The sequence below is a fragment of the Schistocerca gregaria genome, chromosome 4 (assembly GCF_023897955.1).
Source record: "Schistocerca gregaria isolate iqSchGreg1 chromosome 4, iqSchGreg1.2, whole genome shotgun sequence".
NCBI lineage: Eukaryota > Metazoa > Arthropoda > Insecta > Orthoptera > Acrididae > Schistocerca > Schistocerca gregaria.
The window spans coordinates 656,407,059-656,695,416 of NC_064923.1; the positions used below are offsets into that span (position 1 = coordinate 656,407,059).

General features: G+C 41.8%; 2 protein-coding genes across 8 annotated transcripts in view; both read right to left on the reverse strand.

Annotated features, from left to right (window-relative positions):
- Positions 1-5,152: 5,152 nt before the first annotated feature.
- On the reverse strand, positions 5,153-147,728 carry LOC126365791 (cellular tumor antigen p53-like). 7 transcript variants are annotated; one of them, XM_050008373.1, is made up of 9 exons: positions 147,666-147,728; positions 146,303-146,398; positions 107,060-107,105; positions 95,387-95,563; positions 65,432-65,618; positions 31,353-31,575; positions 11,809-12,019; positions 5,691-5,828; positions 5,153-5,349 (listed from the first exon to the last, which is right to left on the reverse strand). In XM_050008373.1, the coding sequence occupies exons 2-9, from the start codon at positions 146,341-146,343 to the stop codon at positions 5,314-5,316; spliced, it is 1,059 nt and encodes a 352-aa protein (XP_049864330.1). In that variant the 5' UTR covers positions 146,344-146,398; positions 147,666-147,728; the 3' UTR covers positions 5,153-5,313. The 7 variants fall into 7 exon arrangements, with proteins under 7 accessions (XP_049864330.1, XP_049864328.1, XP_049864326.1 ...); XM_050008371.1 differs by lacking the exon at positions 147,666-147,728 and adding an exon at positions 147,624-147,643; XM_050008369.1 differs by lacking the exon at positions 147,666-147,728 and adding an exon at positions 147,426-147,616.
- A 43,603-nt stretch (positions 147,729-191,331) lies between these two features.
- Positions 191,332-288,358, reverse strand: part of LOC126365793 (glutamic acid-rich protein-like) — a 104,597-nt gene continuing 7,570 nt past the window's right edge. Inside the window, exons 2-7 of the mRNA XM_050008375.1 lie at positions 286,745-286,911; positions 262,423-262,598; positions 247,977-248,407; positions 237,329-237,424; positions 222,056-222,157; positions 191,332-194,023 (exon numbers count right to left, since the gene is read on the reverse strand). Coding sequence (XP_049864332.1) covers positions 191,425-194,023; positions 222,056-222,157; positions 237,329-237,424; positions 247,977-248,374 — 3,195 coding nt within the window. The 5' untranslated portion in view covers positions 248,375-248,407; positions 262,423-262,598; positions 286,745-286,911 and the 3' untranslated portion in view covers positions 191,332-191,424. The remainder of the gene's footprint in view (positions 194,024-222,055; positions 222,158-237,328; positions 237,425-247,976; positions 248,408-262,422; positions 262,599-286,744; positions 286,912-288,358) is intronic.

The window sequence follows — 288,358 nt, forward strand, 5'->3', positions numbered from 1 at the left end:
AGATATTATGACACTTGCTAGATATTTCCAAAGAGGTACACGTAAGATAAAAAAGGAAGTGATGTGCTGCAGCAGAGACGCTGTAAGATAGGGCACGTGACTGGCACTTTTTTTTTAATTAGGCGGAAAGAACGGAGACTGATGTGTGTTGTTGAAGAGAGGATGCGAACATTTTATCACTCCTTCTCTTGTATTAGTTTTGTTGTTAATAATTTGGATTTTAGAAAAATACAGTGCTTGTCTATGTATCTGACAAACAGTTCACCTCACTGCACCAAATATGAGTGTTTCATTACTTGGTCAACAATTAGCAACTTGTACAGCAAGTTCGAGATGGCCATCACAGGGGGGGAAGGGGGGGGGGGGGGGGGGGGGGGGGAAGGAGGTAAACTTTCCCACTGAGAAAAAATACAACTAAGAAAATTTACAATTAAATTTCCTAGAAAGTTTATTTCAGATATGTTTAATGGTGTGTGTTTGGCATCTGGCCACAAAAGCATTCCAACTTCCATTTATGATTTCACTATTAAAAGTCATAAAACACTTCCAATTCAAAAGCTCTAATTCATTATCGGGCCAGTAATAAACATATGACATAATACAACTGATTATGCAAATGCACTGCTCAAAACATCAGAGCCTATGGATGCATTATCTAAACATTACTGAAGATGATGTGAATCCATTGAGAAAAAAATTTCAAGTGATTAGGGATTGCTAGTTAACCATGCAAAACGAGTGGTTGGGACCTATTAAAAAGTTAAACAAAAGAAAAGTGTATTGCCACCTCTGTTTTTTGGCTATTCTGTGGAAGCACAGAAGTGCAGTACTGCAGAAGGCCCAGGCAGCTGGTGGGTCCAGGATGTTGACTGCTGAGTAAGCAGCAAAGTTGTTTTTGTATTGAGAGACAGACAATACTGCAAACTGCCAGGCACAGCAGTAACGGCAGGGGTCTTACTGAAAAGCCAAGGGGTTTCCCCACTGGTGAGCTGCAGAAATGTTGTGAGGAATGTGATTAGAAGCAGTTGCTTGGCTTAAATGAGTCACTAACTTGTAAAAATATCTGTGTATTTTTAGCACTCATTCAGAGCCCGACTACAACGAAGGAGCTATGGTGGACACTATGGCACTGTGAGACAGCAAGAAGTGACCATTAGCTTGGCCAGCTAACACTGCGACAACATCTATTACACCAAGTCTGCCTTCTGGGACTTGCTGCTTCATTGGTGGGTCACTTTAGCCTTACCAAGCAGTAAATTGACTCCTGCCCAGGGGGTAGAGGGTCAAAACTACAGCTACTCTCTCTCTTTTATGCTGACCTGGGCACTGTGGTATATCCTGCCTCCACGCACAAAGGAAGGACTTTCCACTAGTATGTGGCACCTTCTGCAAGTATTCTGGTCATTCCTGTGTCACTAACTGCACTCTCACAATGTGGCATTCATAACTGGGCTGTGTGCACAGCCATCTGGCCACATCAATCAGCATTCCAGTCTGCATGTCAGCACCTGGTAGCTGGATGCCAGATGAAATCAAGCTGTACGCGCCAGCCTCTCCGAGTACTGTGACAGGTGCAGCTACCATACTGCGGCACCTGAGTGTAGCTTCACGAGTATCAGTAATATAGTGACTGACTCATAGGTATTATTTTAATGAGCTGCCACGGGCATACATCCTCACTGGGACCTACTGCCACCGCCCGATCATAAACAGAAGGCGACTGCCCAGCCCGAGAGTGAGCAGTGGGTTCCTTCACGACTGGTCAACAGCTTCATTTGGTGACAAGAGGAGAAAGACAACTCAATTACTGCAGGGTTGCAGTTAAATCCACATATAGTGGGGTGAGTGCAGTGTCTTTTTCTCCCCCCCCCCCCCCCCCCCCCTCCTCCTCCTTCTTCTTCTTCACTGCAGGTATCATGGAGAACCAATGGGTCTTTGGCCAAGTGTGTAATTGCATTGGTATGCTCAGTAGTGGCAGTTAGTTGCAGACAGCATTTTGTGGAGGTGTAAATACTGTTGTTAATTCTGCAATATGTGTCATCATGAGCAATGGTATGGCTCATTGTCTTGGGAGTTATGTAAGACCCTAACCAATTCTAGCGGTTGAGGAGGGGAAGGTGAGCACAGTCAAAAGATAGATCTTATGCCAATGGAACTGCTCTGCAATTTTTAAGAGATACATAAAATACTATCATGGAAACTGTACAAAGCAGCAGAATTGTCACATAGAAATTAAAATGTTCAGATGTGTTTAATGACAAGTTATTAAAGCAACACCGTAAGAGTGTGTATAAACTTAAATTTTCAAATGATATGTTTTTCTCCTCTTCTCATTCTTTATTTTATCGAGTGGTTCAATGTTTAGAAAAGACTGATAAATATAGTATCCTGAAAACACATTACTTTATGATTAAGTGGAATGACTTTGATGAATGTGAGCACACATAAAGAGCAAATAATATGTTATGTTATACGCATACTCACATGTTACACTGAGGCTGTACAATACTGAATTTTGTGGTAAAGTAGTATGATTATTGAATCCATGCAAGTCTTGAATACTGAATTACACTGATCTCGGAGTCATTTGCTTACTAATTACAGTGTTATGTCTTGGATACCCCAGACTGATGTGTGACTACATGTGTGGCCATGATGTAGGAGTGATACTTCATTATTATGTTTATGAATTGTTTAGTTGTGTGTTAGCCAATAAGTATTATAACTAGAGGACGTGTTCAATGACATAAAGAGAATTCAGGGGCCCCATTTGTTTATTAGAGATGCTATCGCGAGAGTAAAGGTGCCCATTCAGAGCCCAACCTGTCAGCTGATCCACTAACCAACCATAGCTGCAACCTATCCAACTCTGTGTGTGGGCCTGACAGGTAGTGTTTAGAATAAGCAGGGAGCGGCTCGATGGATGAACTGATGCACCTGAAACGTGGACCCAACAGCAAGTCCATCGCCCACATACAGGTGAGTGGGACAGGATTGACTTGCATGGTGGATCGGTCAACCTGCGTAAGGGGACCTTAAAGTCGAGCAGACAACGGTCATACATACAGTAAACAGGCACTGGCTTGTGAAGAGAGAGAGAGAGAGAGAGAGAGAGAGAGAGAGAGAGAGAGATTTTTTAGTACTCACCAATGTGGAAATACGTTAAGAATTTGTGGAGCAGGTGACAAACGAGGTTTGAGGAAGTATGGACAGTGAGCAAGTATTTATTATTTGCACATGAGACTGAAGCACCCAGTGCATGGAGGACTGTACCTAAAACTACCCCCTCCCAAAGAAAAATCCAGAATGAAATATGAAATGTCAATTTACATGTACTTGTCTATACAAACAATGAACTGTAAATATGTTATGTAATAGAACGTTGAGTGGTTATGCCCTTACTAAGTAGGTGTAAGCTATATCAGTAGGACAGAGCATGGAAATACAATTGATAACCTCATGAATCACCAAACCCTTTTTGGTACAGGAAAGTACTGTAAGTTTATTGGTAAAACATTCATACACTTGTGGATTACGTTTTGCAATCTGATTGACTTGTTGCTAACAACTGCATGATAGAAGATTTCATGTCATCTATTTACACCAACTAACATCGCAATCACTGCCAATGCCATAAGCTGTGCCCAGTCCACCACCATAGCATGTTAATGTGCTTGTGAATTTCTGGTTGATGCCCTCCTGGTGTTGGATTTACCATCCAATCCTTTTCCAGCTCGCTGAAGCAGAATTAAGGAGGAACAATTTCTGGGAATGGAAATTAAATCATCTACCATACCACTCCCTTCAGCTTAACAAACACTTACTGGCAGTGACACAGAAGCATGTTCCTACAAAAAAAAAAGAAAGGTTGTCTTACTGGTCCTGGGTGCCAGTGTAATGCCCCAAGGCAGAGAACCTTTTCAATTACACAGATTCTAAGCAAAGATATGAGTGGACCAGCCCTCATCTGTGATGTTAATAATTTTCAATGGTGTTAAATTTCTTGTTTAACGTTTTTTTGGAACCAAACGAAGATTCTTACAGATTAATATATCACTGTCTGATATTCTGGTTGTTGCTGTAGACAGATATTCTAGCTGTAGACATATTATTATTACTGTGAAGAAGGACTTAACATTGTTAAAATGAAAAGGATAATTGTATATTATTTATTAGTTACAAATACAACTGATCTTGGTCTAAATGAAATGTTGTGATCTTATAGTTTTAGCACCAGCAAAGAGCACCAGATGTTTTCTGCCAAGAGGAAAGTGATGGCTACAACAAGACAAGAGGGAAACTTCAATTAATTTCCATCAAAATCCAGAGCCACCAATGAGGAACATGAGACATGGTAGTCTCGTAAGAGTTGCTCTGCTGTTTGATATTCTCCAAATAGAGGCGATACCTTTCTTGTATTATGCCGGTTTATGCTGTCACCTTCATTTCCCGAGAAAATTCTTTTCTGTCCCTGGTCTCAGTGGTTGTGCGATTCCTAATGGATAAGAAATGTACACATGGTCTATAGTACACTGCAATGTGATGTTTTTTCAATCACCCAATTAGCTAACTTAGACTGTCATTGTCAAGCACATTCGTAACATCTGTATTTCAAGCCATTTTCAAATCACTCCCAATTACAAGTAAAAAGTAGCCATATTCTGTCATTTTACGAAAGGATCCACATCATAGTGGCACCTTTTAAGAAGAGTAGCGAACATGGTGTCAATGAACAGGGACTGTGGACAGGTGGCACTCGATTGGAGTGTGAATCGGCCTTTAGGCATGCTGAGATAGTCCATGCAATTGCGATGACACTGTGTCCTGGATGGTGCACTGGTTGATGTACCTGGTTATTAAGCAGGAGAGTTTGGGTTCAAATCATGGTCTGGTGCACATTTTCACTCATCACTGCTGATTCTGCATAATGTCCTGCTGCAGTTGATGGCAATGATCCCCTTCAGTTCATATATAATGTTTCACAGCTGCAGATTCTGCATGGTGTCTTTTCTTTCATTCATATGCCATCTATCAGTTCTGATGTTACTCAAAACTTCAGTTATCATCCCTGTTCATTTCTAAAATCTGTCAATACAGCTTGCAAGTACAAAATACAGGAAGCGTGAGAGGTACGAAGTTCAAAAGAAAGAAGGCCATCTGTTCTTTTATTTATAATCAAAATATGAAAATATTTATTTTATTAGAAAGTTATTAAAATATTCCAGAAATCTGTCATGGATACAGCCAAAAAACACTAAACTGTCAACAGTGTGCTGAACATACAAAATGTTTTGAACATGAATAGAACAAAAGTTAATGAAATCTTCGCAATAATTCTTCTTCGGGAGTCTGTGAACACACACATACATAAAAAGTAATTAGTCCACTGAAAACACAAATTAATAGTACACACCATAAAAAATATTCAGAAATTTGTACCAGAAAGGACATCATCAAATTAGTCTAATTAAATGGAAAACGATATGAACTAAATATATCATGGAATTCAAGTGAAAGGACATATCTTGCGGTGTGAACATTTGGAATATGTGGCTGTGTAAGACCTGGCATTTATGGTTTAAACCATTAACATTACCACTAATTTTAAAAGTTAAGTTTCAATTGGAGACACTTTTCCTAATCATGGCTTACACAAGTATTTGTATAACTAGATACAACGTACTGCCTACCTCTATTATACTGTTGTATATAGCAAGAAGGGATTTGTCTTGGTCACTCAGTTGCCTCTGCTGCTTGCCCACATCTCTATATATTAAATCAGAAGCAAACTTGGCCAATTCTTTTATGTGGCATACTTTAACAGGTATCTGTAAGAAGATAATACAAGCTGTGAGAGAGAGAGGGAGAGAGAGAAGGGGGAGGGGAGGGGAGGGGGGTGGGAAACAAGAGAAACAAGTCCAATAAACAAGAGTACAGAAATGTGTACTTTCTGCAATACACACATGTTTACAGGAAGTGTTCAACATGGCACCAATTCATTGACAATGCACCTCTCTGCCTTCTGGCATAAGGAATGACTTACCCTTTGAAGTATACCTGGTTCTAGTTGCACCTGCTGTCCACATTGAAGATGCGCCCCTTTAGTGTCTGCACACTGTTGATTGGCATGGCTCAGACCAATTCCTTCAAGTGTCCCCATAACCAAAAGTCTCGGGGATTAAGGTCTGGGGAACAAGCAGGCCAAGGTGTGACCCCCCCTCCCTAACCCGGCCAATCAAGTGGTCCTGAAATGTCTGCATCCGATGTTTGTGCACACTGTCATGAAAGTGTGCTTGTGCACCATCACACATGAATCACATTTTTATTCGTAGTTGCAATGGCACAGCCTCCACCAAGGTAGGCAATACATTAATGAGAAAGTTCAGATAATGCGCCCCAGTTAACCTTTGTGGTAGCATGTACGACACTATTAATCTATCCCCAAGTACGCCTGCCCACATGCTGTTTGAGAACCGGTGTCGATGACCCTTTCCTGAATTGCTTGGGGATTTACATCTGCCCATACATGCTGGCTATGGAAATTCACACCACCTACTCTTGTGAACTCTGCCTCATCAGTAAATAAGATCTCCATTTACAGAACCGCCAATTTACAATGATGATCCTCAGGACTCAGGGCCTGAATCTCCTGAATGATATGAGTACAGCAATCATTCATGAAGTACCCCCAACATAAGAGAGTGAGGCATATGTCCTGCTGCTGGTAATTGTCGCACAGTGGTCCCAGGGGCTTCTTCCAACAAATGTAGCACCCGCTCCTCCACGTCATGCATGCCATCTGTGCAAGGCCTTCCACTGTCAACCTCCGAGGTGCAAGGGTACCTGTGTCCCTGACACTGGAAAAGTCTGCCGAATAGCTTATTGGAGGGTGCTCTGCAGCATGAATATTTTTCAGTGTAGAGGGCTCAGGCTCGGAGGCTATGTCCCTTTGCTAAACCACAGCAGAATAACATATCTGCCATTTCACTTGTTGAGTAGTAGGCTTCCATTGCTAACAAATGGTGGAAGAGAGAAAATGTACATGTACTACACCATTTACATACACAAACAGCACAATAACAGTAACACGTAACTGAATTTGTGTTTGGAAGAAGCTAAAACCCCACATACATATACAGGGTTGACAGTACTGTGCAATAAGGCGCACACACGTGACGAAAACTAATGTAGCCTACAATACGACTCGAACCACACAACTGACTGCAGATCACCTAATGGTATATAGAGTACTGTGAGTAAGACATCATAATACCCTGCTGACAAATTTAATGGAGTGCCAATGCAATGACTGTGCTAATATCCACAACCGAGTGTCATGCAGCCCTTCCTATAAACACATGTTTATCTCAGAAAGTATGCGGTTTTCTTCACTCTAAGTATTCGACACATTTGTTTGAACATCCTGTATATTAAGAATAAACAATAAAATTTCACACAGGAAGAAAAGCAAAACAACAAGTATTCAAAAGAAATCAGTTCAAAACTGTAACTAAATTAGTTCTTCATTTGAATGCCTTGATGTCTGCTCCTCAGAATCTGTGTTGTCCCTCCACAGTCCCCAGCAGCATCCATTACCTGATATGGACAGGACATACACAATTTTTGAAGAGAAAATCACATGAAACTGTGAAAATTAAATCTGGAAAAAGTATGCAATATGGCTCTCATTCAGTTCACTAAAATGATACTTCATCACAACAGGCAACTCTCCTACAGAAAATTTTTATGATAACCAAAATCGAATAGGCCATTGTCAATGCAATCATTACAGAATGATTACAAAGTAACCTTTATTTTTTAATTTCGTAAACAGGTAAATAAAATTAAAGGGTTGGCAAAGCACTCATATAGTACTGACTTTTAGGAACAACATGCAAAATGTTTGTGTGTACATTAAATGGGCATGGAAAGTGGGTAGAAACCCTAGCTTGAGAAGCGGGTAGACATCCCATCCCCTCTTACCAGTCTCCAACACCTTTAATAAATACAGCTAGCACATTTGAGACTGATGTAGATGATCTTTCAGTCTAGTATATAGTAACTTTACCGTATTTGGTTAAGTTAACAAGTATAACATGTAGTGTTAGGCTGCCCCTACAACTGAGATCCGATGATCACATCTTCTAAAGACTGTATCCTTTGATATCCCAGTCAATTTTTATTACGATACTTCTGAAAAATTTTGTCACCTTTTGACCTATGCTTTAGCACTGCACTTATGGCAAACTGGAAATGATAAGATTTTATTATGACCCGTACAGTATAACAACACTCATACTAGTTAACAACACATTTTTTTCTAATGGTAGTACATTATAATCGAGGAATCCAAGTTCCAAATTGTTCAAAACTCCTCTCAAATATATTTAAGTTGCTATTGTACAGTTTTATAGCTCTACTCAAGGAACAGTTTCCAATTGTTGTGCACATCAAAGGGAAAGTGATATTTGAGCAATCATTCCACTAGCCCAAATCATTAAGGTTGGCAATAAATTGTAAATGTGATGATTCAAACTGGTCACAGACAGTTTCAATCAGAAAGAGCCTTATGTATTTCCTTAAAATATCTCAAACTGGAAGTAAGTGGAACAAATCAATGAAAATAAAACATGGTCATTTCTGATTACATTACAGAATCATCCGTAGTATGTAGGCCAATGGCTGACGGTCTGTCATACTGCAAATCAAATTAAAGAGTTTGAGACCCTCAATCAATTACAAGAGGAAAACTGAAAACAAAACCTAAAGTTACCACAAAATCTGCATGAATTCTGGTTTTACATGTTTTACAGTAAGCAGAAACAAAGTAGTGACAGTTCAATAAGATGTGAACATCGGTGATATACTTGCTACGATGATAGGGCACTGGATATACACAGCGGTCAAAGTCTGTCTGAAAAGCTTATAAGGATGTTGCAAGATAGGTTGTGCTGCAAAATAACTATAAAGAAAAAAAATTCAGTATGTTGTGCAATTTCCAAGTCAATTACCATTGAAGTTAACCAATCGGGCCACTGTGCGTGCAAATTCAATTGCCCTGCCAGAGACGGTTTCACCAAACCTATTCTTTGTTTGAATATAATAGAGGGAAACATTCCACATGGGAAAAATATATCTAAAAACAAAGATGATGTGACTTACCAAACAAAAGCGGTCGCAGGTCAATAGACACTATCGACCTGCCAGCACTTTTGTTTGGTAAGTCACATAATCTATTCTTTGTTTGGTTTCTTAAGACCGAAGAAGAAAGCAATACAAAAATAGGGTAAGGGACAGTTCTAAGGATCAAATCCAAGCCAAGGGCTGAGCAGTCTCATGCACTATCTTCTACGCTACGAGAACAGCTGACGCTTATTTTATCTGGTGGGTCACTGGAATTTGTGTATGCAATGGCCTGATTGGCTAACTTCAATGCTAATTAACTTAGACATGGTGCAATGTATCAAATTTTTCCCTTAACATTTCTTTCTCAACATAACCTATCCTGCAACACTCTTACACGCTCTTCAGAGTGTTTATGATCACCCTGTATATTTCGGTTGTACGGGAGTTTTGTGTTGTCATCCAGCATTTAGATTTAAAGGTGGAGACTGCTCTGGAGAGATCAAAACTGAGTTGGATGCAGTTCTCGTGGGCTCTGGACTAACACTGCACCCCATTAGCTTTTGGATTAATGAGTTTAAATGTGGGTGTGGAAACACTGAATATGTGAAGTGATACTGCAACCCAATTGAATTTATCACAACAGACATCATCAACAAAACCTTTATTTTGTAGTGCATGACCAATAAATGAAATGTGTAATAAATAACGTCCGAGTCAGAAACATGTTAGGTTGAATTATAAAGAGTGAAATAGCACATTGAAGGAACTGTTTTGTTGCAACAGGAATGTTTTATTATCCATGGCTTTCTTGGAGTGCATGAAATTTAACACTTGTCAGTATTATCAAAGGAATGAGTGTGATACAGTTGAGACACGTTTTCTATTGTTTGAAGATGAATAAATCCAATTAAAGGAAGTCATCTTTTACTACAGAGGAACCTCAATATCTTTCAAGATTAATTTTGCTGGAAGTACTTACATTTACATCAAGTACAGTTAGCCTACAGTTTAATTTCTCTGGGTGATCATGGCTGCAGTACATCTCTCACACTATAGTCTGATAAACAACCATTAGGATCAAGGCCAGATCTAGTAGGAATAATGATACGAAGCTTAACAAAATGCACAAGATGTGAGATGGCAAGGTTTTTCAACATATGTCTTCACAGTCTTAAAAAAAGTAAGTTTGAAATATGATATGAAGTCATTAATTTTTAAAAATAACTACAGCATACAGCATGATGAAGTCTAGCCGGGTGTACACAATATTGTAACCAGACTCCAAAGTTATATGCACCATTCCCAGTGGAACTTGCTCCAAATTCTGACAGATCTTTTTTATTACACTCCATTTGCTCCTAGCAATTTATCCTGAACATTTCACACTACAGATAATCCGACAAGAGAAGGACCCATTTTATGAGAATAGGTGAATGGGTGGGAAGGCAATACCTACATTCAAGAGATCACTTAAGGGGGTAGGACGTCAAACGGGCCAACTTGGAGCAGGAGAGGCAGCACAGGACATTTTAATTTCCACCGTTTATACTTTTACAGATAAATTCATAAAACTTTGACAGCATGACTAGGAAGAATTCAGGATTCATATTCTTAGCAGTGAAAGCTCAAAAACGTAACAAAATACATTTTTTACATGTGAAATTTCATAATTTTTTCACTTAACTACTGGCTGCATTTGTTGCTGTAGGTACACTTTTGTTCCTAATTGAGAGAGATTCTTCCATGAATTTTCTACAGCATACGAATCATCGTTATAGGTGTATGAAACTCTAGAATTTATTTAATTGATGAAAAACTGAATGAACTGTTACATTTTAAATTTCATGTTCAGAAAAAACTCAAATTTTATAGTTAATTATCTCAATTTTTACCACAGTTTTGTAGTAGATTTGGAAAATTCTAGAGTTTCATTCACCTGTAAGTACTGTTTGTATGCTGTGCAAAATTCACCGAAGAATCTCTCTCACTTAGGAAGAAAAGTGTACCTATAGCAACAAATGCAGCCAGTAGTAAGAGAAAAAAAGAAGAAATTTCATATGTAAAAAAAAGGTATTTTGCTAAGTTTTTGAACTACCACTGCTATGAGTGTGAGTCCTCAATCCTTCCTGGTCATGCTGATAAAGTTTTATGAATTTATTTGTAAAAGTATAGACAGTAGAAATTAAAATGCTTTGCAGTGGCTCTCTTGCTCCAAGTGAGCCCGTTTGATGTCCTACCCCCCTTAACACTGAACAAATTTCATGCTAGCTGTATGAGAGGTTACCTACATCTGTTGAAAAAAATCTACTCAGTTACTACAAACTGTGGACAAAAAGCTTTTTAATATGTATGTGACTCTTGCACGCTCGATATTTTCAGGTGTATGCTTTGCACTGAATGCCAACAAAGTTACAGAAAGCATGGCATGCCTGCTCTAAAAATTGCCACTTTAATACAACACTGAAAGTGTACACACTATGCTGAGAGGAACACTGATCCACTGTTACCAAATGCTAATGTTTGTGGAATATGGTTGACTGAATGGTATCACCTACCTGCCAACGACACATCGTATTTTCTGCACTTTCCAACGTTGCTCTTTATTTCACCCCGTCCCTTATAAATGAACATATTTTCCATGCCACTTATTTAATCATAAAATAAAGCAACTAAAGTACTTGCCTTAACAATTGCAGCCTCTCCTGGCTCCGGTTTCACAACTTTTTTTGGAGGTTCATTTGATTCTGTGGTTTTAAAAGGCCTCTTTGTTGCATGCACTTTCTCTTCTTTTATTTTCTTCCCTTCCTTCATTTTCTTCTCTTCTTTCTCCTTATCACGTTTTGGACAGCTACAAACCCGCACATTCATAAACTGCCGCCCAAGGACATCTCCCCTATAAAGAGAAGATTTTTGTATATATTGGCAGATCAACACTTCATATTCTGATTGCTCTCATCGAAAACTGAAGTGACCCTTTGGAACAAAAAGACTATGCATCAGAAAATGGTATCCTATCCAAAGATGTGCAACATTTTCCTGACTTGGCTGTCATCATTTCTTTCAACAAAAAATTATTGCCTTACATTTTTAGGCACTTGTCCACAACCTTCTAATCTACCTTGTTATGAAAACAAGCCAGAATTTTCCATAGAGCAACATAGTGTTTTTTTTTACAAGTGTTTAACAGATTGCCTCCAGCATGACCTAATACCTGCCTTCTCTTGAATTTTAAGATTAATGAGAGGATGATTAAAACAGTTTTTAGAATTTAACTGGAGTTCACTAATCAAATCAGAAAAGGGTACAAAATCTCTCTCTTGGTTGCACCTTCAAAGGCAGAAATTGGAAGACATCAACTTGCCCTATGTGCCCTTTAGTTAAAGGTTACATAGTATACCATATATGCATTTTCTCTCTCTAGTTCATTGCATTACAAACTGGAAAAGTAAAAAAAAATTTTTTTATTTGAGTCAGGCATGTTTGTAAGAATGTCTTATGTAGGCCATAGTAATCTTTCTGGAGATTATCATATAAGGAAATAATTGAATTTCCAAGTTATTAGAGAAATCTCCACAAACTAGGTTTTCTTTCCATGCTTTCTGACAACAAGTACACCAGTATTTAATCATTAACCACTGAAATTTTAGTCATGAAATAAGGGACAAGGAATAAGAAAAAACAATTAGTCTACTTTGTTACAGTGTTTCATCAATAGCAACTTGTAAAGAACTAAACAAATATTAGAATATTAAACTTTTCTCAAAACTTCTGCATGCCAGCAAAAAAGTACCCATTAAAGCAATGGTTATATGAGAGGGGAGAGAGGACGAGTTTTATTATGTCAAGATATGTAGTGCCTGAATTTATAATCAGTTTATAATTCATAATGAAGTGCTCTCATTTTCTGATAACTGCCACAACTAAATTTAAATGCTCAGTGCAAACACAGTCCCCACAGTACAACCATTATTCTGTGAATATGAACAAAGTTAAATAATGAAAATGTTTCAGAGTTGGTGGGGAAAAAGAAAACAAAAAACTAGTTACACCAAGCAGGTAACTTCAAATAATGGCAAATGATGTTTCCATACTTAACTTGCCAAACTGACTTACTAAAGTTAGCAAATGCTTAATCAGTGTTTTGTAACATTCCTTACGTAGCATTTACTTGTATGTTGAAAAGCATAAACTACTCAAACAATTAAATTTTTACTCAGCACTGCCTCCCCCCATGAACCATGGACCTTGCCGTCGGTGGGGAGGCTTGCGTGCCTCAGCGATACAGATGGCTGTACCGTAGGTGCAACCACAACGGAGGGGTATCTGTTGAGAGGCCAGACAAACATGTGGTTCCTGAAAAGGTGCAGCAGCCTTTTCAGTAGTTGCAGGGGCAACAGTATGGATGATTATCAGGAGAAAGAAAACTGGCGTTCTACGGATCGGAGCGTGGAATGTCAGATCCCTTAATAGGGCAGGTAAGTTAGAAAATTTAAAAAGGGAAATGGATAGGTTAAAGTTAGATATAGTGGGAATTAGTGAAGTTCGGTGGCAGGAGGAACAAGACTTGGTCAGGTGAATACAGGGTTATAAATACAAAATCAAATAGGGGTAATGCAGGAATAGGTTAAATAATGAATAAAAAAAATAGGAGTGCGGGTAAGCTACTACAAACAGCATAGTGAACGCATTATTGTGGCCAAGATAGACACAAAGCCCATGCCTACTACAGTAGTACAAGTTTATATGCCAACTAGCTCTGCAGATGACGAAGAAATTGAAGAAATGTATGATGAGATAAAAGAAATTATTCAGGTAGTGAAGGGAGACGAAAATTTAATAGTCATGGGTGACTGGAATTCGTCAGTAGGAAAAGGGAGAGAAGGAAACATAGTAGGTGATTATGGATTGGGGCTAAGAAATGAAAGAGGAAGCTGTCTGGTAGAATTTTGCACAGAGCATAACTTAATCATAGCTAACACTTGGTTCAAGAATCATAAAAGAAGGTTGTATACATGGAAGAATCCTGGAGATTCTAAAAGGTATCAAATAGATTATATAATGGTAAGACAGAGATTTAGGAACCAGGTTTTAAATTGTAAGAGATTTCCAGGGGCAGATGTGGACTCTGACCACAATCTATTGGTTGTGACCTGTAGATTAAAACTGAAGAAACTGCAAAAAGGTGGGAATTTAAGGACATGGGATCGGGATAAGCTGAAAGAACCAGAGGTTGTACAGTTTCAGGGAGAGCATAAGGGAATAATTGACAGGAATGGGGGAAAGAAACACAGGAGAAGAAGAATGGGTAGCTCTGAGGGATGAAATAGTGAAGGCAGCAGAGGATAAAGTAGGTAAAAAGATGAGGGCTGTTAGAAATCCTTGGGTAACAGAAGAAATATTGAATTTAATTGATGAAAGGAGAAAATATAAAAATGCAGTAAATGAAGCAGGCAAAAAGAAATACAAACGTCTCAAAAATGAGATCGACAGGAAGTGCAAAATGGCTAAGCAGGGATGGCTAGAGGACAAATGTAAGTGTGTAGAAGCTTATCTCACTAGGGATAAGATAGGTACTGCCTACAGGAAAATTAAAGAGACCTTTGGAGAGAAGAGAACCACTTGTATGAATATCAAGAGCTCAAATGGAAACCCAGTTCTTAGCAAAGAAGGGAAGGCAGAAAGGTGGAAGGAGTATATAGAAGGTTTATACAAGGGCAATGTACTTGAGGACAATATTATGGAAATGGAAGAGGATGTAGATAATGATGAAATGGGAGATAAGACACTGCGTGAAGAGTTTGACAGAGCACTGAAAGACCTGAGTCGAAACAAGGTCCCCGGAGTAGACAACATTCCATTAGAACTACTGACGGCCTTGTGAGAGCCAGTCCTGACAAAACTCTACCAGCTGGTGAGCAAGATGTATGAGACAGGCGAAATACCCTCAGACTTCAAGAAGAATATAACAATTCCAATCCCAAAGAAAGCAGGTGCTGACAGATGTGAAAATTACTGATCTATCAGTTTAATAAGTCACAGCTGCAAAATATTAACGCGAATTCTTTACAGACGAATGGAAAAACTGGTAGATGCAGATCTCGGGGAGGATCAGTTTGGATTCCGTAGAAATGTTGGAACACATAAGGCAATACTGACCTTACGACTTATTTTAGAAGAAAGATTAAGGAAAGGCACACCTACGTTTCTAGCATTTGTAGACTTAGAGAAAGCTTTTGAGAATGTTGACTGGAATCATCTCTTTCAAATTCTGAAGGTGGCAGGGATAAAATACAGAGAGCGAAAGGCTATTTACAATTTGTACAGAAACCAGATGGCAGTCATAAGAGTCGAGGGGCATGAAAGGGAAGCAGTGGTTGGGAAAGGAGTGAGACAGGGTTGTAGCCTCTCCCCGATGTTATTCAATCTGTATATTGAGCAAGCAGTGAAGGAAACAAAAGAAAAATTCGGAGTAGGTATTAAAATCATGGAGAAGAAGTAAAAACGCCGATGACATTGTAATTCTGTCAGAGACGGCAAAGGACTTGGAAGAGCAGTTGAACGGAATGGACTGTGTCTTGAAAGGAGGATATAAGATGAACATCAACAAAAGCAAAACGAGGATAATGGAATGTAGTCAAATTAAACTGGGTGATGCTGAGGGAATTAGATTAGGAAATGAGACACTTAAAGTAGTAAAGGAGTTTTGCTATTTGGGAAGCAAAATAACTGATGATGGTCGAAGTAGAGAGGATATAAAATGTAGACTGGCAATGGCAAGAAAAGCGTTTATGAAGAAGAGAAATTTGTTAACATCGAATATAGATTTATGTATCAGGAAGTCGTTTCTGAAAGTATTTGTATGGAGTGTAGCCATGTATGGAAGTGAAACATGGACGATAACTAGTTTGGACAAGAAGAGAATATATAGCGTTTCGAAATGTGGTGCCACAGAAGAATGCTGAAGATAAGGTGGATAGATCACGTAACTAATGAGGAGGTATTGAATAGGATTGGGGAGAAGAGAAGTTTGTGGCACAACTTGACTAGAAGAAGGGATCGGTTGGTAGGATATGTTCTGAGGCATCATGGGATCACCAATTTAGTATTGGAGGGTAGCGTGGAGGGTAAAAATCGTAGAGGGAGACCAAGAGATGAATACACTAAGGAGATTCAGAAGGATGTAGGTTGCAGTAGGTACTGGGAGATGAAGAAGCTTGCACAGGATAGAGTTGCATGGAGAGCTGCATCAAACCAGTCTCAGGACTGAAGACAACAACAACAACAACAACAACAACAACAACAACAACTCAGTACTGAACTTTAATCTTTACTGACATAATTTAACAAATGAATAATGTAAGTATCCTGCACTATGAAGTGTCAACAAAACAATGAAATTGAAGCCAGCCAAGAAAATGTTAAAGCTTCATTTAAAATGCTAAACTCAGTGCCTCATCTGCTTCTCAGCATTTAGCATCACATACAGCACACATTGTATACAATAAATTCACCTGTGACACAAACCTTTAAGACATAATCAAGGATGATAACTCAGCAGTTAAAGGCCTCTGTTTAAGCCTGTCTTGGTGCATTACAATACTTATCCTATACTATTAAAATTAATAAAATTTATATATAATCTAAATTATTGGTATTTATTGTTATTCTTCCTTTTGTAAATATTTTGTCAATTTAAAATAATTCTGGTACTGTTAAGATGACACTACCTTCACCCAAGGTGTGAATGTGACTACTGTACTCGTCAACACCTCTTCTGAAAGGTGTAAATCATTAACGATGAACTATTACTGAAATATTGCTCTGCTGGTGAGGTAGCATATGCAACTAAACAAGGACTGGAACACATTTGATTTGTTTGTTGCATCATGAGCAGCAGTCAGTTGAAGTTGAGAGGCAGCTCACTGTCACAACACAGAACAGACACAGAAGACTCCCAGACTCCCTTGGCAAGCCTAATTCTCTCATAATGAACCACCTGTAATATTTCTGAAAAGTAATGGTCTTAGACAATTGTGCTTCTATCATAAAAAAAGAGGAATGTACAAAGACTGTGGCTTTTAAGAGACTTGTACTCATTTGCCTGCAGTGCGATTTTCATTAATAGCAATATATCCAGAAACAACATAAGCTAAAAACTGCAAACAGTTTCATTCACTTTAAGTTACGATGTGTGAAATTTATGGTGCATTACATCCTTATGTCCCCCTTCCAATTGACTAGAATGTAGTCATAGAATTTTTTTACTGGCCGTATGAAAAGGAGAGAGAATTATGAATTAATGATGTTCAATATTAAAGAAGCACGAATTTTTTGGCTAGAATGACGAAGCATTAGGATACCTGCCACTTAGTTTCATCATAGTCCTAAATTCAGCTTTGACAAAAAACCACAGAATTTGACCAAAATTGTGGAATATGACTAAATACCGAATTTGGTAAGAAGTAACATTGAATTTGTCAAAAAAATGACAGCCAATGTGGCAAAAACTACCAGTATGAAAAAAAGGGAAATAAATAATAGTAAATTTGGTAAAAGTTTTTACCAATTTGCAAACATAACAATGAATATCATTAAAAACAGCAACAAATCTGACAAAAAATAACACCAACTTTGGCGAAAAGTAATATTGAATGTGGTGAAAGAAAGCACCAAATCTGGCCACAAAATAAAACAATTTCTTCCTCTCCCTAGTCACTGCACATTTTGTAAGAACCTATAATTGCAAACATAACTATCATTTAATTAAACTCTCTTTCTTTGAATGGGATTGGGCTGGACAGCTGCTGAGACTTCTCTACATCTACATGTACATGTACATAGATACCATAAGGTGTGTGACAGAGGGTACCCTGAAGGACTACTTGTCATTTCCCCCTCATGTTCCACTCGCAAATATAGAGGGAGAAACGACTGTCTGTACGCCTCTGTATGAGCCCTAATTTGCTGTATCTTATCTTCATGGTCCTTAAGTATGTTGGCAGGAGCAGAACTGTTCAGCAGTCGGCTTGAAATGCCAGTTCTCTAAATTTTCTCAATGGTGGTTCCCAAAAAGAATGCCGCCTTCTCTCCAGGGATTCCCATTTGAGTTCACAAAGCACCTCCATAACAATTAAGTACCAATAACAAATCTACCAGCCCTCCTCTGAATTGCTTGGATGTCTTCCTTCAATCTGACCTGGTACGGATCCCAAACACTCAAGCAGTACTGAAGGCTGCACCAGTGTCCTGTATGTGGTCTCCTTTACAGGTGAACCGCTCTTTCTTAAAATTCTCCCAATAAACTGAAGTTGACCATTTGCCTTCCTTACCACAGTTTTCACATGCTTGTTCCAAACTGTATCTCTTTGCAGTGTTATGCCCAGATATTTAAATGACTTGACTGTGTCAAGCTGGACGCTAGTAATACTGTGTCCGAACATTACAGGTTTGTTCTTCCTATTCATTTGCATTAACTTTAATTTTTCCACATTTATAGCTAGCTGCCATTCATCACACCAACTGGCAATTTTGTCTAAGTTTTCTTGTATCTTCCGACACCCATTCAATTTTGACACAATGCTTTACACCATGGCATCAGCAGACAACTGCAGAAAAGAGAACATTAGCAAACTTATCATATATCCCTGGGGCACTCTTGATGATAACCTGGTCTCTGATGAACAATAGCTGTTGAGGACAACATACTGGATCCTATTATTTAAGAAGTCTTTGAGCCACTCACATATCTGTGATCTTTTTCCATGTGTTCGTACCTTCGTTAACAGCCTGCATACAGGCACCGAGTCACGTGCTTTCTGGAAATCTAGAAATACGGACTCTGCCTGTTGCCCTTCATCCATAGTTCCATTAATCATGTGAGAAAATGGCAAGCTGAGTTTCACATGAGCATGCTGATTCATGGACATAAGCTGCTTAGCTCCAAGAAAATTTATTACATTGGAACTGAGAATGTGTTCAAGGATTCTGCAGCAAACAGAAGTTAGGGATATTGGTCTGTAATTTTGCAGGTCCATTTTCTTACCTTTCTTATACACTGGAGTCACCTATGCTTTTGTCAGGCCGCTTCGGACTTTGTGCTCGGCGAGAGATTAATGATAAATGCAAGCTAGGTAAGGGGCCAATGCCGTAGAGTACTCTTTGTAAAACTGAACTGGTATTCCGTCTGGACCTGGTGGTTTACTCGTTTTCAAATCTTTAAGTTACTTCTCTAAGCCATGTATGCTTATTTCTATATCGTCCATAGGAAGTCTGTCCAATAATCAAATAATGGTATGTTTGTACGGTTCTCCTGTGTGAACGATTTCTTGAGCATGAAATTAAAAACTTCAGCTTTTGTTTTGCTATGTTCAACTGCCACACCAGACTGGTCAACAAGGGACTGAATGGAAGCCTTAGGCCCTCTTAGTGATTTTACATCCAACCACAATTTGCTTGGGTTCTCTGCCAGATCTTTTGCTACGGCTGGACGGTGGTAGTAGTTGTATGCTTCATGCATAGATCTTTTCACAGACGCTCGACTCTCTACCAACCTTTGTTTGTCATCGTTTGCAAGTCCCCTTTTGAACCTAGAGTGCAACAGCCTTTGCTTCCTAAGCATCTTATAAATGTCATTATTAAACCAAGGTGGATCTTTTCCATCCTTTATCCACTTTACTAGGCACATCACTCTCCAGACCACAATTTACAATCTTCTAAAACTTTGCCCATAATTCCTCTACATCCATCTTACTCTCTAAGTAAGATGTTCATAACTGCTTATCTGCTCTACCAAGCAGAAACACTCTCACAGCCTTCTTGTATGATTTACTAACTTTTGTAATCATAGTTGCTACAATGACATCATAATTGCTAATCCCCATGTCAATGCTGACACTGTCAGTAAGTTCCAGCCTATTTGTAGCTACAAGGTCTAAGATATTTCCACTGTGTGTGGGCTTCCAAGCTAGCTGCTCAAGACAATGTTCAAAGTATTTCGCATGACTGTCTGTATCCCCTGCAGTGAATTCATAGACATCCCAGTCTATACTCGGCAGTTAAAAGTCACCTCTAACTAGTATTCCATGATCTAAGTATTTACACACTATTGACTGTAGACTTTCTTTGAAATGCCACAGCAGAATCGGATGGCAGGTAAAAACATCGAACAATTAACTTAATTTCACCTACACTTGTTATACGTGACCAGATGAATTCACTGTCTCCCATGAATTACATATTCTAAAAACCTACCAAGACAATCCACCCAGCATTTTGAGCCTTGGTTTAAACCATACAAACTCTTCAGCAGTTAACATACACACCCTGTACCACCTTCATAGTCTTCTGGTTGATACACTTTAATTTACTCCTTCAAAATACCATTCAAAATGACACAATCCTTAATCAAACTGCCTTACACACCAATCATGTTGAATTGCAACACACACTCAACAGGGCTCCTGTTATCTCAGATCTTGCTGCAGGGCTAAATGTGTCGATGTAATCTTATTTTTTGGTATATATCAAACCGTTTCATTATATATTAAAAACAAAGATTCCAAGACTTACCAAGCGGGAAAGTGCCGGTAGACAGGCACAATAAATAAAACACACAAACACACACACAGAATTTCTAGCTTTCGCAACTGACGGTTGCGAAGAAGAGGGAAAGATGAAAGGATGTGGGTTTTAAGGGAGAGGGTAAGGAGTCATTCCAATCCCGGGAGCGGAAAGACTTACCTTAGGGGGAAAAAAGGACAGGTGTACACTCGCACACACAAACATCCATTCGCACATACACAGACACAAGCAAACTCTTTGCCTTTAAATATGTCTGCTTGTGTCTGTATATGTATGGATGGATGGATGGATGGATGGATGGATGGATGTGTGTGTGTGTGTGTGTGTGTGTGTGTGTGAGAGAGAGAGAGAGAGAGAGAGAGAGAGAGAGAGAGAGAGAGAGAGAATATACCTATCCTTTTTTCCCCCTAAGGTAAGTCTTTCCGCTCCTGGGATTGGAATGACTCCTTACCCTCTCCCTTAAAACCCACATCCTTTCATCTTTCCTTTTCCTTCCCTCTTTCCTGACGAAGCAGCTGCCGGTTGCGAAAGCTCGAAATTTTGTGTGTGTGTGTTATTTTATTGTGCCTGTCTACCGGCGCTTTCCCGCTTGGTAAGTCTTGGAATCTTTGTTTTTAATATATTTTTGCCATGTGGAAGTTTCTTTCTATTTTATATATTAGTTGCTCTTTAATTTGACGTATTATTTGTAATTGTAAGTTGAACATAATAAATGCTACGAAGCTTTAACACCCCGATACTCACTTTGAAACAAATGGTATAATATGGTTAAATGGGAGCAAGTTGGTGGAAAATTTGGTATATAATCTGACACGGATTGCATACCTTTTAGCCTTGTTTAATTTTTAGTGATTTCAACTATGTCTCAATGCAAACAACACTAATATGTACATCACTCACCTTTACAGTGACGCAAGAATTAAACTGCGGATATACTTCAGTATCTTCCTTTGTGAAGGAACATTTGAAAACTGAGTGCTTCATTTCTGCTTCTGTTTTCCTGACCTCAGTATCAGTTTCTGTGTCATGAATGCCTGGTAACTATCTTTGGTGCCACTGAAATAATTTACAAATGACTGGAATTTCCTTGAATTTTGAGAGATCTTCCAACAATAATCTGATATGGTAGTCATTGACAGGTTTACACACTGCACTCTTGACAGTCAAGCACAATTCATTCTGCATCTCTCTATCTATAGCCCTATGCTACAGATGACACCTATTATGCAGCAGTCAGTGTTCTATAGAAGTTTCTGCACAGTGATGGTATATCGTGGAGGATTCCTCCTATCATGAACTGTTTTACTAGGTACACATCTTTCCAGTGCTTAGCTAACTACACTTTTAAACTTGAGCCACTATTTTTCTACATGCTCCTGCCCACTGGTAGATGTTTTGGGGCCCTCTTTCAGTTATGATACAACTGCCTCTTTATCTAGTTTACCAAACATGTAAACCATAAGCGTACGACATTTCCTGTATGTTTTTCAGCCACAGTTTTTTGTCAATAAATCGTTTTGTGGATTGAGAGTGAAATCTTGGACCAATCTGAGTATAAATCAACAGGTTTTATTAGCAGAAGATCAGCTCATACGTCTACCTGAAAAAAATCATCCAGAACTTAGAAGTTTAATTATTATGTAAGGGGGTCTATTAAGGAACTAGTCTTATGTTTTTTATTATTTTTGTCTGAGGTATTCCACATGAGCTCCATGCTGTTCCAAGAACATTAGAGCTGTACTTGGCATCATGACATTTAAAGTAATTGGAGGCAGCAAAGAATCTTCTGCCCGAACCATGGGGCCAAGGAATACCAACTGAAGACTATTATAAGAACATAAACATTGATGTACTGATGCTCATCTTTTTGTTTCATAATTTGAGATATGCTATACATGAAATGTTCCTAGTTGACTAATCTAATATCAAGTTTTATAATTAATGGCATAATAAAAGCCTTCCTATAAACAAGCATTGATGTGTCCTTGTTTTAGTAGAAGTTGGATTCTTCTGCAGACATAAGAAAATTATCAATGACTTAGTGGTTCCCTGACTTCTCAGAGCTGAAAATGAGTGACATGGTAATTTACAAATTAACTGAACCTTTGCATGTAGCAGTCCTGGTGTGAGATGAACTGGAAGACAATTAGGTGATACTGGTACATCAAACTCTAAACTGAATATAAAGATTCAATGTCAATGAGGAAGCTTTTGACGCGAAATGTATAGTACTCTTATGACAACAGCCCCCTATTACCCAGGTATGATTGAAATAGTTCAGGTATACATGTTTCTTTCAGAAGTGATGATTTTAAATAAGTATCTGCCAGTACTGACATTACTATGCAGTGTCCAACAGAAACTACTGTACAATGCTGAAACATCAAGAAGTTGCCTGTCTACCGGCGCTTTCCTGTTTGGTGAGTCTTGAAACTTTGTTTTTAAAGTATTATAGTCAAACGCACAAAAAGTGAAATACAAGAAATTTGAATAATATACGATTTTAAGCAGAATTTTTCACACATTGGAATTTCTGTTCATGAATAAGGCTCTTCTAGCAATATGACTGGACTTCAGCTGCTAAGCAATTAAACAGTCACAGAATTATGAATATACATCATGCAGTCAGGTTTCATTTACCAAAAGTGAAGACAGAATTTAAACCACAATAAATAACACACATCTAGTGTGGATATATTAACAATGTTAACCGAGTTATCCAGCAGGAATCAAGAATTTTGGCTACATCTATCAAGATACAAACAACTGAAGCACCCACAACGAGCAGCCCTATGTGTCATTAAGAACACAAAAGGTCAGTAGCTGTCCACGAGGTGTTGCAGTTTGACTAAGTGCAACCAGGCAGCACGCAGTACCAACAGTAGCAGATGACGCCTAATAGCAAGCAGCGTTGCAGCTGTCCACAACAAGTTGCAAAACGCAGTAACTCAGTGAGTTCAGATTCTTTCCCTCATATAACAAAATGAGCCACAACAAATCTCTTTCAGTTTAATTAGATGACTCACTACATGAAGATAACACACAAATAAAAGAATATATGAAACCAAAACTGACATACATTGTAAATAATGTAACTGTAGGAGTTTTTTGAGTTCTGGTAGTGACATAGAGCAGTAGATTGCTACTTCTTACAGCAAAGTAATTTGTTGGATTCTTTTCTGCAGTTACCAGCTACAGGAATGACTATAACAGGCTTAAAAAGGGGAACCGGCATGACAGACAAATCAGTACATGCAGAATTGTTTGTTAAATTCACATTAAGCACATACACATTTCAGTAAGCAATGTTTATAGCAGAAGGTTTAAATGTACCTATGATTTTAGCATTGATTGATTTTCAGACAGAAATGTGTCATTAAACTTCCAAAATGGGACAGTGACATTCACATATGGACAACAAGAGGACTTAGCTGTCATACATTATGAGCGAAACATTACAGCCAGATTAGGACTCACTTTAATGACAGACACTACACTAGAACAGGATGATGGGCACTGTGCAGACACTGAACAAGTGAATTAAACATATATTTGGTAACATGAACAAACCAATGAATCTAAGTACTGATGGACAGAAGGATACAATTTCTTCATTTTGTAGGCAAATAAAAGTATTTTCAACATCCCCAGGCATTATTAAATATTTTGTTTGTAGGTTAAAGACTAAAACACACAATCCATTTGACATCAGACCCTACTCCAGACTAATATCGATAAAGTTATTAGTACAAAAAGAAACTGAAAGAATGTTAGAATCAAACATTATAGAAATGTCTAATGCCTGTTACAATAATCCATTATTTGTTGTTAAAATGTACAGTATTGGATGCACAAACTGTAAAGAGAATAACAGAGCCAGAAAGGGACAGGAACTGCTAGTGAAGTGTGAAGGAGCAAAATATATCAGCACCATGGACTGATGATGGAGGTTACTGGTTGAGTGCCTTACACAAAGATTCATGGAAGTATACCTGTCTGAAGAAGAGTCATATCAACTCCAAGTACCACCATTTGGTCTAAACACATGTCTCCATTCTCACAAGAGCTCTGGGTAAAGCAAGAGGCAATGAATTACAAAGTAAAGTGTCTTGCTATATGTCGATGATATAGTGGTTATGTCCACAACATGGGAAGAACACCTGTAAACACATGATGATTTTTTTGTGAGATTAGGTTCCCAAGGTATCACTATTAAATTGTCAAAATTGCAATTTGGGAGAAATGAGGTTGAGTTCTTGGGACACACTGTAAATGCTCTGGGAATTAAGCTTGATCCATAAAGATTGGATGCGATCACACTGCACCCAGAATCAACTAATAAAAAACAAGTCAAATCTTTTTTGGGATGGTGGGCTTCTACAGAAAATGCCTTGTCAGTTCAGGGATTATGCAGCAAATTTAATGAGATTATTAAAAGAAAATACAGCAGGGCATTGGTATATAAACTGCTATGAAGTATTTTCAAAAATAAAACAAGCATTGGCAGCATGCCAAGTGCTGGTTCACCTGAATTTCGCTTTTCCTTTTCATATCCAGGTGGAGGCATTGGATTACATGTTGGGCTGTCTCGTATTCCAGGAGTATGTGACTGATCACACATTAGAGAGAAAAGCAACAGCTTCCACCAGCAGAATGCTCACACAAAATGAATGAAATTATAGCATTATGAAAAAGGAAACATTATCAGTAGTGTAGTCATTCAAGAAGCAAGACATGAGACAGTACTACATACAGATCACAGAACATCGACATTTCTATTAAAGAGCAAACATTTACAAAGTAGGCAAACATGCTGGGCTCTCCCTCCACAGGAACTCCACTCCATTATTAAATTTGTGTAGGGAGAAGATAATACAGGGTGTCCCAAAAAGAATGACCAGATTTTAACTTGTAATAACATTGAGACAAATGTCACTAGGTAACTGAAACAGTGCTAGATGTAATTGGCATAGTTCAGAGTTTCAGAAAAAATCCACTAGATGTCGCTATGAGTGCTGACCTGGAGCATGCAGTCAGTCTCGCGCAATACGGCGTCCGTGCAATGGAAGGCATATTGTGTAGTTGAATGTAGTCGTACTCAATCAGTGACCACAGTTCAGAGGGTGTTTCATATTTAATTTTGTGCAAAACGTTCCTCCCTTACCTCATGATACTGATGAACTAAAAACCAGAATATCAGCTGCTGTAGCTTCAGTGACAGAAGACACCTTGCACTCAGATTGGGATGAATTCAGCTACCGGCTAGATGTCGTCCATGAAGCCAATGGAGGACATATTGAACATTTACGATGGCTTTTTATAAACTTCTGTCTTTTCTGAGTAATTTAGTATGCTATTTGTTAGTGTTAAGCCCTTCTTCCTAATAAATAATTCTATTTCAAATCGGGTCATTCTTTTTGGGACACACTGTATAGTGCTCGATTCACTGTCTTGACTACCTGCAGATCTTCATTTGAAGCAAAATGCAAAGGAATCGGGGCAAATTTACTGTTTATTTTCTGAAGGTAAATACATATGAGCAAGACAAAGATTTTTTGTAGAAACTTAAAAAGGAAACAAAACAAAGACAGTCACTTACTTTTACAAATTGCTGTCTTGCACAAAAGTCATACTGATGTTACTGACAATTGGAATATTGATTCACAGCTAGATGGTTACTATGCATCCCACAAAACAGCATTAATTTAATAACTTAGTATGTACATAGACGATATGCCCATTGTAGCCCAAAAAAGTGTATCATGCACATGAACAAATTTTACTACATTAAGAATATGAATTGTGTAGTTAGAAAAATCTGGAGATCTTGTGAAATGTATCACAAAGTTAAGGTACATTGCGCACTATATTGTACCCCATCATTCCATTTAATTTGTGGGATTTATTGGCCATGGACTTCAAAGGTGCTCTGCCTAGGGGCTGGGGAGGAACTTTGTATATATCTGTGGTAATGGAATGCTTGTCCAAACATGTAAAATTATATTCTGTAAGGCACATAACATCTCATAATGTTACAGTGAAATTAAGAGATCATTTTAAAAATGTGGATAAACCTAAAAATTTGCTGTTGGGTAATGGAACACAGTTAAGAGCAAACACTTTAAAGAAGTTTTGGCAAGGGAAGGCATGAACCATACATTAATTTCTAAATTTCACCTTCCAAGTAAACTGCTGCACTAATGATTTACCTGGTTCATTTGGCAATGCTAGACATTAATAAAACTATTTATGGTTAAACATGATTTTGCATATGTTACATACAGACTTTTGATTAATCTAAAAAGAAAAAAGAAAGAGGCATTTGTCGGAATGCAATTTATAAAGCATAATCCGATTAACCAAAGTTATTTTTACATTGGAATATTATAGATGGAAACTATTTAGTATTCATTTATAAGGGGGCAGCAGGTGTAAGGGTTCAAGATTTCCAAGATGATTTGCAGCCATATTTTTTTGGAAATAAATCATTTCGTGGATTGAGGGTGAAATCTCATACCAATTTTGAGCATACATGAACAAGCTTTATTAGCAGAAGAGTGTTTATCAAGGAGCAAGTCTTGTTTAGTACATTTTTATTATTTTTGTCCGAGGTATTTCACTTGAACTCCATGCCATCCCAAGAACATTAGAGCTGTACTTAGCATCATGACGTGCAAAGTAATTCGATCTGGCAAAGAATATTCTACATAAACCATGGTGCCAAGGAATACCAACAACCAGCATATTATTATAATAATGTAAATACTGATGTGCTGAAACTCTTGTTTTTGCTTCTGAAGATTGGGGTTTGTTAAAAAGAATGTACCTGGTTGATTAATCTCAGACCACATTTTGTAATTTAAAGGCATAATAAAAGGCTTCCTATAAATAGACATTGACAAGTCCGGGTTTTGGTAGGAATTTAATTTTTCTGCAGAAATAAGAAGAATTATCATTTTGGGGTTCAGAGACTTCTCAGAGGTGAAGAGGTAATTTACAAATTAACTGAACACTCGCAAGATCTTCCTACTTACTGTAGCTGCCCTTTGTACTTTGGTAGACTCACTGTCATAGATACAAGTTTCAATATAGACACCCTCAAAGAGGTCACTTCTATTTGTTGTAATTAGATTGAATACATTTCCATCATCAGTGGCCTTCTTAACCACTTCATCTAATGAGTTTCCAGAGAAAACAGTATTATTTTGCAAGATGTGTTGCTACAACCACCACTTAGAAAACTAACTATCCCAATCAAATGGTTAGATGATTAAAGTCTCCTCATATAAGGAAGTATGCTCAGGAAACATCTGTATAAGCAAATTCCAATGTTCCTACTAACATCTGGGAGTGAGTTTGGTGGTCAACAGAAATAACAAATTTGTGCCACCCTTGATACTATATTTTGTTCAAAGTGGTATGCAACTATAACTTTTATCTCAGCAGATTTTGATTTCTTGTCTAGTGCAATAAGCACACTATCAACATTTCCATTAGCCTACCCTTTTAATATACTTAGATTTACCCAAAACTCTCTGTTGTCAGTTTTGGGTTTTAGTCAGCTCTATGTACTGAGTATTAACATATGATCTCCACAGCTCTTTAAGGCCACTTCAAACTATAAGACTTTGTTGTAAATGCTTTGGCTGTTGATCACCAGAATTTTAATCATTTCATTTGTGAGGGCAATTTCTTTGGGTCTTCCACTAATACTTTGGTGTTTCCTACATTTATCATTACCTGGAATTGATGGGGGTTATCTAAGTTTAAAAAAACCTTGTGCACACTCCATACACAGTCAGACACCCAGTTAGCAGCTCCCGATGTGTTGTGTCCTGCTGATCCACTTAGCGGGATCTTAAAATTCTCACTCCAAAGGTATACATCCAGGAAGTAATAGCCTAGCTTGTCACAGACTCTTTGAAGTCCCTGGTTCAAACCTTCTGCTCGGCTCAGAACCAGAGGACTGTGGTCTCTGGAATGGACCAAGTATGAAGCATGACCTCAAGAGACCTGATGACAACAATTACTTGTTCCAATGTGCACCACAACCTGCAACTGATTGCACCTTTTTTCATCAGTGGCTGCTCGAACAACCGTTTCAACATGTTGAATCAGGTCTTTATGTATACACACAGAGTGTATAAGGTGAAACTTTCCATACTTTTCTGCCATTCCTCTAAGGCAGGGCTTCCCAACCTTTTCAGCTGGCGGACACTTTCTTCAGTTGAAAATTCATAGCGTACCCCTAGTCAGTCACGAGCACAGTAACTTCAAATTTCAGAGCGAAACCCATGGGAACTGAAAGCTTCTTAATGCAGGTGCCATGTTCCCATCGACCCCCCCCCCCCCCCCCCAAGTATCAATAGTATCTGGTTTTGAGATGAATGAAAACAATTTGAAATTAACAATCCAATTTGAATTCCCACTGTATCCAGACACTTATTAGTGGATTTACTCCCTTTGTTCAACACATTATAGCCTGATTACAATTACTTGATAATTGACATTTCACACATTGGAGCTGTCTTCCTCCAAGAGCAATCAACGTCACATCCAAACTGTTCGTTGTTGACAAGCTGTCGCTTATGGTCTGTTCACTTCCACTATTTAGTTAGGAGCATGCATATTTCCTAACAGTCGTGTGTGTGCGTGTGGTTTTATGTGAAATCCGAAGAAAAATGTTCAAATGTATGTAAAGTCTTCCTTTGGTCGTCCTCCTTCCTCATTCATTTCAACTGGAAACTTCCCTTGTTGTGAAGGCGATGGAGAAACTGCAGCCTTCTTCAATGATCCCGACTTCAGCCACCGATCCATGATAGAAGTAATAAACTGGTCAAAAATCGACTTATGAAACAGGTAGTGCACTGACAAGGCAAGTTTAACATATTAGTGATGCCTGGGGCCACATACGTGCCAGCGAGCGCTGTGATTGGTCGACAAAGCTTGCTCCGCGCATGCGTAAAAGGTTTCAGCGCATCTAGCGCTGTGATCCAGAGCACAAACGACCCGCGTATTGTTGCTAAACAGTTGATCAGAGAAGCCGCATTCTCCGCCACTAAACTGTGTATATGTTTTCACTTAGGAACTGCAAAGGCTGCTTGGGGACATTACCTGAAGTAAAAGTACACGTTTTTCACAAATGAAAAAAATAGTGATTTATTTGATTTTCACATTTTTATTCAATAATTTTACTCATTATTTTACACGATTTGGTGAAAGGTGGCTGCGGACCCCCTAGAAAGAGCCGGCGGACCCCTAAGGGGTCTGCGGACCACAGGTTGGGAAGCCCTCCTCTAAGGGGTACCATCATTTGCCATATGTTTGAAAAGCCAATGATTAACAGACCTCTATCCTTTCGTACTTGCTTCTCATTGACATACAGGGTAGCACATAGCAGACTTGCCAATGTGTGAAATGTGTTTCAACTGCCTACTTTCAGATTCTGTGTAAGACAACACCTCTGATTGGTAGGTTAGGGGGGATAGGTATAATAACCGAGTTCTCACTGGATGATGTCTCTTTACCTGCCATTAACATGCCACTCACAGTCAATTTATTTGCAAAGAGAATATTTTTAGTCACAGGTGACTTAGAAATAAAAAAAATAAGAAACGTTCTCATTTCTTTATTCCATAATGTCATATCAAATCTATTCATAATGAAATTTGTTGTAGGGGGTATATACTTTTTCCTACCAACATCACATTTTACCTAATTAATACCAGTAAAAAACTAATCAGTACAAAGTCTTAAAAGCATTTACTTTGATTGCAAGACTGTTTCCACTACCAAGGAACGCCTAATTCCAGTACTTGTTGGAAATAATCGTTATTTTTAATTACTAATGAAGTACAGTTTAAGGGAAACATCTGTCAGGAAATTGCAGGTACTAAAATATTGAAAGCAAAATTAAGTAATATAACTGATAGTTTAAAGTATAAAAAATACAGTAGATTATCAAATACATAAAGTTATGTAAAATATCTTAATACTGATATTTTATTCATTAAAGTGGATCCAGAATGGCATTGTGGACACCTAAGAGTTTGGGTACAAGGTTCGTTCCCTCACAAAAACACAACAGATACTTCAAACCGGCGGCACCCTGCTCAAAATAGAAAGCAAGTATGCTGATACATTATTTGTACCCTGTGCAACATTACACCGTTATAGTGAGACTAGAAGCAGGCTCTTCTCGACAAGGGGGAAAGTCACAAGTTAAATGACAGTTCTCTACACAGAGGTGAGTTAGAGCTAACTCATTTTGTAAGAGATAGGCCACAGTCAGATAGTTGCTATCAGAACTTATTCTCACTTACTTCCAGTCATTCTTTCCCAGCTATCCATTACTGAACTTCTCTATTAAGACCCATTCCACTACCATCACACTCAACATTTCATGGCAACTTCAGATCTATTGCAAATTTCTAACTATCATTTGTGATTTGATCTTTAAAGTGAGTAGTTTTCATTTACAGTTATTTGCTCAAAAATTAAAGAAGAAATAATTTTAAATAGAGTACATATCAATCTGAAATGTTTTAGACATTAAAATTACACATATCTAACAAATGCAAAATAACATGTACAGCTAACACTAGAACGCATAACAAAAAAACTTCTTATAATTGACGGTAACTCACCCGTCATTTTCCAGAGTAAAGATAATTCCCATTCCTCGCCTGCCATTGCGCTGCTGGCAGCTGTTGAGACAAGTAAATTTATAGCAAACAATGAAAGACTCCATTCCACTTTGTGGGGCCTCGACTGGAATACGAACACTAAAACGACCACTGGATGCATTTTTGAAGTAATCAGCACCATTTGCTGAAGCACAGCGTAGTACGTGTGCTGCTAGATTGACATCTAAAAAGGAAAACAAAAATTGTTTTGTCAGTAAATATTGGACAAAAATAAAAATACTGTCAAAAAATGATTAACTAAAATGAAAGTTTTCAGAGTAAAAGTAGATGCATTTTTTTCCAAACCCTCTTTAAATTGGTTCTCCAGTTGTATTAAAAGTGGGAGAGTAAAAGAAGAAAAGGTTTCGTAAGTGTCAAGTAAGTGGTTCCGAGAAATTAAATTGTTTTATATGACAAAATACACATTCAGAGCCTTAAATAGCCCTCTACTGTCATTGAAACATTAGAAAGTTACTATGTAAACAGCGGTCCATATTGATGTTTAGAAGAGATGCATTTTTGTAATAAGTTTTGTATTAATTTGTGAGTCAAAATATATTTGAAATTCCTGACTTATTCCACATCCTTGAAGAACATTTAAAAGTAGGGTCTGTGGAAGGACACTAGCATGTATTTTTTTAAAAAAATTCTTGCATGTTTCATATTTTTATGTTCTCCTCACTGTGGGCCTATGGCACTGTGGTCTTCAGTCCTGAGACTGGTTTGATGCAGCTTGAAATATGCTCACTATTTTTATTTACTTAAATTTGGCATATTTCGTGACAGTACCTTTTCCGTGAAATGTTTACAAGATGATATTTGTCTTGGCTTCAGTCGTCTAGTGGAAGTATGATTCCACAATGCAGTATCGTCGGCTGCAGAAATGACCTGGTTCAATGCGTTTGCCTCATTTTTGGTGCTTCAAATACCATTTCTTCGAATGTGGTTTCTTCTTAAAGTTTATATAAAAAAGTAGTAACGTAACTGATTTTTCCCTGTTCACTAGCAAATTATTATGATGGCGACCTGCACATTGTTCTACCGTCAACACACACCAAGAGTTCACTGCCGACTGACTACAGTCAAAGATTACTCCAGTGTCAAAGACATTTTACACAACACACAAGCTTCCACCTGTAATCAGTCTCTTTGATATTCCTCGTCACATCTACTAATAGTAATCAATATGCTGTCACTCTCAAAAATATAAGTAAATTAATATAAAACAAGGCAAATTACAATAAAAAAATTCTGACAAAAATATAAGAAAACATTTACAATTTGGTATCGACAAATCCGGTAGAAAACAACACATCTCCCAGATCCATTACAAGCTCTCCATGCTACTCTATCATGTGCAAACTTCTTCACCTCCCAGTACCTACTGCAGCCTACATCCTTCTGAATCTGCTTAGTGTAGTCATCTCTTGGTCTCCCTCTGCGATTTTTACCCTCCAATACTAAATTGGTGATCCCTCGATGTCTCAGAACATTCCTACCAACCGATCCCTTCTTCTAGTCAAGTTCTGCCACAAGCTCCTCTCCTCCCAAATTCTATTGAATACCTCATCATTAGTTATGTGATCTACCAATCTATCTTCAGCATTCTTCTGTAACACCACATTTCAAAAGCTTCTATTCTCTTCTTGTCTAAACTATTTATCGTCCACGTTTCACTTCCACACATGGCTACACTCCGTACAAATACTTTCAGAAACGACTTCCTGACTATACTCGATGTTAACAAATTCTTCTTCTTCAGAAGTGCTTTCCTTGCCATTGCCATTCTACATTTTATATCCTCTCTACTTTGACCAACATGTTATTTTGCTCCCCAAGTAGCAAAACTCCTTTACTACTTTAAGTGTCTCATTTCCCAATCTAATTCCCTCAGCATCACCCGACTTAATTCGACTACATTCCGTATTCACATACCCACAAAAACACAAAAGGAAAGGAAAAGAAGGGGGGCAAAGATAAATGGAGTTTTACTTGAGTACGACAATAGTCTGGAAAAAATGTAAATGGGACAACAAAGGAGGTCAATCATGATCTCTAAATTTTTGGCTTGGGCAGCTTTATTGCAGCATACATTCATCCCACCTCCCCCTCTTATTTCTATCATTTTCATTTTCTTTATCAGTTGATTTTTAATTCTGTTTTCCTCCTCCTCTTAATAACAATTTTTCACACATAAAATGTATTAACATAGTGTCACAGATAGAATACCTGTTCTTTCTAAACAGTCACCTGAAATACAGCCATTTGGATATATCTGGAGTGGCAGAGCACAGCCTGTTAAATAAGTACAAGATTTTGTTTGAACAAATGCTTCAAACTATCAGGACTCTGTGACCAGAGAAGCTGTTGAAATTAGACCTTTTGAAACAATGCATGGAAGCCTGCACTTGACGAGGAAAAAACATAGAGGAATACTTCTAACACTTCACCACCTGATGCATTGGATGGCACTGCAAGCAATGCTAGATAGAGATCATAGGCTAAATCTGTGGATGTAGAGAGTGCTACTTCTGTGTGGCATCACGATGTAGTCCAGCCAATTGGATGCCGTTCTACGGGTATAAAAGAGGGAACCTTACTAGTTCATGGCAGTAAGTTTTAGTCCCTGATGAAGATGATGGTGGATATCATGGATAGCTTGGAATTTTATCTGAATCTGACATGGAAGTGAACTGAACAAATGTTTATGCAAGGACTCCATCACGAAAAACTTCATAGACATACAAGTCAGTTCTTTGTTTATAGAATGTTGATTTAAAAAACACCAAAGATACAAATAATTAATAAAATACTAAAAAACAGTGATTGTATTAATAAATAACACATTACAGGAAAAAGTTCTCAAATACTGAACGAAACCTCTGTAGAGAAAAGAAAGATTGTTCCACAAGAAAACCTTTCAACTTGGATTTGAATATTTGGGGTTTATTACTTGATTTTTTTTTTTAAGTTCTGCTGGAAACCTGTGGAAAATGAAATCTGCTGAATAGTTCATACCTTTCTTTGCAACATTTAAGCAAGTGTTATCCAAGTAAATAAGTTATACACAACTGCAACCAGTCACTTTTTTCAATAATGATGCTTTATTACATGAACCGGTTTTCGAACCCTTTCAGGTTCATCTTCAGTTGATTTCAGTAGGATCTGGGAAACTACATCATTACTTGTAGTAGCATAATGCTGGGTACTGGTTTGCAACACTATAGGCGGCTTTTTTCCTATCTGTCTGCCTCCATTTTCATGTCCAGAACACTTTCACACGAACTATATTAGTTTACACTATGACAGTGACACTTTACCAGCATCCAGCATGCACTTTACAACTGTTGCTTGTAACAAAGACCTTGACAGAGAGATATGGCATGAGCCTACTTTGTACAGAGATGTAATTTGTTGTTCTTTACATGTGTTAAAGTCGATATAGGGGCAAGGTTATTTTTATCAGAATGGTGATAAAATGAGAGCACTAGATAAAAAATAATAAATTACTACAAGAGCAAATTTCAGGTGATCTGATATGTTATTTCTACTTGTATGTTACAGGCAGTTTTTATTTATTATTTTTATTTTTTTTATAGCAATTATTATGTTTGGCATTAACATGAATCCCAAGGAATCAATAGTACAGGGTTATTGTATCTGCAGTGAGGTGCAGCTGTCTGTATGACTAGGAACTGTATATTTAAATTAATAACAAATCTTCAGATGAACTGTTGGCTTCTTTCTGTTGTTACGTTAACATGATCTGGAGTATTATCAAGAGCAGATTCTGTTTATTTTAGCTAAATGTATATGTATAAGAGTTATAGTGATTATAATGGATTAAAGCTGTTTGTATGGCTGTACATTTAATATTTTAAAAATCATTAACAAAAATTCTTTATCTGTTGACTTATTTTTATTCTAACATTAGATTGATCTGGGATATTGGTAAAGGCAGCTTCTGTTTGTTCCAGCTAGAATTAATATGTATAAAGTACTGATTTATGTTAGCAATGGAGGGCTTTAACATTTAGAAATATGGCACATGTCTTATTCTGTGGTAGTATGTTACTTTGACACCGGTGTGGTTAAAATTTAAGGAGAGGGTGGGGGTGGGATTTTGGAAGGGGGGGATGGTTGGGGGGCCAGTGTAGGGTTCGTTGGGTGGTTACTTGATTTGAACTAGTAGATGTTGAAAGTTCTGAAGGAGAAATTTGTTTCTCAGTTCAGTTTGATCATTGAGTAGGTAGTCAGGTGCTGTATTTGTGTAGATAAATATTTCAGTTTCTTCCAGAAGGTCAAGTATTGTGCCTCTGTTGGCAAAATGTAGTATTCGAAGATTCTGTTCTATGTTGTTTGCAGAATGATTGTGTTGGGTAAGATGTGAGGCAAAGCTGGACTTGTTCAGGTTGTTAAGACAGAGTGCATCCATGTGTTCTTTAAATCTTGTTGTGAAGCTTCTACCAGCTTGTCCAATGTAGAAGCTTGGACATGAGTTGCAAGTGAGCTTGTACACACCTGACTTTTGATATTGTTGTATAGTGGTTTTGGTGCTGTGTATTATTTTATTTTGTACTTTGTTGTTGTTGATACCACGCCAGGTAATTAGAACACCATGCGAATTTCAGCAATGTAAACTTAAACTAATGAAAACAATCCTTGCAATAAGATTTAACAATAAATGTCTCTCAGAAAATGTGACTCCAAATTATATCAGAATAAAAATAATGAGTCAAAGTATGTAAGCCAAGATAGCAAAAGCACGATGTGAAATTATTTGGTTAAAAACTGAAATCAGGTCTCTTTACAAAAAGAAAGATCTGCTCAATTCAAAGTTGTATAATATGCACTTACAGCTTAACCATTAACTTGTTGCTCATGTCTTCATGGTCTTCCTAGACTATGTCAATACATATGTAAACAAAGAACGTATTATCATCTCACATAGACACAAGAAAAAGATAAATGCTCTAATTTCAAAGAATGCAGTGAGGTCCCCCAGTATCTCTTCTGAAACGGAACATACGTTTTTTGATAAAGTGATAAATACTACATAAATATGCTTCAGTAGTACTGAATTAAAGCTGTTAAACAAAGGCCTTAAGCACAACATTACCCCCTCACTAAATAAAAGCAACATTAAAGATCTCATAGTTAACCCAAAAATTGCATGTACAGCAGCTAAACTAAAACACAATGAACAAAATGCTGTAGCTCATAAGGCAAACAACATCATTATGAGAAACATTCACCAGAACAAAATGTACAATAAGATGAATACCGAACATAAGACATTATGTGACATAAATAAGAAACTTTCAGTTGAAAATGTCCTCATTGTCAGAGCAGACAAAGGTAACACAGCTGTTGTCATGTATGAATCAGACTATATTAGCAAAACTTGTGAATTTTTCAGAAAGAATAATATAAAGGAAATAGCATATGACCCTACTCTCAAATTCTATGATAAAATTAAAAAGTTACTTAAAAACTGCAACTTCTTGTTGACACCATTAGAAGCAAAGCACTGTATAGTGCTGAACCCTTCAGCACCAAAACTGAGATCACAGCCTAAGATCCACAAACCGAATGTCCGATACATCCCATTGTGAACTCTATCAATAGCCCAAGCTATAAAATCACCAAAAAACTTAATGATATTATCCGCAAGGCATATGTATTTGAAAATAACTACTCTATTAAAAACAGTTATGAGATCATCAATAGTATAAAAGATATCCCCATCCCAGTCACAGCTAAATTTGCATCTCTTGACATAGTAAGCCTATATACGAACATACCTGTCCAGGAAACAATTAGTTTAATAAGAAATAACTTACTGAAACATGGGACAATGGGTAGAGCTGAAATCTATGAACTCATAGAGATCCAGGAACTCGTATTGTCACAACTACTTCGTGTTCAACAACAAGTTTTGCAGTCAGGAAGATGGACTGGCATTGGGTAGTAGTCTTGCAGGCTTGCTAGCAGACATATATATCAATAACCTTGAAAATAACTTTTTCAGGGCCCAAACCCAACTAAAAGATAAGCTGCTTTATTACAAACGCTATGTTGATGACATACTCATTCTGTTCAATGGAGCAACATAAGAAATAGATAATCTAGCCAAAGAACTTAATAAAATACACAATAAAAACCAATTCACAGTAGAACAAGAAACACCAGAAGGCATTAACTATCCCCATCTAACAATCGCAAATAAAAATCACAAGCATAAATTTCAAATTTTCAGAAAGCCAACAACCACCAATGTTACCATACACAAATCACCTTGCCATCCAGACCAACATAAAAAAGCATTCTTCAGAACAATGGTTAATCGCATGCTTAAAATCCCAATGGATACAAATGAAAGACAAAAAGAAACAGAAATTATTAAATCAATTGCCTCCACCAATGGGTACAACCCTGCAATAATAGATAAAATAATCCATACAGCAAAACTAAATCAACCAACTGCTGAACAACCACCCACAAACAAGAAAACCACATTTGTTAGCCTGCCTTTCCTAGGGAAGATTTCACACCAAACTCCCAACCTCTTCAAGGCATACAACATAAAAATAAGTTTCTTCACCAACAACAAAGTACAAAATAAAATCATACACAGCACCAAAACCACTATACAACAATATCAAAAGTCAGGTGTGTACAAGCTTACTTGCAACTCATGTCCAAGCTTCTACAATGGACAAACTGGTAGAAGCTTCACAACAAGATTTAAAGAACACATGGATGCACTCTGTCTTAACAACCTGAACAAGTCCAGCTTTGCCTCACATCTTACCCAACACAATCATTCTGCAAACAACATAGAACAGAATCTTCGAATACTACATTTTGCCAACAGAGGCACAATACTTGACCTTCTGGAAGAAACTGAAATATTTATCTACACAAATACAGCACCTGACTACCTACTCAATGATCAAACTGAACTGAGAAACAAATTTCTCCTTCAGAACTTTCAACATCTACTAGTTCAAATCAAGTAACCACCCAACGAACCCTACACTGGCCCCCCAACCATCCCCCCTTTCCAAAATCCCACCCCCACCCTCTCCTTAAATTTTAACCACACCGGTGTCAAAGTAACATACTACCACAGAATAAGACATGTGCCATATCTCTAAATGTTAAAGCCCTCCATTGCTAACATAAATCAGTACTTTATACATATTAATTCTAGCTGGAACAAACAGAAGCTGCCTTTACCAATATCCCAGATCAATCTAATGTTAGAATAAAAATAAGTCAACAGATAAAGAATTTTTGTTAATGATTTTTAAAATATTAAATGTACAGCCGTACAAACAGCTTTAATCCATTATAATCACTATAACTCTTATACATATACATTTAGCTAAAATAAACAGAATCTGCTCTTGATAATACTCCAGATCATGTTAACGTAACAACAGAAAGAAGCCAACAGTTCATCTGAAGATTTGTTATTAATTTAAATATACAGGTCCTAGTCATACAGACAGCTGCACCTCACTGCAGATACAATAACCCTGTACTATTGATTCCTTGGGATTCATGTTAATGCCAAACATAATAATTGCTATAAAAAAAATAAAAATAATAAATAAAAACTGCCTGTAACATACAAGTAGAAATAACATATCAGATCACCTGAAATTTGCTCTTGTAGTAATTTATTATTTTTTATCTAGTGCTCTCATTTTATCACCATTCTGATAAAAATAACCTTGCCCCTATATCGACTTTAACACATGTAAAGAACAACAAATTACATCTCTGTACAAAGTAGGCTCATGCCATATCTCTCTGTCAAGGTCTTTGTTACAAGCAACAGTTGTAAAGCGCATGCTGGATGCTGGTAAAGTGTCACTGTCAAAGTGTAAACTAATATAGTTCATGTGAAAGTGTTGTGGACATCAAAGTGGAGGCCGTCAGATACGAATAAAGCCGCCTATACTGTTGCAAACCAGTACCCAGCATTATGCTACTACCAGTAATGATGTAACTTCCCGGATCCTCCCGAAATCATCTGCAGATGAACCCGAAAGGGTTCGAAAACCGGTTCATGTAATAAAGCATTATTATTGAAAAATAGTGACTGGTTGCAGTTGTGTATAACTTATTTACATTTAATATACAGTCACGGTTCTAAAATATCCGTAATGGATAAGCATAATCTGTTATCCAAGTGTCTAATTTTTGTTTTCTGTTGGATGTTCCAATGTGCACCACAACCTGAATCACTATTCCAAGTTCTTCTGAACAAGACAACACCCTCAGTAACAAATCCCATGATGAAATATATGTACAAGGGCAACAGAGTTAAAATTCCAAGGTAGCTGAACAGCAGTTTACATGAGGTTCATGACCTGACAATGCATATAAGTCTGACCTCTGAATAGTGGCATGTGTGTGTGGAGATAATGGAAACTGACTAATAACTGCTGATTGAATAACATAGGCCAACGATATCACCAACCATATCTTCACATTTTATAGGTAAATTTATTAAATTAAGTGATTTTTTAAAAGAATTTAACAGATTTTTTATAGTTAAAATAATTTAAAAAGGAGGTGTAATGAATGTCGATGACATTGGTAGAACTGCTGAAAAACATTTGCTGGCCAAAAAAGTTTGATGCTATTTTTGTGTTAACAGATGGTGTTTTGTTTACTGTTAGCCTAATGTCGCTTTCCCGTTTCCTGTGCATGTGCTTAGTTCACTGTCTAATCATGGTTGTAAAAACTCCGCTGACAGTTTTTGTTATATTTGTGATTAAAAACGCTAAAGAAATATTACAGACTTTGTGAAAAAGGTTTATCTATCATACTTTGGATCTAAAATTTGTGATCAAGATAAATCTTGGGCGCCGCATAAGGTATGTCATGTGTGTGTTGCAGATCTGAGAAAATGATCCAAAAAGGAGAAAAAAGCCTCTAGATTTGTTATTCCTATGATATGGAGGGTGCCAAGAAATCATTCTGATGATTGCTACTTTTGCAGTGTTGATCTTACTGGTCATAATTCGTAAAAGAAGAAGGTAATAAGCTATCCTAATCTTCCATCTGCCATCCAAGCAATAGGGCACGGTGTAGATTTGCCAGGTCCTGTACCACCAGAGGATTTAAATTCTATTCCAACAGAAGTATTTTCTGATGTACAATCTGATTTAGATGAACCAGGTGATGATGAGTTCCACTATAATACAGAAAGTCTAGAGCCCAAATTGTTTACTCAGACTGCATGCATGCACACACGCACTTTCTTGCTGCTACTCTGTGTGTGTGTGTGTGTGTGTGTGTGTGTGTGTGTGTGTGTGTGTGTGTGTGTGTGTGTGTGTGTGTCAACCTACTAAATAAAGAGTTACAGCTTGAAATCCAGTGATAACCATTTTCTATTAAGTGTTTGTGTGTGCCATGTACCAATCCTCTACAGGTAAGTGGTTGCCATGCCCCTTATTTACGTATTTTCCCATCTAGAAATTTTCATTATTGTCATGAATCTATATAGTTCACACATATGCCATAAAATCTAGCACTACCACATGGCTAAAGACTACCAACATCAGGAGTTATCAATAGTGAATATTAATTAATAAAGGTTGAGCAAGTAGTGTTAACTGTCTGTTTGTTGTTTGAACAAGAAGAGAGCAGGATTCTAAGCAAAATTTAAGCAGGAACCTCTCTATCTATTTGTAAGGTCACCTGCTACTTTAATTTCAAATACTTCCTTAATATACTATTGCAATAGTTGAAAATGTATGCCAGAACCTGTGTGTTTCTATACTTCATAGGGTGATAGGTGCCCAGGCGATCCTCTGCACTAGCAGATTTGCTCAGTTGTCGTAAGTGCATGTGATGCCTACACTCAATACATTGGTCCTCCATAGTGCTGATGGTATGACCTATGGAACACATGTCGTAACTATAAGAGCTACGGTTGCCATCTGTCTTATACACAGCAAACTGAGATCATCCTTTACACAACCTAAAAGGGCCATAATCTTAAGATGGTGGTCAAAGAACACACTTCACACCATGTTTCCACAGAATACAAATGATCCTGTTGGAAACGCTATCTGCGTATGAGAAAAAGGCCACTGACTTTGGTAATACCCTTTATTTTCATCACTCACCTGGTTCCCAGTTGGTTGATAGCACAATGTACACCTGGTCTGTCTTTCACTATAACCACACTGGTGAAAGGCGACTTTGATGTGTGCTAACTCAGCTGAGAAACTCTCAGGCTTTGAGATGATGTGGTCTTATGAACCCTAAGCCTGGTGAAAACTATCACAGTCTTAAGAAACAAGTCAGTGAGCATTGACTTCCTACAAACAGCATGTCTGAATGTATCATCAACCTTCCTTCTAATGGACACAACGAAGGAAAGGCAGTTATTCTTCTCCACCTCCACTACGAAGGAGACACGTTCTAAAAAGTTGTTTAAATTCCCACTTCCATGAGCCCAAACAACGAAGTATTATGTACATATCTGAAAAAAGTGCACTGCTTTCAATGTTGCTGACTTCAGGGCATGCTACTTGAAATCCTCCACCAGCAGACTGGCAATAATTGGTTATAAAGGTCTCCTCATTGAAAACAAACTGACTGTATATGACTGTCCACAGAACTGATCATTGATTAAAAAGGAAATGAAAATCAACACATGACGAAATAGATTTGGTGTTTACTTAATGTAGCTAACTTCAATTAACCATAACAAATCATAGAGAGGAACAAGAGCAAAGTTTCATTCTCACATATACCTTGAAAGCTCTTTCACAACTGATCATAGTTTTAATTTTGTTCTGAAAGATTTTTATTATCTTGGAGTAATGCATAGTTTTAGCCTTTCTGAGGAGATTCCTCAGCACTTTGCAGTATTTTCTGCAGTGAAATTTGGTTACCAGCCTGTGGTCCACCACTTTATCCCTTCCGTGCCCAAACTATAAAAAACTGTACCAAAGGAATTGGTATTTGGGGAGGTCACAAAACAACTTAAAACAGAGTAGTGCATTGCAATACATATTATATATGTACAAAACACAAATGACACGACCGAGTCCCATGAGACAACAGAGTCCCATCAGGACATAATCATTGTATCTGATTGGGTTATTATTTAGTAGCTCTTATGGAAATAGGTATGAAAGACTTACAGACACATGATTACTATTGTGAAATATCATGGCACACACAGAAACACTACACTTTCTCAGTCAAGCACAGGGAGACCTTACACATTTTACATTTTATGTGAGGTTGCGGTTCAAGATTGTTTGTTGCTGCAACTTTACCTAATGGATATTCTGCTGACTTGTACCTTAGATAATTGGGCTATGTAATTTTCCACAGGGTTAATATAAGCAAGAGAGTTATGCGCAAGTTAAACAGACTGTGTAGAACTTACTGTGGCAAGAAGCATTCTACTTGAGCCGATCGTATAAAAATTTTTGAAGAAATCATCAATAATCTTAAACATGATGCCACAGGCTTTGCTCCTTGTCAACTATTGTTTAATCTGGAGCCCCATAACATCATTTCAAGCATGGTTAACTTTCCAGTCCTAACTCAGAGCTCTTTAGATGAGAAGAAGGCACAAGATAGGGCAAACCTACATAAAAGAGCCTTGGACAGAAAAAGAAGGCATAACGCAAAAGCTTACCCCACTAGTTTTAGCATTGGTGAACTAGTGTTGGTCTAAACTAAAGAAAAATCTAAGAAAATTTCAGTGGAAACAAAATAAAATGTATGCATTTTTATCAAAGACCATACAGGGCAAACATTAAGATTCATGCAAACACATACTGCAGAATACCCGAAGAGTAAGAAAGAACTAGGTCTATGAAATATTGTAGATCTGAAGAAATTTAAACGGGACAGCAAGTAGTTACTGTAGGGAGTCTGTGACCCTTTGGCAGATATACCCTTTCAAGTTTCATTCCCTTCTTCTGTCCAATCATAGTAAGTAAGGGATATATGTCTTCATGTTGTACATAGGCTATTAGTTTGTAATGTCTTCCTAGTGAGTAAGAATGATCCCGAAAGTGACTATAGCCAAATGTTGACTTACAGAAGAATGTCATAGAATTTACTCCTGCAAACTACCTAAGGGTTAAAATAAAAATGGGTAAGTATTGAGCACCAATGGTAGAAAAAAGATGGCTAAAGTAAATAAATAATAAATAAGATCCACAAAAAGGGTTAGTAATTACGAAATTGAACACTTCACATTAAGAGAAGTTATTGAAGCTGGAAATTCCTGATAGCTGGAACAATAAACTCTGCATAAATTAATAATTTTCAGTTGGGAGAAAGGTTATCAAAAGCTATGAAAGAGTAGTAAAGTGGTGCATCCAGAGGCAACCCAAAGCATTTCAACATTAAAGGAGATACGTGGAAGCAGTGTGAGGATCACACCAAAAATATATGAAATAATGAGGTCAGCAGGCTGACGAAGAGAAAATGAAGGAAGAAGCGTCAAAAAATATGCATAAATGAAAATAGCGATAAGCAGGAGAACTGGAGTCAATAGGCTGACATACATGGTGAAAAGATGAAAAGTTGATGTCTAATTTCCACATCTCTAATAAAAAGGTTTGAGAAACGCATAATCTGGCTTAAGGCACAAGGTCAATTAACAGATAAATACAGACAACAAAATACAAATAAGCAAATGTGTTAAGAAATGCAGATAATAAAGTATTGATATGTTGTAATAAAAACAGCTTTATAATAATGTGTGTTACAAAGTAAAGTAACTGCTGTCAAACAATTGATTTCTTTAGCATACTGATCCATACGATAGAGCCAAATAAAGGAAAAACTTACAAAAGTTACTCAATTTTCTAAGTAAAGCAAAATCTTAAGTAATTGAAAAATTGCCAACTAGCCCAAAATGTCACTCCTTAAGAATATGAATTAACCTTCAGAACGTAATAACTATGGTTTACATATAAAAGAAAAGAGAACTGCAAAGTTTGTGCATCAGGCTTAATAATGAAGTAAATTATCATGTTTTTCTGTTGTAATGTATTGACAATAATCATCCTGAAAAAGTTAACAACAATTTTTAGAGACTAAGTTAGAAAAAAGGAGATAAAAGAAATTCTTTCTGGTAACTTCTCAATTGTTGGAACTATTAAAGGAGTATAGAATATAAAATGTGTTTTATATGCCCTTCAATATAAGTTGAGAACAGAAGCTTAGGCCATTTTATCGGTTTCTCAGGGGCATGGAGGCTTCATGAAAGGCAGCTTACAAGCTGTAGTGGAGAAGCAAGCAAGGATGACACGATCTACAGTGAATCATCTGCTTTCCTTTTTGTAATAAAAAATTATGGGGAAATGGCTTCAGACCCCCTACCTCTAATGATTTAGTGACAGTGTCGTATGGGCGCTCACATTGGTGCCTATGATTGTGATTAAATAAGCGAGTACTGGAAAGTGAAAAATTTTGTGCATTTCTCTTTCACATAAAGACTGAAAAATTGATGTAAAAAAGCAATTTTGTAATTATCAAAAAAATTATTTCATGTTTGTACGTAATTTATGTACACAATTTGTAAAATTCCATTATGCCATTTTTTCTATGTATATATGTATGGTTATTTTTTAAGTACAGTGTTAAGGATTTTTGCTAAAAATGAATTTCATTTAGAAGAGGCCAGCTATAATAACATCCCGTGTTTCTAAAATTTAATTTTGTTCAAAATTATTTTTTTCACAAAAATAAATAGGGGCTGATGTGGCTGTGGCAAAACAAGCACTGTATCATTTGAGAGACACAAAGGCGAGCGAGTGTGCCGGAACTTACCCCAGTTCACTACGACTAGTTCCATGTCACCATAATGCATCTGTGTGTAGCACATAAGTATTGCACCATAATGCAAAAATGAAATTAAAAGTTAAAGTTACTTTTCCAAACTTTGTCAGCATGTACTTTAGTATATTAATGTTTAAACTGTCAAATCTCTTCCCCTAAGTACATGGTTTTACAAAAAAAATAAGTGGCAGTAAATAATAATGTGAGGAAGCCAAAAATTGCTCATAATGTGCAGATGTATGTCAGAATTAATTGGTCTCAACATGATTAAAGCAATGTTTTGGTCAGAATCCACATTTTTTAAGAAAAATTGAAGGCACTAAATATTAGACATAGAAATATTAAAATTTGTATGAAGCTTCAGTTTAACATAAAAATAGTAACTACGTGACCCCACTGAGCTACCTCTAATAGTTTTCAAATAGTTTAGTGAAAACTAAATTTGAAACAAAAATGTCCTTATTTGTAGTAGATTAAGTATCTGTTATATTAATGCTAGAAAGTTCTGATTACAGCACGAGATGAAACCTATTAAATAATACAGCTCTAACAAGTTTCAAGGCCTGGATGCAAATAATAACAAATAAAAGGTCTCTTAAAGTTGTAGTTCAGAGGTCACATTCTACTGTCAGTTCCATTCTAAAAATTCTGGATGGCAAAGTTTAGATGCAGGCGAGATAAAACTTTTTCTGGAATTTTAACCAACTACATTTATACAAAAATTTTGAAGATTCTAATTAGATTCATGACATTGTCATAAAATACTGTGTGTCCGAGAAAGTGACCGTTTAGAGGCTACTACCGTGGGCTCAGAGCGGATAACAGCAGATGTTCCCTTGGCCGTTTGCTTTACCCCCTTATATAAATACGACCTGAAAGGCAAGACTCAACTTCACTTCAGTTCAGTTCACTTCGCACCCAGCTACCATATGGTCCGCAACATACATATGCTGGACTATGCACTGCCCCGGATGAAATCACAGCCAGACTGAATTAAACTCATGTGAATATAGGAAGTGAAAAATCACAAGTACTGTACACCGTCCTGGATTGCTTAGATTTCGCAGAAGTGACAGTGTGCCACCTGTAATATTAACAAATCAGCATGGCAAATGGTGACAGTAATTTTCCACTTTTGTGATGAGCAATTATTTTGATTATAAGAAGTCAGGGCGAAAGACCATTTAATGGGAACTTACCGTAGCGGTCACCTCTGAACTGTTCATAGTGCTGTTTAGGATAGCGAGATTTATTATTAGTCTTATCGTCAGGAATATTACTATGTTGTGTGTGTCAAAGATCATCAAATATATCTATCAATTAGAACTCAAAATCTTCATTTATAATCATAGCTCCTGACCCCGCTAGATAAATAGAGAATAGAAACATTTCTTTCAGTGGGTTGGACAAGGCTGACCACAAAAATAGTTTCCAGGCTCTCATAAAAGACAGGGAACAATATTCTAATATTTCCTATTACTTAGGATATATTTTATTAATGTGCTGCCACACGCATTGATAAATACTATATCAATAATGGCCCAAAACATTCTGCACCACTATTTTAGTGACTTACAATCAACACTATTTAATGACATGAGTTGATATGCCTAATCTATCCCTTGCATTTGTTTGTTGTAATCTATAATGTGTGACAAGGAATATTTACCCTTGTACCACCCTTTTGCTTTCTATTCACAGTGGTTATTTCATTTCCCTGGTAATTGGAGGCAAGTGTCACAATTTTACTGCCCTTCTACTTGAACACTAATGTACAAAAATTAGAGCTCCTATGGTAAAAGCCATCTCTTTTTATAATGTTACTTAAAAACCGTCTTGACTGCAATTTTTTTATTCATATGACCGGTTTCGGTTCATTCAGAACCATCTTCAGATCTGATATTTCAGTTACAGGAGCAAAAAATAAAAAAAAGATAAAAATAAAAAAAATTGCAGTCAAGACGGTTTTTAAGTAACATTATAAAATCACTGATTGCTGTTATCCCATATGACATTATGTCTGTTTTTGCAAAGCCATCTCTTTTTAATTGTGTCATCCATCTTTTGAGGCATATCCTCTCTTTTTCTCCTAAAAGTCTCACAAGCAAATATGTTGTATGTTTTCAGAACCTTAAGTCAATGAAGGGACATAAAATAATTTTCAAAATGTACAACTGACTTTTTGTTCCTCAAATGTTTTGTCAGCATTGTAACTTGTAACTACATGGTCATGAGAAATGAATATGTTAATTTAACATAACTGATAAATAAGCAACTCAAACAAGAGCATAACAGCCCGAAGTCTTATGTCGCGACCTGCAGAAAAGGAAAGAAAAATAAATAAATAAAGCCATGTACAATGAAAATTGCATGTGCACAAAAGCAACATTGTGGCCTAATGGGAGTAGGACATCTCATGTCCATTTTACTACGTTACTTAAAATCAAAGAACATAGTAAATCTGTTTACGTTACCTAAAGCAATACAAAACCAGATTAAAAACATCAAAATACACACAGGAAGTTCTTTCAGGACCCATGAAATGAACAACACAAGAGTACAACTGTATGTCATTTACTGTCCTCTGTGGATAGTGATATTAGACTATCACAGACAAAGTGTTTCCTGCACTACAGTGAAGATACACAAACACCATGACAGGGGCACAAGTGCATTAATAGAACTTTATTCTGTTTTATGCCTCTAGAAAATGGAGGGGACTGTTAAGTCCTGTTGGGCATGAAAGGATCTAACCCAACCACCTGTAATTACACTCATGTTCAGAAAAAACAAAGCACATGAGCAGCATTTTCCCAGATGGATGTATCACTTTCTCAAATGCCAATAATGCACGCTCTTTCGCACTCACAGATATGACGGTGCATTTTATGCAAATGTCTGTGAGGCATTCTGCACATCTGCTCAAGTCACACTGATTGTTACTTTCAGTTTATAGCAACAACAAGAGCCGCAGGCACATTTTACCAGTACATGGTGTTGCGCTGCAATATTGATGTTGATCTTGAATCTGCAGGTTGACATGGTTCAAATGCGTCCTATCTCTAGTTGTTAAAGATGTTCCATTTTTCTGAACATGAGTATTTTTTTCATCATTTTTCATCTGTTCTCAAAATTTCTTACATTTGTATATTTTAGAATATTCAAAGTTTGTATAAATAACAGCACTCTCCACCCAGGAGTTCAGTTATGTTCTGACTGAACATTTGTGTTAGTAATAAACATCGTTTCAGTGATGTGTGTTTTACTTAACTGACAGACCTGCTTTTGGATTTGGACTTATTATCGCTATGATGTGACATTGTTTGGTGGAGATGCTAGGTACTTCAAAACATGTACTTCACCATGGCTCCAATTACGCAATGTACAAGCCATCATCTACACCAGGGCCGCACAAACACGGAAAACCGCACTTGTGCAAAGCAAGGTGCAGCTAGTGCCTGCACAGTGCATCAGTTCAACTCGGCATGCTTCGCCTCAACTCAGCTTGCTAGATGAGGCCGACGCTGTGCACTGCTGAATGCGCTGCCAGACTGCTTAGTCAACATTGGAATACGTAAGTGCAAGACAATTATTGGAATAAAGGAACCACCTGAGCCAAAAAAAGGGAAAATTGCTGAAAGTCAATTTAAACCGGAATGGGAACTCTCCTTTTTTGTGCGTTGTGACGATAAAGCCAAATGTCTAATCTGCGGTACACTAATTACGTGTGTCAGAAAATCGTCTGCTGAAAGGCACTACAGCAAATTGCACTCAGAAAAGTATAGTGACATAACAGGGGATGCCAGAGAGGAAGAATTACGGAAGTTGCAAACTCTTGCAGAAGAGAATCCTGTATCTACAAACGAGGTTTGTTGCAAGTACTTTAGCATGTATATTTTGGTTAAAAGTCTTGCAAAAGGAAATCACATTTGTTTAGGTTCCTTAGTTTTCATTTTTGCACAAATGATTTCTAACATATCTTTTCTCTCTGCTTTAGGGTAAAGAAGATGAGGGGTGTTGCTAAAGAACTCTCAGAGCTAGTTACGAAGTTGCTCTACGTTTATCAAGAGCTGAGAGGCCATTTATGGACGGGCCATTAATAAAAAACATTATGTTGGACATAGTAGAGACAATGAATCCCACATTAGCTCCCGCTTACAGCAGGATACCACTTTCCAGAATGACAATACATCGGAGAATCAACGACATTGCTGAGAACTTGCATGAACAACTGGCAGCCAAAATTGAAAACTTCCTAGCGTACTCCATCGCACTTGACGAGTCCACGGATATTAACAACACGGCTGAGTTAGCAATATTTTTGCTTGGCATGGACAATGACCTACATGTAACGGAAGAGCTCCTGGGTATGATTTTGTCGAAGGACACTGTTACAGGGGCGGATATTTTAGCAGCCGTTGAAATGACAGCTGAAGGAATAGGACTCCCTTGGGAAAAGCTGTTTTCCATAACCACAGACGGGGCACATAGCAATGTGCGGTAAAGCAAAAGGGTTTATTGGACTACTGCGGAAAAAACTTAACATGCCGAATTTACCTTCCATTCATTGTTTTGCACACCAAGAGGCTCTTTGTGCGGAAGTTATCGGTCTTCAAGATGTGATGAAGGTAGTGGTGCATATCGTGAACTACGTTTGTTCTCATGGACTCACTTATCGTCAATTCAAAGAATTTTTGATTTCCTTTGAGAGGAGTATCCAGATATTCCCTACCACGCTGAGGTGTGCTGGCTGAGCAAAGGGAAAGTGATTTCTCGAATTTTTCGACTACACCACACTGTGGCTCAGTATTTGGAGATCAAAGGACGTCTCAAGCTACTTTTTCATGACCCTGAATGGGTAGCTGATTTAGGATGTTTAGCAGACATGGCTCTCCTAAATGATTTAAGTCTGAAACTCCAAAAATAAAATAATATCATCAACGATCTGATCAACAAAATAAACGCTTTCCAGTATAAACTGAAACTCCTCAAAAACAACCTTTCAGAGAAAAATACGCAATACTTTCCTGAACCAGGTAAGTGAAATATAAATTGTACCTTCATTAAAACAGCCTGATTTTTATAACCACTCTAATCAAAATGGAACTATGTTTTTACTTGACAGCATCTGTGCAGGAAGGAGCGCACTTTGAAAAATACGTCGAGGTGCTACAATCCCTTGAAAATGCATTTAACGACTGATTCCAGGTAATGTGCCCGTATATGACATACAGCTAAATAAAGGATATTGTGTTACATAGGCAAGTGTAACATTACATTAAAACCAATAGTATACATTACATGTTTATTAAAATCTATCACATTTTAGTACTACGAAGAAAACAGGGTAAAAGCTTTGAAACAGGTAGAGGCAGGCGGTGTGAACGACACAAGCTAAGAAAGTGAGAAGCAGCGCTGTTGCGCAAAGCCGAGGAGTGGGGGGTCTGCACCGTCGTCAACATAGTACAGCAGTCTTCTGCACTCTGCGATGCACCAGTGCATGCACCTTGTGCAGCCCTGACCTACACAGACAGGAACCAGAATACAAGCATCATTCCTTCAGTCTGTATATTTGTTTAAGACCACTGGAATCCGGAGCAACAGTAAGTCAGTCGCATGTCAGGCATCCATCAGTGGTTTCTGGAGACAATTGTCAAGACCCAACAACATGGCTGAAGGGATTCAACCGAGTCAACAAATATAACAGATGAGATGACACAATGTGTTTAGCAAATGTGTACTTTGACTTGGAGGGCACAACCCACCAGTGATTCAAGAACACTGAAGAGAAGCTCAATAGCTGGGATAAGTTCCAGGCTGAACTGAAGAAAAAATCTGTGTGATAAACAACTGCAAGAGCACTTAGTGGAAGAACGACTGAAGAACAGTACCAAGTGTCTACAGGTTATGACACAGTATCACACACACAATGTTTTGGCCCTAAGCCACAATGTGAATCCTAATACAACAGAATCTGACAAAATCTCACACTTGATGAAAGGAATCACAGAAGAAAAGTACAAATTCTTCTGGTAAACTGTGCCACAACAAAATAGGAGTTCATCAAATAGTGCCAGCACATCAAGGAAACACAACAGAAAAGAGTTGGACAAAAGAGACATGACTGACTGCTGAATGAGCTCCCAATGGCCGTTGTGGAAGACCACCGTGACCCCATCTCTCTCGTACACCACATTGCAAAAGAAGACATATACAACACTATGTGGCAACCAGAAGTGTCATATCAAGTAAACAAGAGATTAGCAGCCACAAACTTTGACCCCATACCTCCGAAGGTAATAGAGAATGTTTAAAAAAGGCTGTGTCAGTCTTTAGCACTAATCTCTACTCTCATATCGGAACGAATGGACTCTGAGCACTCTGACTTATTCTGCAGCCATCAAACGACAACCCGGCACTTGCCAGTGCAGGAACAACCAACTCCTCTGTGAAGTATAATGCTCCACAGAAGAAAAAGCATTTGGAGGACAGTGGACAACACGTTGATGTGTTTCCACTGTAGACGCCCTGGAAACATATGTTACTGCAGAAAAAGGAGAGCTTGTGATGACTATTACACCATCAGATGTCAACTGTCACAACAATTCTATTCACACTAGTCAAGTGCAGAAAACTGTAGTCCAACTGTTGGACAAAGCTCATTGCCATACACTGGATGGCGTTGCTCCCCAACACACCGTAGCCATTCCCCGCCACTGTAATGAGGTATCAGTCACTCGCATAGCCGCTGAATCCAAGATAACTAAGCCAGGTAACCATCTTTGGAGATGAGGCCACCACAAATGAAAATCCTCCGTAGACGACAGCCACAACGATGTTAGGAAATCTCACTGAAGTTGTCATCAAGAGCCAACCTATCCAAATGCTAATGTACTCAGGCGGCTTCCTTTTCTGTAATGTCAAATGCTTATCATCATCAGCTAACACAGATTACATTGCATTATATGAAAGCAATTGTGGTGAAAGCTGCAAATGGGAAATGCACCCAGCTGACAGGAACACATATTGTAAGAATAACAACTGATGACATAATCAAATCTATCATTTTAGCAGAATGTAATCACAGCATTAGTCTCGGATGGGACTTCTTGTAGCCTTCACAAGCAGTCATAGGATGTGGAAGACCAGAGCCCCAGATTAGTGAAGCTATTACAACACACACACACAAAAGAGATTGTTCTGGGCAGTTGTTTGCCACTGAAGATGCTAAGAGAGAGAGAGAGAGAGAGAGAGAGAGAGAGAGAGAGAGAGAGAGAGAAAGAAAAAGAAAAAGAAAAAAAAAAATCCACGAGATGAGTTCCAGTCATCAATCGAGATGCTCAGTTGAACTGTGAAGCTTGTTTTGTTGATTGCAAAAAGCTACTGCGACTCACAAAATGGAGCTACATGGCAGTGACAATCATAAGCATTTTAAATGGTCTAGGAGAATTTTGAATCACTAACTGTCATGGGCAGCTGCAACTCATCCCTAAAGGTACATGTAATAAAGGTAGCAGAACCAGTCCAGGAAGCGCAACTTACAGTCATTCATGAAGAATCATTTTTCACTATCACTACAGGCAATGCAGAGGAAGAAGCTACTATCAAACTGTGATTAGGATCTGGCCTGACAAAGGACCAATGTCGTTGATTGTTGGCTATTCTGTATCACTTTCTGGATGCTTTCAAATCCAGAGCAAAAAAAAGACACACCAAGTGGTCAGTGGTAAAACACTTTATTGACACTGTGGATGGACAACCAACTTCAGCACCTTAAATGGACAATGTGTCTTTGCTATATGGCAACATCTCTGATTTTTCAGACACACCTGAAGAACGTGTAAACTAACAACCATGCTGAAGTGTACTCATACAATGTAGGCTTTCACAGCCGGTGTTGTCTTCAGTTGAAACTTCCGGGCTGAGAGGCCGTGGTCGATGTATAAAATTTCCACCTAACGTTTTGTCTCCATCTGCGGGAGACATCATCTGAGGTTGTCTAGCTGCAGCAACTGGATGACCTCAGAAGATGTCTCCTGCAGATGGAGACGATACGTTAGGTGGAAATTTTATACATCGACCACGGCCTCTCAGCCCAGAAGTTTCAACTGAAGACATGCTGAAGTGTGTTTGGACTGCAGGCCTTTGCCTAAATCTGAAAAAGTGCCTCTTCGTCATGCAAAAAATTAATATCTTGGTGCACCTTGTCAGTGGAGTCCATACTGGCTGGGGAAGATAAGAGAAGTTACAGATTTTTCTGATTTCTCGGCACATTCGTGATTTAAGCTTCCCCGGAATATGCTTGTACTACCAGCAATACTTGTCACATCACCTTCAAGACCTACTGCAGGCAGACATAAAATTTTCCTGGAACAAGGTGCAGGAAATATCTTTCCTTGTCCTTAAGGAGATGCTAAGATTTTCTACAGTTCTAGGACTAGGACTATATGGCAAGAATGCAGAGACAGAAGTTCAAACTGAGGCTGGCAGTTGTGGTATCGATGCTGTTCTAGTGTAAATTCAGGAAGATGCTGAATAGGTAACAGTTCACGCTTCCAGAATACCATCCGAGTCTGAGATTAACTTTTCTACAACCGAGAAAGAGTGCCTTGCAGCTGTTTGGCCCATCAAAAAGTTCTGGCCACATTGATTGATTGATTGATTAACTGAAGGGTGTTATGGGACCAAATAGCGTGGCCATCGGTCCTGCAATTCCAAAGTTACTCACAGAAGAGAGAAGGTCCGCTAAAAGTGGACGGATCCAGGCCGGGGCCAGCAACACTATCTCTGGGCTGGCACGGTTCCGACAGAATGCTCGATAACCACAAAAAGATGGAGAGTGGATGGAAGTACGTTTCCTGACGAGCAAGACAGAATGCAGAATAAGAGGAAATAAGTTGTTGAATTTCCGGTAGGTGATGGTAATATCTGTTGCAGTTCCACTGAATTATTATGTGGCTAGAGTCCAGGATAGACATATAGAAGCTGATGGGAGGTCATGTCACCAGGTCAATGGTTGTCACCGACGAGAATGGAGTGACATCCATAAAAACTGGGTCTGGTTCGGGATGAGGAGGAGGGGGCGAAGCCCCCCGCAAAGTCGCTGGGATAGCCTCATCCTCTGACTTATGCTGCTGCTTCTTATTCTTCTCCCTCGGAGCAAGGGAGGTGGTGTTGTCAGTAAGGGAATAGGTGGCAGTGATGTTGACATCAGTCAGAGAGTGAGCAGCTTTGGGGCCCTCTGAGTGTGGTCCCTCATCGACCCAAGGTTGCAGACTTCCTATCCTCAGAAAGCTGGGGAGGGGTGTTCCCAGAGGGAGTCCATCCCTAGCAGGAGCCTGAAAAGAGGAGATTTTCCATGGCGGAGGAGGATGAGGACCAGTTACTTGAGGGGATGGGATGGGAGCCGCTGAGGGTGGGGAAAGGGAAGGGGGGCAAGCTGAGAGTAAAGAGAAAGGGGGAGGAAAGAAAGAAGTAACGGCATCAAAGGTAAAGGAGAGATCGATAGGGTGAAATCTGTCAAATTTCTTCTGGGCCTCAAGGTAGCTGAGATGGTGGAGGATCTTTATTTCCTGAATTCTTTTTTTCTTCATATACACTGGACACCCTAACAAGCCGGGAGAATGGAGACCACAGTGCTTTACAAGGTTAAGTTGTGGGGTGCAAGGGCTCCCAAGTGAAGAGGACAGCCGAAGTCACCACAGACGGGAGAGCATTGCATCACGAGGACTGTGGCCAAACTTGAGTCAATGAAAGCAACGCATGGGAGGGGGAATGTCTGCTTTCATGTTGCATCTGTAGACTATTACCTTGATCTTCTTAGGCAGAGTATCTCCCTCAAATACCAGCATGGAAATGTCAGTGTTTACAGGATGGTCCTTAGAGCCTCTATGGAGATGCCGGATGGACTGGAGGAGAAGGTCCCCATGGAAGTAACACCCTGTGTCAAACTGAGTGACTTGCAGGAGCGACAGTCACAGGGATGTCTCTTAATCACAGGCACAGAGGGAGGCCAAATGACTGGGAGAAGTTGTCTTTATATGGAGAGCCAGGTCTCATCTTGCTTAACAATTCAATTTCACTGAACTTGCCCTCAATATGTTTCACAAAGGAAATGGGATTGGTGGCGCCAAAAATCTCCTTATCAGTTCTGTACAGACTAGGAAATGTGGAAAGGGATTCGCCCCAAGCTGGAAGGTCTGGCCCTCCTCCCAGTGGGTGGCCAAAGAGGGTGAGGCCGCCAAGGCAGAAACAGGAACTGAGAATTATTTCTATGAAGAGACGCAGCTACAAACAGTGGCTAGAGAGTTTAACAGGTTGTGTGTGCCAAATGTCCACCATGGTACCACCCACTCTGAACAGGGGCTCACCTTGTGGGTGCCACCCAGCCACACACACAGCTGCTTGGCAGGACTGTTGTTGCCAGGAGTTATGATGTCTGGAAAATATGGGCAACCATTCCTAGGCGTGCACAAGGCATTCAGTGCAGGTACCAGCTGTGTGATTCCTGTGGTGTGAGGGGGCTCAGCCAAGTGTTTACATAACGGCCCCACCACAGACTGGCTATCAACCTGGTGACCTAGCAAGGAGATGAAAGGGCCATGGGGCCAGGAGCAGAGGGAAGCCAGTGCCAAAGACACTTCCCCATCTGGCTCACACGACAGATTTCAAATTTAGAGATGGAGGTCAAACCCCTGAGGGAGCCCAGAGAAAGAAAAGCCAAAAAGGAGGAGGAAAAGCAAACCAACCAAAACCACAAGATGAAACAAAAGCAGGAGGATAGTTGGTCAGACATAAACAACAACACCAAGAGAGGGAAATGAAGGGGTAAAGGGAAAGGAATAAGGCCATGGAAGGAAAGGAAGGGGAAGATGAAGCAGCCCGGAAAAGAAGAAAAGGCTGCAATAGCTTGGGGACCAGTGCGCGCCACACATGTATACTCAAAAGAGCTGTAGGCCTCCTAGGATTGTGACCACATTGGTTTGACAAATCATTCACTACTGTGATGGACAACCATTCTCTATGATGGCTGACTAGCCTAAGGATGTGTCAGGTCTACTGGTAAAATGGGTCCTGAAGCTTCAGGAATACACTGTTGTGTTATATAATAGTGGATGCAAACACTAAAATGCCGACTGTCTTTTAAAGAATTCCTTGGTGAAACACAGTGGCATGGATGAAATCCCAGTCATTGCTGCACTAAAGGAGAACTGCAGCAAACAAACAGAACATTCTGTAAGAGGAACTGTGATTTAATGGACCAGAAATGGTTGTTTGTCATCCCAGTTCATCTACAGCCAGCTGCCCTGAGGTATTTTCATGGTATTTACACATCTAATCATCTTGGAGTAATGAAGACTGAAGACAGAATCACATGTAGGCATCAATGAAAGGTCTACCAATCCTATGCGAGGCACTGTAAGGAATGGCACCCACAGAAGCAAATGCCACAATTATCCAGGGCTCCTGGTAGCAATTCCACCTGCAGCAGTGCCAGTCCACCTACACCTGCATCTACATTTTGCAAAACATCTTGCAGTGTGTGGTGGAGGGTACTTTGTGTACCACTGTTACTCCCCACCATTCCTGTCCAGTCACAAAATGGGTCACAGGAACAATGATTGCTGGTAAGCCTCCAAGTGGGCACTAGTCTCACTATTTTTACCTTCATGGTCACTTTGTGAGATATACACAGGAGGAAGCCACATATTTACTGACTATTCCAGGAACATACGCTCTCAGAACTTTAAGAGTAAATCACACTGTGATGCAGAACACCTCTCTTACAGCAACTGCCACACTGGAGTTGAAATTATCTCCACAGTGCTTTCATGCTTATTAAATGAATCTGTAGCAAGATGTGCTGCTCTTATTTGGATCCACTCTATTTCCTCTTATCTGTCCTATCTGGTACAGATCCCAGACTGACAAGCAACATTCAAATACTGGATGAACAACGGTTTTCTAAGCTGCCTCCCTCATTGTCTGATTACATAACTTGAGGATTTTTCAAATGAATCTCAGTGTGGCTTCTGGCTTTACTGCAATTAGTTTTATGCAGTCATTCCATTTTAAATCACTCTGTATGCATACTCCTTGATATTTTATGATGTAACTGCTTCCAGTGATTGTTCTGCAAACATGTAATCATAAAATAAGGAGTATTTCTGTCTAGGTGAACACAATTTGTTACATTTATTTAAATGTTGAGGGTCAATTGCCTCTCGCCTCTCCCTATACCACATGTTCATCCACTACAGATCTTTCTGCTTTTAGCTACCATTTTCTAGTGTTGTGACTTCTCTGTATAAAACAGTATCATCTACGAAAAGCCCTGTGGAACTTCTGATTTGTCTACTATGTCATTTACATATTTTGTGGAAAGTAATGCACCTATAACACTCCGTTGGGGCACAGCCAAAACTACTTTTATGCCTGAAGACTTCTCTCCACTGTTCTGTTTGCTGAAAAATCTTCAATCCAACCACTCAGTTGGTCTGATATTTCGTACATTCATATTTTGCTCACGAGGCAGCAATGTGGAACTGCATCAAATGCCTTATGGAAGTCAAGCAACATGGCATCTACATGGGCACTGGTATCTACCGATTTCTGGGTCTCCTGTATGAACAGAGCAAGCAGAGTTTCACACAGTCATAATCTGGAACCCATTTCGATTCCTACAGAGGAAATTTTTAGTCTTTAAAAATGTCATACTACGTTTTCTTAAAACATGTTCCAAAATTGTACAACAGACAAATCAGAGATTTAGGCCTTTAATTTTGTGCGTATGTTTGATGAACTTTCTTTTTCCTCCAGAGATCTACAGACACTTCAATCCTTTGGAGTTCTATGGTACACAGCTGCTAGAAAAGGGGCAAGTTTACACACTCTACATAGTTATTGGTATCCCATTTGCTCCAGTGGCCTTGTTGTTGAGTGATTTCAGTTGCTTTTCTATTGCACTGCCATTTGATATTGGCCATTTTGTCATTCATGCAGCAATTTAAAGGAAGTACTACAATGCAGTCTTCTTCTGTAAAACAGTTTTGGAAAAGGATATTTAGTATTTCTGCCTTTTCTATGCCACTATCCTCTGTTTCAATGCCGTTATGTTCACGGAGTGTCTGGACAGGTGGCTTTGATCCATTTACTGATTTAACATAAGATGAAAGACGTCTGTCAAGATGGTGGACAGAATTTTACTTTCACAATCGTTGAACACTTCAAGCATTGCTCTTCTTACTCTAATTTTGGCTTTGTTTGATTTTTGTTTGTCTGTGAGGCTTTGACTATGTTTAAATTCACAGTGAGACACTGTTTGCTTTTGTAACAGCTTTCTAACAGGGCTGTTGAACCATGGTGGGTCTTTTCAAACCTGGCAACTTTGCTCAGCATTTACCTGTCCACAGCTTAGTGTACAATGCTCTTGAACTTTTTCCATTGATACTCAACATTATTAGAGCTGGAGATGAACCGAACTGGAATCTACCTCTGGGGAAGTTCCAGAAATCAACAGATAATAGTGTGCAGTAACTATCTCGTCCACTACACTGCCACCTCAGCTGAGCCAACTGCCAAATCTCTGGAAATTTCAAAGTTCCTTGTAGAAGATATCATTTTGAAGCACATGTGATGATCTCTGCTTGTGTAATTTTTTTCCAGTCAGGATGAATATCATTCATCATTCACATGATGGCACCATCTACCACCCACAATTGAATGCTTTAGTAAGAAGCTGGCACTAATATAGTCCTGGGGTGCAGATCAGCAATGGGTACTTCTGGTTTAAAGAAATTTAAGACCTGATCAGAACACAAGGATCTGTTGTGCTGCCATGCAGAAGATCAGTGACACAATCTAGATCCAGAGTGCAGTAGCCGGCTCCAATGAGAATGTCTGAAACAGAAGGTTGCTGTTTCTCCAGGAGAAGGACAAATGCTGCAATCTGTGGTGCATGCAGAGTGCCATAATGCTCAGTGTTGCTGCCTGGCATCCTGGGGACCACCAATTCAAACCTGACCACCAGCAATTTTTTTTGTTACTTAGTATTTATCAATTCTGGGAGGTTCTCAAAATTTCTTATGTTTGTATATTCAGGAATATTCTCTGTTTGTATAAATAATAGCACTTCCCACAAGGAGTTCAGTTCTGCAAAGGAGTTCAGTTCTGTTCTGTCTGTACACAGGTGTCAGTAATAAACTGAGTGTTATATTTCATAGATGACCCTGCCTTTGGACTTGACTGTGTTTATGACTTGCCAATATTCTAATGCCCTTAGTTATCCAAATCAGTTGCTCATTAGTAGTACATATGTGCCTGCATTTTTAATTGGAAGAACCTTTTAAAGAAAGTGATACAGGTTTGAAATTTATTATATTTGTTGTTCAGGTCTTCCACATCCACAGCTTCAAGATTGACATATTTGCATTGCAAAGAGATTTGTCTCTAAATCTTTTGTTTACTACACCTTGACTGTATGTACATCAAGGTCTGAAAGAGCCTTTTCACCTGAGAATAATCTATGAAGATCTAATATTGTCCCTGTGATTCTCTGAACTCTAGTTGTAAAGCAATGAGCATCCATCTGTCTGGAACAACCTACTAGCCGTGAGGTATAGATGCCACTTCCCCAAAAAACTTGCTCAAGTTATAGGAAGAGGCTGCCAGGAGTGATGAATTTTAGTGAAGGCTAAGGACAGGGTACAAGTATGTCAAAAACCATGTAAAGCAATGCATCTTGCACGCTAACATTGCATCGTTCAAATTGAAGGCAAGGTAAAGCTGTTTTCAATCCAAAGGCTGGGTTAAGCACCACTGTGTTTTACTAGGCATGGTTCTGATGGAGGTGGTATGCACGGCCTTTGAACTGGTTTATAACTCAGATATATGGAAACCTAAAGTTTAGCATGGGCTCCAAACCATGGTGCAACTTGGCATTTTAACAAGTCAAATCACTGTCAGATGTGAAAGTACTGACAAGTGACAGACTGGAGTGACTGAGAACTGAACCTACTTTTGTAGTGTGACACTAGTTAGACACTGAACTACATGCGGGTAAAGACATACTTTCATGTAAGGGATGTTTACATGGGATGACATGGGGCACCTAATGTGTTTGACACCGTCCCTAAATAGTGAATTATACGGGAACTTCCTGCGTATCTGTTCATTCGACAACAGCACTCCACCTTTTGGCAAGGCAATGTGCCACTTCATTGCTTAGAAATTCTGTGAGAATTATCTGAGGTCACCTGACCTCAGTCCTACCAAGCACATTTGGGATACCACTGAGCAACACAATCACTTCTTGGACACTAACCCACTGTTAGGTGTCAGTGGTAGTCAAATGGTCACAGATCAGATGACTCTCCAACATGTTTGGTTTCACATAGGGTCCATTCCACAGTACATCAATACCGTTATGAGGAGAAAAGGGAAGGCTACATATTATTAAGTAGATGTTTAATTAGGAACAGCTCACAAGTACATGTATTCAGTTTTAACTTGTAGTAGTAATCAACACAAGATGCACCGTTTTATCAGATTTTTGTCAAGGGCTCTCTGTAACTTTAGTTTCTAGATTAGGAATATGTTTGTCAACAATACGCAGTCCTCAGTTACTTTTTTTTATTTTTGTGGTTTAGTCTAATGTGTTTTTGGAACTACAACTCCATTTTCAAGAATTATACTGATGTTATTTTATTTTATTTTTCTGTGGCGTAGAGGGGGGGAGGGGGGAGGGCACTAATCTGTTTTTGTTTATCATATAGCGATAAATGAATGACAGTTATTAGCTTTTTACGAAAAATGTCCTAGACGAGATAACAAAATAAAGTATTTTTAATAGCTACCTTAATTTGGTCACGAAATGTTAATATTCTTCACTGGCATGAAACTTTCACATTTGCACTTTCATTCCCACAATATAACATGTTTATGACTGTTCTCTATTATTCAAAAACACACATTAATTTGCGGGGTATGCAGGGCTGCCCCCCACATTTATGTGCATGTTTGGCAGGCCAGGTACGCCCCCTGCCTCACCCAGTAGTTTGTTTGTAAGCAGGAGAGGCAAGGTACTGTGTACAGTCAAGACAGCAGCAGCTGCCACAATGTTCAGGAGTACCAAACTCGCTACTAAGTGGCACGAAAGTGACAGCACACAATGCTGCAGTCGCAGGCATTAATTTACGTTCACTTGATCATGTGATACTGCACATGTATCCTCCCACTTAGGTCGACTCTCTGCCCCTCGAGGATGAATTATATCCTGAGCTTTGAGTGATCAACAAACAGCCGCCTCAAGTCTCCGCTACGGACCCCATCTACTGCTGCCACTCCTGCTCCCTGCCAAGGTGCCGCCCTCGCCACGAGCCATGGCCACCACTGTTTCCACCAGCTGCTCTGAGGGCACTACTTTACAGAATTTGTTGTGACTGCCCAGTTCATTGTCTCATGGGACCCTGCCAGTACAGCATCTTCTTGTTCACCAGTTGACTGTCTACTTGGTCCCAGCCTTGTAGAACGGTGTCGTCAAAGCAACTGCTGCCTATGAGTTCCCAGCCTCGTGGGCCTGTGTCATCATTAATCTTCCCTGGTCCTCACAAAATTGCTGTTCTCAAGTTCTGTCGACATTATTCTCAGAAGTTCGGTCCTCGTAATAAACAGTTGTTATTTTGAAGAGTGCATTTCACTACATTCAACCACACCATTCAGCAAAGGATATTACATTATTGTTTACATAAACAGATGAATAATTCAAAGCAGTCGTAATTGAAAACTTTTAGAAATTAATTTTCCATTGTTGCATATACTACACGATTCGGCATGCTTATTAGCATAATTCATCACAATTTTCTACTATTATTGGTAAGTATACAATTTATACATTAGAGTAATTTAGGAAGCAATATTATAAGATTGATATTCGTTTGTGAAAATGAATGAAATGAAATAGCCTACTGTGTAGAAATGACTGCAACTGTTGAATGAGGTGAGGACATGGTGGACTGGAGATCTAGCTTTAAACTCATTGGAAGAGAGAGAAAGAGAAAGAGAGAAAGAGAGAAAGAGAGAGAGAGAGAGAGAGAGAGAGAGAGAGAGAGAGAGAGAGAGAGAGAGAATATTGTGATTGAAGATGGTATGAAACTAAAAAAACTTCTGGCCTATTAGGTACTCATACAAAATCGGCTCTCTTGCAATGTGTACCGCAAAATTAGAAGCATATTGGTTTTTGATGCAATTTAGTAAAGAAGAACAAATCAGGTATAAGAAACTTACACATTAACACAGTCACTGAAACACAGACATTTCTAAGTAAATGGGTGGAAATAACATTTTCAGCTACTGAAAGTAGAAAATGTGACCACTGTGAAACTGACAGGCACATGTATTTGCACTGTGACTGATTGGCCAGCCTTATGGCAGAACAAGCTACCATACAAATAGTTTTTCCATTGGACAACAGATATCGCAGGCAATGCTCGATGCTGGTTGACCTATCTGTGCCAGAGAATTGGCGACAATGTTGTTTTATTTGGTGAAGTGTTGTGAGCTTTGTTGTCTATTAGCAGAAATCGACTCTGTGCCAAACGTGTTCGTCCCATTGCTAGCTGTAGCTGAAGATCAGCCTTAGTTTCTCGAGAGTAATTCTTCCCCAGTGTTCAACTGATGAACTCTGATTAGTTCCCATAATTCTACAAAGTTTATTTCTAATGTAGGGACAATTCTTACAATTATATGCAGAATAAATAAATGAAACTGATGGAAATAAAACAGAAAGGAACTTCCACATGGGAAAAATATATTAAAAACAAAGATTCCAAGACTTACCAAGCGGGAAAGCGCCGGCAGACAGGCACATGAACAAAACACACAAACACACACCCAGAATTACGAGCTTTCGCAACTGGCAGTTGCTTCGTCAGGAAAGAGGGAAGGAGAGGGAAAAATGAAAGGATGTGGGTTTTAAGGGAGAGGGTAAGGAGTCATTCCAATCCCGGGAGCGGAAAGACTTCCCTTAGGGGAAAAAAAGGACAGGTGTACACTCGCACACACACACACATATCCATCCGCGGATGGATATGTGTGTGTGTGTGTGCGAGTGTACACCTGTCCTTTTTTTCCCCTAAGGGAAGTCTTTCCGCTCCCGGGATTGGAATGACTCCTTACCCTCTCCCTTAAAACCCACATCCTTTCATTTTTCCCTCTCCTTCCCTCTTTCCTGACGAAGCAACTGCCAGTTGCGAAAGCTCGTAATTCTGGGTGTGTGTTTGTGTGTTTTGTTCATGTGCCTGTCTGCCGGCGCTTTCCCGCTTGGTAAGTCTTGGAATCTTTGTTTTTAAACTGATGGAAAGTAATACTTATAAATGTTTCTTGTGAATATTTGTTTGAAAGCAGACTGTATTGCAGTAACACCTTTCTGATAAGCTATTGGATTTGTGCAGTCACAAAGTTTACACACTCATTGCCCTCCATGCTGTGTGATCTGATAATGCATGCCTATATGGACTGGAGGAAAAGGCTGCAATTCAAAACAGCTAACAAATTGTTCTTAAGCTCTATAAAAGTAGCTGTGTTCTCTGCTGTATAACTCTGCAATTCAAATGGCTCTGAGCACTATGGAACTTAGCATCTGAGGTCATAAGTCCCCTAGCACTTAGAACTACTTAAACCAAACTAACCTAAGGACATCACACACATCCATGCCCGAGGCAGGATTTGAACCTGCGACCATAGCAGTCACGTGGTTCCGGACTAAAGCGCCTAGAACCTCTCAGCCACCGCGGCTGGCTAACTCTGCAATTGAACAATTTCTACATAAGTTCTGACAGCTGGATCAACAGAGTGGCTGAGGAACTGAAATGCCATTTTCACATTCATTTTCTGGTATGAATCTGGTTACATATGAGTATCAGTGATTTTTAACAACATTCTGCATTTTCTTTTCTTTTTATCAATGCTGAATGTTTTTCCGAGATCTCAGAAACAACGACATTGTTGAAAGCAGAGTTGCCATAAGTAGATTGTTCCTACTTCTTTTCAATAAAGATGGGGCATCATGAACACATCACTCATAAGTTTTTGTTATTTCTTTATACCACTTTCACAATGTCAGCTGTAGAGCCATTTTCAAGTGCACTGACAGAAATAAAGTAATGTTGCTTACATTTTTCTTTGTACTCCAAATAATTTATTGGTTTCAGTTTTGCCATTGTACTTGAAAATTGCTTTAAGACCAAAATGTACTTACAGTCAAATGTCAGCAATGATTTCATTTAACAATGAGAACATATCGTTCCTGTGCAAGAAGTGTGGATGCCACATTATATCAACATGTAAGACTGACAAAATTTATACAGGCTCCAGCGCATAGGATTCATTACTAGTTCTTACACATAACTAATACTTTCAATCACTTTAATTCAAATTACACTTCCATAACCTTTCTTCATCTTTGCAGGAAATCTGAACATATTTAGTTCAGGATTGGTTCTTCTGCTCTTTTCACAAATGCTGTACTCGCAGACATGGTGACTCTATTCACTAGTGACGCTACCTCAGAAACAGCGGTCACAGACAATGGAAGGTGACTGGGGGCTGCTTGTACTCTGCCAAGGTTGCCCATATTTCAGCGAATAATAAGCCATCTAGTCATCGGTGTACAGGTGAGGGTGTGATGCTATCGCTGCCTGGTGGATGTTACCTAACGAGTGTTGCCTGTCAGAGCAACTGGTCAGTTAATCCGTTTTTCAAGTGGTCTGGGTCGACAGACTAATTAAAATTACTTGGTTGCTGTCTTCTATTACATGCTGCTCCCATGTTAGCACAATGGCAGTCAGTTGCCCATCGATAAAGGCTCAGTCAAACTGAGAGCATGCTGCCTGCGAGATAAGCACCCAGCATTTCTGCTGTAAAAGAATGCTCATTTTCAGTGTGCCAAACGGTATACTAGCATACTGCCAGGCAGCTCGCACATAGTGCTGCAAGCTCCGACTACAGAGATGCATTTCCAAGATGTGATATGTCCACTAACAAATAATTTCAACCATACTGTACAGAAATAAAGCCTATTGGACTGTGTGAAACTGTGCACAAATCATCAACACTACAACGCAAACCTCACTCATGAAATAGGATTATAAATAGCTTTCTAGGTACACTAGTATTAAGAAGATACTTGTAATATTTATTACCTTTTCCATCCTTTTCATCTTCTGCTACATGAGTTATGCATCTTATCACTGGCTCCTGCTGATCACTGGAGCTTACATATACTGCGAGAGCACGTATGTACAGACCAGAACTGTAAGGAATCAGTCGAAATTGCACTGGTATGTTTTTGTTGATATTAACAAAAATCTTGTTCAAGTCTGTTGAGAACTGTGAAAAGGTATTAGAGTCTATATTAGAAACAAGTGAAAGTATGCGTGTCACATACATTATTTATTTACTGTTCATTTCCAAGGAGAACTGTAACATCACAAAATTATATTACATGAAAAGTAAAAAAGTTTCAAGAATAATTAAATACAACAAGTAAGAATAATACTATACTGCACAGGCATGGCGACCCTAATGTAAAAGTATTAACATCACATGACCATGCCACCCCCACACACACACACACACAAAATCACAGAGGGTGGTGGGTTGAGGGCGAGAGGGGTAGAGGTGGTGAGGGGTAGGGTTAGAGGTGGTGAGGGGTAGGGGTAGAGGTGGGGAGGGGGAGGGGTAGAGGTGGGGAGGGGGAGGGGTAGAGGTGGGGAGGGGGAGGGGGAGTGGGGGAGGGGAGTGGGGGAGGGGGAGTGGGGGAGAGGGAGTGGGGGAGGGGGAGTGGGGGAGGGGGAGTGGGGGAGGGGGAGTGGGGGAGGGGGAGTGGGGGAGGGGGAGTGGGGGAGGAGGGAGAGAGGGTTATCAACATTTATGTATACATATTCAATAAATGCTAAGATAGCATTGTCATTTACTTAACTTCAACTGCACAGTTTTCCTCAAGCATGTTCACAGTGTACAATACGATACTGCTGCATTTGAAGACAGCCGCTTGTTACTGAATGTGTTATTGCATGATGCATAAGGCCATCTAACATAAGGGAATAAGCATTTGCACTTCTGAGCTGGTCTTACAAGGGAGAACATAGATGTACCATCAACAAGCATAACGCTTTATGTAACAGGCCTTTATAATCATACCACATAGCTCATGGTTGAATATAACTAACCTATGCAAGGTAGACGTATTTTATTTATTCTATTAAAATGGGGCAAATAATTTTATTGCCAAGCATTCTTATATTTTACGTGATACTAAAGCTGCAGAATGACTAAGAATGTTCCATTCTAAAATTTTGTTGACAGATGCAGGCACTGACACTGCCGTCAGCAGTTAAAAATTTATAGAATGAAAAAGAAATGAATGATTATGCTCATAAATTTATAAAGGAGTTTCTACATTAACTGGCATGTCCATTTTAAAAGAATGAAATAAAGTAAAGGATATCCATCATTTGCAATAATACTCTAACAAGATTGGTCAAACATGCAAATTCCTACATGGCTCTCCATACCTAGCTGGATACACTGTTGGCTGACCACCACATTCGCCTCCTTAAAGAACCACAAATATGAAAGCTAAACGGTTCGTGTATTACATTACCATAAAACACACATATTGCTCAGAGGGAATATGCAGTAATTGTTACAGCACACCAGACTAATCAAGGAAGGGTTTTATCTGCCTTGTGAGAAATCAGACTGTAAAGCAATACCAAATACAAGAATTCTGAGTCATGCCCAGAAACTAATTTCATCTATGAGTACATTAAAAGAAATTCAGCAGTAATTAATATTTATTACAGAAGTGGAAGTGTCTGAGAACTACATTGTTTTCTTTACCATCACAACTGTACTTTTATTTTCATTCCATCAAACATAGAAAAATAGGTTTACCATTGCTGATTCAGCATCACAGCTGTTAAAATGGCTGTTATGCTCAAGGTGTGGGCAACTCAAGGCAGCTACTGAAAGGCATCAGGTATTAAGTAGTAGATACAGCTGAGCAAAAATGGGTGAATACCTCCAGTTTTAAATAATGCTGCACACACTCTGTTCACCCTGAATTGCCCTCCACAATTTCTACCAAGTTTCCCAATAATGCTCAACAGGGACAGCTTGTCTTTTGAGTAAAAGCTTGTCAGCAAGGATTCTATATCAAGACGAAAAAATACTGCACACAATTTGGTCCTCATATGTATCAGCTACACTGCCAGGTGTCTGTTGTTAACTGGTTGCTGATATACTTCAGGTGATGGGTGCTTTAAACCCTTACTGTTTCCACTTTGCAAATAAAATGCAGAATCATAGCTTGTAGTAACATTTAATGTGTTTCCTATCCACCTCCAAAACAACAATTTGAGTAACAATATCCATCTCCAAAAACATGCAATGTTAGTTAAGCTGAATGATGACAGACAGTAGCTTAAACCGAGTGTCTATCATATTTCATATGAATGCAATAAGGCTTACATCAAGCAGACTTGGCAAACAGTCAAAGAATGGTCCCGGGAGTGCAGGAGACACACTGAACTCAACTAACGCAAAAGTTCTGTTGTTGGAGAACACTGGATAACTACTGGGTCTCCATAAAACACGAACAAACTGAAGTAATAAGATAAACTTCATCATTTTGGCATTGTGTCTTGAAAGAGGCGGTCAACATATGAGGGGCAGATCACTAGGGACAGTGGTTTCACACACTTAAGATGTGGGACCCAGCTCTCAGCAAACTGAAGTCACAATGTCAGACGAGAGTGACTCACACCTGACTGGGGTGACAAATGCAATGAGACATTTGAGATTGTGCTCAGTATCTGGCAATCACGACCCCCCCCCCCCCCCCCCTAATACTAAATCCGACACTGCATGCAGCCACATAGACGGTGAAGGGGCGGACGGTAATAAGAGTATAAAGGAGGTCTGATGTAGCATAGGTACTCAATCTGCAGGCGTCAGCTGAAAATGACAGCAACGTACGCATCGACCTATTGCATTTAAAATAGAAAGAAACTTCCACATGGGAAAAATATATTAAAAAGAAAGATTCCAAGACTTACCAAGCGGGAAAGCGCCGGTACATAGGCATAATAAATAAATAAATAAACAAACAAACAAACACACACACAGAATTTCTAGCTTTCGCAACCGGCGGTTGCTTCTTCAGAAAAGAGGGAAGGAGAGGGAAAGACGAAAGGATAAGGGTTTTAAGGGAGAGGGTAAGGAGTCATTCCAATCCCGGGAGCAGAAAGACTTCCCTTAGGGGGAAAAAAGGACAGGTGTACACTCGCGCACGCACACACACACACACACACACACACACACACACACACACACACACACACACACACACACATATCCATCCGCACATACACAGACACAAGCAGACATATTGCATTTTGTTGATGACTGCACTCAGCTGGACATTTGAGAGCAACACAAACAGCTGATTTGCTGGTAAAGCTTAAGAATGTACATCAGGTGCCATCATTTCATAACACTGTTGTACTCACACTTAGTATGCTGTTGAGACTATGTATATGCTAAGACTGTATATGAAAACCACATAGCTCTTTCTCTTACTTCAGAATGCACACTGGTATGGATGCCATCATAACTGGATTTGCTTCTTACCCTTGAATAGCTGAATCTATTGTCTTAGCCTCAGATTCTATTGCTCTTATGAGGATTTCTTCATGTGGACCATCTTTTATGGAAATGCTCAACAATTATTTTTAAATGTAAATTACTGAACTGCAGAAAGTGTATATTTTCTACAGCTATTCCCAAGCATTGCTGAAGCATGTTGTGTGCATATACATTGTTATTGTATCTTTCTGGTTTGTATGCTAAGATCACGGAACATATAATTGTCCTAAGCAATTGTGATATGTTTGTATTTGGCTATATATTAACTGAATTTCCTAATAATCCAATACAGAGAAAAGATAACAATGGCTTATAGTAACATTTCTCTCATTTGTTTGTTGTGGTCTTCAGTCCTGAGACTGGTTTGATGCAGCTCTCCATGCTACTCTATCATGTGCAAGCTGCTTCATCTCCCAGAACCTACTGCAACCTACATCCTTCTGAACCTGCTTGGTGTATTCATTCATCTCTTGGTCTCCCTCTACGATTTTTACCCTCCATACTGCCCTCCAATACTAAACTGGTGATCCCGTGATGCCTTAGAACATGTCCTACCAACCAATCCCTTCTTCTAGTCAAGTTGTGCTGCAAACTTCTCTTCTCCCCAATCCTCTTCAACGCCTCCTCATTAGTTATGTGATCTACCCATCTAATCTTCAGCATTCTTCTGTAGCACCACATTTCGAAAGCTTCTATTCTCTTCTTATCTAAACCATTGATCATCTATGTTTCACTTCCATACATGGCTACACTCCATACTAATACTTTCAGAAACGACTTCCTGAGACTTAAATCTATACTCGGTGTTAAAAAATTTCTCTTTTTCAGAAACACTTTCCTTCCCACTGCCAGTCTACATTTTATATCCTCTCTACTTCGACCATCATCAGTTATTTTGCTCCCCAAATAGCAAAACTCCTTTACTACTTTCAGTGTCTCATTTCCTAATCTAATACCTTCAGCATCACCCAACTTAATTCGATGACATTCCATTATCCTCGTTTTGCTTTTGTTGATGTTCATCTTATATCCTCCTTTCAAGACACTATCCATTCCGTTCAACTGCTCTTCCAAGTCCTTTGCTGTCTCTGACAGAATTACAATGTCATCGGCGAACCTCAAAGTTTTTACTTTTTCTCCCTGGATTTTAATACCTACTCCGAATTTTTCTTTTGTTTCCTTCGCTGCTTGCTCAATATACAGATTGAATAACATCAGGGAGAGGCTACAACCCTGTCTCGCTCCCTTCCCAACCACTACTTCCCTTTCATGTCCCTCGACTCTTATAACTGCCATCTGATTTCTGTACAAATTGTAAATAGCCTTTCGCTCCCTGTATTTTACCCCTGCCACCTTCAGAATTAGAAAAAGAGTATTCCAGTCAACATTATCAAAAGCTTTCTCTAAGTCAACAAATGCTAGAAACGTAGATTTGCCTTTCCTTAATCTAGCTTCTAAGATAAGTCGTAAGGTCAGTATTGCCTCACGTGTTCCGGTATTTCTATGGAATCCAAACTGATCTTTCCCTAGGTCGGCTTCTACCAGTTTTTCCATTCGTCTGTAAAGAATTTGTGTTAGTATTTTGCAGCTGTGACTTATTAAACTGATAGTTCGGTAGTTTTCACATCTGTCAACACTTGCATTCTTTGGGATTGGAATTATTATATTCTTCTTGAAGTCTGAGGGTATTTCGCCTGTCTCATACATCTTGCTCACCAGATGGTAGAGTTTTGTCAGGACTGGCTCTCCCAAGGCCCTCAGTAGTTCTAATGGAATGTTGTCTACTCCCGGTGCCTTGTTTCGACTCAGGTCTTTCAGTGCTCTGTCAAACTCTTCACGCAGTATCATATCTCCCATTTCATCTTCTTCTACATCCTCTTTCATTTCCATAATATTGTCCTCAAGTATGTTGCCCTTGTATAGACCCTCTATGTACTCCTCCTACCTTTCCCTTCTTTGCTTAGAACTGGGTTTCCATCTGACCTCTTAATATTCATACAAGTGGTTCTCTTTTCTCCAAAGGTCTCTTTAATTTTCCTGTAGGCAGTATCTATCTTACCCCTAGTAATATACGCCTCTACATTCTTACATTTGTCCATCAGCCATCCCTGCTTAGCCATTTTGCACTTCCTGTCAATATCATTTTTGAGACATTTGTATTCCTTTTTGCCTGCTTCATTTACTGCATTTTTATATTTTCTCCTTTCATCGATTAAATTCAATATTTCTTCTGTTATCCAAGGATTTCTACTAGTTCTTCTCTCTTTACCTACTTGATCCTCGGCTGCCTTCACTACTTCATCCCTCAAAGCTATCCATTCTTCTTCTACTGTATTTCTATCCCCCATTCCTGTCAATTGTTCCCTTATGCTCACTCTGAAACTCTGTACAACCTCTGGTTTAGTCAGTTTATCCAGGTCCCATCTCCTTAAATTCCTACCTTTTTGCAGTTTCTTCACTTTTAATCTACAGTTCATAACCAATAGATTGTGGTCAGAGTCCACATCTGCCCCTGGAAATGTCTTACAATTTAAAATCTGGTTCCTAAATCTCTGTCTTACCATTATATAATCTATCTGATACCTTTTAGTATCTCCAGGATTCTTCCATGTATACAACCTTCTTTTATGATTCTTAAACCAAGTGTTAGCTATGATTAAGTTGTGCTCTGTGCAAAATTCTACCAGGCAGCTTCCTCTTTCATTTCTTAGCACCAATCCATATTCACCTACTACGTTTCCTTCTCTCCCTTTTCCTACTGCCGAATTCCAGTCACCCATTACTATTAAATTTTCGTCTCCCTTCAATATCTGAATAATTTCTTTTATTTCCTCATACATTTCTTCAATTTCTTCATCATCTGCAGCGCTAGAGCTCTCATCTCAAGGAGGAAACAGCTTAGAATGAAAAGGGTAGTCAGCAGCTGTCTTTGTCTTTGACATATTAAAATTTCTTATGGTAGGCACAGAATATATACTTTAGCAAGCATGTACACATGAAAACAGAACAATAGGACCACACGGAAATCTAGGCAACCCGCGTCCCCCTGAGACAAACATGTCACAAAGTGTATTGCTTATGAAGTAATTGTGTGTGCGATTGAAGGATGCAGAAATCCTTGTTACTTTCTGCAAAGCCTGCACTTTAAAAATGCAAGAAAACTGTGCCATCTGAGACCTAGGACCATAAATTTAAAAAAGATGCTTCTTTTGGAGAGTTGAAGTCAAGTAAAGAACAAATGCAAGAAATAATCGACAGCTGAAGTCACTAGTGCAGTGTCTTGATGGTTTCATGAGCAACTTAAATACTCTGCAATGTGGATGAGCTATCCCAGAGGTTTATATCTCCTCACATTGCACAAACTTTTTACAAAACTACGTTAACTTACTTCACATATAGAGAATACACAATTAAAAGGCTGTAAAGACAGATATATTCAGACTTTACAGCCCGGTGCATGGTTCCTCAAACACTTCGTAATTCATCCATCCTGAACACCCTGAACAGAGGGAATTACATTGTTGGTACTGTCATCAATCCAATGATTGGTTTTATGCCACTTCAGTTCCACGTAACTGCTGCATCTCACTTAATGTACTTATATTTAGTGCTGCCAAGGATTCTTTCCCATAATATCCATTCAATTACTGTTTGCAGAAACAACTATTGCCATAACATGTGCCTGGTCACTCCCTCTTCTTCTCTCATTATGTTCTTCGCTAGACAATTTTTCTTGTTGACTGTCAGGACATTTTCATTCTTTACTGATCAATCCATTTGATTTAAAACAGTCTTGTGTAGCACCCCATTTCAAAGTCTTCAAATAGCTTACTTTCTTACTGCTATATTTTGCACCCAGCACAGATCTGCTGGTATTTCACTATTGCCTTGGGATTTGCTCCCTCATAGATGTCGTTATCAGGAGAAAGAAAACTGGCGTTCTACGGATCGGAGCGTGGAATGTCAGATCCCTTAATCGGGCAGGTAGGTTAGAAAATTTAAAAAGGGAAATGGATAGGTTAAAGTTAGATATAGTGGGAATTAGTGAAGTTCGGTGGCAGGAGGAACAAGACTTCTGGTCAGGTGACTACAGGGTTATAAACACAAAATCAAATAGAGGTAATGCAGGAGTAGGTTTAATAATGAATAGGAAAATAGGAATGCGGGTAAGCTACTACAAACAGCATAGTGAACACATTATTGTGGCCAAGATAGATACGAAGCCCACACCTACTACAGTAGTACAAGTTTATATGCCAACTAGCTCTGCAGATGATGAAGAAATTGAAGAAATGTACGATGAAATAAAAGAAATTATTCAGATAGTGAAGGGAGACGAAAATTTAATAGTAATGGGTGACTGGAATTCGAGTGTAGGAAAAGGGAGAGAAGGAAACATAGTAGGTGAATATGGATTGGGGCTAAGAAATGAAAGAGGAAGCCGCCTAGTAGAATTTTGCACAGAGCACAACTTAATCATAGCTAACACTTGGTTTAAGAATCATGAAAGAAGGTTGTATACGTGGAAGAACCCTGGAGATACTAAAAGGTATCAGATAGATTATATAATGGTAAGACAGAGATTTAGGAACCAGGTTTAAAGTTGTAAGACATTTCCAGGGGCAGATGTGAACTCTGACCACAATCTATTGGTTATGACCTGTAGATTAAAACTGAAGAAACTGCAAAAATGTGGGAAATTAAGGAGATGGGACCTGGATAAACTGAAAGAACCAGAGGTTGTACAGAGTTTCAGAGAGAGCATGACAGGAATAGGGGAAAGAAATACAGTAGAAGAAGAATGGGTAGCTCTGAGGGATGTAGTAGTGAAGGCAGCAGAGGATAAAGTAGGTACAAAGATGAGGGCTGCTAGAAATCCTTGGGTAACAGAAGAAATATTGAATTTAATTGATGAAAGGAGAAAATATAAAAATGCAGTAAATGAAGCAGGCAAAAAGGAATACAAACGTCTCAAAAATGAGACCGACAGGAAGTGCAAAATGGCTAAACAGGGATGGCTAGAGGACAAATGTAAGGATGTAGAAGCTTATCTCACTAGGGGTAACATAGATACTGCCTACAGGAAAATTAAAGAGACCTTTGGACAGAAGAGAACCACGTGCATGAATATCAAGAGCTCAGATGGCAGCCCAGTTCTAAGCAAAGAAGGGAAGGCAGAAAGGTGGAAGGAGTATATAGAAGGTTTATACAAGGGCGATGTACGTGAGGACAATATTATGGAAATAGAAGAGGATGTAGATGAAGATGAAATGGGAGATACGATACTGCGTGAAGAGTTTGACAGAGCACTGAAAGACCTGAGTCGAAACAAGGCCCCCGGAGTAGACAACATTCCATTAGAACTACTGACGGCCTTGGGAGAGCCAGTCATGACAAAACTCTACCAGCTGGTGAGCAAGATGTATGAGACAGGCGAAATACCCTCAGACTTCAAGAAGAATATAATAATTCCAATCCCAAAGAAAGCAGGTGCTGACAGATGTGAAAATTACCGAACTATCAGTTTAATAAGCCACGGCTGCAAAATACTAACGCGAATTCTTTACAGACGAATGGAAAAACTGGTAGATGCAGACCTCGGGGAGGATCAGTTTGGATTCCGTCGAAATGTTGGAACACGTGAGGCAATACTGACCTTACGACTTATCTTAGAAGAAAGATTAAGAAAAGGCAAACCTACGTTTCTAGCATTTGTAGACTTAGAGAAAGCTTTTGACAATGTTGACTGGAATACTCTTTTTCAAATTCTAAAGGTGGCAGGGGTAAAATACAGGGAGCGAAAGGCTATTTACAATTTGTACAGAAACCAGATGGCAGTAATAAGAGTCGAGGGGCATGAAAGGGAAGCAGTGGTTGGGAAAGGAGTGAGACAGGGTTGTAGCCTCTCCCCGATGTTATTCAATCTGTATATTGAGCAAGCAGTAAAGGATACAAAAGAAAAATTGGGAGTAGGTATTAAAATTCATGGAGACGAAGTAAAAACTTTGAGGTTCGCCGATGACATTGTAATTCTGTCAGAGACGGCAAAGGACTTGGAAGAGCAGTTGAACGGAATGGACAGTGTCTTGAGAGGAGGATATAAGATGAACATTAACAAAAGCAAAACGAGGATAATGGAATGTAGTCAAATTAAATCGGGTGATGCTGAGGGAATTAGATTAGGAAATGAGACACTTAAAGTAGTAAAGGAGTTTTGCTATTTAGGAAGTAAAATAACTGATGATGGTCGAAGTAGAGAGGATATAAAATGTAGACTGGCAATGGCAAGGAAAGCGTTTCTGAAGAAGAGAAATTTGTTAACATTGAATATAGATTTATGTATCAGGAAGTCGTTTCTGAAAGTATTTGTTTGGAGTGTAGCCATGTATGGAAGTGAAACATGGACGATAACTAGTTTGGACAAGAAGAGAATAGAAGCTTTCGAAATGTGGTGCTACAGAAGAATACTGAAGATAAGGTGGATAGATCACGTAACTAATGAGGAGGTATTGAATAGGATTGGGGAGAAGAGAAGTTTGTGGCACAACTTGACTAGAAGAAGGGATCGGTTGGTAGGACATATTTTGAGGCATCAAGGGATCACAAATTTAGCATTGGAGGGCAGCGTGGAGGGTAAAAATCGTAGAGGGAGACCGAGAGATGAGTACACTAAGCAGATTCAGAAGGATGTAGGTTGCAGTAGGTACTGGGAGATGAAGCAGCTTGCACAGGATAGAGTAGCATGGAGAGCTGCATCAAACCAGTCTCAGGACTGAAGACAACAACAACAACAGATTGTACAAAGCTTTCTACAATTCAGAAGAAAGGATATCACATCTTCCTATCATCTTATTGCAATGTGAGGACTTTTGATTGGCACAATTTTTCCAAGAAAACTATAATGTTTCTCCAAAAACTGTTCTGATTTCTTACCTTGTTTTTTGCTTCCATTGCCCAATTACCATACCTTTGTCTCTAATTAGTCTGTTCCTTATTCTGTACTCCAAAAATTCATTGTTTATTAGTCTGTGTGAAGTGTCTTGTATTATACAGTTCCAATTCTGAATCCATATTCTGACATCTTTCTTCCATTTATTCTTCTTTAGCTTTTCTGTATTTCAGGATAATTTCAATAGTAGGTGCCCTATATTGTTCTACACCTTCAATATTTTTACACTGTTGTCTCTCTATTAATTCCAGTGTCGTATCTGTTATCCATTGCTGCCTGTTGTCTGTCTTTTTTAATCCTAGTATTTTCTAAGCTGTATTTACCCAACTTCATAAAGGTCATTCCACTGGTTTTTCCACAGGCCAGTGGAAAGCATCATTAGTTCTTTTGTCATATGTTATTCCAAGGCAGTCTGAATTTATAGTTTCTTCGACTTGCCTAGATTCCATGTGAGCTGTTACCTCTACAAATTTTTGAATTTCAACCACCATTTAATTAGTGGTGGATTGTGGTCACTATCAATATTACCACCTGGATAACCCCTAATGTCCTTAATTTGATTCCTAAATCCTTATTTTATCAAAACGTTCTTTGGTACCCTGAGAATATTCCATAAACACTTCCTTCTGAAGGGGTTCCCATAAAACATATTCACAATGATTAACTCATGTCCAACATAGAATACCTTTAACATTTCTCTAACCTATTCTGCTTGCCAAGACCCAACACACTTCTTATTTTCTGTTCCCTAGCACCATGCACGACTGCATTCTTGCCCCCATTATTATTAAATTCTCGCCTCTTTTAACACATTTTATAAGTTCATTAATATTCTTTGATTTCACTATCATTCACATTTTTGGGTGGTATGTATAATTGTTGGATATCCTGTTTCACTACCTATGTCCTTTCTGATTGCTGCAGATAACTCTTTACTCTATGGCCCATTTCCCAATCCATAAATCCTTCATCCCCCCCATGAACCATGGACCTTGCCGTTGGTTGGGATGCTTACGTGCCTCAGCGATACAGATAGCTGTACAATAGGTGCAACCACAATGGAGGGGTATCTGTTGAGAGGCCAGACAAACGTGTGGTTGCAGGAGCAACAATCTGGATGATTGACTGATCTGGCCTTGTAACACTAGCCAAAACGGACTTGATGTGCTGGTACTGTTAACGGTCGTAAGCAAGGGGAAACTACAGCTGTAATTTTTCCTGAGGGTATGCAGCTTTACTGTTTGGTTAAATGATGATGGCGTCCTCTTGGGTAAAATATCCTGGAGGGGGGATTATTGTTATCACGAGAAAGAAAACTGGCGTTCTACAGGTCCGAGCATGGAATGTCAGATCCCTTAATCGGGCAGGTAGGTTAGAAAATTTAAAAAGGGAAATGGACAGGTTAAAGTTAGATATAGTGGGAATTAGTGAAGTTCGGTGGCAGGAGGAACAAGACTTCTGGTCAGATGACTACAGGGTTATAAACACAAAATTAAATAGGGGTAATGCAGGGATAGGTTAAATGATGAATAAAAAATAAGAATGCGGGTAAGCTATAACAAACAGCATGATGAATGCATTATTGTGGCCAAGATAGATATGAAGCCCACACCTACCTTAGTAGTACAAGTCTATATGTCAACTAGCTCTGCAGATGACAAAGAGATTGATGAAATGTATGATGAGATGACAGAAATTATTCAGCTAGTGAAGGGAGACGAAATTTTAATAGTCATGGGTGACTGGAATTTGGTATTAGGAAAAGGAAGAGAAGGAAACTTAGTAGGTGAATATGGAATGGGGGTAAGGAATGAAAAAGGAAGCCAGCCACCTGGTAGAATATTGCACAGAGCATAACACATTCATAGCTAACACTTGGCTCAAGAATCATGAAAGAAGGTTGTATACATGGAAGAAGCCTGGAGATACAGGAAGGTTTCCAATTGATTGTATAATGCTTAGACAGAGATTCAGGAACCAGGTTTTAAACAGTAAGACATTTCCAGAGGCAGATGTGGACTCTGACCACAATCTATTGGTTATGAACTGTAGATTAAAACTGAAGAAACTGCAAAAAAGTGGGAATTTAAGGAGATGGGAAGTGGATAAACTGACAGAACCAGAGGTTGTACAGAGTTTCAGAGAGAGCATAAGGGAGCAATTGACAGAAATGGGGGAAAGAAATACAGTAGAAGGAGAATGGGTAGCTTTGAGGGGTGAAGTAGTGAAGGCAGCAGAGGATCAAGTAGGTAAAAAGATGAGGACCAATAGAAATCCTTGGGTAGCGAAGAGATATTGAATTTAATTGATGAAAGGAGAAAATATAAAAATGCAGTAAACAAAGCTGGCAAAATGGAATACAAACATCTCAAAAATGGTATTGACAGAAGTGCAAAATGGCTATGCAGGGATGGCTGATGGACAAATGTAAGGATCTAGAGGCGTATATCACTAGGGGTAAGATAGATACTGCCTACAGGAAAATTAAAGAGACCTTTGGAGAAAAGAGAACCACTTGCATGAATATTAAGAGTTCAGATGGAAACCCAGTTCTAAGCAAAGAAGGGAAAGCAGAAAAGTGGAAGGAGTACATAGAGGGTCTATACAAGGGCGATGTTCTTGAGGACAGTGTTATGGAAATGGAAGAGGATGTAGATGAAATGGGAAATAAGACACTGCGTGAAGAGTTTGATAGAGCACTGAAAGACCTAAGTTGACACAAGGTCCCGGGAGTAGACAACATTCCATTGGAACTACTGATAGCCTTGGGAGAGCCAGGCCTGACAAAACTCTACCATCTGGTGAGCAAGATGTATGGGACAGGCGAAATACCCTCAGATTTCAAGAATAATATAATAATTCCAATCCCAAAGAAAGCACGTGTTGACAGACGTGAAAACTACCGAACTATCAGTTTAATAAGCCACGGCTGCACAATACTAACACTAATTCTTTACAGACGAATGGAAAAACTGGTAGAAGCCGACCTCAGGGAAGATCAATTTGGATTCCGTAGAAATGTTGGTACACGTGAGGCAATACTAAAGCTACGACTTATCTTAGAAGAAAGATTAAGGAAAGGCAAACCTATAGTTCTAGCATTTGTAGACTTAAAGAAAGCAGATGGCAGTTGTGAGAGTCGAGGGCGCATGAAAGGGAAGCAGTGGTTGGAACGGGAGTGAGACACAGTCGTAGCCTACCCTCCGATGTTATTCAATCTGTACATTGAGCAAGAAGTAAAGAAAACAAAAGAAAAATTTGGAATAGGAATTAAAATCCATGGAGAAGGAATAAAAACTTTGAGGTTTGCTGATGACATTGTAATTCTGTCAGAGACAGCAAAGGACCTGGAAGAGCAGTTGAACGGAATGGACAGTGTCTTGAAAGGAGGATATAAGATGATCATCAACAAAAGCAAAATGAGGATAATGAAATGTAGTCGAACTAAATCGAGTGATGCTGTGGGAATTAGATTAGGAAATGAGATGATTAAAGTAGTAAATGAGTTTTGCTATTCGGGGAGCAAAACAATAGATGATGGTCGAAGTAGAGAGGATATAAAATGTAGACTGGCAATCACAACGAAAGTGTTTTTGAGGAAGAGAAATTTGTTAACAATAAGTACAGGTTTAAGTGTCAGGAATTGTTTCTGAAAGTATTTGTATGGAGTGTAGCCATGTATGGAAGTGATATGTGGATGATAAATAGTTTAGACAAGAAGATAATAGAAGCTTTCGAAATGTGGTGCTACAGAAGAATGCTGACGATTAGATGCGTAGATCACATAACTAATGAGGAGGTACTGAATGGAATTGGGGAGAAGAGAAATTTGTGGCACAACGTGACTAGAAGAAGGGATTGGTTCGTAGGACATATTCTAAGGAATCAAGGGATCACCAATTTAGTATTGGAGGGCAGCATGGAGGGTAAAAATTGTAGAGGGATATCAAGAGATGAATACACTAAACAGATTAAGGATGTAGGTTGCAACAGGTATTGGGAGATGAAGAAGCTTACACAGGATAGAGTAGCATGGAGAGCTGCATCAAACCAGTCTCTGGACTGAAGACCACCACCACCACCACCACCACCACAACAACAACTCCATCATTTCTGCTTCTGCTAAACCACTATATGGCCCAGTATGAATAACCTTATGATGTCCACTCCAGAAGAATCCTGTTTTGCCATCATATCCAATGAAGATATCTGTCTGCGGCCTTTTACATTTTCTTGTTTCCAACACAGCTTCTGTGGTCAACATAATACATGCCTAACATAATTTACATTCTATTCTTCTCTGATAACTCCTAACAAGCAGTCCTCACACAGTGATATGACTGAGTATACTAACTTACTTATGGAATATTTTACTACATTAACCTGGGAAGGTAATGAGAGAGTTTCTTCATGACTTCCACATTCCAGTACTGCATCTGTTTAGGTTTTCCCAACTGTGCCTGCAGGTAATCACAGTTGCCACACCAATCTCCCTGATTGCTACCAATGTGACTACCAATGTAAAAACTGCCTTCCTCCTGAATGAAACTACTTCATGCACCAATCTCAAGAGAAGAACCTGTTGCTTCATCAAAGTGAGTGGTATTGACATTTTCCTGTTTCCATTAGTTGCAACAGGGTCCACAACCAAAGTAATTTTTTTTTAATAACAGTAATCTGCAGCAGTGCTTTTTCAGTACTACACAATTTCAGCTGCACTGTCATTTTCAAGTTTATGATATTACCTGTCAAATGGAGATATTTGGGTTATAGCCAGCCTGCCACTCAGTTCCATTAATCTTTTAGACTATTGCAGTCTTCTTCAACGTTGTGACAAGAGACTCGATGAGGTACCACTGGGCCAGTTTGACCATGTTCTTTTAAGTAGTTGATGCCACTCCATAAGCTCCCCCCCCCCCCCCCCCCCTCCCCCAATCCTGGCTTGTGACAGGCAGAACCTCAGCTCTATGGAGAGAGATCGGCTTGAGCTTGAAGGGGTTCTATGAGGCAGGAAATACAATGTTACAAAATTGTTAAGACTTTCATGGCCACATGTTGACAAACTGCCTGTTAGCTTCTGTTTCAGATTCTTTGGCCGACATTTGTTTGATGGTTTTTCTGACACTCCGCCAGCACGAGTGGCTGGCATTGTCAAACCTTCACCCTCCGTTGCTGGTGGTGAACTATAATTGATCTCACAGTGCAGATTATGTGTACCTGACATGCTGAGATCCAGGGGCTTTTCCATTGTTGTTATTGTTATGGTTCTCCCCTTGCTACTTGCAATGGTCATTCACTGCGGCATGGGAAGCCAGGATCCATTCACCGTGAGATTTTCCCTTTTTCTTGGTGAAGTTATTGTCATGTTTGTGTATTTCTATAGCTTCCATGAATAAGCAGGTGTGATAGCTCTTCCGTGCAGCAAGAACTTCCATTTTGACGAATTTTACTATGTGGTTAGTCTCTCTCAGTGCAATCTCCAGCACGGCTGATCTCTTCACCTCTCCAAGCGTACAATGTCACTTATGTTCAGTGATCCTGCTGTTGATTGATTGTCCAGTTATTCCGAAATAGACTTTTTCACACGTACATGGTATGCAGCATATTCCCAACATTGAAAGTGGGTCCCTTTTCTCCTTTGCCCATCTAAGACACTCTTTGATCTTCTTCGTCAGTTTATAAATAGCTTTTATGACTTGTTTGCACATTATATGGCTGAGACTGTCCATCACTCTGGGAGTGTAAGGCAGAAAAGCTGCGCCCAACATTTTTTTTCCCCCCCAATGAGTCACATTATCGAGTGTTTGACTCTGTGACACTTCTTACGTTACTGGTGGAATACCCATTGCTCCCCAGAATGCTTTCTAGATGTTGCATCTATTGTCCAAGGTGCTGTGGCTCTCATATTCATCTTGATCGTGTTACAAGTGTATTAATCACGTCTCTTTTCTGTTTCAAGTGGTCATTTGACAGTTTGTTTAGGTATCTGCCCATATGTGTCAGTTGTTGACACATACTGTGTCCCAGATTTTCACCATCCTTTGTGACCTTTGTGACTGTTGGTCCTTTTCTACCTCCAGGTGTCTTAGGAAGGCGCCGAGCTCTTCCTCACCATGGCTCCACATAACAAAGGTATCATCTTAGGTTTGTATACAAAGTGCGCCAGAAAAATCATTGAACAAACGTCGGCTGATGAACCCGAAACAGAAGCCAACAGCGAATTTGTCAATAAGTGACCACAAAAACCTTAACAATTTTGTAGTATGACCCTACAGGAAGTAGTGTGCAGATTTTACCAATGGAAGAAGGAAGTACTGTTGATGTCCCCTCTTGCCTTTCTGACACAGTGCGTGGATGAAAGGCATCGCCATGAGTAATCTACTTAGTCCAGTGGTGGCCAACTTCTTCGTGGAACATTTCAAAGCACAGGCACTGGACTTGGCATCTTGTAAAACTTAGGTACAGTACAGAAAAGTCAATGATACCTTCATTGTATGAAGCTGTCGTGAGGAACAGCTCAGTGACTTCTTAAGACACCTGAACAGCTTCCATGCCAACATAAAATTAGCCATGGAAGTAGGAAAGGACCAAAAACTACCCTTTCTAGATGTGCTGGTCACAAGGGATGGTGAAAACTTGGGGCAGAGAGTGTATCGAAAACCGACACACATGGACCGATACCTGCACAGACTGTCAAATCATCTAACATAAGAGGAATTGCAGGTTGGGGGAGGTGGAGAAATCGGCGGTGGCACAGCATGCACTGTGAGAGATTGACAACACAGTAATATTTGCCAACATGGAAGTTCTTGCTACACAAAAGAGCTATCACACCTGCTTGTTTAGGAAAGCTATAGAAATACACAAACATGTCAATAGCTTGAACAAGAAAGAAGAAAGCCTCAAGGAGAACAGATCCTGGATTCTCCTGCTGCAAAGAATGACCATTCTAGGTAATGAGAGGAGAACTACAGCAGAAATGACCACAGAAAAGGCCTTGGAAGTTGGCACACCAGGTACACATAATCTGCGGCCACGAGCTCAACACCAGCACACCACAAGCAATGGAGGATGAAGCTCTGGACAATGCCAGCCACTTGTACTGGCAAAATGTCACAAAATTCATCAAACAAATGTTGGGTGAAGAACCTGTAACAGAAGCCAACATGCAATTTATCAAATACAATGTTCCTTTGTCAAGATGACATTTTGGCTCCTGACCAAGGTCAGGTAATGTTTTCTGTTTAACTGAGATTACTGGCAGTGGAGGCTGACCAAATAGAGCCATTCTGTTTTCCAGGTCGCTCAAGTACCACTTCTGATGAGTGTATTCAATACCGTCCACTTAAGACATTAATCTATTACATGAAAGCTGTCACTAGCAGACATTATGCACCACGCATTATGGCAATGCCGAGACAATTGTTTTATGTATTTGCCAAAACAAACATCCATTAGTTTTCACACTCAGACCAATACCACAATCTGCTAAATAAAATACCATCTTACTGGAAAATATAAAGTATGTACAGTTCTAACAGAAATCACTAGACAGCAGAGTTGCTATTTGTCAAAAAGTTTCTCCTTGGCACTTTTTGGTTTGCAGCCCACCACTCCATGTCAATGCATTATCTCCATCTGTGGATGTAGAAAACAAAATAGAATGTGTCAACTGCACGGCACAGGCTTAATGTCACAGGTCATTATCCTGGAACAGTACCACAATACACACACCAAAAAAAGTTTTGCATCATCCCGGATCCCAGAACTCCTGAAGATAGATGTTGACTCTAGATATTTTATCACAGACACAGTCCCTTTGACTGTTCAGAGATGTCACTAACCCCACCCAAAGATGTAAATAACCATGCGTGAGCAGTGCCTATTAGACAGGGGGGGGGGGGGGGGGGGTCTGACAGCCGATCCGTTCCAGTCATTCCACCAGGAAGGAGGTACATGGCTCGTGTTCTCTGTAGTTCAACCATGACTAGACAATCAATACCACAGTTCGATTGCGTCTGCATCGTTACTTTGTGCCACGCAGGGCTCTCAACAACACAAGTGTCCAGGCATCGCAACAAGGTGGCAAGTGTCCAGGCGTCGCAACAAGGCGGCAAGTGTCCAGGCGTCTCTGAGTGAACCAAAGCAATGTTGTTCAGACATGGAGGAGATACAGAGACGCAGGAACTGTTAATGGCATGCCTTGCTCAGGCCACCCAGGGGCTACAACTGCAGTGAATGACCGCTGCATACGGATTATGGCTCGGAGGAACCCTGACAGCAGCATCACCATGTTGAATAATGCTTTTCATGCAGCCACAGGACGTCGTGTTATGACTCAAGCTGTGTGCAATAAGCTGCATGATGCGCAACTTCACTCCTGACGTCCATGGCTAGGTAAATCTTTGCAACCACAACAGCACGTAGCGCAGCACAGATGGGTCCAACAACATGCTGAATGGACCGCTGAGGATTGGCATCATGTTCTCTTCACCTATGAGTGTTGCACATGCCTTCACAACCAGACAATCGTCAGAGATGTGTTTTTAGGCAACCTAGTCAGGCAGAATGCCTTAGACACACTGTCCAGCGAGTGCAGCAAGGTGGGTGTTCCCTGCTGTATTGGGGTGACATTATGTGGGGCCAACGTATGTCACTGATGGTCATGGAATGCGCCACAAAAGCTCTATGATACATGAATGCCATCTTCCAACCAATAGAGGAACCATATCGGCAGCCTATTGGCGAGGCGTTCGTCTTCATGGGCGACAATTGTGAATGACTTCATTCAGGATAACGACATTGCTTGACTAGAGTGGCCAGCATGTCCTCCAGACAGGAACCCTATCGAATATGCCTGGGATAGATTAAAAAGGGCTGTTTCTGGACGACATGACCCACCAACCACTCTGAGGGACCTAACCCAAATCGCCGTTGAAGAGTAGGGTAATCTGGACCAACAGTGCCTTGATGAACTTGTGGATAGTTCGCCACAATGAATACAGGCATGCATCAATGCAAGAGGACATGCTACTGAGTATTAGCGGTACCGGTATGTACAGCAATCTGGACCACCATCTCTGAAGGTCTCGCTGTATGGTGGTACAACATGCAATGGTGTGGTTTTCATGAGCAATAAAAAGGGTGGAAATGATGTTTATGTTTATCTCTATTCCAATTTTCTCTACTCGTTCCGGAACTCTTGGAACTGAGGTGATGCAAAACTTTTTTGTAATGTGTGTATGTCATAAAGCAATACCTCCTGCCTGCTGGATTCCCCATATATATCTAAATTTACAGGGTATTACAAAAAGGTACGGCCAAACTTTCAGGAAACATTCCTCACACACAAATAAAGAAAAGATGTTATTTGGACATGTGTCCGAAACGCTTAATTTTCATGTTAGAGCTCATTTTAGTTTCGTCAGTATGTATTGTACTTCCTCGATTCACCGTCAGTTGGCCCAATTGAAGGAAGGTAATGTTGACTTCGGTGCTTGTGTTGACATGCGTCTCATTGCTCTACAGTACTAGCATCGAGCACATCAGTACGTAGCATCAACAGGTTACTGTTCATCACAAACGTAGTTTTGCAGTCAGTGCAATGTTTACAAATGCAGAGTTGGCAGATGCCCATTTGATGTATGGATTAACATGGGGCAATAGACGTGGCGTGGTACGTTTGTATCGAGACAGATTTCTAGAATGAAGGTGCCCCAACAGGAAGACGTTCGAAGCAATTTATCAGCCTCTTATGGAGCGCGGAACATTCCAGCCTATGACTCGCGACTGGAGTAGATATAGAACGATGAGGACACCTGCAATAGACGAGGCAATTCTTTGTGCAGTTGATGATAACCCTAATGTCAGCGTCAGAGAAGTTGTTGCTGTACAAGGTAATGTTGACCACATCACTGTATGGAGAGTGCTACGGGAGAACCAGTTGTTTCCATACCATGTAGAGCATGTGCAGGCACTATCAGCAGCTGATTGGCCTCCATCACTACACTTCTGCAAATGGTTCATTCAACAATGTGTCAATCCTCATTTCAGTGCAAATGTTCTCTTTACGGATAAGGCTTCATTCCAATGTGATCAAATTGTAAATTTTCACAATCAACATGTTTGGGCTGACGAGAATCCGCACCCAATTGTGCAATCATGTCATCAACACAGATTTTCTGTGAACATTTGGGCAGGCATTGCTGGTGATGTCTTGATTGGGCCCCATGTTCTTCCACCTACGCTCAATGGAGCATGTTATCATGATTTATAAGGATACTCTACCTGTGCTGCTAGAACATGTGCCTTGACAAGTATGACACAACATGTGGTTCATACACAATGGATCACCTGCACATTTCAGTCGAAGAGTTCATACACTTCTCAACAACAGATTCGGTGACCGATGGATTGGTAGAGGTGGACCAATTCCATGGCCTCCACACTCTCCTGACCTCAACCCTCTTGACTTTCATTTATGGGGGCATTTGAAAGCTCTTGTCTACGCAACCCCGGTACCAAATGTAGAGACTCTTCGTACTCGTATTGTGGACGGCTATGATACAATACGCTATTTTCCAGGGTTGCATCAGCGCATAAGGGATTCCATGCGACTAAGGGTGGATGCATGTATCCTCGCTAACGGAGGACATTTTGAACAAGTGTTTGAAGTCATGCTGGTACGTTCTGTAGCTGTGTGTTTCAATTCCATGATTAATGTGATTTGAAGAGAAGTAATAAAATGAACTCTAACATGGAAAGTAAGCATTTTCGGACACATGTCCACATAACATATTTTCTTTCTTTGTGTGTGAGGAATGTTTCCTGAAAGTTTGGCCGCACCTTTTTGTAATACACTGTATATTCTGCAAACCAATGTGAAGTGCGTGGCAGATTAAGAGTTTCTTTACAATCCACTGGCATATTCAGAGTGCGAAGAATGATTGCTTAAACGCTCCTCTGTGTACTGTACTTTCTCTATAAACTTGTACTCACAATCCTTATGTGAGCAATAAGCAGGGCGTTTTAGTACATTCCTAGAACCATCATTTAAAGCCGGTTCTTGAAACTTTGTAAGTAGGCTTTCTCAGGACAATTTACATCTTTATCTGTGACTATTCATGCTGCCCTTCTCTGTATACATTCACCATCCCACGTTAATTCTATTTGGAACAAGTCCCACACAGTAGAGCAATATTCCAGAATGGCTCACATGTGTGATTTGTAAGCAATCTCCTTTGTATACGGATTGCATTTTCCCACTATTCTATCAATAAACTGAAGTCTACCACCTGCTTTCCTCACAACTGAGCCTACGTGATCATTCCATTTCATCTCCCTACAAAGTGTTTCAAGCAGGAATTTTTAGGAACTGCCCAATTTCAACTGTGACTCACAGAATACTACATTCCTTTTATTTCTTCTTTTTTGTGAAGTGCACAATTATACATTCCTGAATACTTAAAGCAAGTTGATCTTTGTACCACTTTGAAATCTTATCAACATCTGACTGAATGGATTTGTTTTTGGAGGGAGTATGTCATGGGCAAAACACAATTTTATACTTCTTCTATTTCCTAGACACATTCGCTGAAGTTTCAGTCTCATCAGTGGGCTTTTATTTTCTTTCTATTAAGCAGGAAAAGTGCTATGTACTCCCTGTAAACACACAAATTTGAGTTTTTAAGACAGTATTCACAGTGCTTTGAATGCTGTGGTTTTCCTGATTTTTAAAGTTTTAATTGCAACCGTTTTCTTTCAGCAAGCATACAGAACTTAATGTACAAAAGTTACTTACATTGAAATTCTATGGTTGGGAATGTTATGGTTGTTGTTGTTGTTGTTGGGATGTTTAAGGGGGACTAAACAGCTAAGGTCATCAGTCCCCCATTCCAAAAACCGGCGAAACAAAATTTACGGAACAGGTAAAACCCCAAGGGGTGAGGAGACGCCCCTCCCCCCAGTCACTGAAAGAACACCAATGTGGCAGCGAACACTAGAGACAAGAAGAGTACAGACGAACACTGGACAGAAAGAAACGGAAGAAAAGAAGAGGGTCGGAGACTGGTTGACTGACCATGGGAACAAAAATTGGGAAAGAGTCAACCATCCGAATACACACATTAAAATCTGCAACCAATGAGACACTCGAGGACAAGATACACAGAAAGGGAAAGGGACAGGTCCCCCCTAAATGGAACCATAAAAAGGACTACCACGGATAAAATTTAAAATGTCGTCAGCCATGGAGGCATCGTCGCATAAAACCAAAGGCAACGTGCCCGGGAGATTAAAAGTCTGCCGGAGGGTGCGCAGGCGGGGACACTCCAACAAAATATGGGCGACCGTCAACAAGGACCCACACCGACACAGGGGGGGATCCCCCTGACGCAAAATATGTCCGTGCATCAGGTAGGTACGGCCGATGCGGAGCCGACACAAGATGACAGAGTTCCTGCGAGAAGCCCGCAGGGAGGACTGCCACACATCGGTCATCTCCTTAACAGCCCGCAGTTTATTCGGAGAAGTCAGGCTACGCCACTCGTCACGCCACATCTGAAGCACCTTACGGCGCAACGCCAGCTGCAAATCACGAGCCGGGAGGCCGATCGCCAAAGTGGGGGTGTCGACCGCCCCTTTGGCCAGCCTGTCGACACGTTCATTCCCCGGGATGCCAACGTGACCTGGCGTCCAAACAAAGACCACCAAACGACCAGAGCGGGTAATGGCAAAAACAGACTCCTGAATAAAGGATACCAGAGGAGAAGAGGTACAGCAGCAGTCGATAGCCTGGAGGCTGCTCAGGGAGTCACTGCAGATGACGATGGACGTACCTGAGCAGGAACGCATATGCTCAAGAGCGCGCAATATGGCCACCAGCTCTGCAGTAAAAATATTGCAGCCAGCCGGCAAGGAGCGCTGTTCAACATGGGCAGCGTGAGCAAAAGCGTAGGCAGGACGACCATCCACCAGGGAACCATCAGTGTAGACAGGCTCACAGCCTGAAAATGAGGCGACGAGCGCAAGAAAACGGTGACGGAGAGCCACATGCGGAACCGAGTCCTTGGGTTCCCGTGCCAAGTCCAGGCGGACGGACGGACGGGTCATACACCAGGGAGGCGTGGGTGCACAGGCCCGGAAGGGCGGCAGAAGAGGGAACGACCCCAGTTCAGACAGCAGGGACTGGACACGGACAGCAATGGAAAGCCCAGACCTAGGTCGCCGGTCGGGCAGAGGGAGAACCCTGGCAGGGAAAAGCAGGCGATGATTGGGATGGCCCGGTGAGTAATGCACGTGGACAGCATAGTTGGCGAGCACTCGGTGGCGGCGAATCCGCAGCGGGGGAACCCCGGCCTCCACCAGCAGACTATCCAGGGGCTCGTACAGAAAGCGCCAGTTGCAAGCCGAACCCCGCAGTGGTGTATGGGGTCCAACAACGTCAACACTGAGGGCGATGCAGACCCATAGGCCAGGCTCCCATAATCAGACCTGGACTGCACAAGGGCTCTGTACAATCGCAACAGCGTGCTGCGATCTGCACCCCAAGACGCATGGCTCAGGCAGCGGAGGGCGTTGAGGTGCAGCCAGCACTTTTGCTTCAGCTGAGTAATATGAGGAACCCATGTGAGCCGGGCATCAAAGACGAGTCCTAAGAAGCGGCTAGTGTCCACCACTTCAAGTAGGTGACCGTCGAGGTAAAGTTCCGGATGAGGGTGGACCGTCCAACGCCTGCAGAAGTGCATAACTCGAGTCTTGGCCGCAGAGAACTGAAATCCATGAGTCAGAGCCAATGATGCCGCCTTGCGAATGGCTGCTTGCAGCCTGCGTTCGGCGACTCCTGTAGTCGTTGAGCTGAATGAGATGCAGAAGTCGTCGGCATACAAAGAAGGAGACACCGACGACCCCACGGCTGTAGCCAGACCATTAATGGCCACTAGAAATAAGGAAACGCTCAACACCGAGCCCTGCGGGACCCCATTTTCCTGTATATAAGATGAACTAGAGGCGGCACGAACTTGCACCCGGAAAGAGCGGCGCAATAAAAAGTTTTGAAGAAAAGCTGGGAGCTGACCACGAAGACCCCACTCGCGCAACGTAGCAAGGATATGATGCCTCCATGTTGTGTCATATGCCTTCCGCAGATCAAAAAATACAGCAACGAGATGCTGACGGCGGGAAAAGGCCGTACGGATAGCAGATTCCAGCTGCACCAAATTGTCCGCAGCAGACCGGCCCTGACGAAAGCCACCCTGGGATGGAGCGAGGAGACCGCGCGACTCAAGGACCCAACACAAACGCCGCCCCACCATACGTTCGAGCAATTTGCACAAAACGTTGGTGAGTGTAATGGGACGATAGCCGTCCACCGCCAGAGGGTCCGCACCGGGCTTCAAGATGGGAACGATAACACCCTCTCGCCATTGCGACGGGAACACGCCCTCGCTCCAAATGCGGTTAAAGATGGTGAGGATGTGTCTCTGGCAGTCCCCGGAGAGATGCTTCAGCATCTGCGCGTGGATGCAGTCCGGTCCTGGCGCTGTATCAGGGCAATCGGCGAGGGCAGCGAGGAGTTCCCTCTCGCTGAAAGGAGCATTGTATTTTTCAGAACGACGTGTGTGGAACGATAACGGCGTCCGCTCGGCGCGCTCCTTTAGAGAGCGAAAGGCAGGAGGGTAAGTTGCAGTCGCAGAGCTCATAGCAAAGTGCGTGGCAAGGTGGTCAGCAATGGTGGCAGCGTCCATGCAGACAGCGCCATCCAGGGAGATTCCAGGGACACCTATAGGGGTCTGGTATCCATAAATCCGCCGGATGCGGGACCACACGAGCGACGGGGAGACACGGGAGCCCAAGGATGAAATGTACCTCTCCCAGCATTCCTGCTTACGCCGTGCAATAAGACGACGGGCCAAGGCACGGAGCTTCTTAAAGGCGATGAGGGTCTCCAGAGACGGGTGCCACTTATGATGCTGGAGAGCCCGCCTACGGTCGCGAATAGCCTCAGCAATCTCCGGCGACCACCAGGGGACAGACTTCCTCCGAGGGAGTCCAGAAGAGCGGGGGATGGCAGTCTCGGCCGCAGAAATAATTGACGAGGTCAAGACGCGGACCACCTCGTCAATGTCACCCTGTGGGGGAGAAGCAATGGTGGCAGCGGAAGTAAAAGCCGGCCAGTCAGCCCTGTTGAGAGCCCAGCGGGGCAGGCACCCAGAAGAATGACACTGGGGCAGTGACAAATAGATGGGAAAATGGTCACTACCACACAGATCAGGATGCACTCTCCAGTGAAGGGATGGGACAAGTCCGGGGCTGCAAAGAGAGAGATCGATGGCCGAGAACGAGCCATGGGCCACACTGAAATGCGTGGGAGCACCGGTGTTCAAGAGGCTAAGGTCGAGCTGAGCCAACACATGCTCCACAGCGCGACCGCTGTCATCGGAGACAGTCCCACCCCATAGAGGGTTGTGGGCATTGAAATCGCCCAGAAGCAGCAATGGCGGCGGGAGTTGAGCCAGCAGTGCAGCCAAGACATGTCGGGGGAGTTGCCCATACGGAGGAACGTAAACAGAGCAAACAGTAATAGCCGGCGAGAGCTCAATCCTGACAGCGACTGCCTCTAAAGGCGTCAGAAGGGGTACTGGCGAGCTACAGACAGAGTGGTGAACAAAGAGGCAAACTCCACCTGAAGCTCGTTGACAGTCAGCGCGGTTCTTATAGTATCCCCGATAACCGCGAAGGACAGGGGTCCGCATTGCTGGAAACCAAGATTCCTGAAGAGCAATGCAGAGAACAGGGGAAACACTCAGAAGCATCCGGAGCTCAGGCAGGTGGCGGAAAGAACCGCCGCAATTCCACTGGAGAATCGAAGCAGGAAGGGACTGGGAGGGCATGAAGGCGACTAAGAGGCAGACGGCGCCGCAGAGTCAACGGCCGCAGCTGTGTCCATAGGAGAGGTCCCCGAGGGTTCCGTGAGGGCGAGATCTGCGACAGAGGCGAGGATCTCCACCGCATCCCCAGAGCCAGAACTATTGACAGCAGGCGGTACTGAAACTGCCGGAGCGTCCTTCTTCTAGCGTCTGTCCTTTGGCTTAGAGGGCTGGGAGAGTTTCTCTGAAGGAGCGTCGGAGGCTGACGACGACGGAGAAGCCCTACGGCCAGCAGGTGGATGAACCTTCAGCCACTGGCTGACATCCGGCGGGGTAGCAGAAGAAACGGAAGAAGGGAGGGCCCCGAGGGACCCCTTCCGCGAGAGAGGAGCCGGCGGAGACGACGCCGGCAGAGAAGGGGGAGGGGGAGGGTTCGAGCCCCCTGGTTTTGGAGCAGATGTCACTCCTGAAGCATGTGCGGGGGGAGTGACAGAAGGGGGTTTGCCCCCAACCGCTAAGGGGGCAACAGAGGAAGGCTTGCCCCCAGACACGAGGGGGGCAGACAGAGATGTACGGCCCCGAGGGCCAACTGAAGGCGGCACACAGGAGGCGACAATTGCCGCCCGCGAGGGCGACGATAACGTAGCTGCAGCATAAGAAGTTTGAAGAGGGACAGGATGCAACCTTTCAAATTTCAGTTTTGCCTCGCGATAAGTAAGCCGGTCCAGAGTCTTAAATTCCATCATCTTCCGCTCCTTATGAAGAACGGGGCAGTCCGGCGAGCATGGAGAGTGGTGTTCCCCACAGTTGACACAGACAGGCGGAGGCGCACATGGAGAATCGGGATGAGAGGGGCGTCCGCAATCTCGACATGTGGCGCTGGATGGGCAACGGGAGGACATATGCCCAAACTTCCAGCACTGGAAGCACCGCATCGGGGGCGGGACGTATGGCTTGACGTCACAACGGTAAACCATTACCTTGACCTCCTCAAGCAATACAGCACCCTCAAAGGCCAAGATAAAGGCACCGGTGGCCACCCTGTTGGTCTTGGGTCCTCTGTGCACACGACGGACAAAATGCACACCACGTCGTTCCAAGTCAGCTCTCAGCTCGTCATCAGACTGTAACAAGAGGTCGCGATGGTAAATAATCCCCTGGACCATATTTAAGCTACTGTGGGGAGTGACGGTAACAGGGACGTCTCCCAGCTTATCACACAAGAGCTACGCCCGTGACTGAGCTGGGGAGGACGTCTTGAGGAGGATGGACCCATTCCTCATTTTAGACAACCCCGCCACTTCCCCAAACTTATCCTCCAGGTGTTCCACAAAAAACATAGGCTTTGTCGAAAGAAAGGAGTCACCATCAGTCCTGCTGCAGACAAGGTATTGTGGTACATAAGGCTCCTGCTTGGCACTAGATCTGCGTCCCTCCCATGGCGCAGCGAACGAGGGGAACGACTGAGGATCATAGTGTGCAGCATCGAATTCAATTCTGTCTCGCTTAGAGATGCTGGTGGCAGTGCGACCACCAGCTTGGTGAGATTTATTGCGCTTCATTGCGCCACATCCGCCCAGATGCCACCTACTCCGAACGAGGGCTGTCCCGAAGGGCGCCACCCAGCCAAAGCAACGGGTACCTGGCCGATATCCCATTGCCTGGAGTCCCCGTGCCCCAGACAAGATGGGCACATACTCCTTGGCATGCATGGGGAGGAAACAGCTCTGGCATCTGTAGTGCGATCCCTGCGTGGTCAGGAGGCTACCACCAAGAGGGTACATGACGACCCCACCACAACGGACTGGCTACCGTGCTGGATTTTAGGTGTTGAAAGGGTCCACAGTTGCCGTGAGCGCTAAGAAGGGGATTGCGCACAAGACGAGGAGGCAACGCAGAAGACATGGGGTGTAAATCCCTCCACACGACAATAGATAGCATGCAAGATGGAGGTGCACGATGGACCAATAGAAAAACACCACGTAAGGCGTCCTTCCCCAAATGGCACGCACTAACAACGGAAATTTTGAAAATGGCAGGTCAAACCCAAGTGGGGACCATCACATAAGGCCGAAACTTTGGAGACTCCTTTTAGTCACCTCTTACGACAGGCAGGAATACCGCGGGCCTATTCTTACCCCCGAACCTGCAGGGGGATGGGAATGTTATGGTTTGCCCAAACAAACTAGTTATATCTGGGGGTGAGTGTGAGTGTGAGTGTCAGTGTGGTGTGTATCAGTTCTACCACACACACACACACACACACACACACACACATACATACACACACATACACACACATACCTCTCCACCCCCCCCCCCCCCCCCAAAAAAAAAGGCAAGGTAAAAAACTGATTATAAACTGCACTGCTGCTTCTGAAATATCTCTCGGAAGCTCAACATTGCTAACTTGATGGGTTGGTTCTATTGAATACAAGCAGTTTCATTCATTAGAGACATATGTAATTTTTTTTCTGTTGGAAGGACAAGTGCAATTACATTAATACATCTTTACACACCATGAAAAGGACACTGGTATAACTACTGTGATTCTTTTAAACAAATAGAAATTGAAAAAAATCTTAGTAACTTGCAGAAGAGAACAGCACAAAAGCAAAGTTACATAAATACTAAAAGAGACCAGCACAAAAGCAAAGTTACATAAATACTAACTTTTGGAAACTGACATCACTTCTTCTAGCAAAAGAGAGGTAATATTTGGAGAAAATAGCACTAATCAGAGGTTAATTAAGAAAGTGGGATCACTCCTCTTTCTGCTCAGAAGTCAAAGGAGAAACTGCACCCAAGGTAAATTGATAAAATTGCTATAATGATCAACATTTCATTTCCTATTGATCAATCACTTGTCTGTAATCAATTTTCCACTTAAATCAGTTTTTCTTTCCAGAAGTTAAAGGAACATGAGTGAAGAAGATTTCTGGTTGTACACAATTAAGCAACACCATAAACAACAACTAATTAACAATTATTATGAGAAATACGCATTCCTCCTTAAAAGAATTGTGATGCAAATTCTACAAAATGGTCACCTAAGGAATACCTACATACTGAAAATTTTCTTACAGATTTCCATATTGAAGACTGGAATGTGAATGTTTTGTTTTGTGTTGTTGTTGTTGTTGTTGTCGTCTTCAGTCCTGAGACTGGTTTGGTGCAGCTCTCCATGCTACTCTATCTTGTGCAAGCTTCTTCATCTCCCAGTACCTACTGCAACCTACATCCTTCTGAATCTGCTTAGTGTATTCATCTCTTTGTCTCCCTCTACGATTTTTACCCTCCACGCTGCCCTCCAATACTAAATTGGTGATCCCTTGATGTCTCAGAACATGTCCTACCAACCGACCCCTTCTTCTGGTCAAGTTGTGCCACAAACTTCTCTTCTCCCCAATCCTATTTAATACTTCCTCATTAGTTATGTGATCTACCCATCTAATCTTCAGCATTCTTCTGTAGCACCAGTACACAGTATATAACTATTTACAAATGAGTGTCTCATGTTATGTTATATGATTATGTGAAAGTGTTGCAAGTTAAACAAAAATTTAAAAAGTAGTAGGAAATATATATTCATTTTGTTAAGAATAAAACAGTAATGTTAAAAGCACACATACTAGGCAGTCTGGTCCGGTATCAGGTGATATAAGTGCTGCAAAATTATAATCACCCACAAGTCTGGACACACTTGGCAAAGTACCAGTTTGAATGTTGTTTACAAATCCACTGTTTTGTGTATCCTGCATTTGTAATGATGATGCATCAAAATCTGAATTCTCCCAGATGCTTGGATCCTGCGTAAACAAAAAGTTTTGAAGTAGAGTAAAAATCTTAATACACACTGCAAAATACATCACATTAACACTAATAGTGCTTTCTTCAGATTCATTTCAGCTGCCAAAAAGCTATGTTACTTTTAGAGGTATACACCAAAAACTACTGACTGAAAACAAATTATATTTTCTGTACCATATTTTTGCATCCTTGAGAAGAAAATTTCATTTCTAAATTTACTGATAAAATTTTTCAGTGCTCATAACACAGAATACTTGTGTCAGTTACAAGAAAAGAATAATCATTGTCCCTACTTTGCATGATACACACAATTCTTTTTGACACCCATGAAAATGCGACTTCACTAAATAGCAATAGCTTTAAAGTGCCTACAAAATAACAAAAAAAAATTATAAAAAAAGGAACTATCTTAAACAGCATCAAGTCAACAGTGACACTGGCGCATGACCTCCTGCACGCACACAAAAAAGGACATTAAATAAAATATACCACATGGAAGGACTTTTAGAAACACTAATAACAAACTAATGAAAAATAAAGAAAGCCACTATATTTAAAATAATTTAAATGTCTGGCCTTCTGCATCTGCACAGACCAGGTAACACTGCAAAACTGGTTACAAGTATAATATTTCCTCCTAAATATTCCCACAACTTTAAGGGATAGATATGTGTTTTATACACCTGTACAGAAAAAAAGTCTCTAAGGAACATGATAACATCACATGCAGCTGTCCAACACAGTGGCCCCACGTGCCATGGTGCCTATAATATGTTCCCCTGCACACTTCATAAGCAGATTTATATTCCAAAGATTTCTAATATTAAATAAAATGTCACAACAAAATTGTTTTTTGCGCACTCAAAGATGTACACTATTTCCCTGAACAGATATTAAACCTCAATTGTCAGAAACTGAAGAGTCACTTAAATCCCAACAAAGCTCTGATACAAACAGTAAGTTCCCTCTTTTTAAATACTGTTGCTTGTACTGATAGCTTCGTTCTGTGCAATGATTTTGGCACTATCCACCATAACTTGAGAGCTTGTGAGTGTAGGTTCAGTTTACGTGTCTAGTGTGCGATTGATTATTCTTAATACAATAGCACTAAAAGACAAAGAAGTTAACAGAAGTATGAAAAGGATAGACAGTAAAGACAATACATTGAGTTGCAGGCAGGCACATTGAAAAGACTGTTACACATTGAGCTTTTGGCCAAAGCCTTTTCCAGAAAGGAACACACATACACATTCACAAACAAGCACACATCGTGAACATACAACCGCTTCCTCCAGCCACTCTGAAATTGTATCCCTTGCACTCCAGCACCTGGAAAAGCATTTCAGACATCACCTCCTAAGTTACCCAGCCTGTTGATATCCTATTGTCTCCCTGAGGCATCACTATCCAACCCCTATCCTACCCAGACCGTTACTCCTCATCAATCTCCACATCACCCAGACCCTGCCTAGCTGACCTTTTAAACTTGCTACATCCCCCAAAATCCCCTTCCAACATTTGTGAGACATTCACAAACTTTCACAGACAGGCACTATCCCCTGGACTTAGTTTGCAAACAGATTTCCCTTATCATATGCCACACACCCCCAAGTATCAGCTACAAAGGTGTGCCCCCTTTGTCATCCAATAACACCCCAGACTGGAACATCTGAACCATATTCTTTACCACAATTTTGATTATATATCAACATGCCTTGAAGTGAGGGACATCTTACCAAGACCCTACTCATGCCTCCTAAAGTGGTAATCCATCACCAACAGAAACCTCCACAATATCCTAGTCCATCCCTATGCCACTCCCAATCCCTGTGGAAGTCCCTGGGGCAAGACCCACCCAATTCACCTACCCAGCACTTTCTATTCCAGTCCTGTCACAGGCTTATCCTACCCCATTAGTGACTGGGCCACCTATAAAAGCAGCCATGTCATATACCAGCTTTGTAAATTGGCACGACCACCAACCAGCTGTCCCCTAGAAGAAATGGCTGCTGCTGAACTTGGTCGAGCACAAAGCGTATCACCTTGTAGCACAACAAACAGCTGAACAAAATGTGCTTGACTTCAATGGCTGCTTCACAACCCAGACCATGTGGATCCTCCCTTCCTTGGAATTGCACAATTGGCAGTTATACTTACAACAGATCCTTCACTCCTGAAACCATCTCAGGCTCAACCTATCGTAACCTACTGCCCCAAACTCTCCACCCAACAATTTCTGTCCCGTCTGTCCTATCACCTCTTCCTGATTCACATTCCCTCACCCTTACTGTGCTCTCCTCTCTGCAACATACCCATCAGTCTATTCCCCTTCTCTTCTCCTCTCCTCTCCTTTCCTTTCCCATTCCCCCTCCCTGTCCTCCCTCACCCACAGCCACACTATGCCTGGCAGCCTTGTACTACCACCTAGTTCCTGGACACTCCACCAGGCAGCGATGTCTGCTCTTCCCCACCTGAACCCTGCTATCCCTCCCCCTTCCCACCTCACTCCGGACTGTTGCTTCCGTTCAACGCGATACAGTTGCCTTCTGGCCAGAGTGACCAGAGCAAGTGGTCATGTGTGCAAGATGTGTGCCTGCTTGTGTGAATGTGTATGTGAGATTACCTTTATAAATGAGGCTTTGGCTGAAAGCTCAAGGTGTAACAGCCTGTTCATTGCACTTGTCCGCAATTCTACATGTCATCATTATTGTGAGTAGCAATTTATCCTTTTCCTAATATTGTTGGTATTCCAACCAGGACTTTCTATTGTTAGACAACGAACTTACAGCTTTAACAGTAATCAGGAGTAGCAGTTTGTTTTTGTTTTTTGTTGAATTCAAAAGAAAACCTGTATGGGTATTGTGTAACAGTAGTGTGTGTGTTCCCGAGTAATGGAGAACGTCATTTTTCGACAAATCATGCAAACTTTAGAGTGACTTTCCTGTGAATTCTGAACTACAAAAACAAAGACTTAAAATCTATATTAACATTACAGCAAAGTATGTTTACAAAGTCAAATCAGCAAAATAATGTGACAATGGCCTCTTACATAATCTGTTATATCTTAGCAAGAAAGGATAAACCTTCCAGTGACAGGAAAGTAATTAAGGAAGCAATGATCAGTGTAATGGAATCTCTATTTGATGGTCACAAAGATAAACCTGCAATTATGTCTTCTATACAAGGACTTCAACTGCCTCATCGAACTACTGCTAATTTGTTGAACAGACTTATAAAAATTCAGAATCACAGTTATATCAGAACCTGCAACTGTTTGAATATTTTTTGCTTCAGTTTGATGAAAGCACCGACATTTATGACACTGGAGGGTCGTTATTTATTATAATGGTCTTTCATGATTTTAAAGTTAAGGAGCAATTTGTAAAATTGCTGCCATTTCTTGATTGTACTAGGGGAGAACGCATATTTAACGCATTCATGAAATTTGTGAAAGGTAACAACTTTCCACTCTCTAAACTTGTTGCTATTAAATCAGATAGGGTGCCTTCAATGACTGGAAAGAATAATGAGTTTGTTCTCTTATGCTAATGATGATTCATTTCCACAATTTCTTTTTTATCACTGTATTATACACTATGAAGCTTTGTGCACATAGGTTTTGAAGTCTGATCACATCATGAAAATTTTAACTTGTATAGTAAATTGCATCCGATCATCATCTACATGCCACTGATTGTTCAGAAATCTTTGGAATATATCAGATTCTGAGAATGGTCATACGATTCTTCATGCAGCCTGAAGGGGAGAAACTCTGGAACAATTCTGTAGTCTTCTAGATAAGATAAAGAGATTTTGTGAAATCAGTTCCTGGACAATTGTGTCAAGAATTCAATGAGATATCTTTGTTCACCAGATTTCACCTCAAAATTGAATGAGCTAAATCTCCAATTGCAAGGGATAAATCACAACATTTCAGCCATGGTAAGTACATAAATGCTTTTCAGAGGAAACTAAAATTATGTATTTAATATTTAAAGGAAATTTCCGATCATACTTTCCAGGCTTGAATTCAATTCTGGAAACCATAAATGGTGGTGAATGTGATTATCTGTCTTACACCACAGATCAATCCCAGTCACAGAATATAGTAACAGGTTTAGCCAGTTTTCAACACTAGACCCAATGATTACGTTTATCAGTAATCTATTCATTTCATTTGACGTTGCTGAATTTTGAAGTAGCATATGTGCGATCTTCGGAAATTGTAAACTTTAAGAATTACAACTAGAAATTTTAAATCTTCAAGGAGATATATCTTTGAAATTGTCTTTTGCTACTTCAAGCAATTTCTGGACTTTAGTGCTAAGGAATAAATATCTCATATTTGTTAGTCTTTCTTTGAAAGCATCTACAACTACACGGTTACTCTGCAATACACACGTAAGTGGCTGGAAGAGGGTTCATAAAACCATTTTCATACTACTACTCTACCGTTCCACTCAAATGGCGTGTGGGAAAAGGAACACCTAAATCTTTCTGTTCAAGCTCTGATTTCTCTTATTTTATTATGATGATCATTTCTCCCTACAAAGGTGGATGTCAACAAAATATTTTTGCATTCGGAAGAGAAAGATGGTGATTGAAAGTTTGTAAATAGATCTCGCCACAAAGAAAACCGTCTTTCTTTCAGTGACTGCCACCCCAACTCGCGTATCGCATCAGTGAAACACTCACTCCTATTGCGCGATAACACGAAACGAGCTGCCCTTCTTTGCACTTTTTCGATGTCCTCCGTCAATCCTACCTGGTAAGGATCCCACACTGTGCAGCAATATTCCAGCAGAGGACGGACAAGTCTAATGCAGGCTGTCTCTTTAGTGGTTTGTCGCATCTTCTAAGTGTTCTGCCAACAAAGCACAGTCTTTGTTTCGCCTTCCCCACAATATTATCTATGTGGTCTTTCCAATTTAAGTTGATTGTAATTGTAATTCCCACGTGTTTAGTCGAATTGGCAGCCCTTAGATTCGTGCGATTTATCGTATACACAAAATTTATCGGATTTCTTTTAGTACCCATGTGGATGGCCTCGCACTTTTCTTTGTTGAGTGCTAATTGCCACTTTTGCCACCATACAGAAATATCTCTAGATTATTTTGTAATTGGAATTTATTGTTTGATGATTTTACTAGACAGTAAATAACAGCGTCATCTGCAAATAATCTAAGGGGGCTACTCAAATTATCACCTAGATCATTTATATAAATCAGGAACAGCAGAGGGTCTATGACACTACTTTGAGTAAGGCCAGATATCACTTCTGTTCTACTCTATGATCTACTGTCTACCACTACGTACTGTGACCTCTGAGAGGAAATCACGAATCCAGTCACACAACTGAGACGATACTCCATATGCACGCAATTTGATTAATAGTCGCTTGTGAGGAACGGTATCAAAAGCCTTCCAGAAATCTAGAGATATGGAATCGATCTGAGATCCCTTGTCATTACTTCATGGGAATAAAGAGCTAGCTGTGTTAGGAAAAAAACAATATTTTCTGAATCAGTGTCGGTTATGTACCAAGAAGTCATTTTCTTCAAGATGATTCATAATGTTTGAGTACAGTATATGCTCCAAAATCCTACTGCAAATTGAGGTCAGTGATATGGGTCTGTAATTCAATGGCTTACTCCTATTTCCTTTCTTGAATATAGGTGTGACCTGTGCTACTTCCTAGTCTTTAGGAACTGCCCTTTTGTCAAGTGAGCGGTTGTATACAATTGCTAAGAAAGGCAGTCTTGTGCCTGCAGACTCTGAAAGGAACCTGACTGGTATACCATCTGGACTGGAAGACTTTCTTAAGTGATTCGAGTTGTTTCGCAACGCCTAAGATATCTACTTTTATGCCACTCATGCAAACAGCTGTTCTGGTTTGGTTTCGAGTTCTGGAATATTTACTTCGTCTTCTTTTGTGAAGGAATTATGGAAAACTGTATGTAGTAACTCCGCTTTAGTGGCACCATCATCGGTAACATTTCCATTGCTATCGCACAGTGACGGTATTGACTGTTTTTTGCCACTGGTGTACTTTACATATGACCAGAATCTCTTTGGATTTTCTACCATATTTTGAGACAATGTTTCATTGTGGAAACTATTAAAAGCATCTCACTTTGACATCCGCACTAAATTTTGAGCTTCCGCGAAACTTAGCCAGTCTTGGCAATTTTGCGTTCTTCTGAATTTGGCATGCTTTTTTCCATCTCTTCTGCAACAGTGTTCAGACGTGTTTTGTGTACCATGGTGGATCAGTCCCATCTCTTATTAACTTACGCGGTATGAATTTATCTATTGTAGTTGATACTGTATATTTGAATTTGAGCCATATCTAGTCTTCACTTACGTAATTAGCTTGGAAGGAATGGAGACTGTTTTTTAGGAACGCAACAAGCGAATTTTTATCTGCTGTTTTAAATAGATATATTTTGTGTTTATATTTAGTGGTTTTGGTTGATACGGGTTTGAGCCTCGCTACAATGACCTTGTGTTCACTAATCCCTGTATCCGTCATGACACTCTCTATTAGATCAGGATTATTTGTGGCTAAGAGGTCAAGTGTGTGTTCGCAAGCTTATTCTTCTTTGGCTCTACATTTCTTTGTGAGGTCACATTTTCATCTATGCGCAGCATCAAGAATAAGTACTGACCCAGCCTATTGATCAAGACCCAGAAATTTTTTGTGGCTCTGATAAACTCCAATGGTTTAAGGAACACACATATTTCTGCACAATAAACTGTTTATCTTTTAGGGAGGCGTAACCAAAAGACACTATCGAGGGCAACAGTTAAGCAGCAAGACTACCTTTCTTTTAAAAATCATCAGTATACAGAAGGATAAAAATCATGGTGCATATTGAAAGCAAGGAAAAAAATATGTTTAAAAATGCAATTTGATAGTTCACATTTTACAAAGATTAATATGTGGCAACGAATATCAACCAAAAACACTGATTCTTTTTATCAAAAGTAATCATCATCTGATTTATATATTTCTGTAGCTAATTGAATTACACTGCCTCACAAATAAAGTGTACACAAATTTATCAACTTATACATTTGGTAAAGGCTTTCATATTCTCATTATTGCAGATGTAGTGCCTCCAACCATGAACATTTTGGTGTAATTATTTTCACATAAGGCCATTAGTTCGGGAAATATCAGGACTGGAAGATGTAATTTTAACACTATGCAAAAATACATGTGTCTAAACTAAAAACCAACAACTTACTTAGCTTTGTAAACTAATTATTCATGATTATCTCAGAGTTCTGTAATTTAAACATTTTAATTAATTAACACACAATTTTGAGATACCACCCATTTTACTACCTTGTAATACTTCAAAATTCTATTCAGGAAATTTTTACTGAACACAAAATTATTGTATCATTACAAAATAAAAAAGTAGCACCTTGTGTTTTGCAGAAATACAAGGACACCAAACATTGGGTACATTAAGTAAATAGTCCTAGACATCCAGGTCAGTTACCTTTGTCATTTCTCTCTTTTGTATCACTAATTATTGTAGAATTCTCTAGCAAATCACTAAGTGACGCATTGCTGCCAAATGGTGAGACTATAAACCCGGGAGAGCAGGGCTCAGACTGTGAATTCATGAGGGTACAGACTAAGTCGGTGGTAGTGGTGAAAGCCTATGTGAAGTATACCATACTGGCGTACTATATGAACTGTCAAGAACTATGTTAATGTAATGACAAAGGCGGATGAGCAAAATTAAGAACTGAACCTTCAAGACTGTGTTAAAAAAAAAAAAAAAAAAAAAAAAAAATTGGCACCATAGAGTTATAAATGTTGTGGGAGTAAATTGCTAATGCATAACACCACCATGTAATAAAGTTTTTTATTTAACAAGCAGTTTCATATTTGAATGCATTTTTCACTATTGAGAATTTTAGATTCACTGTCTACAGAGACATATGGAGAAGTTTGATACAGGAAGGTATGCACATAACAAAAATACACTAATGGCCATTAAAATTGCTACACCACGAAGATGACGTGCTACAGACGCGAAATTTAACCGACAGCAAGAAGATGCTGTGATATGCAAACGATCAGCTTTTCAGAGCATTCACACAAGGTTGGCACCAGTGGCGACACCTACAACGTGCTGACATGAGGAAAGTTTCCAACCGATTTCTCATACACAAATAGCAGTTGACCAGTGTTGCCTGGTGAAACATTATTGTGATGCCTCTTGTAAGGAGGAGAAATGCGTACCATCACGTATACGACTTTGATAAAGGTCAGATTGTAGCCTATCGCGATTGCGGTTTATCGTATCGCGACATTTCTGCTCGCGTTGGTCGAGATCCAATGACTGTTACCAGAATATGGAATCGGTGGGTTCAGGAGGGCAATACAGAACACCGTGCTGGATCCAACGGCCTCGTATCACTAGCAGTCGAGACGACAGGCATCTTATCCGCATGGCTGTAACGGATCGTGCAGCCACGTCTCGATCCCTGAGTCAACAGATGGGGACATTTGCAAGACAACAACCATCTGCACGAACTGTTTGACGATGTTTGCAGCAGCATGGACTATCAGCTTGGAGACTATGACTGCAGTTACCCTCGACGCTGCATCACAGACTGCAGCGCCTGCGATGGTGTCCTCAACGATGAACCTGGGTGCACGAATGGTACAACGTCATTTTTTCGGATGAATCTAGGTTCTGTTTACAGCATCATGATGGTCACATCCATGTTTGGCAACATCGTGGTGAACACACATTGGAAGCGTGTAATTGTCATCGAAATACTGGCGTATCACCCGGCGTGATGGTATGAGGTGCCACTGGTTACACGCCTCTGTCACTTCTTGTTCACATTGACTGCACTTTGAACAGTGGGGGTTACATTTCAGATGTGTTATGACCCGTAGCTCTACCCTTCTTTTGATCCCTGTGAAACACTACATTTCAGCAGGATAATGAATGACCGCATGTTGCAGGTCCTGTACAGGCCTTTCTGGATACAGAAAATGTTCAACTGCTGCCCTGGCCATCACATTCTCCAGATCTCTCACCAATTGAAAATGTCTGGTCAATGGTGGCCGAGCAACTGGCTCATCACAATACGCCAGTCACTACTCTTGATCAACTGTGGTATCGTGTTGCAGCTGCATGGGCAGCTTTACCTGTACAAGCCATCCAAGCTCTGTTTGACCCAATGCCCAGGCGTATCAAGGCCGTTATTACAGCCAGAGGTGGTTGTTCTGGGTACTGATTTCTCAGGATCTATGCAACCAAATTGCGTGATAATGTAATCACATGTCAGTTCTAGTATAATATATTTGTCCAATGAATACCTGTTTATCACTTGCATTTCTCCTCAGTGTAGCAATTTTAATGACCAGTAGTGTATTTTCAAACTCAGCAGCCAAGACATATTTTTAAATTATTTATTTAATAAGCAAATGAAAACAAAAACTAAATATTGAGTGATTATGTTAAATAATACTAATACACACTTATAAAGTTTCTATAATTTTTTTATCAGTGCAAAGCTAAGGTACTTACCTAGTTATTAGTCCCAATTACAAACAATATTCTTTTTAGGTTGGCTCTAAATTTTGCAATGGGGAAACATGTGACTGAAATTGACAGTGCACTGGCAAGCACCAGTCCTGCATGCAGTAGGTTTCTTTGATACACTACAGTTCTACGACTTACGAGATGAAACTGATCTTTGTTTCATTTATTCTGTTTGTGCAGTTCAGAATTTACATAATTTTAGGCAGCAGACAGTACTCAAGTATTACTGACGAATTTGCTAATTAAGCATATTTATTGCAAATATATTTTTAGCCAGTGCCACTCTATAGGAAACGACTTGTCAACAGCAAGGACACTATAGGGAGATCTGTACCTGAGCCGGATCAAGATTGGGGAGGGGAGGGGGTGACTGATGTGAAAATGATAAAGGAAGTATTCAGAATAAATCATAACTGATTTATGGAAAGCAAAGGAAAGCTAAATGTAGACTATGACACAAGGATTTCAATTTTGTTTCTTGCCAATGAGACTTCATGGAGTTAACAGTACAACCTCGTAACTCTGTACTATAAGGCGCACTCAGAAAGAAACGTGCCAGAGGCATAATTGCAGAAACCAGTGCCTGTATTTTAGAAGTATTAAACCTAGCTGTTGAGACACTTGTCCCACAGTGACACAAGGCAGCAAATGGCTCTCTCATAAAATTCCCAGGGCTGCGATGTGAAGATTTTCCTCACGTAGGACTGGACGTCGTCGTCCGAGGTGAATCATTTGCACCTCGGAGCCTTATTAAGGGGACCAAAAATGACGTAATCACAGGGAGAGAGGTCCAGACTGTACGGAGGGTGGCCGAGAACCTCTCATTTGAATTTCTGCAGGAGAGCCCCGACTGTGTTGGCCGTATGAGGCTTTGCATGATCGTGGAGCAGAATAACCCCATAGGTGAGATTGCTTGGTGGTTTTGATTTGATCGCTTGCCAAACAGTGATCAAGGTTTGCGAGTAACACTAGGCATTCACTGTTGGCCCATGCTGCAGGAAGTGAATCAGAAGGGTGCCATCTTGGTCAGCATAACCTTTCCTGCACTCATGTGGAGGACGACGTCCAACTGCACATGCGGAACTGGTTCACATCATAGCCCCGGGAATTTTAAGAGACAGCCATTCAGCGCCTCTGGTCACAGTGGGACATGTGTCTCAACAGTCAGGGTCAATACTTATAACATACAGGTACTGGTTTCTGTAATTATGCCTCTGGCTCGTTTCTTTTTGAACGCCCCTTACAGAAAAGCAGACACTTCCTGAAACCCCCAGAAGACTAACACTGTTTAAATTGTTGTGCCACAGTTCTGTACATCACATAATCTGAAACTGTTTTACATTTTAAAAAACTCTAAAGGTTAATGTAACAGCATATAAATGTAAAAATGGCAAACTCTGCTCTTAAAGATCAGTTGTGGTTCAAACTGGACAAAGCAAATTCTTCGTGACATGAGCTATAGCACCATATATCACCCAGTAGGCAGTGAGGGTATGATAATTACGTTTTAGTTTTTTGTGAGTGTGTGTGTGTGTGTGTGTGTGTGTGTGTGTGTGTGTGTGTGTGTGTGTGTGTGTAATCAGAGTGTCATACATCTAAAAACCAGAACACTTTATGCATTGTGTTCTCTTTACTAGGTGAACATTAACATCCATGTCAACATTTCAGGGATTAAAGAGTTATTACTTCTACAGGAAAGAACAATACAGCTATTTATAAAAGTAATCTATTTTTGTTACATTTTCCACATGTGGATGAATTAAACATACACAATGAATCTGCTTTTCAAATGCAAATAATTAAAAGTGAGAGACTTTCAACCTTTGCTGCATGCTATGTGATTTATCTGTGAGGATATAAATCAGTATTTTGTTACATTGATGAAACAGAAAATAGAGGATGATGTACACTTACCAACAGTGGGTCACCATCAAGTGGATCCATATTATCCGAAAAAAATCTGCAAAATAAATTCATTTCTTTAGACAATGAAACCAACAACAGAATAATGCAATGTTGTCAAATAAAGGTCAGACTGGAGACCATAGCAGTTATGTGATATAAATTGTTGATGGTGTACAGCAACAAGCCATAGGTTTTGGTTTACTTTATTGAAAAAGTACCATTATTGGTTTCAAATTGATACAATTCATCATAAATGGCTTGCATGTTTTTGTCAAAATACATTACATTGAAAATTAAGTTCTTTGTGGTGGCACCCTTGTATAAAATTTTCTCAGTGTTCAGATACATCAAATCAGAGTTAAAACTCAAGACTTCGATGATTAACACAATGTTCTTCATCAGGAGGTGACAGCTGAGAAGAAAGTGTGTGCCTTTTAGAGTGGCATTCTAGCTTGTGGCTGGACTTGCCAGTGACATCATCTAGAGGATAGGATTCGCATGCACAAAAGCAGGAAATCAGTAATATAGCTGGTCCCCTCCCCCACCAGTGTAATTGTAGGATGAAATGTAAATGGAGACAGTCCCCCACATAGCCTCCTTCCTTAAAAGTTATGGTTTTTGGCTGCATTTCTTTGAAGGCTCAATTTCAAGTCCCCAGGCACCATTCAGATTATAACCACCATCTTTATTTAAAATTGTTACTGAAATCAAACAATGGAAAATTCAGGATGGAATGTAACAATATTATGGTCAGGATAGTGACTAATCATCATATAGTGGAGACGTTGAGTTACAGATAGGCACAACGAAAAGACTATTACAAAATCAGCTTCCAGCCAACAGGGCATTTGTCAAAAATAGACAACTCACCCCTCCCCCCATCTCTTTCACACACACACACACACACACACACACACACACACACACACACACACACACAGTCTCTGGCAGCTGAAGCTCCACCAATTGTTATTGCACATGTGAATTTCTATTTCATTATCGAATCGCAGTAACTTGCTGCATATGAGAGGGCCTTCGTTTCCTTACAGTTGATCTTGAACCCTTCCACAAGGCCATGTTCCAGTGTCGCTACTCTCTCAAGATTTCTGTACTTGATGTGCCATTTATGTTCAGCATAGAACTCAGCTACAATACGGATTGTCAGCCCTACGTAATTTTTGCTACATCCACATAGTACATGCCAGCTATTATGAAAAACAGACTCATTCTCACTGGATTCAGCAAATCTTTTGGATCTCACAGACGTTATAAAAATGGCCTAATAGCATATTTACATAGTATGTATCCAATTGTGCTCAAGATCAGTCCACATAATGGAATGAGTGCTGTGGTTTGTCTTCTTTCATTGGCCGGGTAGGTTTGCGCTTTATTTACCAACAAATGCAGCTCTAATTTGATGTGGTTTGTACCTTTTTCTTCTGAACACATTCTTTAGGTGGCCCAATACAGATCCCAGATGATCAGGGTCTGAAACTGTCTGCGCACTGTATAACAAAGTGCTCAGGACAGAATGCTTTTGAGCTGTATGGGGGAAGTTCTGCTTATTTAAATAATGATGTAGGTGAGACAGCTTAAGTATACAATGACCCAGTCAACCATCCAATTAACATTCAACCAACACATCCAAAAACTACAATCTGCCTTCCGTTTCCACTTCCATTGAAAATTTGGTGTTTGGATGTATGCCTTTCATGTGATTACTGGAGAAATGCCTCCATTCTATGAGACTTGTCCACATACCTATAGAAACAAGTTGGACTTAGAGGAGCAGAATGTACAGCCTGATCTTCAAAACCTTCAATGAAGAAATTTGCAACAACTGGCAATAATGGCGGCCATAGCTGTAGTATCAGTCATTTTGTAATAATTTGCAATATATAGAAAGCAAGAGGTTGTCAAGACATACTTTAAAAAGTTTGGTAATGGCTGGTGAAAAATAGCCAGCTAGCAGTAGGGGTGGGCTATGATCACACTCGAGAAACCTGCAACGCTAAGGCAATTTCTCGAGAACGTCTTGGGTACGCTTGAGAAGTTGACAGTGCTGCACTCTCTGAGAAATTGCGCAAACCTTCAGTACACTAAGCACTGAGCCACAACGGTCGTACTCGTCATACATATGTGCACGGAAAACTTTGAAATTCTATGATTGATATCAACTGTACTACCGTTATTAATGTGTACTGAAGTATCAGTATATGTCTCGTAAAACAAAAATCATGGAATTGTTGTTTAAAACAAAGCACAGAATTCGCATGAAACAGAAGCTTTATTGTTACAAAATAAATTACCTTATACATTCTGCATGTATGCATGCATGCTTAAACGTAAAAGAGAAGTGCTATAGCCTTTTATATACAGAAACTGTGTACATGCGTTTACTTACTGAATAAAGAAAGGAAATAAAAGTTGTACAGCCAAAGGCATTTTTACATTCCATTGCTGCACTCCCATTGATTTTTGTTTAGAAATATGATTTCATTAACCAATTGGCCTTTTAGTCTGCTTCTTTGTTTGTTTATAAGTAGTCCTGTTTTCAAAAATATTCTTTCACTGTGAACATAAGTTGCAGGTACCGCAAGGCTTTTTTTTTAATTTTTGCCACGACAGCTAGACCTGTAGTGCAAAGGATTGCCAGCCGGAGTGGCCGAGCGGTTCTAGGCACTTCAGTCTGGAACCGCGTGACCACTACGGTCACAGGTTCAAATCCTGCCTCGGGCATGGATGTGTGTGATGTCCTTAGGTTAGTTAGGTTTAAGTAGTTCTAAGTTCTAGGAGACTGATGACCTCAGAAGTTAAGTCCCATAGTGCTCAGAGCCATTTGAACCATTTGTAAAGGATTATCTGTGCGTTATAGTTACAGTTCTTCCAAATATCGTTGTACCTCCAGCTCCATGCAATCACAACCGCTTTTCATTAGATTTTTATTGGAAACCTCTTCATCGAGAGAAGCCCATAAGGAACTACTGGCGTTTTGTACGAGATGGTACTCGTGGCTAGTGTCATTAGCAGCCGAATGAGTAGATCGTACGGTCTCTACCATGTTTGTGCACTCTGCAATTAGGCTTGCAATGGCATGTTTTGAATGAATGGGATTCGTAAGTGGTAAAGTTTTGAATCTTGGGTCGAAAACTGTGGCAGCGGCATCTACTTTGTTTGTTTCTATTGATCCTAGCTGGGCTACTAGTGAGATGTGCAGATGTTGCTGTAGCTCTTGCGCTGTCGTGGTCGCCCACTTCCCATTGAATACAGTTAGGATTAGCTGTCTGATTATTGGAATAGCTTTCGAAAGAGAGGTATAATTTTCAGTTGAGATTTCAATTGTTACCAATTCAAATAGCTCCAGTACACAAACATTCGCTCAAAATTCGCCACTCGTCAGCTGCGAGGTTCTCTACACCTGAATGCAAAGATGATAAACAGGCTGCAATGCATTCCTTTTGCTCCACTAAACGTCGTAGCAAATAAAACGTACTGTTCCATCGGGTTTCGGTTTCCTGAATCAATTTATGAACAGGGTTTTTCATTAGATCCTGGATCTCATGAAGTTTTTCCATTAGCATTGCAACTTGTTTTAAAATAGCTAACAATTTTTCTGGCCTTTTTCTGCATTATGCAGAGCTCACTGTTGCTGTTCAAAGAACTTTTCACAACTAAACTGATGGTGTGTGTGCTAAACAAGGCACATGTTGCATATCTATGTTGCCACTGTGAATAAGCTGTATGGTGTTGTCAGTTGTGACGCTTGCAACTTTGTTTTCAATGTTCCATTTTGAAATCACGTTATCTAACACCTCACTCATATTTAGCGCTGTATGCTTTTCCTGAAAACGGAATGTCTTGAGAGCTAAAGCTTTCAGGCATCAATTAGTGTTAATGAAATGACCAGTTACAGCAACATATGCCTCACTATTGAGTGAGGTCCAAATATCGGTCGTTAAAGAAACACAAGTAGAGTCTTCCACGGCCAAGTTCACAGCCTCTTTCTGTTTGTGGTAATCATTCTCAATCATGAGAGGCAACTTTTTTCGATTTGGTATCGAATCTTGTTGGTCCAAGAGTGAAACAAAACGTTGAAAACCAGTGTCCTCGACAACTGAAAGCAGTTGAAAATCGTCTGTCATCATGGCCACTAGTGCTTCATCTAGCTGTTGTTGCCATTTACTTCCCTCTATGAAGAGAAACTGAAGATTTAGATCAGTGCTCCTGCAAGAGGATGTGTTATGCTTGACAACTAGTCCAATAGAATTACATATCTTATCATGCAAAAGCTAGGATAGTATAGGTTTGATTTTGGAGTATGTTGTATGTTTCAAAAAATCAATGTTTTTTAAGCATGGCGGACCCTTTTGGACACTATCCGAACTTTTGCACGGAATTCACCTTTTGTACCTTACGTACCTGGATATTTTGTCTGCCTCGCACTATTGGAAGAATGAGCCTCTGTTTCCATGGACATCGCTGTTTTATTGCTCGATAAATTGTGCAGTTTAAGATGTCTAACCATGCCCATTGTATATTTTGATACATTACGGAGATTTTTACGACAAATGTTGCAAGTAATGTTATCTCCATCCTCTGTAAAGTATTGGCAGCACCATGATGTTCGTTTTCGAGCGTCCATATTGATTTGAATAACAACTATACTTGAATGAAACCAGAGACATACTAGTTACGAGCACAATGAGCAGTAAGCGTGTTTGTCTAGCGGCGGCATTCAGTTCATAACACAACAGCGGCGCGCCGTATGTTGTCACAGCCAACTGGCGCGCAGCGGCACACGCCACTCAGCCATTTCTCGTGAGCTTCTCGAGAATTGCTTGAGAACTAGAGGCTCGAGGAATTCTCGGTGCACTCGAGTCGCGACGCCTCACCATCCCATCACTGGCTAGCAACTCCAAAACATCTGCTACTGTTACTTTTGTAAATAAAGTCAACACGTCTAGGCTCACCACTTGCTGGGCCATTATGTTGTGATGAAGCAGTACAGAGTACACATTTCCTCAGCCACGTGGCAGGGCCACTTGCCTGTCATACCACACTCAGCAAGTGCATGCTCACATGAGGGTGAGTCCAAAACGTGATAGCCGTATGCTTCCACACCACATACAAAGTGACTGCTAGGGATCAAATGCTGCTCACAGGGATACATCAAGCAGATACAGTGCTCTACAAGTCATGTAACTCAGAGATGCCAATTGTTGGAAGGTAAAAAGTGTTGAGTTTTTCCATCACATTCCTTCATAGTGTTCTCAATAATGGTTGTACCTATTCATAGCCATTCATTTTTCATGTTCTTCAGTTATAAATGACTCCACTAGACTACTTGGAAATGTAATCAGTCTGAAAAGGAGACTGCTTACAAATCACTCACATCACCCATTCTAGAATACTTCTCAAGTGCGTAGGACCTGTACAAAATTGGAAGAACAGGGGATACTGCATGTATACAGAGAAGGGCACCACAGATGGTCACAGGTTTGTTCAAACAGGAGACCGTGTCACTGAGATGCTGAAGAAACTGAGCTGGGCAGACTCTTGTTTATTTGTTCATTTATTTTGTCCTTTGAATCATTTTTGCACAAGACATGTCCATTGTGGTGCACAAAGATACAACTGGTATTGGACAATTCATAGCATGATGCGATGGTCTGATGATATAAGATGATGTGATGGGAATATACAAACATGATTTTATGTAGTTATTAAGTATTTTAGTTCCACTTCTTTCTCACATATATACAAAACACACTGATGTACACTCTTGAACCATGTGATTTCAGAGATCATGCGTCCATACAATCCACAAGCTCACTTATAAAGGCCACCTGGGTCAGTTCCAATGGCGCGCTCTGGAGAGCCGCCAAAGAAACAGTATTATTTAAGTGATCGCAAACGAGTGCTCGACCTACTCCATACCCTGTGTTACTGTTGTTCAGTCAATGTGTTCAGAGCTAAACATAACTTGTACTTCAATGTACCTTACATGTTGCTTCACAAAATACTATTTTCCATAAATCAATTTTGTTCTTGCTATGACAAACTTGGGGACAAGTGAGGGTTACATTTTCTACGCATGTTAGTATCAGTGCTAAGTCACCAGGCAAACATCCCGATGGAAGAAATACTCCAATGTATCATTACCCAGCAGCAAGTTTCTTTGAACAACAGCAGGCTCTCACCAACGCTCTAAAACAAGTGACATCTGCATGTTTGCAGACGGTTACTCTCCCATCAGTGCAACTGTTGCCCTTCCCAGCGTTTGATGAATCAGCTGAAGATTGGAACTCTACTAAACACAATTACACCAATATTTCCAAGTTTTTTTATGTGGACGATACAAATTGGTGTAAGCTTCCTTTCTTTCCTGGCTTTCACCGCGCATTTATCAGCTGTTGTGCCAACTTGCGTCTTTGCAGGAACTGGTCAGCTTATCATCTGATAACTTGACAGAATGCATGTCACTCCAGCACGCATAGTATTTTACCATTGTCAGAAATGCACAAACCAATCTTACAAACTTGGGCAGCAGAATTACAAGGATCGAGCCATCATTGTAAATTTGTCACTAGTAACCCTCTTGAATCCTATGCAGATCACATGGTGTGTTATATTATTCATCTGGGCCCTGATAGGGAAGTCCATTGAAAAGCACTTCACAGTGTGAATATGATGTTTACAGCTGTGCTCAATAAGGCAATCAGATTGCTGCGTGGGGAGAGGTATCTGAAGTTTCTCACTCAACCCATGTTGGGCACACTGCAAGTGTTCGGGATGCAGGGAATCCATTGCAGCAGTACAACCTTCGACTCGACACTGCATAGGGCAGCATCGGTTATGGTCACAGCAGCAACAGGCCACGTCGCAACAATGGCCATGTGCCCCCTCTTTCTTCTTGCCCGTTATGTTTCGTCCAACACAAGTGGGCTGTGTACCATAAACACTGGGCTGTTTGCAATAAGTGTCAAAAGAAAGTCCACATTGCACTTATGTGTAACTCCCCTTCAAACGTGGCAGACACAGTGGTACCAATGGACACAAACAGTCTCTCTACGATGACTATTTCCCTAAACAAATTTTGTATTGACTTGTGTGTGTTTAATACACAGCTAAAAATGCAAGTGGTCACAGAAACAGCAGTGACTTTAGTAAAAACAGAACCGTATGTGGACTTGGACTCCCCTCCCCTCCCCTCACACAAATTTACAGAAGTCGGTTAGCTACAATAAACAGTAGATACTGACCCTAGATCAGTTCTCTGCTCCTGTCTCTTAAAAATCAGTTCACCCTCTCACCTTCCTTGTTGTGGATCATTCCCATACCGCAGACCTGTTTGGGTTTGATGTGTTCCACACTTTTGGTTTCTCCATTGCCGATGAGATAAATTTAGTGTCAGAATCAAGTTCTGTACCAGCAACTTGAGTCCATCTGTTATGAGTTTTTGTCTCTGTTTTCCCCTGGGCTTGGTTATGCTACTGGTTTCCAGGCTCACATTATCATGAAAGAGCCTGCCCACTCTTATTTATTATTTTGGGCATGGGAGGCACCTGTTGCTTTGCGTGACTCTGTCAAGGCCAAATTAGATCATGTGACGTCACTCAATGTAATTCGGCCTATTTCTTCCAGTGAATGGGCTACACCAGTGGTCATTGTTAAGAAACCAAAGAGTAAGCTTCACCTCTGTGGCGACCTGAGTTTCATGATTAATGCACAGTCCATGATAGACACATATCCTTTGCCCCACCATGACAAGTTGCTCGCAAAATTACCAGGTAGCCACTACATTTCAAAGACTGATTTGCCGGAAGAGTACCTCCAGCTCCCCTTGGATGTGGCCACTAGGCATCTTCTCATCGTCAATACACCTTTCGGCCTATGCTAATATCAAAATTTGCCTTTTTGTATCACTAGCATGTCCACAATTTTTCAGTGTTTTTTAGAACAGCTGACGGCCTCTGTGTCCAGCTGAATCAATTACCTCGACAATATCACTGTTTTGAGTTTTTCCACTGAAGACCACCTTCGAAATCTCCAACTGTCATTTTCTGTTTTGCAGTCTGTGGCTCTCAAGTGCAATCTTGGCAAATCTCAATTTTTTCAGCATTCAACTGAGTACCTAAGTTTTGAGGTTAGCTGTACAGGGTCACACCGTTGCGTCACTGTGGCCGATCTCCATTAAGGAACTGTAGGTGTTTCTCAATAAAGTAGCACACTACTGTAAGTTGTTATCCTATTGCATCCACTGTTAGTTTCTGCAAGTGCATTTACATGTGGATTTTTTTTCTGGTCCCCCAGCTTGTGAGCAAGCAGTCACTTTGCTTAAATCTAAGCTTAAATCGGCTCCATGTCTGACCACTTTTCAGCCGGGCCAGCATTTCGGATGGCTACAGATGACTCTCAGAATGGGCTTGGTGTGGTGCTGGCATACAAACACGCTGACACGTCTGAACAACCTATTACTTATACTTCTAAGACTCTAATTTCCTCTCAGCAGGGATATTCTCAGATTGAAAAGGAGGCTTTAGTGACTGTGTTCACCCTCAAGAAATTTCATTTCCCCTTGTATAGTTCTAAGTTCCATTTAATCATGAATCATAAGCTTTTAGTTGCTCTTTTTAACCCTTCGGCTTCCATGTCAGACAAGGCAGTGCATCGTTTTCAAGTGGTGGGCTCTCTCCCTCTCTCGTTTATCATTATCAGATCCATTACCGGCTGACTGTGCAACAAGCCAGTGACTATGCCTTACATTGCCTTCTGATCAGGCAGGACACTGCATTCGATCAGGGTGAGTTTCTTTGTTTCTATTTAGAACGTGGAGAGACCTTTAATGATACAATATGACTTCCCAGAGGACACAGATGCAAAGGCACTAAAAGACACAATATTCATGCAGAACCTTGAAGATGAACTAACTAAGGAAAGCTTCCAAACTGGCTTTACAGTACGATTCAGGACAGAACTAAGTGGAAGAAAACTGGACCATCAAATTATTGAAGTGAGCTCTGAGGTTAGAACAGCTCTCATGAATTGACAAAAAGTATATCTTGGGTTTCGTTCAGTTTCAGTGAAAGACTATCTAGCCGTGGGGCAGTGTGTTCAATGCCAAGACCTTGGTCGTTTGGCAAGGCATTGAAATAAACAAGTAGTAATTTGTGGACATTGTGGGGAAGAAGGTCATATCAAAAAAAGCTGTAATAAAATCAAATATAGGGATAAAAATGCACAGGGAACAGAAATGAATGTCACATACATCAAACCCTCCCAACAAGGCAGATTTTAAGAACGGATTGTGGGTAGGTGCAAGCAATGAGGACTAATGACACATCAAGTGCCGTATTTGTAAGAAACATAAAACACCATCGAGGTTGAGGAGGAGGGACACCGAAAGAGCGAGGAATTTCTGGCAAGAAGTAAGCAGTAAGAACAGTACAACAGAGCATGCGACACAGACCAAAGTAGAGCATCATGCAACAACTAAAAAGCAGGAAAGAAGTTTTTAGCAATAAATGAGAACTATGTGGTATAACAGAGAACAAATCAGAGTGACATATGATATAGGCAAATAGGATTTGGTGACACAAACTAGGCAGTCGTCTGCACTCTTGACAGGCAGACGTCCCGTTACTTCAACCTGCTGCAGCTGCACACAGCAGGGACTGTTCCAGAGAGCCCACCACTGCCTATGTCTCTTCCTGTATCACAGAGGGTCAGTTTCGTGCCACAGCGGGACTGCTGCCTGGCAGATCGCTGTCTGGGGTCCCTGTCTCTTGCCCCACTACTCAGCTGCCATTGCTGGTGCAGACCCTCCCCCACCTTTGCACCTGACGCTGCAGCCACCACCGCCTCCATTGCCAAGTCCTGTGCAGCTGTCATCTCCAACAGCCCCACAATGCCTCCAGCACCGACTGCTGACCTCAACGGGGACATCCCTATCGAGACGCCTTTCCTGGTTCTGCCCTACGGACTCTCACAATAGGGGGGATGGCACACCAACTCGCCCCCTCATCACTTCCATTCCTACTCACCGGTGACCATACATTTCTTCTGTACCATGCATTTTTCTGTGCCTAGTGCTTGCATATATGTATGTAGTTTTCCAGCTCCCTAGAAGGGTGGACTAATGTACCTTCACTCATGATGTGCGCAATTTGTGAGATTACGCATCCATACAGCTCACATGCCTGCTTATAGAGGCCACCTGGGTCGGCACCTTATGCACTCTGGTGAGCCACCAAGGAAACAATATTATCTAATCAATCGCAAAAGAGTGCTCAGTCTACTCTATAACCTGTGTTTATTCTTGCTGTAGAACACATGCCTGATTGCATAATCAATTATGCAACCAGACGTGTGTGCTACAGTAAGAATAAACACAATTTATGGAACTTAATACTTTAGAGAGCAACACATAAAGGTAAAATGAAATACAGTTTGTGCATAGCACTAAACACATTGACTGGACAATGGTAATACAGGTTATAGAATAGACTGAACACACTTTTGCGACTGATTAAATAACACTGTTTCCTTGGTAGCTCGCCTAACAATCTGCATATTTTTATATGGTATAAACACAAAAACGTTTTACATATATTTTACATTAATGTTTACTTCTTGTATAAAATTCATTCCTGCAACTGGTTTCATATTTATTTTCACATATATGTGCCAAAATTAAAATACTGTGTAAAAGCAATGATCAAGCCAGAAGGTTATAATAGTCATATTACAAAAAGACAGAGACTTCCTGTTCCTTAGTTCTGGTAGTAGACAGTTTTATAGTTGGATGCCTTGGTTAAGTGGTAAGTTTTTGAAAATGGAGATATACATACTTTGAACACAGAGTTTCATTTTTTGTTTTGTACTATGATCATGAACATTCACATTTTTATTGAATTTAGTAATATTACTTTTTACAAAGTTACATGTTTCTAATATGTGGAGATTGCCAAGAGGAAGATGAGCAAACTTTGGGAAAGCCTACTTACAATGTTTCGAGAACCATCTTCAACTGAGAACTCTACAAATACGCTGTAACTCCATATGAACTGCTCACAAAGGGATCATGAGGACAAGATTAGATTAATTACAGCATGTACAGAGGCCTTTAAATCATTCTTCTCATGCTCCTTACATGAATAATTGGTACCATGTGATGAATACTTCGTCATGCACTTCACAGTGGTTTTCTGACAAAACACTAGATGCAGATGAAAACATGCACATTTGAAAGAGAGACACACACAAATTGAAGCATATGCTCCAGAGGCTGCATACCAGCAGGTGTATCATATTCATTTGCTCCATGTGCAACTCACATGAAGTTGAGAGCTACATACCTTTATCACAATCTGAGCAACACAACAATGTTGCACTGCAATGCAACTAAAAATTCTGATAAATGGCACTGCCCTTTAACTCATTGCATGGAACATTGTATCACAGGACCACAACTTCGCAATGTTCTTTGAGATGTTTCACTACCAACATCGTAGATAGAGATAGATAGATAGATAGATAGAGAGAGAGAGAGAGAGAGAGAGAGAGAGAGAGTAAGGTGACACAGGAATACTATAGTTTTACGAGCTCATTAGATAACCGGTTAAAAATTACTGATTACTACAGTTATGGTAAATAAATTGTTGCTTTTATTCAGCATGTTGTGATGTAACCTATCACTTTGGAAAAGCAAGGTATAGCGAAATGTTTAAAGTGCCAACAAATGATGATCGGGACCCACAGAAGAGTTTTTCTTTTAATTAAGCCAATTAGAAGGGAACACTGTTCGGAAATTTCATGATTCTATTTGTGAATGTAATCTGGTGTGGATGGACATTGCCCATCTTCAAAACTGCGTGATGAGGACAGTTTTTTGTTAAGCTTTGAGGTACCTGCTGATTAAGAGATTACTCCGTGCTTTGACATCCTGACCAGGTGATGCTGCCGTGGAAAGAGACACAAGACATTATCAGCTGTCATTCAAATTGTATCAAACTGTAATTATGTCAGACAGAACAAATATATTACACTAACGTATGACTGGAAAATTTGCGGCCCACAAATCCATGGCATAAAAGAAATTCATCAGAGAGAGAGAGAGAGAGAGAGAGAGAGAGAGAGAGAGAGAGAGAGAGAGAGAGAGAGAGACAGAGAGAGAAATTTGCACAGTACTTTGCCTTGGACACATTTTCAGATATTTTCACCAATGCTCAGCTTGTCTCGGGTTTGCGGTTCATGATGCAGATTGCGCTTGCACAATGCCATTTCGCTATCACTGGATTTCAACAAAGAGAAACAGTTTCTCTGTCAAAGTTATGGCCCACGCGTTCAAATGGATGCGGAGATTGGGGGAAACAGTTTACTACATTAAGGAGGTGCAGGGAGAAGTATTTTCGCCTCTGTATCAGTGTTGACAAAAACACACACACACACACACACACACACACACACACACACACACATTATTTACTGCTTTCTGCCTAGGTCTGTGCTACATGCTGACAGATCGTAGACATTGGTAGTTGGTGACAACTGTACAAAATTTACCAACTACTTGTGAAATGTGCCAATTTGAATAATGGAAGTTAGGACTACAATCTCATGAGCAATCTATTGGATTGGTGCACAAGTTCGTAATGTTTTTCCATAAGTTTAATAAACACAACAGAAACACCTAACAGAGACTTTAGTCATCAATAATATATTCTCCTTCACTGTTTACAACATTCTGCCAATGCTGGGGTAATTTTTTGATTCTGCAACTGTAAAAATCACATGGTTTTGACATGAAGGACTCGTCAAGCCATGTTCAGAGAGCATTTTCATCCAGAAAGGAAGCTCCTTGAAGGTTGTTTGATAGAGAGTGGAAAAGTTGAAAATGGAATTGCGCAATATCAGGTGTATGAGTTGGATGTGGAAATTCTACCCAACCCAACTATGGTATAATGTTTCATGTTACTCTAGCAGAATGCAGGCATGTGTTATCACGGAGCAGCATAACTTCACACAGTCTTCCAGTTCATTATTCTTGGATTGTCTCTGCAAGACATCTAAGTTGCAAATCCTCGTTTTGCTTTTGTGAACATCAACAAAAGCAAAACAAGGATAATGGAATGTAGTCGAGTTAACTCAGGTGATGCTGAGGGAATTAGATTAGGAAATGAGACACTTAAAGTAGTAAATGAGTTTTGCTATGTGGGGAGCAAAATAACTGATGATTGTCGAAGTAGAGAGGATATAAAATGTAGACTAGCAACAGCAAGGAAAGCATTTCTGAAGAAGAGAAATTTGTTAACTTCGAGTATCGATTTAAGTGTCAGGAAGTCGTTTCTGAAAGTATTTGTATGGAGTGTAGCCAAGTATGGAAGTGAAACATGGACGTTAAATAGTTCGGACAAGAAGAGAATAGAAGCTTTCAAAATGTGGTGCTACTGAAGAATGCTGAAGATTGGATGGGTAGATCAAATAACTAATGAGGAGGTATTGAATAGAATTGGGGAGAAGAGTAGTTTGTGGCACAACTTGACTAGAAGAAGGGATCAGATGGTAGGACATGTTCTGAGGTATCAAGGGGTCACCAATTTAGTATTGGAGGGCAGCGTGGAGGGTAAAAATTGTAGAGGGAGACCAAGATATGAATACAGTAAGCAGATTCTGAAGGATGTAGGCTGCACTACGTACAGGGAGATGAAGCAGCTTGCACAGGATAGAGTAGCATGGAGGGCCGCATCAAACCAGTCTCATGACTGAAGACCACCACCACCACCACCACCACCCCCCCACCACCACCACCACCACCACCACAACAACAACAAGTTGCAAATGCCTAAGTTGTAAACAATACATGTCAGTAGTGATGGTTACACCTAGGGGAAGCAATTCGTAGTGCACTACATCATCGCTGTTCCACCAGATGCATAGCATTATCTTTTGTAGAGACGTGCAAGTGCTTTTTTTTGGCTCAAGCATTTCTTTCTTTTCCTTATGGTAGCACAAAGACAACACTTCCCAGTAACAATACAGAACAGGAATGGTCGGTTTTGTTCACAAGCCAACTGATGACGAGCAAGCAAAGATGCATTTAGGCTACCCACTGATTTTTGTGATTTTGGCTTAGAGCATGTGGTACCCATACACCCAATCTTGGAAGTTTCCCAATAGCTTGCAAATGTCACAAAAATGGTGGAACGATCAAAGCTCATCACATCTGCCAGATCTCAAATAGAATGATGTGGATCTTGTGGGTTAATGCTTTGAAACAATCTTCATGAAACCCCAAAAGTCCTCCTGAAAGCGAAGAGTCACTAATGTCAAAATGATCCACCAGAAAACCATTTTCTTGCCATGCTCTGTCCAATGGCATTATCCTCATACACAGAGCAAATGTTTCTGGCTGCCTCCACTACTGTCACCCCTCTACTGAACCCAAACAGAATGATACGTCAAAAATGTTCCAATTTCTCAACTTGGTGCACCATTTTCTAGCCTCCACAGGAATGACAATACGTAAACTCAAATAGCAGCAGTGAACTAAACATAAATTATGACAACAGATAAATCAATAGCTACCAAAATACCAACTTTCAAAACAAAAATGCCATGAACTTGTGCACCACCCTAATAGTTATCTGTTGTTGGTTCATCTGTAAGGTTCTGCGCTAGTTGTTTGTTAATTTTGTGCAAGTGTTCACATGCATCTTTACTGAATTTATTCGCAAACTGTATGGGGTTAAGAAGAGAAAAGTATATTCTAAATATCAACAATACCAAGAGAAATGGATGAAGGATTATTTCTTCACAACATACAAATATAAACCTGTTCACTTGTCATGTAATGAATCACTATCTGTTGTGAATGAATATAATATGAAAAGGTACCTTTCTACAAAACAAACTGCTCAAAAACAGCTTATAGGGCAATCACGGAAAGACAAAATTAAAATATTAATTACCAATTTGGATAACCAACAGTGGTTGTTCCACTCCTTATCTATAGTATAGCCCAGATAATCAGGTACCATGTTGGGAGGATTTTTGGTTTTAAAGTCACCAAGTCCATACTGTCCAACCACCATGCTGCATTTATGTAACCTTGCCACATTTTAGTTTTTCACCTTCTCGGCGGTATCAATTTTACTGTTTTCTGGGTGAACATAAACAAACTGCTCTCAAAAACACATGTTTTGAGGCATAATTTAATGGTCTGGCACACTGGGTAACTGGTGTTATCCCAAGTGTCACAGATGCTACAGTTTTGATACACATGGGGTGCTACTGTTGCATCACATCATGATATGGCACCGCAAGCTTAAGTGTGAGAATCAAGGCTCCAAGTCACCCAAAAGGCTGCCCAAGCCTGCTCTAATGCATGTGTAAATCTGAAGGGATTAAGAAGTGTTTCCCCGATTGAAAGGCAGGGTCAATGTATAAGTATTTCCATAAAAATGGTTCCAATCATTAAGTAGCAAAATCTGATTTGAGAAAGCTTTACAGCAGCCAGTGCAGAAGAAGTTGCAAAGGAAATTGAGGTCCACAAATGCAGGAAGAGAGACAGTTTCAATGGACATTCAAATGGGAAGCAACACTGAGTATTTGGAAGTAATGGCGATTGTAATTTTCATTCAAGCACACATACATTTCAGACAAGAGACCACATCATTGTGGTACCCTTTGTGATAGGAACAATACTACTTCTATGCCTGGGAAGTTGATGTAATTTGAATAAGGAAGGCCTTATTAAATAAAAAACAAGAATAAATTAACAATTTCTGACAAAAAGACTTCATCGATCAATAAAAGCTGTTGTCCTTGGCATTGGAGGTCAAACAGATGGACTACAGGACAGTGCATAAGCAGTCATTACCAGCACTGCATTTATAAAAGCATTAAAAAAGAAATGAGATGGTGGATGAACAGTCATTAAATCCATCGACAACAATTATGTCTAAGAATTCAGAACGTCCACTACCTAGAAGATTGTCAACTGCAGTTTCTAAGGGCTGTAACTGCTCATCAGATCCACAACAATGCCCCAGCAGCCAACAATTAATCATGTCTGCAACTCATCAACCTACAGCAAAGGCAGCTTTAGCTGTAGACCCACTTACAACAACAATGTTCACCATAACATCGATCTACCTTCCCCATCAGCATCACGACAGGGCAGTCTATGCAAGCATTGTTTGGCTAATTGTATTTAATTCAAGCCGATTTTTATTTATTGTGGTGGTGTATTTTGTGGGAGTAGGTTTGACAATCAGAGTTTTTTGGTTTTGTTCAACGAAGTTGTTATAGTACTACGGGCAGTCGACGAGAAGACCTCTTCATCTCCGAATAACTACTGCAGCCTACCTCCCCCTGAATCTATATTTATTTCTTGGTCTCCCTCTACTTTTTTTTAACCCCTCTCCCTTCCCCAACACTCCCTCCAATACTAAATTGGTGATTCCATGATGCCTCAATTTGTCCTATCAATCAATTACTTCTTTTGGTCAACATGTGCCACCAATTTCTTGTATCTCCAATTCTATTCAGTACCACCTCATTAGTTGTGTGATCTACCCATCTAATCTTCAATTCTCTTTTTTGTCTACGCTGTGTTTCACTTCCATACATGGCTACTCTCCAGGCAAATACTTTCAGAAGAGAATTCTTAAGACTTAAATCTTAATTCAATGTTAACAAATTTCTCTTCTTCAGAAATTTGTTTCTTGCCATTGGTCAGTCTACATTTTATATGCTCTCTAGTACTACAGTTATTTTGCTACCCAAACAGCAAAACTCATTTACCACATTAAGTATCACATTTCTTAATCTAACTCCATCAACATCGTCTTATTTAAATTCAACTACATTTCATTATCCTTGTTTTACTTTGGCTTACATTCATCTTATATCTTTCTTTCAAGACAGTGTCCATTCCGTTCAACAGCCTTCCAAGTCCTGCACTCTCTCTGACAGAATTAAAATGTCATCACAAACTTTAAAGTTTTTATTTGTTTTTCCCTGAACCTTAATGCCTACTTCAAATGTTTATTCAGTTTCCTTTACTGCTTGTTCAATGTACAAACCCAATATCTTCTTGGGGGGGGGGGGGGGGGGGGGGGGGGGGGGGGGGAAGAGAGAGAGGCTACAACACTGTCTCATTTCCTTCTCAACCAATGCTCCCCTTTCATGCCCCTCCAATTCGTATAAACTGCTTGCCTGGTTTCTGTAAAAGTTGTAAATAGCTTTTTCACTCCCTGTATTTTTACTCCCACTACCTTCAGAATTTCAAAGAGAGTATTCCAATCAACACTGTCAAGAGCTTTTTCTAAGCATACAAATGCTAGAAATGTAGGTTTGTCTTTCCTTAACCTACCTTCCACAGTAAGTCATAGGGTCAGTATTGCCTTGCACATTCCTACATTTCTCCAGAATCCAAAATAATCTTCCCCAAGGTTGGCTTCTACCAGTTTTTCCAATCTTCTGAAAATGATTCATGTTAGTATTTTGCAACCATGATTTATTAAATCTATACTTCTGTAATTTTCATATCTGTCAGCAAGCGCCCCTGCCGCCCCCCCCCACCCCCCCTCCCCTTTTAATGATTACATTCTTCATGAAGTCAGTGTGTGTGCCTGTCTCATACATCTTGCACACCAGATGGAAGAGTTTTTTCATGGCTGCCCCCCCCCCCCCCCCCCCACAAGACAATAATAGTTCTGATGGAATGTCATCTACTCTTGAGGCCTTATTTAAACTTTAGATCTTTCAGATTTCTGTCACATTCTCCTCACAGTATCACTTCTTCCATCTGATCTTCAACTATGTCCACTTCACTTTCTATCAAGCTGCCTTCAAGTTTATCTCCCTTTTATAGATCCTCTATATACTCCTTACACTTTTCACCTTCTCCTTCTTTGCTTAGGACTGGTTTTCCATCTGAGCACTTGATATTCATACAGCTGCTCCTCTTTTCCCCAAATGTCTTTTTAATTTTAATGTAGCAGTATCTATCTTTCCACTAGTAAAATGTGCTTCTAAATCCTTACAGTTGCCCCTAGCCATTCTTGCTTAGCCATTTTGCTCTTCCTGTCACTCGCAGATTTCTACTCTGCCTTGTCTTTTTAACCATTTGATCCTCTGCTCCCTTAACTATTTCATCTCTTAAAGCTATCAATTCACTTTCTACTGTATTCCTTTCCTCTGTTTCAGTCAACTATTGCTAACACTCCCTCTCAAACTCTGAGCAACCTCGCGTTCTTTCAACTTATCCGGGGCCCATCTCCTTAATTTTCAAACTTTTTCCAATTTTTTCAGCTTTAATCTACAGTTCATAAACAATAAATTGTGGTCAGAGTCCACATATGCCCCTGGAAAAGTCTTACAATGGAAAACATAGTTCCAAATCTCTGTCTTGCCATTGTATAATCAGTCTGGAAACCTTCCAGTGTCTCCAGGTCTCTTCCATGTACGCAACCTTCTTTTATGATTGCTGAATCAAGTGTTAAAGATGATTAAATTATGCTCTGTGCAAAATTCTACCAAGCAGCTTCCTCTCCCATTCCTTTCTCCAAGTCCGTATTCACCAACAATTTTTCCTACTATCAAATTCCAGTCCCCCATCGCCATCAAATTTTACCTCATTTAACTACCTGAATAACTTCTTTTACCACATCATACATTTCTTCAATCTCTTCATCATCTTTGGAGCTAGTTGGCAGACAAATTTGTATTACTGTAGTAGGCATGGCTTCATGTCTATCTTGGCTATGATAATGCATTCACTATGCTGTTTGTAGTAGCTTACAATGTTCCTATTTTTTTATTCTTTATTAACCCACTCCTATATTACCTGTGCTTGATTTTGTATTTATAGTCCAGAAGTCACCTGACCAGAAATCCTATTCCTTCTGCCACCGAACTACTCTAATTCCCATTATATCTAACTTCAGCCTAGCAATCTCCCCTTTTTAAATTTTATAGCCTACCTGTCCAATTAACGAATCTAACATTCCACGCTTCGATCCGTAGAATGCCAGTTTTGTTTCTCCTGATGAGGAGGACCTCCTGGGTAAGCTCCACCCGGAAACAGAATTATTTTACAGTAGAGGAAGGATCATCATTTAACTGTACGGTAGACACACATGCCCTTGGGAAGAATTACAGCTGTAGTTTCCCCTTGCTTTCAGCCATTCACAGGACAAGCACAGCAAGGCCGTTTTGGTTGATGTTACAAGAGCAGATCAGTCAATTATCTGAACTGGTGCCTCTGAAACTACTGAAAAGGCTGCTGCCCCTCTTCAGGAAGCACACATATGTCTGGCCTCTCAACAGATACCCTTCCATTGTCATTGCACCTGCAGTATGGCTGTCTGTATCACTAAAGCACACAAGCCACCCCACCGTTGACAAGGTCCACGGCTCACGAGAGGGAACTAATGTTAACCATACATAGTAATTATGTGTGCCCAACACTCCCAGTGACTGTAGTTTAAGTCATAGACATAACCGAAAGTAAAGAGAAGCCTATATGTTTTAGGCACAACAAGAATTAAAGAAAACCTGTAAAGGAAGAGATGACACTACATACAATAATAAATGCTGTCTTTTTCCATCAAAAGCTGTAACTGTGTCACATCTACAGTTAGAAGTACTCTTAGGGCTGCACTGCTATGTGACCATAAAGCATTTCTTGATTTCAATGCAAATAGAGTATGGTGGAAATGTACACTACAGAGTATCTTTTGAGAATAATTCAGATACCTGTAAACAGGAATAGCAGAGGATGGCACATATTCATCTGGAAGCTACAGCTAATGTAGTAGTAGTAGTAGTAGAAATCAGAGTATGGTTATGGAAGAATCAGTACAATTCACAAAGTCTCAGGAATTACAAAACATACTACCCACATATAAAAAGTAAATTCAGAGAAACCAAGGGTAATTAGTAAGTATGTGTGTATATTTAAGATGATGGATGAGAAGCTTTTCTTTTACAAACTATATCCTATACACATGAGTCTTTAATGTGGCAGTTCAAGAAGATACAAAGTAATACTGACAAAAGTACTATCGAATGCAGCTTAAATGTATACGATAATCCTTTGTTGGTGGTGGAAATACATGCAGGAGCGAGTACAGAAGAATTGTTATCTAAGCCTGAGGAAGCCACTTCTGTTTTAGTTCTACAGACTTAACACAGGTTACAGGCAGGTACACTTCCAAAAAGAATATAGAGCATACACAGCCTTTTTAATTTGAAGAAAAAACTGATCAATTTTATGTAGCCCTAGTATCTTTTGGCTTTAATATATTTGTGGTGGTTTTTATGCATGCTGCAGACAACTCCTTAAATGGTGACCTAGTACAAGAAATAATTACAGAAGTAGCCAAACTGCTACTCATTTCGAAGACCAGAGAGGGCACTGCGCATTGTTTAATATTACTGAACTGAAAAAGACTATGGAAGAAAGGAAGAACAACAAAACTAGCAAAGTCTCATTTTGGCAGGGATGAGCTGAAATCTCTAGGACATATGGTGTCATTAAGGGTATACAACTTGACCCAGAAAAGATTCAAGCTATAAAAAGCTGCCTAGATTGGTCCCTTCAATCCCACACCCAACCAACCAGACTGCTAAGGTCATCGGTCCCTTGTTCCACGATAAAATCACACGAAATAAAAACTGTCAGTCGTTAAAAACGGAGAACTGAGACAAGGGACGACGCAATACAAGAAAGACGGACAAAGACCAGAAAAACGGAACTAAAATCACACCGAGTGTGAAGGTGGTTGGCCGACAATGAAAATAAGGAAAAGTCAAGCACCAAGTGACATTAAAACCCACAGTTCAAAACCACAGGCCAAAGGCCCAAGTCAATACAGGAAATAAAAGGACAAACACTCAAATCATACGATAAAAACCCCCTGCCCGAATAAAACTCAACACGAGGTCCGCCATAGCAACGTCATCACATAAAAGGGCAGGGAGGGTATCAGGCAGCGCAAGCGTCTGCCTGAGTCCTGTTAAAAGCGGGCAGTCCACCAAAATGTGGACCACCGTCAGAGCTGCCCCGCAGCGACATAGCGGTGGGTCCTCCCGGCGCAACAAATGGCCGTGCGTCAGCCACGTGTGGCCAACGCGCAGCCGGTAGAGGACGACAGAGTCCTTCCGAGAGGCCCGCATGGAGGAGCGCCACACACCGGTCGTCTCCTTCACCGCCCGAAGTTTGTTGGGCGTGGGCAGCGTGCGCCACTCGTCACCCCAGGCACCAAGCACTTTCTGGCGCAAAAGCGACAGGAGAACACACTCCATAAGGCCGAGTTCCAGAGCCGGTGAACTCACTGCCTGTTTAGCCAGCGTGTCAACCCGCTCATTGCCCGGGATGCCGACATGATCTGGGGTCCAAACAAAGACCACGGAGCGGCCGCAAACGGGCAAGAGCATGGAGCGACTCTTGGATGGCCATCACCAGACGGGAACGAGGAAAGCACTGGTCAAGAGCTCGTAAACCACTCAGGGAGTCGCTACAGATGACAAAGGACTCACCTGAGCGGGAGCGCATATACTCTAGGGCGCGATAGATGGCAACCAACTCGGCAGTGTATACACTGTTCCTGGGTGCCAGCGACCGTTGTTCACAATGATCCGCTAGAGTAAGAGCGTAACCAGTGCGACCAGAGACCATCGAACCGTCGGTATAGGCCACGGCAGATCCGGGAAACTCGGCAAGGAGAGAAACAAAGCGGCGGCGGAGGGCCGGAGGAGGGACCGAGTCTTTTGGACCCTGTGCCAAATCCAGCCGAATGCATGGTCGGCGCACACACCAAGGGGGCAGACGGAGATTGGCCCGGAAAACAGGTGGGAGAGGAAAAAACTCAATCCCACACAGTAGAGCCTGGATGCGAACCGCGATCGTACACCCTGACCGGGGCCGCCTGTCTGGAAGATGGACGATCGAGTGCGGGAACAGGAGACGGTAGTTGGGATGCCCTGGCAAGCTACAAACGTGGGCAGCATAAGCGGCCAGAAGTCGGTCGCGCCGGATCCGCAATGGAGGAACACCAGCCTCCACAAGTAAGCTGTCAACAGGGCTTGTCCGAAATGCTCCTGTGGCGAGTCGGATCCCGCAGTGATGGATGGGATCCAGCAATTGCAACGCTGATGGCGATGCCGAACCATAAGCCACACACCCATAATCAAGGCGGGACTGGATCAGTGCTTGATACAGCCGGAGAAGGGTGGACCGATCGGCACCCCATCCGGTGTGGCTAAGGCAACGGAGAGCGTTTAAATGCCGCCAGCATGTTTGTTTAAGCTGCCTAATATGAGGCAGCCAAGTCAACTGGGCATCAAATACCAGTCCCAAGAACCGATGCGTCTCTACCACAGCAAGAGGTTCACCGTCAAGGTAAAGGCGTGGCTCAGGGTGAACCGTGCGACGCCGGCAGAAATGCATAACGCAGGTCTTAGCGGCCGAAAACTGGAAGCCGTGCGCTACAGCCCACGACTGCGCCTTGCGGATAGCGCCCTGCAGCTGGCGATCAGCAACTGCAATGCTAGCGGAGTTGTAGTAGAGGCAGAAGTCGTCTGCATACAACGAAGCTGCGACGGACGATCCCACCGCCTCAGCGAGCCCATTGATCGCAATTAAAAACAGGGAGACACTGAGGACAGACCCCTGCGGGACCCCGTTCTCCTGGACCCGGGAGGAACTATGGGACGCAGCAACTTGCACGCGGAAGGAACGAGACGACAGAAAATTCTGAATAAAAATCGGGAGCGGGCCCCTAAGACCCCACCCATGAAGTGTGGCCAGGATGTGATATCGCCAAGTCGTATTGTACGCCTTCTGCATGTCGAAGAAGACGGCAACCAGATGTTGGCGGCGTGCAAAGGCTGTACGGACGGCAGACTCTAGGGAGACCAGATTATCGACGGCAGAGCGGCCTTTACGGAACCTACCCTGAGACGGAGCCAGAAGGCCTCGAGACTCGAGGAGCCAACTCAACCTCCGGCTCACCATACGTTCTAGCAACTTGCAAAGAACGTTGGTGAGGCTTATGGGGCGGTAGCTGTCCACCTCCAGCGGGTTCTTGCCAGGTTTCAACACGGGGAGGACGATGCTTTCTCGCCATTGAGACGGGAACACACCCTCAACCCAGATGCGGTTGAAAACATCTAGGAGGCATCGCTGGCAATTCACAGAGAGGTGTTTCAGCATCTGGCTGTGGATGCGGTCTGGCCCAGGAGCCGTATCAGGGCAAGCAGATAGTGCACTCTGGAATTCCCAGTCGCTGAAAGGAGCATTGTACGACTCCGCGTGGCGCGTGTGAAAGGAAAGCCTCCAACTTTCCAACCGCTCTTTCCGGGAGCGGGAGGCCAGTGGGTAATTCGTAGATGCGGAACACTGAGCAAAATGCGCTGCTAACCGGTCCGCAATCGTGTCGGAGTCAGTACACACCACTCCATTCAGCGAAAGCCCAGGGACAGAGACAGGCGGCCGATAGCCATGGAGTCGCCTAATCTTAGCCCAAACCTGCGATGCAGAGGTACGGACGCCAATGGTGGAAACATACCGTTCCCAGCACTCCTGCTTCCGTTGGCGAATAAGGCGTCGGCACGGGCATGGAGCTGTTTAAAAACGATGAGGTTCTCCAAGGACGGGTGCCGCTTATGGCGTTGAAGAGCCCGCCGGCGATCTCTAATCGCCTCTGCGATCTCGGGCGCCCACCAAGGCACAGTCCTCCGCCGAGGGGACCCGGATGAACAGGGAATCGCAGATGCCGCCGCAGAAACGATGCCGGTGGTGACCGACTGAACCACCGCATCAATGGTGTCAGGGGAAGGAGGTGCGATAGTGGCGAGAGAGGAGAACAAGCCCCAATCAGCCTTATTCAGAGCCCATCTGGAGGGGCGTTCAGAAGAGTGACGCTGTGGTAGTGACAGAAAGATGGGGAAATGGTCACTACCACATAAGTCGTCAAGGACACTCCAGTGGATGGATGGTGAAAGTCCGGGGCTGCAGATAGAAAGGTCGATGGCCGAAAATGTGCCATGGACTACGCTGAAATGTGTCGGCTCTCCCGTGTTTAAGAGGCAGAGGTCAAGCTGCGAGAGAAGAGTCTCGACATCTCTACCCCTGCCAGTAATCGCGGCGCTACCCCACAGGGGGTTATGGGCGTTAAAGTCGCCCAGTAACACAAAAGGAGGAGGCAGTTGTGCTATCAATGCAGCCAACACATGACGCGAGACATCACCATCTGGCGGAAGATACAAACTGCAGACAGTAATAGGCTGAGGCGTCCACATCCTTACAGCGACAGCCTCTAAAGGTGTGTGAAGAGGTACACATTCGCTGTAGACAGAGTTAAGGATGTAGACGCAGACTCCACCAGATACCCTCTCATAAGCTGCCCGGTTCTTGTAATAACCCCGATACCCACGTAGGGCAGGGGTCCGCATTGCCGGAAACCAAGTTTCCTGTAGGGCAATGCAGAGGAAAGGGTGACTGCTGATGAGTTGGCGAAGCTCAGCGAGGTGGTGGAAAAAAGCGCTGCAGTTCCACTGGAGTATCGCTTTGTCCATGTCCGAAAAAGGCGTGAAGGGGCCGAGGAGGCAGATCACACCACTGGGTCACCTGCTGCCACCGATGGAGGACCAGTACAATCTGCTTCCATGGTGTCCGAGGGTCCGGCGAGATCCAGGTCCTCAGCGGACGCCCGGATCTCCACCTTATCCTCGGACGCAGAGCCTGTAGGGAGCAGTGGGGTGGATGCCACCGCGTGTTCCTTGGCCTTAGAGGTCTTCTTCTTCGTCTTGTCTCTCTGGTCCTTGGGTTTCATTGGCTGGGAGGGCTCCAGCGAGTCAGCCTCCGGGACGGAGGAGGAGCGGGAAGCCCTGCGACCAGCCGCTGGTCTGCTTTTCTTCCATTGGCTGACGTCACCCTTCCCAGAGGCGGAAACCTGGGAAGGAAGGGACCCAAGGGACCCTTTCCGTGCTATTCGAGCCGGGGAAGTTTGAGGCTTCCCCAGCTTAGAAGTGGGGACTGATGTCCCCGATGGTTGGGGGGTTGCTGCTCCTGAGGCAGGTAGTGCAGGAGCAGCAGGGAGTGAAGTGCCCCCCACCATCAAGGGGGCAGGTGTAGCATTCCGGCTCTGAGAGGTGGCAGTCTGAGGGAGAGCTAATGGGGCCATAACAGTAGTAGCCGCGGCGTAAGAGGCAGTCATTCGAACAGGATGGAGGTGTTCGAACTTCTGCCTGGCCTCAGTGTATGTCAGGCGGTCCAGGGTCTTATACTCCATGATTTTGCGCTCTTTCTGGAAGGTCCTGCAGTCCGGCGAGCAAGGCGAGTGGTGCTCTCCGCAGTTTACACAGACGGGAGGCGGAGCACATGGAGTATTGGGATGTGATGGGCGTCCACAATCTCGACATGTGAGGCTGGAAGTACAGCGGGAAGACATATGCCCGAACTTCAAGCACCGCAACGGGGGAGGGATATATGGCTTGACGCCACAACGATAGACCATCACCTTGACCTTCTCAGGTAAAGTATCACCCTCGAAGGCCAAGATGAAGGCACCGGTGGCAACCTGCTTATCCCTTGGACCACGATGTACGCGCCGGACGAAGTGAACACCTCGCCGCTCTAAATTGGCGCGAAGCTCGTCATCAGACTGCAATAGAATGTCCCGATGGAATATTATGCCCTGGACCATATTAAGACTCTTATGGGGCGTGATTGTAACCGGAACATCCCCCAGCTTGTTACAATCGAGTAACCAGCGGGACTGGGCGGAGGACGCTGATTTGATCAAAACCGAGCCCGAGCGCATTTTGGACAAGCCCTCCACCTCCCCGAACTTGTCCTCTAAGTGCTCGACGAAGAACTGAGGCTTCATGGATGTAAAGGATTCACCATCAGCTCTCGTACACACCAGGTAGCGGGGCGAGTATGGTTCGCTGGCATCCTTAGTCTTTCGTTCCTCCCATGGTGTAGCCAGGGAGGGGAACGATTTGGGGTCATATGTAGTTGCGTTGTATTGAGCCCTGGAACGCTTAGAGACTGCTGGCGGCTGGCCGCCAGCAAGAGATGATGTACCACGCTTCATTGCTGGTCATCCGCCCTGATGCCACCTACTCCGACCAAGGGCCCTCCCCACGGGCGCCACCCAGCCTCAGCAACGACCACATGGCAGGATGGCCATTCCGGGAGTCCCGATGCCCCAAGGAGATAGGCATCTACTCCTTGGCATACGTGGGGAGTTAACGGCGCTGGCATCAGCAGAGCGATCCCTGTGTAGTCAGGGGGCTACAACCAACAGGTTACATGGCGGCCCCACCACAACGGACTGGCTACCGTGCTGGATTTCAGGTGATGTAGTCCAATATCGTCATTGGCGCATAAAGCGACACAGCATAGCAGATAGCAATAAACTGCACCCAAGAACAAATCCACGCCCAAGAGATGGTAGGTGAGCGGGACTGCTAAGCGATGACGACAAACCTGGCTAGAGATGGTAATGCATGATGGACACATCGCTCCTTGTAAGGCGCCCTTCCCCAATCGGCTCGCTCGTAGGAAAATTTAGAAGGATGGAGGTCAAACCCGTTAGGGGACCATCTCACAAGGCCAAAACGTTTGAGACTCCTTTTAGTAGCCTCTTACGACAGGCAGGAATACCGTGGGCCTATTCTTACCCCCGAACCCACAGGGGGTGCTGCCTAGAGCTACTAAATTTCGCTAAGAGAAGCAAGGTAAGCAAAAGACGAGAACGGTCCATAAAAATGCTGAAATCACCAAGAGAAGGGAGATGAAGAGTTATCAACTAGCATTAAGAGTATATCGACACGTCAGACAAAACGTATGTATTACTCTAATGCACGAGTAAGTTCGAAGTATTATGAAATGTTTCCTGGTTGTAAACTAAGGGTCAATATATGAGTATTTCTGGAACAATGCTTTCAGTCATTTAGTAGCACAATGGATCTGAGAAAGCTTTATAGCTGCCAGCATAGAAGTTGAGGAAGAGAGAGCGCCCACGTACGAAGAAGAGGCACAGTTTAGCTGCACCTTCACACAAGGAGCAGCAGTACATTATTTAAAACCAATAGTGATTGTACTTTTAATTCAATCATACATACATTTCAGACAAGGTAATGCCTCACTGTGAGGGAGAGTGAAGCAGCTCAGATGTGATAATGGTACTCCCATCTCTATTTTCAATCTGTTGTGACAGCAAATTAATCAGTTAGTTAGATTGATGTTTCATGGATCATTTGCACAATAAACAGCAATAACGTGGAACAAGTCACATTATATTCACATCACAAATTAATTAATAAATATGTCTATCTGTTGATCCTTACAAGTTTCTTTTTAACATGAAGATGTGAGTTAGAAATTCCTACCCACCACCTTTTACACATTAAAATAATAGAAATTATTCTACAAAATGGGAGGGATTATCAAAGAGAGACTTTTTCCAGTTTGTTTTCAAATTTCATTTTGCTGTCTGTGAGATATATTATGTCAATGGGTAAGTGCTCAAAAATTTTGGCTGCAGCATTTTTGAGCTGAAAAACAACCTTAAGGGGCTCCGGAAAGCCCTATCTTCCCAATGTTAAAATAGAACTCATTAATTATATGTTTTCTCAGAAATTATTTGAGCTAGGAGTCCAAATTTTTACAGGTTATTTACTGGAGTATTGGATACAACTTAACAAGGGGCTTTTTAAAATACGAATTTAGTTGGTAGAGATTAATTTTTTTGTTGTCATGAAAATCCACTAATTTTCGTGCCTTTTTTGTTTACAAATTCAACAATATGTAGGTTTTTGGAGAAAGGCAATGTTAAGTTACGCAGAAGGGACTGTAACGTTTCCTGAAAATTTGAAGCAAGTTGGTTTGGTGGATCCTGGCAATACATGTAATTTGTATGAAAAAATAAAACTTTTGGGAATTGAACGACAAAGTTTGATTTACGTTTTTAATACGTTCCAGGTCCATAGGATGGATTATCTTCATCTTCTGCAAGCTCCTCTTCCAGCTTTCTCTTTGTCCTCCTCCTGTTTACTCTGGCTTGTATTTCTAGGCTTTTACAGCCCTGCCAGCAGCCCTAAGGCATTCCCCATCTAAAGCAAGCATCATTCTTACCACGTGGAAGCCTATCTTCATTCCCGTATTTCGAAAGACTTTGCACCTTGCAATGTTGCCATCATAAAAAGCAACAAAAACATCATACACACCACAGTTAAGTGTTTGTATTCCAAGAAACACAGTCTTGGGGATTCTTGACCATATAACACTATTTACACTTTCGTTGGTGTTTTGAGTTTTTCCATAAATACACTTTTTCAACAGCTCAGGTGCTGCTAAGTCTCAGAAAATAGGTTTTATCACTTCCATTACCGCATCAGGTAGACTATATTTATGAGCGTACACTTCACCAGCTGGCAATCCCTTGTTGTACTTACACCAACTGCTTTCTCCTTTGGAAAACAAGTAATGATGGAGACTTTCATTGTTCGGAGAGGGGGGGGGGGGGGGGGGGGGGGGGAAAGGAGCCGAAACAGACTTCTTCATTTCATCTAAGCTGTGTGTGTTTTGGCTAATAGCCATTCCATAATAGGTCTATATTTTGTCACTTACACAGTCAATTAACCTTCCCTTCCCATACAACCTTTACCATCACTGAGTTTTTGCTTTTTGTACGAAGCTTTCAGTCACCGAAATCTTGGTCCCATTCGTTTCTGTAATTTTTCTTTGGGCGCACAACTACAATGGTCATTAGCGCCCTGCCTAATTTAGGAATGTACTGCGAGGCACAAGGTTAAAACAGCAACTAAAAGGGTCAACACTATAAAAGACGTATAAACAGGCATAGGATTAAAAAACTACAGCATAATCAAATGTCCTTAGACAGGTGTGTCAAGTTGATAAAACGAAGTACACGAGCAGCAGGTCCTGGGTCATCCACTAAAATGGCATCCAGAGTACATGGCAGGCCAAGATCAAGACGCAGCGTAGTAAAATCCGGACAGGACGTTAAAATGTGGCGGACCGTCAGCAATTGCCCACATGGACAGAACGGCGCCGGCGCTGCCATCAGCAGATGGCGATGGCTGAACTGGCAGTGTCCAATTCGTAGCCAGGCCAAAACGACCTTCTCCCGCCGAGAAGGACGTGAGGAGGACGTCCAAGCTGCGGGAAGAGGTTTCAAGGCCCGAAGCTTATTGTCCGTAAGTGCAGCCCAATCGGCATGCCACAGCAATAAAATGTGCCGACAAATGACCGTGCTACAATCTGATGAAGGGACACAACAAGAAGCCGTCCGAGGCTGGAGGACCGCAGCCTTGGCCGCGGCATCTGCAGCTTCGTTCCCAGGGATACCGACATGGCCAGGAACCCACATTAAGCTAACTGGAGACCCGTCGTCCACCAGCTGCTGAAGAGAGCGTTGGAACCGGTGCACGAAAGGGTGAACCGGATACGGATCACTGAGGCTCTGGATGGCGCTCAGAGAATCTGAGCAGATTACATAAGCAGAATGTCAGTGGCGGCAGACGTAAAGAACAGCCTGGTAGAGGGCAAAGAGCTCAGCTGTGAAGACCGAACAATGGCCATGTAGCCGGTATTTGAAACTTTGTGCCCCGACAATGAAAGAACACCCGACCCCGTCATTGGTCTTAGAGCCATCTGTATAAATGAAAGTCATATTAATGAACTTCTAACGAAGTTCAACAAAACGGGAGTGGTATACTGAACCGGGGATAACCTCCTTTGGGAGCGAGCGGAGGTCAAGGTGAACGCAAACCTGAGCCTGGAGCCAAGATGGCGTGTGGCTCTCGCCCACTCTAAAGGTTGCAGGGAGTGAAAAATCAAGGAGTTGAAGGAGGCAACGAAAGCGAACTCCAGGGGGTAGCAGGGCAGAGACATACAACCCGTATTGACGGTCGAGAGAGTCGTCAAAAAAGGAACGATACGATGGGTGGTTGGGCATTGACAGTAGCCGACAGGCGTAACGCGCCGGTAGGTGAGTGGCAATTCACCGGCTTCAGCATGAAGACTCTCGATGGGACTAGTATAAAACGCTCCGATCGCAAGCCGTAAACCCCGATGTTGTATGGAGTTGAGGCGGCGTAAGATGGACGGCCGTGCAGAGGAGTATACAAAGCACCCATAATCCAGCTTGGAGCGAAGGTCGAAAAGGTAACCAGATGGTCAACAGCAGAGCGGCGCCTACGAAATCCACATTGTACATTGGTAAGTAGGCGTCGAGATTCGAGCAGCCAAACCAAACGAGAGTTAACCATTCGCTCCATCACCTTACAGACACAGCTGGTAAGTGAGATGGGTCGATAACTGGAAGGCAAGTGCTTGTCCTTCCCCAGCTTAGGAATCGGTACAACAATAGACTCGCGCCAGCATGCAGGAACATATCACTCAATTCCGATGCGATTGTAAGTACGAAGAAGGAAACCTTTACCTGCAGGAGAAAGGTTCTTCAGCATCTGAATATGAATAGAATCAGGCCCCAGAGTGGAGGACCGTGACCGGGCAAGTGCATTTTTGAGTTCCCGCATGGTGAATGGGGCATTGTAGTTTTCACAATTCGAGGAGCGGAAATTAGGTGGCCGAGCCTCCTCTGCCTGTTTTCGGGGGAGGAAGGCAGGGGGGTAATGAGTGGAGCTCGAAACCTCTGCGAAACAGCGGCCGAAGGCATTGGAGACATCCTCAGCGGCCACAAGGATGTCATTCGCGATCGTCAAGCCAGAAACTGGTGAATGGACCTTAGTGCCAGATAGCCGGTGCAGGCTACCCCAGTCAATAGAAGAAGGAGTAAAACTGCTGAAGGTGCTTGTGAAAGCAGCCCAGCTGGCTTTCTTGCTTTCTTTAAAAATACGACGACACTGCGCACGTAATCGTTTATAATTGATACAATTCGCCACTGTAGGGTGGTGTTTAAAGGTGCGTAAAGCACGTCGACGAGCACGTAAGGCGTCTCTACATGCTGCGGTCCACCAGGGGACCGGTACGCGGCATGGAGAAGAAGTAGTGTGAGGGATGGAATATTCAGCAGCAGTGAGAATGACTTCCGTGAGGTGGGCGGCCTGACTATCGCAACTTGTGAAGGTTTGATCCTGAAAGGTCGCCCTGGAAGAGAAGAGCCCCCAGTCTGCTTTGGAGATGTTCCAACTAGTTGAGCACGGAGAGGAGGTATGATGCAGGAGATGGATAACACACGGGAAGTGGTCGCTTGAATATGTATCAAAGCACATACCACTCAAACCGGTGTGCAAGTTGGGTAGTACATACAGAGAGGTAGGGGCGCCAGTATTGAGGCAGATAAGATTGAGCTGGTTGAAAACGTCTGCTAACAGGGAGCCCCTCGAACAGGATGCTGGAGAGTCCCAAATAGGATGGTGAGCATTGAAGTCTCCAGTTAACAAAAATTGTGCAGGGAGCTGAGCAATAATTTGCAGCATGTCAGCCCTGGTAACGGCAGACGACGATGGAGTGTAAATGGTACAAATGGAAAATGTAAAAGTGGGGAGAGTAATGCAGACGGCAACTGCCTGCAGACCGGTGTGCAATGTGATGGGATCATAGTAGATATCATCCCGGACCAGCAACATAACCCCTCCATGAGCCGGAATACCTGCCACAGGGGGTAAGTCAAAACGCACAGAGGTGTAGTGTGCCAAGGCAATTTGATCTCATGGGCGTAGCTTCGTTTCCTGGAGGGCTACGACGAGCGGACGGTGCAAGCGGAGCACCAATTTCAAGTCCTCTCGGTTGGAGCGAATGCTGCGAATATTCCAGTGAATAAGTGCCATCGTGAGAGGAAGAAGATGCAAGAAGGGGTCATCTCGAAGGCCGCTGAGGGCCCGGCTTCGAGCAAGCACTGCTGCCGCTAGCAGGAGGCGGACAGTCATCGTCCATTTGTTCTATAGGTTCATCGGCCATCTTGTGAAGATGGCCGGGAGGGGGAGCTTCCTCCGCTGGTGAACGGCCAGATGTTCGGCTACCAGCGGTGCAGCTAGGCGAAACGGATGACGGCCTGGGGCGGCAACTGCTGGGGGGTGCAGGAGGAGAAATGCGCCATGGTGGGGAAGGAGAACTGTGCTTCCTATGAGCCTTCTTGAAAGGTCGTTTTGTGGAAGGATTGGTCGATGGCTGAGGGTTTGAGGTACGTAGAAGGTCTGCACGAGATGGTTCTTCCTTGAAGGCCCGTGCTTCTGACTTCTGGGTCTTCGTCCTGGCAGAAGCTGATAAAGGTGCTTGTGTCGGAGGGGCGACGGGAGGAAGAGGAGACGTCGACCGGGCGATCTTAGCACTGGCCTAACGGACGACCGTAGTGCTGTAAGTCAGATCGCATGTCTGTGTCATCATCTCCCTGGTAGTCCGAGGAGAGGCAAGGACAGTACTGTACTTCCCCGCTGGGAGCAACGTGGGCTTCCTACTAGCGAATAGCTTGCGAGCAGCTGAGGTGGAGACTCTCTCTTTGACCCGAATTTCTTGGATACAGCGTTCTTCCTTGTAGACGGGACAGTCGCGTGAGGACACTGCATGGTCACCGCAACAGTTCACACAACGAGGAGACGGAGGTGGACAGTCACCCTCATGGGCATCCCTGCCACAAGTCACACATGTAGCCGCATTGGAACAAGAATGGCGAGTGTGATTAAAACGCTGACACTGGTAGCAGCGCGTAGGTGTCGGGACATAGGGGCGAACAGAAATAACCTCGTAGCCCGCCTTGATGCACGACGGCAACTGAACACTATCAAAGGTCAAGAAAAGCGTCCGGGTCGGTACAAGGTCATTGTTGACCTTTTTCATGACCCTATTGACAGCCGTCACACCCTGCTCAGTGAGGAAAGACTGAATCGCCTCGTCAGTCAATCCGTCGAGTGATCTAGTATAGACCACACCATGAGACGAATTCAAAGTGTGGTGAGCCTCCACCCGGACAGGGAACGTGTACAGGAGTGTGGCCCGAAGCAGTTTTTGTGCCTGAAAGGCGCTCTCAGTTTCTAGTAACAAGGTACCATTACGCAACCTGGTACAAGACTTGACAGATCCAGCTATGGCATCTACGCCCTTCTGGATAACGAAAGGGTTGACAGAGGAAGAAAGAGGAAGAATCCTTTCCGTCCTCAGATCGAGAAACTACGAGGAACTGTGAGGCAGGCGGTAGTACTTTTGTCACTGGTGGCTGGTCAAGTTTTCGTTTGTGGGCAGAAGTTGAGAGAGAAGAAGAGAAATCCATTTCGGAGGAATCCCCCATGATTGCCAGCGTCTCCGATGGCGCGCTCCTTCCTTGTGGGGACCCTCTCAGAGGGCACTCCCGCCTTAGGTGATTGTTCACACCTCAGGTCACACCTCCCGAGAAACGGACGGAGGGACCAATCGGCATGGTCGGAAGGTGTCAGCTCAGGCAATCACCCCTCCCTGGGCCTGGCCTTTATCAGGGGGTACGTGCGTGCCTTAATTGTCTACCCAGGGCGGGGAATTACGCGTTAGCCCATCACCGGCTGCGCGTGCGAATGCGTGGGTCGGCCTTCAGGCACGCACAGGGAGGAAGGTAGAAGAGGAAAAAGAAAGAGAGGGAAAGAAAGAACAGACTGTCTCAAACGCCGAAGTGGAGACCAGAGAAGGAGAAGAAGGCAAGGAGAAGAAGGCAAGGAGAAGAGTAAGTAAGACAGTGAGATGGAGAAGAACAAAGAAAGGAACCAACCAAAGGAAGGAAGAAACCAGAAGAAGTGAAAAACCAAAATGAACGCAAATATAGGTCGTGAAACCGTCCGTCTCCGGACGCAGGCGCTAACTACCCCCTTGAGGGGGAGGGACTCCTTTTAGTTGCCTCTTACGACAGGCAGGAATACCTCGGGCCTATTCTAACCCCCGGACCCGCAGGGGGGGTTCTGTATGTTGGCAGTACACTCAAATTTCCCCTTTACAAGATCACCACAACAGGGCACCATTTCTTCAATATGTTTGAAACTTTTAGAATCACTGTCACCAAGGTAATTCACATATCGTACTTTATCACATGCAACAGAATGCTGAAATATACTAGCAACACCTGACACTTCCATTCAACCACTACTGTCACTTTCATTAGCTGCACAATTATTTTCATGTATACCTTAGTTTTTTTGGGACACTGTAATATCTAGATATTACTGCTACATCTAAAACTTATACATACTGGAGGCAGATACTACACCATGAAGAGATTTGTGTTCCCATTTATGCCAGGCACCATTGAGTGCTGAAATCAAGTCTCTATTACAACTGTTTTCTATTGCAGTCCCTTCCACAGCTTCCTTCATAGATTATATTTCAGACACTATAAATCTATTATAATTCGGGATTTGGAAGATTCACCACGTCACAGAAAACTGTACCTGCAGTAGCACACTTACCAATTGTACACAAGGCGTATCATCATGAAACAGTTCCAGTTTCCTGGGTAATGGTAATGAGCGTCTTCCACTTTGTCCTGTCCAGATACACCTGTTCATGGAGATCATCATCCACTGCCAATCCTCTGGTCACTAGATCAGCCTTTATCAAGTCCATCCATCGGGTTCGAGGTCTTCCTTGAGATCTTTTCCTGTCTACCTGTCTTTCCAAATTTATTTTGGATGTTTTACACTCCTGGAAATGGAAAAAAGAACACATTGACACCTGTGTGTCAGACCCACCATACTTGCTCCGGACACTGCGAGAGGGCTGTACAAGCAATGATCACACGCACGGCACAGCGGGCACACCAGGAACCGCGGTGTTGGCCGTCGAATGGCACTAGCTGCGCAGCATTTGTGCACCGCCGCCGTCAGTGTCAGCCAGTTTGCCGTGGCATACGGAGCTCCATTGCAGTCTTTAACACTGGTAGCATCCCGCGACAGCGTGGACGTGAACCGTATGTGCAGTTGACGGACTTTAAGCGAGGGCATATAGTGGGCATGCGGGAGGCCGGGTGGACGTACCGCCGAATTGCTCAACACGTGGGGCGTGAGGTCTCCACAGTACATCGATGTTGTCGCCAATGGTCAACGGAAGGTGCACGTGCCCGTCGACCTGGGACCGGACCGCAGCGACGCACGGATGCACGCCAAGACCGTAGGATCCTACACAGTGCCGTAGGGGACCACACCACCACTTCCCAGCAAATTAGGGACACTGTTGCTCCTGGGGTATCGGCGAGGACCATTCGCAACCGTCTCCATGAAGCTGGGCTACGGTCCCGCACACCGTTAGGCCGTCTTTCACTCACGCCCCAACATTGTGCAGCCCGCCCCCGGTGGTGTCGTGACAGGCGTGAATGGAGGGACGAATGGAGACGTGTCGTCTTCAGCGATGAGAGTCGCTTCGCGCCTTGGTGCCAATGATGGTCGTATGTGTGTTTGGCGCCGTGCAGGTGAGCGCCACAATCAGGACTGCATACGACCGAGGCACACAGGGCCAACACCCGGCATCATGGTGTGGGGAGCGATCTCCTACACTGGCCGTACACCTCTGGTGATCGTCGAGGGGACACTGAATAGTGCACAGTACATCCAAACCGTCATCAAACCCATCGTTCTACCATTCCTAGACCGGCAAGGGAACTTGCTGTGCCAACAGGACAATACACGTCCGCATGTATCCCGTGTTACCCAACGTGCTCTAGAAAGTGTAAGTCAACTACCCTGGCCAGCAAGATCTCCGGATCTGTCCCCCATTGAGCATGTTTGGGACTGGATGAAGTGTCGTCTCACGTGGTCTGCACGTCCAGCACGAACGCTGGTCCAACTGAGGCACCAGGTGGAAATGGCATGGCAAGCCGTTCCACAGGACTACATCCAGCATCTCTACGATCGTCTCCATGGGAGAATAGCAGCCTGCATTGCTGTGAAAGGTGGATATACACTGTACTAGTGCCGACATTGTACATGCTCTGTTGCCTGTGTCTATGTGCCTGTGGTTCTGTCAGTGTGATCATATGATGTATCTGACCCCAGGAATGTGTCAATAAAGTTTCCCCTTCCTGGGACAATGAATTCACGGTGTTCTTATTTCAATTTCCAGAAGTGTAGTTAGCAAAAACAAATCTAAAGTGTTCATAGATTTCGCTATCATTTTCTTCATTTGGAATTACAGCAACACTGTTTCAAAAGATGGTCATGTATGAACACTTACCATACTGTAGTTCCATTTCACTGGCAAGTCCTACGTGATTTTTTATAGAGTGTTCCAGACCTACTTCACTACACTCAAAACATCTTGCACAGTTTACAAAATTTCCAATTCACCCACACTTTTCATTAACTGAACCAAGCTTCCTCTGCAAAGTACTTTCTTTCTCATTTTTACTGCAATGGGCAGGTGTACCAGCAATGTTAGGTTCACAAACCTGGTTATCATATTTATTGTTTTCAGTAATAATACCTACCTTTGCCTTTCCAACATTTCTTCTTTTCTTAAAAATCTTTAGAGCATTTCTAGTCACTTTATGTTTACCCATGATTATCTTTCGATAAAACACACTCTTCAACAAACAGAATTCATTGTGAGTATTTTCAGGATTAAAAAGAGTAAATAAACATGCAACATGTAAGAATCAAGCAAGCAATATTTATATCAAACTATCATGGGTTAGCCACAACACAACACCTTTTTTTTTGTCTCTCATCACTAAAATGTAGATGATGAGCATGTAGATTCATGAGTACAACATTTGACAGCAGTTAAACATCACCACAGTGGATCACATCCATGCAGAACATATTTTGAAAATATGTTTTCTTCTGAACTGAATAAATTATATATCAATTGAAAGGGGAAAGTGTGTAGATTTTTAAAATGCAAAAAAGTAAAAATTGAACATTTCATGATTTTGAACCTTTCCAGAGCCCCTTAATGTGGAGTAAATAATGTATCTTCCCTTCTGGTATTGCAACTATGTACATCATTGTTCCTTTTGAATAGTAGAGTATTACTTACAACAAATTTCATCAGGGGATAAATGTACTGTGAAGCAGTAATCATCCACGCCCAACCCCTAACACTTAATATCTACAAGATCATAATAGGCAAGCACCTCGTGTCCCTCTTACATCATGTTTATGAACATTGAAGCCTTTCATTCTCAGAGATGAGATTCCCCCAGAACAATATTCCACAATACATTATTGAAATAAATTATGTCAACTTACTGATTTGTCTATCCCCCCCCCCCAGATTTGCAATGATTCTAAGTGCAAAAGTGGCTGAACTAGGTTGTTTTAGGAGTTTCTATTTTAACAATTATGTAAATTCCTGTGTGGAGCGACATGTAAAATAAGGGAGAGGAATTCACTCACCTACAGTGGATCAATGAATGGAACACAGAAACATGTAACAGAAAACAGCAATCACACCAGATTTCAAGCAATTGCTCTTTTTCTAGCCGAAGCACACGCTTTCACATACACAACCACACAAAAACCCAGATGTTTCCTCCTGTGACCACAGCAAGATTTAGTATTTAAAGTCTACATCTCTCCTAAGCTGCTGCCATTGCATCACCGTACTTTTTCCCTTCTCTCCATACCACTCCCACTACTCCTCGTACACTGCCTTCTCCCACCACTCCCTCTTCTCTCTCTCTCTCTCTCTCTCTCTCTCTCTCTCTTCTCTCCCACCCTCTCTTCCCCTCCACTCCATGTAAAAGGTCAGCACGCATATTTTGTGTGTGTGTGTGTGTGTGTGTGTGTGTGTGTGTGTGTGTGTGTGTGTGTGTGTGCGCGCGCGCGTGTACACCTGTCCTTTTTTCCCCCTAAGGGAAGTCTTTCCGCTCCCGGGATTGGAATGACTCCTTACCCTCTCCCTTAAAACCCACATCCTTTCGTCTTTCCCTCTCCTTCCTGAAGAAGCAACTATCGGTTGCGAAAGCTAGTAATTGTGTGTGTGTGTTTGTGTGTTTTGTTCATTGTGCCTGTCTGCCGGCGCTTTCCCGCTTGGAATCGTTGTTTTTAATATATATACTTCCACATGGGAAACCAAAAATATCATCCATTATTTGTGGGATACAACATCAACAACACACACACATATATACACACACACACACACACACACACACACACACACACACACACACACACACACACACACACACACACACACGGGAAAAATATATTAAAAACAAAGATTCCAAGACTTACCAAGCGGGAAAGCGCCGGTAGACAGGCACAATAAAATAACACACACACAAAATTTCTAACTTTCGCAACCAATGGTTGCTTCTTCAGGAAAGAGGGAAGGAGAGGGAAAGACGAAAGGATGTGGGTTTTAAGGGAGAGGGTAAGGAGTCATTCCAATCCCGGGAGCAGAAAGACTTACCTTAGGGGATTAGAATGACTCCTTACCCTATCCCTTAAAACCCACATTCTTTCGTCTTTTCCTCTCCTTCCCTCTCTCCTGATGAAGCAACCGTGGGTTGCGAAAGCTTGAAATTTGTGTTTGTTATTGTCTCTATGAATGTACCAACGCTTTTCTTTGGTAAGTTACAGAATCTTTGTTTTTAGATATATTTTTCCCATGTGGAATGTTTCCCTCTATATATAGCGGAAGAAACGAGTGACGTAGATGTGTTTGAGGAAAAGTATTCGATGTGGAAGGATTCCAAACACAGCCACACACTGTTATCGAACACTTCCCTTGACCTACATAACCCAACAGCAGCTCCCGATCCCACAAATTAGGATAAAACACTTCCCTTGACCTATATAGCTCAAAAACATCTCCCGATACCAATACCAACATTCAAAGCCACACATTGGGATCGAACACTTCCGTTGACCTGAAAGATCATAGTGAATGGATGAAAGAGTACTGGAAGAAAAGGAAAGAAAAACAAACATGGAATTGAAATTAGCAGATGATTTTTCCTTCTAACCCATCCAAGAAGAAGAATAACAAGAAGAAGAAGAAGAAGAAGAAGAAGAAGAAGAATGCTTATCTTAAAGTGATGATGAAACAAACTAGTACCTCAAACAGAGGCATTAAAATGAATGTGTATTACAATGAATGTTTAACAGTTTGCTTCAAAATTTCACCATTCAAAGGAAGACATAATTTATATATCGGCCCTAAGTTCTCTCACACACAATAAATAATCAGAAAAACTAAATAAAAATCACAGCTAATAGGCTACATATTTTGAAACCAACACACAAATTTCTTGTAATAAGGAAAAACACTTTATTAATACTCACTTAATCAATTCATGTGGACCCAAAGATTGCTCTGTCATCATTCAGAGGTGTGGTACATTGACAGAGAAATTAAAATCATTTAGGCCCTGGTATGTCCTGCAACACATTAACAGTACATCTCACAACAGATAAATTACCATAAAAAATATGGCAAAATATTCATTTAAAATGTTAATATCTCTATTTATGGTGATGCTGAGTGTGTATATTAGGACATGCACAGGAAAGATTTCAGTGCATTGATCCTAAGCATGGGACTATTTTTAAAAAAAATTATTATTGACCCCCTCTTACTCTGACAAGTGTTACCTGCAACAAGTGATTTTGTGTGTGTGTGTGTGTGTGTGTGTGTGTGTGTGTGTGTGTGTGAGAGAGAGAGAGAGAGAGAGAGAGAGAGAGAGAGGGGGGGGTATTTCCACATAAATGCCAGATGACTCAATTAAGCTACGACCCACGGAACACGCAGACAACTAATATAATGATTATATTGATTTTATGGCGAAAGTGTCAAAAACTCTAGTCTTTACCCTGTTTACGGAGGTACAAACAACCGTTACATCAAAACTGTAAATTAGTTTGTTACAGAATAAAAAACAAACCTATAACAAAGAGGTCAGTTGTTAAAAACACAATATCTTAAACGAAATAATAATAAGATGACATTATATCCGTTAAATCAGTGGCATTGTGTTGAGCTTCCTTACTACAAAAACAGCATTACATTAATTTTTCACAGTAGCCATTCCTCATACATGAGGTAAACGTGAAAATTCTGTCGCTCCACCAGTAGTAAACAAATGTATACACCAGTATTTCCCTTAGCCCTACCAACGCATCGTTGACGAATCAAACGGTCCCGTTTGAAGATTGGAAACACTTGAGTTGACACGTTCTGCACAATATTAATTGGCAGCGATTTGCTCGAAACATCATCAACACGGTACTTCAAATGTACTACTGTGTTAAGAAAGCAAACTCGAACAAGAAGCTACATCATACGCAAAGTTAACAGATCATTTGATAAATACACCACGAAATCACTACACACCTACCAACAACAAACACCTTCGATTGACAGCCTGACAGGTTTGATAAATACACCACGGAATCACTACACACCTACCAACAACAAACACCTTCGACTGACTGTCTGTCTGGCATGCGGTTCTTGACAGGACGCTTGAGTTCCCTGATTGGTTGTTTCTTTGATGCGACCCGTCTCCAAGAACTGAACCCACCAACTAGACAATGGTCTATACATGAGCAAAACTGGAACACCACCAGCTGTGTACTCAGAGACTTTGAAATGTATTTCCCTTACTTGTACACAGAATCAGATGTACAAAATAAATAAAAAATTAACCCTAGATCTGTAGTAGAAAAGTGCTGCCATCTCCCGGCCGTTCGAATGATAGGGGCGCTGGCGCAGTTGGTACAGTTTGGCGGATTAAATATTTGCAGCCGGATACGATAAGGTGAAACATTGAATACGGTGCCATCATGGCTCAGTTCTTACTATACTGTTATAGGAGCTTCTTCCATCACTGGACACGCCGGGAAAGGCAATAAACCCATCGAAGATCAGGTGGAAAACAATCTCAGTGAAAGGGAAAGCTGCAGGCCAAAATCTTGCAAAGCGGAAAACAGCAATAAGAAAAAGCGATGAAGAAATTCAGGACGTAGAGTAGATGTTTTAGCGGGCAAGGAAGATCCTATAAGAAGACAACAGTGACGTAACAGACATAGGCACACTAGATAAATAGACGTTGATAGGGATATTCATGAGCAGGGGGAACAAGTAACGGAAACTGACCGCTCACACGCCCCTCCACTGACAGGGTGTCCAGTCCCTAGCGATTGAGACAGGAACTGAAACTGAGGGTAGCAAAGCAAAAGTTGGAATACTTGACTCCATTTTCAAATATTCCTTTACAAAGGAAAATTCGGAGAACTGTCCCAGTTTAATCCTTGTACCACTGAAAAGGTGAGAGAAGTAAGTATTAAGTCACTGGTACTGAGAAACAGCTGAAAACGTTAAATCTGAACAAGGCTCTAGGGTCCGACGGAATCTCTGTCGGATTCTATACTGAATTTGCGGCTGAATTAGCCTCTCTTCTAACTACAGTCTATTGTACATTTCTCTAACAAAAAACCTTTTCCTGTTCTTGGAAAAAAGCCTAAGTCACACCTGTCTACAAGACCGGTAGTAGAAGCGATCCACAAAACTACCGTCCAATATTTTTGACATTGATTTGTTGTAGAATCTTAGAACATATTCTGAACTCAAACATAATGAAGTCTTCCGAATAGAACGGTCTCCTCAGTACCAACCACCCTGGATTCTGAAAACATCGATCCTGTGAAACCCAACTCGCACTTTTCTCAAATGTGATTCTGAAAGCCTTGGATCAAGGCATGCAGGTAGATTCAGTGTTCCTTGACTTCCGAAAAGCGTTTTACTCTCCATCACACCTATGCTTATTATCAAAAGCGCAATTATATGGGGTATCAAGCGAAATTTGTGACTGGAGTGAGGACTTTTTGATAGGGTGGGCACAGCATGTTATCCAAGGTGGAGAATCATCGTCAGATGAAGAATTACCTTCTGATGTGCCTGAGTGAAGTGTGTTGGCACCCTTGCTGTTCATGCTACATATTAATGATCTTGGACGCAATATTAATAGTAATGCCAGGCTTTTTGCAGATGATGCAGTTGTCTACGATGAAGTACTGTTTGAAAGAAGATGCATAAATATTCAGTCAGATCTTGATAAGATTTCAAAGTAATGCATGGATTGGCAACTTTCTTTAAATGTTCAAAAATGTAAAATGGTGTACTTCACAAAACGAAAAAACATAGCCTCCTCTGTCTATAATATCAATGATTCACTGTTGAAATCAGCTAACTGATATAAATACCTTGGTATAACGCTTTGGTAGGGATGTGAAGTGGAATGATCACATAGGCTCAGTCGTTGGTAAAGCAGCTGGTAGACTTCGGTTTATTGGCAGAATACTGGGGAAGTGCAATCAGTCTACAAAGGAGATTGCTTCCACACATATAATGACTGTATATTGTGAATGGCAGCATGAGTGGTCACAAATTGATTAGATCTGTGAGAGAGTGTCACAGAGATACTGAAGGAACTTAACTGGCAGACTCTGAAGAAAGTCCTCAATAAAAACGCTGATACTACTGGAGAAACAAACAGCGGTTGTTTTGGGAATATCATACAGATTCGACCTCCCAAGCTTCTCCTGTGTAAACAAAGGGATTGAGAAAGCCAACAAGCAGTCTTATAAAATCTGCCAAGCCTTCCAAAACACATTCTTTCTTGACACAGGGGACATAGAGCAGAATTTTATACCAGACATGGTTTGCACTTTAATGGGAAGGGAAAAGGTTTAATTGGTAAAAAAAATGTAGAAATCTTGAGGAATGCTCTTGGTGTATCTAGCTCAGTGGCCATTCCTTTACCCATGCCAATCCAAATAGTTTCACAAAGCGCAAATTATAATCATACAAGTGCAATGAAGTGTCTCAAACCACAGGAACAACAGCAGTGTCAGCAGTGCCATCTGGACCAGAAGCAGCAGATAAAACATCTACACCAACAGAAGAAGAGGAAACAGCTGCAAGTGAAATGTGTAGTGAGACAAGTAGGCGAAAAATAGTGCCTCCATCCCACTTGAAAGATTTTTTAACATCAGGTATGAGGAAGAGGAAACCAACACATTAAGTAGAACCAAATGTTTAACTGTACATATACACTCTAGTATAAATCAGAAACCAGAAAACAGTAGAAATCTTACAAAAAATGCTAATTTTGCTACTTTAGACAGAAAAACCAAAACTTATTGAATACACTTGAACATAAATGGATTAGATAGAACCAATCATAGCAGTAGATAGAATAACACCGGTGAACTATAGATTTTACTCTCAGAATGCAGAAATATCAAAATTACTTGTTTAAATGAACATTGGCTTACAAAAGATTGTGTCACAATTTTAAATAAGCGAAACAATTTCAGTGTAGCCTCAAGTTCCTGTAGAACAAATATGCTCATGCATACGTTTTTAGAATACAAAGTGAAAGATGATTTCAATTTTCTAAATGAAGAAGGTGTATTTGAAAGCTGCTCAGCTGAATTAGAAAAACAAAATATTGTAATTATATCAATATACAGAATTCCAGGTGTAGCAGTAACAAAATTATTTCTAACAAACTTAATGGGTATTTTACAGAAAGTCAGTAATAATATCCGCTGATTTCAATATAAATTTATCAAATGAAACCAATGACTCAATACTGTTTATGAACCTACTCTAAAAATTTGGGTACAAAGCAAACTTCACGGAATTCACAATATTGTGCAATATGATAATTCATAATATGTTGCAAGGGAGGTATGTGTAGATTTAGGACTTTCAGACCATTCTGTTTTAATTATTGAAATGACTACTACAAATGAGCAAAGTACTAGAAAAACTTACAGCAAAAGACATTTTACTGTACTGTTCTGCACTAAATTAGAAGATGTGGAGTGGCAAGTCCAAGATGAGATTCCAATCTGTGTACATTTGAACATATTTTCTGAAATTTGTTATATATATTTAATGAAATATTTCAGATTAGAGTGTGCCAGACAAAGGTGTCTAATAAGTTAAATTGGATCAATGCTGGAATAAAAATATCCAGTGTAAAAAAGACCACTACATAAGGAATTGAAATACAATGAACATCCTGTTTCCATTAACTATGTTAAACAGTATAACAGCATATTTAAAAGGGTAGTGAAAGCAACAAAAGAAATGGTTGATAATAAATACATCTTGGCTTTTGGAAACAAATCAAACTCAATATGGTCCATCGTTTTTCATTATTCTCGTTGTAACGATAATGGAATGTAGTTGAATTAAATCGGGTGATGCTGAGGGAATTAGATTAGAAAATGAGACACTTAAAGTAGTAAAGGAGTTTTGCTATTTGGGAAGCACAGTAACTGATGATGGTCGAAGTAGGGAGGATATAAAATGTAGACTGCCAATGGGAAGGAAAGCGTTTCTGAAGAAGAGAAATTAGTTAACATCGAGTATAGATTTAAGTGTCAGGAAGTCGTTTCTGAAAGTATTTGTATGGAGTGTAGCCATGTATGGAAGTGAAACATGGACGATAAATAGTTTGGAGAAGAAGAGACTAGAAGCTTTTGAAATGTGGTGCTACAGAAGAATGTTGAAGATTAGATGGGTAGATCACATAACTAATGAGGAGGTATTGAATAGAATTGGAGAGAAGATAAGTTTGTGGCACAACTTGACTAGAAGAAGGGATCGGTTGGTAGGACATGTCCTGAGGCATCAAGGGATCACAAATTTAACATTGGAGGGCAGAGTGGAGGGTAAAAATTGTAGAGGGATACCAAGAGATGAATACACTAAACAGATTAAGGATGTAGGTTGCAACAGGTATTGGGAGATGAAGAAGCTTACACAGGATAGAGTAGCATGGAGAGCTGCAACAAACCAGTCTCAGGACTGAAGACCACAACAACAATAACAACAACATGGTCCATCATAAAATCAGAGCTAGGGATTAGAAATGACAGCAAAGATAGTTCCAAAATTATGGTGGGGAGTAATATTGTAACAAACCTGACTCAGATGTCAGAGTTATTCAACACTATTTTATACATGTATTTAAATCAGATGTAAACGTACACGCTTAGGGAGACAGAGTACAAATAAGACACAAGGCAGAATAATACATTAACAAACTTGAGAAAATTTCAGTTGAAGATGTAAAGAAAACTATATTACAGCTAAAAAACAAAAATTCTGCTGGGTGGGATGGCATACCTACCAAGTAGTTAAAGCAGCTGCCAGGATAATAGCTCACCCTCTTTGATCAATAATTAATAAATCACTTGAAGAAGGCCACTTTACAGATGTCCTAAAATATGCAGAGGTAAAACCTTTGTTTAAGAAAGGCTCAGGAGAAGGTATGGGGAACTACTGCCCAATCTCTTTTTTCCCGATTTTTTCAAAAATATTTGAAAAAGTGGTGGTAACACAAATTTAAAAAAAAATTATAGAGAAATGAAACGTAATTTCAGATTTGCTGTGCGGTATAACGAACTGTTTTCCGTTTGGGAAATCATGCCAGTTCCTGGCATGAATCCTCCTGGCGGATTAGTGTCGAGGTACAGTGTGCCAGCCAGTCTGTGGATGCTTTTTAGGGTTGTTTTCCATCTGTCTCGGCGAATGTGGGCTGGTTCCACTTATTCAGCCTCAGTTACACTATGTTGGCGATTGCTGTGCTGGGGTTACACTAGTCTGGTGTGAGACGTTCCCAGGGGGGTCCGCTGGGGGCTGAACCGCACAATAACCCTGGGTTCAGTGTGGGGTAGTGTTGGGGTGAGTTGGCAGCTGTAGCCTGTTGTGGGGTTGTGAACCATTGAGGGCTATAGCAGGACGAAGACTCTTTAATAATTTCAGATAACCAATATGGCTTTCAAAAAGTCGAGAGCGCAATAGAGGCTATAAATGAGTTTGCGAAAAAAATCAGTTTCGCCTTAAACAAGTCGAAAAAAGTTGCAGGATTATTCTATGACCTCACAAAAGCATTTGATTGTGAAAACCATCACTTGATCCTGTATAAAATGGAAATATATGGAACTGGGGGGGGGGGGTTGTGTTTTAGAGTGGCTTAGATCACACCTCAGGAACAGAAAACAAAGGATAGTTATATCATCAACTAAGGGAAATTCCTTTTCTGAATGGATGATGATTTTGCAATGTGTTCTTCAAGGCTCAATTCTGAGTCCAATTTTGTTTTTACTTTATGTAAATGATCGGCCCCTGAACATAAATTCACACTCAGTTTTATTTGTTGATGATACTTCTGCCCTTTTTAAAAGCAATGACCTGGAACAAATTCCTTCAACTATCACAAAACTATTGGAGAGTTTGGAAAACTGGTTCCAACTAAATGGGCTAAAATTGAATAGGGAAAACATATTTGTTGCTGCTCAAATATTAAAAACTCTAAGGTTAAAGAATTCAACAGTAATTATAGAGACCAAGAACTGAAAGAGGTGGACTGTGTTAAATTTCTAGGCATGAATTTGGACCAAAATCTATCCTGGTCTTCACACATAAAGTATTTAACAAGTAAATTAAACAGCCTGACATTTGCAATGAAGGTTCTCTCACATTCAACTAGCATGGAGACAAGAAAATAGTTTACCACAGCTACTTTGAATCAGTTATAAGGTATGGTATTATTTTTTGGGGAGGCACAAGCAAAATGACTAGAATCTTAAAATTACAAAAATCAGTTGTTAGAAATATGTCTAACACAAAACCAAAAGTATCCTGTCGCCCACTGTCAAATAAATTTAAAAATATCAAGTGCTCCATGTTTGTACATTTATGAACTAATTATTTTTGTATACAGTAACCTCAAGTTATTCATAGACAATAATTTTAAACATAAATATGTTACCAGGAACAAGGAGGACATCATGCTTCCCACTCATAGATGAAAGCTGTTTGCACAAAACCCAGAATACAGGGATATGACAATTTACAACATTCTAAAAATGAAACAAATCTTCAGCATGGAGGTGGGGCAACTAAAGCAAAAACCTCGACAATGGTTAGTACAGGAATGCTATTATTCCTCAGAAGAATTTCTGAATGATGTTTTGACAATCTGAGCAAGAAAGCAAGCAGCTGAAATGTTTTGCAAATTAAGATTAGGAGTTTTGTATCTAACAAATGACTGTAACAATTAATCTCTCTTTTTACAGTAATACTGCTGTTAGGCAGCAGTTTTTGTAAATTATGAATTATAATGATTGTTTCTGTAATTCTCATGCAGTATTGATGAGTCCCCTGTACGTTAAATCTTGTGATTTATATGTGTATGTTATGGGACAATAAAAAATTCTGATTCTGATTTAATCCTGAGAATGTCTATTAACAATTTTTCAAGATCCAGTTCTAAATGATGACTTTAGGAATACACTACAACCCCCTATTTATCGCTCACACAGGGATCGTGTGGATAAGATTAGAATAACTACAGTGTGCACAGGGGCATTCAGACAATAATTCTTTCCGTGCTGTATACGTGAATGGAACTGGAAGAAACCATTATAAGTGGTACAAATGGACGTATCCTCTGCCATCAACTTCACAGTGGTTTGCAGAGTGTAAATGTAGTTATAGTTGTAATAACTGGTACAATGGGACATAGCCTCAGCCACGGACTTCATGGTGGTTTGCAGAGTATAGATGTAGATGTAGACTTTCTGCAAATGTGACGTCACTTTGACGTCACACAATGTATTGAAGACGAAAAGAAAGAGCTATCAACTGTTGTGATTTTCGGTTCACAACGCATTAGGCGTTCAAAACAATAACATTCACCTCAAACAGAGAGAAATGGAGGTTACACTCATTCTTTACTGCAGGATACGCTAACCTCCAAGTTATATTGTTTTTAAAAGTTTTGTATTCATGTGGTTGGTTGGTTGGTTGTTTGGGGGAAGAGACCAAACTGCGAGGTCATCGGTCTCAGCGAATTACGGAAGGATGGCGAAGGAAGTCGGCCGTGCCCTTTCGAAGGAACCATCCCGGCATTTGCCTGGAGAGATTTAGGGAAATCACGGAAAACCTTAATCAGGATGGCCGGACGCGGGATTGAACCGTCGTCCTCCCGAATGCGAGTCCAGTGTGCTAACCACTGCGCCACCTCGCTCGGTATTCATGTGGACTGCGCGGTGGATAAGGGAGAAGTTTAAATTTTGGCAATAATTAGCTCCAAAAGTAACAGAAAAAGTTGTACTAACTATTTTTTTTAAAGAAGATGAAGCCAGCCAGCTTTGAATCCAGCAACATATCTATTCAATTCTTTTCATACATCTCAACAAAAAAGTCTATTTTAGAAACTCTGAAAACTAGTTACAGGAGTTGTTCTGTAATTAGAAAGGGTGGGTAGCTACTCTAGCAGACGAATTAAAGCAGCAGCTCATTTATCGTACATGCACTGAATAAATGCTGATTCGAAACACCAACACATTGAGGTTCTCTTGAAAACGCGTCGGAACTGGAAAAATTTGTTGTAACAAAATGACGAAAAATGTAGTATTGGCTGGTTAGAGATGGAATTTAATTGAAGATGTTTACTTGGAAAAGAAGTTTCCTAAAAGAACTAGTTCGTAAATCGTGTTTTATACTTTATAGGTGGCTGAGACTAAGTTATCTTTAAATGTTTTGCAACAGTGTCAATCTTTTCTGTGGTTTTCATTCTGAGCGTTATTTGTTTTTTCTAGATGACCAAGTATTTTGAATATCTATATACAAATAAAAGCAAGAGCAATTAAACCCATATAAACATCGAATATCACAAAATATACCTCTACCAAATTAATAAAGAAGTCTGAGAACCTTCTGGAAAGCGAATGGGGAAAGAAATCGGAGCTGGCAGAATGCGAACCAGATACATAGTACAACACACTTTGGCACTCTAAGCCTGTAACTACAGCACGACGAACAGACAAAATCAGGTCATTTGTACTGGAATTTACAGCTCATGAAGATTTTGACTGCTGATATGTCATTATTTCATGTTTAATTATGATAAATCGTTGTAAGAGCGACGTGTTTTAATAAATCTTCAATGTGCCATTGCTTTGATTTGCCATACAAGTTACAATACGAAACTACTGAACCCCACACGATGTCTCGCTTCGGCCCGCTGACGAAAGTCTATAGCAGCACTTCCGGAAGTCCTCGTTAACAGTGAGCGACGTCAAAATGGCGTCTTCGTTGCAGAAACTGGGACAAAGAGACTGATAGGCCCTGCAACGAGCCTGTGACAACATGGTAGTCTGCTTGTTTGCCACATTTCGAGAATGCTTGACTTTGTGTAGGGCCCACGGGAAATCTGCATGTAATTGAAAAGGTAGCCACTAAAGTTCTTACATGCTGTGACATACGCATCGTTGGCCTCATGCAAAAACCAGGAAGTCTTGTAAAGCTGAAGGTGGTGAGATGGTCTGTAAACAACCAACAGAAAACTTTCTATTTATCCAGGGAAACCTATTAAACAACTGCTTTCAATATCAATTGAATGATATCGGACATGAATTTAGAATGTGTGGAAGATTACCTTGACACATAGAGCAGGTTGATACCCTATGTGACATCTAGGGCTAGCAGAGATGGGGATGCTCTATAACCAAGCAAACAGTCTCTCTAGAGTGGTCTTTCGTGAGTACATGGCGCCTTTTTCTCCTGCTCACACTTCAGATTAGATTCAGTTTTCGTGCCATACACCCAAAAAATGAGATGATTCTCGTGGGTGTGTGACATGTCAGAAGGTATAACGTAAAAAACATCAATGTAATACTTACTATCTGATCATTTGTAAGGAGATTGTAAAAATAGGTGAATATCAAACAGTAAGCTGGAACAGCAAATATTTACAGAATTAATATGCTTTCAGAGTGAAACATTGTTATGCACTGTTAATAAATTTATCATACACAAAATACCTAATCTTGACTGTTGTGACCAAGTGCTGTTAAAACTGAAATCTAACAGACATTTTTACTTAAGCTGGCCTTACAGTCTCTGTTATGATATTCATCTATAGAGTAGAAGGAGTTACCTATCAAAAACTCTTTCACACTCCATTTAAACCATATTTTAGCCGAAACCAAATTTCCTGGCAATTTATTGAAAATGTGTGTTCCTGAATATTAGACTCCTTTCTGGACCAAGGTAAGTGATCTTAGGTCTTTATGTAGACTGTTCTTATTTGCAGTATTGATAATAGGTATTGAGCCATTGGTGGGAAATAGGGATATATTACTTGCAACAAATTTCATTAAGGAATAAATTACTGAGAAGCAGTTATTATAAGACAAAGTTCCTTGAACATGTTTCTACATGATATTCTTGAATTTACACCACGAATGATTCCCATTACACGCTTTTTCATGCTAAAAACTTTTGTTCAGTTTTATGAGTTACCCCAGCATTTGAACCTGTATCACATAATAGAATGAAAGTATGCAAGTTTTTTAATATTTATACCTCCTACAACTGACATCATTCTCACTGCAAATACAGACTTGTTGAGATACTTAGAGCAGTTCTCTGGTAGGCCCTTTCCAACTGAATTTATTATCGAGTTGTAATCCCAGAAATTTAACACTGTCAGCTCTTCAATCACATGTCTTCATGTCTTCATATGTTCTTATTCTCATAATAAAGCTGCTTCTGTTTTGTGGATTACATGCTTCACTATATTGCAGTATTCTTTGTAATGCATTACAATGCTAACATCAAAGCTGTTCCTAGATAATACAGTCTCCTTTTTGTCCCAGATTATATCTTTATTCCTTGTGTAATCCATGGTTTGTTTTTTGACTTCTGTGTGATATGTGTTACCTTTAGTGGAAAACAATTTCGAAAAGTGGAAGAAACTTTATTAATGAACGCTCTTTATTTTCCATTAGAGTCAGAAGTATTGTAAAAATCCATCCAGTTCATGTATTTGAGCAATTTCCTGAATTTCTCAATTTTTGACTTATTTATTACCCTCCTGTACTCAGATTCAACATATTTTTTAACATGGCATGTTACAACATTTAACACAAGATCCCACATGTCATGTTCAGATAGACTATTTAGTATTGGTTTTGTGATGTGACTTTTTTCCCTAGATTTTTCTATAAATATATTATCAATAGCAGTTTCAGATCAATTACATACCCTAGCTGCAAAGTTCACAGTAGGAACTAAATTGAATGACAGTGGTACTGACTTCAGTAATTGTTCACTGATAGAGCTTTTCAATAAACCCACATTAAAATCACCAACAACCACTATTTTCTTGTTTCTTACTGTGAGATAGGACAACAGAGCTTCCATATTTTTATGAAGAGGTTTTAATTTCCTGGTGGTGATCTATATATAACTACTACTATAGAGGACTTATTATGAACTACTGCTTGTGTTGCACAAGCTTCTAAGTGATGCTCAGAGCAAAATTTATTAATTTTAATATTACTGAAACAAAAATTTTCTAACAAATGTGGCAACTCCTCCTTTCTCCATATTTTCTTTTCTGAAGTAAGAAGCTAACTTGGATCCTGTAACATTTAACACATATATACCTGTGTTCACATGGTGTTCAGTCAGGCAGAGTAAATCAACTGGTTTTCTCAACTCTAATTCTGTAACACAAATAAGTAACTCATTAAGCTTATCCCTTAGTCCTTGGATATTCTATTGCAATAAGGATAACTGATTTTGTGCACTGGCTGAACTACAGCTGGATGAACCAAATTTTCCTGTCCATTTTTGAATATCTCTAGTTTCAATCACAGGCTGTCTGCATGAATTGTTTACATTAAAATTTGCTTTCTGGTTGCCTATTTTATCAATGTGAATGCAATTTTCAGTCTGTCTCCAAACATCTTTTGTTCCTGCCCCCCTGTCCGAAAGAAACTGCTGTTCTGTCAGTTGTAACCACTGGTACTTTTCCAGTTATGACAGTGCCCCTCTTACATTATTTGCAGTAAGCCCAGATATTTTTCCCTTTCTTTTCCTATTGAGGTGAACGCCATGGTTTGTATAGCCCCACCTGCTGAAAGAGTCAACAGGAACCACACTAATATGAGACTCCATACCTGATCCAACAAGCCATTCCACCTCTAAAGTAACTCTCCTAATGGAAGAGTTTTAATGAGGCCAGCTACGGGGGCTCAGAGCAAACACAAGCCCAAAAACAGTATGTCTCGTTGCTGAAGCTTTATTTGCCAGGTAACTCTCAGTTGAACAACAAAGGTTCCTATCTATGCTGTTGCCCACCCCCACCACTATTACCACAGTGTCTTCCTATGTGAAGGCTTTGCAAAGTGAACCTGACCCAGACTTGCACTAGGGTTAAAAAACTTGTGACCTGGTAACCTCACCATAGTTCATTCTGCAACAGTTGACCAACAACTCTACCACGAGAACTATCTAACAACAAAACTCTCTACTTTCTCACAACTTTTTCTGACTTTTACTTTTCAAACACTTTTTGAAAGTTTTACTGTGTCCTGTCTACTCTTACATCTACTTGTGGCTCATCAGTTCCCAACTGTGGCAACAAATCAAACCTGTTTTCCACATTCACAACAACACTGTCTGAGAAAGTCCTATTCCTATTTCTTCTATAAACTGTCGTCACTTCCCACCTCTCTTTTCCCTTATCATCCCTTATCCTTTGCTGATTTTTACCTAGTTGTGCTTGAATGGCAGCAATCTTCTCCTCCTGTTGCTCTATCTTCCTATCTCTACAGCAAGTCCTACACAACCAATGACCCTTGTTTATTTCCCCAATTCCCACACTGCTACAGTCACCCACAAGAAAAATACTGCAACAACCCTCACACCACACACCGGAACTAACAACCCTACAGCAAGTCATGCACTTCTCACTCATTGCAAACAAGTTTTAGCTTCAGTCTAAGTTAAAACAAGAATAACTTCCTAGACTACTCAATTCATATATTAAATTTCTTAGAAATTTTAGTCCTAAAGTTTGGACACTAATTCAGAACTTCCAGAGAAACAAAAACTATTTAATCTGTATTGTTTATGTGACAAAACAAAGACTAAACAAAAAACAGGGCCTACACTGTATAAACCTTTCACTTATTTAAGAACTTTTCACATTGGCTACTTACTAGAAAATCAAATAGGTAGCATGTAAGAATAGACTAGCAACACAAACTTTACTTTCTTTCAGTCTTTGGTGATCTTTTTTATCATTAGTAGCGTGGAAATGGAGTTCGCAGTTAAATTTAAGAAACAACTTAAATCAGTAATAATGTGGTGTCCTCACACTCTCTCACTATGCATGCAAGCATAAGAGGTCACACTTATTAGTAGCGTATGTACAACATAATAAATTCATACAGACACCCACCTTCTGTCAAACATGGATGCACAATGCTCTTTCTCAGAAGTAAAATCCAACGTCTTTTTTGATGACAATGGAAGTGTATCAAAGGATAAAATGCTAAGTCAAAGGTTCTCGCTTAAAACATTACAACTCTCACAAATTAGATGAGTATTAATTGCTATGTTAACGTGCAGGGTCAAGACAACTGTTCGATATGAACTGTCAGCTTTGGCCACTGACGTAATGTTAATGGTTGATGTCATGTCACCTTTTGATGCATATATCCATATTTTTGAACGAATATAACAGTAAAAAACCCTGGTTGTAGTGAAACACTGATCTGTGGCTTTGTATAATATTAGTGGTATTTAAAAAATGTAGTTTTATATTTATCACTTTAGCTGGCGGCAAAGCTTCCGAAATGATAGAATGGTGCATAGAAAATTTTTACTTGTTGATAATGAAATTATATTTCGCCAACCAGCATCAGATTCCTGTCGGACCAAAGAGAACGTTGATCGACGACATTGTTTAGAATCCAGTGACCAATCTCAAAATTACGAAGTTTGAGTAATTATCTTGCGTGGATATTGATAGAAAAGATCGGTAAAAGAGATCCCAGAGACGCTGGAATAAAAGTCTGATATAGTAAATATCGGTTGAACACTAGTAGCGCTCGGCTGTGGCCACCAAACGATTCGTCAGCAACTCTCCTTCGCTACAGCCTGAAATATTTCTAAAATGTGACATAATAAATTGAGATTGGTATTAATGGAATAGGAAAGTAGGTTCTTAATTCAAACATGGCTTTTGTAATTAAATTAGCGTATTTATTTAGCCAGAAGTTACAGCTATGAGAGCGACACATTTTGTGAAACAGCCATCGAAAACAAACGAGAGAGAGAGAGAGAGAGAGAGAGAGAGAGAGAGAGAGAGAGTTCACAGCTGCTGCTTTCATATAATCCAAAAACAAATTATGGAGACTGCCTTCAACTTGCTTTACAGTTTCGATACATAAACATTTGCCTGGAACATTCTTTATCGGAACAGCAAAAAATACATTCCCTACATTAAATAGTGACATTTTCTCCTTCCTTCAAATATTTATTTACACCGAGAAAATTTATTTGTAATGTATTTTAGACTTAATTGAAAGTTAATTATTCAAAAAAGCAACATTTCATCGCCCCCTTGAACCCTTGTTTCTTATTTTGTCTCTAAAAATACAAAACAAGGGTTCAACTGTGATAAGATTAGTATATCATATTCCAACAGTATTATTAACAAAATACATTGTCCATTTGGTAGCTCTCTTAGAGAAAATGTTTGGTACATACTCTTTACTCTGTTTTTGTGTACCTGTTTATGATAGTTTGTTCAAATACTTTTGTTTTTTAGAAATTGTTCATAAACTTTCAGTAAATATACATAAAAACAGTACTACAGACATAAGTTCTGTCTGAGTTTGTTACCTATTTTTCTTTTTCACTGATTTTATTTAAATTAAAAATTTTGTCGCATTTGTCTGTAACTACAAAACACATGCGACACTTCCGATTGACACCTCACACTTTCTCGATTTGGCGCACTCTGTTGAGGAGGCGGGACCGTCGGCCAGTGTGACCTCTGGCGACGATTCCAGGAAACCCACTGTGCAGCCAGATGCCCATCATAGCTGGTATGCGTCGAAACGGCTCTGGCGGCTGGCCACAAACCCCCTCATGCTTGCTCCATACACGTGCCGACCGCGTGCGGCCGTTAATACATGAAAATCAAAGCAAAGCAGCGTCAGCTCTGCAAAAATTAGTTCAATATCACAGAGCTGCCCTAGGGAAAAATTTGATTAGTACAATTTCACTTTCATTATTGTCTTCCTCATGTATTGTTTTGTGATCCAGGCCTACCTTTAGGGAACTTTATTTCTCACTAGTTTTTAGTTGGCACCTCTGTCTACAGATCATGGCGTATTTTCAAACCAAGTGAGTCGAGTTCTTGACCGCTGAGTTGCTCGACAAACAGGACTCGTTTATACTTTTTTTTTGTATTCTCTACAGGTATTTCAAGAAAGTCTCTGCAGTCACTGCTTAGAATTGTTAAAGAAAATTTTTCACTTAGTGTATAATTGCAAAGTTTGTGTGCAGCGACAATTAGGCACGCTTTCACATGGTGTTTGTGTATTGACAAAGGCAGTTTTTTATTTGTCCATTACCTCACCAACACAATAATACATTTATAATTTCACGAAACCACTTTTGTGTGTGGATACATGCATAAATGAGTGTGTTCACATCAAAGACAAGTCATGCGCACCAGACGTCTCACTGCATTGGCTGACGTGTAGTTCACAGTGGTGAGTTTGACACAGGAACTGTTCACTTTATACATTTTGGATTCCAAATGTCAGTCGCTTGAGTGTCCTATTGTGACCACTGTCAACCAATCACGTCGTAATGTTCATTTATAAAAACAATCACAAATAAATGAGTCCCTTTTTCTTATCCACAACAGTCTGTTCGTTCCGTGGATCACATTTACTTCTTGTACAAACTAACTGCCAGAGTTTTTACATTTATCTTTCATATAAGTGACGTACTTTACGTGAATAATATGTCGCTCGTGGTTTTTTTTATGTTAGCCATGATTGTTACAATGCATTGCTTGCAGTCTGATGTTCACAAAATCCTTTACTTCCCTCTTTTTATATTTCATAGATTGAGTACCATTACCTAGGTTATCGTCATGTTACCATGTACCCATGAAATAATCCCGTTCTGGATACGGATCGGCAGTAAGCAAAGCACAAACAAAATCCAAACAACACAGACCACGATCACGAAATTAACACGTCTCTAAAATCATATGTAGCAAAAATCTAAACTCCTGCTCCACATAAACTCACATAATTCATTGTCTCACAACATTTAACATATTATGGATGATGCTGATGAAATTGAGAGAGTACACCTTTGAATAGAAATCCTCTAATTCAAAATAGAATTCATATCAAATTACATGAAATAGATAAGCAAGAGATTATCATACACATAAATATTCATATACAAAATAAAATATCAGTCCAGTAGCACCTTGTATTAGCTTCTGTTTGACTTATCTTTATACACTCCTGGAAATGGAAAAAAGAACACAATGACACCGGTGTGTCAGACCCACCATACTTGCTCCAGACACTGCGAGAGGGCTGTACAAGCAATGATCACACGCACGGCACACCGGACACACCAGGAACCGCGGTGTTGCCCTTCGAATGGCGCTAGCTGCGCAGCATTTGTGCATCGCCGCCGTCAGTGTCAGACAGTTTGCCGTGGCATACGGAGCTCCATTGCAGTCTTTAACACTGGTAGCATGCCGCGACAGCGTGGACGTGAACCGTATGTGCAGTTGACGGACTTTGAGCGAGGGCGTATAGTGGGCATGCGGGAGGCCAGTTGGACGTACCGCCGAATTGCTCAACACGTGGGGCGTGAGGTCTCCACAGTACATCGATGTTGTCGCCAGTGGTCGGCAGAAGGTGCACGTGCCCGTCGACCTGGGACCGGACCGCAGCGATGCACAGATGCACGCCAAGACCGTAGGATCCTATGCAGTGCCGTAGGGGACCACACCGCCACTTCCCAGCAAATTAGGGACACTGTTGCTCCTGGGGTATCGGCGAGGACCATTCGCAACCGTCTCCATGAAGCTGGGCTACGGTCCCGCACACCGTTAGGCCGTCTTCCGCTCACGCCCCAACATCGTGCAGCCCGCCTCCAGTGGTGTCGCGACAGGCGTGAATGGAAGGACGAATGGAGACGTGTCGTCTTTTGCGATGAGAGTCGCTTCTGCCTTGGTGCCAATGATGGTCGTATGTGTGTTTGGCGCCGTGCAGGTGAGCGCCACAATCAGGACTGCATACGACCGAGGCACACAGGGACAACACCCGGCATCATGGTGTGGGGAGCGATCTCCTACACTGGTCGTACACCTCTGGTGATCGTCGAGGGGACACTGAATAGTGCACGGTACATCCAAACCGTCATCGAACCCATCGTTCTACCATTCCTAGACCGGCAAGGGATCTTGCTGTTCCAACAGGACAATGCACGTCCGCATGTATCCCGTGTTACCCAACGTGCTCTAGAAGGTCTAAGTCAACTACCCTGCCCACCAAGATCTCCGAATCTGTCCCCCATTGGGCATGTTTGGGACTGAATGAAGTGTCTTCTCACGCGGTCTGCACGTCCAGCACGAACGCTGGTCCAACTGAGGCGCCAGGTGGAAATGGCATGGCAAGCCGTTCCACAGGACTACATCCAGCATCTCTACGACCGTCTCCATGGGAGAATAGCAGCCTGCATTGCTGTGAAAGGTGGATATACACCGTACTAGTGCCGACATTGTGCATGCTCTGTTGCCTGTGTCTATGTGCCTGTGGTTCTGTCAGTGTGATCATGTGATGATCTGACCCCAGGAATGTGTCAATAAAGTTTCCCCTTCCTGGGACAATGAATTCACGGTGTTCATATTTCAATTTCCAGGAGTGTATATATAATTCTACTGTATGTGTATATGTCATTGAATTCCTCCTAAACGGCTGAACTGATTTGAATATTTTTTTTTGTATATGTTTGGGTGGTGTCGTGGATGGTTTAGATTCACAAATCATTCCGGCAGATGGCGCTGCATACGGTATCTAGGTTATTTTTCTATACCGCAACTAAACGGCTGGATCCACTTGAATGAATTTTTGTGGATTCATTCAAGTGGGGGTCTCCAAAATTTACATTCTTAAATCAGCAAGGTAGGTGGCGTTGCATTTTTGTGTGCAATATTGAGCGTATTACAATCAGATACCAGTTACGTGCAAACGATTTCGTTTATTTTTCGACATTTTAATTTGAGTGTATTACATTAAGTGTGTTTCGTTATTTTGACATTTTAATTTCTTTGTACGGTATCTCTTGATATTTCAGGTGTCGCTTAAGTGAATATTATGTGTATTATATTCACATATAAGTTATGTACATAAAACAATGCCACATATTCGTGGAAGATGAGGAAATATTGGCCGACAGGCTCGGAATTCACAATTAGTCAAGAACCGTCGGTTAAAAGATCGGCAGAAGATCAATTGACGGACAATGAAAATTTAAGAAACCAGGCTGCAGTCAGATGTGAATATGAAAGTCAAGAGCAATGCAACGGACGTTTTCGAGCTAATGCATTGAGACAAAGACTGGCCCGTCAACGATTCACTACCACATTCAGAACACGTGAAGAACAGGGTTTGCAAGTGTACCGCGCATTGATACATGCATTACTTCTTCACCTTGCGTTTGAATATGAGTCGGACATCGACTATTCGTCACATTCACAAATTGTAATCGGTTTTTGTTGTTGTTGTTGTTGTTGTTGTTTTCAGTCCTGAGCCTGGTTTGATGCAGCTCTTCATGCTACTCTATCCTGTGCAAGCTTCTTCATCTCCCAGTACTTACTGCAACCTACATCCTTCTGAATGTGCTTAGTGTATTCATCTCTTGGTCTCCCTCTACGATTTTTACCCTCCACGCTGCCCTCCAATGTTAAATTTGTGATCCCTTGATGCCTCAGAACATGTCATACCAACTGGTCCCTTCTTCTTGTCTACTAAAAATGCTATCTTTCATGCTGATTACATACTGATATTTACAGTTTGAATACAGTTATTATATAGCCTGTACATTTTTGTTTCAGTAAATGATCAGCTCAGTTTAGTGTACCCTACATAGCACAAATGTGACCAGAGAACACACTCTGTTTACATACAGTTCATTATCAGGTAACTAATTCTCCTTTACTTGGTAGTATCCAATGTATAAGTGCATCACATATTTATTCCATGGAAATTAAATTTGGAAAAAAAGATGTTACTGCAATGTAACTAGTTCACTGAATATTACTGTCTCTTGTCCTATATACACTTCGTTGCGGGTAATAGTTCATCTGTTTATGCTTGTACTAGGCAACAAATTATGAAAACAACTTTAGTGCTCATTTGACACTTTTTTCATCACTTTCCCTTGTCCTATACTTTAAATGATCTATACGGAAATATATTCCGTAATAAACTTGAAAAACTTCTAGACTTCATATAACTAATGCTGAAAATAATTATTTTACATACAAAATATGCAGTCCTCATTTTCACATTTGACAGTTGAAGCGCCATAATTATACTTTCTTATTACATAGAGTCGCTTTAGACAACATAAACATACTTTTGTAAAAACACACAGATAAACTTCCTAACTACTACTTATATTTTGCAAATACTTAAAACTAAAACATCATTATTGCTTCTAATGTCAAACAAATATCAGCAGTTTTGTCATCTTCTAATGCTATATGTATATATATGTATATACATACACCATTGCTAATATTTATATCCATTAGTTTTGGTACACTAGTACACATTCTTCATTGCGCAATAGTATGACTGGTTCAGCATAAAACTTCAGGGAGTGAATATATTCATTATATAGAGTGGTAGATACAATATAACAGCAATATACTTTGGCATCTGTGAAAATATTCCTACTGAACATATTTCTTCATGTCCTTTTGGTGATAAAGTCCTTTAACTTTCAGCAATTCAGGATAGGCCAATAGGTAACTTCTTTCATGAGGTATACGGATAATCTTATATGGACCATACATTAGTTGCTATTTCTTGTTTTTTCTTAATAAAAGAAACGATTTAGGGTGTGTTCTGAACAAGATTTTATCTCCAATTTTGAATTCTTGAATCTTTCCCAGTTTCTTATCATAAGATATTTTTCTCAAAGCAGCTGCTGAACTAGGAGCAACCAAAGCTTGACTAAATCTTTCCTCATGTGACAATTTACTCTCTGTAAACTGGGGAAGACGATTCACCCATTTATTTCTCTCAGGTGTATCAAACATGATCAAGGCTGGCGTTTGCTGTGTGGAAGTGTGTGGCGGGTTGTTTACCACTTGCTCAAATGGCGTAACGAATTCAACCTATTTGCTTTGCCTGTGAGGCACATACGTTCTAATGAATTCGCGAAAAATCCGTTCAGTAGGATTTGATTTGGGATGAAAATTACTTATCAAAATCTGCTTGCTTCCATTTTCTAACAAAAATTTTTTCCACTTTCTGCCAGTGAAATTAGTACATCATCAGATAATATGGCATCTGGTTTTCCGAATCTCGGAATATAATTTTCCTTAATCCGTTTGATTATGGGTGCTGCAGTGGCGGAATTCACGATATACAGTCACACATATTTTGAAAATAACTCGTACAAGACAACCAAGTATTTTACTCCACCTCTTTCTCATGGATATGGATCAGATACGTCGATCGAAATAATTTCTCTAGGTTTATGAGTCAGTATAGGCTGCAGAGCTACTTTGCTAGAAAGATTAGATGGTTTACTTTCTGACACAATGCACAAGTGCGTAGCAAACAATGCACACACCAGTGCAAATTTGGAATGTGACAGTACTGTGCGATCTTTCGTTTGCATTTCTCGACACCAAAGAGCCCCATGTTATATGTGTATGTATAACATGTTCTTTAAATCTGTCTGGGATAAAAACACACCAGGAATTGTGTTGGTTTCTTTGTCCATGAAACAATACATCATCGCCCATTTGGTAGTACCTGCATCCTGTAGTGTCTCCATATTTCTGCACATTTCTAGATAATACTGTTTCTGCAGTGGATATTTCATTAAATGTACTTTGAAATGTGACATTTGTTCTATAAGATCCGAATACTCTGGCAAACCTTGCAGAAGCCTGGATAGAGCATCCATTACCACGTTGTCCTTGCCACTGATGTGGCCTACTTCATAATCATACTCCTGTAATAGGAGAGTCCATCTGGTAGTCGCTTGTGTAACAACTTCCATGTCAACAGGAAACTCAAGGATTTATGGTCACAATATACTTTGGTATGTTTACCATGAATATAGTAGTCGAACTTTTTAAAGGACTAAATCACAACTAATGCCTCTAATTCTGTGGCAGAGTACGATCTTTCATATTCTGTGAGCTCGCGGCCTGGAAGACTGATCACCTTAATTTCGCTTTTCCCCTCGACGTCGTCTTCTTGAAACAGAAACGCCCCCAAACCGGAACACGACTCGTCAGTCGCGATACAGGCATTCTTCTGCATGTTCGGGTTGTGCAAGATATTTGACTTTATCAGTACCTGTTTAATTCTGTTAAATGCCTCCTGACATTTGTCGGATCAGTGCCATACCACATTCTTCTCATTAAGTTCACCAAATCAGGATCATTCATAGACTGATCGGGCACGAACTTTCTGAAGAAAGAAGCGAAGCTGAAAAACGCCTTAAACTGCTTCTTAGTTGGAGGAGGCGGAAAATTTTCTATGACCTTAATCTTTTCATGGTCAGGCAAAATCCGTGACGGTGAAATGATGCGCCCAAGGAATTTGATCTGATTCCATGCAAATTTAGACTTCTTGAACTTGGCAGTAACTCCATACTCTGAAAACGTATTGAGCACCATGTCCAAAAGTCCCTGCCGGGTAGCTGTTGCGATTAGCAAATCGCCCACATATAGTGTGGCCTGATATAACAGTTCGGGTCCTTAAACTGTATATAGTGCTGAAATAAATACTCCGGCACTGACATTCAGACCGAAGGGAAGCACTCGAAAGTGGTACGGTCCTCCAGTGAAGTTAAAAGCAGTGTATTTCCACTAATCTTCTGAGAGCGCCACTTGCCATAACAACCAGCGGAGGCTATCGATAACAGATATATATCTCCATGGAATTTCTGTAGGTACTCCTCTAAAACTTCCGACCTAGTTCTTACTGGAACAATTATTTTGTCGATAGATCGTGCATGAAGAACAAGGCGTGTATTGGTTCATAAGAAAAGCACTGACAAAAAACATTAGCGCAATCGCTGTAAGCGTCAGCAAAAGATGTATTTTACTATGACGGAAAGTGGTGACAAATGAGGGAAACCTCATTCAATTTTTTTGTCAATTAATAGAGAGACTCTGTTTTTAGTTCTCGAGTGGAGAAGATGTATTTTTTGTAAGATGTGTGTGGTAGCCATTTGTGTTTTCTGAATAATAATTATTACTTGTGCAAACCACAAAAGTTTTCCTTTCTTCTGCGCATCATCTCAGTGTCAGGGTCTTGCATCAGAAGAAGAAGCCCGATTGAGAACTGTTATACACATGGTCAAGAGATAAATACTTATGGCGGAAGAAGATGAACATAACCAAGAACACCAGAAGTAAGTTCACGACACGACTGGCTCACAATTTACGAAATTTGTGGATTAAAAGAATTCCCTGGAAAAAATCATAAAAAAATCAAATATGCCAATACTATACAATCAATTCAACTGGAAACCTGGTGACGTGACATTGTGAAAGCCATGAAACCAGCTGTGTAAATTATTCAGAATTATTTATGACACTGTATGAGATTTTTTGCATGTGCTAATTAGTTTTAAATTTTCATGTGCACCATCACGACTGGGAGCAAAGTAATCAGAACAAAAAATTCTTATGAAGAAAATCAATTCAAAAAGGAAACAAAAAGAAACCGGAATTTGCGGAAAATTTTGAAAATACGCTGTTTGTTTCATCGCAGCAAAGGTAGGACCGCTATACAACCACTTGCTTAGCTATGCTTGGTAGGGTCTCCTGCGGAGTAATTAGACATCCCTTTCCTCAATTTCCCTCCCTAAATGTATCTTAGTGAATTTTTCAGAGATTTTATGTAATCAGTAGCGAGAGAAAAGTTTAAAGTTTCTGTGTCATACCGTTTTGTGCGTCATAAAAGTAGATAAATAACGCTTGACATCACGTAAATCTTAAGTTTAAATTCACAAAAATAATATATATAAATTTTCTATTTATCTTAAAATCTTAACAGGTTCTGTTTCTGTGTTAGAAAAGGTATTTAGAGATTTTATTTCTGTGATATAAAACTATAGGGTACAACGCAAAATTTTAAGGTCGATGTTGCTGCCATACTTGCCATGAGAGTCACAAACTGTGAGCTCAATTCTAAATCAACATAATAGTGATGACACTCCGTCTCGTTTTTGTTATCCCCAGCAACATTCGCGTCCCAAGGGACCACCAAGCAACACTTATTAATACGGTATCGAATGAGTGCGAATACTAACAATTATAGTGATTGTAACAGAGTTTTTACAATAGGGGATGTAGGTAATGCAATAAAAATAGATAATAACTGAAAATCACACCACGTTTGTGATTAATTACTTTCGTAAGCACCCTGGGAGATACGAAACGGCACATTATAGGACGGTTTATTTACAACTCTCTTGTAATGTACAAACATTTACTGAATAATGTCGTTTTCCTTTAATAACAGAAAATGGCTAGTAAACACCAGAACGCCTGACATTTTGCAAAAAGACATGGTATATCTATCCAACAAAGCAGAGTTTTGTTCGCTACACTTTCGGTCATATCAGTGAAAGTGGAAAGTAGGAAACCTATATGGAATGTGAGACCTACATTATTAACGTATTAAATAAGCCACCACAACTGTAGCTTAAACGAAAACCTCATAAACGTGATAATAAATAGTCAAAAGCACTGAAACTGTTTTCCGACACAGAGGAAAACAGTTCCACAGTTGTTGCTAAATCTGAGGCACAAACGTCAATAATCTTCGACACAATCGCTTTTGAAGAAAAATAGTCGTCTATTTATAGACAGTCGAGTGATGTGTAAGGATGGGCGAATCGCTAGACTCCATAAAAAGTTTGAAGTGCCAAGGAAAGTGCTTATGATAAAAACGACAATAACAGAAATATGTGCTTCTGATGCATGAAATGTGTTTATTTTCTCTTGCTTTCAGCGGAATATAGACGTATTCCAAAGTATTTCTTCATGAATGACTTATAGCTTATATTATTGAATCGATGTGGTTAGACTGTTCTTACATGTATTTCACGATGCTTCATATCTATTGGTAATTTACTAACGTGTGGAACGCACAAATATAACAACTATTCCGCTGATTAAGCAGAAAATAATTAAAAACGAACTATCTATTCAACGCACGTGACTGTCTACTTCTTCACTGCTTGAAGCATATGTCACTCCAGCTGTGAAACGACAACAACTTTCTCAACAGAGAGTGTCGTGACTGTACTTATTAGACTGTGACTAAAGTGGAGAGACTACTCACAGGCGTCTTTGCCTAGAAAACTGTGACTGCCTATGGTGGAGTCGCCCTACTGAAATGGGGCAGCAGTACTTCATGTCGTATTTCTGCCTATGACTTTAAAGTGACTCTGTTTCTTTTTTAAACAAATATGATCAAGAGCTGTGATGCATATGGGTGCAGTAATTGATGGACAACAGAAACTGGTATTCAATTCCACCTGTAAGTTACATATGCTTTAATATATGATAAAGGAAATTTTATTCGAGAAAATCAGATCCTGTAAAAAGGTATCTAAAATCTTTTCGTTTTCCTAACTCACGTCCAGAACCTTTAAAGAAATGATTGACTGCAGTAAGAAGGGAATACTGGACTCCATCGAAACATGACATCATTTGTTGCTCTCATTTTGCAATAGACAACTACACATCTCGACCAGGAGCCGATAGACAGCTGCTGAAGGATGGTGTTCTACCAAGTTCATTCAGTTTTCCAGACCATTTGCAAGCGAAAATCAACTGGCAAAGGCAACTTGTTCTAAATAAATAATCAGTTTCTGTCGTAAAACAATGTATTTTAAATAGCAATAAGAAGATGCACTGCTGTTAATGTATATTTCAAAATTTGTAGCAACTCATAATTGTTGCTAATTGATTCATTTAATTTGGTTTCAGGAAATGAATGAGATCCAGACGACAAATACGTTGTGTGAATCCGCTGGAAAGCGTGAGAACTGTGATGCAAATGTTCAGAATAATTGTGACCCTTAGAAAAAAAACTGAGACGACTGCAGATGAAACTTAAGTGACACTGAAAAAACGTGGCAACAATGACAGAATTGATTACACTGCTGAAAAAAGAAACAGTGTAAATGACAACCTGTCAAGTGACCTTCAGGAACGTTTCAGTGGGTTTCCTTTAGACTTTATAGCTACCCAATTGAAAAACGGTTGTGCAAAGAAGCAAACCAGGTGATACAGTGAACTAACCAAGCAATTGGTCCTCATTCTACATTTCTATCACCTGGGTCATATAAATTCGTATAATATATGTTTCTTTTGCCGTATCCCAGTATCCTTTGTGGTTGGGTGTCATTAGTATATTGTAAACCTGGCTATCTACAAGAGATTTTCAACTACCTAAAACTTAATACTAGTGATAAACGATATCATGAAGAGTGTTCACTTTTGATAGTATGTCAATTTGGAAACAGCATTTGTGGAACAACAACAAAGAACTGATACAGGCTAGGGTATTGATCTGGGCAACATTGTGAATACAGATTCAGATAGTATCATACGCTGAAAAGTTTAGATGTCCAATTGCACATTTTTCTCTGTGAATCACATGTAATGACTGAAACTGTGAGGGTTTGTTTACTGAAACTGTTTTTTGTAGGTGTTCTTTTAAGGTCATTGACACATGATGGTGCTGCTGTCAACATTCAGACACTGAAAAACCTTGGATGCTCACTGAATCTGGAAAATTTTCTCCCTTACTTCAAGCAGCTTCCCAATGATAGTAATGTTCATGCAATCCTTGATGCACGCCATATGCTGAAATTAATTTATAATACTTTGTCTGAAAAGCAGATTATTAACTGTGCAACTGGACTTTATTTTGAAGTTATGTTATCAGCAAATGTGTGAATCTTTAAAATTTGTCAATTAACTCTCTGGTTCACATATGAGTTTCTATAATAAGAAAATGAATGTCTCTTTAGCGGCACAGACGATGAGCTCCAGTGAAGCTGACACCTTTTAATTTATAGAGAGTTCCCAGCACCCAGATTTTCAGGACACCTTTGCCACTGTAGAATTCATCAGAATTATTGAAAAGATCTTTAATGTGTGAAACTCCAGGAATATTAATGCTACGGGCTTTAAACAGCCATTGAGAGCGGAAAATGTAAATTATTGGACTGAATTTCCTTGTCATGCGGAGAAATTCCTTCAAGTGTGCATTAATACATCCACAAAAACATTTGTGCTGGGATTTTTGCTGTGCAACCTACACCAGGAGTTTCTGTTCCAGTGTACTGAACCTCTGAAGTGTGTTTTAACATACAAACCCTCACAAGATCACCTAGAACTCTTTTTTTGCAGCAGATGTAGGTTTAGTTGGAACAATAATCCTATCACATTACAATTCCAGTCTCCTCTGAGAACAATGTTGCTCAACAACAATGTTACTGCAAGTTAGTTCTTTTTGCTGATGATACAAGTATAGTAATAACATCCAAAAACGAAGAACTAAGTGATGTAATTGTAAATGATGTTTTTCACAAAATTATTAAGTGGTTCTCAGCAAACGGACTCTCTTTAAATTTTGATAAAACACAGTATATACAGTTCCGTACAGTAAATGGCACAACTCCAGTAATAAATATAGAATTTGAACAGAAGTCTGTAGCTAAGGTAGAATTTTCAAAATTTTTAGGTGTGTCCATTGATGAGAGGTTAAACTGGAAGCAACACATTGATGGTCTGCTGAAACGTCTGACTTCAGCTACGTATGCTATTAGGGTTATTGCAAATTTTGGTGATAAGAATCTCAGTAAATTAGCTTACTATGCCTACTTTCATTCACTGCTTTCGTATGGCATCATATTCTGGGGTAATTCATCGTTGAGTAGAAAAGTATTCATTGCACAAAAACGTGTAATCAGAATAATTGCTGGAGCCCACCCACGGTCATCCTGCAGACATCTATTTAAGGATCTAGGGATCCTCACAGTAACCTCACAGTATATATATTCCCTTATGAAATTTGTTGATAATAATCCAACACAATTCAAAAGTAATAGCAGTGTGCATACCTATAACACCAGGAGAAAGGATGATCTTCACTATGCAGGGTTAAATCTGACTTTGGCACAAAAAGGGGTAAATTATGCTGCCACAAAAGTCTTTGGGCACCTACCGAACAGCATCAAAAGCCTGACAGATAGCCAACTAACATTTAAAAATAAATTAAAAGAATTTCTAGATGACAACTCCTTCTACTCATTGGCTGAATTTTTAGATATAAACTAAGTAAAAAAAAACTTAATCATTAGTGTCATGCAATATTTTGTGTAATGTCATTTCTTGTACAGACATCTTTTATTAACCTGACACATTCCACATCATTACGAAGTGTCGTATTCATGATCTATGGAACAAGTATTAATCTAATCTAATCTAAAGTGACAAGAGTGATGTAGAGGACATTGAGAAAGTGAGCTCGTTCAATGTTCATGAATTCATGTGCCATAGGAAGCAAAATGATAACCTCAATGGTGATAGTGAATATACTAGTTACTTTGAGGCTCTTGCTTCAGCACTACTCAGTGAATACCAGGATACTATTATTTATTGTATAGCAGGATATATTGTAATAAAGATTATGCAAATGTTAAGATGTTTCGAATGCAAAGAACTTACTAGTGTTCTGTACATGTACCCAAATGATCACACTGCAATACCCCTGTGGCAAATCCATCCCCCTAATGCCAGAGGAGAGGTCGAGTCGTCCATCAGGCATGGGTGTGTGTATTGTTCTTAGCGTAAGTCAGTTTAAGTAGAGTGTAAGTGTAGGGACCGATGACCTCAGGAGTTTGGTGGCTTAGGTATTCACACACATTCGAACATTTTGGCAAATCCATCTGCCTTTACTAAAAAGGTTGACAGAGGCTGTTTGCTTCACCTATCTGCAGTAGTGTTAAAATAGTGCAGCATACAGAAAAATGCTTTCATTCTGTTCTAGTGAGATTTACCTTAAACTCAATCCATTTTTAGGACAGGCTTATTATTTGGGTTTGTTGTTTCTTTGGTAAACAAGCGAATGTATTTGGCAAATCGCATACGCTAGTCTCTGCCATTGACTGTGAAGAGTCACAGTTAATTCAACACATCACTACCATGTACCTTCTGATTAGATTAGTGGCACACACAAAAAAGCAACAGCTGCTGCACAGGGTAACTATTCTGGCATGATGCAGATGTTGGGGAAGATAATTACATTTGCTAATGTATGACATGTGAATATACATTGAATGAAGTTGTGCTGGCAAAAGCTGGCACCAGCACTTCGGGCGGCAAAGAGGTATGAGAAGATCGACAGTAGACGCCGGAGCAAGCGAGCCCTTCAGGAGAGAGGCCAAAGACAAACTCATAAGAAACGCGCCACAAACGCCCTCTCGACCGCCAGTATTTAGACAGCCACCATGGAATGTAGGGCACAGTCAGTCAGTCATCCAGTGAGTCACCGAGTCGAGTCTTCAGTCCCAGCCCAGTGACTTGCAGTTGCAGACAGAGTCTCTCCCTCAGGCACAATGTAGTGACCAGAGTAATGTGCATAGCAACTTGTACTTCACCAGCAGGGACACTAACAAGGACTTTTATGGAAGAGCTTGTATGACAACACCTGAGCAATTTAAGTAGCTTCCTGTTTAGTAAAGAACCATGTTAATACATGTATGCAGTTGTGTTATAGAAAGAGGATACCAGCCACCAAACAATATCCCCTCCTTGCTTCCCATGGTACAAGCCAACAGTGACAACGAGATGACACAAAACTGACAATGAGTAGAATTCAGTGCATATTTTGCTTGCATCTCTTGTGCTTTAGCTTACAGAGGTGCTCATTTCAAATTGCTAATTTGTTGTGTTCTTGCATGTATTTTAGAAGGGGAGCCACAGAATTTATTTTTATTTATTTGTCCAAATAAATCTCTTTTTCACTACATATGTTGTACACAGGATATTGGACAGAAAACCTTTATATCTATTGGTTTTTCAAACATTAAACATACATTATTTAAATTTTTATAACATATTAAATCTATACAATTAGTAATTAAATTTTTTAAATACTGTATATTTTTGGCTTATTTCTACAGTTAAAGATACAAATTAAATTTTTTTCTTGCATGAGGTACTGCAAGGTAGAATAGCAGCAGTTTTTCAGAAGGTAGGCAGTCACAGATTTTTAAAGTTCTGTAGTTCATGAAGAGATTTTAAATGTCTTGGTAATCTGCTGCGTAGTTTTGTTCCTTCATGATATACACGTTTTTGGAATAGTGCAGTACTACACTGATTAACATTTTTGTCACTGTCTGCTCTGGTACCGTAATCATGGACACTTCTGTTTTGAGGAAAAAGGATTTCTTTTCTCAGTATACTTTTTTTGACATGCATGACTGCTTCCAGTATAAAGAAAGGTTCATATGGTTTTCTTCTGCTCACTTGTTTCATTGCTCTTACAATTGCCTTTTGTTTCCTTAAAACTGTTATAGCCTGGTGTACATATTATGGTGGCACGGTGTAATGTTAAGCTCCCTCTATGCATCTTAAGCGTTTTCGTTGACTTACTTGTTGAAGAATGCTGGTTCCGCTTTCTTGCAGCGCCGATGTCTTCTGCTAGCACCGGACGCTTCTCTGAAGATTTCACTGCTAGGAAGGGGAAATTTTCACTCTCTCGCTCTCTCTCTTCTTATTTAAAAATACGCTACTCGTGGAATATCATTCAGTGCACCAGAACATATTTATTTCCACTCTGTACAAAAAAACACTAAACATTATGACGCATTTTTCGTTTGATTTGTGTGTAAATTCATGACTACCGTTGTTTGGGGATTATTTATTAGCCTGTTTTGGGTAAACCATTCAGACACTTCTTTTGTAATATCTTTTGCAGATGCAGTGAGATTTTCTTCTTTATTTCCTTCAATCAATAGAGTGGTTTTATCTGCAAACAGTACAGGTTCAGAATCCCTACCATATGATGGGAAATCATTGATGTATACGAAAAAGAGAAGGAGGATGGTTCTGAAACGTGTACTTGGAGTTCATTTCCTTCCATGTACTTAATTTCAGTTACCTGAGAACGATATTCTAAATATTATTTAATCCACTGATTTGGCACACCACTTAGACCATACCATTAAAGCTTCCTCAGGAGCACAGAATGATCAATCACATGAAAAGCTTTTGTTAGGTCCAAGAATAAACCTGAGATATTTATGAGGTTGTCCAGTGCATTTAACACACGGTTTATCAGGTTACAAGTGGCTGTTTCAGTTGATCGCTGTGGTCAGAAGCCATGTTGACATCCAGAAATAATATTATTCTTGTCGAAGAATATAGTTAATTGTGAAAGGAACACGTTTTCAATCATTTTCGAAAATCCTGACAGTAGAGACACAGGCCTATTGTTACCCATACATTGCTTATCACCTTTTTTCAGTTGCTGTGGGAAGACACCACATGATAAGGAAGAACTGCATACCTCTAATAAAGGATAGAGTATTTGTCTTCCTGCTATTTTAGTAATATAATATAGAGTATCATCAATACCAGTTGAGTAATTACTGTTCAGTGCATTAATGTTATTTAGGAACTCTGTTGGGCCTGTTGGACTGAGGTACATGGATATATTATTTATTTCAATAGACGAAAGTTCTTTTGATGTCATATTAGGTGGATTACCAGAGTTTTTCCTTCACTAATTTTCCAGCAACAGTTGCATAACAAGAATTGAAGCTGTCTGCAACTGCCCTAGGCTCAGTGACATTTTTGCTATCATGTGATATCTCTACATTTTTGTGAGTTCTCTTCTCCTCTGTAAGATCCTGCACAGCTTTCCACATGGACTTAGTTTTATTGGATTAGTTCATAATACATTTGTCTTTTCCCTTAATTTCTGCCTCTTTTATGACACATTTCAAAACTAGCTTGTATCTTTTGAAATTGCTAAGGAATTCTCGACTGCTGTCAGTTTTTGACTGTAGAAAAAGTTCCCACTTCCTTTTAGAAGATCCTCTAATGCCTGATGTAATCCAGTTTTTGAATCTATCTGTGCTTCTGGAAATCAAATTCCTTTGTGGAAAAGCTATGTCGAAGTTATGCTTGAAAGTATCAAAAAATTTCCCATCTTCGCTGATTAGATACTGGAAGTATTCAATTTTTTTCTGACTCCAAGTTGGTGGGAAAGATGGGAAAATAAAGAACTATATCGTTGCTTTTGCAAGCAAATTGCTGTTAACACACGAGAACAATTACACAGCAACAGTAAAGGAGGTACTTGCACTTCACTGGGCTTTTACTAAGTTTAGAAACTATTTTATGGAACATAAAACCATAGTGTGCTCTGACCACAAAGCCTTAAACTATTTGCAGGAATGCAGGTTTTACTACAGCTGGTTAATAAGGGTGTGTAATGTGCCTCCAACAGTTTGATTATGACGCAGAATACATAAAAGGTTCTAAAAACAAGATAGCAGATAACCTCTCCCAGTCACCAATGGGAGCAGATAAGGGATGACTTAAGGCAGATGAAAAGGAATTCACACTTACATCCATGAAAGGGATTTTTAATGGAATCAGGGAAATCAAAACGATGATGAAAACAGGAGGCTAGTAGAAAGCCTGTTAGGGAAACCAGATGAGGGATAGGTTACCAAATTTTATGAAGTATAAGAAGGTATTTTGTTCAGTCTTACTCAGGAGGACTCTGACTGATGGAAACTATATTGGCGAAAACAATTCATTGAGAAATTACTTATATACACGAGAGTTGTGGTCATTTTGGGGGACAGAAATGTCAGCAGAAGTTTCAAGAGAAAATCTACTTTTAAGGTATGGCCAGGCAGGTAAGGAAGCGCATTTAAAATTGTAACAAGTGCCAAAGTGTCAAAATGACCAACCAAACCAGTCAGGGACATCATCCCCGACAAACTCATGAGCCTGATCTGTGTGGGCCACTACCCAGTTTAAAAGGTGGATACAACTATATTTTGGTTTTGGTGGCTCTATTTTCTAAACTTACTGTGGGCCACTACCCAGTTTAAAAGGTGGATACAACTATATTTTAGTTTTGGTGACTCTATTTTCTAAACTTATCATACTTTTCTCAATAAGAAAACCTATTAATCAAGGTATTGTACCAAGTATTGAGAATAAATATATGCCACAGGAAGGAAGCCACGGGCTATATGATTTGACAATGGCTCACAATTTATTTCAAATATTTGGATATCCTTTGTTGGAAGAACAAAGATTAAACGCTTGATTTCAGTATAAAACCCATCAAATAATCCAGTTGAGAGATACATGAGGGAGATAGGGAGCCTATTACAGTCATAAACACCTCTCCTGGATCGATCATATCATATCACAGAATTTGAAGATGTGATGAATAGCTTACAGCATTCATCTACAGTTTTCTCCACTTGAAATAATGTTTGACATAAAGCCTGCCAACATTCTAAATGAACTTATTGAGTTTAGTATTTGCACACAAATTTCTGCACAAGAAAGAGACGAAATCGTTAGAGAAGTCATGAAAAAACAAGGTTAAGCTCAAAAGAAGAGACATGATACAAGGACAGAGGCGAACACAGATCAAAATAGGTGATCTTGTTTTAGTAAAAACACATGAGAAATCTCGTTTATTCACAAATATATTGGACCATTCCAAATTGTAGAAAACCCACCCTAATGCATATAGGTTGAGATACCCAAACTGCTTGGTTTGAGGAACATTACAGCATTGAATCCTGTATCCAGAAGTCTTGAATACTGAGTTTTAACTTTTGCCATTTAAGAGAAAAAAAGTTGGCTCTTCACAAAAGATTTCCTCAGGGGAGGGAGGGGGGCAGTCGATCTGTGATAACCAAGTGCTGAGCAAACAAAAGGACCCAACTGTGCAATGCATACTACCATTACAAAGAATCTTCAGTGTTGTACTGAAATTTTAGCGATAGGTTCTTTAAGTATGAATTCTTTATATGCATGAAATACTATAACTGTCTTGAAATGAGATTGCAAAGTTTGAATTCTGTTCAGTAATCATATTCACACAAGTCTTGCTACAAACTATGCAAGACTCATCTGGCAAACCTAACTTTGCTTGAAACTTCCTGGCAGATTAAATCTCTGTGCCCGACCGAGAGTCGAATTCGGGACCTTTGCCTTTCACGGGCAAGTGCTCTACCATCTGAGCTACCGAAGCATGACTCATGGTCCGGTACTCACAGCTTTACTTCTGCCAGTATCTCGTCTCCTACCTTCCAAACTTCCGGCTAACTTTTCTCGTTTCTAAATCAAAGTAATTATTCCTTATCCAATACATGTTTCTCAGATTTAGTGACAAAATTTAATGACATTTGTGCACATGCCTACTTAATGTGTGTTTCTACCAAGAGTTTTGGGAAAACCTTTAAATTTTTATATGTATATAAATTTTTACATACTTACGTTTCTGATAAAACAACACATAACCTAACCTATGCACTCGAAAGGGTAATGTACAAGCACTTGCCATAAGAAAATATATTACGTTTCCCTACAATCATAATTATAATCATACACTGACCACAATCAAAACAGTATTATCTAAGTTGAACCATGATTTTTAGACATGATATTTTAATCATTATACTAAAATATTGGCTTATGTAACAAAATTTTTCAAACATGTTTGGTTCTTAAGTTGAACAATTTTTGACATCTTGTATGAAACTTAATCTACATATGTATCTATTTATGAAACTTTGATCAAAATACTTATGTACTAAGAGACACTTTAACCAAAAATGTATGGGATATAAAAAGAGCTACTTTCAAAGTTTTGAGCATCTGCAGAGCCAACAATGTCAACCTAGAAGCTGGTGCAAGCGGGCTTCCAACATCCAGTCAAGACCTCATGACCCTAAACAACTGTCGAACACCATCACCAGAATCATCTGACACTAATAGCAGGAAGTACTTAGTATTGTTACAAGATACCAAGAAAATTTTGTAAAATATGTTTAGTCTTTGTTAACATGTCCTTACATTGGTGTACTTCACCAAACCAAATTTTAAGACAGTTGTCATAGAAAACTTGGTTGCATCGAAATTGAACAATTTGAAAGTTGCCATGGGATGTAATTGTTATAATTCCATCAATAGCGCAATGCAATTGGAACTGTAAGGGGGTGTTATTACATCATGGATATGTTGTCGGTAGATTCAATAAAACTTTCTAACTTATCTTTACAATCTGTGCATACTGTTCACACAATATTTCGACAGATAATATCTGTAGACACCCTAGAAGTTGTATAAACAAGAAATACAATATGGATGTGCAACATACCGAAAATTATTTTCAGTGTAGGTTTACAACCAAATTTGCACCTACACAATTCAAGAAAACATATGTTTTGAAATAGATTAAATGAATATTAGATGTATACAAACCTCTGCCCACTAACATCATAGAAGAAGCTATGTTAATTTCAATAACAAACCAAAAGATGAAAATTACAAATTGTTCAATTATTAATTAAACTATCTTTTGGAACTTTATGTCCCAACTGAAAAATTAGGAGACACAGACACTGAAATATTTCATAGTCTTTGTCAATTCCATCTCAAAACAGAAAACAGACGAATTTGAAATATGAAAACTGTGTCATAATTTTGAATTCGAAAGCCTAGTTGATTCTCAAAACTGTTCACACCAAAATTATTTTTATTATTTGTAAAGCCTCTTACAGAACATAAAATTGATGTGACCAATTTGCAGTAGATCACGGAACTGCAAAACATCTTTTTGACAATCAGAGTGGAAAACAGACACAAATCATACACATCACCTTCCCATAAGTAGTTACCTATAGTTACCATAAGCATTATTCTCAACCTGTAAATTTCACATTATTCTACTTTTTTAACCTGTGTCAAAATCGTGTGAAAAAACCCAGAATAACAACTCCAGTCTGAACTTGGAGGTTTTGTAAGGTCTTTGATGTATCAATGCAGATGACGCACTTGGTTGTCGGGGATGCTAGAAAGTGGACATGTGTTGAGGGTAGCTCTATAAACTGTTGTCATCTACTCTATCAGAATCTGAAATTAAAACATTTGGTAGGAAATGGCATCATGGCCAAGGCTATTTACGTACAGATGAACGCCAACTTAAAACCTACTACAAGAACCTACTTTTACAAGCTTGCACTAGAAGAAGAAGCAGCAGCCTGGGTGACTATCACCAAAACTTCAACATCAATAATGTAAGTACAATTAATTCAGCTTCACCGTCTTCGTTTCATCCAAATTCTGCTACTTCAGGGCAGAAGGCAAGATCTAGAGTTTGGTCACACTCAAAAAGTATTAGAATAGTTGTATGAAGATGTCAGGAACTATGAAAGAAAAATAGTCTAAGTCATGTAATGTTATAGATATGAGCAGACTATAGTGTCTTGAACAGTATTGCCAGGAGGTAATCAAAATTTTTATCCCTTTAGTAATTGTATTTATTAAGGAATTAAAATAGGTACTACCATAAGTCATAGCGCTGAGGGTGGGATCTGTGATGATACAGGAATTTTTATAGTATCAGTTAGTGCAGCAACAACATATTGGAAGTGTGTGCCTGAACTTGTTATGTTAAGTATAATATAATACAGACAATGCTTCTATAAATTACATTAATTTTTGTTTTGAACATTACAAATGTGTTTGTTGTTTCTTACATCTCATGAGTGGCGCAGCAACTAAGTGGCAGTGGAATGGATCTTCCACCTGGACCGGAATACTAAAGTCGGCAGATGTAGACATCAGAGACTGGATGCCTGTGTGCAGGAAGATGATGCCAGAAGCTTCCTTAGATATTGTGACTTATGTTTTTAACAATGAAATTATGTTTTGTGAGCGAAAATATAATATTGTAACTTCAGTCCTATGTCAGAGTTCGATATTAGCTGATCTGAAAGAGCCACACTTGATGGAAAATGTACACTGATATACTTATGTAGCAGTATCTGTGTTTGGTGTTATGAAAAAAAATTTTGTGTCTTCTAAAAAGAAAATTGTCAATATTTTGGAAACTGATGACTCCTGTTTAGTTACAATGAGATGTGTGTGAAGGTCAGAAAGAGTGGTGACTTTTACTGAACGAAAATTTATTTACCTTGGACACTAAAAGAAAGTGGTGTTTAATTTCTGTCTTATGAAGTTTACAAGAAGTGATACACACTGTGAAGCTAGGAATGATTTTCAAAGCATAGTGATCTGACAGTGTATGGCAGGGAAACATTATTAGTTTGATTATTCAAGAGGTGTCTAAACTGAACACAAGCTACATAATTAATAATTTCCTAGATTTGAGAATTGTAATACTTTAACCAGAGATAATTGTGCACACAGATCTTGATATTAACAGTAATCCTTCGTTCACATAGTAATGGATGAACGAATAGAATTACTCACGTAATTACGCTAAAAGGTAATTTTTCTGAAGCACTTATACTATTCAGCGCCCACAATTCGACCGCAAAAGTGCAGTGAACCTGTCTAAATAATAATTTTACTAATAAAAGTGTGGTTTAGGATCTCTGTGAATAAGGTAGTGGAACAGACTTGGACTACGAGTTATGTAAGATGATCTCAGCCACAAGAGTCTTTAAGCTTTTATCACTAATATACCTATAGAGAGAGTGCGATACGACCTATCCTGCAATAGTAACATCTCAAGCTGCAGAGACAAGCCCCAGGTTAATGTATCACAGAAGTGACACGAAAGTTAATGGCGAGTCGCTACAAAAACCAGGTAAAGTCTCTTCACTTTCTTTTATGAATGGTGTTAACAATTACTACACACAGCATGTTGCACGGATCAATACTACGGTCACAACGGCTTCTTATTCTTATGGCACAATACTGTCACATAGCTAACGTTCGCAGCGACACTAAACATTTCGGAGTGGCACAAAGTGAGCTGACTTCTTCCTATCACAGAGGGGTCAAGTAAAGGTGCGCGATCAGTAATTCAACTTTCCAGCCACTACGGAGGAGAACGTGTCAAAATTGGTGAGTAATCTAAAAAAACTTTATTTTAATAACTTTAATTCGGAAATTAAGTAATATAGGAACAAAGAGGTACCAGTTCTCATAATATGCAAACAGCCACTTACATTTTTATCATCTGTTTTTTCTTTTTTTTTTTAGAGAAGAAAGACTTTTTTTGAAACTCGTTTCATGGTTCACAAAACTGAAAAACTAGACACTGTAAAGACGAACTGCTCAGAGAGGCTACAGAATTCTGGGCGAACCGTCTAACAATGGTAGCGATGGCAACAAAGGGGGCAAAATAGTTAGTGTCATACGGACGACAAGAAGTGCACACTGTTGTAGCGGACTGGAAAGCCATGATAGTATTTGGTGCATACGGGTCAAGAGCGGAGCTGGAGGGAGAGCATATGCCACTGGTACAGGCACTGCATTTTGCAAGGCACACAAAGTATGGTGGCGTCAGGAATATGGAACAAACTAAATCTACTGACCTGGGCTATAAATTTGTGCACAGATTACAAAAAAAAATTGCAATTTGATTTTAATTTAGTTACAGACTTCATGCAGCTTTGATAGTGTGACGACTAGTGCAAGAGTGAAAGTTACTGCAGTGAGCTGGTTTGAAGATGGCATCATATTAGTGATAAGATCGCGGTCGTGAGCCACAATATAGGTCACAGCAGCGGCCTGTGTTGTCATATTATGTCTGCCACATTTGGCTGAATTGCTCCAAATGTTGGAGAGTTATCCTGTAACTAGTGAATACACACACACACACACACACACACACACACACACACACACACACACACACACACACACACACAGACAGACAGCCGGCCGCGGTGGTCTCGCGGTTAAGGCGCTCAGTCCGGAACCGCGCGACTGCTATGGTCGCAGGTTCGAATCCTGCCTCGGGCATGGATGTGTGTGATGTCCTTAGGTTAGTTAGGTTAAGTAGTTCTAAGTTCTAGGGGACTGATGACCACAGATGTTAAGTCCCATAGTGCTCAGAGCCATTTGAACCATTTGAACACACACACACACACACACACACACACACGCACGCACGCAGTGTCTTCATAATGACCCTGGGGTTCCCAAAGAAGATGCATGCAAACTATAAGACGTACAGAAAAAGATGCGTAACAGTAGATAGAGCATGTCTCGAAGTTTTGAATCAGATTGTCACATCTACACTGATCAGCCAGAAAAATGACCACCAGCGTATTATTGATATAAACCGTCCAGGCGATATCATCGACAAATGGCGAGGGATGACTGCTAGTCAGACACACACACACTGCATGTAGTATCAATGAGTGTTGTCCATGTGCAGAATGGGGAAGGTGCTCGATCTAACTGTGTTTGATCAAGGGTAGATCGTGATCGCCCAGAGGCTTGGCACAAGCATTTTGGAAACTGCTTGACTTATCAGGTGTTCGAGGAGTGCTATGGTGAGTGTTTTAAACACATGACGAAACCAAGGTGAAACCAGTCCAAGACATTCTGGGGTTGGGCGGCCAACCCTCATTGCCGATGTCAGGCGTTGTAGGTGGAGCAGATGTAAATCAGGACAGGCGGTGAACTGTGGCAGAAATAAAATCAGACTATGCTGGGCGAGTATAAGAGCATTTAAACACACAGTGTACCAATCACTCCTAATGATGGGCCTCTGCAGCCAACAATCCACACATGTCCCAATGTTAACACCAAGTCATCAGGAAATACAATTGAAATAGACATGTGACCATTGGTACTGGATGTTGGCGCAGTGGCAGAGCACTGCATAGTCTGATGAATCCTGAACAGCTCCTTAACAGCTGTACTGCAGGATGGAGACAAACTGGTGGCAGCCCCATTATGCTGTGGGGAACATTCACATGAGAATCTTGAAAACGTCAGAAGTGCGCTTGTTGAATCACCCATATTACATCATCCAGTTATGGGCGAACCATTTAAAATTTCAACAGATGTATCTGATTACAGTATTGTTGCAGAACTTTTCCAAGGAGAGTGTGATATAAAGAACGTAGAAGACCAAACAATAGCTATTGCTAGCCATAGTCTAAATAGGCAAGAATTAAATTATATGTCTACTGGAAAAGAACTGTTGGCAATTGTATGGAGTATCCAAAAATTTCAAGCACTAGTATTGGACTTGATAAACCACGTTTATACAGATCATCAAGCTCTATCCTTTCTAATGAGTAATCGATTGTTACACAGTAGATTAGTGCAATGGATGCTTTTCCTACAGGAATATGATATTAGCATACAATATGTAAAAGGTTCCAAGAATTTTGTACTGATTGCTTTGTCTAGGTTACACATAGGAATCGAAGAATTAAAACGTACAGAAGGACCCAGCGCTATTTTTGCAATTAATTTTGTCAGTAGAATATCCGAATGTCAGGGTACAAGAGATGGCTCAAAGAATAACAGAAAATATCCAACATGATCCCTATTTTAGAGAAATTTTTATATGTGTATCCGGAATTCCTTAGCTCCTAATCACGTTGGAAAATGGAAAATTATAGGTCATTATTTGTTTTGGAGAGACAGCGTAACATCGCAACGTTGGCACTTATGCATGGAAGACACACTTGTGTGGTATATTCATACAGGATATGGATATTTCGGAATCAAAAAGTGTATAACCCATATGAATAAGTTCTATTAGAAGTTTAAGATAGCGTTATTGATTAGAACTTGTGAAATCTGTCAGAAGGTTAAAGAGAATAATACTCCTGTGAAATACAAAATGTATCCAATTATTCCTAAGTAGTTACACGATCTCACAGCAGCAGATTTTTGGACAAGTTCCAAAAGGAAAGGGAGGAGTGTTATACATTTTGACCATCATAGAGTGTTGGTCAAAACATGTTAAACTATATCCAATCAAAAGAACCAATACGCAGACAGTTACACACTGTTTACAACAATACTTTCTGGAAGTAGGTAAACCAAAACGGTTTCTTACGGGTAATGGCCCCCATCTCGTGAGTAACGAATTTAAAGAATTTCTACCGTGGGAAGGTATACGTCAAATGTTAATATCCAACTATAACCAGTCCTCGAATACGTGTGAACGAGTAATTAAGGAAATTGGAAAACTTTGCCGTACCTACCGCCATGAAAAACATACTTTATGGGCAACTAAAGACTTTGAACTTATTCTAAATGAATTAGCACATTTATCAACTGGGTTGACACCTTGGGAAGTAATAGGCGAACCCTTTGTAGGAGAACCTCTGATTAAATGTTTTAATTGGCGTGGACAACCTACTGTCGATTATGAACTGAATCAGGAAATATCTTCAACAAATTTAATTGAAAAAGCACAACAAAGAGCAAGTAAACATAATGAAAAAGCTGATAGCCTCAGTACAAGATCGATTACCTGGTTCAAGTAAAACAACATCTTCAGAGCTCTGTCCTGAAGAAAGAGACATATAAATTTTTCCGAAAATATGAAAGACCATATTGGGTGCAAACGGTAATCCACCCTAAGACATTATTTTTAGTACACCCTGCAACTCGATCAGAGAAGGGAAAGTACAATGTAAAAGATGTAAAGTTGTACATATCACCCAGGGACATTAACATTCTGAGTTAACAGGCAGTGACAACCGCCAGATCCCAAGTTGTTTTCGGTGTTTCTTCTATAACAGTTATCCTGCACCGAATTCCGTTTCTTCAGATCTTAAACTACTCTATCATCCCAAACTCAGTGATTCTATGAAAAAAAATCGTACCAGCTACGATTTGTGATTATGTCTTCCACAATTGTTCCTGCAGGGGGATTTCCTTGTCCCAACTTTGCTCCCTATATGATCTCTCTTGGAGCTAAGGAAGCTTCTGCATACATGCTTCTGGTACCACTCTTATTTGCCATGCAAGAGCACACATGAGGTAGAGATTTGCACAGTGCATTCACACCTACCTGTCACCAGGCCCTTCTGTCCCGACTTGTCCCAACTTTGCTCGGCTGCAGCATGAGGTGGAAATTTGTACACATGTTGTCTCTGATCCCCGCCATTTGGCACAGCTCTGAGATAAGATATATTAAGACCGCCTGGTCAGCTGTTCTCTCCCTCCGTTTCGATCGGTGCAGTTTCCACATATATTTAGTCATGTTTTTGCTTGAAATGATCTTTGTATGTAATCTCTTACCAGTTTCTTTGCAAACCTGTGTGTAGATGTGTTTGTGAGATCAGGGTCATCAGTTTTGTATGTTATATTGATATATGGTGTCATTATGATGACTCCAACACTGGTTTTCTTCAAAGCTACCTGGTAAGCCCTTTATTTGTCACATATTTCTGTGTAAATATGGAGAACTGTGTCCTGGCGCATAACTTTCAAAATAATTTCTGAATTCATGAGAATACTATTCTCATACTGAATGTAATATAATCAGGCCAAAGTTTCAATTTATACTTCTTGACGTATATTTTTCTTGGTGAACTGAAGGAAATATTAAGTTAGCAGAAGATATAATTAAACAACTGCATCATATAGATTTTCTACCTTTTACAGAATACTTTATACTTTTATGAGATGTGATATAGATGGGAGGGTTTGTATCAGTATCAAACACACACACACCCATATATATATATATATATATATATATATATATATATATATATATATATATATATATATATATGCGTTAAAACTGTGATGATTTTACATTGAGTATACATAAGGAGGAGGCATGAGTAATGAAAGAGAACATACGCCAGAGAGGAATTAATTATGATAAACATTAAGGAATAACAGTTTAATAAATACTCTGATGCACTGTAGGATAGTAGGACTTGAATTATAGGTAGACATAGGTAGACTAAGAGTATAGAAGCTGAGAAGTAGAGGAGGACTCTAGGGATTAAATGAAGTATTAAGGAGTATCCAAAGTGTAGAGTAGAAAATATTTAATTATAGTATACATAAGAATGTATACTGGGGTAATGAACCATGAGACCCACTCAGAAAGGATAAGCAGGGCGTACCCGGCATTTGCTAAGCATATAGGGCAGGCGTACCTACATGGAGATAGGACGACTTGTGGCCTAAAAAATAGGAATGTTTTATAAAGGGGAATAGAAAGAGGAAGTGCACTCATATGGTCAACTCACAGGCAAAGTATAGGTACTGATCCTAGCAGAAGGGGAAAGTATCATGACAGAAGTCACACATTTTAGAGGAATTGTTGTAGAAAGTATGAATTCTATGCACAACGAGCATTATTACGTTTTAAGTAAGTTTACAAGTGTCAAAAAGAACACTTTCATGTTACCCAGAGTTCCTCCAAACTACAAGAGATAATACATGAGTACATACTTAGCAAAGGTAGTACAAAAGCTGAGAACAGAAAGTAGGTTACCCATGTGTCATGGACACCTGGTGTTTACGATTGGAAAGAGAGCAGAAAAAAAGAAAAGGACAATATAGCCCTCATGATTCCTATATATTAAAAGAGGTGAGTGAAATGCTCACTTTTTGTTATCAAAGTAAAATGAAAAAACAATAGCTAAATAGTAAACAATTGATTATTCACGGTTATTGAAAGAAAAGAAATGTATACTGTTAAACTGTGAGCTGTTATTATGTGTGATATTAATGTATATAATGATTATGAATAAAATGTGGTGTGTTCGATCTGAGGGGGCGGGGGAGGGGAGATATGTAGTGATTCGAGAATTTCTGCGTAAAATCTTGAACCACTCGGCCTTCCACAGACTCGAACACACGATATTTTAGATGTGAGTGGGAAAAAGGAACCCTATCTACTGTATGTCACCTGTCTGTGTGTGCAGGTCTGAAGTTTGTTGTGAGAAAACTGTAGACACAGCGGTCGAACGGCACCGACAACTCCTTGTCGGTCGATCAATGGAAGTCATAGTGAAAGCACACGGAAGAACCAAGGAACTTCTGTGTTATCCTATGCTGTTTTGTAATGGTGACAGTTGTTAGTGACAAAAGAACAGTTCAGTTGAGAAGACGTTTTAGAGATTCTTAACTTGGACTTGGCTGAGGCAAGACATATCTGATATCTGTGACTGTTAAACTTAACTCCGTTGTAAATATAACTTAATGGTGGTGGTGGTGGTGGTGGTTAGTGTTTAACGTCTCGTCGACAACGAGGTTATTAGAGACTGAGCGCAAGCTCGGGTTAGGGAAGGATTGGGAAGGAAATCGGCCGTGCCCTTTCAAAGGAACCATCCCGGCATTTGCCTGAAACGATTTAGGGAAATCACGGAAAACCTAAATCAGGATGGCTGGAGACGGGATTGAACCGTCGTCCTCCCGAATGCGAGTCCAGTGTGCTAACCACTGCGCCACCTCTCTCGGTATAACTTAATGGTGTCTAATAGGAGACGACATAGACGACTTACAAGAAGTCAAATATTTATGTAAGAAATGACAACTTGTTCTTTATGGAAGTTGAAAAATACCAAGAGTGAACTAAAAGTATTGCTTCGAGTGCCTACTTATTTCACAAGTAGAGAGAGAGAGAGAGGGGGGGGGAGGGGGCCAACGAGAGAGAGAGAGAGAGAGAGAGAGAGAGAGAGAGAGAGAGAGAGAGTCATATATGTTCCTTTAACTAGCATCATTCTTCAGAGAAAGAGTTTTTAGAGATTCCAGTAGCCATCTAACCAGCGAAGAAGATTGACTGCACATTCACAAGTAAGTCGACTCGTGTAAAAGAAGTGGGAAAGTTGCACACATACTTCACCACTTTAAGTCGTCCAAACCGTTAGAACGGGCCACCCAACTCGCCAGATCTGAATGCAATCGAACACATCTGGGACATGATTGAACATGGCGTCAGAGCTCATTGCCCCTCCCTGGAATTTATGGTAATTAAGGTGACTTGTGTGTGCACATGTGGTGCCTCCCCCCTCCAGCGACCTACTAAGGCCTCATCTGTGCCAAAGATGGACAGCTATTGCGTAGGTGGTCATAATCTTCTGTCTTATCAGTGTACGTGCACACACACACACACACACAAGATCAATTTTATATACATAGAAGCGAGAAGTTCGTGGAATTTATTTCAGTTTTCGCGGAGCACTCAAAACATGTAATGACAAGACTAGGTTACTGAGACACAAAGCAATTTTAGTCCTCCTCTTCCTCTTCATCCTCTTCGTCATCCTCGTCATCCTCCTCGTCCTCTTCGCTGCTCCCACTCTCGTCCTCATCGCTCTCCTCCTCGGAGCCAGACTCCTCCTCCTGCTGCTGGACAGCCTCCAGCCGGCCCTTCCAGACGGCAGCTGCTGCTGCTATGTCCTCCTCAGTCTTGCACCAGTTGTAGGCTCCGCGACGCATCGTCTCCATGAAGGCGCACCACTCGGCGCGCTCCAGGTCGGCCGCCTCGCCCTCTTGGACTTCGGCATTGCGTTTAGATATGTCGCACACGGCGTCTACCGAATCGCCGATCCAGCGGGCCCATTCCTGCGCCAGTGAGACACAGCCGTCCAGCCACTGGGTGTATTCAGTGGCATCTAGCACAGGTGGTGGTTCAGGCTGCGGGATGTCCAGTTCTGGCTGCAGGTCGGCTGCCACAGCTTTGGACAGAGCGACGATGGCGTCCCGCGTCTCCTGCTGCAGTGGAATGCCGTCCTCTAATTCGGCCATCCGGCGCAGCTTACGTGCTACTGCCGCCTCCACCTTTCTACGATCTTCCGACACGTCCTCCCCGTCTCCGTCAGCGGACAAAACATCCATAGTTGGAGCACGTAATGTGAGCTTTTGCAGTACTTTGCATAATGGGACCTTGGGCATTGCCTGTTGGGGATACAGCGAGACTAGAGCACTGAGCACCGACACCCGCTTCTCGACTACAGGTTCTGGAGGAGGTGGCTCCTCGATTGGTTCCACTCTAAATCCGTCTCCTTCTGCTGTCACCACGTACGTAGTTTCAGAACCCTCTCTCTTTCCTTCTCCCTCCATAATTTCTCCCTCCTCTTCTTCTTCTTCTTCTCCTTCTTCGCCTTCTTCCTCTTCGCCTTCCTCTCCAGGCTCGCCTTCTTCTCCACCTTCTCCCTCTTCTCCCTCTGACGATTCGTCCGGAGGGCCATCTGGGGGCTCATTTGGGGGTCCAGTGGCATCTCCCTCTTGAGGGCCATCTGGCGGTTCATCTGCCGGTTCGTCTGAAGTTTCATCTGGCTGGTCGTCTGGTGGCTCTTCTTCTGGTTCTTCTGCAGTTTCCTGCTGTTGGCCTTCATCATCCACTGGTTCTTCACTTTTGGTTTTCTTTGCCTGTTTCCCTTTCTTATCTTCTGCTTCCACTTCCTCTGCACCTTTATCTTTCTTCTTTCCTTTCTTAGCATCTGTTCCTACATCTTTTTCTATAACTTTCTGCTTACTTTTCCCTTTCTTATCTTCCACTTCTACTATGTCTTCATCTGTGCCTTTCTTCTTCTTTTTTGCTTTCTTATCTTCCTGTTCTTCTACCTCTTCTTCTGCACCTTTTTTCTTCTTTTTCCCTTTCTTATCTTTCTCTTCTTCTTCTTCTACTTCTTCTTCTTCTTCTTCAGCTTTCTTCTTCTTTTTTCCTTTCTTTTCTTGCACTTCTTCTGTCTCTTCTTCTGCACCTTTCTTCTTCTTCTTCTTCTCTTTCTTATCCTCGACTTCTTCTCCCTCATCTTCAACACCTTTCTTCTTCTTTTTACCTTTCTTATCTTCCTCTTCTTCTTCCCCTTCCTCTGCAACTTTCTTTTTCTTCTTTGCTTTTTTACCTTCTGCTTCGTCTTCTTCGTCTCCAGCACCTTTCTTCTTCTTCCCTTTCTTCTCTTTTACTTCCACTTCCTCCTCTGATTCTTCTTCCAGTTCCTCTTCTTTCTTATCTTTCTTTTTCTTCGCTGTAGGCTTTGCTTCCTTTCCTTTCTTGCCTTTCTTTGTTGTTACCTCCTCTTCAGGTTCTTCTTCCTCCTCTTTCTGCTTGGCTTTCTCTTTTGGCTTGGCCTTCCCCTTCTCTTTTGCTTTCTCTTTTGCCTTACCTTTCTTCTTAGATACCCCCTCATCAGATTCTTCTTCTTCTTCGTCCTCCTCTTTCTGCTCTGCTTTCCCTTTTGGTTTAGCCTTACCTTTCTCTTTCGGTTTCTCCGCTGGCTTGGCCTTTCCCTTCGCTGGTTCTTTTTTCCCTGGCTTCTTGCCTTTCTTGATGGGTTTCTCGTCCTCAGATTCTTCCTCACTGGACTCAGAGGAGGAGCCTGAGATGCTCTGCGCGTCTTTGACGACGAGGTCGACCCAGACAGCAAGACGCTCAGAGAGCGCAACGAGCAGCTTGGCGACGCGCTGACGCTCATCGGGCTTCTTGGGTGGCTTGCCTGCAGCAGCTGCCAGTCGCTGCAGGATGGCCTTCGCCAGTTGGCGTCCGCGCTGTGTCTGCGGCCGGCCTGCCCCCACCTGCGAGCTCAGGAAACGTGAGATGTGCGCTGCAAACTTGGCCGCAAATTCCCTGCTCCACTTCTCGTTGGCTCTCGCACCCGCTGCCCTGGCTCCACTTGGCGGCTTCTTGCTGGTGACCACTTTAGGCCGCCCCTTGCCCTTTCGTTTCCTTCTGTCCCTGCCCTTCCCTTTGCGCTTGCGCTTGCCCTTTCCCTTGCCCTTACCCTTGCCTCTTCGGCGGCTGCCATCTATACGGCACCGGCACTGCTCCCGCATCTCAAGTTGCTCTCGGAGCCTTGCACGGGACACCGCTGTCATCGCCCGCCTGTCAGCAAAACAACATGTTTAGTGCTATAAGATGCCAGACACGTATAATATGCTACAAGTAGAGTTACCACATACATTCGTATCTTTATGAAATCTTTAAGATACAGGGAAGAAGTATTTTTCTAATCGGGTAACTTGCATTGTTCATCATATGTACATAATGCGCTTCAAAATACTTTTCAGAGACTTGTCCATTATCTAACATACGCTTTCCGAATTTACCTCGCGGCGCGGTTTTCGCTTTAATGACGACAACATGTTAAATATGGCATGAATGTACACATTATTCTATATTGCAAGTCAGTCCATTATCTAGACCTATATTCAAAATTCACATTACTTGGCTGCGCCAAATCACAAACCGTGTTATTATCCTGAACACAACTTCGATTACGCGCCACGATACAAATCGGGCTACAGATGGAAACAAGGTTAGAGGGGCCGTGGGAGGTGGATGCTCAATATTAAACTCTAGCTGTAAAATTCATTTCATACTTAGTACAATTACGAGTCTGATTAATGTTTCTGCAATAGTCCATACGGACAGCGGTTACGGTACTGCAGAAAAGGGGAATCAGTAGCGGCTCCCGAACAAGGTTCTTTTTTGCTTCAGTCTAATTCACATGTTGTGTGAATAATTGCAATTTATTCTGCTGTACTACACAACGCCAATATATATAAAACGTTAGGGAGTAGAGTAATTTTTACTACAGATGTAGCATATGTGCTCGTGTCCCTAAGGTACAGTGTTCAACACAAAACCTTCACACCGACCAACCACTGCCCTCGCCCACACCCTGCAGCGCTCCCAACACCTTCTCCAGTCCCATCTTGACCGATTCACCACTTGGTGCAACCAGTGGTTGCTTAAGGTCAATCCTTCCAAAACCCAGGCGATCATAGTAGCCAAAACCACCCCTTCCTTCCGCCTCCTCAATTTCTATGTCACCATCTATGGCCGTCCTACAGCCCTCACCCCCAGCCTTAAGTATCTTGGCGTCACCCTTGACCGTCGCCTTTCCTGGACCCCCCACCTCTGTACAATCCAAGCCAAGGCACGCTCCCGACTCCATCTCCTCAAGTTCCTTTCTGGCCGTACAGGGTCTGGACCCTTCCACCATCCTCCATACCTATAAATCCCTCATCCGCCCTATCCTCTGCTACACCCACCCTGCCTGGATATCTGCTCCCCCTACGTTTCACAAATCCCTTCAGATCCTAGAACGCCATGCTCTTCCCCTCGCCTATCGCATCCATCTCCCCTCCCCCACGTGGATCCTGTACGACCTTATTCCATTCCCCCACCTCCTCCTTTTCATCGAACGGATACGGATCCTCTACACCTTCCTGAAACTCGATCCTCCTCCCCCTCTCGTCTCTCCCATCCTCTCCCGCCCTCGTCCACGGCCATGTCTGTATTTCCACGTCCCACCTGCTCTCCATCTCTCCACTCTCCATACCATCTCCCAAGGTGGCTTTCACCAGCTACCCCTCCCTGATGATGCCCTCCTCCCCTCCATATACCCCTCCCACCAACTTTGGTACTCCCTCCCTCTTCCTGTGTTTGTTCCTATGGGCACCCTCTCCCCCTTCTTTCCCCCTTCCCTCCCTCCTCCCTTTCTCCCCACTCCTCCCCCGAGCTTCACCTATCCCCATACCTTCATTCCTCCTACCATCTCCTCTGCCATTGGCATCTTTGCTCTCCCCTCTCCGTCCCCACCCCCTTCTTCCCCTCTTGGCAGGTCCCAGGACTCGCACACGTTAAGTGGAGATTCGCGCGCCGGAGATCATCGCCATCAGTTTCTCGTATGTGTGCCATCGTGTTTGTGGTTTAGTGTTTTTCGCCGTCACGCTCCTTCGTTCACCTGTACCGACTAAGTCGTCAGTGTTTTACGCAGTGCCGACAGTTTTTCGTGTTTTTTCGTCGAGTGTGAACGGCTTCGTGTTATTTGTTTGTGTGTCTACTGTTTTTTGCCCCCCCCCCCCCCACTTTGTTCTGTATCTTCTATGTCTCCATTGTATTTTCTCTGTAAAACGTGTGGCTGAAGAGCAGCGTAGTGTGCTGCTGCCAGCCCACCTTGTTGTAAGGAGTCAAATAACAATAAAGAAAAAAAACGAGTAAAGCCAGCCATTCCTCAGAATTCTGCACGATTTCGCACCATTGTAGAATGCTAAAGAGTCTTGAGGAGGTGTTGTCCCCCTCTAGAGCTGTTCCAGTAGCGTTATCAGCTGGTGGTCTTGTGACAAAGAGCACGAAGTGTAGCCGTGAAGTCACGAGTTCGAGTCCACATGTTTCCCTAGTTTTTAAAGCGCATTTCTGCTAAAGTTATCAGTCTGATGGAACCTCAAACATAATATTCTTCCCTTTCTAGGCCACCAGTAAGAGCAAAAAGTTCCAGAAACAATTTTGCGAATCTGCTCGTGGCTACATCAAGACCAGAGCAGTATATGCTGGGCAGTTTACCCGCCGCACCGCTGCCACAGGCTGCCAACAACTAGTGACAACCGACGAGCCACTTCATGTCGATCGCTGTCCGATCAGGTGACCGGGGACCGGCGCTATGAGTGCATTTATCAATTGCAATTTTGTTGGTTGGGTTTGGGTTCTTTGGAAGAAGAGACCAAACAGCGAGGTCATAGGTCTCATCGGATTAGGGAAGGACGGGGAAGGAAGTCGGCCGTGTCCTTTCAAAGAAACCATCCTGGCATTTGCCTGGAGCGATTTAAGGAAATCACGGACAACCTAAATCAGGATGGCCGGATGTGGGATTGAACCGTCGTCCTCCCGAATGCGAGTCCAGGGTGCTAACCACTGTGCCACCTCGCTCGGTTGCAATTTCATTGTTTGAAGTTCTAGTATTTAGCTTGCAGTTACGTAGTGGATTTTTTTAATACTTGGAACTTAGGAACGTTGAATAAGCATTGGAAAACAGAGTTACAACTGGAATGAAGTCTCAGGTTTGCGACATAAAATTCGCTTTGGGTTTAATAGAGGAGGCGAAGGCACTGGTGGCAGCTATAATCCTATGTATTGAGTGTGTGGGCGAATGATTTCAGACAAACCAGGTAAGGAAAGGATTTTCTTGTTTCAAGAAAGATTTTCCTGGAATAAATGTGTTTCAGCATCGCGCCCTGCCAACAACAGTGGCAATACTAAAAAATGCAATACTTGAGAGGTCAAATTACAGAAATCGTTCTATAAAACTTACACTGAAATAGTATAAGCACTCCGTTTTCAGGCCACGAGTCGCCTACCGGGACCATCCGGCCGGGGATGGTCCCGGTGGGGGAAGCGGATAGGAGGGGCGTGGGGTCAGCACACCAAGATTAGTCGCAGGGGCAGTATTGTCTCCATGTTCCTACATTTTCCCAGTGCCGAAACTGACCTTCCCTGAGGTCAGCTACCGCCGGTTTTTTTCAAAAAATGGTTCAAATGGCTCTGCGCACTATGGGACTTAACATCCTAGGTCATCAGCCCCCAGAACTCAGAACTACTTAAACCTAACTAGCCTAAGGACATCACACACATGCATGCCCGAGGCAGGATTCGAACCTGCGATTGTAGCAGTCCTGCGGTTCCGGACTGAGCGCCTAGAACCACGAGACCACCGCGGCCGGCTCTCTTCGCTCTATACCCGACCACTTTGCCTCAGAGCTAGAGATGAACAGTGGTATGCGTCTCCCCCTTGTTGTCACAGTGCTATCTAGAACAGATAAATCGCAATGTAAAATACGGGATTAGTTGCACTTTTGTAGTGGAACGTCTTTCCAGGACTCAAAATCATAAATTGTCAACCTTATGTCACACATCCAGTGAAACTCACTCTGGTTATTCCATAGAAATGTTACTCGCTTTCCTGTAACTATGTTGAGGAACTCCCATGTTGTTACTAATAATACTCACATGCACCAACTGCAAAATAAAGATCATAAGTCAATAGTTGTCACAGTTATTGGTGCTTTACTGTCTTGGGCGTACTGAAAACTAAAAAGCCCAATCACCAGCAGGGATTCCCTTTTTTGGAGTGTTCCAGTGACGATACTGTAACATTTAAGAGAAGATCACACAACGAAAAGAGCACGTCAAAAGAATGCAAAATCCCCAAGATTGGCAAAGTTTTTTTGCAGAAGTTCGAAGTAAAGAGCGTGCTTCAATGCGAGATCTTTTAATAATTTCCACAACGAAACTCTCTCTCGGAATCTGCCAGAAAACCCAATGACATTTTGGTCATATATAAAGCACACCAGTGGTAAGACGCAGTCAATACCTACCCTTTGCTGGCCGAGCGGTTCTAGGCGCTTCAGTCTGGAACCGCGAGATCGCAACGGTCTCAGGTTCGAATCCTGCCTCGGGCATGGATGTGCGTGGCGTCCTTAGGTTAGTTAGGTTGAAGTAGTTCTAAGTTCTAGGGGACTGGTGACCTCAGATGTTAAGTCCCATAGTGCTCAGAGCCATTTGAACCTACCCTGTGCGATAACAACGGTGAAGTCACTGAAGAAAGTGCCACTAAAGCAGAGTTATTAAACATGGTTTTCCGGAACCCCTTCACCAAAGAAGACGAAGTAAACATTCCTGAATTCCAATCAAGAACAACTGCGGAGATGAGAAACATAGAAGTAGATATCCTCGGTGCCGCAAAGCAGCTTAAATCACTTAATAAAGGTGGTGGTGATTAGTGTTTAACCTCCCGTCGACAACGAGGTCGTTAGAGGCCGAGCGCAAGCTCGGGTTAGGGAAGGATTGGGAAGGAAATCGGCCGTGCCCTTTCAAAGGAACCATCCCGGCATTTGCCTGAAACGATTTAGGGAAGTCACGGAAAACCTAAATCAGGATGGCTGGAGACGGGATTGAACTGTCGTCCTCCCGAATGCGAGTCCAGTGTACTAACCACTGCGACTTAATAAAGGCAAGGCCTCCAGTCCAGATTGTATACGAGTCAGGTTCCTTTCAGAGTGTGCTGATACAATAGATCCATATGTAGCAATTATAATGCTCGCTGATAGAAAGATCCGTACCTAAAGACACCATTTCTTTTTCCTTTATTGAGTTTCGATTCCCCCTAAGGGAGCGGGCTGGCAGCAGTGCAATATGCCGCTCTTCAGCCTACAGAATTTGTTTTAAGAAGAGGAAGATAATAAATAATAAAAACAGGCGATAAAATCGGCGACTTAAATGGTAACATGGCGGAAAAATCGTGAAACTTAAAACATAGAAACATAGGGGTGATGATGCTAATAAAATACATATGAAGCAGACAGGTAAAATAATAGACAGACAATTAAAAAAAAAACACGGCGACAGTCTGGTTTCTGTTCGCAAGAGATATAAAATTCACACCCAGCGACAGCATGATTTCTGTTCGCAACACTTAGGAAAGACGAACAACACTGAACATTCACTTGAACACTGCACTAAAAAGTTGGCAAATACTCGTATGACATACCATAATCGAGGGCAGGTGGGGGGAACCTGGACAAATGATGGGAAAATAAAAGGGGGGAAAGAGAGGAAAAACGAAAGGGGAGGGGGGGAAGACACCATATTTAGCAATTATACAGGGTGTTAGAAAAAGGTATGCCAAATTTTCAGGAAACATTCCTCACACACAAAGAAAGAAAATATGTTATGTGGACATGTGTCCGGAAACGCTTACTTTTCATGTTACAGCTCATTTTATTACTTCTCTTCAAATCACATTAATCATGGAATGGAAACACACAGCAACAGAACGTACCAGCGTGACTTCAAACACTTTGTTACAGGAAATGTTCAAAATGTCCTCAATTAGCGAGGATACATGCATCCACCCTCCGTCGCATGGAATCCCTGATGCGCTGATGCAGCCCTGGAGAATGGCGTATTGTATCACAGCCGTCCACAATACGAGCACGAAGAGTCTCTGCATTTGGTACCGGGGTTGCGTAGACAAGAGCTTTCAAATGCCCCCATAAATGAAAGTCAAGAGGGTTGAGGTTAGGAGAGCGTGGAGGCCATGGAATTGGTTCGCCTCTACCAATCCATCGGTCACCGAATCTGTTGTTGGGAAGCGTACGAACACTTCGACTGAAACGTGCAGGAGCTCCATCGTGCATGAACCACATGTTGTGTCGTACTTGTCAAGGCACATGTTCTAGCAGCACAGGTAGAGTATCCCGTATGAAATTATGATAACGTGTTTCATTGAGCGTAGGTGGAAGAACGTGGGGCCCAATCAAGACATCACCAACAATGCCTGCCCAAAAGTTCACAGAAAATCTGTGTTGATGACGTGACTGCACAATTGCGTTCGGACTCTCGTCAGCCCACAAATGTTGATTGTGAAAATTTACAATTTGATCACGTTGGAATGCAGCCTCATCCGTAAAGAGAACATTTGCACTGAAATGAGGATTGACACATTGTTGGATGAACCATTCGCAGAAGTGTACCCGTGGAGTCCAATCAGCTGCTGATAGTGCCTGCACACGCTGTACATAGTACGGAAACAACTGGTTCTCCCGTAGCACTCTCCATACAGTGACGTGGTCAACGTTACCTTGTACAGCAGCAGCTTCTCTGACGCTGACATCAGGGTTATCATCAACTGCACGAAGAATTGCCTCGTCCATTGCAGGTGTCCTCGTCGTTCTAGGTCTTCCCCAGTCGCGAGTCATAGGCTGGAATGTTCCGTGCTCCCTAAGACGCCGATCAATTGCTTCGAACGTCTTCCTGTCGGGATACCTTCGTTCTGGAAATCAGTCTCGATACCAACGTACCGCGCCAAGGCTATTGCCCCGTGCTGATCCATACAACAAATGAGCATCTGCCAACTCCGCATTTGTAAACATTGCACCGACAGCAAAACCACGTTCGTGATGAACACTAACCCGTTGATGCTACGTACTGATGTACTTGATGCTAGTACTGTAGAGCAATGAGTCGCATGTCAACACAAACACCGAAGTCAACATTACCTTCCTTCAATTGGGCAAACTGGCAGTGAATCGAGGAAGTACAGTACATACTGACGAAACTAAAATGAGCTCTAACATGGAAATTAAGCGTTTCCTGACACATGTCCACATAACATCTTTTCTTTATTTGTGTGTGAGGAATGTTTCCTGAAAGTTTGGCCGTACCTTTTTGTAAGACCCTGTATACAAACGATCGCCCACAGAAAGTTCCGAACCTGAAGACTGGAAAACTGCTCAAGTCACACCAATACCCAAAAAGGGAAGTAGTAGTAACCCGCTCAATTACAGGCCCATATCACTAACGTCGATTTGCAGTAGGGTTTTGGAACATATACTGTGTTCGAACATTATGAATTATAAGGTTCATTGAAATGAAACCTGGTCAGTGCGTCTACCTTTGCCTTACACGCAAGGTGGCACCACGTAACTGCTCGTATGGTGGCGCCATGTATTGGCAGAGAGACTGAAGCGTGCGCACCGTTTGATGTTGCATAGCGCCAATGTGGTTTCACGCCGAAGAGAAGGTGGTTACACAAGTTGTCGTCCACTACAGAACATGCAGGCGAGTAAGCAGAAACAACGAGGAGTGATTACATTTTTGACGGTGGAGGGAGTTGGAGGCCGCCAAATGTATAGACGGATGAAGTCTGTGAACGGTGCGTACAGTCTGAGTGGATGAAGTGTTGTGGAACGACGCACGCGATTCCTAGAGCGGCCGAGTCACTCGAAGACGACGCTCGTCCTGGACAAGCTCATCGTGTCATCACATCGGAAATGGTTGCGGAAATGAATGCTTTAGTCTTGGACGACTGCACAATCATCTTGGACGAGAACCATCGGTTACTGGATATTAGCGTGGGCACCGCCCACCCCACAATGCATCAACACTGGAACTTCTGAAAAATCTTTGAACAGGGGTTTCGTACCAACCGACCTCCGAACAGCCCAATACTTGAATGGTGCTGTGTTTGAGTCATCCGTAACGGTATCATGAGGAGGAATACGGCTTATGCCAACAAATGCACACTCGTATTACAGATACATCATGTTTTAATAAAGTAGATTTTCATTACAAGGTTATTGTGTTATGTTGTATTTCATTTGTATTAGTATAGTTCATATTTTAATATAAATTTGCATCAATTTATTGAACCCAGTGCTAGAAGTTGGAAAGCTATTAATCATCAACAATACAGTGTGTCATAAGAGGATGGTCAATATTCAGGAATATGGCAGGAACGATCATTTTAAGAAAGAAAGTCTGGTAGGCACAAGCTGTAACATGCATACATTAAGAGGCCTTCTTTATCTTCCATATTGTGAAACAAATCTCTTCTACTGCAATGTCTTTGCTTTCCATATTGTGCAAGGTTGTAGTATGGACCGAAAGAAGAAAAAAAACGGAAGACATGAGCTCTAAAGAGCATACGTTAAGGACTATGAGCACTTGTTCAGCTTCACCTCTGTGGAACACATCTCTTCTACCAAACAAACGTTCATCGATCTTAAGGTAAGCTCCACAGAGCCCATATTTACTAGACGTTTTTGCTTTGAATGATCATTGCTGTTATATCCCTGAGTATTTACCATCACTTCTGGTACACCCTGTATAATGTTTCACATGATCTAAAACAGTCTAAAAATGCTTTTGTAGTTTACTGATTTTGCGCCAGTAGAAACCTACTACATCTGAATTAAAGATGTCATCAAACTAGGTTTGAACTCCTTTTCGTCTGGAAAGAAAGTTTCTTGACGGTTGTTCGATAAGGAGAGAGAAAGATAAACATTTGTGGGCATAAGGTCAGAAGATTAAGTGCTTGAGGTATGGCTTCACAATCAAACTCCTGGATAGTTTTGTTTGTGACATCAGGAAAGCGCATTATCGTCTAGTATCAAAATACGGGTCATTTCTGTCGGTCGTTTTCCTTACAATGCGCCGAGATGTACGTCAATGTTGACAACTAATACGAGCTGCCATTGAAAAAACTCTTGGGAGGTGTTCGTAGCACACAAAACACTTTTTCAGCCACCATATGAAATATATTATTTAATTCTTCATAGTTTCCCGGCGATCTGTTTACATCTTGAGGTGTCAGGTATTCTGCTGGATATCACTTGCACTTGCAAGATGTTTTTGCAAGACAACAAGATAAGTAGTCGAAATATCGTGCAAGAGCTGCGTTGATATCCGGAAAGATACCCGATGCCTCAAGAGCTCGAAAAATGTTATGTTGACAGTGTCCTTTGCTCGATTAGATGTCTTTTATTAGGACTCAGACGTCCACGTCTTGTTAAGAAGTTAACATAAGCTCATCATACCTCGTCACCAGTAACAATATTGAATAGGAATGCAAATAAGCGAAGTGAAGCTGTTCAGGAAAATGTGCAGAAATATTCAGCCGTTTAATTTTGGTATCTTTGAATTAAGAGCATGTAGTACTCCTAAACCCGACTTCTGAACCTTGCCTATTGAATGCAAATGTTGCACGACGGTTAAATGATCACAGTACACCTCATATCGCACCGTGGCAAGGAATGCGACAAATGTCAGTATACGGTAATTTGTCACTGAATAATACTTGAGCAGTGTCACAACCCCTCGAAAAATGTAATAGAATTTACTGCCAACAGTACTTAAATTTTAAGCAAGCGTATAGTGTTTCAGTGGGGCAATGGCCTTGCCGCAGTGGCTACAACGGCTCCCGTGGGATCACCGAAGTTAAGCGCTGTCGGTCGTGGTCGGCACTTGGATGGGTAACCATCCAGGGCGCCATGCGCTGTTGACATTTTTCGGGGTGCACTCAGCCTCATGATGCCAATTGAGGAGCTATTCCACCGAATAGTAGCGTTTAAAGCTTTCCCGGCGTACTGATTGTTCCATAAAAACACAGGATAACGGCCGGATATCAGTGTTCTTATGTTACGAATAGTAGCTGCTTCGCTCAAGAATATTATCTTACGACCGGGAGAGCGGTGTGCTCAACCCACGCCCCTCCTATCCGCATCCTCCTCCGAGGATGACACGGCGGTCGGATGGTCCCGATAGGCCACTCGTGGCCTGGAGACGGAGTGCTTATACTATTTCAGTAAGTTGATATTTCTCTCAAGTATTGCATTTTTGAGTTTTGTCACTGTTGTTGGCAGGGCGCGATGTTGAAACACATCTATTCCGGGACAGTCTTTCTTGAAACAAGAAAATCGTTTCCTTACCTGTTTTGTCTGAAATCGCTCGCCTACACACTTAATACATAGGATTCTAGCTGCCACCAGTGCTTTCGCCTCCTCTATTAAACCCAAAGCGAAAAGTAGGTCGCAAATGTGAGACTTCATTCCAGTTGTGACTCTATTTTACAACACTTATTCAACGTTCATAAGTTCCAAGTATGAAAAACTCCACTACATAGCTGCAAGCTAAATACTAGAACTTCAAACAACAAAATTAAATGCACTCATAGCGCTGGCGCCCGGTCACCTGGTCGGACAGTGTTCAACATGAAATGGTGAGTAGCTTGTCGCTGGTTGTTGGCAGCCTGTGGCCGCGGTGCGGCGGGTAAACTGCCCGGCGTATACTGCTCTGATCTTGACATAGCCACGAGCAGATTCGCAAAATTGTTTCTGGAAGTTTTTGATCTTACTGGTGGGTTAGAAAGTGAAACATCTTATGTTTGAGGCTCCTTCAGACTGATAACTTTAGCAGAAATGCGGTTTAAAAACTAGGGAAACATTTGGAGGCGAACTCGCGACTTCGTAGCTACATTTCGCGAGTCTTACCGCTAGACCAGGAGCTCATACACCATGGAAACAGCTTTAGAGAGAGACAACATTTCCTCCAGACTCTTACATATTCTACAATATTGCCAAATCGTGCATATAACCCAACTCTGAATTCTAACAAGGGAACCTCCCCATCGCACCCCCCCCCCCCCCCCCCCCCTCAGATTTAGTTATAAGTTGGGACAGTGGATAGGCCTTGAAAAACTGAACACAGATCTATCGAGAAAACAGGAAGAAGTTGTGTGAAACTATGAAAAAAATAAGCAAAATATACAAACTGAGCAGTCCTTGCGCAAATTAGGCAACATCAAGGATAATGTGGGCTCAGGAGCGCCGTGGCCCCGTGGTTAGCGAGAGGAGCTGCGGAACCAGAAGTTCTGGGCTCACGTATTCCCTCGAGTGAAAAGTTTATTTTTTTTATTTTCAGGCAATTATTATCTGTCCGTCCGTTCGATGCGAAGTAGCTGCGCCGTAGTATGGGGACGTTGTATGAAAACGTTAAAAACATGTGTTTTGACAGAGTACGGGGAAAACTGGGTGACTGTGAAACTGTTGCTTTCATTTGTTGCAGTTTATGTGACAAACTCTTATGTTTTCATCACTTTTTTGGGAGTGATTATCACATCCACAAGAAAACCTAAATCGGGCAAGGTAAAATAATTTTTTTACCCATTCGCCAAGTGTACAAGTTAGGTGGGTCGGCAACATATTCCTGTCATGTGACGCACATGCCGTCACCAATGTATTATAGAATATGGCAGACGTGTTTTCTTGTGAAGGAATCGGTTGACCTATGATCTTACAATCAAATGTTTTCGTTTCCCGTTGGAGAGGCACGTCCTTTCGTCTACTAATCGCACGGTTTTGCAGTGCGGTCGCTAAACACAGACACTAAACTTGTTACAATGAACAGAGACGCTAATGAACGAACGGGCAGATCATAACTTTGCCAAAATAAAGAAAGTAAATTTTTCATTAGAAGGAAGACTTGAACCTAGGACCTCTCGCGCCGCAGCTCCTAAAACTAACCACGGGTCCACGTCGTTCCTGAGCTCACATGTTTCTTGATGTTGACTATCTTGCGCATCGACTACTCAGTTTGAATATGTTGCTTATTTTTTTTCATAGTTCCACACAACTTCTTCCTGTTTTCTCGATTGATCTGTGTTCAGTTTTTCAAGGCCTATCCACTGGGCCAACGTATAACTAAATCTGAGGGGGTTGGGGGGGGGGGGGCTGCGATGGGGAGGTTCCCTTGTAAGGGCTGATCGATTTATTGGCTACTTTAAGTGAATGATTCGGACTTGCGGTGGCCTGCTAGCGGCCACTGTAGCTTTCAGTTTCAGGAAAATTAATGTGTCGTAAAATGCTGTGCAAATCAGGCTGGGACAGGAGAACAAAACTTGTAAGTACGAGAGTGCTGAATTTACTTGTGGGCAATGGTCGTGGTATCACGGAAAAGGGAGTAGGTGCTGTCTTCCAGGAGGTTTTCGTCTGTGCATCAAACTAATCTACACACTACGAGATGTGATGTAACGTACCACCCCAGAGGACAACCATAAAACAAGTCTTTGCAGATGGGAGCACAAATATTGTGTGGATTTATTATCTTATTTACATGTCGAGTAAGAAAGCATGGCTTCAGTATGGGACAACAGTCGCAGTAACTTTGCTACTAGCATCGCCAGCCTACGTTAGAGAAGCACTAAGTCCTCGGAGATGTCATCAATATCCATTCGTTCTTTGGGTAGACTTGTATGTAAAGGTTTAATGATGGACGTTTTATTTGGCAGAGGCTTGATATTTTGATGCATGAGTTGACTGACGATACAAGGAGAATATACGAAGGTGTGCCGGCTGCGGTGGCCGAGCGATTCTCGGCGCTTCAGTCCGGAACCGCGCGACTCCTAAGGTCGCAGGTTCGAATCCTGCCTTGGGCATGGATGTGTGTGATGTGCTTAGGTTAGTTAGGTTTAAGTAGTTCTAAGTTCTAGGGGACTGAAGACCTCAGAAGTTAAGTCCCATAGTGCTCAGAGCCATTTAAACGAAAGGTATTGGCATATTGCCGGCCGGGCTGACGGAACGGTTCTAGGCGCTACAGTCAGGAACGGCGCGACCGCTACGGTCGCAGGTTCGAATCCTGCCTCGGGCATAGATTATGTGATGTCCTTAGGTTAGTTAGGTTTAAGTAGTTCTAAGTTCTAGGCGACTGATGACCTCAGAAGTTAAGTTCCATGCTGCTCACAGCCATTTGAACCATTTTTTTGTTCGCATATTAATAAAAAAAAGGAGAAGTTGCATTGTTGTATTTCCTTGCAGCAATAAGCCGGCCGGGGTAGCCAATCGGTTCTAGGCGATACAGTCTGGAACCGCGCGACCGCTACGGTCGCAGGTTCGAATCCTGCCCGGGCATGGGTGTGTGTGATGTCCTTAGGTTAGTTAGGTTTAAATAGTTCTAAGATCTAGAGTCTGATGACCTCAGAAGTTAAATCTCATAGTGATCAGAACCATTCGAACCATTTTTGCAGCAATAATCAAGCAATGAAGAGACTAAGCCTTTCAGTGCCGCATTCAAGACGTTAGTCGAGCAACTAAGAGGTAAAGAAGAGGAATGAAAATCTTCATTGAATAAATTACGTCCAACCCAACCAGGACCCTTGAGAGAATAACTGCGATTTGTCCTACAGTCAGAACTACACTACTGGCCATTAATACTGCTACACCAAGAAGAAATGCAGATGGTAAACGGGTATTCATTAGAAAAATATATTATACTAGAACTGACATGTGATTATATTTTCAAGCAATTTGGGTGCATAGATCCTGAGAAATTAGTACCCAGAACAACCACCTCTGTCCGTAATAACGGCCTTGATTCGCCTGGGCCTTTTGTCAAACAGAGCTTGGATGGCGTGTACAGGTACAGCTGCCCATGCAGCTTCAACACGATACCACAGTTTATCAAGAGTAGTGACTGGCGTATTGTGACGAGCCAGTTGCTCGTCCATCATTGACCAGACATTTTCAGTTGGTGAAAGATCTGGAGAATGTGCTGTCTAGGGCAGCAGTCGAACACTTTCTGTATCCAGAAAGGCCCGTACAGGACCTGCAACATGCAGTCGTGCATTATCCTGCTGAAATGTAGGTTTTCGCAGGGATCGAATGAAGGGTGGAGCCACGGGTGTTAACACATCTGAAATGAAACGTCCACTGTTCAAAGTGCCGTCAATGCAAACAAGAGGTGACCGAGACGTGTAACCAATGGCATCCCATACCATAATGCCGGGCGATACGCCAGTATGGCGATGACGAATACACGCTTCCAAACTGCGTTCACCGCGATGTCGCCAAACGCGGATGCGACCATCATGATGCTGTAAATAGAACATGGATGCATCCGAAAAAATTACGTTTTGCCATTCGGGCACCCAGGGTCGTCACTGAGTACACCATCGCAGGCGCTCCGGTCTGTGATGCAGCGTCAAGGGTAACCGCAGCCATGGTCTCCGAGCTGATGGTCCATGCTGCTGCAAAAGTCGTCGAACTGTTCGTGCAGATGGTTGTTGTCTTGCAAACGTCCCCATCTGTTGACTCAGGGATCGAGACGTGGCTGCACGATCCATTACAGCCATGCGGATAAGATGCCTGTCATCTTGACTGCTAGTGATACGAGGCCGTTGGGATCCAGCACGGCGTTCTGTATTACCCTCCTCACCCATTGTGTGAATGCTCTGAAAAGCTAATCATTTGCATATCACAGCATCTTCTTCCTGTCGGTTAAATTTCGCGTCTGTAGCACGTCATCTTCGTGATGTAGCAATTTTAATGGCCAGTAGTGTATATGGCATTGTCCTTTCACCTACTTGCAGAAGGTTCGCGTTCTGTATCTTTGATGGCACTGACTTTCTCGATGACCGTGGCGTACAACGAAAACGGATATCTCCACCAAGAGCGTGAGCAGAATTTTATCCGAGAAAGGGCAAGGTATTGAGATTGCCGCTTTTTATATAAATGATTGGATGAATTTAAAAATTTGTCTTGCCCAAGAATTAAATTTGACAGGGAACACGCAAAACTTATTGCTTCTAAACTTATTGCAGCTCAAGTGACTGATAGTTATCTGTTATTACTTTTAAGGAAGATTTCTTTGATACCAAAAGACTAAGCACATTTCAGTACTATATGCAAAGATCATCATCTTATATAATTAATATGAATATGGATGTCATCTGCTTGGTTTAACGATCTAAAATTATATCCTCATATCATTAAGTCCATCGTACACAATGAGCTATGAAAACAGCTATAAAATATTCACATAAAATTTATTCATATTCCAGAAATTTTTGGTTGACACTAAATATTAAAAATCTTAAACGCACAAAAAGTTAGAACGATTGAGAAAATCCTTTTGCTTACCAACAAAAATTGCCATGTTAATGCTGTTTGAAAGGGAGAAATCAGGAACAGACAAAAAAAACTTATTCAAATTTGATGATGTGTGCAACACTTTTTGCATATGAAACGTCACAAATGATAATGTTTATGGGTTTACCGCATCAGTTTCGTACTTTCTATTTTTTAAATTATTACTGGCATAACTAAAGTTGAATAAAATACGTATTGGATGCTACATTTTTTGGGTTGGTTGGAGAATGTGTATCGCCAGGTCAGCATTGCACTAGAGTGTGGGAACTCACCCAAACCACATCAAACCGGTCGGTAGCATGACGTTTTAACAGCCTACTACTGAACCAAGAAAGTCTTCGTCTCTTCCCTTTTTCACGTTATTATGCAGCCATATCAACTGGACTGCAGAATCTCAGCTCTATAGCTGCATATGTCGCACCATATAACTTGAAGGGGCCTATTCCTGGAGAGGATTTCTTTTCGATCTTGAAATTTCACACTTTTTTCTTCTCTTCTACTACAGAAAATGGTACTTTCTTTTTTCCAGTGACGTACTTAGCTCTATAAATTACGTGTGCATTTACACACCAAGAGTAAAGCATGGCCGTATTGTTCCACAGACAAATAGCAAACTTCTGTTGTGAATCCATCGTGCAGTAAAGGGAGGGTCATCTTACAAGGGTACCACATGGCAATTGAGCTTTTTGCAGTTCATTATATTTACGGTATGTGAAGTTCGGAACTCAATTATACCTCTCCCAAAGAATCTCGATGCAACTCTCTAAAATTCTGGAGAAAATCAACTTTGAAGTATTCCAACCATGTTTAATATGCTAAAATAAGGCACATATTTTTCGACGAGCGGTTGCCTCTGTGGTAGAGTGCTCGCTGGCAGTCTGGGGAGGGGGGGGGGGGGATTTAGGTTCGGTTCCAGGTGGAATATATAAAGCGCACGAGACATATAATCGGTAGATCGGGTGATGTTCCGATCATTATTTTTTCGTTTTTTCCTTTCAGTTCGAATATCTACTACTACTACTACGATGACGACGTGATCAGACCCAGTGGACCTACAAGTTTCCTCCTCCACTGTATTCTGTCCATTGCTGCTATCCGTCCACATCTATTGACACTTGGTTTAAATCTTCATGGAGTCCATCCCTCCAACGCTTCTTGGGTCTCCCTGACGGTCTCTTTTATCCAGGAGCTTCCGAGGCCATCTGTGATCCTCCATCCGGGCCACATGGACGGCCCACTGCATTCGTTTGGCTTAGACCGTTCCTGCTATGTTGGGCTGCTGGTTTAGTTCCTCAAGCTCTCGGTTGTATTTGATCCTCCATTCCCTTGTATCTGCATCCAGAACCGGACCGATGATCTTCCGAAGCGCGTTTCTCTCAAAAACAAGGAGCTTATGGAAGTCCTGTTACTGGAAACTGCATGTCACACAGCCATATAGAACAACAGGCTGCATCAGGGTTTTGTACAGTCGAATCTTGAATTGTCTGGAGAGATATCTGGAGCGAAGCAGTTGTGCTAGGCTGTGGTAAGATCGGTTTCCTGCTTGTATTCTGGCAATGATCTCTGCTTCACATGACGAGTCCTCAGTGAAAAGTGCCCCTAGGTATTTGAATTCTTGCACTCTCTTGTAGGACTGGTCCCCAACCTGCAGTGATTGTAGATGACCAGCAGTCTGACAATGACCACGCGTCATAACGAGGTACTCTGTCTTGGCTTCGTTTATGTTCAGCCCAAACTTGCTGGCAGCCTCCTTTGGTGCTTTGGTCATTTGCTCCAACTCCTCTTCCGACCTAGAGAGAAAACAGATATCGTCTGCATAGGCTAAGTATGCCAGTGTCTTTCCTTCGATTTCAATCCCTTCGTTCTCTTGAAATGTCTCGCATGCGATCTTCTCGAGGACAAAGTTGAACAGGATAGGGGACAACCCATCTCCTTGCCTGAGTCCTGTCACAATTTCAAATTCCTCAGTTACCCGATTTCCCATCCTCACCTTTGCACGTGTTTCGTTCAGACAGATCTCCATCATTTGAATCGATCATTCGATCATCGTCGAATATCTCCATCATTTAAATATCAAACTCATCAAACGCATCAATACAGCTAATTATCATTTTTATGAGAAATTCATGTCTTCCTATTTCTTATTATAGAATTAAATCATAAAAATTAAAACATAAAAATCAAGTTACATCGTAAACAAAAATTCTTAATTACTGGTCTAAGATAAAAGATTGTCAATGGAGATAGTATAATTGAAACATAATTGAAACAAATTAAGAATGACATATTTTTATCTTTTTTATGCTTGATGCATATGCTCGTAGAACATGTACTTATGTTATTAAATGTGGTTTCACGAAGATTCGAACCTAGGCCCCACACAATAAGCGACCACTGTACCATAAAGCCACACTGCTTGTCTAAAAAACACCAACCTTACTTTAGCATACTGAAAGCGATCGGTAAACTTAAAGTCGATTTTCTGCGAACTGCTTTGAGTGAGAGGTGTATTTGAGTTGTTAACTTCACGTACCTTGATTATTACAAATTACGAAAGTCTGATTGCTGTGTAGTCCCCTTGATACTGTATGAAATGTAAATTTGTAGGGCATCCGGCCATCCTCTATCGTTAATATTGCCAGTCCCAAAAGTCAACATGCCGACTCCGTGAAGATACGGGATAAAGTCCAGGAAAGATATGAAGAAAAATATGAAGTGCAGATTTGTGTCAATCTTGGAAATTAACAGCCTTTCACTACACTAGAGATAATCAGTGGTATAATCATCTAGATGAAACAATGCTTGTGGATTTCAATTGCACCGATGACTTACAATCGCTTGTAGGTGAAACAATAGCGGAAATGCATGGGAATACAAAAAATAATGATGCACCATGAAGGGATTACCCGAGAAATCGGCAGATGTGGTGTACATGTGCAGACATACAAATGACTACCATTCCATTTCAGAAAAATTTGATGGTTTATTCAAGAGAAAGACTTTCACAAACTGGGAAAGTCAGTAACGCCTTGATCCACCTCCAGCCTTTATACAAACAGTTCCTCAGCTTGGCACTGATTGGCAGTGCTGTTGAATGTCTTCCTGACGGATATCGTGCCAAATTCTGTCCAGCTGGAGGGTCATCTTACAAGGGTATCACATGGCAATTCAACCCGAGATGGTTGGAGGGTCCTGCCCATAATGCTCTGGATCTTCTCGGTTGGAAAGAAATCGGCGACGTTGCTGAACAAGGTAGCGTTTGGCAAGCACAAAGACAAGCAGAAGAAACTCTGGCGTGTGCTGGCTGGCATTATTGAAATGTAAGCCCACAATGGCTTGCCATGAAGGGCAAGAAAACTTGCGTAGAATATCGTCGTCGTTCTTCTGTGCTGTAAGGGTGCCACCTATGACAACCAAAGGGGTCCTGCTATGAAATGAGTTGGCAACCCAGACCATTACTCGCGGCTGTGGTGCCGTATGGCGGGCGACATTCAGGTTGGTATCTCATCGCTGTCTGGGGCGACTCCAGACACGTCTCCGGCCTGGAATCTCATTGTGTGGTGGAGAACTGTCTCCAGTGATGAGTTCCGCTTCGAACTGAGCCCCGGCGACCCCTTGGACAGCAGTGGGTTACTAATTAGATTGTCGCCCGCCGTACGGTCCGACAGCCACGAGTGATGGCCTGGGCTGCCCTTTTGTTTTCACAACAGGACCACTTTGGTTCTCATCCTCGGTACCCTTACAGCACAATGGTACATCGACGCTATTCTACGGCCAGTTTTGTTGCCCTTCATGGCAAGCCACTCTGGGCTTACATTTCAGCAAGATAGTGCCCACTCACAAATGACGCGAGTTTCTATTGTTTTGTCTTCATGCTTGCCAAACGTTGCATTGGCTAACGAGGTCGCCGGACCTCTCCACAATTGAGAACGTGTGGAGGATTTTGGGTGGGTTCCACGACGATCTAACGCCCCAATTGGACAGAATTTGGGACGATGTCCGTCAAGAGGACATCCAACAGCTCTGCCAATCGCATCCAGTAGTACACGTTTCTATGCCAACTAGCTCTGCAGATGCTGAAGAGTTGAAGAAATGTATGATGCGATAAAAGACATTATTCAGATCGTTCAGGGAAGGAGCGGTTGGGCAGGGAGTGAGACAGGGTTGTAGCCTCTCCCCGATGTTATTCAATCTGTATATTGAGCAAGCAGGGAGGAAACAAAAGAAAAATTCGGAGTAGGTATTAAAATCCATGGAGAAGAAATAAAAACTTTGAGGTTCGCCGATGACATTGTAATTCTGTCAGAGACGGCAAAGGACTTGGAACTGTAGTTGAACGGAATGGACAGTGTCTTGAAAGGAGGATATAAGATGAACACCAACAAAAGCAAAACAAGGGTAATAGAATGTAGTCGAATTAAGTCGGATGATGCTGAGGGAATTAGATTAGGAAATGAGACACTTAAAGTAGTAAAGGAGTTTTGCTATTTGGAGAGCAAAATAACTGATGATGGTCGAAGTAGAGAGGATATAAAATGTAGACTGGCAATGGGAAGGAAAGCGTTTCTGAAGAAGAGAAATTCGTTAACATCGAGTATATATTTAAGTGTCAGGAAGTCGTTTCTGAAAGTATTTGTATGGAGTGTAGCCAAGTATGGAAGTGAAACATGGGCGATAAATAGTTTGGAGAAGAAGAGACTAGAGGCTTTTGAAATGTGATGCTACAGAAGAATGCTGAAGATTAGATGGGTAGATCACATACCTAATGAGGAGGCATTGAATAGAATTGGGGGGAAGAGGAGTTTGTGGCACAACTTGACAAGAAGAAGGGACCGGTTGGTAGGACATGTTCTGAGGAATCAAGGGATCACAAATTTAGCATTGGAGGGCAGCGTGGAGGGTAAAAATCGTAGAGGGAGACCAAGAGATGAATACACTAAGCAGATTCAGAAGGATGTAGGTTGCAGTAAGTACTGGGAGATGAAGAAGTTTGCACAGGATAGAATAGCATGGAGAGCTGCATCAAACCAGTCTCAGGACTGAAGACAACAACAACAACACGGGAGATGAAAATTTAATAATCATGGGGGACTGGAATTCGATAGTACGGAAAGTAAGAGAAGGAAAAGTAGTAGGTGAACATGCACTGGAGGTAAGGAATGAAAGAGGAAGCCGCCTGGTAGAATTTTGCACAGAGCGTAACTTAATCGTAGCCAACATTTGGTTTAAGAATCATGAAAGAAGATTGTACACGTGGAAGAGGCCTGGAGAAACTGATGATTTAAGATGGATTACGTAATGGTAAGCCAGAGATTTAGGAACCAGGTTTTAAATTGTTAAGAAATTTTCAGGGACAGATGTTGACTCTAACCAGAATTTATTGGTTATGAACTGTGGATTCAAACTGAAGAAACTGCAAAAAGGCAGGAATTTGACGAGATGGGACCTGGATAAACTGAAAGAACCAGAGGCTGTAGAGAGTTTCAGAGAGAGCATTAGGGAACGATCACAAATACAGGGGAAAGGAAAACAGTACAAGAAGAATGTATAGCTTTGAGAGATGAAATAGTGAAGGCAGCAAAGGATGAAATAGGTAAAAAGACGAGGGCTAATAGAAATCCTTGGTTAACAGAACTGCTTGTTTAAGGGCCAGAAGGGGACCAATGTGTTACGGACTTGCTCAATTGTGAAGCTCTTTCTCTTGAATAAATCATCTATTTTTGCTGAAACTGTATTAATTTGTGTGTCTGTAGATGAACGTTGTTGTTGTTGTTGTCTTCAGTCCTGAGACTGGTTTGATGCAGCTCTCCATGCTACTCTATCCTGTGCAAGCTGCTTCATCTCCCAGTACCTACTGCAACCTACATCCTTCTGAATCTGCTTAGTGTACTCATCTCTCGGTCTCCCTCTACGATTTTTACCCTCCACGCTGCCCTCCAATGCTAAATTTGTGATCCCTTGATCCCTCAAAACATGTCCTACCAACCGATCCCTTCTTCTAGTCAAGTTGTGCCACAAACTTCTCTTCTCCCCAATCCTATTCAATACCTCCTCATTAGTTACGTGATCTATCCACCTTATCTTCAGTATTCTTCTGTAGCACCACATTTCGAAAGCTTCTATTCTCTTCTTGTCCAAACTAGTTATCGTCCATGTTTCACTTCCATACATGGCTACACTCCAAACAAATACTTTCAGAAACGACTTCCTGATACATAAATCTATATTCGATGTTAACAAATTTCTCTTCTTCAGAAACGCTTTCCTTGCCATTACCAGTCTACATTTTATATCCTCTCTACTTCGACCATCATCAGTTATTTTACTTCCTAAATAGCAAAACTCCTTTACTACTTTAAGTGTCTCATTTCCTAATCTAATTCCCTCAGCATCACCCGATTTAATTTGACTACATTCCATTATCCTCGTTTTGCTTTTGTTGATGTTCATCTTATATCCTCCTTTCAAGACACTGTCCATTCCGTTCAACTGCTCTTCCAAGTCCTTTGCCGTCTCTGACAGAATTACAATGTCATCGGCGAACCTCAAAGTTTTTACTTCGTCTCCATGAATTTTAATACCTACTCCAAATTTTTCTTTTGTTTCCTTTACTGCTTGCTCAATATACAGATTGAATAACATCGGGGAGAGGCTACAACCCTGTCTCACTCCTTTCCCAACCACTGCTTCCCTTTCATGCCCCTCGACTCTTATTACTGCCATCTGGTTTCTGTACAAATTATAAATAGCCTTTCGCTCCCTGTATTTTACCCCTGCCAGCTTTAGAATTTGAAAAAGAGTATTCCAGTCAACATTGTCAAAAGCTTTCTCTAAGTCTACAAATGCTAGAAACGTAGGTTTGCCTTTTCTTAATCTTTCTTCTAAGATAAGTCGTAAGGTCAGTATTGCCTCACGTGTTCCAACATATCGACGGAATCCAAACTGATAACAACCAATTTTTCTGAAATTGTAATCATTTGTTTGCATCTACATGTACCTCACATCTGCCGATTTCCGCCCTGCCCGGATAAGTCCTTCGTGGTGAGTCCTATCTTTTTGCGTGTACATTAGTTAGTAAGGTTGTGCAAAACTATTCCTCCGACAGAGTCTTCTTTTAAAGAAATTACACCCGCTATTCTAGAGTAACGCTGGAGTATGTAAAACTATGCCGGGTAAAAACTGGGAGCAAAAGACAGTACACAAAGAAGTGCAGCGGGGCGGAATACGTTAAAAGAAATGAAGGTATGTCTAATGATCTATCTGATAGATACTGGAGGAGAAAAGTCTAGTATCCCTGGAAAACTGACCAAGGCAATCCCAAAATCAGTTTTTTGAACAAATTTGTAGATATTCTACAACTCTCTATACACTGCTTTCCTATAGTTTGTGAGCATAAAACTTAATAACAGCTTGCAAAGCAAACAGGCCATCATTCTGATCACCTCTATGAGTAAATGACTCCCATAGAAACTTTAGTATGTGGTGTAGGAAAAAGTGTGCTCTGACGCGTTTTTTACATATGTATGCAGAGTACAAATGCAGCGGTGTCTGCTGATATAGATTTATATTTTTTGCACAGTATTCTGTCTGTTATTGCTATGTCCACGTGAGAGGACACAAATGAGACAGCGCAGAAATACGTAAATACAGAATATTATTCGACTTTTCAGTCGGTGGTTGTCTGAAAAATATTACTTGTTTGGTGTAGCCAGCACGGACGATGGCCTGAGAATCCGAAAGTAGTTCGTGATCAGACAAATAAAGTTAGACAGAGCATAAGGAAAACTGTTCCCATTTAGTATAAATGTAAAAGTTTAGGAAAGGGCTTCGTTTGATTACTACCGAACAGTTCTGACAACGTAGGATATGCTTATGTGTACGAGTATAATCAATGGCAGACAGTTGGCGTAGATAGCATCCGTTCAGATCTTAGTTTAAACTGACCATGCGTTGAGGAACCTAACCAGCCACACTAAGCATATTCGCAGTAAATTACAAAACGAATGGCATTTGCCGAAGTTATCTGTCAGGTATTAAATAATAGGGAATATATGCGAGTGGTGGCAAAATAAAGGTCCGTTAGTGGAGATCGAGGACAGATGCCTGCACATATGCTACCGCTATGATCTTGTCGACGTCGGAATCAGCGCATCATGACACTGGACCATCCCTTTCTGCAGCTCGAAAAGGACTGCACGTGAGAGTGACAGAGAAAAGAATGAGAACACTATTTCGGCACTTTTCTGTAAAGGTTCGCATCCATGTTATCGTAGAACAGCGCCGTCGCATAAAGAATACTATATTTCCCAAGAACAGAACGACAAAAAAAAGGATACATAGTAATTGTTACAGACACAGTATTGCCTGTCGTTCTCGATAATGCTAAATCTGCATTTTAGAAGTGTCGCAGACAATCATTGTTAGAAATTTGTGATCATTCCGCAATGAATAAGAAGCTTTTGCCCAAGTTCCAGGACGGGTGAGCGGCCCTTACTGCTCACCCTAGCGAACGTCTTGTTTTACTTTTGTTGATGCTTATCTTATAACCTGTTTTCAAGACACTCCCCATTCCAGATTTCTTCTTCGTTTCCGTTACTGATTGGTCAACACACTGATTGAATGACATGGGGGATAGGCTACAACCATGTCTTACTATTTTCTCAACCACTGCATCCCTTTCATGGCCTTTGTCTCTTATATCCTCATCTGATTTCTGTACAATTCATGTATAACCTTTAATTTCCCTGATTCCAGCCAAGATTGTAAAACGCTTTCCCCAGACGACAAATGCTACGAACGTAGGTTTCCACTTATTGGAGCTATCTTCTAAGATTAGTCGTAGGGGCAGTATTGTCTCCCATGTTCCTACATTTTCCCAGTACCGAAACTGACCTTCCCTGAGGTCAGCTACCGTCGGTTTTTTTCCATTATTCTGCAAATAATACGTGTCAGCCCTTTTCAACAATGACTTATTAAACTGCTTGTTCGGTAACAGACACACCCGCAGGGAGAATATCTTTGACTCGTTGAATTCGTGTTTGGAAGTGTTTCTTTGTATGTCAGTGTTTAGTAATAAAGTACACGTTAATGGTGTTTATTAGCATTCTGCTTCTTTCTGCCAGCATTCTCAGGTGGAATTCCCACAGTTGTGACCCGACAACGAAATCGGCAGCTACTTAACACGCGTTCCTCGTCGGGCTGTGTTCGTTTCGACAATGGAACCGCCCCACGATCGCCACCTTAACGAATAACTTGGACAAAACTTTGACTCTCACAGTGACTCGCACGATACACTGCCGAAAAAAACATTACAGTGTCCTCAAGGAGTGTGTCCAGTAGAAACACGTGCAGGGTGAGGGGTTGTATTGCTATAATCCGTTCATCATAAGAATAAACCTGATGTAAACAAACACAAACGCGATGATTGGCCAGAAGCCGTAGCATAAGTACACTGGTGTTGTTACACTCTTGGAAGTTGCTCCCACTTACGTATTAGATATCTTATTACTAAGTTACGTTAAATGAAAATTAAAGATATTCAAATGTATTAACAGCCATCAACGTTTTTCTTAATCATGCTTTAGCCACGGAGTTTTTATTTCAAAAATCATGTACAGTCACAACCTCTGCAATGTTGTGCTCTGATTGTCGCGTTGCTAATGTGCAGTATAAAAATGGCCGATGCTGCTCTCTGTTCTGTAGTGAAACACGCACGTGGAACACGTTAAGAAGTTCTGAGAAATAGACTGTTCTTAACGTTTTTCATAAATTTACGGAGACAATCGGCTCTGAAGTTTTCCCTGGGTTGTATACAGTGCAGTTGATACACAAACCTACATTGAACGTGTAGGCAGTCGGTAGCATAATAGAATGTCGAGCTGCTTGGCCTCTGTAATAAAAAAAAACTGAGTGGAAGGATCAACAAACGAACTTTAACGGATGTCATGTGACGTCAGCAACGACCAAACACAACGACCAACAACGGAAAAAAATGTAAAACAAAGGTGGTTATTCGTGCGTTTGTTCAAATTTCTGCGGTATCTTTTTTTTCTTCTCGTTCAATTTGAAATACCTGCATCTCGTAATTAGGACACTCATCATTATTTTTTTATGAATAATACACGTCTTGTTGTTTCTAATTACATATTGGACGCGAAATTCCTTTTTTCCATTTGAAATACAAATTCTTAATTATCGATATTTTACGAAAGACAGTTCATAAAAGTTATTTATAAGTTAAGATAACATAACAATTTAATTTTTCAAGCAAAAATGAAAAACCAAATCCTCTTTATTTGGACTATGTCCATGGTTTTATAAAACACGAGGTAGATAAGTACCATAGAAACATGAAAAACAATCTTTTTCACAGCATCGAGCACATCACATCATACAGATGCTGCAGTTTTACATTTGCTCTGTGCCATTACAATATGAACCAACAGAACTGATCTGGAGCCAAGGTGCGGGATTTGGCCCGAGAAGTAGCAAGACTATTAAGCTGCCAGACGTACTGGAACTAAAGCACGCAGTTTTTTCACACGTCACTGCCGAACACCGGCGGTGTATAGAACGGCTAGTCATAAAAGGAGAAGAGAAAATGCTGCGCCTGGTTGGCTTCGTGGATTCTGTTGTTGATAAGCTCGTTATCCACGTAGCGGGCGACGCTTCCAGAATTGAAATGTATTTCTCGGATTCAAGGAAAGAGCTAAGAGATTACCAGACGACTGACGCAAGTAATACCTTCAATGGCATAAATATTAAATTATACGGCGAAATCCTTGAATACTATCTTACGTTACACACAGCTTATGCAGAGAAATTACCCTGTGGCTAAATCAGGAATTTACATCATTCTTGATTTTAGTTACAATTGTACGTTAGCTAAAAATAATAACGTGTTGTGGTTTTCGTCTAGTCATCTAAGGAACGTATTGTGGGAGATTTTCAGCGTTTTATTTCATGCTGCTCAAAAATTAAATGACATTCGAAGCTGTATTGCCCCTCTGCTTGTCTCGTTTTACGTGTGAAGTGCAGCTGGCCAAGTCACTACAGGCTATTTAGCTGTATCAGCTGACCGGCCAGTGCTGAGTTAAATGCGCCGCTAAAGCTGTTGTGCCGTATTATCGATAAGTCGATGTGCACGTAACGCACAGCAGAGAACGTACCCGTACTTGACACTACTCGAGGCAGCTTGGCTACAGTCCCATGTGAAACTGAAATCCAAAGAGGTTCCAGCAAACGCGGAAGAATACATAGTGCAATGTTTACGTTAGGTTTATTCTTATGATGAACCGACTACAGTGACTCATTTGTCACGGTAATCGGCGGTCGGATAGCGCTCTGTCGTCTTCAGTGATTAGAGTAGTTTCTGTTTGTGGGTGATGGACATTCACGCATACTGCGTAGACCTGGTGAGTTGCCTGTTTGGGGGTTCATTCGCCCACGACTCATAGGTCCCATTCCAGGGTACGCCATCCGTTACAACTTACAATCACATTTAGTTTCACTACAGGATACGGTAACCTGTGTCTGTTAAATTTCACAGGCTGCTATCCCTGCGCTACTGCCATTTCTTCGACAGGAAGGTGATGTTCTCTTTAAGCAAGACAATGCACGTCCACACACGGCTGTTCGTAGTGTACAAGAACTGCCCTGGCAGGAAGATCGCCAGATTTCTCGCCAATTGAACACGAGGGATTAGCCGAGCGACCTTACTGTCATGGACTGTGCGGTTGGCCTCGGCGGAGGTTCGAGTCCCCCCTCGGGCATAGGTGTGTGTGTTTGTCCTTAGGATAATTTAGGTTAAGTAGTGTGTAAGCTTAGGGACTGATGACCTTAGCAGTTAATTCCCATAAGATTTCACACACATTTGAACACGTATGGGACAGGATGAAGTGGGAACTTACTCGTCCTCTAGGGCCTGCATGACCCCTAGCCGAATTGTAACAAAAGGTGCAAAGTGCTTAGGACAATCTGAGGATGTCATTCGGCACTTTTGACGTCAGAGAGGGGTACCCTGCGTACTGATGCAACTATGTGACATGTGTGTTTCATTTGGTCTGAATTTGTTATCATATACTCCTCCAATGATGAAGTACCATTCAACTCACCTTTCAATAAAATTGGTCTTGTGCATGAGGGTGTCGCATTTTTTCCAGCAGTATATAATCTTTCACACGAAAATGTTTACCAACAGAACGGAGTTATCTTTCTCCCAAGTTCTACGTCGCACATCGCACTGGCCGATGATCGCCAACAGACTGCCGTATGTTTTATGTATTCCTATCGTCCAACAAACGTTGTACACTAATCATGCTCACCAACATAGATGGTGTTTAACAATATTTCACGATCCTTTGTGCAAACTGTCAGCTCTCATACTCTAGGAACCATCAGATACAAAGCTTATACAGGATGGTCAGAAACTGGTTGTTGCAAGGCTGGTTGTGCTGAGAAATGATTGTTAAGAAAAATTGGGTACGTTGCCCCGTTTCAAAATTAATTAGTAATGAAGTTCGTCAATCGGGCTGTTGCGTGCTCATATTCAAGAGGTTCCCCAGATACAATAATACTGTCAGTTGTTCTCATATCGTAGATGATAGCGCGCGAGACTGCTCAGCCTTTGGCCCGGCTGGATCGTTGTTACCGCCTCATGTCCAATGTTTGTATCGCTCTCTTGTTCGGTTTTAGGAAACCAAACGAAAAACTTTGTCTCCAGCGAACTTCAATGGTAATTAATTGATAAACGAATTTCTTTGTAACAGTAATTTCTCAGTACAACCTCCCCTGCAACACCTTTACAAGCTTTACAAACTGTTTCTGACCACGCGATCTGTGTATGGAGCAATGGAGCAATCGTGGCAGTACTTACGATCTCGACATTGACAAGTGCCGTCCGAGCATCTTCCACAGCAGCCGCAGCCTCTGCGGGCTGAGAACTGCCGCCAACTCTTCGCATTGCGCCTCCACATACCTGCAAATCACGTGTGTTACATTTGCTAATACAGTCACTATATAATACCAAAAACTATTATTGAAACTGTGATTTCTAGGGTGACTGAGGCAAGATATAGCTACCGCTACACAGTCGGGGTTAACTCTCAGTTTTTTGCATAATAATTTCCATTTCTTTAATAACATTCGCCTTCTCTAAAACTAAAATCAACCTCTGCAAAATTAAAAAAAGTTACTCTCTTGCAGTGAACTGGACGTACTAAGGTAAAATGTGTACTGCTTGTTGAGAGCGTGTACCGCATCTATTTCTTAACAGATAGTCTCTGAAATCACTTACGCTATTGTATGTGATAGTCTATCTATTTCTTAATGTATATCGACTGAAAATGACTTCGAAGTATTTGTCGTACTCTGCCAATTGAAACTGAAGCCGGAGTTTCCCTTACATATGTATTAAGAATGAATACAAATACAAAGCATTGACACATTAGATTTTGCAGTGATCTGGGGATTTGTGAAACAAGTAGATTCATTATTAAAGTTTTTAACTTCTTGCCGGAATTTAGCGCTTACCTATTCTACAGCTGTGCTGAAGTCTTATCATTTCACATAATCTCACATTCGCTCACACAATTTACAACAACAGTTATGTAAACCAGTAGGACTGCATTTGATAACATTTCCGTAGACACAGATATCAAAACCACTGTGTACATATTTGAACTTAAAAGACTAATAAATACCGGGTGATCAAAAAATCAGTATAAATTTGAAAACTTAATAAACCACGTAATAAAGGAGATAGAGAGGTAAAAACTGACATACATGCTTGGAATAAGATGGGGTTTTATTAGAACAAAAAAAAACAAAGTTCACAAAATGTCCGACAGACGGCGCTGGACAGCAAAACGTCAGTGACTGCGCAAGACAATCGTGTATAACAGGAGCTGTAATGAGAGAGAGAGAGGATCAGATGCGCCAGCACTCGCAGCACGTTGACGTTACATGAAAAGGCGCTTTTAGTAAAGCTGTATTATCAGAATGGGGAATGTGCTAGTTCAGTGTTACGATACTATCGCCATAAGAAGGAGATTCGAACGGGTAAAGGTCCGTTGACGAATGCAGCTGTGGCGAGAATGATTTCGAAGTTCGAAGCCACGGGTTGTTTAGACGATAGACCTCGTAGTGGCCGACCGAGCACAAGGCTTAATGCTGGTGAGACAATTCAGGAAGAAATGGAAACTGTAGCGGGTTCGTCTATGCACGGGGAAGTCAGCGCGCGTGCAGTCACACGTCGCACCGGCATTCCATACACTACTGTTTGGTTGGCACTTAGGCGTACTATCCGATGCTATGCGTACAAAATCCATCGGCATCATGAACTGTTACCTGACGATTTAGTGAAGCGGAGGGCATTTGCGGTGTGGGCGATTCAAAAGATGGCGGAAGTTGACGATTGGCTGAGTGACGTGTTGTGAACCGACGAAGCTCATTTCACGTTCCGCGGGTCTGTCAACGCCCACAACTGCAGAATTTGGGCTACCGAAAATCCTAGAGCTGTCGTGGAAACTCCATTGCACGACGAGAAAGTCACGGTATGAGTTGGATTTACCACGTCTACCGTTATCGGGGCTTTTTTCTTCGACGAAATGCGTGATTCTCGTTTTGTAACTGCTACCGTGACGGGTGAGAGGTACGCCGATATGTTACAGAATCGCATCATCCCCAGCCTGGCTGATAAACACCTGCTGGAACGTACGATGTTATTCAGTTTGGCGCTCCACCCCGTATTGCTAGACGCGTGAAAGATCTCTTGCACGCGTCGTTTGGTGATGATCGTGTGCTCAGCCGCCACTTTCGTCATGCTTGGCCTCCCAGCTCCCCAGACCTCAGTCTGTGCGATTATTGGCTTTGGGGTTACCTGAAGTTGCAAGTGTATCGTTATCGACCGACATCTCTAGGGATGCTAAAGACAACATCCGACGTCAATGCCTCACCATAACTCCGGACAAATTTTACAGTGCTGTTCACAACATTATTCCTCGACTACAGCTCTTGTTGAGGAATGATGGTGGACATATTGAACATTTCCTATAAAGAACATCATCTTTGCTTTGTCTTACTTTGTTATGCTAATTATTGCTATTCTGATCAGATGAAGCGCCATCTGTCGGCCATTTATTGAACTTTTTTTTGTTTTTGTTTCTAGTAAAACCACATGTCATTCTAAGCATGTGTGTCAGTTTGTACCTCTATATCTACTTTATTCCGTGATTTATTCAGTTTTCAAATTTATACTGACTTTTTGATCACCCGGTAAATAAAGAATTATTTGCATGCATACAGGAAAGATGTACACAACACACTTGGCGACAGTGAAAACTGTTACGTATTGTGTAACATAGGCTACAGTTCACTGGAAAAGTGTTTCAAAACAAATTTAATAAATTACAGTTCCCATTTTTAACTTATTTCTTTTCCCAAGTATTGGAGGATAAACGGAAATGAACTACCACTGCTACTAAACGCAGCAGCTCACTTTGCACAGCAGACATTCACGAGAGTGATGTTCGAAGTACTGGGTGGAATTGCTTGGTAAATCATATGTGGCAGGGTCTAAGACGAGCTGCCTATTGCGGGAGATATCCCGGGACCCATCGCCAGTGATCCGTCGCTTGTAGGGTGTAATGTCGACATTTCAGCTGCAATGTCGGCCGAGTTGACACGCCTACAAGTCACTGCGAGTTCTACTGGTTCGAGTATATTGCGCCTAAGTTATGTGCTTTTCTGACAGTTGTTCACGTTTTTCTGTGTTGGTATTATACCGCTGAGGCCACATAGTTGTGGCACATTTCTGATTGTAGATGGGTAATATTGCTGTGACTTTATGAAGTGAATTTCATTTTGGTTGAAACAGTATTGAAAACCTCGTACAGTTTTGTTTAAAGATGGCTTTGACTGGATTGTATCCTCGTAAGCGAGACTTGATGTTTGGTGTCGTGGAGGTTACATGTTCCATGGGTTCCATGACGTTGCACAGATGGTGTACCCCGACTTTTGTAGTGGACTCGAGAATTTCGGTGTAAATTCTAGAGACACTCGGCCTTCCACCGTCTCGAACACCCGATATTTTAAAAGTAAGTTAGAGAGCGGAAACGTATCTACTTCGCCGCCGGTTTCTGTGTGCAGGTTGGAAGTTTGTAATGAGAAGACGCTGTGTGAGAGGGCAAGGAGTAATTAAATGCTATTCTTTGCTGTGTTGGTGAATGTGATTGTTGAAAAAAAAAAAAGAAAAACGAACATTTGACTGTAGACTTTTAACTTACTTCATGTTTTACCTCTGAACGAAGCAAGACGCATGGGACGTCTATAAATTATTTGGTTGTTATTTTGAATTGCTGGTGATTAAAAGCTCGAAGTACGAGTGAAATACAAGAAGACGGACATATTTATGTCTATGAAGAGAATTTCATGGTGTATAAATACATCGTGAATAGCCTACTTATTTAACAAGGACAACAATTCGACTTTACATGTTCTGGCACTATGGGACTGAGCACTATGGGACTTAACATCTATGCTCATCAGTTCCCTAGACCTTAGAACTACTTAAACCTAACTAACCTAAGGACATCACACAACACCTAGTCATTACACGTTCTGCCGGCCGGAGTGGGCGTGCGGTTCTAGGCGCTACGGTCTGGAACCCAGCGACCGCTACGGTAGCAGGTTCGAACCCTGCCGCGGGCATGGATGTGTGTGATGTTCTTAGGTTAGTTAGGTTTAATTAGTTCTAAGTTCTAGGCGACTGATGACCTCAGAAGTTAAGTTCCATAGTGCTCACAGCCATTTAAACCATTTTTTTTGTTCGCATATTAATAAAAAAAAAAGGAGAAGTTGCATTGTTGTATTTCGTTGCAGTAATAAGCCGGCCGTGGTAGCCAAGCGGTTCTAGGCGACACAGTCTGGAACCACGCGACCGCTACGGTCGCAGGTTCGAATCCTGTCCGGGCATGGGTGTGTGTGATGTCCTTAGGTTAGTTAGGTTTAAATAGTTCTAAGATCTAGGGACTGATGACCTCAGAAGTTAAATCCCATAGTGATCAGACCCATTCGAACCATTTTTGCAGCAATAATCAAGCAATGAAGAGACTAAGCCTTTCAGTTCCGCATTCAAGACGTTAGTCGAGCAACTAAGAGGTAAAGAAGAGGAATGAAAATCTTCATTGAATAAATTACGTCCAACCCAACCAGGACCCTTGAGAGAATAACTGCGATTTGTCCTACAGACAGAACTACACTACTGGCCATTAATATTGCTACACCAAGAAGAAATGCAGATGGTAAACGGGTATTCATTAGACAAATATATTATACTAGAACTGACATGTGATTACAATTTCAAGCAATTTGGGTGCATAGATCCTGAGTATCAGTACCCAGGACAACCACCTCTGTACGTAATAACGGCCCTGATACGCCTGGGCCTTTTGTCAAACAGAGCTTGGATGGCGTGTACAGGTACAGCTGCCCATGCAGCTTCAGCACGATACCACAGTTCATCAAGAGTAGTGACTGGCGTTTTGTGACGAGCCAGTTGCTCGGTCACCATTGACCAGATGTTTTCAATTGGTGAGAGATCTGGAGAATGCGCTAGCCAGGGCAGCAGTCGAACACTTTCTGTATCCAGGAAGGCCTGTACGGACCTGCAACATGCGGTCGTGCATTATCCTGTTGAAATGTAGGGTTTCGCAGGAATCGAATTAAGGGTAGAGCAACGGGTCGTAACACATATGAAATGTAACGTCCACTGATCAAAGTGTCGTCAGTTCGAACAAGAGGTGACCGAGACGTGTAACCGATGGCACCCCATACCATCACGCCGGGTGATACGCTAGCATGGCGATGACGAGTACACGCTTCCAATGTGCATTCACCGCCAAAAAAACGAGGAAACATCATAACCAGCCAAGACGATGACAGTGACCAAAAATATGCCAGACTGGACTGAGATAGCAAATTTAATTAAAGTACCAAGTTGTAAATTAGACTCAGTGAATACTCAACTAAATGCTAGATTAGATTACCAAAGTGCAGCTGCAAATGCTCAGATTGCAACTTTAACTGAAAAATTAGATGCACAGAGAGCAAATTTAGCTACTTGAAGACAAGAACTAAGCCTTACGTTAGATTCGCTAAATACTCAGCTAAATGATAGATTAGATGAACAGAAGGTGGATTCAGCTGCTTTAAGAAAGGAACTGAGTGCTACTTTAAGTGAAAAACTAGAAGCACAGGATGAGAAAAAATGCTGAGTTCAATGCATTAAATGATAAAGTGGAGAGTTTGCAATTAGATTTAAAGAATGAATTAATTAATTTTCTTACTATCCATGTAAAGCAACTGTTCACTGACCTTAGTCAGGCTCAGAGTAACCAATTTCAGGACTCAGTTAAAAAATTAAAGTTTGATATTGAAGTTAAATGTAATAATGTAGAATCTGAATTTAGAGAAAATTAGGATCATTTCAAAGCGTATGCAATGTTACATTCGATGCTATAAAGCAGAGGTTGCACACCTTAAAAGAGAGTTTGGAAAAACAGGATATATTAATACCTATGGTCCAATCGCAAATTGCAGGTGTGAGCATTCGAGGAGATTTTTTTTTACCTTTTATGAGATGTGATGTATAGGGGAGGGTTTATATTAGTTTTTGGAGGGTTGGGTAGTGTAAGTATAAATATGGCTAACTCAGAACACAGACGACACCTCCCAAACGACCCTCGCTAACAAATGTGACTGATTCTTCACCATTTGCCGTTCTAAAGGTGTTGCTAAGATTTTTCTTCGGGGACCTCAAGGGTGAAGGTGAGAATGTCCGTTCTGTAGGAGATGATTAACATCATGCCTCCTCTGGTTTCCCACTCAAGTACCTGCGAGGTCGGGATCCTGGGGAAGGCGGGTGGGAAGGGTTTCCTGGCTTTAGTGCTACCTTCTTTCCCTTCTTCGATCTTAGCAACCATTTCTACTTTTTCCTCCCTTACTTCTCAATTGAGTACATGTCTATCTTTCCCTCTTTACATATTCATATACTTCTATCGCAGAAGTCCTTCTCATTTGCCGTGGTTTTCAATAACCTTCAACTTATTTTATATAAGTAGGCCGAAGAATCAGGATACACAATCACACTTACGCATACACACAAAAGATACGATTACGCTAACAAAAATCTTACACATCAAAAGGGGAGAACCATCAAGGGTTGTAGGGGAAAAGGAATGTGTACATCGGGAAAGGGTGCACACATTGTAGTTTACTGTGACGGTTCTACATCGCACACATGGTTATATAGGGACACTTTAGGGTAATATGCACACATTGCCGTTCACTACGAGGGGTCTACATTGCCAAGGTAAGTGAAAGAAACTATTATACATAGGAAAATATACGTATAACAACAATGACGATTCTATATCGCATATGTACATAAAAATATATACATAAAAAAACTATGACAATTCTACATCAGGGATACATAAGAAGGAAGTGTAATTAGGGGAAGCATAAGCCAAGGAGGAATTAATGAGCATAAGCCAGGGAGGAACTAATTGTGATAATTATTCAGGAATGTCAATCGAACATTTGTTCTGATGATTTGTAGGATAGTGGGACAAGAATAGCATAAGTAAATGTATGACATATTGAATAGTGTATATAAATGTGGTGTCTACTGGAAGCTTAGAAGTGGAAGAGTAGTGGAGGACGACTCTAGGGGATTAAGTGAAGTATTAGGAAGTGAGTGTTATGTGTTAAATAAATTTTATTTTCCAGGGGATATTTAATTATAGTGTACATAAAGATGTATACTTGGGAAATGAACCATGAGTCCTACTCAGGAAGGATAAAGGAGGGGAGGAGGGGGCGCACCCAGCATTTATTGGATATAAAGTGCAGATAGGCAGACCTGAAAAAGGCTGACCTACACTGTGCGGACATAAGCACCAAGAAGTGGGTTGGCCTGTACCATAGGAAAATAGGAATTACGAGGGGCGTACCTACCGAAAAAGGAGGAGGAAGTGCACTCATAGGGTCAACCCGTATGTAAGGTACAGGTAGTGTTCCTAAAGGGAAAAGGTCAGTATCGTGGCAGAAGTCACACATTTTGTAGGAATTATTCTGCTAAATTTGAATTCTATATTCCACTAGCATTATTATGTTTTATGTTTATGAGTGTCGGAAAGAACAATTTCATTTGCCCAGAATTCTTCCAGACTACAAGCTGCTGTAGGTAATGAAACTATTACGTACTAAAGAAAAAATAGTACAGAGAATTAGAATGACGAAAGACATAAGTGTCTATGACACCGCGAGTTTGTGATTGGAAATCAAGAATGTTGTCCGCACGATTTCTAGGTTTAAAATTACTAACTTCAACATTGGGTGAAATGTTCAGATAGTTATCATCAAAAAGAAAAAAAAGAAGAGCTAGATATTAAGTACACGATTACTAACATAAATATAATATATACTGATTAAATTGTAAATTAACGTTACGTGGGATATTAATGAATATGTATAAAATATCCCGTGTTCGAGCTGAGGGGAGGGATACGTAGTGACTCGAGAATTTCGGTGTAAATTATAGAGACACTCGACCTTCCACCATCTCGAACACCGATATTTTAAAAGTAAGTAAGAGGACGGAAACGTATCTACTGCGCCGCAGGTTTCTGTGTGCAGGTTGGAAGTTTGTAATGAGAAGACGATAAGCGGGGCAGTCTATCGACGCCGATAAGTGTTTGTCGCAAGAGCCACAGACGCTGTGTGAGAGGGCAAGGAGTAATTAAATGCAATTCTTTGCTGTGTTGGTGAATGTGATTGTTGAAAAAAAAAAGAAAAACGAACAATTGACTATAGACTTTCAACTTATTTCATGTCTTGGCTCTGAACGAAGCAAGAGGCATGGGACGTTTATAAATTATTTGGTTGTTAAAACCAGGCAATTTTGATTATGTTTCATTGTATCTAATGGGTATCGGTGTAGTTGACTTGCAAGAGTTTGTATGCTTATGTGAAACTTGTGGAAAGGAAAATACACCTGTGCTGAACTGAAAGTATGAGAGTACAGAGTTATTTCAAGTGAGAGAGAGAGTAATTTTTTGGTTCCTCTAACCAGCATTATTTCTTCGAGGAAGAAGTTGTGGAGACTGACGTAGCCGCCTATCTAGAGAAGAGAATCTGCTAAACGTTTCAAGTAAGTCAACTGTAGTAAGAGAAGTCTGAAGTTGGCAATCCAGTTTTGCACCGCTTCTCTTGTCGCCGAAACCGTTAGACTTTATGGTTATCTGTGACGTCTCTTTACGATAGCACCCCGAGCAGACAACGTCGAGAGTGTAGTGGACAGAGTGGTCCATAGATGTGGAGCTTCTTGTAAGGGTGCAGATGTCGACCCTGTCTCGGACCGGTACGATATGCTCTTATACCTCCTGGATGCAGCGAGTTAGGGTCGCTGACGGGGAAGCCCCACTGTACGAGGAGGGTACCACTTGGTGTCAGCAGTTTGCTTTGGCGCGTGTGTCAGTCCCGCCTGAGCCTTCTTAAGGCGGTGATTGCGATTGTGTGGGGTACGCGATAGCGAAGAAAAGTCATTAATTGGTGCAAGTGTAATTATTTGGATAATGAGTGGATGATTTTAAATTACGGACGACCACGAAGAACTTACCAGCAATGTCAGGTCAAAAATCGGTTGCAGAGCGAGTGTGATTAGGCTAGTATTGATAATCTTGCCTGTGGTTAAAGTACAATAAACTGAATGTTGTCAAATAAGTGTGAACTTCATTTTGTCAGCAGGCAACTTTCTCGAACTGGCGCGTGTACCTTGTAAGTTCGCCCTCCATGTTTCGTACCATCAAGGCCGTTTTCCTATCAAAATGCAGACAGCCGAAATATCTGACTTAGCTTAAATAAAAGCAGGAGCAACTAACACACTCTTATAAAACAAAACAGGCAGATAAATAGAAATTTGAAGTCAAGTAGTAGAAGACGGAAAAGATAGAAAACCTGTGAAGCTATTTTTCCAACATGTCAGCCATTTTAGAGTCTGTAACCTTGTGTTGAACTCGCAATTTTGAAGTGAAAAGAAGGTCATTTGATGTATCAAACAGATACCGAATTACACAAGAAAAACAGTTGTGCGTTTCATTAGAATATCTCGATTTACATGCTTTTTCTTTTGCAAGACCCTCAGGTTTGTTTACACATTTCTTCCGACGTTGTTACAGTACAGCTTTAAGTGAAGTCCTCCTCGGGCTTGGTGGATTAGCGGTGAAATGTCTGGAAAACGAGAGATTGCGGGATAGAATCCCAATCGAACCACAGAAATGTTCGGTCTGCCTGTAAGGTAAAGTTCACCACTCTACGATGTGAGGAGTCCCCAGAAACGACTCTTGTTTGGATTCCACGTTAGACTGTAGGTTCCCTTTCCCCTGTTGAGTAACTGGAGTAAGTTAGCGACTTGCAAGTTGCCGAAGTGGCTCCAATACAAAGATTTCCACTCAGCCACTGAGCCACGCGGAATTATTACTATTGAAGACATCTTCAGAAAAAGGTTTCAAACCTACAACTACCTTATGAGAAATGTGATAGGTGATTTCACAGCAGAATCATTTCGTTGATGAGCTACATCCTGCAAATAATGTGACGTCTTTCGTCAAAACATAAATACATCTACTCTCTGCAAACATTGTGAAATACCCTGCAGAGGGTACATCCCATTGTACCGGTTATTAGGATTTTATCCCGTTGTATTAACGGATGGAGCGTGGGAATAATGATTCTTTGAATGCCTCTACGCGTGCTGTAATCAGTCTAATCTTGTCCTCATGATTCCCACAGGAGCGATACGTAAGAGTGTTGTAGCACATTCCAAAAGTCTATCATTTGAAGCCGCTGCTGAAACTCTACAAGTAAGCTTTATAGGGATAGTCACTAATATGGATACCCTGCGTTATGGCATATTAAGCATTTCGCATAACCATTATAATCGGCAAAAAGATACAGATGACCTATTGTACCACTAAAAACAGTTGTCACTGAATGCCCGCTATTAGAACAACTCGCTTCGTCCGCCATCTCGCTGTGCTCTGAGAACTGCGACTGGTGGATGAGGTGAGCTGTTGCTCCATTCTGCCGCATTGTTTACCTCTGACAGCTCTACGTTCCCGATGAGCCTCGGCGAACGGCCCAGGTTTGCACTTATTTTCACGCGACCTGTACACCACCCGAGCACTTACAAATCTCTCAGAATGGATTCAGCGGCAATTCACAGGCACGGCCTCAATTCTGGTGTGCACATCTTGGATGTCGTACGAGATGTGCGTGCCTTCGACCAAGCTCTGACCAATATCCGTCAGATGAGTACTGCCGTTTTGGGTTCATGGGTCATAATGGCTTCCAACAGTTTCGGTGCATAGTGCAGTCCAAGTCAAAACGCGCCACTGTCGTCATCAGGGCGAAAGACGGTATACAGACGCACAAAATTTTTCAGTCTTGGTTGCACTTTATTATTTCTGATATTGATTATGCGTTTTGGATAACTGCCATCAAATGATCAAATACTCTTGTTAGCCAAAAAAGCAAAAGTCAGAAATAATAAAAAAAAATGCACCCAAGATCGAAAAATTTTACTGTTTGTGCATGGTTATGGCCACTGCCTAGATAATGACGTCCTGTCGGCCATTCGAAAGAGTGAACAACGCTTATTTAAAAAATTACTATCTTTTGGGGTATTGAAGTAAATTTATGACTGGGATTTCTTGGTCGGGAGGACGTAGCAAGTTACATTCAAGACCAAATCAAAATACTCATCACGGAGAAATTATCCGAATGGGACAGAAATCTGCATATGTGATGTACATGTACAGGCAAACAAATGATCATAATTTCAGAAAAATTGGACGATTTCTGCAAGAAAAAGAGCTTCACAAATTGAGCGAGTCAATAACGCGTTGGCGGCCGAGCGGTTCTAGGCGCTTCAGTCCGGAACCGCGCTGCTGCTACAGTCGCAGGTTCGAATCCTGCCTCGGGAATGGATGTGTGTGATGTCCTTAGGTTAGTTAGGTAAGTCTAGGGTACTGATGACCGCAGATGTTAAGTCCCATAGTGCTTAGAGCCATTTGGACCATTTTGAATAACGCGTTGGTCCACCTCTGGTTTTTCTGCAAGCAGTTACTCGGCTTCGCATTGATGCACAGAGTTGTTGGCTGTCATCCTGAGGGATTTTGTGACAAATTTTGTCCAATTGACGAGTTAGATAATCAAAATAATGAGATGGTTGGAGGGCCCAAACATTCTCCACTGGCGAGATTAGGCCAAGGTAGGATTTGACAAGGACGAAGGCAAGCAGTAGAGATTCTCGCCGTGAGCGAACGGGTGTTATCCTGCTGAAATGTAAGCCCATGATGTCTTTCCATGAAGGACAACAAAATGGGCCGAAGAATGTTGTCGACGTATGCAATGCTGTAAAAGTGGCGAGGAGGACAACTAAAAGGATCCTGCTATGAGAGGAAGTGATACCCCGGACCATCGCTCGCGGTTGTCGGGGCATAGGGCAGGCGACGTTTAGGTTAATATCCTACCAATTTATTGAGCGTCTTCGACGGTCACTGGGGCTCAGTTCGAAGTGTGACTCCTAACTGAAGGCAATACTATTTCGTTCAATGAGATTCCAGGCCGAAGACGTGTCTGGAGACATCCTGGACAGCGGTGGGATATCATCCTGACTGTTGCTTGCCATAAGGCCCAACAACCACGAGTGACATTCTGGGGTGCCATTTCGTTTCATATCAGGATGTCTTTGGTTGTCATCCGTGGCTCTCTTACAGCACAGTGGTAGTCCAGCATTATTCTACGCCCTGTTTCGTTGCCCTCCATGGCAAGCCATTCTGGGCTTACATTTCAGCAAGATAATGCCCGACCGAACACGAGTAGTGTTTCTGCTGCTTGTTTTTGTGCTTTCCAATCCCGACCTTGGCCAGCAAGTCGCCGATCTCTCCCTAGTTGACGACGTTTGGAGTATTAAGGGCAAGGTTCTTCAACCAAGTCGGGATTCTGACGATTTAACTCGCCAGTTGGACAGTATTTGATACAATATTCCTCAGGAGGACACCCAGCAACTCTGTCAATCGACGCCAAGCAGAATAATTGCTTGCATGGAGGTCAGAGGCGGACCAACCCGTTACTGACTTGGTCAATTTGTGAAGGACTTTCCCTTGAATAAATAATCCAGCTTTTCTGAAGTTGTAATCATTTGCTTGTCTGTACATGTACACTGCATCAACTGATTTCTGTTCCACGCGGACGATTCTTTCATGGTGCGTCCTTAATTTGTCTTAGAGTGTATTTGGATGGAGGGTCATCGAAAAATGTTGAAGTAACTTCGGGTGTTCCCCACTGAGGTGTGTTGAACCTTGCTGTTCATGTTGTATATTAATGACCTGACAATCAATATCAACAGTGAAGCGACGGGTTGCGCCAATACTTGTCAAATTCCAGGTGCCTGCCGACACCACAAACTCAACACGTACGCCGTGCAGCGGCTCTGCAACTACAGGCAGGGCGCTGGAGCTATGATCGTCGTTTCGAGACTCTTCGACGGCGTTTGGCGGGCTGGGTGCGTCAAGTCAACCACAACAAGACCTTTCATCCACAATGAGTTTTCACTCTGCAGCGGAGAGTGTGCTGGTATGGAACTTCCCGGGAGATTAAAACTGTGTGCCGGACCGAGACTCGAACTCGGGACATCTGCCTTTCGGGGGCAACTGCTCTACCAACTGAGATACCCAAGCATGACTCACGCCCTGTCCTCACAGCTTTACTTCTGCCAGTACCTCGTCTCCTATCTTCCAGACTTTACAGAAGCTCTCCTGCGAACCTTGCAGAACTAGCACTTCTGAAAGAAAGTATACTGCGGAGACATGGTTTAGCCACAGCCTGGGGGAGGTTTCCAGAATGAGATTTTCACTCTGCAGCGGAGTGTGCGCTGATATGAAATTTTCTGGCGGATTAAAACTGTGTGCCGGACCGAAAGTCGGACTCGGGACCTTTGCCTTTCGCGGGCAAGTGCTCTACCAAATGAGATACCCAAGCACGACTCACGCCCCGGGGCGGCCGGCACACAGTTTTAATCTGCCAGGAAGTTCCAAGACCTGTCATGTCTGGTATAAAAGGGGGCCACAAGGACAGGCGAGATGTCGGTCTTCGAATCGACGTCTGCTGTGTGTCGACTGCCGCTGTGAGGCCGCTAACATTCTTCGTGCAGTAGGCTGCCTCCTCCAAGGGTCGAACCGATGCCCTCCTAGAAACCGAGTCGCGTGTACCTGCCAGAGCTCGTCACTCACCTCACGTGAACGGGACAACATATGACCGCTGCATTTGGCGCAACGCTTGCGAGGTATGCCTACCAGGCAAGGCCTTGGCACTTCTGGGGCAGCAGCTACTACATCCTAGTGAAACCGCTTCTCGGCATCGCGGGCCGCGAAATCGACGCCTGACCTTTCCTGTGGTACGTGGGTCGATGCTGGCCCGCGTCACCGGACGAGTGCGCACACCTGTAACCGCTGCAGTTTGTAGGAGTAATAAATGGTTTACATTCGCGCCGTCTGTCTTTCTGCAGCCAGCTTCATCTCCGACGGACTCCCGTAGCCATTACCCTACCCATTGAACCCACAATGACCCTCCGTAGCGTCCACTGAAATCCCCACATTCTGCATTTTGGTGTCCAACGGGGTACATGCGACCGTCCATCCTGCTGCACCGCTACAGTAGTAAGCTTGTATCTTTCTTTACATAATGCAGTTATCTACAGGGTGATTTCTTGGTTATGTTACTAACTTTCAGGGGTGATGGAGAAGGTAAATGTATCGACTTGAGGCAAGTGATCCTAGTCCGGAGACGACCAAGTCGATATCTACAAACGAAAACCGTTCTGATGCCTCTGACGGTGAAATACTGGGTGATCAAAAAGTCAGTATAAATTTGAAAACTTAATAAATCACGGAATAATGTGGATAGAGAGGTACAAATTGACACACATGCTTGGAATGACATGGGGTTTTATTAGAACCAAAAAAATACAAACGTTCAAAAAATGTCCGACAGATGGCGCTTATCTGATCAGAATAGTAATAATTATCATAACAAAGTAAGACAAAGCAAAGATGATGTTCTTTACAGGAAATGTTCAATATGTCCCCACCATCATTCCTCAACAATAGCTGTAGTCGAGGAATAATGTTGTGAACAGCACTGTAAAGCATGTCCGGAATTATGGTGAGGCATTGGCGTCGGATGTTGTCTTTCAGCATCCCTAGAGATGTCGGTCGATCACGACACACTTGCGACTTCAGGTAACCCCAAAGCCAATAATCGCACGGACTGAAGTCCGGGGACCTGGGAGGCCAAGCATGACGAAAGTGGCGTCTGAGCACACGTTCATCACCAAACGGCGCGCGACTGTCGGACACTTTGCGAACTTTGTTTTTTTTTTTTTTTTGCTTCTAATAAAACTCCATGTCATTTCAAGCATGTGCGTCAATTTTTACCTCTCTATCTACACTATTCCGTGATTTATTAAGTTTTCAAATTTACACTGACTTTTTGATCATCCGGTACTTGTATTGGTAGTGTTGTTGCTAAGACAGTAGGGGATTCAACTTTCAGGAGTGGTAGTATGGACCAAAAAATGAAAAAAAAATCCAGTAAACATGGGCTCTTAAATGCATACCTTCAGAGCTACGAGCACTTGTTCATCTTTGCTTCTTTTCTACTCAACAAGCGCTCGTTGCTCTTGATGTATGCAGCTTGGAGCTCACATTTACTGGACATATTTTCTCGTTTTGGTCCATACTACCACCTCTGATAGTTGCCTACCCTACAGTCTTGGCAACAACAGTATTGGTACACACATTGTGCTGTCACGTATTCCACTCTCGGAGGTATCAGAACAATTTTGGCTTATAACTTTCGACCCTTATCTCAAATCGGTACATTTACCCTTCTCTATCATCCCTGAAAGTTTGTAACGTCGTCACGGAATCACTCTATGCAAGAGTAGAGAATGATGCTAATCAGTTCAGAAATATACTCATGGATACTGACTGATGACATACTATATCAGATATATGATACTCACGGTCTCCGTGGCAGTGAAAGTTCCTGCATCCTTGGTGTAAAAGGTCGCCGCTTGAATTTGACAAGTGTCATGTCGGGCTCCTGTCGCCATGGTTCCCTGAAAGGCAAAAGAGGGAATCAGCAGGATGCTATTTCGCCAAATTATAATCGTAGGATTTGCCTTCTTATGTTTTTCGTCCTGACTTTCGCATATCATCTGGATACAGTAAACATATTATAAACATGATCTTTATGCGATCAGAACCAGAAATATAAGAGGAACTCCAAATTTTATTCTGATGCACTGCATCTTGCTTGAAATTAGTCTTCATCGTAATCTGAAATTACTTAAAAGATGATTTCAATTAAAAAAAGCTTTTGTAACAATGATGTATAACTTTGATGACGTCATTGTCACCGACTACACAAACCATCACTGCAGTAGCACCTGTCACAGGTGGATTTGGCTGGGGTACCGAGAGTGACGTTAAGTGACGGGACTCATAGCGATAGGAGAGGTGGGTACACGTTTTACGACACTTTGGGTGGCACTGTATTTTCTTTATGGTAGCAATACCATGATGGAGTGATTTAGATATATGTTTTTGTTTGTGTGGGAATTAAAAAGAAACAAATACGTCATAAATTGTTTGTTAGTCAACCAAACCTCAGCATTACCTCAGACATTAACGTAGACGGGAACCAGCAACTCTGGGTGAAGCGGCATCAATTAAGTTAAGGATATGCACGATAAGTGTGGATCTGGGTCTCTAATAATGGAGGCGCCATAAAATACCACAAAATAAACTTAAGTGAATTTCATTAGCACAGTCACTGTAAGATTGAAATAGTCTGTGTTGTATTAACGTTCTGTTCTATATTCTCAAGCAAAATTGTGTTGTGTAATACTGAAAGAGGGAGTGAGTATGCATCGTCACCTTAAGCTGCAATGTTCATATGTTTATTACATTCTCGACTTGGAATTAATAACTTTGTAAAGACTGTTTTATAAATATTTGAATATTAATATTTTAAGCGTGCATGTGCATTTCATCCGATACTGCGTTTCTGGTGGAATAACGTTGTGCACCACACTCTCTTAACCAGGTTTCTTTTTCACGTTGTCTTCTGTTTACTCTAAACTACTGGGTAGTGCCACTACAAAATGCACGAATCGCTGCCTGTTGGGAGATGATTGTGATCTAGGAAAGGCCTCAAGTAAAGAACACAGGTCCCAGTGGATATCCATCGAAAGGTCCGGATAGAAAAATGGAAGAACAGAACTGGAGAGCCCAGACATGTTTCCAAGAAAGTGGCTGCCTCTGGTGGTAACCTTCCCATCCTGGTGTGGTGAACTTTGGACAGGATGAGAATAGGAGTCCCACGTTGCAAGACCAACATATAGAAGAGGGGCCACCTAGCACAGTTTCTATGTAAATGTTGTAGGGGCAAAGTCTAGGCCACCTGGTCAACGCAGCCTGATGAATGAACGTCTCACACTAGAAGATTTAGGGAGTTTTGGACGCAGTTTTCTGGAAACAACTCGTTCAGACGAACACAGGAAAGATAATGATGATATTGAATGCAGGGCACTCAGCGCCATGGTTATCAGCACCTTGCATAATATTTACTAAATAATTGATGATAATAATCTCTTCTCTCGTAAAATATGGACCATGGGTACATATTCAAGATTTGTAAGATTATCTGGTAATGGTTGCTTATTAATATATTAAAATGGATAATACAAATTACAAATGAAAGTGTGCTTGTTTACATCCACGTTCATGTATTTTCCTTTCGCTTAAATAAAACTATGATATGGTAATGATCTAAAATACTAAATAAAATGAGGCTAAGCTGAATCCAGTGCTAAATGTTAATCCCTGTACGTGTGATAGGCTGACTACTAATAAAAAGAAACAGAAGGAGCAGCCATTGTGAGAAAAAGCAAATGTTGATAAACAATTCTACACATGTAAAAAATATATACATCAAAACCTGAGTCTCAGATTCAAAATATATATGAAAAGAAAAATGAACAAGCAGTCAATATTGTAAAGCAATGATTCAGATGATGACAGGAGGCTTGATCACTGACTAACACTCTGAGAACCATTAATATAACCTACCCAAAATATGGGCAGGAGTCCAGAAAAAACATAGAACCTTAAAACATTTTTCCACTGTTCTCATTGTTACTGAAAACAAAGAACAAACCATTACCGGTAAAAATTGCTGTTCTCTTGTAACAATCAAACAAAATTTGTTGCACACCGGCCCCAGAACGCCACAAGCATTAAACAATGGTATTACGTTGTAGCCGGCCAGAGTGGCCAAGCGGTTCTAGGCGCTACAGTCTGGAACTGCGAGACCGCTACGGTCGCAGGTTCGAATCCTGCCTCGGGCGTGGATATGTGTGATGTCCTTAGTTTAGTTAGGTTTAAGTAATTCTAAGTTCTAGGGGACTGATGACCTCAGATGTTAAGTCCCATAGTGCTCAGAGCCATTTGAACCTTTTTTTGTTATGTTGTAATTCCAGCCACACATTATGCCACTGACACATAAATCTTGTTCTCAATATCGAGATAATAGTCCTCGAGGGAGATGCGTGGGTTAGTACCTTATTTTACCTGCACGTGTCCCTTTATAGGCTAATGACCTTGCACCTTGCCCTTGCACGGAGACTGAACATGTGGAACACGTAATTCGTGTGATGATCATAATGATATTGGATTTAGGTTGCTCAACAGCTTGGTCATTGTGGAATGGTCATTAGTGGGTATCGAAATACGCATCTCACGGTTTGATCAACGTCTGCTCTCATAAATAAAACTGCTGCGAAGATATCTCAAGTACACACATTAGTAGATTTTTCAGAATCTCTGGCTATGTTGATACAAACATGACGTTCGTATATATTAAAATACGCAGTCGTCTGGAAAGACGTCTTACTGACGCATTGTTTGTTATATGGATGACTGACCACTTAAACAAAAACAAGAAACAGAACTATGAGTTCATTAGCTTCATCTCAATATATTAGGTAGGCTAACTGCCACTTCAAAATTTTAAAATGCGAGTTACACAGATACTGTTGTCAGATAGGATGACAGACACGTCTTTATCCCAGTGGAAGGTTACCGTATGCCAGCGTAAGAAACACATGTTTTTTAAGATACGTTGTATCGAAGTAGTATTCCACAAACTTGACATACTGATGGATGACCGAGTCTGAGAAAGGAACTGTGTCAATTGATAATGTCCTATTCGTGACCTGGTGAGCATCACTTCCTTCCGTCGGTTTTGTTGGCATGAGGTAGTCGAATTGACTAATTATGGATTGTTTCTTACCATTTCCAACTACTTGTCTTCCCCCTGATGCAAAAGCTTCGTGTCCAACAATGACTACAGGAAGACTTAATATTTCATCTCAATGCCCCCTCTACATGTTTCTTTCTGCTTTGTTGGTCACATGATTTCCCGATATTTCAACATTTCCCGATATCCAGTAGAATACCACGTCCTTGCCTCGGTTTAGGAATCGCAGTAATGTATCTAGGACAGCCTAAAGCATTTTCTCCACTGGATTCATTTTTTGTACGGATTTCAAGGTACTGAAAAGTTAGAGCAGATGAGACATTTCCGCTGTGATGGCACTTCACCTCCACCAGTGTCTTTTATGATGCCATATATTTGGACATAGTAATTTATTAGTTGTACAAGGAGACAAAGTCTGAAGAACGTATTGGGGATGACAGCTGATGAACTGTCTATTCTCCTGCTCAGATCCATCCATGTACACATACACTGGAGGTATGAATTAAAAAACGCCATCAGCCACAACTTTTCGTGTTTTATTAAGTACACAAAGCATTTCGGATCCTGTGGATCCATCATTAGGTGTAAATGGTGTAAATTGTGTTAATACATACTTTATTTCTTCTCATGAATGAGGTGATGTGCATATTTCTCTACGAAAAGGTTTAATGTTAGATTATGAATTTCGTAAGCCAAACACGGAAAATATGTGCGAAACAGTGGAAAAGATGAACAGTATGAACGTCAACAAAAGATTTGGATCACCTCTTCATTTCGAAATTCATGGCACAGAAAAAAACATTGGCTCTAAGGTTTTTTCACGGCACTCCTGGGCGACGTCATATACGTTGTGAGAAGTGCCCTTACTCGGATGCAGGCTTGAATCCATCGTGGCATACCATCGACGAGATCATCAATCCAGCTCTGATCCAAACTGTCCTAATCTTCAATGGCTATTCTGCGTAAGTTGCGCAGTAAGTCAAAAAAATAAAAAATAAATAAAAAAGTTCGATTGTGTTCATATCCGGAGAGCACGCAAAACAAATTCATTTTTGTGATTCAAGCATGCTGAATGGACGTGTTTACAAGAACAGCACGATCATCACACGAGTCCTCATCCATCAAGATGAAATTGTCACCAAAATGTTGGCGGTACAGTTCAACTAATGGTTGCAGAGCATCATCCCTGTCTCGTAGAGCAGTGAGATTGCCCTCAACAGCCACGAGAGATGTAAGACGCTCCATGTGATGCCACCCCACAACATTACTCCACCACCATCTTGTAGTAAACATAAGACACAGTGTTGGAGGCACTCGATATGAACGGTTTGTCTTCAACACATTGTCATTATAAGAGTATGTACAGATCCGAGTTTCATCCGTAAACTACACCTGACGCGAATCCTGGGGCGTACTTTCTGCATGATTTCTTGCCCATTTTTAATGGAATCCATGGTGTTATGATGTACAATGTGGTGCTCGCCATGGTCATCGGGAATGGAGAGGTGCATCATGCAATCGTCTCCCTCACAGTTTTTCGTGACACATGACGTTCGATAGCGTCTTCGAATGCTGAATTCAATTCTGGAGCAATCAGTCCACGGTTCCTTTAACTCAAAATACGGAGTTACCGATTATCCTGCGCACCTGTCGAAAGTGTATAGCCTGTGCGTTCTATGTCCTCAATCTGTGTCTGTCAACTGGAACCGATTCCATATCCACATCACATCACTTTGATTCTTGTGCTCACGTTGGGCAATTTCCTTGATTGAGAAGCCTTCTGGCTGTAAAGCGATGATGCAGATTCGATCATTGGTCAGAACTGTCCTTCATGCCATGTTGGATGTTCACTCAATTGTCTCACCCCTACAGGTGCTTTACTTTCACTGAAACTCTGCTATCCATTCGAGAGCGGCATTCTACCCGAGGTAGTACTCGTGGTAACTGTGTGCATATTTATGAACAACTTTGGGGTGACCTTCCAAGTGATACAGGGACAGGAAGAATAACAACACAAACTGTGTGTCACATCAGGGTGCTGCAAAACTTTTGTCCTTGTGTGGACAATGAGGTGACAAAAGTCATGAGATACCTCCTAATATCGTGTCGGACCATCTTTTGTCTGGCATAGTGTAGCAACTCAAGATGACATGGACTCAACAAGTTGTTGAAAATCCAGTACAGAAATATTGAGCCTCAATGTCTCTATACCCGTCCATAACTGTGAAAGTGTTGCGAACGCAGGATTTTGTGCATGAACTGACCTCTCGATTATGTCCCATAAACGTTCCATTGGATTCATGTTGGGCGATCCGGGTGGCAAATAATTTTCATAGATTGTACAGAATGTTCCTCAAACCAGTCTCGAATAATTGTGGTCCGGTGACATGACATTCTTGTCTTGGAACATGGCTGCGAATGTTCTCCAAATACCGAAACATAACCATTTCCAGTCAACGATCGGTTCAGTTGGGCAGAGGATCCTGTCCATTCCATGTAAACACAGCCCACACCAATATGAAGTCACCGTGCACCGTGCCATTGCTTCGTGGGGTCTGCACCACACTCGGAGCCTAGCGTCAGCTCTTACCAACTGAAATCGAGACTCATCTGACTAGGTCATAGTCTTTCAGTCCTGTAGGGTCCAACGGATATGGTCAAGAGAGACACTGCAGACGATGTCGTGCTTTTAGCAAAGGCACTCGCTTCAGTCGTCTGTTGCCATAGCCCATTAACGCTAAATTTCGCCACACTGTCCTAACGGATACGTTCGTCGCACGCCCAGCATTGATTTCTGCGGTTATTTCAAGCAGCTTTGCTTGTCTTTTAACACTGACGCAAACACTCTACGTAAAATCATGAACATATTTTTTGTTCAGACGTAATGACCTTTCTAGACTGTGAGAAGCTCATCTGCAGAAACCAGCACGGTTTTAGGAAACAGCGGTCATGCGAGACACAGCTGGCCCTCTTTGTGCATGATATACAACTGGCTCTAGATACCGGCTCCAAGGTTGATGCCATATTTCTCGTCTTTCGAAGGGCGTTCGACTCAGTTCCGCACTGTCGCTTGCTACAAAAAGTGCGAGCTTACGGTCTATCCGATGACATACGCGGTTGGATAGAAAGTTTTCTAACAGACTGGGAGCAGTATGTCGTCCTGAATGGGGTGACTTCAACAGAAACAAGCGTAACTTCAGGTGTGCCCCAGGGCAGTGTAATAGGTCCTCTGTTTTTTACGATTTACATAAATGATCTAGTTGATGGTACTGACAGCGGCATTAGACTGTTTGCCGATGATGCTGTTGTCACAGGAGAGTAGTGTCACATGAAAGTTGTGAACAAATCAATGAGGATTTGCAGAAAATAAATGCGTGGTGTAATGACTGGCAATTATCTCTCAATATTAGTAGGTGTAACCTACTGCGTATAACAAGGCGAAAATCCCCATTAATGTGCGAGTACAAAATAAATGCCCAGTCTTTGGAAGGGGTAACGTCCGTCAAGTATCTGGGTGTGACTATTCGAAATGATCTCAAATGGAATGATCAGATTACACAAGAAACGGGTAAGGCGATTGGTAGAATCCTGAAGCGATGCAGTCCTTCAACAAAGGAAATAGCTAACAATACGTTAGTTCGTCCAGTCTTGGAGTATTGTTCGTCTGTATGTGAGCCTTACCAGTTGGGTCTGATTCAAGAGATTGAGGAGGTCCAAAGAAAAGAGGCAAGATTCGTGACTGGTACATTTAGCCATCGCGAGAGCGTTACAAATCTCATAGAAAGTTTGAAGTGGGACACACTTGCAGATAGACGGCGCGCTAGAAGGAGCTGCTTACTAAATTCCGAAATCCGATCTTCACCGAGGATGTAGAGCATATATTATTAGCACCAACTTTCAAATCGCGCAATGATCACCATTCAAAGATAAGGGAAATAGAGCTCGTACTGAGGCGATCAGACAGTCGTTTTTCCCTCACGCGATCCGCGAGTGGAACAGAGGGGGGGAGGGGGGGGGATATGACTCTGGCACGAATTGTGCTCTCCGCCACACACCGCTTGGTAGCTAGCGGAGTAATATGTAGATGTAGATGAAAAGCCGCTGCTCTCAGTCGTTAAAGTCGTCGGCCACTGCGTTGTTGGTAGTGAGGTGTAATGCCTGAAATACTGTATTCTCAGCACACTCGTGACACACTACATTTTGGAATACTGAATTCGCTAACGATTTCCAAAGTGGAATGTCTAAATCGTCTTGCTCCAACTACAATTCCGCGTTCAAAGTCTGTTAATACCCGTCGTGCAACCATAATCATGTCATACGAGGGTATTTCGGAAAGTAAAGATACACCGTACGCCAGAGGAACAGAAGAGTTTTGGCGAGCAAGTTGGCAACACTGGTGTTAACCTTGAACCATTAGCTTTCTCCTCGCGGTCGTTCGGCAGTTGAACGTTGCTTCTGGTTGGAGTAGGTCGTGTTTAAAATGGCTGCGCCGATTCAGAATTCCGCCAAATGCAAAGTGCGCTCCGTCATACGTTTTCTTCATGCAAAAGGTCAGCGACCAGCGGATATTCGCAAAGAAACTGTTTCTGTTTATGGGAACATTATGAATCGACAAAATGTAACGAAATGGTGTCGTCATTTCTCTGAAGGTAGGACCGATGTTCATGACATACAAAGAACAGGTCGGCCATCTGTGATCTCTGATGCCCTTCTTCGGAGAACGGAGGAAACAATTCGTGCGAATAGACGTCTCACATTGAAAGAATTGCTTCAGATCATACCGGACGTGTCAATGACAACTCTTTATGACGTTGTGACTCAAGTTAGGATACAGGAAATTGTGTGCAGGCTGGGTTCCAAAACTGTTAATGGAAGAACACAAAAAGAAAAGGATGGGATTTGCCCTCGACTTCTTCACACGCTATGCTGAAGCAGGTGATGAGTTCCTTGATCACACTGTGACAGGTGACGAGACGTGGGTTTACCACCATACACCTGAATCCGAGCAACAATCAATGCAATGGCGCCATTCGAATTCACCAAAAGCCAAATGATGCAAACGTCGATTTCAGCGAAGAAAATCATGGCTTCTGTTTTTTGAGACAGACAAGGCATTCTTCTGTTGGAATTTACGCCTCCTGGAACGACAATTAATGCTGCTGCATATTGCCAGGCTTTGAAACGTCTTCGAAGGGCAATTCAAAACAAACGCAGGGGAATGCTGACAAGTGGAGTCCGCTTGCTTCGTAACAACGCTCGGCCTCACACAGCGCTCGTAACCAAAGCATACAGCCCGGACCTTGCGCCCACCGACTTCCATGTCTCCCCTTACCTGAAGTCACATCTTGGTGGAAAATCATTCCACGACGATCAAGAGATCAGAGATGAAGTTGAAATTTGGTTCCGACAACAGGCGGCAACCTTCTATGACTGTGGGATACAAAAGCTTGTGCACCGACTCAACAAATGTTTGGATAACGGAAGTTATTATGTCGAAAAATAACAAATAATCCAGTTAATAAGATGTAACTGATGTTTTATAAATAAATGTTCTATTTAAGGACTGCGAGCCATTGTTTCTTTGCTCAGAGCGTCATAGACACGGGTTCCCAGGTAGATGCTGTGTTTCCTGACTTCCGCAAGGCGTTCGATACAGTTCCACACAGACGTTTAATGAACAAAGTAAGAGCATATGGACTATCAGACCATTTGTGTGATTGGATTGAAGAGTTCCTAGATAATAGAACGCAGCATGTCATTCTCAATGGAGAGAAGTCTTCCGAAGTAAGAGTGATTTCAGGTGTGCCACAGGGGAGTGTCGTAGGACCGTTGCTATTCACAATATACATAAATGACCTTGTGGAAGACATCGGAAGTTCACTGAAGCTTTTTGCGGATGATGCTGTGGTATATTGAGAGGTTGTAACAATGGAAAATTGTACTGAAATGCAGGAGGATCTGCAGCGAATTGACGCATGGTGCAGGGAATGGAAATTGAATCTCAATGTAGACAACTGTAATGTGCTGCGAATACATTAGAGAAATATCGCCTATCATTTAGCTACAATATAGCAGGTCAGCAACTGGAAGCAGTTAATTCCAAAAATTATCTGGGAGTAGGCATTAGGAGTGATTTAAAATGGAGTGATCATATAAAGTTGATCGTCGGTAAAGCAGATGCCAGACTGAGATTCATTGGGAGAATCCTAAGGAAATGCAATCCGAAAACAAAGGAAGTAGGATACAGTACGCTTGTTCGCCCACTGCTTGAGTACTGCTCACCAGTGTGGGATCCGTAACAGATAGGGTTGATAGAAGAGATAGACAAGATCCAACGGAGAGCAGCGCGCTTCGTTACAGAATCATTTAGTAATCGCGAAAGCGTTACGGAGATGGTAGATAAACTCCAGTGGAAGGCTCTGCAGGAGAGACGCTCAGTAGCTCGGTACGGGTTTTTGTTTAAGTTTCGAGAACATACCTTCGCCGAAGAGTCAAGCAGTATATTGCTCCCTCCTACGTATATCTCGCAAGGAGACCATGAGGATAAAATCAGAGAGATTAGAGCCCACACAGAGGCATACCGACAATCCTTCTTTCCACGAACAATACGAGACTGGAATAGAAGGGAGAACCGATAGAGGTACTCAAGGTACCAAAAATGGTTCAAATGGCTCTGAGCACTATGGGACTTAACTTCTGTGGTCCTCAGTCCCATAGAACTTAAAACTACTTAAACCTAACTAAGCTAAGGTCATCACACACATCCATGCCCGAGGCAGGATTCGAACCTGCGACCGTAGCGCTCACGCGGTTCCAGACTGAGGCGCCTAGAACCGCACGGCCACACCGACCGGCACTCAAGTTACCCTCCGCCACACACCGTCAGGTGGCTTGCGGAATATGGATGTAGATGTAGACTTTTCGAAATGCCCTCGCACATCTTTTCATATGCGTCACCTGAGTGCAAGTGACATCTCCACCAGTGCACTACGCCGGCCAAAGTGGCCAAGCGGTTAAAGGCGCTACAGTCTGGAACCGCGTGACCGCTACGGTCGCAGGTTCGAATCCTGCCTCGGGCATGGATGTGTGTGATGTCCTTAGTTAGTTAGGTTTAAGTAGTTCTAAGTTCTAGGGGACTGATGACTTTAGAAGTTAAGTCCCATAGTGCTCAGAGCCATTTGACCCATTTGACCAGTGCACTACCCTTTTATACGTTGTGTTCGCGATACCATTGTCGTCTGTATACGTGAATGTCGTTGTCCTGTGACTTTTGTCAGCTCACTGTATAACGACGAAGTGTTGACAGAGTCTTAAAATGGAGGGAAACAAACTTTTAAAAAATTACTTACTGTCGAGGCTGAGCCAAGATGTCGATGTACTCGTCCCTGGTCAGGCCGTCTCGCGGGGCCACGGGCCTGCGGAAGTAGAGGTGCGGGCAGGGGCTGAAGGAGGGCACCTTGCTGGGCAGCGGCCGCGGCAGCCACACGTACGACGCCGGCTTCGGCTTGGGCGGCTTCTTCGTCTTCAGCGCCTTGGGCTTCTTCTTCTCCTTGTACGCCTTGGTCGGCTTCGTCCGCTGCATCTGCACGCCCACCAGCTCGCCTTCGGGCTCCTCCTCTGCTTCTGCCAGATCGGCGGCTTCTTCCGCTCCTTCTTCTTCTTCTTCTTCTGCAGCCTCAGGTTCGCCATCTTCGGGCTTCGCAACATCGCCCACGTCTGCCGGTGGTGGCTCTTCCACTTCGGCCATGGTGTCAGGATACTAATTTTCTATCTTCGAGATCTGCAAACGTATAAAACAAAAGAAAATTGTGGTGTCTGGAAATTTCCACCGTGTATCTGTCCGTACATTTTGGGATTTCGAGTCTGTAGTGAACTTTATTAAAAAAATAAAAATAGGGAAGATTTTATGCTGTGGTAGATTTGTGTGTGTGTTGGGGCTTATGGGCGCTCAACGTCGAGGTCATCAGTGCCCTGACACAAATTAAAGGGAACGAATGCGGACAGACCTAATAAAACTGAAACACACACGCAAAGAAAGCAGGAAAAGAAGGAAAATGCTACATATGAAAGTAGAACTACGGAAAGGGAAAACGTAGCAACAAGAATGCTACAGGAAATTGTCATTGGCTGGCCACTACATAAAATATGGGCGAGCTTGTCACACAGTGAGCAAATTAAGATCCTCTCCCTAAAATCTTTGTAAAAACATTTGACATGGCACAGAACTTTAAAACTTTAACCACATTCGTCCGAGTGTTGCCTAAAAGAGATGACAGGTCCGCTGGCAAGTCAGCCACGGCCCGCTGGTCAGAAAATAAAACGCAATCCAATAAAACGTGGCGCGCAATGACCTGGACGCCACAAGCACCACACATTGGACGGTCCTCCCGCCGGAGTAAGAAGCCATGCGTCATAGGGCTGTGGCCTATCCGAAGCCGAGTGAGGAGAATCTCGTCCCGTCGACGGGGCTGAAAGGAAGTACACCACACACGCGTTGTGGGCTTGACTATATGGAGCTTATTGTCAGTCACTTCCAGCCACTCATCCCCCCACCGACGCATGACTCGTGAGCTCAACAGCGAGGTGAGTGCGTGCGAGGGTACAGCACACTGAGATACATCTGGATCGAGACACGCCTCCTTGGCTGCTTTCATTCCCAGCAATGCCGACATGATCCGGAACCCAGCAGAAAGCCACCACCTTCCCCAATCGCTGTAGGTGGAGAAGGGCATCTTGGATGGTCTGGACTATTTTATCTGCTGGATACAAACGTTGCAAAGAGTGAAGGGCACTTAGTGAATCGGAACAGACAAGACATTTAGGACAGGAAGAATGTCTCATCTGCTCCAGTGCCCGCAAGATCGCAAACAATTCCGTATCAAAGACAGTAAAAGTCTGAGGGAGTCGGACCTTGAGGACACGATCCGGAAAAACAACAGAGCAACCAACGGAATCCTCTTGTTTTGACCCATCCGTAAAAACAGCTACATAGTCGTGGTGCTCAGATAAAATGGAAGAAAACGCTGCATTAAAAACGGTGGCAGGAGTGCAACCTCTCTTGTACTGCAATAAATCTAAAATCACTCCGGGCCTCTTTAGTAACCAGGGTGGCAGGGGGTTAAAACCCAGGATTTGGTGTTGTACAGAGGGAATCTAGCACACGTTGCACACGGATCCCAAATGGCAACGTAGCCCGGGGACGGTGGGAAAAAAGGCGGTCCAGAGATGGATGAGCAATAATATGGTGAGAAGGCGAGTTGGTAGATTTGTTACACGAAGATGAGTCAAATGAAAAATTTGTAATAACAAATCGAAATTTCGCTCCGTTATCCAGTAAGTTGGTAAGTGTGCTACAAACAGCGTGCAGAATGGCCTGTAGGTGGCAGCATAGTGCAGATATACACATACCGTCGCAGTATCAATATAAAGATGGTCGCCCCACTAGCGACTTGCACCAGGGAAGAACAGAGTTCTGTTAATCGGTTTTTGCGTAGTGAAGGTGTGAAACCTATTGAAATTCATCGACGAATGAAGGTTCAGTACGGTGATGCATGTTTGTCATAGCAGCAAGTCTAAGAATGGAGTAGGGAGTTCGCAAATTGTGTGACTTCAGTGGAAGATGGTCCTCGTCCAAGCCATACACAACGAGTTGTGACTCCACAGAAAATTGCAGCAGTTGACGCCATAGTGAAGGAAAACCGCCGAGTGACACTGAATGACATTGCAGCATGTTTACAGATTAGTCATGGATCAGCAGACCAGATTGTGCATGATGTGCTCCAGTTTCACAAGGTGGCTGCAAGATGGATGCCACGGCAGCTGACGTCTGAAATGAGAGAAAGACGTGTTGATGCTTGTGAAGAACTTCTTTAGCACTTTGAATGGGAACGTGATGGCTTCCTTGCAACAATCGTTACTGGGGACGAAACCTGGGTTCACTCTTTTGGGACGAAAAAGGCGTCATTTTGGAGCATTACGTGCCTAGAGGGACTACTGTCACCAGTGCATCATACACAGACCTCCTAGAATATCATATGCGACCTGCAATCAAATCAAAGCGACGTGAATTGCTGTCAGCAGGTGTCCTTTTGCAACATGACAATGCAAGGCCCCACACTGCCCGTACAACAGTTGCAACAATCACAGACCTGCGTTTTGAGTGTCTTCCTCACCCTCCATACTCACCAGACCTTGCCTCAAGTGATTTCCATATGTATGGACCACTCAAACACGCAATGGGAGGAAAGAAGTTCCCTTCTGATGAAGGGGTGCACAACACGGTGCATGAGTGGTTGCGCGGATTACCAAAAGAATTTTTTTCTAAAGGAATCTGTGCACTTTATAAGCGCCATAGGACTTGCATTGAGCGTGGGGGAGATTATGTTGAAAGGTGATACAGTGTTGTACCACTTCTGCACAATAAATAATATTTAAAAAAATATTTAAGGTTTTCATTTGACTCACCCTCGTATTATCCGTCTTGAAAATCGTAATTACATTAAAAAAAACTGCATGTGAACAGGCCTTGGAAGGCCCAACGAACTGACCGACCGCCGTGTCATCCTCAACCAATAGACATCACTCGATGCGGAGATGAAGGGGCACGTGGTCAGTACATTGCTCTTCCAGCTGTTTTATTTATATGAATATTCGCCTCGATGGGCAACGAATTCACAACCTTCAGTGTAGATGCACAATATCGTTCGACCTCTGGCGGGAATCTAAAATTAACGAGCATGGAGGACACGGACAGAGACCGTGGATAGGTGTCGCTAGGTGGGAAAGTGGGTTGACCTGGGAGCATAGTTCGTGCATTTTGGATAAATATATTGTCTGGGTGGCGCAGTGGTTAATGCAACTGACTACAGATCAATGTCCAATTGGAAGGCATGTCACAGCCACTTCATTCCTGCCCAAGTCACCAGCTTGAGGAAGGCCACAGCTGGATAGCGTGCATCACCAACTGTAGCTTACTGTCCGTCACCGCTGGTCACGCCTCCTCCCACAATTGCATGGACCTGCGGCTCACCAACGAGATGAAATCCTGCAGGGAAATAGAACATGAAAGTTAAATTCCCTGCAGATCTCCTTGGCGGCTTTGTCTGCCGGTTCATTTCCCCAAATTCCCACGTTTCCTGGTACCCAGAAAAATGTCACCTTCTCCTGCCGCTGTAGGATGTACAGTTGGTCGTGTATAAGCTGAACCATTTTCTCTGCTGGATAAATGTGCTGGCAACGATTGTACACCACTAACGAAAACGGAGTGGATGAGAAACTGTTTGCTCTGAAGGCGCCTCATCTGCAGCATTACTTTCAGGAATGCATGGAGGTCTGCAGAAAATACACTGTAGTGATGAGGAAAGCAAATCCCGAGGACACAGTGGGCCCAACGACTGAACAACCAAGGGAGACCCCTTGTTAGGTGCCATCAGTGAACACACGATTAACAACTGTAATGCCTATCTAAAATGTTAAAAAACAGACTAAAACGCAAAATCTGGAGTGCCATCTTTTTTTTTAAATTCGTCAAGTCTAAAATAATTCTGAACCTCTGCAGTAGATAAGGTGGAGACATGCTCTAACCTTGGTGTAAAGCCTCAAAACCAGTTACCCATTCCGAAAACCCAATGTAGCTTTCTTTCTAACTATTCCATCGACAATCAATTTCTATACCTTCTACATCGTCGGCCGGAGTGGCCGAGCGGTTCTAGGCGCTACAGTTCGGAACCGCGCGACCGCTACGGTCGCAGGTTCGAATCCTGCCTCGGGCGTGGATATGTGTGATGTCCTTAGGTTAGCTAGGTTTAAGTAGTTCTAAGTTCTAGGGGACTGATGACCTCCTCAGAAGTTAAGTCCCCTAGTGCTCAGAGCCATTTGAACCAGCCTTTTTCATCTAATCTCCCAATTTTTGCCATTTTTGTCTTCCTTGGTATCGAAAAAGGCTTCCACCAGGTATGGCAATCTGGACTGCTCTTCAAGCTACAAACCTATGCATTCTCAGTTAACTATGTCTGCCTTATATCATCCTTTCTTCACCATTGTCCTATACAGGGTGTCCCATTTATCTTGACCTCCCTAAATAACTGTTTGTCCAAATGCAAATTACAAAATGTTTCAAGCAAATGTTCTTTAGCCGTCAGTGGGACATCAATCAGCATGATTGCCTTCATTGTAGCTTTGTTTTTTACGAAGATACTAACTGCGGTATGACTTTTTTAAATGGCACCCTGCATTATTTATTCGGTAATTCATTTCCTCTCCCAAAGACCTATTCAAAAATGTATCACAATGTGCCATTCACTGAAACACAGCGTTATTAATTACATAACACAACATTGACTTTGAACCTGGGATCACAAACTCGTACACTTGCTGGACGTCTCAAAAAACAAATGAAAAGCAAGTAAAAACATAACACAAAATTGACTTTGACTCTCCTGTACCATTGCCCAGGAGTAGAACATTCAAAGGTGCTCGAATTGGTGACCCTGGAAACCGATACACTGGTACACTCGTTGAATGAAAGAATTATTTACTGCTTCCAATATTGCCTGCTGAGAGAATTACAAGGAAGCACGAGACGTTCCTGCATGTCCACTGGAGTTGTTGGAATATCGCGATAGACAACGTCTTTAATGCATCCCCAAAGAAAAAAGTCCAGAGGATTTAAATCATGGGACTTAGCAGGCCAAGTAACTGTTTCTCCTCGACCAATTCATATGGCAGGATATCTTCGATTCAGAACACGATGTGCACACAAAGCATTATGTGCTGGACATCCATCGTGTTGATACCACATAAGCATTCTGGTTCAGCGGCACTTCATCCAGAAGAGGTGGAAGAATTCGTCTGAGGAAGTTGGCATACTCTGTGTCATTTAGACTACCAGTGATGAAATAAGGGCCAATAATTGTAATACCAAGCATCCCACACCAGACGTTAACTCTCCATTGACGCTGATGTTCCACTTGTCTAAGCCATCGTGGGTTGTCGTTGGACCAATAATGCATGTTACTTGTATTTACCTGTCCTTTGTTTGAGAAGAAATATTCATCGGTAAATAGAACGTTGGAGAAGAAGTTCGAGTTGGCGAGGATTTGCTGCTGTGCCCACTGACAGAACTGTACACGCTTCTGGAAATCATTCCCACGCAATTCTTGATGTAGGTGTACGTAGTAAGGATGCAACTTGTGAAGTGTAAGAATACGAGGTACAATGGTTTTAGGATTGCCAATCTCGTGTTCAAGTTGTCGTGTGCGCACATGTGGATTCATAACAACGGAATCTAGAACAGTAACTTCGGCAGCTCGGCTGTGCGAGTGCTACGACGACTGCGTTGTCGTGGGTTGGAACTTCACGTTTCCTGAAGCGTCGCAAGACTAGAAAACATCCGTCGGGAAGGTAGGTTCTTGTTAGGATATCGCTCTCTGTACAGTTCCGCTGCCTGCGTAAGCATTTCGCCTACCTTCAACAACAACAACAACAACAATAAAAGAAATGTTCTGCCGATGCAGTTTGTAGGAAGGAAAGCCTTTACTGCATGCCTTCTCTACACAACAGTATTTAAAAGGGCTGAACTACTGTACTAAATGTACCCGTACATAAGAAAAAAGTATTGCAATTACTGTTTTGCTAACTTACATTCCCCACAGATGAGTAGCATTTCTATCTTCTCTTCGTTGGTGTACATTCTACTCACACAATCTTCAACTGACGACGGTTGACGGACTGACGGGTGTGCATTCTACTTATGTTTACGTTTGTCCTCTGTCAACGTTAGCACGTGAATGTATTCCATTACCCCGAGTACCTGCACTAAGCGATGGGAGCGTCAACGTCAGTGTTGTGTTGTGTAATTAATAACGTTCAGTTTCAGTGAATGGTTCGCTGTGATATATTTTTAAATAGGTCTTCAGGAGAGGAAATGAATTACCGAATAAATAATGCAGGGTGCCATTTAAAAAAGTCATACCGCTGTTCATATCTTTGTAAAAACAAAGCTACAACGAAGGCAATCATGCTGATTGATATCCCTCTGACAGCTAAAGAATATTTGCTTGAAACATTTTGTAATTTGCATCTGGACAAACGGTTATTTAGCGAGTTCAAGATAAATGGGACACCCTGTATATAATACAATCAACCACACTTGCTCCCGCATCTTTCACCCCACTGCAGGTGTATCTCGAGTCTTTGTCCTTTCACCCCTCCTTTACATCCTGTACACTACAGACATACTCAGAGCGCCACCCCAACGTACCTCCCACAATATGCTGACAACACAACTTACCTAGCCACTCACCACACCCTTCGGTTCTCCCATGTCTCCCTCCAGGGTCACATGAAATCTCCTTCTCAGTAGAAACTTCAAGTAAATCCACAGAAAAGCCACGCAATCATTTTCTTGGCACCATTCGTCGTTCCCATCGTCCAGGTTTCTATCTCCCTATCTGCAACCAAGTTATGCCTCTGACCGCCGCGCGGGATAGCCGTGTAGTCTGAGGCGTTGCCGTGCGGTTCTAGGCGCTACAGTCTGAAACCGTGTGACCGCTACCGTCGCAGGTTCGAATCCTGCCTCGGGCATGGATGTGTGTGATGTCCTTAGGTTAGTTAGGTTTAAGTAGTTCTAACTTCTAGGGGACTTATGACCTTAGATGTTAAGTCTCATAGTGTCCAGAGCTTTTTTTTGTTTTTTTACAGGTAGCCGTTGGAGTATACGGCGTGAAAGACCTGAAGCCAAACAGCCTGTAACCAAAAGCTTGGAAAAGGGCATACGTCATCCTCATCCTCGTTTTCAAGAAGGGACGTCGAACAGATGCGCAGAACTGTAGACCTAAACCTCTAGCGTCGATCTGTTGTCAAGTTTTGAACTCGTATTTTGTTCGAGTATAATGACTTTTTGGAGACTGGAAATCTACTCTGTAGGAATCGGCATGGGTTTCGAAAAAGACGGCCGTGTGAAACCCAGCTCGCGCTATTCGTCGGCGAGACTCAGAGGGCCATAGACACGGGTTTCCAGGTAGATGCCGTGTTTCTTGACTTCCGCAAGGCGCTTGATACAGTTCCCCACAGTCGTTTAATGAACAAAGTAAGAGCATGTGGACTATCAGACCAATTGTGTGATTGGATAGAAGAGTTCCTAGATAACAGAACGCAGCATGTCATTCCCAATGGAGCGAAGTCATCCGAAGTAGGAGTAACTTCAGGTGTACCGCAGGGGAGTGTCGTAGGACCGTTGCTATTCACAATATACATAAATGACCTTGTGGATGACACTGGAAGTTCACTGAGGCTTTTTGAGGATGATGGTGTAGTATATCGTGAGGTTGTAACGATGGAAAATTGTACTGAAATGCAGGAGGATCTGCAACGAATTAACGCATGGTGCAGGGAATGGCAATTGAATCTCAATGTAGACAAGTGCAATGTGCTGCGAATACATAGAAAGAAAGATCCATTATCATTTAGCTACAATATAGCAGGTCAGCAACTGGAAGCAGTTAATTCCAAAAATTATCTGGGAGTAGGCATTAGGAGAAATTTAAAATGGAATGATCATATAAAGTTGATCGTCGGTAAAGCAGATGCCAGACTGAGATTCATTGGGAGAATCCTAAGGAAATGCAATCCGAAAACAAAGGAAGTAGGATACAGTACGCTTGTTCGCCCACTGCTTGAGTACTGCTCACCAGTGTGGGATCCGTAACAGATAGGGTTGATAGAAGAGATAGAGAAGATCCAACGGAGAGCAGCGCGCTTCGTTACAGAATCATTTAGTAATCGCGAAAGCGTTACGGAGATGGTAGATAAACTCCAGTGGAAGGCTCTGCAGGAGAGACGCTCAGTAGCTCGGTACGGGTTTTTGTTTAAGTTTCGAGAATATACCTTCGCCGAAGAGTCAAGCAGTATATTGCTACCTCCTACGTATATCTCGTGAAGAGACCATGAGGATAAAATCAGAGAGATTAGAGCCCACGCAGAGGCGTACCGACAATCTTTCTTTCCACGAACAATACGAGACTGGATTAGAAGGGAGAACCGATAGAAGGTACTCAAAGTACCCTCCGCCACACACCGTCAGGTGGGTTGCGGAGTATGGATGTAGATGTAGATGTGGGTGTGTTATGGTCTGGGGAATGTTTTAGTGGATTTCCCTGGGTGTCTCGTCATTCTGGAAAGCGCAATGGATCAACACCGGTGTGCATCTACCCTTAGGAATCATGTCCCCCCCTACAAGCAGTTCGTTTTTCCTCGGGACAATGGCATCTACCAGCAGGGCAATTCAACCTATCATAGAGCTCGCTGTGTATGTGGGTGGTTCGAAGAAGACCGAGATGAGGTTAGCTTATCCCCTGGCCACCAGAGTCCTTGGGTTAAAACCCAATCGAGAATCTGCAAGGCCAACTCGATCAAGGTTTTCGAGCCATTGATCCTTAGCGCAGCTGGTCATGGCACGGGAGCCGACATGGCGCCACATCCCTATTGGTCCTTTCAGAACCTCACTCACTCTCTCTCTGCATGTCTCACGCTGCAAAAGGTAGTTACTCAGGCTTTGACAGGCAGCCACATTAATGTGTCTGGACAGTGTATATTCGGTTCACTTTCAAGGAAAGTTATTGTGGTTTCCCTTTACAATAAAAAGAAATATAAAGTTTGTGTGTATTTAGTTCATTCGCTTCTGATACAAGCGTCTAATGAATTTATCGTCTTTCTCATGTGCCGAGTTGGACCATTGAGTGATGAGCAATTTCCTGCCAACCATATTCATTTCCCTTCGGCATTTGTGCTATGGATCTTTTGGATCCCAAAAGCACCTATGATATCCAATAACTTCTATCTCTAAGACTGATCACTCAGTCAATTGGTTAACTCATCTCGACAACAGAAATAGACAAGATAGTTAACGGAAGCAAACTTCCTTGGATCGTTCGCTGAAAGACCGGCAATCAGCGGAACACGAACGAACACTAGGGAATATGAAATGAACATGACCAAATGATGTTTGCTTGTGCTCGCCTACAGTTTACACCAGACAGAATACTCGTTTGCCAATGTTCGTTCATTTGTATTCGCTTCGGTGTAAACGAGGCTTGAGAGAATGAATTTTAACCTGTGAGTTCGCATCGTAACTTCAAAAACTTGTTAATTACCTGACATTTTTAGTATTGTAGGAAGCGATTTTTAGAATAATACAGGGTGAACATTAGTAACGCCGATAATCTGCAGGAACGGATTCCTGGCTGGAAATGGAGAAAGAAAGGTTGTATGAACATGTGTCCAGAAATGGACGGTGTGCGTGCAAAGGCAACAAATTGTTCCGGAACACAGGACAGAGCTGCATCGCATGCACGTCACAACAGATGTTTAATGTGGCCTCCATGGGGTCGAAAGTGATAGGGATAGTAGCGGTTGTCATACTTTGGCTTGAGAAGTGGCATGCCTTTACCATGCACACAGTGACTTGCGCCCTCTCATATTTATATCTTACCCTGAGTAATTCGATTTGGGGAAGTATAGCTAAGTATAGTCATTACAAGGCTAGTGTTGAGAAGTCCGAAGATATGGATATTTTCCTCTCTAATTCCATCTGGTGAAAAGTTGCTATTCCTTCACATGAAGACTTCCCACCCAGCGTCTCTCGTCACTCGGGTGGTCCGATATTTATATCTTACTCTGAGTAATTCGAGTTGGGGAAGTATAGCCGAGTATGGTCATTAAAAGGCTAGATTGAGAAGTCATAAGATATGGATATTTTCCTCTCTAATTGCATGTGGTGAAAAGTTGCTACTCCTTCACATGATGACTTCCCACGCAGCGTCTCTTGTCACCCGGGTGGTTCGGTGACAGGCAGGTTCTGCTGATCTTGAAAGGGTTATGCCAACGGGTGTGAGGGAGTCGAGTGAATGCTGTCCAGACGCCGACATTGTCATAAGAGCGGGGGCGACACCCCTACAGGGGCCTGAAGGAGCGCCTGGATTTAGAGATTCCGTTACTTCGCAGAAGCTTAGTGAAAACACTTTCTGACGGGCTACGAGCGAGGCGTGGGAATGACTTGTGTTTCCAGGCAGTCCTGGCGGGCAAATTCCCGCGTTTTCTGTAAAATCATAACTGTGATTGGCTTGCCCAGGGGATAGCTCCGTGACATAGCAAAATCGGCGCAGAAATTGGCGCCAAGTATCTCCATTGGTGGAATAGTAGTGCTTCGGCAATAAAGTGAAATTTTCCTCCGGTTTTCGAATTGCTGATTGGCACGTTTAACCACGGCCACTGTGGTGGGGGCGGTAATGTTCTGTGTTCGGCTTGTACGGGTGCTCTTGGTAGAGTCGGCTCTCGCCTTTCGGTCGGGGTAGGTTACAAGACTGAGCTCTCGCTGCTCTGGACAGCCTACCTTTCGTTTTCTGTCTAATATACTTTCATTTAATTGTAACTGTTTGACGAAGTTGCTGAAGTTACGACTTCAACGTAACTTTCAGAGTACAGTTGGCAATTGAGCGTTCTGCATACAACTGCCTATGTTGTCCGTCTTGAGCAGTTTTGGCTAAAGTTGACTGTATCGAAGTTACTGTGTGACTTTGCTTGTTAAAATCAATCATTGTACCGTCATCCGAAGACCAGTATCAGTTGCAAAGCGATTTAGAAAAGATTGCTGTATGGTGTGTCAGGTGGCAGTTGACGCTAAATAACGAAAAGTGTGAGATGATCCACATGAGTTCCAAAAGAAATCCGTTGGAATTCGATTGCTCGATAAATAGTACAATTCTCAAGGCTGTCAATTCAACTAAGTACCTGGGTGTTAAAATTACGAACAACTTCAGTTGGAAGGACCACATAGATAATATTGTCGGGAAGGCGAGCCAAAGGCTACGTTTCATTGGCAGGACACTTAGAAGATGCAACAAGTCCACTAAAGAGACAGCTTACACTACACTCGTTCGTCCTCTTGTTAGAATATTGCTGCGCGGTGTGGGATCCTTACCAGGTGGGATTGACGGAGGACATCGAAAGCGTGCAAAAAAGGGCAGCTCGTTTTGTATTATCACGTTATAGGGGAGAGAGTGTGGCAGATATGATACACGAGTTGGGATGGAAGTCATTACAGCATAGACGTTTTTCGTCGCGGCGAGACCTTTTTACGAAATTTCAGTCACCAACTTTCTCTTCCGAATGCGAAAATATTTTGTTGAGCCCAACCTACGTAGGTAGGAATGATCATCAAAATAAAATAAGAGAAAGCAGAGCTCGAACAGAAAGGTTTAGGTGTTCGTTTTTCCCGCTCGCTGTTCGGGAGTGGAATAGTAGAGAGATAGTATGATTGTGGTTCGATGAACCCTCTGCCAAGCACTTAAATGTGAATTGCAGAGTAGTCATGTAGATGTAGATGTCAGTGATTGTGTGGCGAGCCTTCTTCGTCTCCCTCAGAAGCGCATTTGTGTTGCTAGGAAGTCTTTAGTCTGGAAAAACCAGAGCAGGATAATTTGTTTCGGGCTATACTCGCGACATTATCATCACCACGACGGAACGTCGAGCAACCAACCATCGCCTCCGGTACGCCAGATCGTGTCCTTGCAGTTAAGAAGACAGCTTGGTAATGTACGTCCGCAGCACCGGCAGATTAGGGAATTTTGCCATGTGATAATCAGAGCTCAGCACAGCGCGCCTGTTCGTCTTTTCTAACGTGGATCTGTCTTGTGTGTTCATTGTCTGAGTTCTCACTACTGTAGCAGCAATTAATGTTGGGTTGGCTGGGTGTTTCTCTTAAGATTTGACTTTCAAGGAATTGGCTCCACATACCACATGGTCATAAATGTCACAAGCTAGTTTATGGACAACTTCACCTTCACAGCATTTATTTGAGTATCCAATTTGACGTATTGTAAATGTTTCATGTGTTTTGTTTATTATTTTGAGTTTAGTCATAATAAATCAAATTGTTATTTTGGACAGAACTTTCTTTCTGTACATCGGTAGAGCAACCCTTTCAATTCTCACTACATTAATGAAAATTTCCTTTATCAAATTAATTTCTATCAAATTAAATTATTGCAGGTGCCAAACTCTTTTCTACTCCACTTGCAGGGTCGATTACAGTCAGTTCGCGTTTCTTCTTAATCCATGTGCAACGGCAAAAGTCGGAGTTAGAAAAGGGGGGCTTAGAGCATCATTTCCATATGAACATTCTAGAAAAGCTTACACCACGTTGGTGGGGGCCATTTGCCTGGAGCTTGTACTAGCGTGTGTCTCACCATCCTGTAGAACACGGTCCCCAAATCTGGTGTAGGCACAGTCCGTCGTCTCCCTTCACGTTCGTCTGTCTGAAAAGACCCATGATCACACAAACGTCCAAAAAGGACTTCAAATGTTGTGTGATGTGGTTGGTATTTGTGAGATAATTGTTTTGGTGTAACTGTGCTGCCTCTCGGCCGTTTCCGTATGCTTGGTCATACACAGACACCATCTCGGGTTGTTCCCGACATAACAACCGGACCATTCTGCTGCTTGAAGTACGCTGCATCCATCATACAGCCTGTAATACGCGAGGAACACACGGCACTTGGTCAGAGGAACTGGACGAACTTTCATTCGTCGGCGCCATTACCGTGGCAACGATGCATTTCCGGACACACGTTCATAGGACCTTTCTGTATCCATTTCCAGTCAGGAATCCGACCCTGTAGTTTGACGGTTTTATTAATGTTCACTCTGTGTAGAGTTGCAGTCTTCTTCAGAAACTTTTTACTTGCAAAACTGCAAGAGGGCTATACATAGATTACTAGATTCGATCAGATAAATGGTCACCTTCAGGTCTGAATGTAAACAGAATGCTACAGACAAATGTTCATAATACAAAGAGTAGATGAAAATACTGATTCCATGATAGTTGTAAGACTGCATACCACACTGCTTTCTGTTATATGGTTCGTTCTCTTACAACCATTATGGAACCACGAAATGTATTCGCAGTTGCGAATATGGATAACCATCAGGTGTATAATGGAAAAATGACAATGAAAATTTGAGCCAAACTAGGACTCGAAGCCGGATTTCCACCTATCGTGAGCGGTCGCCCGAGGCGCCTCGGCCATCCGACCATGTCTGCAGCGCTGACTCAAACTTCTTTTATGTTCTCGTGTCTACGTCGCATAGTGCCCGCGTACAAATCATATGATTCCCACACAGGGAGAGATACTGTTTTACTCGTCAGATTGCCTTGCTTTGGCATGAAATACACTAGGGCGGTGTCAGTGTTTTACAGTGTCTGTATAGTTCGAGACAATATTCCTTTCGACATGAATGCATGCACTGAAAATTCTTTTGCATCCCTTTTTTATTTCCAATATCCCTACGAAATTTTTTTCGTCTTTTTTCAGGATGAAGATTATGAAAATAATAAATGGATGATTGAATGTTTATAATTTGCACAATCATAATCTATCTGTTGTTAGAATTGCATGGGAATGACAAAAAAACCTCTACCAGGGAGATTTGATCCCAAGACCTCGCGCTTCTGAAACAAAGCGCTTACTCGCTCAGTTGTGGTCTCTTTGAGGGCTAGCGACCATGCAGAGTATATAAGCACGAGTGATATTTTCGAACTATTGTCTCGGAAATGGTTGAGAGTTGCGTCTGCAATTCACGTATGTGGAAGTCCTAGTCGTTACAAATTTTCCTGACTTCCTAGTGTTCAACATGTGCAATGTTCTGTGTCGGACTTAGGAATGAACTCACGGAAAGAGATTCATGTCTGTGGACCATGAAAAGCAGCGCTCTCTCTTCATTTGTTAGACTTGTACGTACCTGGTTTTTCTGCTTCTGCTGTTTCTTCGTTGCTCAGACGCCTCCTGTTGTTATGCAGCTACGTACGCGTCTGTTGGCCTTCTGATGTTAACAAAGCCCTGTTCGGCAGATGTCAGTGCCTCTGTTGGTCTCTGCCTCTTTCACGTATCATTCGTCCTGCCCAGAATTTCCCGGCTCTGCAAACAGTAATTTCAAATTAAGCCGTTGAAATTTTATCCATCCACATCTGTGCAACATAATCTACGACGGATTTCTTTTAGTAGTAAATTGTCAGTTGCGTAACAAAGATTGTGTGAGTCATACAGAAAAAGTGAAGACAATAACAGAGTCTTCCGTTCGTAGAAACGGACATTTCACTGCATTTTAGTACAATACCTTCGTGTGGAAAGCGGATTACAACGAAACTAAATTTCAGTTTTCCTCCCTGATACTAGTAGTTAACTAACATTAATTTCGATTTATGTCATTTATTATGAAATACGCTGTTATAATTAGTTAGGTTTATGGCCCATGATGGAGCGGTCATTAGTATCGGTAAAAAATTCGTCATGATCATAATGATGACGATGATCATGATCTATAGATAAGAAAACAAGGAGACGACTGCCTAACAGAAGGTGAGATGACGGTGTCAAAAACATATAAGAACAACACGGAGAGAGGTATAGCTCAAGACGATAAATCAGAGAAAAGTCCAGCAAAGACCTTCATTCAGTGGTGGATGTTAGATGTCATGACGATAATGACGACGATGGTTAATCACGATTATCATCATTGTCGTAATTATTATCATCACGGCAACTAACATCCACTGTTGGATAAAGGTCTCCCCTAGATTTTTCCATGCTGTATCGTCTCCACTACACCAGTCCGTGTTGTTCTTGCAATTTTTTTAATGTCATTGTCTCACCTTCAATTAGGCCGTCATCTCCATATTTTATTGTCTCTTGGAATCCAGTAAACAACTTGCTTGATCCTTCTTCCACCCATTTGCTTGGTCAATTGTTCCAAATTTCTACATTTCATTTTCATTAAGATCGCAGTCACATACTCCACTCCAGTCCTCCCTGATTCATTTATTTGTTTTCTTGCCATTGCTAATACACTGCCACCCATTAAAATGGCAACACAAGGATGGACAGTAAAGAAACAAAGAGAAAGAGGACATCATTACATTTGTAGTTGATTTGGTAGTATACTACATTTAAAATTTAATATACAGAGCACCCACCTCTGATAGCAATAAATGGGTCTAACCTAACTGAGCATCGAGTCGAATTGAACTTGAATGGTAGTTACAGATACATCATTCTAAGGTGATTCAACTATACGTCAATCGTAGTAGCTTACGAGCAGTAATGTGTCACTCTCTGAATTCATGATCAGATGTTTTCAGTGGATGGGAGATCTGAAGAACGAATCGGTCAGAGCAACAGGCAGGCACCCTCTGTAATGAGGTACATGATGACAGCATGGACAAGATATGGTCTTGCATTATCTGATTGAAAGATAGTCACGGCGACCACGAATATACAGCACTGCAATTATTCCTAGCATGTCAAAAAAAACTGCTGTTCAAATTAGTGTCTATGTGAAAGAGAAGTAATCGTTTTGTGTACCCAGTAGCATCCCATACCTTCACACCAGCTGCTGCGATGACGAAAGCAGCGTGGCAAGTTCCATTTTCTTCAGAGCCTCCATACAGGAATCAGGATGCTGTACACAGAACTGGAACTCGTGTGCAAACACAACATGGTGTCGCATACTTAGAAAATGCAATGAACGAAAGCCAGAAAGAATAAGTTTTTCTACATAGTACTTGGAGTACAAAGGGGATGCGATAGGAACGGAAGTGCCTTGGGCATTGACCTGCAATGTTACGTGGACTCACGAGATATCACGTGAGCTGACGAGGAGAAGCTGTGAGGCGCGGCAAGACGTTGGTGGGGACCATATATAGTCACATACGAGGAGCCTAGAGCAGTGGTAAGTAAGTACCACCGTGGAAGGGACGACGCAGCCTGCCGAACAGATAAAAGCCGGGAGGCAGCACAAATGGTTCAAATGGCTCTGAGCACAATGGGACTTAACTTCTGAGGTCAACAGTCCCCTAGAACTTAGAACTACTTAAACCTAACTAAGCCAAGGACGTAACACACATCCATGCCCGAGGCAGGATTCGAACCTGCGACAGTAGCGTCGCGCGGTTCCAGACTGTAGCGCCGAGAACCGCTCGGCCACTCTGGCCGGCGAGGGCAGCACAGCCCGTGAGGGAGTTCAGCAGAGACAGCAGCTCAGGAGGGACGCCTGTGTAGCTCAAGCCTGGGGCCTGGACTTGTAATATTCGTTCTGGATCTGTTCGTGTTCATACTGAGCTGTGTACCTCCCTCCATGGGAATTTTCGAACAGTAGTAGTGTACTTTGATTCAAGTTGAGACGCCCTGATAAACCCACAGGACAGGACAGGTAGTTTAAATTGTGGAGAGGGGTCAAAATAAGCGGCTGTCAGTTACACTCGAGCATACAACTCTATTTATTTGGCCAAACATTACAAGAGCCAAGAAAATTTTTAAAAAACACAGCATTAATTTTTGGAATTTACATTACTGGCTGAATGCGCCATACAATCTCATGCCTTAAGGGCAAGACCACTTTAATTTAAAAACGGCTGAAAGCCCATAACTTAAGACTTAAACCAAAATCAGAAATTTAAAAAGCAGAAGGCCTTATCTTAAATCAGTTCTTTCAATTAGACTGAAGGCCCAAACAATCTCACACATTAAGAGAAACAACTTTAATTTAAAAAAAATCGGGTGAAGGCCCATCCCTTAAGACTCAAACTAAAATTAATTTTTAAGAGGCCAAAGGCACAACCCAACCTACAGACAGTCAACGGACCCACCGACAAAATAACTCCCACTCCACCCGACCGGCACACAACAGGGAGTTCAATGGAACAACGTGGAAGGTATTGGCGCCCACAACCAATTATACTTTGAGCTGTCAAACTACACACCATGCTTGACAGTGACAACACGATGAGGAAAACGCACTGCTTGAATATACGTCAACGGCCAGGGAAGGTAAGCGGGACGTTAACGGCCACAAGGCAGAAGATTCCACTCGTGCACTTCAGTTCAAAATAACCAAATACAGTTAAGCTCCACTGAAGGTTCGGTAAAATTTGCCAACTTGAAAACACACGTTGTTGCTCGCGGGAATGTCCCAACAACCGCGTATGGACAACAGTCGTGACTTGCTGGTAGATTAAGTCAAAACTCAACTTTCGTGTCCAGGATCGGTGACTAACGGACCTCGTAGCAATGGGAACAGCGCCTCACACTCCGACCGCGCGTGGACGCAGCCAGTGGCCTCGGCCAAACGACGCGCTGCGGAGATTTCCTCGCTGCCCCACGCCAACCGACCAACTGCCCAGGCTCGGAAACAGTGAAGGACCAAATATACGTCGGCCGCTGAGACGACCAACCGAACGACCAAACAACGCTCGTCCCGCTCCAATCTCCCCCCGTCGGACAGTGCACGTGTGTCGCCAGCGGTCGGCGAGCACCGGCTGTCGACGCCTCACCGGCGCTCCGTCCCCGACTTCACTGCTGCTGCGTCCCGACTGCACTGCTGGTCCGTCCCGAACCGACTGCCAGACACGCGACGACCCGGCAATACCATCGGTCGCTCCAGAGGTGGCACGACAGTGCACTTATCGATACTCACTGTTGCTGCCGCTCACGGGCAAGTAAGGCAGGAAATTAGTGACGCCAGTAAATGGAATAAGAGAACGAGGCGGCAGTACCGTAATACCAGATGCCAAACAATAAATGGAATAAACGCAAGCCGTGCACAGCTCACAAGTCATTATCCAATTCTTGCTCAAACGAGCAGTTAAAAATTGTAGTTACACTACTGGCCATTAAGATTACTACACCACGAAGATGACGTGCTACAGACGCGATATTTAACCGACAGGAAGAAGATGCTGTGATATGCAAACGATTAGCTTTTCAGAGCATTCACACAAGGTTGATGCCGGTGGTGACACCTACAACGTGCTGACATAAGGAAAGTTTCCAACAGCTTTCTCATACACAAACAACAGTTGACCGGCGTTGCCTGGTAAAACGTTGTTGTGATGCCTCGTGTAAGGAGGAGAAATGCGTACCATCACGTTTCCGACTTCGATAAAGGTCGGATTGTAGCCTATCGCGATTGCGGTTTATCGTATGGCGACATTGCTACTCGCGTTGGTCGAGATCCAATGACTGTTAGCAGAATATGGAATCGGTGTGTTCAGGAGGGTCATACGGAACGTTGTGCTGGATCCCAACGGCCTCGTATCACTAGCAGTCGAGATGACAGGCATCTTATCCGCATGGCTGTAACGGATCGTGCAGCCACGTCTCGATCCCTGAGGCAACATATGGTGACGTTTGCAAGACAACAACCATCTGCACGAACAGTTCGACGACGTTTGCAGCAGCACGGACTATCTGCTCGGAAACCGTGGCTGCGGTTACAGTAGACGCTGCATCACAGACAGGAGCGCCTGCGATGGTGTACTCAACGACGAACCTGGGTGCACGAATGGCAAAACGTCATTTTTTCGGATGAATCCAGGTTTTGTTTACAGCATCATGATGGTCGCATTCGTGTTTGGCGACATCGCGGTGAACGCACATTGGAAGCGTGTATTCGTCATCGCCATACTGGCGTATCACCCGGCGTGTGGTATGGAGTGCCATTGGTGACACGTCTCGGTCACCTCATGTTCGCATTGACGGCACTTTGAACAGTGGACGTTACATTTCAGATGTGTTACGACCCATGGCTCTACCCTTCATTCGATCCCTGCGAAACCCTACATTTCAGCAGGATAATGCACGACTGCATGTTGCAGGACCTGTACGGGCCTTTCCGGATACAGAAAATGTTCGACTGCTGCCCTGGCCAGCACATTCTCCAGATCTCTCACCAACTGAAAACATCTGGTCAATGGTGGCCGAGCAACTGGCTCGTCACAATACGCCAGTCACTACTCTTGACGAACTGTGGTATCGTGTTGAAGCTGCAGCTGTACCTGTACACGCCATCCAAGCAGTTTGGTTCAATGCCCAGGCGTATCAAGGACGTTATTACAGCCAGAGCTGGTTGTTCTGGGTACTGATTTCTCAGGATCTATGCACCGAAATTGCGTGAAAATGTAATCACATGTCAGTTCTAGTATAATATATTTGTCCAATGAATACCCGTTTATCATCTGCATTTCTTTTTGGCGAAGCAATTTTAATGGCCAGTAGTGTATTCAAGTCTTGTCTTTGTTCAGTTATTTCCTGACCGAGTTCCATAAATCTTTCAAAATTCCAGTCTGCCGTATCCACGTTAACAGACTGGATGGACCAACGTCATTAAGCGTGTAGACTGCTCCTTGGCCGTGACATGGTGATTTTTTTTCTGGAGTGAGATGTCAGCCCGACATCAAGTAAAATGATGGATTGGCTTTGAGAACCCCTTTTATATAAGTTGAATAACCCGTACACAGGCTAGAGACAGAGTCAAGACCCGGGACAGAAAAGAAAGACGGCTCCTCTCGTTTTGGAGAAGAGGGCGTCCGAATAAAGCCGGCCGCAGTAGCCGAGCGGATCTGGGCGCTTCAGTGTAGAACCGCGAGACTGCTACGGTCGCAGGTTCGAATCCTGCCTCGGACATGGATGTGTGTGATGTCCTTAGGTTAAGTTTAAGTAGTTATATGTTCTAGGGGACAGTTGACCTCAGATGTTAAGTCCCATAGTGCTCAGAGCCATTTGAACCATTTTTTGCGTCCGAAGAAAGAAGAAGAAGCTGGGACTATTCCAGCAACAGATGGCGCCTGGGGAAAGAAGGACATCTCAGAAGGCAGCCAGGGGCAGTGCAGCCTCAGTAGCAGCGGACAGATGGTGCCCGGAGGCGAGGAGGACATCCCGGGAAGCGGCAGGGGTGACCGACGGCAGTGCGAGAATGCTAAGATGGCGCGAAGACAGCCGGCACTCACGGCCGGCAGCCCCTGACCGCTGGACGGCGCGCAGAGGCAGCTCAGTGGCAGCGGTAGCAGCAAATAGTGGCGCAGGCCGCGGAAGGCGCGAGGGTAGCCAGCAGCAGCGGGCAGGGCGGGGTCACAGACGCAGAGCACCGGCGCCGGCAATGGGAGGCAACGCCGCGGGTAACACACAGAGTGAAGGCAGCGCAGACAGATGCACTATGTTTCAAGTCATACACCCAGACCAGCATGATGCCTTTTTGAAACTTTTTAAAACTGAAACAGTGGGCTCAGCATGTGGCAAATTATTAGTCGGCGCTCTAAGCTACACTTGGCGAGTTGTTTGTGCCATATTAGTAGATAACTATGCTAGTAAAAGGACAGTTGACTTCTCCGTATGTCACATGTTTGCAAGTCGACCAGAATGTGAGGAAAGTATAGCTCAGTGGGGCATGAAGTCGGATACTATGCAGTACCATTCCCGGGAAGCAAAAAGAGGTACCATGCGAGAATTGGAGCTAGAAGGCAGCCTTGCTCTCTTCTGGAAATTTAACTGAGAAGTGTTTATCCAAGGGGTTTACGGTGGCAGGAGAAAGACAATAGCACATGCGCGAAGTGAACAGCTTACGTTAGCGGAAGCTATAGAGGTAGCTCTGACAGAGGAGAGCGCATTAGCCTTGGCCCAAGAAAAGATAATCCCCCGACTTGGTTGCAGTGCAGCGGATCAGGAAGAAAGCCACCAAATGTTTCACATGTGGGAAGCCAGGCCATGTGGCTTGAGAGTGTCGTGCAGATAAAAGAGTAAGAAAGGAAGGACCAGCCGTATTCAGAAAACGCAGGGAAACGGACCAATCACGAGTAGTGAGGTGCTCACAATCTAATGGAGGCCCATGTGTCCATCTGACATGCGTAAGGTATTTTAAATGCAAACGAAACGGTCATTATGCGAGAGACTGCCCAGAGAGTGTTTGCCACGAACGGAATGCACACAGAGGAAGTAAAAGCCAGAAAAACTAAGTAACGACGTGAGAAATCAGTCGCCCTACCTGAAGAGATATTAACAGTCGACTACAGAAGACAATTGGAGTGCCAGGACGGCATTACCAATTGCCTGAGGTTTCTCGTGGATACCGGTGTGAAGATAAACATAGTTAGGAGAAGTAGTTTGAGAAACGGCAGAAGGTATTATGTAGCCAAACGTATTAGGGTTCATGGAATCGCTAATACGGTTACAAGGACAAAGGTATCTGTAACCTTCGAATTGCGAACTAGAAACGAAATGCAAGTGAGCCACCGTTTCCTCGTGATTGGAGAAAACGGATCTTCCATTTGACGGGCTGGTGGTTCGAGACTTTACCAAAGAATATGGGGTTGTAATCAGTAATGCCACTGGAAGCCTATGGAGCCGTGGGGAGCGAATCAGAATGAAGATGAAGCAAGTGTGTGAGCTCCGCTCTGTGCAGATTGGTATTAGAAGTCGTAAACTTGTTAATACGACTGTGCAGGTACAAGAAAGAGAAAGCTCTTTCAGAGAAATCTCAGATACGGAGTGAAAGGCATGTAAGGGAATGAATAACGAGTCACAGGGTGAGCTCCGCACAGTATATACAAAAGAAAATAGGAGACTCTTTCAAGAGGTGCTTAAGCACTAAGAGAGAAAGAAGAGGGAGCAAATAGTGAAAACTCATTAACTGTCGGAACACAAAGAGGCACACAAGAGGTAATGCCGAAGAGAAGCAGAGAGAGCGCAGACAAATTATTTCTGTGTTAATTATGACTCTGGGAGGAATGGGTGTGTCTAATAAGAAGGGAAAAAGAGAAGCTATCATTGCAAAGCAGTATATCATCAAGGCTGTATATTTACCTGAGGCATTAGTAAAAGTAGAATCAGGTGAATGCCTAACGAGTGTGTCGAACACTCAAGCTGCCAGTAGACTATCCAAGGGCGGTAGCAGAAGCAGTTCCAGAGCGGACATTGACGCGGCAATCTTTCAGTGTGAACTGTTTCAGTAGGCAACTTGATCAAAATCGCGAAGCTGCTACAAATTTATTTTAAAAAAAGTGCCTTACACCAGTAGTTGGGTAATGTTCATGTCACCACTCATTGTAGGTTACCTACATCACAGCAAGCATACATTCAGGGGCAAACTTGATTGATTTATAACCCCCTCCTTTTAACCTATTGTTATGCTAATTGATTTTGACCCCATTTGGTTTTATTTATGACCCCATGGGGATAATCCATCCATCCGAGACACCCCCACAACCCCTCCCCCTCCTTCTTCTCCTCCCCAACCCTCTGGAAAATACCCAAACCTTCCCCTTCTCCTTCACTGACATAAGCATACTTTTGGTATTAAATTAATTTACTAATTAATGAAATTGATCCATTATTTACCCCCTCCTACTTCTGGGAAATCCCCCCATCCCCATCCCATCTGGAAACTGCTGGGAGAAAGACTCAATCTATGCTGGAGAGGTAGGATTTTACGATAGGAGACTGAAATCAATGTCAATTACATAGCAAAGGATATACTGTTTATTTATAAAATTCAATTTCCATGGGTAGGATGTCTCTTTTATTTGGCAAGAAAAGCTCATATCTAGGAACTACATGTTTTAATTACATAATTACACTGCAGTGCGAGACCGCTACGGTCGCAGGTTCGAATCCTGCCACGGGCATGGATGTGTGTGATGTCCTTAGGTTCGTTAGGTTTAACTAGTTCTAAGTTCTAGGGAACTAATGACCTCAGAAGTTGAGTCCCATAGTGCTCAGAGCCATTTGAACCATTTGAACACTGCAGTGGATCCAACTATGAGCTCTATCCTGATTAAACAATTTCTGGTTGACAAGGCAATGTGTGGAATATTGTCTATTTAACCAACTTATGAGATACAAGACGTTGTATAGAATGTCATTTATTTACTTACTTAAAGAGGTTGGCAAGATATCAGTTGCAGTGTATGGAATATAGTTTACACAATTTCTGATAGACAAGGCAATGTGTGGAATATTGCTTATTTTAACAATTTATGGGATACAAGGCAGTGTATGGAATATACACTCCTGGAAATGGAAAAAAGAACACATTGACACCGGTGTGTCAGACCCACCATACTTGCTCCGGACACTGCGAGAGGGCTGTACAAGCAATGATCACACGCACGGCACAGCGGACACACCAGAAACCGCGGTGTTGGCCGTCGAATGGCGCTAGCTGCGCAGCATTTGTGCACCGCCGCCGTCAGTGTCAGCCAGTTTGCCGTGGCATATGGAGCTCCATCGCAGTCTTTAACACTGGTAGCATGCCGCGACAGCGTGGACGTGAACCGTATGTGCAGTTGACGGACTTTGAGCGAGGGCGTATAGTGGGCATGCGGGAGGCCGGGTGGACGTACCACCGAATTGCTCAACACGTGGGGCGTCAGGTCTCCACAGTACATCGATGTTGTCGCCAGTGGTCGGCGGAAGGTGCACGTGCCCGTCGACCTGGGACCGGACCGCAGCGACGCACGGATGCACGCCAAGACCGTAGGATCCTACGCAGTGCCGTAGGAGACCGCACCGCCACTTCCCAGCAAATTAGGGACACTGTTGCTCCTGGGGTATCGGCGAGGACCATTCGCAACCGTCTCCATGAAGCTGGGCTACGGTCCCGCACACCGTTAGGCCGTCTTCCGCTCACGCCCCAACATCGTGCAGCCCGCCTCCAGTGGTGTCGCGACAGGAGTGAATGGAGGGACGAATGGAGACGTGTCGTCTTCAGCGATGAGAGTCGCTTCTGCCTTGGTGCCAATGATGGTCGTATGCGTGTTTGGCGCCGTGCAGGTGAGTGCCACAATCAGGACTGCATACGACCGAGGCACACAAGGCCAACACCCGGCATCATGGTGTGGGGAGCATTCTCCTACACTGGCCGTACACCTCTGGTGATCGTCGAGGGGACACTGAATAGTGCACGGTACATCCAAACCGTCATCGAACCCATCGTTCTACCATTCCTACACCGGCAAGGGAACTTGCTGTTCCAACAGGACAATGCACGTCCGCATGTATCCCGCGCCACCCAACGTGCTCTAGAAGGTGTAAGTCAACTACCCTGGCCAGCAAGATCTCCGGATCTGTCCCCCATTGGGCATGTTTGGGACTGGATGGAGCGTCGTCTCACGCGGTCTGCACGTCCAGCACGAACGCTGGTCCAACTGAGGCGCCAGGTGGAAATGGCATGGCAAGCCGTTCCACAGGACTACATCCAGAATCTCTACGATCGTCTCAATGGGAGAATAGCAGCCTGCATTGCTGCGAAAGGTGGATATACACTGTACTAGTGCCGACATTGTGCATGCTCTGTTGCCTGTGTCTATGTGCCTGTGGTTCTGTCAGTGTGATCATGTGATGTATCTGACCCCAGGAATGTGTCAATAAAGTTTCCCCTTCCTGGGACAATGAATTCACGGTGTTCTTATTTCAATTTCCAGGAGTGTAGTTTATGTATCTATCTAAAGAATTGACCAAGAAATTGACTGCAGTGTGTGTAATAATTATATATTGATAATGTGGTGACAAACCCAGAAAAAAATTATTGACTGTGACAATGGCTGTGGAAGCCTGCGTTCAGTTAACCAACGTGTATGGGCAGGAAGTCTATGGAAACATTAGGCAGTTCGAAACGCTGCGACTAAGAAGAGATAAACGGCTGAATAATGTGTGCTTAAACAATCTGTGGGTGACTAGACAGTACTGAATACTTAAACAACAGCTGCACTTTTTTTATTCCAATCGCAGTAGGAATACCATCATGAAACACTCACCACATGTAATTACACTGTCATAGATCGCACTAAATACATCTGGTGAAAAAGACTCCCTGATCATGTCTGACTGCTGTGCTGATCTCCCTCGCCTGTTCCCCTCGTCACTCAAGCCAAGCTGGCGCTGGTAGCCGCTATATCCCTTCGTTCTCACACTTCCACTCCTATGGAAACCTGTAGCGGATGGAACAAAGACATTCGAGAAGAAGTAGGTAGCATCTGTTGTGTGGCATACTAACCCCTTCTTTGCCCCGAATAAAGCAGCAGATACCTGGGAAACTCCAACCTTCTGTAAACGCAAGGCTGTGGATGTCTTGGAGATATTTCCTCACTCTGTCAGATTGACTGGCCAATCAATTAAATCAATACGCTCTATGTTGGACAGTTTTTTTTTTTTGTTTCCTGTTGGTGAATACTGCAACTGGAATATTTGGTAGGATTTGATCCTGCAACCATCTGGTTTCCAAACACTACCCTCCCCCCTTCCAAATTTATTCTTCTGCCTCGTATTGGTGGATACCGGCATACTTAGGTCATTTGGTAGGAAGACCATTACGTTGGAAGTAGCTGAAATTTCCAATTTCAACTCAGTTGCATGCTACGACGAGGGGGATTTGAAAAGTCCCTACGAAGTCTGAGAAATGGCACCACCGGCGCGTATCGAGTACATGTTTAGTTAGTAGCATCTTTGGAAAGAATGCACACCAAATTTAAGCCATATTGGTCTATTTCTTTGTGTTTGCGTTCGTGTGAATCAAGAAAGTCGAGTGACTGTCAAAAAATGGAAGAAAAATAATTTCGTGTGGTGATTAAACATTACTTTACGAAACGCAAAACGCCTCAGGAGACCAAAGAGAAGCTTGATAAACATTATGGTGACTCTGCACTTCTGATTAGAACACTTCATAAGTGGTTTCAAAATTTTCGGAATGGCCATATGGACACAAGTGATGCTGAACTTCTGGACGCCCTGTGGAAGTTATGACTCCAGAAATCATTGATGAAATCCATGATATGGTGATGGATGACAGAAGAGTTAAGCTGTTTGAGATTGCTAGTGCTGTGGGCATCTCGAATGAACGGGTATATAATATTTTGCATAAATATGTGTGCATGACAAAGCTATCCGCAAGATGGGTACCGCGATTGCTCAGGCTTGACCAAAAACGGAATCGTGTGAAGTGTTTCAAGGATGGTTTGCAGCTGTTCAGGAATAATCCATTGGACTTTACGCGTCGTTTCGTCACTGTGGATGAAACATGGATATATTAAAATACTCCTGAGACCAAGCAACAATCTAAACAATGGGTTACCAAGGGAGAATTTGCACCAAAAAAGTGCGAAGACCATTCCTTCGGCCGGAAAGATTATGGCGGCTGTCTTTTGGGATTCACAAGGGATAATCCTCATCGACTACCTGGAAAAGGGTAAAACTATTACAGGTGCATATTATTCATCGTTATTGGTGGTGGTGGTGGTTAGTGTTTAACGTCCTGTCGACAACGAGGTCATTAGAGACGGAGCGCAAGCTCGGGTTATGGAAGGATTGGGAAGGAAATCGGCCGTGCCCTTTCAAAGGAACCATCCCGGCATTTGCCTGAAACGATTTAGGGAAATCACGGAAAACCTAAATCAGGATGGCTGGAGACGGGATTGAACCGTCGTCCTCCCGAATGCCATCGTTATTGAACCGTTTGAAAACCGAGCTACAAGAAAAGCGCCGGGCATTGGACCGCAAAAAAGTCATTTTCCATCATGACAATGCACCAGCACACAGCCCAGATGTTGTGGTCGCAAAATTAATGTAAATAGGATTCAAACTCGTTTCACATGCTCCCTATTCTCCAGAATTGGCTCCCTCGGACTACTATTTGTTCCCCAATTTGAAGAAATGGCTGGTGGGACAAATATTTTATTCAAATGAGGAGGTGATTGCAGCAACTAATAGCTATTTTTCAGACTTCGACAATTCCTATTATTCGGAAGGGATCGACAAATTAGAACAGCGTTGGACGAAGTGTATAGGTCTAAAAGGAGACTATGTTGAAAAATAAAAAAGGTTTACCCCAAACACGTAAATAGTTTTTATTTTTGCATGGACTTTTCAAACGCCCCTCATATGTCCTTAAACGAACTGCGGAAGGGTTGGACTGGTGTGTGTGCTCGCAGTACAATTATCGAAAAAAATAAATTGATCAGTTTGGAATTTGATGTTGCGATTGGGTTTTTAAAGCAGTATATGATCTCTAAGGAGATTCTCCCAACTACACCAGAATGAAGAATGTGGAAGAGGAAGAGGAGGAGGAGGATGAGGGGGAGAAAGGGTGTACGGCGTGATGGGTTAGTAACAACAAAGATTATCATTCCCACCTTCCTGCTTCAAGGCAAGAGTCCACTGGATTGGACTGTAGTGAGAAGCGGTAAACACCACACACTTAAACTATGTTCCATTCTTTAATAGTAGTTGTGATGGTCAGATGTCGGAGGCCGCTGAAACGCTCCTACATGCCACGCGCTCATTTCTCGAAGTCCAAACACGGCGTCCCAGGCCAGAGCGAGGCGTGTCATCGACAGTTCCTGTCTCTATGTATCTCCTTCATGTCCGAACAACATCGCTTTGGTTCACTCCGAGACGCCTTAACATTTCCCTTGTTGAGAGCCCTTCCTGGCACAAAGTAACAATGAGGACGCGACCGAACCGCGATAATGATCGTCTAGGCATGGTTGAACTACAGACAACACGAGCAGTGTACCTCCTTCCTAGTGGAATGACTGGAACTGATCGGCTGTCGGACCCCCTCCGTCTAATAGGTGCTGCTCATACGCGGTTGTTTACATCTTTGGGCGTGTTTAGTGACATCTCTGAACAGTCACAGGGAGTGTGTCTATGATACAACATCCACAGTCAATGTCTATCTTAAGTTCTGGGAACTGGGGTGATGCAAAACTTTTTTTGGTATGCGTATATAACGGCTACTACACTGCTGTAGGGTCTACTCAGTATTATTCAGTGCAAGGCAAATGCAAGAAAAATCTAAAGGACAGAGCCAACCGCTGTACGTGGTATTCATAGACCTTGTTAAAGCCTTAAAGCCTTTGACTCTGTTAATTGAGAAGCACTCTGGAAAATTCTGGGATCCAATGGATCTACTGGAAAATACATCAAAATACTTCGGCTTCTACCTGAAAACATGATTGCCGTTGTCCTTGCCAGTAATGGACCCGGAAAACGTTTAAGATTACCATAGGACTGAATCAGCGATGTGTTATTGCACCTAGCATAATCTCGATATTTGTGGGGACCATATTCACCTTGTTAAGTAAAACCTACCGTTGGGTGTTGAAATAGCTTGTAGGACTGATGATAAGCTATGCAACATTAGCAGACTCCGTGCTGAAAGCAAGATAACCACAACAGCTGTCTTCGAACTTAAGTACGATGATGATAACGTTATCTTGGCAAACAAAGAAGAAGATCTACAGACTATCCTAAACGCATTCAGTCTGGTATTCAAATGCGTTGGCTTAGAGTTTAACACAGAAATAATGAAAGTCCTCTATCAGCCAGCCCCAAATTCCACTGCAGCATCTCCAGTTATCACAGTTGATGGAACACATCTAGAAATTAGGGAGAGTTTTCCATACATGGGAAGCCATCTTTATGCAAAATCAAATATAGATTCAAAAATTCACCATCGACTAAAATGTGCAAGTACTGCATATGGTCTTCTTTTGAAAAAAGTGTTTGATAACCATGATTCGAATGTTAAAACTAAGCTTACTGTCTACAATGCCATTATCATGCCTACACTTCTTTGTGGATGTGAGACCTGGACCAGCCTACAGGCGTGACTTAAAGTCCTTAGAAAAATACCACCAACGCTGCCTAAGGAGGATACTGAAAATATATTTGCAGGATAGGGAACAAACAACAGTATTTTGGAAGAAGCCAACTCCACCAGCATTAAAACAAAAATTGTCATACACGAACTTCGCTGGGCTGGTCATGTGATCCGCAAGCCAAACTCCCGTCTCCTTAAGCAAATCGTGTTCTCCCAATTGAAGGACGGCCAACTCAAACAGAGAGGGCAACAAAACGATATGAAGATGTCCTCAAGTCAAATATGACAAAATGTCAAATAAACACAAATGATTGGGAAATTGCAGCCACAGATAGATCCAAAAGACGATGTTGCTCACCGAGGAACACTTGATTTTTGAAAATCAGAGATAATCGCAGGAGAATAGGAAGAGAGATCGCTAAAGACAACAAGAGCTCTTGAGAGGAACAAACCTGTTACACCATTCTGTCAACACCAGCAGGAGAATCTGTGGCTCCTGAAAAGGACTGTTTAGCCACCAAAGAATCCACAGATAACGCTACCAAATGACATTTCATACTCGTCAACGAGTAAATGCCTATGATGATGACTCATTATTATTATTATTCTCTTTCTTTTACGTATGAAGCCCTGTAGACTACACTCCTGGAAATTGAAATAAGAACACCGTGAATTCATTGTCCCAGGAAGGGGAAACTTTATTGACACATTCCTGGAGTCAGATACATCACATGATCACACTGACAGAACCACAGGCACATAGACACAGGTAACAGAGCGTGTACAATGTCGGCACTAGTACAGTGTATATCCACCTTTCGCAGCAATGCAGGCTGCTATTCTCCCATGGAGACGATCGTAGAGATGCTGGATGTAGTCCTGTGGAACGGCTTGCCATGCCATTCCCACCTGGCGCCTCAGTTGGACCAGCGTTCGTGCTGGACGTGCAGACCGCGTGAGACGACACTTCATCCAGTCCCAAACATGCTCAATGGGGGACAGATTCGGAGATCTTGCTGGCCAGGGTAGATGACTTACACCTTCTAGAGCACGTTGGGTGGCACGGGATACATGCGGACGTGCATTGTCCTGTTGGAACAGCAAGTTCCCTTGCCGGTCTAGGAATGGTAGAACGATGGGTTCGATGACGGTTTGGATGTACCGTGCACTATTCAGTGTCCCCTCGACGATCACCAGAGGTGTACGGCCAGTGTAGGAGATCGCTCCCCACACCATGATGCCGGGTGTTGGCCTGTCGCGACACCACTGGAGGCGGGCTGCACGATGTTGGGGCGTGAGCGGAAGACGGCCTAACGGTGTGCGGGACCGTAGCCCAGCTTCATGGAGACGGTTGCGAATGGTCCTCGCCGATACCCCAGGAGCAACAGTGTCCCTAATTTGCTGGGAAGTGGCGGTGCGGTCCCCTACGGCACTGCGTAGGATCCTACGGTCTTGGCGTGCATCCGAGCGTCGCTGCGGTCCGGTCCCAGGTCGACGAGCGCGTGCACCTTCCGCCGATCACTGGCGACAACATCGATGTACTGTGGAGACCTCACGCCCCACGTGTTGAGCAATTCGGCGGTACGTCCACCCGGCCTCCCGCATCCCCACTATACGCCCTCGCTCAAAGTCCGTCAACTGCACATACGGTTCACGCCCACGCTGTCGCGGCATGCTACCAGTGTTAAAGACTGTGATGGAGCTCCGTCTGCCACGGCAAACTGGCTGACACTGACGGCGGCGGTGCACAAATGCTGCGCAGCTAGCGCCATTCGACGGCCAACACCGCGGTTCCTGGTGTGTCCGCTGTGCTGTGCGTGTGATCATTGCTTGTACAGCCCTCTCGCAGTGTCCGGAGCAAGTATGGTGGGTCTGACACACCGGTGTCAATGTGTTCTTTTTTCCATTTCCAGGAGTGTACGTTTATTTCAACTGTTTCTCCTTTCTTCTCTTTCACAGTTCTCTCATCATTTGTTAGTGTTTCACTCCTTTTCCTTCTGTCCAAGTGGCTCCAGTCTTCTTGCTGTTTTTTTATGGAAACCTTTGGAACCTCGCAATTTATTTCTGAGAGTCATTCGTTCCTCATGTCTTCCAGATTCTGCGATTTCAAAAGTAAGGACTCCACTAGTCAAGAGATTTACAAACATTGAGTATAGTGCACACATTTTAACTTGGTTGATTTTAAGTGGGGGTGCAGGATGTGTTTGAAACAAGTGTAGCTACGGAGTGGAGTAGTTTTGAGCAAGCATGTTTTGTAGTGTCTACCCACAATGTGGATAGTTAGCTTTTTTTCTGAGAAAAAGTTGTAGATAGTGCTCACGATGCAATATGAAGTACTTCAGCATTTTATAAAGAAATGTTTTAGGAATGAGCAGTACCATTTGTCTAATTACCCATTAGAGGTTTAATAAAACACTTGAGAAACTAAACATCATTTTTAAAAGGAAATACTCTTTCTTTCTAAAATTTAATCAGGCGCAAATGTTGTGATGGTGTGGATAGGCGCAAGGGGTGGGGTGAGGGTTTACTAGCCATCTGATTGCAACGAGGGGTAATGGTCTCAGAAAGTTTAGGAATCAGTGCTCTATAATGAGCCACAGATCACCACATATCCTTTACACCAACATACTCAGAAAATATCCCAGAACAACCTGCGAAATTTTGTCACTGGAGTTGGGGTTCACCCTGTAGAACAGAGCAATGAGTGTGAGTTGTCACTTTTTCTTGGATTCATAGCTTCACACTGTCTTTCAATAAAATCTGTACTGACAGCCTCTGAGCACTAAAGCATTGAGTTAACCCATGACAATATGCTGTAGAACACGTGCTTATTTCCATTAAATTTCTTAAAAACAGTTTATAGTCGATCGAGAAGTTTGGCGAGAAGCATTCATGTCATCAAAAATATTTTTACCAGTCCTAGAGACAGTTTCCAGATCCTCAAACTGGAAAAACGAAAGCGGAATACATTACAATGGGACATACTTGAACTGTCTTCGTTGTTTGTGACCCTCTACTGCTTGCTTCTCGTATAAACATAAACAAAGAACGTAATACAGCAAGATTGAAAGTAGCCCTTCAAATCTGTTACAATAAAACTAAAATAATGTCTAATCAACACATCGAACGAAAATGGTATAAATTTACAATTAAGTCATTGAATTATTTGATGAATTTTTGTACTTAGAGCAGCTGAAGACAATGACGGGATTGACAGTAAAGGAAAATATCTACAATGCTTCTCGTAAACTAAGTTAAAAATTCAAAACAAAGGCCTCATTTCATATACTACGGGAAACTTAGAATCCGTTTTTGTTTTGAGTTTTGTAGGTAGGTGGGTAGGTTGACATAGTTGTTATTTGTTTATTTAGGGAGTTAATGCAGATATACCAAAAGCTAGGTAAAATGTTATTCGTTTTCTCCTACTGTTTGTCATATTAACATACACAGAATCACTCTCAAGTGTACAAAACACAGTCTGCGTCTTAAGACCTACCATTAAAATATGATTACCGGACTAGAAAAGCCACGAAGCGAGTCTGTAAACAGTGGTTGCCTAATTACTTACATAATAACTGCACGAGCCAGCCATCCCCTGCATGCACAGAAGTTCCTCGCCCTACAGTTTGGGTAAAATATCAGATACAACAGAAATTCTTAGAACACATTCATTTAAACGTAATTTAAAACTGAGGGCAGTTTCGCATATGAACTGGCTTCTGCCGTTTTGGCACGGTATAAAATACATTCATTTTAAATGTAGGGAAATGTAGAGTCACAAGCAGCACAAACTGGTGGGTCTTCACGTCTGAGAAAGAAGCTAAGCCTCAGATGGTTGTGCACTATTCGAAATCTAGTTCAGCTGACTTTACCACACCCAACTGGCCAGAAAGGTGTGCGCCATCGTCTTGTTGGGCCTTTTACTGATTATAACTTGTTATCCACGAAGCCCAGATACTCGTCTTCCCGCAAGGGAGACTTGCACTCTCAGATAATTGCGTAGACTTCCATGTACGGACAGTGTTTGCACAGACAAACCACTGCATGGGATTGAATTGCCAACTGAAAGATTTGTTCTACTGTGTTCACCCTGTGCGTAGACTAACTTCGTTTGAATTGACGCAGACCAGGTGCGCAGACCCGATGAAGTGCTTTAGTGCTTCATATATGGCACGACGTGTTTCCGGAATGATGTTGCTCAATGATGAAACTGGCATCACAGCCGAAAGCTTCAGATAAACGTGGCTTTTGCCAGTTACCACATATTTCACTGTTATTATATATCTTTCATAAGTACTTAATGATTTTCTCATTACAGTGTCATTTCGCTTTATACACTGTGTAAAGTTTTGCAACAAAAAATGTGTCTCCGTCGAAGGTAGTAGTTCAATTTTTAGCTCTTCAAAGGACAAACACACGAAAATATTAAACGATTTAAGATTTAGTCTTCTGCCTTCTTCTCCGTACTGATCCTTTTGTTTTTATAATTTCCCAAGTAATAGCACTAGGCAGAATAAATTATCTTATAAGCAGATTTACTTAATTCGGTCATGGCAAGAAAATGCTCTGCACTCTTGGATTACTGATTCAGGACTGTGAGTCAGAAAGTGTAAATGCGAACTGAATGCTGCAGACCAGGAGCGCAGAAGGTCGTTGCAAACACGATCTGCTCATATAAACCTCAGAGTGTAAAAGGTCCTGTAGATGAATCACGGACGTTCTCAGCAATGACCTTGCGGTGCGCACAGGGACAGCATGTTGGATCAAATTACGTAGAATACGTGCCTCTTTGACAGCGGTATTTGTTACCCCATTCCCACGTATTCCCACATGTCCCAGGGGACACCAGAATGACACCTCCTTCACGTTTCTTTGCAACTGAAGAAAAACGTCCTGGATATTCTGGACTGTTTTATACGCTGGGTTCATATGCCGGATAGTCTGCAAAATGCTGAGGGAATCGGAGGACATTAACTTCATCGCCTGATTACGTCTCAGCTAATCCACAGCACTTAAAATTGCACAGAGTTCAGCATGAAATATGTTTGAACTCACTATAGGGAGAGATTCTTAGGACGCTCGATAGTGCTCACTGTTTGGACCCATCGTAATACACCAAGTTAAATAAAAAAATTAAATGTCGTGTGACTAAGGCCTCCCGTTGGGTAGGCCGTTCGCCGGCTGCAAGTCTTTCGATTTGACGCCACTTCGGTGACTTTCGTGTCGATGAAATGATGATGATTAGGACAACACAACACCCAGTCCGTGAACGGAGAAAATCTCCGACTGAGCCGGGAATCGAATCTTGGCCCTTAGGATTGACATACTGACGCTCTGACCACTCAGCTACCGGGGGCGGACTATATACCAACTTAAAAACATGCCTCTCACTTAAAATTTTAGAAACTAAATGCATAGTCGTGAGTGTGCAGTTTGTTGCATAATTATTCTGGGCTTCATTAACAGTCACTGTGGTGTTTTACTCCAAACTTGCCAAAGGTAGTTAATACGAAACACATCTACATCAGTTAAATGTTGTTTTTATGAAATACCAAACAGATTTTTCGCTCATGGGCAGTTTGTATAAAGTCATTCAGACGATGCACGGACGATAATTGTTGCAGGAAAAGCCAGGAATGTCGAGAACGACTAGAGCTTGAATGCTTGTTTGGCCACAAGAGAAGACTTCATAATGGCGATTCTTCTGCCCTTGATCATAAGCTAAAGCATAATGTCTCTTTGACGGCTGGATAGTTAGAGACGGACCAGTCTAGATTTATGGCAGGGAGACAAAGGCGTTCTATGCAAATACTAATAAACACTGAGCGTAACTTACAACGAAATGACGCGAGACGTGAGTTAGAAATAAGTACGAGAAACAGGAAAACATGAAACGAATAAGGAAAAAGATTTGAGAGGAAGACGAAATTGCGACTATCTTTACCATATAATGGCGGTAGGCGGAATATGTAGTTAGGTTAGGTTTGTTTAAGAATATGTTTATATCATATATTGCCAACGACATTGGTAGTACTGAGAAGAAGCCTTGCCACGGCAACAGAAAGCATCACACCAGACCGATCTGAAAGCTCTCTGTGAGAATGGGGCTACTCGTTTGACAACTGTCATTCTACACAGATATTACTAAAATACGGTGCATCTAAAAAAAACCTTAAATTTCTCTCTTCGAGGCACTGGAGAGAGGGCGTATATATCTTAGATGCTCTCGCAAATTTAGCCTAATTAAATCACTCTGTACAGCCCTTCACACCTATTTCGATATATATAGTCCCCCCCCCCCCCCACTATGAACCATGGACCTTGCCGTTGGTGGGGAGGCTTGCGTGCCTCAGCGATACAGATAGCCGTACTGTAGGTACAACCACAACGGAGGGATATCTGTTGAGAGGGCAGACAAACGTGTGGTTCCTGAAGAGGGGCAGCAGCCTTTTCAGTAGTTGCAAGGGCAACAGTCTGGATGATTGACTGATCTGGCCTTGTAACAATAACCAAAACGGCCTTGCTGTGTTGGTACTGCGAACGGCTGAAAGCAAAGGGAAACTACGGCCGTACTTTTTCCCGAGGGCATGCAGCTTTACTGTATGATTAAATGATGATGGCGTCCTCTTGGGTAAAATAGTCCCCCATTCGGATCTCCGGGCGGGGACTACTCAAGAGGATGTCCTTATCAGGAGAAAGAAAAGTGGAGTTCTACGGATCGGAGCGTGGAATGTCAGATCCCTTAATCGGGCAGGTAGGTTAGAAAATTTAAAAAGGGAAATGGATAGGTTAAAGTTAGATATAGGGGAATTAGTGAAGTTCGGTGGCAGGAGGAACAAGATTTCTGGTCAGGTAACTGCAGGGTTATAAACACGAAATCAAATAGGGGTAATGCAGGAGTAGGTTTAATAATGAATAGGAAAATAGGAATGCGGGTAAGCTACTACTAACAGCATAGTGAACACATTATTGTGGCCAAGATAGATACGAAGCCCACACCTACTACAGTAGTACAAGTTTATACGCCAACTAGCTCTGCAAATGACGAAGAAATTGAAGAAATGTATGATGAAATGAAAGAAATTATTCAGATAGTGAAGGGAGACGAAAATTCAATAGTCATAGGTGACTGGAATTCGAGTGTAAGAAAAAGGAGAGAAGGAAACATAGTAGGTGACTATGGATTGACGCTAAGAAATGATAGAGGAAGCCGCCTGGTAGAATTTAGCACAGAGCACAACTTAATCATAGCTAACACTTGGTTTAAGAATCATGAAAGAAGGAGATACTAAAAGGTATCAGATGGATTATATAACGGTAAGACAGAGATTTAGGAACCAGGTTTTAAATTGTAAGACGTTTCCACGGGCAGATGTGGACTCTGGCCACAATCTATTGGTTATGACCTGTAGATTAAAACTGAAAAAACTGCTAAAAGGTGGGAATTTAAGGAGATGGGACCTGGATAAACTGATTAAACCAGAGGTTGTGCAGAGTTTCAGGGAGAGCATAAGGGTACAATTGACAGGAATGGGGGAAATAAATACAGTAGAAGAAGAATGGGTAGCTCTAAGGAATGAAGTAGTGAAGGCAGCAGAGGGATCAAGTACGTAAAAAGACGAGGGTTAGTAGAAATCCTTGGGTAACAGAAGAAATATTGAATTTAATTGAAGAAAGGAGAAAATATAAAAATGCAGTAAATGAATCAGGCAAAAAGGAATACAAACGTCTCAAAAATGAGATCGACATTAAGTGCAAAATGGCTAAGCAGGGATGGCTAGAGGACAAATGTAAGATGTAGAGGCTTATCTCACTAGGGGAAGATAGACACTGCCTACAGGAAAATTAAAGAGACCTTTGGAGATAAGAGAACCACTTGTATGAACATCATGAGCTCAGATGGAAACCCAGTTCTAAGCGAAGAAGGGAAAGCAGAAAGTTGGAAGGAGTATATAGAGGGTCTATACAAGGGCGATGTACTTGAGGACAATATTATGGAAATGGAAGAGGATGTAGATGAAGATGAAATGGGAGATACGATACTGCGTCAAGAGTTTGACAGAGCACTGAAAGACCTGAGCCTAACAAGGCCCCTCGGAGTGGACAGCATTCCATTGGAACTACTGACGGCCTTGGGAGAGCCAGTCATGACAAAACTCTACCATCTGGTGAGCAAGATGTATGAAATGGGCGAAATACCCTCAGACTTCAAGAAGAATATAATAATTCCAATTCCAAAGAAAGCAGGTGTTGACAGATGTGAAAATTACCGAACAATCAGTTTAATAAGCCACAGCTGCAAAATACTAACGTGAATTCCTTACAGACGAATGTAAAAACTGGTAGAAGCCGACCTCTGGGAAGATCAGTTTGGATTCTGTAGAAATGTTGGGACACGTGAGGCAATACTGACCTTACGACTTATCTTAGAAGAAAGATTAAGGAACGGTAAACCTATGTTTGTAGACTTAGAGAAAGCTTTTGACAATGTTGACTGGAATACTCTCTTTCAAATTATAAAGGTGGCAGGGGTAAAATACAGGGAGCGAAAGGCTATTTACAATTTGTACAGAAACCAGATAACAGTTATAAGAGTCGAGGGACATGAAAGGGAAGCAGTTGTTGGGAAGGGAGTAAGACAGGGTTGTAGCCTCTCCCCGATGTTATACAATCTGTATATTGAGCAAGCAGTAAAGGAAACAAAAGAAAAATTCTGGGTAGGTATTAAAATCCATGGAGAAGAAATAAAAACTTTGAGGTTCGCCGATGACATTGTAATTCTGTAACAGACAGCAAGGGACTTGGAAGAGCAGTTGAATGGAATGGACAGTGCCTTGAAAGGAGGATATAAGATGATTATCAACAAAAGCAAAACGAGGATAATGGAATGTAGTCGAATTAAGTCGGGTGATACTGAAGGAGTTAGATTAGGAAACGAGACACTTAAAGTAGTAAAGGGGTTTTGGTATTTGGGGAGCAAAATAACTGATGATGGTCGAAGTGGAGAGGATATAAAATGTAGACTGGTAATGGCAAGGAAAGCGTTTCTGAAGAAGAGAAATTTGTTAACATCGAGTATAGATTAATTGTCAGGAAGTCATTTCTGAAAGTATTTGTATGGAGTGTAGCCATGTATGGAAGTGAAACATGGACGATAAATAGTTTGGACAAGAAGAGAATAGAAGCTTTCGAAATGTGGTGCTACAGAAGAATGCTGAAGATTAGATGGGTAGATCACATAACTAATGAGGAAGTATTGAATAGGATTGGGGAGAAGAGAAGTTTGTGGCACAACTTGACTAGAAGAAAGGATCGGTTGGTAGGACATGTTCTGAGGCATCAAGGGATCACAAATTTAGTATTGGAGGGTAGCGTGGAGGGTAAAAATCGTAGAGGGAGACCAAGAGATGAATACACTAAGCAGATTCAGAAGGATGTAGGTTGCAGTAGGTACCGGTAGATGAAGAAGCTTGCACAGGATAGAGTAGCATGGAGAGCCGCATCAAACCAATCTCAGGACTGAAGACCACAACAACAACAACAACATATATATAGTGGACTTCATAACTCGAGCAAATGTTCTAATGTATTGGTTAAACCTCAGACTATATTGGTTAAACAGTAAAGAAGAGTTACTTACCTATCATCTTCCACGGATGCTGCACACTAGCTTCATTGCTACGTACCCAGGATCTTCTGCTGACAAATGTACTACTTCTGCTGTGTCTCAGTTTCCCTGTCATGCTTTCCCATTTTTTCACGTTGCAAATTTCATGGTCGAAATTATTACTGCCATTTTCATTTTTCCTGAAAAAAATGGATTAAGTTTTAGGTATTTATTATCTTTTTAAAGTACTTATCTGTGTTACACAACAATTATATTCTATGCTAGACAACAACAAAAAATTCGGCGAAAAAACGTGAACCTCATGCCTTCTGTAACTGACTTAATTAAGGTGAAAGAAGTTCGTCATTAATGAGGGAATCAGGTAAGACAGGTTTCCAATTTGTTTCTAAGAAGTAAGATAGCACTTGTCATCTTCTTTCTAGCTGAAGCCAGCGTTTAACTCGTTCTAGTCACTTCAGGACACGTTTTGGGAAGAACACCACCTTGTATATTAATCCAACAAGCAGTAAAGAGACGTTATTTACTTTTCAGAACGTCGTGATCGACCATGTCCCTGTTTAAAACTAGGTTCAGCAGAATGGTGGAACGAGAGTAAGAATATGGACTTTCCAACATTCGACACACAACAGAAGTAGCTGGTAGCAACCACAGTTTAAACCGCTGATAATATTTAAGGCACGACACACATGCATCTACATCTATGTCTACATCTGTTCTCTGCAACCATTGTGAAGTGCATGGAAGAGGGTATACCACATTGTACCAGTTATTAGTGTTTCTTCCATTTCCACCAACATATGGAGTGCAGGGACAATGATTGAATGCCTCTGTGCATGTCCTCACGATCCCTATGTGAGCGATACGTAGGGACTGTACCGTATTCCTACAATAATCATTTCAAGGCGACTTTTGAAACTTTGTAAGCAGGCTTTTTCGATACAGAGTACCGCCGTCTTCAAGAGTGTGAATTTCAGTTTCTTCAGCATCTCTGAGATATTCGTACTACCCTTTGTTGCATTCGTTCAATTTCCTTGTTGGTTCTGTGTGGTACAGGTCCGACACACTTGAGCATGTTCTAGGATGGGTCGCATGAGAGATTTGTGAGCAGTCGTCTTTGTAGACTGATTGCATTTCCCCAGTATTCCACCAGTAAACTGAAGACTATCACCTGCTTTACCCCGACTAAGCCTATGTGATCATGCCATTTCATTTCCCTATAAAGCGTTACCCCGCTATTTGTATGAGTTGATCGGTTACAACTGTGACTCGTTGATATTATACTCCTAGGATACTACGTTTTTCGTTTTGTGAAGAGCACAATCTTATGTCTCTGAACATTTAGAACAAGTTGCCAATCTTTGCACCACTTTGAAATCTTATGACCTGACTGATCATTTATGCAGCCTTTTCATACCATATTTAATTATTGATAACTGCATCATCTGCAAAATGTCTGAGGCTACTGTAAGACTGCCTGCAAGGTCATTAACATACAACATGAATAACAATGGTCCCAACATACTTCCTTGGAACACAACCAGAGTTCCTTCTACATCTGTGAATGACTCATCATCCAAGAAATTTGCTGTCTCCTCCCTACCAGAAAATGTTCAAGCCAGCCAAAAA

Bases quoted from the DNA above. Each gene is read 5' to 3' on its own strand.
- LOC126365791 (XM_050008373.1), bottom strand. From the start codon at position 146,343: ATGATGACAGAGCAATCTTTGGGTCCACATGAATTGATTAA. The intron at 65,619-95,386 runs GTATGTGTGCTT...ACCTTTTCACAG, and splicing joins ATACCGGACCAGACTGCCTA to TTCTCAACAGACTTGAACAA. The intron at 5,350-5,690 runs GTAGGCAGTACG...GTGTGTTCACAG, and splicing joins TATACAACAGTATAATAGAG to ACTCCCGAAGAAGAATTATT.